The sequence below is a fragment of the Amyelois transitella genome, chromosome 6 (assembly GCF_032362555.1).
Source record: "Amyelois transitella isolate CPQ chromosome 6, ilAmyTran1.1, whole genome shotgun sequence".
NCBI lineage: Eukaryota > Metazoa > Arthropoda > Insecta > Lepidoptera > Pyralidae > Amyelois > Amyelois transitella.
The window spans coordinates 762,417-991,800 of NC_083509.1; the positions used below are offsets into that span (position 1 = coordinate 762,417).

Sequence of the window (229,384 nt, forward strand, 5' to 3'; positions counted from 1 at the left end):
AGTCATTTTCCGGTGAGATTCCTGCCACTAAAATAAAAAGGTAGGACCACTCCATCTCTTTCACATTAATGTCGTAAAAGGAGACTAACGGATAGGGTTATAAACTTGAGATTCTTCTTATACGCGATGGGCTAGCAACCTGTCAGTATTTGAATCTCAGTTCTATCATTAGGCCAAACAGTTTAACGTGGCCTGTCAAGCTTTCAAAACTCTGTCTACCCCGCAAGGTATACGGACGTGATTATATATATATAGATACATTTTCCGGAACCACACGGAACTAACTAAGATAAAGGCTTAATAGACGTGGAATTCTTCTTGTAGGCGATGAGCTAGCAACCTATCACTGTTTGAATCTTAATTCTATCAGTAAGCTGAACGTGGATTTAATTTTTTTCAAAGCTCTGTCTACCCGCAAAGAATACAACTTTCTAACTTTCCATTTCCACCTTCGTTCTCTTCAAATGTTGTTTACTTAGTATTTGGTAAATGGTATTTTGCGTGGAACTGTATTTACAAAACAACTAAAACTTCACTTTTCCTGTACTTATATTGAACTGTATTCAATTTCCACAAATAGGTACGTATAATATAGATAACATTTAACTGTACTTTTTAAATAATAAAATACAATCACACGGTAAATTTTGCTCTTGAATTCGTCTGACGATCGTCATTTTTTTTATTTTCGTTCTTTTTCGTAATATCTTTTTTTGTGGCCAACAACATAACAACAAACATAAGAAGGTTGCATATTTTCCAAACAAATGTGTATTGAATATTTTCAATTTCACAATGTTGTAAAACACCTTATCCCATTGACTCGAGCCGCGATTGAATTTCTATTGTGTCTCACATCCGTGGACATAAAATTTTATTTTCCCTGTAACTACTGTTCGCGGGCGATTCTGCGCAAATGTATTCCATTGATTATTTTTTTCATTTACCATAGAGTATGTAAGATAAGTAAAAAAGAGTATTTATTTTGTTAGTTTTTAGAGAGTAACAAATTATTTTCACATAAATACATCTTTTCCCATGCATGTCGTAAAAGGCGACTAAGGGATAGGGATTCCTCTTGTAGGCAATGGGTCAGCAACCAGTCACTATTTGAATCTCAATTTCATCATAAAACAATACAGCTAAACATGGCCTTCCAGTCTTATCGAGGATCGTGGGCTCTGTCTACCCCGTAAGGGATTCAGACGTGGCTATATGTAAATAGGTATAAATGTTTCATCTATTTTATAGCTTTTACATTTGCATATAAAAGGACGTTAGACATTATTATGTGTATTTGTACTAATATTATCAAGACCGAGCGGGATGGCGACGCACTGTGGATGCCCTCTGCCCCAGCTAGGGGACATAGGACCTTAAGTCAGTAGGTCAGTACTAATATTATAAAGCTGAAGAGTTTGTTTATTTGTTTGAACGCGCTAATCTCTGGAACTACTGGTTCGAATTGAAAAAATATTTTTGTGTCGAATAGATCATTTATCGAGGAAGGTTTAATGCTTTATAACATCACGCTGCAACTAAAAGGAGCAAAGAAATAATGGAAAATGTGAAAAAAACGGGGATAGTGCATCCTTGAGGGCTTCAATGATGCCCCAAATAACTATTCCACGCGGACGAAGTCGCGGGCACAACTAGTGTATGTATAAATGGAATCTTAACTTATTTGGTGAACATTTTAAAAACTAAGGCGACACAGCTTCCGTCCATCAAAGGGCAATTTAAAGTGGCTTTAAAAATAACAAGTGGCTTACCCAGCGCCGTCACAAAGCCTAGAAGTGTGACAAAGGCCACTCGGAGCGCAGCTAGTTAGCGGCCCGGGTCGAGGGCTGACCTGCACTTCATGAACACACGTATTTTGTTCAGCAAGGCTTCTCGGGCAGTTTGTGTTCTGTGCTTTTTATGAATATTTGAAGTAAGATCGCTGTCCAATTCTATCATTAAGTTAAATAGCTGAACATAGCCTATCTTAGAATATTTGTAATAGGATACTTGTCCAATTCTATCATTAAGCCAAATAGCTGAACGTGGCCTATCAGTCTTTTCAAGACTGTTGGCTCTGTCTACCCCGCAAGGGCAAGACGTGACCATATGTATGTATGCATTTTAAAAACTAAGGCGACACAGCTTCCGTCCATCAAAGGGCAATTTAAAGAGGCTTTAAAAATAACAAGTGGCTTACCCAGAGCCGTCACAAAGCCTGGAAGTGTGACAAAGGCCACTCGGAGCGCAGCTAGTTAGCGGCCCGGGTCGAGGGCTGACCTGCACTTCATGAACACACGTATTTTGTTCCGCACAGAGCAAGGCTTCTCGGGCAGTTGGTGTTCTGTGCTTTTTATGAATATTTGAAATAAGATACGTGTCCAATTCTATCATTAAGTTAAATAGCTGAACATAGCCTATCTTAGAATATTTGTAATAGGATACTTGTCCAATTCTATCATTAAGCCAAATAGCTGAACGTGGCCTATCAGTCTTTTCAAGACTGTTGGCTCTGTCTACCCCGCAAGGGCAAGACGTGACCATATGTATGTATGCATTTTAAAAACTAAGGCGACACAGCTTCCGTCCATCAAAGGGCAATTTAAAGAGGCTTTAAAAATAACAAGTGGCTTACCCAGAGCCGTCACAAAGCCTGGAAGTGTGACAAAGGCCACTCGGAGCGCAGCTAGTTAGCGGCCCGGGTCGAGGGCTGACCTGCACTTCATGAACACACGTATTTTGTTCCGCACAGAGCAAGGCTACTCGGGCAGTTGGTGTTCTGTGCTTTTTATGAATATTTGAAATAAGATACGTGTCCAATTCTATCATTAAGTTAAATAGCTGAACGCGGCCTATCAGTCTTTTCAAGACTGTCTAGCCCACAGAGTGGCCATATATACATATATGTATGTATATGTATACTTGTCCAATAGGTTTACAAAAGTTTGCGTAGGTAAAAAAATAAATAAAAAGGCCACTTAGTTAGCGGCCTGGATCGAGAGCTGACCTGTACTTCATGAAGACATGTGTTTTGTTCCACACAGAGCAAAGCTTCTGGGGCAGTCTGTATGCAGGTTTTCTTACGGTGTTTTCCCTCATCGTAAGAGCGTCGGTTTGTATTCAAACTAATTGCATAACTGCAAAAATGGATGGCCAAAGTGTGATTTGAACCTGTGCCTTTCTGCGCATCATATATTTTAACCGGGCACCTTAACAATTCGACCATCGATGCTCTCGATTTTAAAAACCCCATATCGTATACTAATTCTTATAATTACCAACTATACGAGGTTCTTATGGTATTTCTGGAAGAAACTTAACGTCTTTCTTTATTTAAAATTTAAAAGTAATCATTTAGTGAATATAAAAAAAAGAAAAATACCTACAATGCTTTCTCTTTTCTTAATAATATGGATGTTTTTGAGTAACAAGAAAGGAAGATTTTTTACCCTTTTTGAAATGTATAAATTAATATTCTGTGTGTGTTAACTCTAGTCTAATCTTTACTTTAAAAAAATAAGGTTTTACAATTATTTTTAGTTCATTAAAACTACCAAGCCTTGAAGACTATGAATCCTTCTTAATAAGAAAAACAATCCCTTGGGAGGAAGTCGTAAAAAATGGAGATGTCCGCGTTCATTACAGCTTCCGGTGATTATCGGGGGGAGGGAAGAGAGCGGAGGGAGGAGGGGAGGGTGGTCATGGTGCCCTCTGAGAAGGTATATTCCAGATTCTCCATATTCCAAACTGACTACGAAAAAAAATTAAAATTACACCGTTAGCTTTACCTATACCTAAACTTATACAATACTTAAATTAATTCTAAACTTATTTTGCATACATACACATATAGTCACGTCTATATACCTTATGGGGTTGACAGAGCCAACAGTATTGAAAAGATTGATAGGCCACGTTCACCTGTTTGGCTAAATGATGGAATTGAGATTCAAATAGTGTTAGGTTGCTAGCCTATCGCCTGAAAGAAGAATCCCAAGTTTATAAACCGATCCATTAGTCGCCTTGTACGACATCCATCAAATTTCTTTTGCATGACTATTTGACTTTGCTCTTGTATTAATCAGTTTAACGTGTTATATTCTACCGGTGTATTAGATTTCATCAAAATCCGTTAAGTATATTTTGCCTGAGGGAGTAACAAACACATACATATTCACTTCTTCTTCTTCTTCAGCCCATACATATTCACACATCCTTGCAAACTCTCGCAATTATAATATTACTAAGTTAGAGTATCCTAGTAAAATTAATTTTTAATTCTTGATACACTGAAAGAGTAATTCAGCATTCTTCGCATTTGATAATAACCTTTAATAACAAAAACATGTCGTCGAGTTAGTAACATGGCGAAGAGAGAATAAATCTCCGGTAATACTCAAAGGGAGCCGAGAAATGGAGTTGTCTTGTTAAGGAAAAAATGTTGAAAGTTCGTTACAATTAGGCTAATTTAGATGAGACGTTGTTCGTTAGGTCTGCCGATCGGATTTAGGGTTTCTGAAATAAATAATTCTTGTCTTATTTTTTTAGATACTGATATTTCATAAATGAATAATGTCGTTATATCAATCTTACTTGAAAAAAAAATACAAGTATGAGGAGACTTAAAAGAAAACTCGTAAGATTCAGCTCACAATATATTATTAACACAATATTTTGAATAAGTTATTTCATTTAAAAAAATAGGTACATTTTTTCTATTCTCTATCATCTTTACACTCGCCATCATAAAGAATGGTCAAAGGAACTAGACAATCTCGTTCGCGTTTCTTATTTTCAGAATCAAGTAGACATTTATTTATGTAAGTTGTTCCATCGCTTGCGCACACTGGATCATGAATATCTTCACAACCATGTGTGACACATTCACCTTCATGCAGTTCAAATATTGAAGGAAGGCCTACACGTTTGCGTTTCATATTCGCACAACCAAGTTGACACTGGTTGCTATACGTATTTCTATCACTACCACAAACAGGTTCATAAAGAGCTACGCAAATACAAGATTCGCATTCACCATCATAAACCACCTCAATCGGAGGAAGACCTTGTCTTTGTCGCTTCAAGTTCTCACATTTTAAAAGGCATTTATTATCATAGGTTCGATCGTCACTTCCGCATATAGGTTCAAAAATGAATGGACATAAGCAAGCACCACATTTACCATTATGCAGAATTGTAAGCAAAGGTGATCCTTGCTTTTCTCGTTTAGTGTTTTCATAATTAAGAAAGCATTCGCTGTTGTAAGTCTGATTGTTACTTCCACAGACTGGATCAGCATCAGCTGGACATGTACAAATTTCACATTCTCCTTTGTAATCAAGTGTGATAGTAGGTAGACCCTGTCTTTTAAGTATTTTATTCTCGCAATCTAGCTTACATTCGCTCGCGTAAGTCTTCTCGTCGCCTCCACAAACGGGATCTTCTACATCCGGACAAGTACAAGACTCACATTCACCTTTATATAATACTGTTATAGGAGGAAGACCCTGTCTCTCACGTAATCTATTTTCACAATCCAACTCGCATTCGTTTCCATAACTTCTTCCGTCGCTTGCGCACACTGGATCAACATTGGCTGGACATACGCATATCTCGCATTCACCTTTGTAAATTTCGGTTATAGGAGCTAGACCCTGCTTTTTACGTATTCTATTCTCACAATCTAGTTTACATTCATTGCCATATGTTTTACCATCAGTTCCGCATACAGGCTCTTCTACAGTTGGGCAAATACATGATACGCATTCACCTTCATAGAATACTGATAAAGGAGGTAAGCCTTGTCTCTTTCGTTTCTTGTTCTCATATTCCAATAGGCATTCATTGTTATACGTAATGTCATCGCTTCCACATACTGGGTCTATAACTGCTGAGCAGACACACTCTTCACATTTGCCTTGGTAAAGCATGGACAGCGGTGGTAAGTATTCTTTATCACGCACCTTATTTTCACAATCAAATAGGCACTTGTTCTCATAAGTCTGGTCATCACTGCCACATACTGGATCATATATCTTTGGGCACGTACATGAAACACATTCACCGTCATAGCGCACTTCTATTGGAGTTAGACCTTGTCGCTTTCGTTTGCTATTTTCATAATCTAAATAACAATTATTATTATAGGTACTGTCGTCCTCACCGCATACCGGATCTTCTATAGCCGAACAAATACAAGGTTCACATTCACCTTCATATAGTAATGCGACAGGAGGAAGATCTTGCCTCTCTCGTAATGTGTTCTCACAATCCAACTCACAGCTGTTCTCATAAGTTCTATTATCACTAGCGCATACTGGATCTACATCGGCTGAACAAAGACAAACCTCGCATGCCCCTTTGTAAAGAACTGTTAATGGAGGAAGATCCTGTTTCTTTTTTATCCTGTTTTCACAAGCTAATTCACATTCGTTGCCGTAAGTTCTCCCATCATTTCCACAAACAGGATCACCTAAAGCGGCACAATCACAAAATTCGCATTCACCTCTATAAATTATTGTAAGTAAAGGAAGACCTTGCCTTTTTCGTTTCCTATTTTCACAATGCAAGAAACATTCGCTACTATACGTACTACCGTCACTTCCACATACTGGATTACTGATGAATGGACAGTAACATATTTCACATTTACCGTTGTAAAGAATTGAAAGAGGCGGCAAGTCCTGTTTCATTCGAAGAATATTTTCAAAGTCTAAAAGGCATTCATTATTAAATGTCTGATTATTATTTGCGCAAACTGGGTCATAAATTTCTGGACATGTGCAACTTTCACATACACCTCTGTAAATTATTGTTATTGGAGGAAGACCTTGCTTTTTTCGTTTTCTATTCTCACAAGCTAATTCACATCCATTCCTATATGTGTTTCCGTCATTTCCACACACGGGGTCACCTATAGCTGCACAAGCGCATGACTCGCAGTCGCCTTCATAAAGTATTGTAATGGAAAGAAGGCCCTGTTTCTTTCGTATTTTGTTCTCACAAGCCAATTTACATTCATTACTATATGTTTTTCCATCACTACCACAAACAGGATTTACAACTGTTGGGCATATGCAAGTTTCACAATCGCCTCTATGAATTCTAGTAAGTAACGAAATTCCTAAAGCACTGCGTCTTCTGTTTTCGCATTCAAATCTACATACATTGCCATATGATTTACCGTCACTGGCGCAAAGTGGATCATTATTTAATGGACAGACACATAGATCCTTAGTACATGCACCTTTAGATTTTAGATAAATTGGTGATCTACACTTGGCTTGATTAGCTCTGCTAGCACATTCAAGATAACAAATATTTCTATACGTTCTATTATCAGTGCCACATACAGGAATTATAGAATTAGAACAGGAACAAAATTGTATTGGGCAAACGCTTTCAAAATGTACGACAACCTTTGACAAACCAAGTTTTCCTCGTCTCTTATTCTCACAATCTAATTGACATACATTTCCATAAGTAATTCCATCAGAACCACATATCGACTTCAAATCTGCCGGACAGTTGCAAGTTTCTTGAGGACATTCTCCATTTATTTTGACTAATATAGATGACTTTCCCTTTCTCACATTTTGTCGGCTTATACATTTTAAAATACACTTATTGGAGTACGTTTTACCATCTGTCCCACATACAGGTTGATATATTAAATGACATTGGCACCTTAAATCATTATCGTAGTAATAGGTGGATTCAACTTCTGAATTAACATATGAAGAACTGGAAGATAATGAAAATGAAGCGGAAGATGACGATGAGCTTGAGGAAGACGTAGAAGCCAAAGATTTTGATGTAGACAATGCTGCAGATGAAAGGGACTCTGAAGATGAGTATAATTCATCATATGAGGCAGCCCTTGATGAAATAGACGTTGCAGTTCTTGATGCAGGTAAGGATACAGAGTGCGTTTTTGGCAATCTTAGTAAAATTGCACTTATCCACAATGGTTGTAATACACCAGTCAATATGAGTAGCAGCCCTGAAAACATATGCATAATTATTTGTTGAGAAACGATATTATTAATATAAACTACATGAAACATGTGTCGTGTTGTTACTGCCACTTTAGGATAGAACCACTCCATATCTTTGCAATGGATGTCGTAAAAAACGACTAAAGGATATGCTTTTAAACTTGGGATTCCTTTTGTACTCGATAGGTTAGCAATCTGTCACTATTTGAATCTCAACTCGATGGAGTTGAGATTCAAATACTGAGAAGCCACTTTCAGCTGTATGGCTTTATGATGATAAAGCCATACAGCTGAAAGTGGCTTCTCAGTCTCTTCGAGACTCTTAGCTCTGTCTATTCTGGAATGTACTCGTGACTGTATATATATATAGTATGTATGTATGTCCGAAACATGGGGAACTTAGTAAGAGTTATAAATTTTTTGTGAGATTCGTAAGGGCAATGGAAGAAGAAAGAGCCGTTCTTAAAATTAATATAAAAAAAAATAATGTGAAATAAATCAATAGTCAATCAGTTGGACATAATCAAAACGCAAAAAGAGCAAGATTTCGCTCAGTCCCACTTTACTTTCATATAACTTTAATAGTGGTAGGCGTTTATTTTTATTGAGTAGGTGATTCAAAGAGCACACCCAGTATTCTATTCTTAGGCATCCGACCAAACGACATATGACATAATTTTTATCTCGACTATGACAAGAATAGCGGCTTTCCATACCTAACAGAAACACACCATTATCTTAGTATAACATATAATTACGTCGTAAAAGGCGACTAAGGGATAGGCTTACAAACTTAGGATTCTTTTTTGGATGGAGCAGGTTGCTCGCCCATCGCCTTAAAAAGAATTTCATCACTATTTGAATCTCAATTCTATCATTAAGCCAAATAGCTGAACGTGACCATTCAGTCTTTTCAAACCTGTTGGCTCTGTCTACCCCGCAAGGGATATAGACGTGACCATATGTATGTGTAGTTGACTTTAATTTCGACACCACCTCAACGGCCTCGATGGTCCAGTGGTAGACGCGTGAGACTCAGAAGTTGGCGGTCCAAGTTCGAGCCCCAACAAAAACAGATATTTTTTTTTATTAAAATTTTTTTTTGTTTTGTTTGAGTATTTTATTTAAAAAAACTGAAAATCAAAATACTACATAATAAAACGGTAAAAATAATCAGTACATTTAATATTTTGACTGAAAAGGATATAGAATTATTTTTTTTACATTTTTTTCTGTCTGTCTGTATCTGACTGTATGATCGAGATTCAACTCGAAATTTACGCTGGCGAAGTCGCGGGCAACTGCTAGTAATTTAATATATACGGGACAAATTACACAGATTGAGTTAGCCTCTCAGTAAGTTTGAAACTGGTGATACGAGATACTAACTCAACGATACAATATTTTATAATAAATACTTATATAGATAAACATCCAAGACCAATCAGAGAAAGTTCGTTTCTCATACCCTAGCGGGGATTCGAACCCGCGACCAATGCAATATGAATATTGCAAAATTATAAGGAAACAAAATAGTATACAATTCTATACTATTTTGTTTCCTAATAATTATATTAGGCCTATTATAAAAAGCATAAGTAACTCACCTATTGCCTCCCTCATTATAGAAGTCACATTGATGATGAATAACACATTCAAATAAACTACATGTATATATAGAGTTAGACTTGTAAAAATATTTGCTAACTGTTATAGTACAATTAAAATATGGTCCGCTAAATTGTATGACAGAAACTTATTATCATAAGGCATTGACTTGTTTATTCCACATTTATTTGTCTTTATATTTTTCATTTGAATATTTTCTGTTTTTAATATGAAATGAAAATCTATTCATACAATCATAATGCAAAATGCATGCAGGCTTTGATGAAAAGACTTCAAAATCTGCGACACGAACTTCCAAGAAAGTTATGCAGTTAGTTTTAAGATTCTGAACTATTTGTTAATGGTCTTGAATTATTATTAATTAAAAATTGAATAACAAATTGTTTTTACGTAAAAATCTACAACTGATGGACTTAATGTCACAATACACAATAATAGCACCGTGATAAAGAATAATCTCAATCTCAATTTCAATTGAAAGGAGTCCATTTGAATAACGAAATATTTCAAAAGACTTATATGTTTTTAATAAAGAAAATCTTTTTCTTATTTTTTTATTTTTACCTAACAAAACGGTCGAAGGGTTTACGAAATCAATATCACAGCTTTCTAAATGGTGCGTTACACTTATCGTCCAAGATTAAATGGGAGTAATTCAACAGGTAAGGAATAGATTTAGTTGGCATTGGAAGCTGTGAGATGGATTCGGGGATGATTTGATAAAACTCCCGCTTGGGTCTCCCATCTTTATTCAATCTTGGGCACCTTTCAATTCGGGCGAGGGTGCGTGACGAGACTTGGAATGTCGCGGGTGGTGATGCGGCTTTGGTGATAAGCTGTAGCGTTTTCTTTAATTGAAAAAGATTAAGTGGCGTATGGTATATATTGAATAAAACCATACCATTCCACGGGAATGAGCTTGTAAACTTGTGAGTCCTCTTTTAGGCGATAGTCTAGCAACTGTTACTATTTGAATCTCAATTCCATCTTAAAGCCATACAGTCGAACTTGGCCTGTCAGTCTTTTAAGATTGGCTCTATCTACCCTGCAAAGTGTATAGACGTGATTATATGAATAAATGAATCAATGAAATAATTAACATCTATGACTATAAATTTGAAAGCGATTTTCCCCATTTAACTCTAAGATTTAACCAATTTTTCTTAGAATATCACACACACACGCGCCGCTGGGCAACAATAAAGCCATAAGATAATATCCTTATTGTAAAACCTACAATCCTACCATCATCTCAAAAACACAACAATTAACCCGAAACATCAAACTGACACTAAACTAATCGTGTTTTCTGTCACTATGCTCAATACCTTCGTGTTAGTGAGGGCCACTACGTTTGTAAATAAAAAAAACGCTGCAAAGCCTTTTGTGTAGTGGCACTTAGTCTGGATTTAATTGGACTACGTTTCATAGGCGTGGAGCGTATTGGCAAATCCTAAAAAATCGGTCGATAATTTTTAAGTATCACGTAAATATAAGTATGTGGAGTCATTACTGTTGTTTTTTTTTAAGATTTGTAATATACATATATAAAATCACGCCCTTTTCCCGGAGGGGTAGACAGAGACCTACATCTTCACATTTGCCACGATCTTTGCATACTTCCTTCGCTTCATCCACATTCGTTTCGGGTACTCTTATGACCTGGTTCTATATGCCCACGGTTATTTTTATAGAAATCTGAATTGTAATATGAATACGACAGATTTTGTTGGTTCTGACAAGTAAGACTAAAATCTTGAATTTGTCTGGTACATAAATTAATTTAGATTTTCAAAAGCCTGCCGTTAGTTAGTAATTACACATTTATTTTTGATTCAAGTAATTTTTGAATAAACCCATGTAATTGGGTAGATTTTACTCATAAAATTCTACCTACGAAGAGATTTCCTTATATCTAAATAAGTGAATACTTTGTTTTAGTTGACAATTTACTGTCTCATTTATCCATGTAATTGTTTTATTTGTTTTTGTAAAGGGAAACCAATCTCCCTTATTATTGGCAAACCATAGTAGCTACTCTTATGCTGTATACATCTCGTGGGGAGAGGCTGGTGTACTGAGATATAAGCTCTGCTTAGTTCAGACACCTGTCTCTCACAATCTTAAATAAGTTAAACCATGTAACTTTTACTATTAAGTCTGTGTCATGTTTAACCCTTCTTTGCATGGTGATGGAAATTTCAATCATAACATTTAGTGAAGAAAAAAAGGTACTCAAAAACTGTAAACTTTAAATTTGTTGTTGCTAGCAACTTTATAAATGACTATTGCGTACAACAAAACCCTAGTACCAGTCTACTAGAAGAAGAATTACAATAAAAAAAAAGAAAGGTCACTTCGGTGTAAATTTCCCAAATGTAAAGGCTATTCCACAATTTCGTGTAATCAATGTGAAGTTAATTTGTGGTTGAATAAAAATAATAATTGTTTTTTAAATTATCATTTAGAATAAAGGAGATTAAGTAAACAATATCTTTTGACTTATTTAGTAATGAGTTATATATGTAACAATGTATAATGATGTAAATTTTCATCACTGTTTTTTAAATAATTCAAATTCTTATTTATACTAGGATTTTTTTAAATATTTTTCCTTTAATCTAGAGCATTAATTACATCAACCTGATTTATTTTAAAAGAAATAGGAAAAATCATGCAATGAAGGGTTAAATTGTGGAGAAAATAAAGAAATTTAAATTTGAATTGAATTTGAATGAAGAATCCTAAATTACAAGCATTTCCCTTCTTTGACTACGCGCCGGTAGAAGTAATTGCACCCTTTTTTTACTACCAGACAAGCATCGAAAATAACCTTTCCAAATTTGGTAGTAACAGGTAGCTATACAATACACGTGCCCCAATGATCTAACTTTATTTATCCAGCAAATAGTTGGAGGCGCTCAGACATTATTTACGTTGTGTTGAGCCTTTGTTTGCTGGCAACGTTGCTGTTAGGGTTACCATACTAATGTCCTTAAAATACTTAAATCTAAGTCGTTACTTGATTTCCGTAGAAAATGCTGCAGTGTAGTTTTTTCCGCCGCTTCTTCTACACATGCGCTTTGGAAGCGGTAGTAGTTAAAATTAGATTTAAGTGACGTCAATAAGTGATACCTTGATTCTAATTTTGAAAATAAATCAAGAAGAAGTAGAAAAATAAGTTCAAAACCTGTCTTTAAGCTGTTTGGTTTATCGTCTATTTTGTGTATTATATATTTATCATTTGGCAACGACATTATATAACTTGAAAATACAAATAGGGTTTAGGCGTTCGGTTCCCCAAAGCATGTCTGGAAAAAACACACAGTCGAAACTGTTATATATGGAGACCGTTGTGAACCTCTAAAGAAGAATAGGTTTCTTAATCTATTTAGTTAAAGATGCTTATTGGCAACAAGATTAGTAATTGAGGTAAAAATCAAGGAGACTTCAATACTTTTTACGTAGTGTTTCTTCCGTGGTCGATTTGTGATTTAGTCACATTCACGAAGTACTTAACTCTTCTTTATATTTTTGACCATAAATTTGGAAGATCAAATTTCAAAGTCATGAAAAAGAAATTCTTTGAAAAAGTTTTGTTTTAACAAAAACCCGTAAAACACATCTGAACATTGAAATATTCTTATCGAGACTATTGGATCTGTCTACCCCGTAAGGGAAAGAAACGTGATACGTGTATATCAGCCCCGCACATTCGTCACCGCTTTTTTGCGCGAAAAACTATCGCTGTCGCGTTTCACGTCATAATAAAAAGTGAAACAGGTATAAAAATGGCGTCGCTCGTGTCATACTACGGAGGGTAGGACGACATTTTGCCGCACGGTTGGTCACCACAGTTGTAAAGTTTCAACAGCTTATAGTTGTTAGGAAATTGATGTCAACATCAAAATTGTAGTTTGTTAGCGCTGTTTTAGTTCATGTATGGAGGAGATTTATACCATGTTACTTCAGAAACTTATGCATTCTGGAAATTTAAGGCTTCAAAGACGTGCGTCGTTGTTGTTAAGACTTAAATTTAAAGGCTCTTAGGCTTCTTACACTGAAGAGTTAGGTATACACATATATAAATCTGGCTGTTCCGGCAAACTTTGTTTTGCCATATAAATAATTGTTAAGTAATTTCTAGTTAAAAAAATGTTAATGGTCGACTACCCTTATAACTAAGGGGTATGAAGAATAGATGTTGGCCGATTGTCAGACCTACTCACTATGCTCACAAAATTTCACGAGAATTGGTCAAGCCGTTTCCGAGGAGTACAGGAACGAACATTGTGACACAAGAGTTTTATATATAAGATTACGCCCAGAGGGGTAGATAGAAACTACATTTTTTCACATGTAATAAAACATACAAATTCATACCTTATCAGGTTTCTTGATATAAAAGGGAGTCAGGAAGTAGTTCCTTAGCCAATAATTTCAACCTGACTTCCCTTTGTCTCTTGATTTTTGGACCATGGTCATTAGCGTGATACCCTTAAGTGGGTGCATTCATTCATAAAATCACGTCTATATCCCTTGCGGGGTAGTACTGATAAGCCACGTTCAGATGTTAGGCTTAATTATAGAATTGAGATTCAAATAGTGACAGGTTGCTAGCTCATCGCCTAAAGATCGCATTTGAGAACATGAAGAGATGAGACAATAGATACGCGCGACATTGTTTTTATCGCGCTTAAAACTATCGCTGTCCCATTTAACATTATAATAAAAAGCGAAACAGCGATAGTTTTTCGCGCGATTAAAACGACGTGGGGCGTGTCATGCTGCGGGCGCTGGAATATATTCGAAAACCTTGAGCCAAATGAAAACAAGTTGTAGTATGAAGTAAATTAATTAGGAAACTGTCGGTGCGAGGGGAAAAGGGTACTCGTTAGTTCCTTACAAAAACGGCGAGAGCTTGAGATAAGAAATATGAGAAAACCCAACGTCCGACCCTTTGTTTAATGCGTAATCTGTCAGGTTTTTCAGTCGGTTCAAATGCCCAGATTGATATCATATAAATAAGCTGGAGTATGCTCGCGTAATATAAATAATCGCTTTATATTGCTTACATACATATTATGACGTATTTATCCTTTGCAGGATAGACAGAGCGAACAGTCTTAAAAAGACTAAAAGGCCACGTTCAGCTGTATGGCTTAATATTGAAATTGAGATTTAAATAATGACAGGTTGATAGCCCATCGTCTGCAAGAAGAATCTCAAGTTAATTAGCCTTTTCTTAAGGCGCCTTTTACGACATCCATGGGAAAGAGATGGAGTGGTCCTATTCTTTTTTGTATTGGTGTCGGGAGCCACACGGCACAATAGAAATAGAAATGACACCTTAATAAAAATCGTTCAGCCACGGGAACGTGTACATCAGCTAGTCATATTGTTAATGTCGGGTTTGTCAAACCTTTAATTGAAATTGTAAACTTTAAACAAGTGTTTAATGAACCATAGTTAATTATAAGGCGTTTACATTAAATCTCATTAATATTTATAACTTAAGTAGTTATTTAAAGATGAGTACTACACGTGCACAAATAAAGAAATTCACATTAAAAAAATACAATCACAGAACAAACACAGCTGCGTTTGGGCTCATTCGGTCTAATTCTGCTTAGTAATTTTCAGAACTGTTCCAATAGATCTAAAGTCGTATTTTATTTATTAACTAATAAAACATTTTGTAGAATCTATTTTCAAACATCATTTTTCATTGTCGACCATGGTTGTCAACACGGAAAAGACAAAATAAATTATTTACAAAAAAGCGACGAATTTAACGCCATCTACAAAAACGTAACGAAATTAGCATCTCTGTTAAAAAAGCGACAAATTAATTGCCAATTACAAAAAGCGACAAATTTAGCGCCGCCTACAAAAGAATACAGGTTTTTTGCAAATCGGAATGAAAGGTACGCACGCTAAATCCTTCTCCAGACTCTTCTTATATACGAAAAATTTCAATAAATGGGCGCAATAGATAACCCGTGAATAACAAACAAATAAACTTACTTTCGTATGTAGGTATATTATTAGTTCGGATTTTCATTCATCGGTTTTTTTATTGAGTTCTCAGAATAAATAGTTTAATTAATACTGCAAAAAGAAAAAAAAAACAAACAACATGAAGATTGTTACTTAGATTAGAATAGTTGATAATTAACCATTTACAGAATATAGGTACCTGAAAATAATGTTCAGGATCACTAACACATGCGCAGCAACCCTACTTATGTACATTACAACTTACTTAAAAGTCAACGAACCCCTACAAAAATAAAAGAAATAAAAGAATAAATTAATGAATTATACACCTTTAATGCGAAATGAAAGGAATTTATTGTTCCTATTGAAATATTACAAATAATTGAATTCTATAATGGTAATGTCAATCAAAGAATTCTTTTCAGTATAAAAATACGTTTCTGCGCAATGATTACTGTATTATAGTCTAGTGTCATCAAAATGCAGACTACAGTAGGTACGTGATCAATCACACCATTAGACTAGAAAAGTTAATTAAAAAGAGAATTATTATAGAAAATTATTATAATTTTAAAATTAAACGTCATTTTTTTATCTTTCGCACCCCCGGTGCGACACTGTCACTTATGCAAAAACACAATTTTTCAGGAGAAGCATTTAAAACTTTAACATCCCATAACATTGTCATATTTGAAGATTTTTACAATTGAATAGTTTATACTGCGGTAACTATGTGTACTACAAAAGTAACGTTATCGCACCAAGTTAAGGGAAGCATTAGGAGAGTTATTACATAATAATATGTTATTCATTTTTGCAATTTTTGCATAAGTGACGGTAGGTGCGCTTTCTTATTGGCATGATTCCTGAATTTTTAAATATACCTAGCTGTTTCTCAATGCTGAACCTCTGATGTAAGGGATGCAATCGCAACCACAAAATCAGTATTAATATTCAATAACAGTTTATTAAATGCTATTATATACATACCTAAATTTATCTTTTTGTATTTCTACTCTAAATCATTATTGTAACTCTTTCATTTCAGGGTCCCTGCTATTAATTTTCATTGGTGTGCTGAAACCAATGACCCCAACCGCAAATTTATATCATCACTTACCATCTTCTGGTACGAGTTCATCGATCTCAACTTCAGCAACATCAGCTTCATCATCTTCTGTATCTTCAGCAAGATCATCTTCTTTATCAACCCTTGGATCGTCTTCGTATTCAACAGGTGAATCATCTTCGTATTCAACGGGAGAATCTTTATCATCAGCCAAATCAGTAGCTGATTCAAGGACAGGAACATCATCTTTGTATTCAACTGATGGAACATCGACTAGTGGATCGTCTTATTTGACAGATTTACTTCTGTCATCTTTATCAACGGATGCATCATCGTCTTCAGTTTCAACAAGTGGATCATCATCTTCTTTATCAACCGGTAGATCATCATCTTTAGCAACTGGCAGATCATCAACATCTAGTGAATCATCATATTCATCATCATCTACAGGATCATTATCTTCAAAATCATCAGCTAGGTCATCATCTTATGCATCATCGGCTGGGATATCATCAACAAATTCACGCTCTTCGGCATCGGCGGAGTCATTTTCACTATCTTCCGATTCTTTGCCTTCATCTTCAAGCTATTTGCCAAGTGGTACATCTTCGTCTGCTATGCTAAGCTCTGTTTCGTCTGCTGAATCTTCAACATATATCACTGATGACACATATGATTCCAACTATTGTTACGATAATGACTTCAATCCTATCCAACCAGTAACTTGCCAATGCAATTTACTTTATGAACCTGTTTGTGGTACAGATGGGAAAACTTACTCAAATAAGTGTTTCCTAAAATGCATCAGCCATCATAATGAGAAAATTGGCAGACCATCTATATTTGTAAAAAATAATGGTGAATGTCATCAAGAAACGTGCCACTGCCCATCGGATATAAAATCAGTCTGTGGCTCTGATGACATCACTTACAGCAATGAATGCCAAGTTGATTGCGAGAATAAAAGGAGAAGAAAAATAGGATTGCCTCAAATCACAGTGGTAGGACGAGGTGTTTGTCCAAAACAATATTGTCATTGTCCCAACGCCATTATACCCGTATGTGGTACTGATAACAGGAGCTATAGAAATATTTGTTTCCTTGAATGTGCTAGCAGATCAAATCAAGGCAAGGGTCTACCTTATATTTCTATAAAATCAAACGGTCCATGTACTAGGGATCTATGTGAATGTCCATTGAATTTTGATCCTATTTGCGCCAGTGATGAGAAAACATACGGAAACTTATGTCAATTGCAATGTGAGAACAGAAGACGCAATGCCTTAGGAAAGCCTTTACTTAAGGAATTGCATAAGGGTGACTGTGAAAATTGTCAATGTCCAGCTGTATCAAACCCGGTGTGTGGTAGCGATGAAAAAACATACAATAGTGAATGTGAATTAGCTTGCGAGAACAAGAAGCGCAGAAGACTTGGACATTCCCACATTTCTATAACTCACAATGGGGAATGCGGTTCATGTAGCTGTCCAGCTGTTTCGGACCCTGTATGTGGACGCGATGGTAAAACATATGAGAACAAATGTAAACTAGATTGCGAAAACAGGCGACGAAAACTGCAAGGCGAGTCCGCCATTACCGTTCTTTATCAAGGGGAATGCGAAATTTGCTTGTGCGCCGCCAAAGTTGATCCACTTTGTGGAAGCGATGAAAGAACTTATGGAAATGCTTGCGAACTGGACTGTGAAAATAAGCTAAGGAAAAGACAGGGCCTTCATCCTATAACAGTATTTCATGAAGGTGAATGCGGGACCCGTTCTTGTTCGCCAGGCCCAATTTGTGCAAGCAATAATCAAACATTTGACAATGAGTGTCTTTTGGAAAATGAAAACATCAGACGAGATAAACAAGGTTTACCACTTCTCATGACCCTTTACAAAGGTCACTGTGAGACTTGCACATGTGAAGACATTGTTGCTCCGGTGTGTGGCAGCGATGGAAAAACTTATAACAATGAATGTTTGCTAAACTATGAAAATAGAATACGGAAAAGGTCGGGACTTCCTCCAATAGAACTTCAGTATAATGACGAATGCGTTTCATGTATCTGCTCAAAAATATATGATCCAATTTGTGGCAGCGATGAAGAAACTTATGGCAACCAATGCCCATTCGATTGTGAAAATAGAATACGTGAGAAACAAGGGTTACCTCCTCTCTCTATACTTTACAAGGGCAAGTGTGAAAAATGTTCTTGTCCTTCAGTTACTGAAACGGTTTGTGGAAGCGATGATTCCACTTATAACAATGTATGCCTGTTAGAATGTGAGAACACTAAACGAAAAAGACAAGGGCTTTCTTCCATCACACAGATTTATGACGGAGAATGCGAATCTTGTGTGTGTCCAGCTATAGAAGATCCCATTTGTGGGAGCGATGGGAAGTCATATTCAAACGAATGTACATTAAATTGCGACAACAAGAAACGTATAAGACAGGGACTTGCTCCCACTAGGCTTCTTTATCAAGGAGAATGTGAAATTTGCTTATGTCCAGCTACCGTAGATCCTATTTGCGGTAGTGACCAAAAAACATATTGGAACGAATGCGAATACGAATGTGAGAATAAGTTACGTGGGAGACAGGGACTCCCATCAATTTCAATATTGTACAGAGATGAATGCGCAACTTGTACATGTTCTGAAGTTATAGATCCAGTGTGTGGGACTAATAATGAATCGTACGACAGTGAATGTCTCTTAGAATTTGAAAATGTCATACGGGTCAAACAAGGTCTTCCCGTTATCCAAATTCTTCATAAAGGTGAATGCGATGACTGTATATGTCCGGCTATTGTAGACCCTGTATGTGGAAGCGATGGCAAGACTTATGATAACGAATGCCTGCTAAACTGTGAAATTAAAAAACAGACGCGCATTGGCATTTCCCATTTGAAATTGCTTTATGATAGCGACTGCATTTCACGAGAAACTCATCACTCGCCAAATGACCCGCATCAGCTTTCACTTCACGTCGGTTTTCTGTGATATCCTGATTCCATTCTACGTTATCTACGATCTGATCTGCTATTTGCTTTAAAAACATCTTGATTTTAGGTATGTTATTTATAAAATGTTTCGTTTATGTTATTTTTGACTAGGTTTGTCCAAATTGTCCTAATGTAAAATTTTACAGTTCATGAGTTTTTGTCAACATAAGTATAAAAATATCTTCTCTGCATTTTGTTTTCATGTACAATTTATGAATAAACAAAAGTAAAATCAATTTTCTAGTTTAATTTTGCTGATTATTTTAATTAAACCATCACATAGGGTCTTAATAACAATATATCAATCACATTCAATAAAATTCACATGTTAATATTAAAAAAATAATTCCGTTTAGAAACAAAACATTATACTGATGTTTCCTAAATATTGCGGTATTTATTCAAAATGGCCGCCTAGGTGTAAGAAGTGTCAGAAAGGGCGGCCCGCAATTTATGTGACTGTGGTATAATTCTTGCATGAGAATATGCCATAGAGTAACGTTCTCTTTTACAGGTAGAGCCCGGGCATAAAGGACAGAGAAATAGTTGCTATTTCTGTAAGCTTAGTACCTACATACATACATAAAATCACGCCTCTTTTCCGGAGGGGTAGGCAGAGACTACATCTTTCCACTTGCCACGATCTCTGCATACTTCCTTCGCTTTCATAACATCACATCCACATTCATAACTCTCTTCATGCAAGCTCGGCGGTTTCGGGTACTCTTGACCTGACCCTTTGCCAGGACGTCCTTAATTTGATCAAGATACGTTCGTTTCCCACTCCGACCTTTCCCTCCACACTCTCCTTGTATATCTGCTTATCCAACCTGCTTTCATTCATCCTCTCCACATGACCTTAGTACTCTCATTCTTATCCTTACATTGATATACACCATGTCACCAGCACTCTTTAAAAAAGTGAACTAACTAACTAGTGAAGTATATAGTTTTAAGTCTTGCTATAAAGCCTTGTTCACACAACCGAACAATTTACTGATATTCCTAACTGAGAGCTCTAAGTATGCACTCTACGGAACACGAATTTGCTTCCGCAAAGAGCAAATAAAAGCCCTAAGTAAACATATCATAAAGTAAAAAGGTTGTACGGACTCAGAGCAGGAGTTTATCTTAGGTTTTGGCCAGTAATCCGCCTCCATTGGAATTACACTCCGAATTGTGTATTCTTCGATAAACAAATATATGTGTTTAATACGAAATAACTTCAGATTAAAATTTCCGTTACTGCGAATTACGTACCGTTGGGCTAGGTACATGCATAGTTTGATAACTAATCAGAAAAATAGGATATCTCAAAGGAAAATATGAAGCTAGTAACCTTAAGTGTGTCATCAAAAAACGCGGTGAGAAATATCTTATACATAAAAATTCTTATGGTGCAATAAAGAGTCTATCTATCTACATTTTATTTTAAACCTTCATTTAAATGTAACAACGCCAGTCAATTATCTGACTTCTCTGTAGTATAACCTCAATGCCTAATAGCAGTATCAATTGAAGGCAGTAATAGGAATCGAACTAGTGATCCAATTGTAGTAGTGCAGTCGGCACTTTCATTTCCCAGGCAGCCATGTAAATAGACGCAAATGGAAAGTGATAATACATTTCTTTTATGTTTAAGAGTCTTGGTTGTAAAATACATCCTACTAATATTATAAATGCGAAAGTTTGTGAGTATGTCAGTATGGATGTTTGTTACTCTTTCACGCAAAAACTACCGAACCGATTACGATGAAATTCGGTATGTAGGTAGCTGAAGACCCAGAATGACATATAGGCTACTACATATACTTTTTATCCTGGAGTTCCCGCGGGATTGATTCCATGCGTACGAAGTCGCGGGCGGCCTCTAGTTACAAATATTTTCTTTGTTTTTTTCCAAACTGTATTGAAAAGAAAGCAGCGGATATAATACATATTCACGATAATATTGTGAATGATTCCATATTGCCTCCTGGTTTTTTTCTCAATATTTTAGGGTAAAGGGGGTACTTCTTTTCAAACACGTAGAAGATTAAAATGGAACATTATTACCATCCAGCTTTTTTTTCCTTTGCTTAGAAATCTCATAATGACAAAGCATAATACTGCCAAATTAAGTTGCAATCAATTCATGAAAATCCCATCAAGCGTGAGTACAACATAATTGGTTGGATATTATCAATAGTGTCAGATGGTGCCAGGTGTTCAGTCACAATAAGGTTCTAGCCGTGATTTGCTGGAATTTGATTTGAGCTATTCTTCAGGTAAAGCCATAGAAATCAGTATAAGCTAACGTATAGATATAGATATGTATATAACACTTATAAAACCACACGGCTAGTACATAAAACGTATATAAAAAGCACCAATATAAAAAGAATATCTCTTTCCCATGGATGCCGAAAAGACGACTAAGGGATAGACGTATAAACTTGGGATTTTTCTCATAGGTGATGGACTAGCGACCTGTCACTATTTGAGTCTCGATTCTATCATAAGGCCAAACAGTTGAACGTGGCCTGTCAGTCTTACAAGACTGCTAGCTCTGTCTTCCCCGCAAGGGATACAGACGTAATATGGATGGATGGATGGTATAGAAGAGAAAATTAAAATTTCAATAATTAATTTGTTAAAAATACATAAAATTACATAAATTATACATACATGTATGTAAAAATACAGTGCGAATGGGACTGGTGGAGTGGGAAGGCTAAGACAAACGAACCTTGATCAAATCGGAGACGTTCTGGCAAAAGGTCAGGTCAAGTACCCGAAACCGACGAGTTTGCATGAAGAGAGTTATTAAAGTGAATTAAGTGGGCTTAACGCTAGGACGAAGAGAAATACTATTAGTTGTTACTCGCAATCAATGTGTCTACAAAAAGAACCGGCCGATAATCTGTGAGAAATCAAGCAGAAATACCAAAAAAGATTTACTTTATCCCCATAATATTATTCAAACTGAAAATATTTGAACAATCCGAGCGACTGTGATCTGGGCCGGCCGAATCCAAAACTTGGTAATGAATAAAGTTGATCAGATAGGTGACGAGGTACGGATTCCGTATCTTTAATTAAAACACTACCTTTGTCAAATCAACTCCAAAATTTCAACTATTCACCGAGTAGGAAAGGACATTTGCGTATTGTAATGACTTTAAATGAAAACCATTTGACCGGAATCGATATTGAATGAATAGAAATTTGAATAATGTTAGATTATAATAATATGAATCAATAGTTTTTTTTTAAATATTATTAATAAATATAAATATTAGTTGTATTTGCAGTAATCATATGTAAGGTAAAAGCTCCTAATACGGCGGTAGTCAAAATCGCTTCCAATTACGGTGGTATTTATATTTCTTAGTTTTATTCCTGTTCTATTCAGTGTAAGTACATCATAACGCAAATGTGTTATTCTAAATTTATTACGTCACGACTTAACTGACATTTGCAACTACAACACATTGGCAACACAACAAAATCAATCAGTTTGTGTCACGGCATCGACGGGACAGGTGTTTTCATACAAACACGGAACAACAAAATTAAGTACACTAATATTTACAAAGGCAATTTTTCGTATTAATAAGCCATTCAAGTTTGTTTATGAATAACTTATAGCATTTCCCTACTTTTAAATTTTTAAATTAAATAGCTTGTTTCACGTTTGTAACTCAGTTTTTACCCAAAAAATAAGAAATAAAATACCGCCGTAATAGGATACGAATTTTATAGACTAATCCTAACTCGGTGGTATAACTCCGTAATAGGAAAAATACTGATAAAATTTAATTGTTTATAACTTTCAAATTATTAAGTTTTTGAATCAGTTACAAGTTCAATTGAAATAATTATTAATCTCATAAATTAATAACCATATTCTGAGGTATGTGTTCTCAATTAGAAATCTAGTTAAATAATAAAACTGTTGAGTACAAAATGTTAGTTTCTTAGGAGGGGTAAAAATTGAGAGGTGTGTTTTAATTTATCACAAATAATATCCTGTGTATAACTGTTACTTCAGTTTTACACATCTTAGCCACAAAATAGTTGTCGTTTGATTAAAAATTTACACTCTTTTGTTAATCGGAATTTTGATGGGTCAGAATTAGGATTATTAAAAACACGAGTAGTTTTCCTAATACGGTGGTAGTTATTTCCAGGTAACTCTGTATTAGGTAATATGGTTTCCTATTATGGCTTTATTAATTAAACAGAAAATCACAAGATTTTAGGATTTTAGATTTTTTTTTATTTTATTCTTATTTTTTATAAATGTTTTTTTTTTTTTGTAAAATCAAAAACATTGAAAAAATTAAATATTTTAATATCAATTAATGCAATCTACGTAATTGTTCTTTTCATTTTTTCATAGCTCAATTCAGGCAGCAGTGGCAGCGGGCAGCATTGACGCAAGTTTTAAAAGAGTTTTAAACTTTATTTTCATTATTTTATAGACCAGTAATCGCTCGAAAAAATAAAAATGTTGGTGACTGATGCGGCGTCGGTTGCTGACGACAGCCAGCAGTTTTGAAGCGAAGCTAGTCTAGTAGCGAATGTTTAAAATTCTTCCGAAGCTGTAAATGCTCTTCGGGCTGCTGTCGACCACTGTAACTGCAGCCTGAATTGACCCTAAACTTTACTTAGGTATCTTATATTAAGTTCACTTACCATTACTAAAGTGATTATTTTTTAATATGTAAAACTTTTAGTTACAGTTTACTATCCTCTGCGGAGTGTTAGTTTTTGAAAGACTGATGTTATAAATATTTCATTATTGTTACTTTTTGTTCCTCTACGAAGTGTTGATTTTTGAAAGATTTTAGATGATTGTTATTGTTCGTCATTATTTCTTAGCCAAAGTAACTAATTGTAATAAAAAATAAAACTTAATTCCTAAATGAACCTGCATTTTTAATATTGTTAAATCCGTGAAAGCTGTACACACGCGTGTAGAAAACACTAAATAATAATATATACATATATATACTTTAAATAAATAATATACTTTAAATTCAAAGTCGTCTTTAATTTCATTAAAGTGAAATAATGTAATTAAATAGTCAATGAACGAAAAACTTACAATAAAGGTACTTACACATTTCTATTATTGTTATTCATATTATTTGTACGGAACCTAAATTAATGTACTTTCTGACCCTCCGTATTAGGAGCCGTCTACCGCAGTAATAGGCTCTGACCAAAATCATACCTCCGTATTAGGGAAAATCGACCTGCCTTTTTAAATATTTTTTTTAAATAAGAAATCGCATGAAAGGATACTAAGACTCAACAGCAATACAAAATTTAAATTCCATTTTAGATAATAATTTTGTTTGGAACCTTTAAAAATACTTACTTATGCTTATTTTTGCTTCTTACTTTCAAATGTTGCGAAATACCTCCGTAATAGGTGCTTTTACCTTATGTAATAAATATGTACTTCTAAAATTAAAAAAAAAACGATTAATCATTGACATTTTACAAATGTTCAGCTATTTGGCTTAATGATAGAATTGAGATTCAAATAGTGACAGGTTGCTAGTCCATCGCCTAAAAGAAAGAGAGGTATTAAAATAATACTAACGTAATAAAATTTTACTTTTTTCTTTCTACTTTTGTTAATGGTTTTTTTAACAACAACTTTTTCATTTTTCGCTTTCCTTTCTTCTTGCTTTTTAATTTCCAAATATTTCTTTGATTTCTGCTTTTTGTCTCTGCTAGATCTGTATGCATATTTGATAATTTGAATTATTTCAAAAATGCTGAGAAGGCTACATCCAAAAAATACATTGAAGATTCCGCCCAATTGTCCTGAAAAGAATTTTCATGAATGGAGATGAATTTTTCCAAATGAAAATGATATTTTTGTTAGAAAAGAATCTTGAATGTTGAGAAGATTTGTGGTTACTTGAATCGATAGCTTCATTCTTATGCCAGATTGGCCTTTCAAAAATATAGAATGATTTATTGACTATGAAGTATGCTTATAGACGGAAATTTTGATTATTTTCTATTTTGTTAATTTTCACAACTATGACCATGTATTTTTTTCTATATAATCATGGCTGTACTCACCAAAAAGATCTTCGAAGGAATAATAAGCCCTTCGTAATTTGGTTTTGACTTCCCGTCGTCTTTCAAACACTCGGACCACGCTGGTTTTGGAGAAGTCAAGCCCCTCACTGTTGGTGAAAATAGTGTATTTAGAATACTAGGGTTTTTTATAATAATATAAAGAACTCTAGTATAAAACTAGTATGATAGTATAATACTACTGCGACTTCGTCCGCATGGTAACCCTATCAATCTCGCGGGAACTTAGGGATAAAAAGTAGGTATCCTATATGTTATTCTGGATCTTCAGCTACCTCCATACCTTTCATCGAAATCGATTCAGTAGTTTTTGCGTGAAAGAGTTACAAATATCCGTACGTATACATACCTATAGGATGTCATCCTGACATACTCACAAAGTTTCGCATTTAAAATATTAGTAGGATTATCTTGGGTGTCCTCTGAACAAAATTAACAAACAATTGATATACGAAGGAACAGGCTTATTCTTCGTGAACCACAGTTCCTATACATATCAGTTTGTTACCGCTTCCTCTGCACTGACGCTTTGGAAGCGGCAGTAAACTTAGTTTTAAGTAATTTATTTGACGTCAACCAATGTTGTGAAACCAAAAGTTATGACAATTGTTAAGTGATATGAAGTGTCGCATAATAATGAACAAAAATTTTGAATTTGAATTTATCTCTCACTTCCTCATGTTATCAATTTCGCCCACTATCATCTTTCTGACATATATGTTCCTACTATGACCGGTTTTTGATATCCTCAATTTGAATTTTATTGTTGACGCAAATTAGTTATCTGTGCGCAATTTCGAAAAAAAAAACGAAATATCTTCCCCATTTTTTTTTTAACACTAACCGAATACACATCTATTTATCGTGTCCAGAGTTTTATTTCGTCAAAAATATAAATCAGGACTAGTGGTGTTATTTCTATGAAACGGGGTCATTTATTTGTTTGATGGTCATTGGCGTCTGAACTACAACGTGGGTACTACGAAGGTTTTGTGACGGAGATGATATGGCCCATCCATTCATTCATTCCCTAAATAGATTGTTATTACGCAAGACGTAGGCGGATGGTTTGTGAGTTATGAGTGAAAATTGAAATTAACGTAGGTACCATTCACTGTGGAGTCTATGTAAGCTTGTCCACCGTCTATTGACATCTTTATAAAAAAAGAATATAGTTAATCTCCATCTGCACAAACAGGTAATCGTAATGTATAAGTTTAATGCCGTGTGGTTCCCGGCACCAATACAAAAAAGAATAGGACGTAATTAACGTAGGTACTACGTAACTTTTAGACTGTTCTCGAAGTTGTTGGAAAGTGTAACTTCATTAATTTATTTATATCCAATTAAATGTGGCCTTTCAGTCTTTTGTAAACAGAGCCAAAAGTATTGAATAGAATAAAAGGTACGAATACCACGTTAGTTGTATCGCTTTATGATGGGATTGAGATTCAAATAGTGACAAGTTGCTAGCCCATCGTTGACAAGATGAATCCCAAATTTATAAGTCTATCCCTTAGTCGCCGTGTGGTTCCTGGCACCATTAGAAAAAAGAATAGGCCCACTCCATCTCTTCCTCATGGATGTCGTAGAAGGCGACTAAGGGATATGCATGTAAACATGGGATTCTTCTTTTAGGTGACAAGCTAGCAACCTGTCACTATTTGAATCTCAATTCTATCATTAAGCCAAACAGCTGAACGTGGCCTATCAGTCCTTTTAAAACTGTTGGCTCCGTCTACCCCGCAAGGGATATAGGCGTGATTATATGTATGTATGTTGTATCCCTTAGTCGCCTTTTACGATATCCGTGGAAAGAGACTCTGAAATGCAGGAAATCACACGGCGCTATTAATAAACACGTAGTATGTGTATCTAAATTCATCTTAAAATAGAAGAATACTTACTAAAATGAGTCTATACAAGCATTATGGTGTATTAAGCGGAATGAACTTATTTCCACGTCGTCATTATCTACGTCACAGGTGTGGACGCACGGACAGGCGCCCTTGTAGAATCTTGCTGGAAAACAATATTTTTTGATGAACATAAAGTTGAATGAAAACCCTGAACCATAAAGATGAAATATCATCACATTGAATGCTAATGGCAGGTTTTACTGTCACTATTTGAATCTCAATTCTATCATTAAGCCAAATAGCTGAACATGGCCGTTCAGTCTTTTCTCTTGAAAAGACTGAATGGCCACGTAGCACATAGCTATTTAGCTGGTGGATCTGTCTACCCCGCAAGATTAGTGGTCCCGGCACCAATACAAACAAGAATAAGACCACTCCATCTCTTTCCCATGGATGTCGTAAAAGGCGACTAAGGGATAGGCTTACAAACCTGGGATTCTTTTTTAAGGCGATGGGCTAACAACCTGTCACTATTTGAATCTCAATTCTATCATTAAGCCAAATAGCCGAACGTGGCCATTCAGTCTTTTCAAGACTGTTGGCTCTGTCTACCCAGCAAGGGATATAGACGTGACCATATGTATGTATGTATTTATGTACATTAGTTTGAATACTAACCGATGTTCCTACGGCGACGGAAAACAACGTGAGGAAACATGCACATTCAGGCAACTACATGTGTAACCATATGTATATATGATCACGTCTTTATTCCTTACGGGGTAGACAGAGCCAACAGTCTTGAAAAGACTGATAGGCCACGTTCAGCTGTTTGGCTTAATGATAGAATTGAGATTCAAATAGTGACAGGTGTATGTATGTAACCGTTAGAAAAATACAAAAAGACTGACCTAAAGCATTTCTAGCGCAGGGTAATTGTCTGGCGTTGCAATTCGGCGCTCCAGGCGGCAGGGGATGGGTATACATCCCACAATGACATTGTGTCAGCACGTGGTGAAGTTCACATTCAAGCTGGCAGTATTTCCTGCGTAAAATTTTATAAAATGTCGTAGAAGGCGACTAAGGGATGGGTTTATAAACTTGAGATTCTTCTTTTAGGCGATGGACTAGCAACCTGTCACTATTTGAATCTCACTTTCATCTGTTAAACGTGGCCTTTCAGTCGTTTTAATACTGTTGGTTCTGTTAATCTGTACATACATACATATAGTCACGTCCATATCCCTTACGGAGTAGACAGAGCCAACGGTCCCGAAAAAACTGAATGGCCACGTTCAGCTGCTCGGCTCAATGATGGAATTGAGATCCAAATAGTGACAGGTTGCTAGCCCATCGCCTAAACAGAAGAACCCCAAGTTTATAAGCCTATCCCTTAGTCGCCTTTTACGACATCCATGGGAAAGAGATGAAGTGGTCCTATTCTTTTTTGTATGGGTGCCGGGTACCACACGGCACTATATGTGACTATTGTAGTATAGGTATCACTTAAGATATAATAAATTAAATATTAAAGACATTGGTTATATTATGATGTCATAGTTTGGAATGCATGCAAGTCCTTATAAGGCATAGTTGATAAAACATTATTGTTTATATTTAAGATCCGTACATCGGAATGTTAGGTACTCTTTTGAGGCACCGCTATTTGAATTAATATTTTATTTTATTATTAAATGTAAACATCCAACCACCCACTTAGGAGGGTGACGTGTATTACTAGTATATAAGTTCCCTTATAATCAAATAAAAGTTAGTTACAACACAGCTCGTACTTCTTTTACTTGTGTCCCGATCACCCATCAACACATGGCGACCCTGCCAGTGCGCGCGCGTCCAGTTACTTAGCTCGAATCTGAGAGGACCTTCCAAATATAGTATACGACTAAATTCCAATCTATCTCGATATGTAATTTACAATGGGGAATCATCAAACTGCTCCAGTCCCGCCTGCCTCTAGCACACCTCCCGAGATTTATACTCAATTGGGAAAAAACAATTTAATTGAGCAACATTATTTAAGCCAAGGACTTAATAATATAAATTTATACCTCTGTATTGTGGTAGTTGCTGGATTTCTAATTATCATTTTTGTATTGATTCGTTATATCAATACCTGTTTAAACAAAAGAATTGAGAAACGTGCACAGGGAGAAATATTTAAACAACAAGTAAGAAACTAAAATGGAAAGATACATTAAGGCCGTAGAAGAAGAAATAAAGATATTGTGTGAGTCGTATAATCTCTTTTGTCAAGGCACAAACGTTACCAAGGAAGAAGGGCGCACAGCGATAGTAACATATGTGGAAGGACAAAAAGGTCACTATCGGTGGAGTCCCGAGAATATGACAGCAAAAATATTTGCGGATATTTCTAGACTATTGGACGTAGAGTTTGAAGATGGGACTAAAGGTATAGCCCAGATGTCCGTAATCTACGAGGGAAAGTTATTATTTATATGGAAAATCGTGTGGGAAAGAGACAGCACATATGCTGAGTGGTGAAAAGTGTTAAAGTGCGTGTGAAAAGTGCACCTATGGACTCTAGGTGATATAAATTGTAAGTATATTAACTAGCCTTTATATTCATTAATTATGTTCTTATATTATGTATCATCAATTTACTTTATAAAAGTGAGTAAGATCTATGGCAGATATAGAACAGTTAATTGAAGGGTTAAAAGATATTAGAACGTATTTAATTAAATTGGGACCAGCACGACGTAAAACTCAGAATTTAGAGATAAAAATTAAAGACGTGGAACAAAATTATTTAAAATTTAATGAATTAATTAAAAATTATAGTGATCTTATAAAATCTGGTACTATTGACGAAAAAGTAGTAAAAAACATTAATAAAGTAAGTGCAATATACATAGATTTATATGATAACATTAAAAATTTATTTACTGAAAAGAATCAAGAAGACATGGAAACTTTTAATATTAAAACAGCTTTAGGATTAATACCTGTAATGACAGAGGATGAAAAAGCTATTCAACAATTAATTGATAATATTGAGTACTATAGCTCAATGTTAACTAAACCGGAGTGTATATCAAAATTGATACAATTTATTTTAAAAAGCAGGTTAACACAATCCGCGATACTAAAACTAAATAATGACTATCCTACTATTGTCGCATTGTTGAATGATATGAAGAGTAATTTACTTGCAAAAAAAAGTGCTAACGCAGTACAAACAAAATTACATAACGCAAGACAAAATAGTGTATCTATTTCCGAATTTGGACAAGAATTATCGGAACTTTTCGTTAAATTAACAATTGCACAAGCCAATGGTAATTCCGATGACTATAAAACATTAAGAGCAATTAATGAGAAAATGGCAATTAAAAAATTTGCTGATGGGTTGCGAAATCGTAGGATTAGCACCATAATCGCAGCTAGAAATTTTGACTCCCTTAAAGATGCCATTCAGGCAGCAGTAGATGAAGAAACAACTGCACCAGGAGCACCTGAAGGTGTAAGTTTATTCTATCGTAATAACACACATAGAGGAACCTATCGTCATGCAGTAGGCAATAATCAACAGAGAGGTAATTTCAGGGGAAATTATTATAAGACATTCAATACTACTACAAATCGAAATAACAGTAATAATATGCGCTATAACCAGAAATTTCAACGAGGTTATAACGCATCAAAAAGTTTCCGGGGAAGAAATACTTCAAGTGGATACAATAGAGGTATTAATAGAGGTATCAATAGATATCAAAACAATAGGAGCAATCATCAAAATACATATAAAAATACGGGAAATATTAACATGCTTAGTAGTACATCAGGTAATATAAATAGTGAAGAGAATTTACAACTTGATGAGTTTTTTCGTGAATAATAATCACATATTTACAATCGGCAATTCAATTACTATAGAGTTATATTGTAATGGTAACTTAAACACTTGGTTGATTGACTCAGGAGCCACGATATCAGCAATTAAATATGAATATATTAAGAAACATAACATAAAAATGCATTTTAGTGATTTACAAATCTGTGGAATTGGAGGTAATATAAAAGCAATAGGATATACTTATTTACGATTACAATTAGGGAATGACGTTATTACTCAAAAGGTTTATGTTTTCAATTCCTTACCATGTATTACAACAGGCATTCTTGGACATGATTTCTTATACAAAAATAAAGCCATACTTAATTATGAAACAGATACAATTTCGATTGCATTGAATAATCGCAAATTAATAACGTTAAAATTAAAGAATAAGTCATGTTACACATTAACACCACGTTCAGAATCTATTGTATATGTGAGATGTAACATAAATAAAGATTGTGTAGTTTGTGCTAAAGAATTAAATGAAGGAGTATTTATCGCTAGCACTATTGCCAAACCTATTGATGGAAAAATACCTATCTTAATTTTAAATACTACGAATAAAGAAATAAAATTAGACAAAATAAATACCACAGTACACGACCTTGATGATTACAATTATTGCAAATTCGAAAAACCTAATGAAATTAATGCTGATAGAGTTAAAACGTTGTTTACTCAGTTGAATTTCAATCATTTAAATACGGAAGAAAAAAAGGAATTAAATAAAATATGTGCCAAATACGCCGATGTTTTTCAATTACCAAATGATAAATTAACCGTCACAACATTATGTAAACAGTCGATACAATTAAAACCAAATATTGATCCAGTATATACAAAAAATTATAGGTTGCCACAAACACAAAAAAAAGAATTAGATAAACAAATAGATAAAATGTTAAAGGATGGAATAATAGAACCAACAAGAAGTGAATGGTCTAGTCCCGTATTATTAGTACCAAAGAAAGTTGATCCATCGGGCGAAAAGAAATGGCGCCTTGTTATTGATTACAGAAAACTTAATGACAGGATCCAGGATGATAAATTCCCTCTGCCTAACATAACCGAAATATTAGATTCCTTATCTGGTTCTATTTATTTCAGTCATTTAGATCTTTTTTCTGGTTATTACCAACAGGAACTCGAAAAAGAATCAAGAAAATTTACAGCGTTTTGCTCAGGCCAGTATCAAATGACTCGATTACCTATGGGTCTAAAAATTAGCCCAGGTGCATTTAGCAGAATGATAACATTAGCTATGTCAGGTTTAACGTACGAAAAATGCTTCGTGTATTTAGATGATATAGTGGTTTTCGGCCGAAATTTAGAAAATCATAATAGTAATTTAATAAGTGTTCTTGAAAGATTAAGAAAAGTTAACTTGAAATTAAATCCAGTAAAATGCGAGTTCCTAAAGAAGGAACTACTATACTTAGGTCATGTAGTAACAGCTGAAGGAATTTTACCAGATCCAGGCAAAATAGAAGCGATTCGTAATTACCCAACACCAAACAACGAAAAAGAGGTAAAAAGTTTTGTTGCTTTGGCAAATTATTACAGGAAATTTATACCCAAGTTCGCAGAAAAGGCTTACCCATTAACCCAGTTAAGTAAAAAAAATATTAAATTTCATTGGGACAAGAATTGCCAAAATGCTTTTTGTAGTTTAAAGAAAGCAATAAGTTCCCCGCCGGTATTGCAATATCCAAATTTCAGTGAAAACAACGAATTTATTTTACAAACAGATGCATCAGGATATGCTATAGGTGCGGTTCTTTCAAATAATGACGATCGCCCAATAGCTTTTGCAAGCCGAAATTTAAATAAATCTGAACTAAATTATGCTACCATAGAAAAAGAACTTCTTGCTATAGTATGGGCAATCAAATATTTCAGACCATATTTATATGGTACACATTTTAAAATAAAAACAGATCATAAACCTTTAATTTATCTTTTTAACATGAAAGATCCCTCTAGTCGTTTAACAAAGTTTAGACTTCTTTTAGAAGAATATGATTTCACTGTAGAGTACATAAAAGGAAAAGAAAACATAGTGGCAGATGCTTTATCACGTACGAAAATCACTGTTAAAGATTTAAAAGAAATGAATGAATGTATAAATGTCATGACGAGAGCAATGAGAAATAGAATGGCAAAACAATCGAGCCAAAATATGAATCAGGAGAACAACTGTAGGACTGATCACCCGAAAGTTGTAGATATTAACTCCAAAATAAATGGATGTGTCGAATTACGTTTTCTAAACGTTACTGAGCTCAGAAAAATAAAAGCATTAATGCGCAGTAAAAACTATGATATTCAAGAACTAGGAAATTTTACATACGTTAAAAATCAAAATACTCTTTATATTAAACCACTTTCCTCAGAACAAAAGGTACGAGATACCCTTGTGAAGGAACTTGGTATAGCATGTGAAAAATGGAAAATAAATCAAATAACTGTTATTAAAGATAATAACAATAAAATGATAGTAGAAAAGCTAGCTAATGAAATAAAAAACGATGTTAATTGGACTAGTCCACAGTTATGTATACTAAAAAATGTATCAAGAGTAGAAAATAAAGACGATAAGAAGGTAATATTAAATGATTTCCATTTACTACCCACTAGCGGTCACGCAGGGATTAAAAGAATGTATAACAATATAAAAAGACGTTATTTTTGGATAGGACTAGAAGACGATATTAAAAATTTTGTGAAAAAATGTTCTAAATGTCAAAAAGAAAAGTTTTCTTTGTATACTAAGGAACCTATGACTATCACAACCACAGCCAGCACTGCATTCCAGAAAATTTTCTTAGATGTTGTTGGACCCTTAGACACAGATACAAAGAACTTTTCTTACATTTTAACCCTTCAATGCGACTTAACGAAATATATTGAAGCCTACCCATTAGTGACGAAAGGTTCAAAAGAAATCGCTGAAACTCTAGTAAGTAATTTTATACTACGTTATGGTGTTCCAGAAATGATAACAACCGACAGGGGTTCCGAATTCACTTCAACTATTTTTCAAGAAGTATGCAAATTGTTACAAATAAAAAAGAATACATCTACAGCATATCATCATCAAAGTATTGGGGCATTAGAAAACACCCATAAAAGTCTTGGCGCTTATCTTCGAATACAAACTGATAATAATCCAGAACATTGGAGTAAGTGGCTACCATTTTGGTGCTTCGCTTACAATACTTCAGTTCATACTGAGACAAAATTTACACCATTTGAATTAGTATTTGGTAAAAAGTGTAACCTACCTAGTAATTTAACATCTCAGATTGAACCTCTGTATAATCATGAAAATTATCCAATGGAACTTCGTTATAGGCTTCAAATATCTCAAAGAGATGCTAGGGAAAATTTAATTAAGTCTAAAATTGTAAGAAAAGAAAAGTATGATAAGTATATTAAGCCAACAGTATATAAACCAAATGATGACATACTTATAAGAAATGAAAATAGAAATAAGTTTACTAGCATATTTTCAGGTCCATATAAAGTTGTGAGAGAGTTAAGTCCAAATGTAGAGATAATAAAAAATGGCAAGATAGATGTAGTTCATAAGAATCGTACTAAGAGATATATACCCGATACTAATTGTACTAGTTAAAAAAAAATAAAAAAATAATGATAATAAAAAAAAATATATATATACATACATATATTTTTTTTTGTAATCGGTGGAGATGTAGTATAGGTATCACTTAAGATATAATAAATTAAATATTAAAGACATTGGTTATATTATGATGTCATAGTTTGGAATGCATGCAAGTCCTTATAAGGCATAGTTGATAAAACATTATTGTTTATATTTAAGATCCGTACATCGGAATGTTAGGTACTCTTTTGAGGCACCGCTATTTGAATTAATATTTTATTTTATTATTAAATGTAAACATCCAACCACCCACTTAGGAGGGTGACGTGTATTACTAGTATATAAGTTCCCTTATAATCAAATAAAAGTTAGTTACAACACAGCTCGTACTTCTTTTACTTGTGTCCCGATCACCCATCAACACACTATATTATGTAGGTATGTACATAAAATTGATACTTATGATATATAGGAAAGAAGGTGAGTTTTTCATTGACCAGCCTGCACCCACGCAGCTCACGGTTCAGATTGAGGGCATCCTGAGCTATGTGGAATCCCTCCAGCTTGTGGGCGAACCACATCTCCTTTCCAGGAGATAAGGGCGTCCCATTCACTGTAGAGTCTATGTAGGCTTGACCTCCGTCAATTGACATCTTTATAAAAAAAGAATATAGTTAATCTCCATCTGCACAATCAGGTAACCGCATGTATAAGTTTAATGCCGTGTGGTTCCCGGCACCAATAAAAAAAAAGAATAGCATCACCCCATCTCGTTACCATGGATGTCGTAAAAGCTTATTAAGTACCTTGGCATTCTTCTTTTCTTCGATGGGCTAGCAACCTGTCACTATATGAATCTCAATTCTATCATTAAGCCAAACAGCTGAACGTGGCATATCGGTCTTTTCAAAATTGTCGGCTCTGTCTACCCCGCAAGGAATATAAACGTGATAAAATATATTTATGTATGTATAAGTTAAATGCAAGCTGAGAGGTTTCGAAGACTGTGACTTCGTGCCGCCGTGGTCTTCCCAGCCCCTCTTACAGCCCAAAGGCCCTACATAAGCGTGCGCATGCGGTCCGGCCCTTCTCTTTTGGTCTTCTTCAGCACTGACCAAATTATACATACATATGGTCACGTCTATATCCCTTGCGGGGTAGACAGAGATAACATTCTTAAAAGACTGATAGGCCACGTTCAGCTATTCGGCTTAATGATAGAATTGAGATTCAATTAGTGACAGGTTACTAGCCCATCGCCAAGAATCTCAAGTTTTTTAAGCCTATCCCTTAGTCGCCATTTACGACATCCATGGTAAAGAAATGGTGTGGTCCTGTTCTTTTTTTCTATTGGTGCCGGGAACCACACGGCAAATAATAGCGCAAAAAAGGGCAATACGTACCATGGTAAGAATACCACCATGGGAGTCATGTAAAGAACATTTTAAAAAGCTCCAAATACTAACTGTTCCTTCTCTGTACATATTTGTAATTCTAAGCGATTTTATTAAAAATAGAGCTGCATATGAAACAGAAGAGGAAATGTTATTGAGAGAAAGCACTAGACGGAAAGATTTACCACGAATAATTACTCCAACGCTACAAATTGTGACACATTGTCCGCGAAATCAGACAGTACTTTTATATAATAAATTGCCGAAAGAATTAAAAGTGGAGCGAAATCGTTCCAAATTTAAAAATAACTTAAGATCATTCATTACTGCTGAAGAGGTGTTGTTATAGTGTAGATGATTTTTAAATTTATATTTTTTTTTGACATTTGAATTCTACATTGTTTTTGACATTTGATATTAGAATGTTATTATATTATATTTGGGCTTGGTAATTAATTGTATAGATTTTTAATTTTTGTATGTAATGAATTTTTTCTTTCGAATGCAATGTATGTTGTTTCTGAAATAAATTGAATTGAATTAATGCCAACATACCCATTTATACGTGAGATCTACGTCCACTAACGGCGCACTCTGGTTTATCGCCAGTATCATGCCGGATTTGAACCCGACAAGGTTGGCGTAATACGTTGTTTTAGGAAACACCTTGTGAATACCGTACTCTAGTATCTCGCTGAAACGAAGTGTACTTATATAATTACATTCTACATGTGCCGTGAGGTTGGCAACAATACAAAAAAGAATAGAACCGCTATCATGTATTTCCCATGGATAACGGAAAAGGCGACTAAGGGATAGGCTTATAAACTTTGTATCTTTTTAAGGCTATCATCAAGACAAATAGCTGAATGAGGCCTATATATTTAGCATATCATATGTGATCTCTCTTACTTCAGCAAAGTTTAACAATTTGCCTTTATCGTCACTTACCATCAGGTTAGATAGAAGACGAATGCCGTTCCAATCCTACTTATATTATAAATGCGAAAGTTTGTGAGATCCCGCAGGATTGAGTCCACGCGGACAAAGGCGCGGGCGGCCTCTAATATTAAAAAAACCCATCGAATTTCAATGTATATTTTGGAAATGAAAGCAAAATTGCATTGCATAAAAACAATGCAATGCGTACGAGTTTTAGATTATGGTGTAGTTATGTGTTTAAGTTAAACTTCTGATTCACTCTTACATACATACATCTATATCCTTTGCGGGACAAACAGAGCCAATAGTCTTGAAAAAACTGAAAGGCCACGTTCAGCTGTATGGCTTTATGATAGAATTGAGATTCTAATAGTGACAAGTTGCTAGCCCATCGCTTACAAGAAGTATCCCAAGTTTAATAACCTATCCCTTAGTTGCCTTTGGCGACAACCATGGGAAATAGATGGTATGGTCCTATTCTTTTTTCTATTCCAATAAACAAATAGTACCTGCGGAGCGACCTCCCATTAAATACACAGCAGAAACCGAATTGAGATATCTCCAGTGTGAATAATTCTGAACAGTTCCTCATATGTCCAAATAGTCTACATCTGTTGATTATAATATTAATTAAATAAATAACTACACAAAAAAAACGGGTCGTAAAGTCTACAGAAAAATATAAACTGAAAAAAATATATATTTATGTAATTAGAATTGTGCTTTTTAAAAAAGATCATTTACATAGCTTTGATAAGTCTAAAATTGACAACCATGGAATACTTTATTGAAGTAAGTATTTTGATTATGTTTCAGTTAGAACTTTTAACATTTATTCAAATCACTTTAAACTTTATTGAACTCTAAAGCTGCAACTACAAAGGTAAGCTTAATGACATGTTAATAGCACATCGCCTAAAAAAGAATGCCAAGTATGTAAACCTAAAAAAAAATTATTCATCTATTTTTATGTACAATTAATACCTACCTCATCAATGTTTCTTCACAAGAAACAGTCAGTTTCTTCGCAGCCGTCATCACATCCATTTTGTTGTAATTAAGAAACTTTTCAATCTTTCTCAAATCCCGGATTTTATACACAACGTCGGGAGAGTAATATGCGCCCAATTGTTGTATTACGCTCTTTAGGTAACTCATATTGAGTTTAGTTGGGAAGTCACTGGAAATCAATGAATTAGATAAAAAGATAGCATATGGTCCATATGGTCACGTCTATATCACTTGCGGGGTAGACAGAGCCAACAGTTTTGAAAAGACTGAATGGCTACGCTCAGCTATTTGGCTTAATGATAGAATTGAGATTCAAATAGTGACAGGTTGCCACCCCATAGCCCAAAAAGGAATACCAAGTTTGTAAGCCTATCCCTAAGTCGCCTTTTACGACATCCATGGGAAATAGATGGAGTGGTCCTATTCTTTTTTGTATTGGTGCCGGGAACCACACGGCATAAAAAGATAGATAAACAATAAAAAGAAAAACAGAAAAAAACACAGGTGATGAGGTACAAAGGTAGACATATCGCTAAAGCAATCTCTTTCAGTCAACCTTAGGATAGGAAGGAAACTAAAGAATAGAAAGGCGAGTAAGATTAAAGATACATACATAAAATCACGTCTCATTACCGGAAGGGTAGGCAGAGACTGTATCCTTCCAATTGCCACCATCGCTTAATTCACATTGACAATTTGAGAGGAAGAAGAAGAATTTTATAAAAAATTATGTGAAATGGAAAAAGAAGACATTGTTAATATCAAACAAAACTTACAGTTGAGCAAAGAACTCATCGATCTTGTAGTCTGGGAAGCTTATTTCCGGACAGATCTGGACTGAGGGGAACTCCATGGCAGCCCGGAACTCCTCCAGCCTCACTATGTAGGTGGGCTGACTGAGGAACCGCAGCACTATGTTAGCTGACATCCCGGTTGACGCCAGGAAGAACATGAAGAGGGACATCATCCATATCCACCTGGAGGTCAATGAATTAGTTCATTCGTTACAGAATTAGTGGAATTGTTATATAAACATACATAAAATCACGCCTCTTTCCCGGAGGGGTAAGCAGAGACTATCTCTTTCCACTTGCCACGATCTGCATACTTCCTTCGCTTCATCCACATTCATAACTCTCTTCATGCAAGCTCGGCGGTTTCGGGTACTTTTGACCTGACCAGGACATAATATATATAATACATAGGTACATTTAATCACGTCTTTATCCATAACAGAGCCGACGTTCTCGAAAAGACTAAAAGGTTAGGTTAAGCTTTATTGCTTTATGACAGAATTGCATATATACATAATTATAAATTTTTTGATTTTTATTTTGTCGATCACTTTACATACATAGGTACATACATATAATTACGTCTATATCCCTTGCGGAGTAGACAGAGCCAACAGTCTTGAACAGACTGAAAGGTTCAGCTATTAAGCCTTATTAAAGAATCAATAACTTAATTATTTTATTATAATTAGTAGGTACACATACAATTCACAGAAGAATGCTGACGATATTTAATTCTACAGATAGGCTAGTTAAATGTGGTTCCGTTATGCAAGCGACTTCTGGACCTCGGAAAAGATATGATAAATAAAACTTATAATTTCGTACCGGTCTCCAAATTGATCAAACAAACCTATCCACCTTGTGATAAATATGTCCGTGTGGTTCCCGGCACCAATAAAAAAAAGAATAGGACCACTCCGTCTCATTCCCATGGATGTAAAAGGCGAGTAAGAGATAGGCTTATAAACTTATTAAGATTCTTCGTTGAGGCGATGGGCTAGCAACCTGTCACTATTTGAATCTCAATTCTATTATTTAGCCAAACAGCTGAACGTTGCCTATCAGTCTTTACAAGGGATATAGACGTGATTATATGTATGTATGATAAATATATATCTATTCAAACCACTATTTGACACTGTCAGCCCTGTCGAAGATACACTTACCTGCATTTGTCATCAGTCAATTTATTTAACCCGTGAAACTGTGCCTCTTTTAAGAAGGTATTAACATTAATGGGTTGTTTATTCTTCGGTAAGAATTTTTTGTTTTTAACAATTGGTTTAGCCATAACATTAATTGTTTTTGTTTGATGTAATTTTAATCAATTAATGATATTTTGGTGATAATTTCATTCTACTTTTATATTTTCATGAGCGAATTCTTTCCATTACAGGAGTTTATCAAATAAAAATCTTTGTATATATATTTTAACAAACATACATACTTCAAATTTATTATAATTATTTTTAATCTTAAAAGAAATAATTCTAACTAATACTTGTACTACACTACTAATGTACACATCAACTTTCGTTCACATAAAGCAGGATATTGAAGTTTGTGGAAGCAGAAGCCGTGAACATTTGGGTCGGATCTGTTTAGAAATCAATCACTGACAAAGATGTTATCGCATACGATTTACTAAAAACCAGCCATGATTTATGTCCAGATTAATCGGGAGATTGTACTTCCTTTGGTGTTAAATCGAGTTAAATTAATTGTTTGAGAAATGGAGCAAGAAGCCGTGAACACGGAATTTCGTTCAACTGAATGCTTAAGCCGTGTGGTTCCCGGCACCAATACAAAAAAAAGAATAGGACCACTCCATCTCTTTCCCATGGATGTCGTAAAAGACGACTAAGGGATAGGCTTACAAACTTGGGATTCTTCTTTAGGCGATGGGCTAGCAACCTGTCAGTATTTGAATCTTAATTCTATCATTAAGCCAAATAGCTGGGCGTGGCCTATCAGTCTTTTCAAGACTGTTGACTCTGTCTACCCTGTCGACTGTTGACTCTGTCTACCCCACAAGGGATATAGACGTAACCGTATGTATGTTCTTGCTTTTGCCCGAGCAGAGAATAGAGTAGATACCATTCAGCGCCAAAAATCAGCCGCTTATCTTGACACCATAAAACGATAGGAAGAAATATTACAATTTTTAGTACTTTTTTTTACTTACAAATATAAATCGGGCTGAATTCAAAAGAAAATATTTTGACACAAACGAATGCCAATTACAGATGAACATAACATTACCTTTATACATACAAAATATTATCTCGTCTTACAATTTTCTCACGCGTAGGTGTGACATGATTTCAAATAACAATTCCCATATTATATACCGGTGCTCGAAAGCTTTACAAACTGACAATGTGACTCAGTGCTAACTTATCGTATTGATTTTCAGACAGAGTTCAAAAATAGCGCCTTCAATTTACTGCTCAAGCTTTAATATGTCAAAGAAGACACGAGGGTTTAATAGAGTGTGAAGTTAAATGTAGGTGTGCGAAACATTTGGATTTAATAGGTACCTTTTGAATGCGATTTTTAAAAAGTAATATACTTACATACATACAATGGTCACGTCTATATGCCTTGCGGGGTTGACAGAGCCAACAGTCTTGAAAAGACTGAATGGCCACGTTCAGCTATTCGGCTTAACGATAGAATTGAGATTCAACTAGTGACAGGTTGCTAGCCCATCGCCTAAAAAAGAATCCCAAGTTTGTAAGCCTATCTCTTAGTCGCCTTTTACGACATCCATGGGAAAGATATGGAGTGGTCCTATTCTTTTTTGTATTGGTGCCGGGAGCCACACAGCATGCAGTTTAAAAAGTAAACTTTAAATTTGGTTGAAAAAAGTTATTATTTTAACCGAATGTTTAGTTACACGTTAACGGTATTCAAAAGTTTTTCGGCGAATTCATTACACTCGTATGTAGGTATTGCCCGTTTCCGAGAAAAGACCTTTACGGACGAATAACGTGATTCGTTATTTTTTTAACTCGTATATTTTACTTTTTTTTTTTTTGTTATATTCAGTAAAAAGAAATATCACAGTGACATTTTGTTACTGTTAAGTTAAATACAAATGGAATCTACACCACAAAATTATTATTAAAACTAAACTTAGCAACACCTAAATTAGGTAACACGTAATTACGTAGGTAACCCGTCTGACGCCGAATGTTGGCGACCCCTGCAGTAACGGGGATGCAGCGATGGAATGGAATATTTAAGCCTCGGGATGGTTTCCGTCGGATATTTATTTGCACAGTCTAAATTAAACCTGTAATACCAATTTATACCATGCGCTTAACATAATATAAATTAAAATGTTAGCCGTGTGGTTCCCGGCACCAATAAAAAAAAAAGAATAGGACCACTCCATCTCGTTCCCATGGATGTCGTAAAAGGCGACTAAGGGATAGGCTTTTAAAACTTGGGATTCTTCTTTTAGGCGATTGGCTAGCAACCTGTCACTATTTGCGTCTCAATTCTATCATCAAGCCAAAAAGCTAAACGTGGGCTATCAGTCTCTTTGGGACTGTTAGCTCTGTCTACCCCGCAAGGGATATAGACGTGACTATATGTATGTATGTTTGTATGTAAAATATTCGGCGCCTTGCCGAGTTTCGTTCACGTTGACTTTATGATCCAATGTTATTTAGATTCTAGACACCGTAGCATGACTCGCGCGACGCCGCTGAAAAACTATCGCTGTTTTTCTTTTTCTTATGACGTGAAAAGAAATTATAATGACAGATATAGAATGGCTAATTGACCAGGCCATTTATGGATAAGCATTTCTTAAGAACTTATTGCAGAACTTAAAGTTTACTTTTTCATCATACTTCATACATTCAAAAAATTCCTTACAACAGAATCAAGCTTTGAAAAGACTGTTTCGAAATTCAAATAGTAACGGGCTGCTAGCCCATCGCCTAATAGAAGAATCCTAAGTTTATAAGCCTATCCCCTAGTTGCCTTTAACGACATCCATGAGCAAGTCCTGGTGTGATCCCATTTTTTTCTATTCTCATAAAGAAGTTAAACAATTAATTATTGTTATTTCAATCATCAATCATTCAACAATGAAACAGAATAATTAATTCAAACGGCACTAAGTATATTAAGCTCTTTAAATTATTAAAAGCGAGTAGGTTTTCTTTTGAGCGTCCTCGCTTAAAGCGACTTTAAAATTCTCAGACGAGGGCATAACAGTAAACATGTGAGAGAAGTGCTGTTCTGAGTTAAGTTTCACAGCCAACTGCTGTCCTTTTACGAGGAGTACGAAATAATTTATGGCACATAGGCCCTCAGTAAGTATTGGGTCCCAAAAAAACACCTATATAAATATATACGGGATAAATTACACTGATTAGATTAGTTAGCCTCGAAGTAAGTTCGAACTTGTGTTACGAGATACTAACTCAACGATTGTATATTTTATAATAAATACTTTTATACATAAACATCCAAGACCCAGGCCAATCAGAAAAAGTTCTTTTCTCATCATGCCCCGACCGGGATTCGAACCCGGGACCTCCGGTGTTACAGACAAGCGTACTACCGTTGGCCACAGAGGCCGTCAAATATCACGTCTATATCCCTTGCGGGTTGGACAGAGTGTATGCAACCTTTTTTATGTACGCCATGGCAACGGTTGCCCTGGTTTGTTTAGTTAGGATAAAATGTTAGAGATTAGGTATATTTTATTGTCAAATATTTTAATTTTATGTCCATCAATTTAGTATTTTAAACTGATTATTTCTCAACTCTTTTCTCCATCTGTCTTCTGTAGTGAATGACTAACTTTGCGACTATACTTCCTACACAGAGCTAACAGTCTTGAAAAGACTGATAGGCCACGTTCAGCTGTTTGGCTTACTGATATAATTCAGATTCAAATAGTGACAGGTTGCTAGCCCAACGCCTAAAAGAAAATCCTAAGTTTATAAGCCTATCCCTTAGTCGCCTTTTATGTCATCAATGGGAACGACGATGGAGTTTTCCTATTCTTTTTTGTATTGTTGCCGGGAACCACACGACGAAAAGTCCCAAGATTATAACCTAAGCCTATCCCTTAGTCGCCTTTTATGACATCAATGGAAACGACGATGGAGTGGTCCTATTCTTTTATTATTGGTGCCGGGAACCACACGGCACATAACACGTGTCCGCAAAAGTATTGAAAATACAAACTTTGTAACACTTATCAATCAGTGACCTTTATAAACGTAGGTACTGGAGCATTTAAAGCACAGAGAGGCTTTTAAGCGAAATTGTCGTAAGCTCGGTAGAATTTGCCGCAGCGCCGAGTGGCGACACTAAGCACAAATTGAAAGCTCAAGGGGCGAAGCTTAAAAAAATCGAATTGTCACCACTGCCCCTTTGTGGTTTCTTTTAAAGCGAGACAGATACAACGGGTGTATTTTCAGCTTTATTTTTTGTGAAACTAGGTGCCGTGTGGTTCCCGGCACTAATGTGCACCATGGATGTCGTAAAAGGCGACTAAGGAATAGACTTAAAAACTTGCGATTCTTCTTTCAGATCAGATCATAATCATTTTGCTTAATTGACATAAGTCTTCAAATATAGTAAGTCTACAACCTGACCTTTAAACCTTTCAGATAATACTTTATTATTAGCTTACCTAATCCTAAGGATTCCACGAATATGATCTTTATAAATCTAGCTTCAAAGTAGAAAAACAAATAAATACTTAATACCTAAGACCTTCACATTCTAACATCATGTAACATAACATTTAACAAGTTTATGCTGATACGGACCGCCGTGTGCAGTGTGCTGTATGCAATAGAATGCAATTTTTACTACGCTTTTATTAGCTTGGGTTGTATGTATGTATGTATGTATGTATGTATGTAACGGAATCTTTGAGCTTAATTTTCACTGATTTCTAAATGTCTGATCAACTTGGAACTTTGCACACGTATCAAGGACCGATGACAATGCAATATTTTGATAAGAGTTTCTCATTATCCTTATTAAAACTGCCAGGATTAATAAATTCATTTTTAGATCCTTCGTATGAGAGTAAGAGAGACAGAGATAGCACCAGTGCCAGTAATCTCCATACAAGAAACCAAGAAGTTCTGACGTATAATGAGTCAAAAAGAGATGTAATATATTTCCATATAATGTTACTATTAACCTGAGGCTTCTTTATTTCATCGCATTGCTCCATTTAGAATTACCATTAGAAACCATAGTAGAATTAGTAGAATATTTTAAAACAATAAAAAATATATAAGTAATAAAACAAAAGTAATAAATGAAAATTGAACAACTAAATTTACAAAAATACAAGAATAAAGTTACTACCTACAGAACTTTGCGATATTTAATACGTATTTAACATATTAATGCAATTCTTGAATTAACATTAGGTATCTTTTGCCTATTTATAATAGCAACACTGTAATACGTTTGGAAAATGAGTGACAGTTTTTTATGTCAAATAAGTTTTGCAGTAAGTTTTGATTGAATTCGATTCGAACACCTGTAAACTTTCTTTCTGTTGTTTTTTACCGGTGCCTGTGTATTTACCTATTTGCACTTTGTTTTGTGCTGATAACTTGTCGTTATTTGGAGTTTGGAATCTTCCGTTGAGTCGAGCTTTGTTCTTCCGGATATTCGTGTGATTTTATCATCTGTGATTGGACTCTGACTGTGTTTACTGTGTTGTGCAGATATTTTGAGATAGGACTCCTGTAAAAAGTACCTTATTATTTGAGATAGGAGTCCCAAGTTTGTGTTTGTTTTTGTGAAAGACAGATTTTACAACAAAAGTGCCACGATGTCTTCAGATAAACTTTGTTGCGTTCCTGGTTGTAAAGGCAGTGGAGGTATGTTTGAAATATTTTTGTTCCTGTATCAATCTGCCTCTTAATCTTGTGGTTTGATTCATGGCAAGGCCACAATCGAAAATTATTACGTTTGCTGGATAGTCAAAAATATTATTAACAGTGATTTATCACTATAAAATTCTTTTCAACTGGGTTTAACAATCATCATACATACATATAATCACGTCTATATCCCTTGCGGGGTAGACAGAGCCAACAGTCTTGTAAAGACTGATAGGCCACGTTCAGCTATTTGGCTTTAAGATAGAATTGAGATTCAAATAGTGACAGGTTGCAAGCCCATCGCCTTAAAAAGAATCATGATGATGAGAATATTATGAGATTTAATCCAATCAGGCCACATATAACTTTAAGAAAGTTAGTTGTGAAAACCTCCGGCGATGGGCGCATGGTTGCGAAAGTCTTTTCTAGTAAGATAGTTATACCAGAAGTGTTAACTTCCAAAAAATAATTGTATAAAAAAACTAAAAAACTACCCGTTTTATTGCAAATCGAACTAAAAAATAGAAAATAAATAATAGTTTAAAAAAAACTAAAAAACTACGCTTTTATTGCTAATCAAACTAAAAAATAGAAAATAAAAATTAATGACAAAGGAATTCAGTAGTAGCAAGTCGAACAATCAGTTATAGTCAGTTGTAGTAGTAATTACCTCGGATTAAAATTATAACAAAATTAAATTTATAAACAAAACAATTTAAATTAGAGTAAAAAGCGTGGGGTGCATTTTACTTCATTTTCATAACTCTCTTGTCATAAATATATGCTAATAGAATGATTTTAATATTTACTACATCAGGCACCCCACGCTTTTTACTCTGATTTAAATTGTTTTGTTTATAAATTTAATTTTGTTATAATTTTAATCCGAGGTAATTACTACTACAACTGACTATAACTGATTGTTCGACTTGCTACTACTGAATTCCTTTGTCATTAATTTTTATTTTCTATTTTTTAGTTTGATTAGCAATAAAAGCGTAGTTTTTTAGTTTTTTTTAAACTATTATTTTTATGCATAAGCCGCTGTGAGTACAGGGAATATACGATCTGAGACATGTTTAGACACGAATGACTATGTCTACTGTGTTACATACATACATATAATCACGTATTTTTCTCGGAGGGGTACGCAGAGATTACATCCTTCCACTTGCCGCGATCTCTGCATACTTCCTTCGCTTCATCCACATTCATAACTCTCTTCATTCAAGCTTGGCGGTTTCGAGTACTCTTGACATGAACCTTTGCCAGGACGTCCATAACGTCTACTGTGTTAGTAGTATTTATTTACTGTGAAAAAAATTCATATCTTTCCCATAGATTTCGTACTAGGCGACTAAGGGATAGGCTTATAAACTTGTGATTCGTCTTGTTGGCGATGAGCTAGCAACCTGTTCTTATTAAAATTTCAACAATAAAGCACTATGTTCGTACCAAATAAACTAAAGATACTTACTAACCTTTATTGACAGATACAAATTTTATTATAACTTCTACTAACTAATTAAGTATAGTGCCGTGTGGTTCCCTGCACCAATACAAGAAAGAATAGGACCACTCCATCTCTTTCCCATGGATGTCGTAAACGGCGACTAAGGGATAGGCTTACAAACTTGGGATTCATTTTCAAGGCGATGGGCTAGCAACCTGTCACTATTTGAATCTCAATTCTATCATTAAGCCAAATAGCTGAACGTGGCCATTCAGTCTTTTCAAGACTGTTGGCTCTGTCTAGCCCACAAGGGATATAGACATGACCATATGTATGTATTATGTAAGTAAAGTAGGTAAAAGGTCAGGTCAAAAGTACCCGAAACCGCCGAGCTTGCATGAAGAGAGTTATGAATGTGGATGAAGCAAAGGAAGTATGCAGGGATCGTGGCAAGTGGAATGAGGTAGTCTCTGCCTACCCCTCCGGGAAAGAGGCGTGATTTTATGTATGTATGTATGTAAGTATAAGAAGTTATACAAGTTGTGTTCTGCGTCTCCGCTTGTTGCCAGATCGTGCCAGACACGTGTCGGCGACATAAATTGCTCGCAAGCCGCTTATTGGTCGTTACTGGGAATCACCACGGAATGCTGTGTGTAACACTGATCTCAATAATGTACACTGGACTTCATAAAAGTGATGTTTTTATTTTCGCCATTTTGGTATAATATTGGCGTGAGAATCCTGTTTGTAGAAAATAACTCTGCTGCCTCTTTTTGATAGCATATTTTTTGACTTTCACTTAATATAAAATTTATGGGAAAGAGGAGTGATTTTATGTATGTATGTATGCAATTAATTCCACTGCTTCTTCTACACTTTAACATAATAATTATAAATTATGTATTTATTTTGTAGATATACTTACAGGCTAAACACAAAGTTAAATAAAATAAAACCGTTACTTACAACAAGCCTAAAAATAAAAAAAAAAGGTTTTAAACGATCGTGTGCAGCTGTATAGATCTGCGCATGCGCTCTTGACGACGACAAATGACGCCTTTTATCCTATTTTGAAAATAAATAAATTCGATTGGATTCAATTCTATTATAATGCCAAATAGCTGAACGTGGTCAGTCTTTTGTAGACTGTTGGCTCTGTCTACCCCGCAAGGGATATGGATGTGATTGTATGTCACATATTATGTACATATACAATTCAGTGTTTTTACACAATTTGCAGTTAATTTTACAACATGACATAACGGCTATCCGCACTAAATATAACTTTCAGTACTTACAACACTGGAAGAGCTTCCAATGGGAGCCATTTTTTATAGAATATTTGATCCAGCGTACTTGTATTCATTTACGTCAATGGACGTGGGTATGTGCAATCATAGTAGAGAGTGTGATAACTTGCAATATACTTACTTATATACTTACAGCATCATGACTTAGCTAACAAGTTAGTTTAAAAATATGACACTCCGATGACATACAAAATTCATTTAATTTCATATATATACATATAGTCTCGTCTATATCCGTTGCGGGGTAGACAGAACCACAATCTTGAAAAGACTGAAAGGCCACGTTCAGCTGTTTGGCATAATGATTGAATTGAGATTCAAATAGTGACAGGTTGCTAGCCCATCGCCTTAAAGAAGAATCCCAAGTTTATAAGCCTATCCCTTAGTCTCCTTTTACGACATTCATGAAAAAGAGATGGAGTGGTCCCATTCTTTTTTGTATTTGTGCCCGGAACAAGACGGCACAAAAAAAATAATACAACTAAAAAGTCAATATACATATGACCACAAACAGATTCTGTAAACATAAAAACTGTCACAGCTACAGGAAGGCTTTATCGAGAGGGATGTAGGTTGCAAACGAGGAAGTATGCGCAAAGAATCCGCCGTGTGGTTCCCGGCACCATTACAAAAAAAACTAGGACCACTCCATCTCTTTCCCACGGATGTCGTAAAAGGCGACTAAGGGATAGGCTTATAAACTTAGGATTCCTCTTTTAGGCGATGGGCTAGCAACCTGTCACTATTTGAATCTCAATTCTATCACTAAGCCAATTAGCTGAGCGTTGCCATTCAGTCTTTTCAAGACTGGTGGCTCTGTCTATCCCGCTAGGGATATAGACGTGATCATATGTACCTATGTATGTAAGAACCCGCCATTAAAAAGTAAATATATCACCACAAACAGATTCTGTAAACATAAAAACTGTCACAGCTACAGGAAGGCTTTATCGAGAGGGATGTAGGTTGCAAACGAGAAAGTATGCGCAAAGAACCCGCCATTAATATTAGATTCGATGGCGACGCGAGTTTCCGAAGCTTGTGCTTATCATAATGTATGCCGTACGCTTTTGTAGCCGACTGCTGTGATGGGAGGTTATGGGTTGATGTTGTTTAGAAAAGAGTTGCACTTTTATTTGGAAGGAATGTTGAAAGGATCTTGGCACCAATAGAAAGAAGAATAGGACTACTCTATCTCTTTCCCATGGATGTCGTAAAAGGCGACTGAGGGATAGGTTTACAAACTTGGGACTCTTCTTTTAGGTCATGGGCTAACCTGTCACTATTTAAATTTCAATTCCATCATAAAGCCATACAGCTGAACGTAGCCTTTCAGCCTTTTCAAGACTCTGACTGGCTCTGTCTACTCCGCGAAGGATATAGACGTGACTAAGTGTATGTTGAAAGCAGAATTGATAGTTCTAACGAAAGACCTTCGTAAAAAACACGAAATAAAAACTATGAACTAGAGGTAGGCCTATAAACTTGGGATTCTTCTTTTAGGCGATGGGCTAGCAACCTGTCACTATTTGAATTTCAATTCTATCTTAAAGCCAAATAGCTGAACGTGGCCTATCAGTATTTACAAGACTGTTGGCTCTGTCTACCCCGCAAGGGATATAGACGTGATTATATGTATGTATGTATTTAAACTATGAGCATTATCGCTTATAATATATGGAACCCATTAAAGGAGTAACAACTAGACATTACACAATAAAATTTATAAAAAAATTATGACAGTAGTAAAGAACTCAAGTTTAGTCAAAAATCCACCGTGATATGACCTCAATCCCGGATCCCGGAACCCCGGGGATTCCCGAGGGATTACAACTGGCGAATCCCCTATAAATTTGATAATTTGCACCATTTTCAGAAATGTTTCTGTAAATCTGAGCATGAAAAAATGTTAGACTTTAAATCATGACAATATGTGCAGGTAAGTGTTAAATAGTTATAATATTTTTTTGTGTAATAAATTAACTGTGCACGCGACTTCGTCCGCGTGGAATAGTTATTTTGAGTATCATTGAAGAATGAATAATTTTTCCCATTTTTTTTTCACATATTCCATTATTTCTTTGCTAATTAAAGTTGCAGCGTGATGTTATATAGCCTAAAAAAAGAATTTTTCAATTCTAACCAGTAGTTCCTGAGATTAGCGCGTTTAAACAAACAAACTAACAAACACTTCAGCTTTATAATATTAGTATAGATTAGTGCAATCTACTACTGTATTATAACTTATTTTATATTGATCCAAGCAAGTACAGTTCTTTACTTCTATTAATGTCATACAAACATAAATACATATAATCACGTCTATATATCCCTTGACAGACAGAGCCGACAGTCTTGAAAAGACTGAATGGCCACGTTCAGCTGTTTGGCTTAATGATAGAATTGAGATTCAAATAGTGACAGGTTGCTAGCCCATCGGCTAAAGGAAGAATACGCCAATATGTATTGTGTATGTATGCAGCGTCGGCCATATTTCTTTTGATTCTTTATCCGTTTTTAATAAACTGTAATTGGGGTTCAGTGCGACAGATAACAAGCCCTGTCTGAGCCCGACGTGAAAATAAAACAAATATTCTGTATTTGTTACGGGCTTAACATATCTGTGTCAGAATGATCCAATTACAGGAATAAAATCTTCAAATTAATAAAGACCAAAGGGATGGAAGGATGGAACTAGCATTTTATTATTCTCGATTTTAAACATACATACATATAATCACGTCCGTATCCCTTGCGGAGTAGACAGAGCCAACAGTCTTGAAAACACTGATGATAGAATTGAGATTCAAATAGTTACAGGTTGCTAGCTCATCGCCTTGTAGCGGGCGCCATAGAGTTCAGCTCGACCGCTACCAAAGGGAAGATCTTCCGCCAGGCTTGATGTGATGCCTGGGGAACCGCGGCTCCGACGATGATGTGTCAAAGGTTGTCTATATGCTCCAATTCGTAAAATCTTTGCTTGCGCGATTAAGACTTTTCACTGTTTTTGACTTATAGCGTTGAGTGATTTTGTTTTTGTGACTTGTGTCGTAAAGAGGTCGCCACAGCCTAAAAGAAATTATCCGAAGTTTATAAGCATATCTCTTACTCGCCTTTCACGACATCTATGGGAACGAGATTGAGTGATCCCATTCTTTTTTATTAGTTTTTTATTCTCGATTTTTAAATTGGTTTGTCATTTAAACGCACGGCAGAAACTTTTCTATTCCGTGGGACATTATAAATTAATTAGTGGACAAAAAGAGTGCACGGTGCCTACCAAGATATAATTAGGTCGCAGCAGGAATACTAATAAGCGTTAGTGAGTGGGAAGTTTGCGCGCTAAGTAATTCACGGCCCGTTGTCGCTCCCAGTGGCTGGGCGACTAAGGGTAGGGCTGGCCACGTGTGACATGCTAATTCAAAATTTTTATTAATTATTATAGGATACTTCATATGGTGCCGTGTGGTTCCCGGCACCAATACAAAAAAGAATAGGACCGCTCCATCTCTTTCCCATGGATGTCGTAAAAGGCGACTAAGGGATAGGCTTAAAAACTTGGGATTCTTTTTTAGGCGATGGGCTAGTAACCTGTCACTATTTGAATCTCAATTCTATCATTAAGCCAAATAGCTGAACGTGGCCATTCAGTCTTTTCAAGACTGTTGGCTCTGTCTACGCCGCAAGGGATATAGACGTGACGATATGTATGTATGTATGTATGATACTTCATATCGCTTAATAATTGTCAAAACATTTGGTTTCACAACAATGGTTGACGTCAAATCAATTTCTGAGTCGATTTTAATGTTACTTGACATCTCGAGATTATAGCGACATAAACATATATATTAAAAAAAAATTGGAATTTGAGGATTAGTTAGTACAAATGTCATAAGGTCATCAATAATTGGCCCGCATCGTAAAATATACATACATGTGGTCACGTCTATATCCCTTGTGGGGTAGACAGAGCCAACAGACTTGAAAAGACGGAAAAGCCACGTTCAGCTGTATGGTTTTATGATGGAATTGTGATTCGAATAGTGATAGGTTGCTAGCCCATCACCTAAAAAAGTATCCCAAGATTGTGAGAATATCCCTTAGTCGCCTTTAACGACATCTATGGGAAAGAGTGGGAGGGGTCCTATTCTTTTTTGTAATTTGAATCTCAATTCTATCATTAAGCCAAATAGCTGAACGTGGCCATTCAGTCTTTTCAAGACTGTTGGCTCTGTCTACCCCGCAAGTAAGGGATATAGAAGTGACCATTTGTATGTATGTAACAGTTAAACACGTCCAAAAATTCCTTCGTGTAATTCAGCATGTGCTTTAACAGCCACAACAAACAATGTTACAGTAAAATATATTTTTTTAAACAAATTTCAAATCGCGACAGCCCTGAAGATGAGAGAACTCAGCTAACAACGGTTTTTGGATTCAAATCTACTTTGTGTTTCTGAGATATTGTGTGGCAAGGTTGTCGTCGCCTCAGAATCGGGAGCATGTTCTAGATGCAAACTAAATTAATTGCATACGACGAACACAAGTTGTACTGCCAACGTCATTGTGACGAGTTAATTTTTAATAAACTTACATTAATAAGATGTAAGTATTCGTATGTAGTTACTCCTTTTCTGACTATACATAGTTATGTATGTCTGAAGGCATTTTATTCATTTGTTTTATGTTTTTTGTTACCAAAACTTTATGTACAATGTGCAAATCATATATTAATATCCTACTGCTAATTTAACTGAATTTGTCAACGTATGTTTGTTCATTAATTTTGCTTGATTAATTTCACTTTGCATCGGTAACTTTGCGGTCCGTCCCTTGAATTTAATATCTAATGCTTTTCTCAAGATAATTAGTTATTAAAATTTATAAATTTTGTTTTGTGTTCGGAATCTAATTTCTGCGAGGAAACTTCGAATAATTCATTAAGGTATATTTGAAATCTAATGAAAATTTAATGTAATTACGAATGAAGTGAAAGCATTAATGAGTATAACAAGTGCAAACTCCGACCGCCTTTCTCGTTCCAAATCACTTCAGACAAAATGAGAACTTGTTCAAATGAAACAAATTTAATTACAGATTGGCCAGGGACAAAACAGCGGCCCCTTTAGCACGCCACCTGAAGCGAACACGTTGATACAATTCAAAAGCGGATTTTCTAAGTTTTAAAATGTCCGAAACAAGACCCCGGGCTCTGGGAAGTTTGCAACCTTTTCCAAAGAAACTTTACGTGTTACAACACTTTTTGCAGATAATAACGGAATTCGACTGAAGCGCGGACATTTCTTTTAATACTTTTACAGCAAGAGAGGGAAAAAGATGGTAAAATGGTCGAATTATTTGAAAACGTTAGATGAAAAATGGTTGGAGAAGTCACCCGATAGATGTCTGGAAAGAGCCAAGGGAGGTCCCGACAGTAGGACATAACAGATATTAATATTATAAAACAACAATAATACTTCTACCGTGTAATGATGTGAATTCACCAAGAATTATGCGCCTATTAAAAATAAAACAGCAACAAGTTTCAACACTGCATTTTGCTCATTGCCGGGAGGCAGTCAATTCTGAACGTTGCGTAACTTTGTTAGAACTGCACTCCATAAACTTTTGCGTAATTTCACGCTCATTTGATTTTATGCACAGACTGTGTTCACTAAAACCACGCAACTGAAATGACGCAGATAATTTATTGTTATCTACAAACTACGCCACGAATCTCATCATACAACCTACCTATTTTCAAAATAGGCACAGCAAAAATGTTTTAGTCAGAAAACAAGTTTTAAAATAATTATTTCACAATTTTAGTTTCTTTACAATATAAAATGATGATAATGAGACGTTTGACATGATATTTAAATGAGACAAATGTAATAGAAATGCTGTTTCTGAAGTGCATGACAATTATTTCATTAAATTTTGTCCACGGGGCTCAGGAAATGGCTCCGAAATCGACTATGGAGATTGACTATTCATTCTTGGCGGGGCAGGCTGAGAAGAACAAGCATGATATTTTGAACTTCTTGAACAGAACGAGTGTGCGACATCAATACAAGGTCTTATACCAGTGCCTGCTTGAGAAGATACTCGGTAAATAAATATATTTTGTCTCATTAAAAACGGCACCAAAAAATAAAAGAATATGACCACTCTTTCCCGTGGATGTCGTAAAAGGCGAGTAAGGGAATGGCTAATAAACTTGGGATTCTTGGGCTATGGCTAGCAACCCTGTCTCTATTTGAATTTCAATTCCATCACTAAGCCATAAAGCTGAACTTGGCCTTTCAGTCTTCAAGATTGTTGGCTCTGTCTACCCAGCAAGGAATACAGACGTGATTATATCTTATGTAATGTAGTTTAAAAGGTAGGTAAGATTTTGTTTGAACAATAATCGAGTAGATAACTACTTAGGTACATAAGTTCAAATCTATTCATGTTAATACTAAAAATTAAAATCTTTTAAAAGTTAATAGGTATCTTCTAAGAATTCCTCATTTTCAGGTGGCAATCGTGAAGATACTTGGAACACTCGCAGAGGTAAATATTGTTGGCTTACAAATACAATTACCTACATTGCAAGTTGGTATGTTGTATTAGTTATCAAAGCAGCTTCATAAAATTCTGGAAAAATTATGATCTACACATTTGGTTGATGTAGAAAGCCTGAAATTTTTGATCAATCTTTTTCCACGGTTACTCGTCATTAAAGGTACTTAAGCAATACGCGTACTGTTTATAAAATACTAGCTGTGCCCGCGACTTCGTCCGCGTGGAATAGTTATTATGAGCATCATTGAAGCCCTCAAGGATGAATAATTTTCCCCATTTTTTTTCACATATTCCATTTTTGTTTGCTCGTTAAAGTTGCAGCGTGATGTTATATAGCCTAAAGCCTTATCGATAAATGGTCTATTCAACGCAAAAATAATTTTTCATTTCGAACCAGTAGTTCCTGAGATTAGCGCGTTCAAACAAATAAACTCTTCAGCTGTATAATATTAGTATAGATCATGAATTTAAGATCGGTAGCGGAAACTACTGAAACTTATTCTTCTTGCGTGACGCTATCTTACCAATGTGATGTGTTGATACACAAAAGATTTGAACCTTTCGATACATACATACATACATATAATCACATCTTTATCCCATGCGAGGTAGACAGAGCCAAGTCTTATAAAGACTGATTGGCCACGTTCAGCTGTTTGGCTTAATAGTAGAATTGAGTTTAAAATAGTGACAGATTACTAGCCCTCCGCCTAAAAGAAGAAACCCAAATTTATAAGCCTACTTTAGTCGTCTTTTAGGATATCCATGGGAATGAGTGGTAGTGGTCCTATTCTTTTTTTGTTATTGGTGCCGGGAACCACACGAAAACCAAATAAAATAACCAATTTTTTTTTTTTTTGGATTCTATAGAAAACTTAATGTCTGAGACCCGTCGCATCGTGCTGGGCCACAACACCTCCATAGCGTCCATCCCCTGGCAGGTGTCTCTGAGAGAGAAGACCTACCCCATCTGCGGGGGCTCCGTCGTCAGCGATATATGGCTGCTGACTGCAGCCCATTGTCTGCTCAGGTGAGCTGCTTTTTTGGTACTATACATACATATAATCACGTCTATATCCCTTGCGGGGTAGACACAGTCTTGTAAAGACTGATAGGCCACGTTCAGCTGTTTGGCTTAATGATAGAATTCAGATTCAAATATTGACAGGTTGCTAGCCCATCGCCTAAAAGACGAATCTCAAGTTTATAAGCCTATCCCTTAGTCACCTTTTACGGCATGCATGGGAATGAGATGGATAAGTCCTATTCTTTTTTTTTATTTTCGCCGTAAATCACACACACGAACCACGTCTTTTTGCCTTTACGCGTAAAAAACACCAATAGTTACATGACTTGATAGCCAGCTTCACTTTTCCACTTGTTCTTTTATACTTGAAAGTTGTTCACACATCGTATCGGATAGATAAATTTGAGTGGGCATACCTACTATATTCGAGGACCACTTTTATGGGCTGCCCCTTGTGGATCGCTACCCACAATTTCAATTTATCCCGATGAGTGAATTGTATTTTTTCCGATGCAAAGCAGCAATCGCCTCGGGCTTGCTGCGTTTCGGTGTATGTATAGACTGAAATACATAGATTTCTATGTATTTTGTCGCTGGACAAAAAACATGTCAATAACAGGTTTGAACAGTAACTTCGATGACGTGGAATTACTAATACAAATAAATATAATAGAGGCGATGGGCTAGCAACCTGTCACTATTTTAATGTCAATTCTTTCATTAAGCCAAATAGCTGCACGTGGTCTATCAGTCTTTTCAAGATTGTTGGCTCTGTCTACCCCACAGGGGATATAGACGTAGCCATCTGTATGTATGTATAAATATAATAAAGAGGTACTCTTTATTATACTGTGGTGATCAAGTTGTGTAGTGTAGATTAAGAGCTATTACTTGACTCTTATTGTGAAAATGTTGTGAATTTTGGATTGAAAGTTTGTATTAATAATTCCACGTGATTAGAGTTACTTTCCAAATCTGACAGTGACATGTTATATTTTGTCTAGCGATAAAATATATAGAAAGTGACTTTGAAATAAGCTATCACTTAAATTTTATCATAATCATTGGAACGATAGTTAGAGTGAAAGTGTCGTTTCTAAAGGTGCACTAACTAGAGGATTATCACGACAAAACTATATTTATTGATAGAAAGATTATTGAAGTAATCGGCTTTAGGGTAATAGATTAGGACTAAGACTCAATAATTTTGAATTATATGAATGAATTATTTCTCAATAAAAGGCGAGTTTTTTAAGAAAAAATCATTCATATAATCACGTCTATGTCCTTGCGTTGTAGACAGAGTCAGCAGACTGACAGGCCAAGTTCAGTTGATAGGCTTGATGATTGATATGAGATTAAAATATAATAAAAATTATTATGAATTTGAATAAATAAAGTTATGAAAAAACTATTGTACAATAACAGTTTACGTACTTCGGAACAAACTACATTGCAGCATTTTCATCGGACGTCAATTTACAAATATAGATCTCTTAAAACTACATCGTGGACGAATGCACATTGTCTACATTAAAAAAACATGAATGAATGTAGAACTTAATTAATATATCAATACGAATATTTCGTCAAATACGACTTCCAAAATGCTGATCACTGCTTCGTTATATATTCAACCGCTGTCCAGCGAAATTTCCGTACAAGTCTATGATAGGCACTATAGCCAGCCCAGTCCAGGGTTTACGATTGGCGCGGGAAATTTATAGTCGCCCACTTTCAGAGCGATGTGTTGCCGACAAAATGTAGGGCTTGTCCCGGCCCAATATCCTGCGTATTAGAGCGGGCATCTATTTTGTGTCTGTCGTTGTTTCCAAGGCTGTTAAATAGACAGGCCAGAGTTCAGAAACCAATGGAGTTGACATTTTTTATACATACATAAATAATACTTAGTAAGTGTGTAAGTCACATCGTTATCTACCTGCGGGACAGATAGAGCCAACAGTTTTGAAAACACATATACCTGGGTCACGATCGGCTGTTTGGTTTAATGATAAATTTCAGATTCGAATAGTGACAAGTTGCTAGCTCGTCGCCTACAAGAGGAATTCCAAGTTTAACCTTAGTCGCATTTTACGATATCCATGGGAACATGATGGAGTGGTCCTATTCTTTGTTTTTATTGGTGTACTTTACTTCCATATATGTATTTTCTAATTCTTTTAAAAACTCTTGTTTCGCGAATCCAATGAAATCATTGTATTGGATGTATTGTAGTAACATGTTCAGTTCAGGACATTTCCTCCATAAGCTTGTTTATTTTTATTTTATGTGTTAGTGTTGGACTTTATTTCTCCGGATTTCTTTCAAACCACGCAATGTCCGTATAAGATTTTGTTATTACAAAAGCAAGGTAATTTCACAGATATTTTATAAATATGTTAACTATTAGATATATTATTGTAAAAGTTAATAAAATAAAAGGCGAATAAATTTAATAATTTTTAGGTTCACTATTTGAATCTCAATCTTATTGTGTAAGCTATACAGCTGAACTTAGCATTTTAGTCTTTTCGAAATTAATGGCTCTGTCTGCCCCGTAAGGGATAAAGACGTCATTATATGTACCTATTTTACCTATTATGCCTCTCGACGTAATTTGAAAAACACACTCAATACTCTCTAGATATTTGTTTCTTGGGAAATTATAGGTAGTGTCAAATTTCAGCTAGCGACGCTTAGCAATAAACGTTGTATGTCAGTTACTCATTAAAAAGTTACTCTGACAATTAATAAATAACAATAAATAAATATATGTGGGACAAATTACACAGATCGAGTTAGCCTCGAAGTAAGTTCGAGACTCGTGTTACGAGATACCAACTCAACGATACTATATTTTATAGTAAATACTTATATGGATCAACATCCAAGACCCAGGCCAATCAGGAAAAGTTCTTTTCTCATCATGCTCTTGGCCGGGATTCGAACCCGGGACCTCCGGTGTCACAGACAAGCGTTCTGCCGCTGCGCCACAGAGGCCGTCAGAAGAATAAGACAATATGACTATTAAACGTTTTGGCCTCTTGATATTTTGATGCTGACGTTTTGGCAATGGACGTTTGGAGACTTGGTCTAACTTACCCTGGAGTAGAAGAAACGTAGGACACTTCTGATTCGATTTCCACGCATGAATTAGGCACCAGAGGATCGTCTGATTCATGAGAAAGTTTTAGGTGTACTAGTGTAGGTACGCATATTACATGTAATCACGTCTATATCCCTTGCGGGATAGACAGAGCCAACAGTCTTTTAAAGACTGATAGGCCACGTTCAGCTATTTGGCTTTAAGATAGTCAACAATCCCAAGTTTATAAGCCTACCCCTTAGTCGCCTTTTACGAAATCCATGGGAGAGAGATGGAGTGGTCCTATTCTTTTTTCTATTGGTGCCGGGAACCACACGGCACTAGTGTATGAGTGTAGTTTAACTTAACGAGCGAAGCCTGGCTGTTGAGTAAAATAAATAATTTTATCCATTTTTCTTATACTCCAATATTCTGATGACTTTAGATGAACAAGAAACTTTATTTTTCCATTGTTCCAGAAATTTTATACACTTAGCGCTTTTGATAACTTTTTAATGAAACAATCCCGCTTATGTTGCGACGAAACTAGGTCTAGGTCAAAGCTTTCCTTTTTTCAAATGAATGAGGCACTAAAATAAAATCTTTTACTAATTTAACTAATTTATTTAGAAATAAGTAGTTATTGTGCATACTTTTTGTGTTTCAATGATGCCCAAAATAACTATTCCACGTGGACGAAGTCGCGGGCACAGCTAGTAGAAAAATAATTGCTTTGAACGTTTTATTAACAGTCACCGTATAAAATATCTTATAATTAATTATGTACGCCTCATTATTACAAAACTTAATAAAGTGGTTAATTAGGTGTACCTAATAAATGCCCATTGGTAGCAAAATTATCGAAGGTTAATTACTTTATAAAAAAATATTTCCAATCACTTTAAGTCTCTAAATTTATAGATTTAAATATACATACATACATAATATGGTCACGTCTATATTCCTTGCAGGGTAGACAGAGCCAGCAGTCTTGAAAAGACTGAATGGCCACATTCAGCTATTTGGCTTAATGTTAGAATTGAGATTCAAATAGTGACAGGTTGCTAGCCCATCGACTAGAAAAGAATCCCAAGTTTGTAAGCCTATCCCTTAGTCGCCTTTTACGACATCTATGGGAAAGAGATGGAGTGGTCCTATTCTTTTTTATATTGGTGCCGGGAACCACACGGCACTATAGATTTAAATTCTATTTCTATTGTATTCTCTCTCATCCCTGCGCGTTCCCAGTTGCACCCTCCACAGAAGTGTTTCGGGGCCCGGGGTTCGCCTTCCGACTGTCACTATTTAAATGCATACATACATATAATCACGTCTATATAGACAGAGCCAACAGTCTTGTAAAGACTGATAGGCCACGTTCAGCTATTTGGCTTTAAGATAATAGTAATTGAGATTCAAATAGTGACGGGTTGCTAGCCCATCGCCTAAAAGAAGAATCCCAAGTTTATAAGCCTACCCCTTATTATTTAAATCTCAATTTCATCATTAAGCCGTTACCGCTGAACGTGGCCTTTTAGTCTTTTCAAGACCCTGTCTTTCTTGCAAGGAATACAGTTGTGATTATATTCATGTATTTTTTGGTCACAACCTATCCGTACAAAACTAGTTTTTCAAGATCTAAACGTTGAATCAAAGCTAGTCCGCTTGTTATGAGTATTAATATATTTATCTCTACCAAATCAGTACCGTTTAGCAGTCTTAACTGTCTTTAGGACTCTCCAACAGTAGGAGTACAAAAGACATTAAGACCATGGTTAATGTTGCCAGGGCCAGACCAAGCGACCTGAGCGTGCGCCTGGGGTCCTCATGGAAGACCCACGGGGGGGAGATGTATGATGTGAAGGAGTGCTACGTCCACCCACGATACATCAGCAAGTCCAAAATCAACGATGTGGGTCTTGTGCGGCTGTATTCTCCACTGAGATTCTCCAGCAAGGTATACATACATATAATCACATTTATATAACCCGCGGGGTAGAAAGAGCCAACAGTCTTGAAAGACTGATAAGCCACGTTCAGCTGTTTGGCTTAATGACAGAATTGCGATTCAAATAGTGACATGTTGCTATCCCATCGCCTAAAAGAAGAATCCCAAGTTTCATAAGCTAGATATCTGTTATAAAAATATGATGGGTTTTAGTGCGGTAGGCACGTTAGGTGCCAGGAGTCCCACACTCCCCTGGGTGTAGACCTGGGGAGACGTCCGTAAAAAGGATTTACCCTACGCAAAAATAAGTGGGAATAAGTCCTTTAGTAAGTTTAACTTTGGAATTATTTATTCTAGATACTGCCAATCAACCTAGTGGCCAGGGAAGCCCGCCTGCTCTCTGATGAGGTGGCCATCGTGTCTGGTTGGGGGAAGTTGCAGGTAAGATTTTACCGCTACTGTTATATCATAGATAAAACTCTTCATTGCACCATAAGAGTAAAACATACAAAACAACACAAAGCAGATATAGATGGTACAAAGGCGGACTTATCGCTAAAGCAATCTCATCCAGTCAACCTTTGGGTGGAAGGAAACCAAACAGGAGATCGGCGTTGGCGCAGAGCAAGATAAATAAATGTTTGAACATAATAAAATACATACATAATGTAGAACTATCAATTAATTTTAGTTGGCTAATGTTTAAACAAGATTTAGGTTTTCCTGCAAAGGTTGCGGAGATCAGACGGGAGTAGCTTCGTGTAAAAACCTAACTTACAATCCAAGATCGTGGCATGCCGCTCTTCTCTTGAGATAGGTGCTGTGACAACTTATCGCCAAGACATTCTGCAACATCCAAGCAGGATTAGGTTCCTATGTCAACAGAATCACGTAAACCAAAGAAATTTGTGGTTCCCGGCACCAATACAAAAAAGAATAGGACCACTCCATCTCTTTCCCATGGATGTACTAAAAGGCGACTAAGGGATAGGCGCACAAACTTGGGATTCTTTTTTAGGCGACGGGCTAGCAACCTGTCACTATTTGAAACTCAATTCTATCATTAAGCCACATAGCTGAACGTGGCCATTCGGTCTTTTCAAGACTGTTACCCTATATGTATGTATGCAAAGAAATTTCTCATGTCGTTCCTGTTGTCATAGGCCAATTGTTCTGAATCGCCAGGAGGTTTTTTATTCAATTTATATTGATATACGTAGGAAGCTGGTGTGAGCGCCACGTTCCTGCAATCGACCACGATCAGGACGATCGCCATGAAGCACTGTCTCCGGTCTGGCCTGGATCGGAAGGCCATCAACCCCCCCTCCATGTTCTGTGCAGGGTCCTTCAAGCAACCCTCCCCAGATGCCTGTCAGGTAATTCTGGGTAGATTATCAATATCATCTATGCTTTTATTTATAATTGATTGAGAGATTGACCAAAAGATCGAAATATTACTTTCGACTCTGAGTAAAAACTGTAATTTACCAACCAAACCAAATTCTTGGAGTCGCCTTTACAGAAATTGATCTTCTTACGAACCACCTATGAAGAGGAGGTCATGCTTTTAGGATAAAGACGACCATAAGTAACTAGTATTTAGTAACTAAAATTTAGTTCACTGCCCTATCAGTGAACAAGGTATGATTAATGAGGTAGTAATAACTTCAATCTCCCAGTTAACATTAGTATGATTGTTTTCAGTTAAATAGTCAATTTCCAGTTTAAACATATGATTTCATTTCCCTCTTTTAAATCACTCATTACACTTAACTTTAGACGTAGGTAAGTACCGTTAACAAAATCAGAGACAGAAAAAAAAGTGTTTACTTTCTTTCAGGGTGACAGCGGAGGCCCTTTAGTCAAAGACGGGTTGCTGATAGGCGTGGTGTCCTGGGGTCTAGGCTGTGCCCGGGGCAACTTCCCCGGGGTATACACCAGACTCTCCCAGCCCATGATCTGGGACTGGGTGCAGGGACATTTGGCAAGGAAGCCAGAAAACGCTACGGTCTAACCTGAACATCGCAATACGTTGTTAAAAAGGACTTATTGGAGTTATTGGTCTAATAATTCCTAGATAATGGTGACTGTAGAGATCTGCAATCCAAGTTTTCAGATCTTTTTCACTTTACTCTAATGGACATAAGAGATTAGATTGTTCTGAAAAGCCCATTTCTGTAGATCTGCAAAAATATAGAAACGTACCTTTGAATCACGGTCTTATTACATGATGGTGGTATGCTTTTCTATGTGACCCACTGTACATACGTCTATCACCTCACGGAGCAGATAGAGCCAGCTATCACAAGACTCACTTATAACTTAATGCCTTTATAATTTTTAGTTATTAATCCCTATAATATTTTGAGTTCATAAATATAGTCTTACATTGTTCTAAATATTTCTAGAAAAGAATAACTAAATTAATTGATTTAATTCGTAGATCCATATAGTCTTAATTTTAATCATAACCTGTAAATGTAAGTTAAAAATGAAAGCAGTTATAAACTAAAAAATATTTTTATTGCAAATAATATAGATTTGTTTAACTGTCGTGTGTATGTTTTACCTCTCACAGTTCCTGATGCAAAGAATATAATCTGTCTGGATAAGCTAGAATACCTGCCCAAAAGGTAAAAGCAAAAAGAATATAAAAGTTTTAGTCACGCAGTCCCAGGGCAAATATAGGTAAATTTGATAAACATTAGAAAACTTGATATAAAATTATAACATTGTAAAAACGCAAACATGATCTAATACGGCTAAGTATATTTTTTCTTTATACAATAAAATTAATTAACACTGTATTAAACAGGGACAAAAAAACCTTGATAACAAAATAATTATTAATAAAGATCTTATTATTCAGAAATGCAATAACAAAATTGGTATAGGAAATGTAAGACAAAAAATATATATATTAATAAAATTTTAACTATAAACATTTAAATGTGCAAAATTTGAAACAGTGTCTTGTAAAAAGTTATGAACCTATATATACTTTGTATTTTTAAATTTAACTTAGATTTCTATTTACAACTATAATAAGTATATGTAAACTACATGATCATTATTCTTTGTAACAAAAAATCACTTACAACAAGCAATATTTGACTAGTTTAGGTCACGATATTTCATGTCGTCGATCCTTGAATTAATACTTAATGGTATTCAGAATAGGTACTTTTAAATTAAACGTTAATAAAATTAACTCTGACCAGGTATGATTTAACTTTCCTTGAAAAATTGCGGGGATTAGATGCAATTTTCTGGAGTAATAACCTGACTTATCACGAAATGGATAACATTTCAACCAAAAATATATCATTAACAAAAAAAAAGTAATTTCGTTACAAAAACATAACGCCCCGCTTTGATGGTTTTAAATTGAATAAAAAAATTAGTAATCAGGCAATAAAAAAAAATACAAATCAGCACAAACAACTTAACAAAAATTAGATGCGTACCTAGTAAGCTAAATTTAATATGTTTAGAATTATACACTTTATCAATACATTCATTATTATAAACCTAATAACTATTAATAAATATCTTTATTAAGCTCTTAAATTCCCTATTTGTGATTTGGTGACCAAAGCTATATACATACACTTTTAATTTTTAAACAAAACGACAGTGACTGAAAATGAATTATAAAGCCGAGTGTGAATAAAATATTCAGTCATCCCTAACATTGACGCGTTTGTCTGATTTTGTAAAATTGTACTTCTACTACTAATTTTGTGATCATACATTTTATCTAACGACTTACACATATACAATGAAATAAAAAATAACATACCTACAAACAAAAATATTTCACTATTAAAAAAGTAACGTAAGCTTTATCATAGACAATCTTATTTTTTTGCATTATAATAAGCTATTCATATCATCATAGTGAAATAATAGGCCTATATAAACCCTTTTACGACCAAAAATATGGAAAAATTTTTAGCTTGGTTGTATCATCTGTTCTAATTTGAAATTACATTTTGGAGCAGACAATACAAATGGCTAGAGAATTATAAAATCTTGTGTTTAACCCATTATATGCCCGTGTCAGAACCATTTGTATGAAATAGATATTTTTAATCTAATAAATGATTGATATTTAAGTGTAGTTAAATAATACAGGTATTAAAAGCGCAGGTTTTTTTTTCATCCTTTCGAATCATGTGACAATGATCCGTGGTCACCAAGCGACTCTCTGACTGACTCGCTCTCCTACTCATAACCTTTTTTTAAAATTAAATTAATGCCAGATAAAGAAGCGAACGAGTCTTTGTCCACTTTTTATTAATTTGCCTAACGGAATAAAATAGAAAATTTAATTTCAATTGTTGTGCTAATAGACGAAAAGAATCCTGACCATATTCTATTTGTTCAAATTATATCTAAAATATTGAACTAAGATTTGTTTATTGTAATAATTTTAGCTAATAATAGATGACTTGTGTTGTGATACAAAGTAACATTCTTATTTCCAAACCACAGGTTTTGGGGTCATTTAATATCTGGTCAGTCAAGTATTGAAAATTATATTATTCTAATAATTAGCCTCGAATGTTGATTACAAAGTATGGTTGCTGCTTATTGCGGATCATAAGAGAACACCCTTCGAGTAATATTTCCTTATAATATAGTTGTAAAACTGATCATTCACTGAAAATATCATCAAATTGAGATTCACCTCCGTACTTCGTCATCAAATTCACTTGATTTATTACCTTCTTGTAGCCATTCATCTCACAATTTACTAATAACTTACTAGAAAAGTAATGACACTTACACTTACACCTCTACTATCAATTCGTTCACTATTTAGAGGTTGATACAGCGTGCGTCAGAAAAGTCTTAGCGTCATCAAAATCACAGTTAGGCCGGCAATACTAGTCGCGCGGCCTTGCGAGGCCTATGTCTTACTCTTGTTCTGCGGAGGCCTCTTCAAAAGATGGAGAGGATCCTTCCTGTACCTAGCGAAGAGTTCCCGCTTGAAAGTCTCGAAGTTCTTCCTGTTCTTACCGTTCTGCTTCTCCCTCCACAGAGGGCGGGACTTGCGCCCCTGTAGACCCCAGTGGATGGTGAATATCGGAGACAGGACTTGGAACTGGTACCCGATAAGGAACATTTCGTATACCTGGAAAGGGGAATTATAATTTTTTATCATCGTCATACTTCTAGCTTTTTTTCGGTTGAACCCAGGGTCCAAGATAATCGAGTGGATGATTGGAATAGAATAGATTTATTTTCAAAATTGGATAAAAGGTAGGTATCACTTATTGACGTCGCATCACTTAAATCTAATTATAACTACTACCGCTTCCAAAAAGCATGTGTAGAAGAAGCGGCGGAACAAACTACACTGCAGCATTTTCATCGGACGTTTATTTACAAATAAAGATCTCTTAAATCTAAATCGTAGACGAATGCACATTGTCTATATTAAAAAACATGGTTGTGGTCACAACTTTGAGCTAACTTTAAGTAATGGTAGGCAATTTACTCGCTGTCTATAATATTTTCTTTCTTTTTATGCAGGTTATTTTTAAAGAAAGGTCTTGGGTTTTGCTTGCTATGTAGGGAGCAACATTTCATTAGTAGATATACTTATATTGAAGTTACATAATAGTATTTCTTCATTTCATTATTATTATTAAGATAAGTGGGTAAGATTTTCTTTTTTATTCAATTCTTTTTATCCTAATTTAATCAATTCACAGAACGGTTCACTACAAATAAAAAATACTTACTATTGAAAAGATGGGATTCGAAGGTTGAACAATAAAACCACACCCAAGGTCTTAAAATCTTTAATTACTAAAAAGTCGAGTTTACACAACACTCTATCAACTTAAAAAAAAAAACTTAAAATATAAATTAAATTAAAGAATCTCAATATACAAAACATATAAAAATATAGGAACAACGTTCATCTGAGCAAATGTTCATTTTATAAAATCACAGAATTTAGCAAACTTGACCTACAAATGAGACTTGACCTTGTAACACCTTTTTTCATTTAGCTTACCTATGTAAAAACCTCTAAAAAGTGCAATTTTATGTAGGTACCGATTTGTATTTAATACATTACTAATAACTTTATTGTCAAGTATTTTTCGTATAATTTATAAAGGTGTTTAATTATATCTTTTATTCCTTAGGTTACAAAGTTCAGGTTACAAAAGAAAAAGAAAAAGACCACTGCATCTTGTTCCCATAGATGTCGTTAAAGGCGAATAAGGGTAAGGCTTATAAACTTGGGATTCTTCTTTTAGGCGATGGGCTAGCAGCCTGTCACTATTTGAATCTCAATTCTATCATACAGCCAAACATATGAACGTGGCCTATCAGTCTTTTCAAAACTATTAGCTCTGTCTACCCCGCAAGGGATATAGACGTGATATATGTATGTAGTTCAGGTTTAACAAATCCTATTACAAAATCAAGTCTCACGTTGTTACGTTCTACAACTACATTAAAAGCATCAGACTCCTGTATTTTGTGCGATCCAGTCTCGCAAAGAGGCGATATTCGTAAACACTGTCGGCGAGAGGGGCAAAGCACAACCTCTCGCGAAAGATACTACACCGAATGCCGTCCCACGGAACACGGCTGGCCCTCCAGAATCACCCTGAAAACAAATTGAATCGGAATATCACCACCGCCTGTAATAACTTCACAATAAGTGTTGAGGATGTTATGTATTTATGTGTATTTATATTTTATATGTATTTATATGTATTTATATGTATTTATATGTATTTATATGTGTTTAGATATAGGTATATAGGTACTCTGTGCGCATGGGATTATGTTTAAACATATATTTATCTTGCTCTGCGCCAACGCCAATCTCCTGTTTGGTTTCCTTCCAACCAAAGGTTGACTGGAAGAGATTGCATTCGCGATAAGTCCGCCTTTGTACCATCTCTGTCTGTTTTGTGCTGTTTTACTCTTATAGTGCAATAAAGAGTTTTATATGGCGGGCCGCGAGCGAAGAAAGAAGACAGGTTCAGTTGAAAAGCATAAAAAAAAAATAAGTCGTTAAGGATAATAACTTAATCTTCTTCTCCTGGTTTAAGTCCCGGTTGCATCCTCAACACTCTGGAGAGAAGCCCGGGGTATGCCTTTTATCATGGATCCTGGATTGGGTGTGTCAGGTTTTTACAAGAAACGACTCCCAACTGACCTCTATCCTACCTCGACCATGTACCAATGACTATGTTCGATTTACATTAGTTTGTATACCAACCGATGCTCTTACGGTGAGAGAAAACATTATAAGGAAACCTGCACATTCAGGCAACTGGCTGTGTAACCATAATCGATTTAATACGGGTTAGGTTTCCCTGAAAACGTTACGAGGTCAGACAGGAGTCGCTTCGTGTAAAAACCTGACTTACCCATTCTGAGATGGGTATCATAGGCGACCATTACCACGCAGACATTAGATCTGTATGTGGGACCAACGCATCAATTAAAAAAAATTCAAAAAAAATTACTTTTCAATTTCTATAGAAGTATGTAAGCTTAAAACTAAATTGTTACCTACACGTTATAGATATATAGTTTTATTTGTTGTGTTAAATTAGTAACTTTAAATGAGACTGACCGCAGTCAAATTGTGAAAACAGTTTTGCGGAATATTGTTTAAGTTCATAATGAATATCCACACTAATAATAAAGAGGAAAGATTTGTATGTTTGTGAGGAATAAACTCAAAAACTACTGGTCCGATTTTAATAAAATTTGGCACAGATATAGAATAGACCTTCAAAAGTGACATAGGCATAAATTTGTTTTAAAATAAATTTATTTCAAAACATAAAACACAAAAATATGTCCACCCGTGCGAAGCCGGGGCGGGCCGCTAGTTTGTAATAAATAAATAAATTAAAAAAATGGGGTACACTCATTAGCCATGAGATAATGGTCTTTCTGCAGATGAGATAATTCTACCTGACATGAAGACACGCCTCCTATGAGGAAGTGTCCTCCACAGAACATGTTGGTGGTGAGGGAGTCTCCATAAGACAGTCGACAAAGCCAGTGAGGAACCACTGGCACCTGGGCCTCCATCATGATGCGAGGAATCCGGCGACCTCCGGGCTGGAAACCAATGATGATGATCATCATTAGGAATTTATTTTTGTGCCGTGAGGTTCCCGGCACCAATAAAAAAGAAGAATAGGACCACTTCAGCTCGTTTCCATGGATGTCGTGAAAGACGACTAAGGAAAAGGCTTTTAAACTTGGGATTCTTCTATTTGGCGATGGGCTAGTCACCTGTCACTATTTGGGTCACTATTCTATCATCAAGCCAAATAGCTGATCGTGGCCATTGAGTCTTTTTAAGACTGTTGGCTCTGTCTACCCCGCAAGGGGTATAGACGTGACCGTAAATAAAATCACGCCCCTTTCCCTGAGGGGTAGGCAGAGACTACCTACCTCTTTCCTCTTGCCACGATCTCTACATACTTCCTTCGCTTCGGTATCGGGCACTCTTGACCTGACCATTTACCAGGACGTCCTTAACTTGATCAAGATACGTTCGTCTAGGTTAGTTAATTCAAAAGAAGAACTAAAACCAATACTAACCGCAGTGCCGTGTGGTTCCCGACACCAAAAAAGAATAGGACCACACACATCCCATGGATGTCGTAAAAGGCGACTAAGGGATAGGCTTATAAAATTGCGATCCTTTTTTTAGGCGATGGGCTAGCAACCTGTCACTATTTGTGTCTCAATTCCATCATTAAGCCGAGCAGCTGAACGTGGCCATTCAATCTTTTCGGGACTGTTGGCTCTGTCTACCCCGTAAGGGATATAGACGTGACTATATATATGTATGTATGTACAAACCGCTGTCAATCCCCAACCGGTAACTGTCAACCTCACTAGTGGAACAGCGTCTCCTCTCGCCGGTAACCTTATAGATCTGATGTTATTGTTGAACGTCAGGGGCTGGGCCAGTCTCAGAACGGCTATGTCATTGTCAAATCGAGGATTCCCGTACTGCGGATGAACTGTCACGTTGGCGACGCGAACAATTCTGCCACCGGAATCCCGTCGAGTGCTACCCACTCGCAGACGAATGGCGCTGGGAGCCACGCTGTGGAATGTTGAATACGTTACTATATTCTTGTTACTGTTTAAATTTCTATTCAATAAAGATATAACAAACAAACAAACAAACGTACGATTCTCTTACGTACATACATATTTCTTGCTCTGCGCCAACGCCAATCTCCTGTTTGTTTTCCTTCCACCCAAAGGTTGACTGGAAGAGATTGCTTTAGCGATAAGTCCGCCTTTGTACCATATATGTCTGCTTTGTGTTGTTTTGTATGTTTTACTCTTATGGTGCAATAAAGAGTTTTATCTATCTGTCTATACATATAGTCACGTCTATATTTCTTACGGGGTAGACCGAACTAACAGTCTAAAATAGACTGATGGCTCTGTCTGCCCTAACCTGCCCTGACGTTCAGATTTTTGGCTTGATGATAGAATTGATATTCAAATAGTAACAGGTTGCTAGCACATCGCCTAAAAGAAGAATCCCAAGTTTATAAGCCTATCCCTTTGTCGCCTTTTACGAAATCCATGGGAAGGAGATGGTTTGGTCCTATTCTTTTTTTTAACGGTGCCGGGAACCACACGGCACTAGATTCTCTTAGATTATAGAAAATTAAATAATAGAAATTTTATTTCTTGATATGCTAGTGACATTGCATTACACATTTTTAGTTAAACTGTTAGAGAAGTGTTAGAATTGTGTACATTTCATGATGTTTCGGCGATTATAAAGTTCCATTAGTCCTCATGTAACTTATTTCATACATTTCAAAAGCTCTGTTCAAGCTAATGCTAAAAACCTATTATATTTTAACGCTAACAAAAACAAAAAGTATTTAAAGTTATCAAACAAAGTGAAAATGTACTTATAAGGTTAGCCTTATAAACTTTTTAGATCTCAATTCTATCATTAAGCCAAATAGCTGAACGAGACTGTGAGCTTTATCTACCCCGCATCACTTGCGGACGTGACTATATGCATGTAAGTACTTATTGTAATTTTTATGATCGCGTTTATCCTGAAGCTTCTAGCAATGGATTTAATTTGCTCGCAAATCTCGTATTAAAAGTATAGAAGGACAAGGTCAGTAAATTTCAAACTGGAAGAGATCCAATGTTCGCGAAACTAATGATATGTATGTAATATCAAATAAGAAAATGTGATACGTCTAAAGAAATTTATTTCTCATAAAAAAAAAATCTTGTAGAATTTCTATGGTATTTCGTGGGATGTCGCGAATATAATGTGTGTAATCTTCTACATATTACCTCAATAGTCATAACTCATTGTTCCACTATCGTTGACGTGTAAACTTTTACGTCTTTCTTTCCGATTTACCGTAAACATTATCGCAAAAAATTTGGTGCATATTAGAAAACAAAATCTCTAATGAAGCCAACCCTATGTATGAATTTAAATATTACAAATGGAGCGTATGCGCATAATTATCATAACAAAGAAACGTTCCATGTCCATCTTTTTAACATAACCCAATTGTAAACGTTATTTATTTTGTGTTTCTGCGCAGCCTACGGTCGCCGGGTCAATCTGGATATATAAAAAACGGAATTTTATTACAACTGGACTTTTATTTTTGCTGCAGTCGTAAAGTTTAGTGCTCTAAGTAAAACTCTAAGCAAGAGTAAGATGGGACTGCTTTGCGCAATGAAGTTAAATATTTAAAGGTTTGGAGCGCGCGTACAAGGAAATTCAATTTCGGAACAACGTTCCCGGGAATATAGAAAATATCCACAACATTGTTGTGTGCGAAAATGTGTGTTTATTTTATTATTATCTATTTCATTTGAAATTTTACACATACAAATGGAAATGTTAACAAAACTCGCGGGAATTTGTAGTGAAATACTGTAGTTTGTTACGCTCATACATACATACATTTCTATGGAAATGTCATTTCACTAATTTATGAGCCTAGTCAAATGAATATGATAGAACACAAATTTTATTTACTAATAAACACACCGTGTGGTTCCCTGCACAAATACAAAAAAGAATAGGACCACTCCATATCTTTCCCGTGGATGTCGTAAAAGGCGACTAAGGGAAAGGCTTACAAACTTGGGATTCTTTTTTAGGCGATGGGCTAGCAACCTGTCACTATTTGAATCTCAATTCTATCATTAAGCCAAATAGCTGAACGTGGCCATTCAGTCTTTTCAAGACTGTTGGCTCTGTCTACCCCGCAAGGGATATAGACGTGACCATAATTATGTATGTGTATAAACACAAAACCCACTTACTTCTGCACGCAATGCGCCGCCGTGATCACATAGTTCGGACTGATGATGAAGCCTCCGCAGAAGGAGTTCCCATTGAGCACCATGGACACCTGATAAGGATGCCTGGCCACGGAGCTGGGGCGGCCTCCTATGATCTGGCCACTCAGCTCGGGACACGCGGCTTCAAGGTCTATATCTTGAAGTTCCTGTTGCTCTTCTTCATTCGGCTGTGCTTCGTCTGAGCATGGATTGTCACATGCATTTTCCACTGCATCTTGGAGGTCTAAAAATTTGATAATTCGGAGTAATAATCTTAACATTTTTTAATAAAGTTCGAAAATTATTATATTCAATACAACTTGAGGTTTGGAAGTAGGCACAAAAGGAGGTATAAAGCAAAAAGGGTAATTATATCGTTAACAATTTAGGTAAGAAAATTTTTATCATCTAGAGGTAACACATTAATAGAAAAGTTTGAGTAACAGTGAAAGTTAGTGATGTGCCACATCAAAAAAAAAAAATATCGATGCCAAAAAAAAAGAAGGTAAAACGTTATTCAAATTGAGAATAGTACTCACCGGCGGCGGCGACGAGCCACAAAAGGACCAATAATCGCGTCCACCTGGACATTGTAGACAGTCAGACTAGCAGGCACCTTTCAGACAAATAGCGAGAACAGCCGCCGTCCTGATTCATCGATTACCGATTACGAAATTCGTCCGAAATCGATTTTCTCACGGTCCGGTGTCACGGTCGCGACCTTTACACCTCATAGTATAATAACTTTGTGAAAAAGTGATCCGTGTGAAAGGTGACACATAAGAAAATGTAGGACAAACTTTTTTACATAATTTTATCTACTGAACACTTCACTTGCAAAACTCAAGTACTTAAACATACTACAAATAATGGAGATGGCGAATCAAAAGTTACGGGTAAAGTAACAGGTAATTTTGTCATAATTTTGTTATAAGCAAATACTTTTAAATCATAAGGAGAAAATCTAGTAATATAATAAGCAAGGGTTGCGGTTGACCAGAGAGGTATAAAACAAAAAAGTACGTTCGAATTTAAAACTCATCAGCTTCATAATTTGATTTGGAAAAGACTTCCTAGGATTTAGAATTTAGAATAGACCTACAAAAATGGCAATTGGAGTTCCAGAAAAAAATTACAGACAGCTTGAGAGAGAAATAGTTTGAGTGTATATTGGTGCAGTGTGGTAAAAAAGAATAGGATCACTACATCTCCTTCCCATGGACGTCGTAAAGGCGACTAAGGAATAGGCTTATATACTTGTGATTCTTCTCTTAGGCGATGGGCTAGCAACCTGTCCCTATTTGAATCTCAATTCTATCACTAAGCCAAGGTGCTGAGCGTGGCCTTTAAGTCTTTAGATGACTGTTGGCTCTATCTACCCCGCGAGGGATATAGACGTGATTATATATTATTTCAATAGTTTGGGTCTCACTTCCAACACGTGACAACGACTAATCTCACGAACGTTTACTTCCGAGTTCAAGTCTTCGGGGTTGACCTTGGAGAGTTTAAAAGTTCCTTTTCCCAATCGTTGCTTTTATTTAGAAAATTCGTAAATATTGCAAATATCACAATTCATTATGAAATTTGTCACGGTGAAGAAATTATGTCGATAAAACCTGAAAACGAGTGGTCAAGCCCTCGGGCTGTGGTCAGTATTAGCGATAATTAAATACTGGCAGTCTGTAGCGCAGATGTCAATGTTAACACAAATAAAAAAAAACAATATTTTTTAGAACATTGTTTACAAATATCGAACGAGGTCTCAATATTTTTTTTGTCTTTTCAAGACTGGTGGCTCTGTCTACCCCACTTGGGATACAAACGTTTATAAGTACGATACGTTTTACGTTAAACGATTATATGTACATATCTATTTTAAAGATAAAGAAGACTGTTATTCTCGGCACTTTGCATAGATCTTTCCCATGGATATCATAAAAGGCGACTAAGGGTAGGTTGTATTAAACTTGTGATTCTTCTTATATAGGCGATGTGCTAGCAACTTGTCACTATTTTAATCTCAATTCCATCATCACTTCTTAGCGTGGCCTTTCTTATTTTTTTCAAGACATTGGCCCTGTCTACCCCGCAAGGGATATCGACATGATTACATGTATGGTATATAAAGAATATAGACGTATTATACCTCTGTGGATGGATAGATATATATGTAAAAAATTCCAGAAGTTCCGAAGTTATTCATAGAAGTGAAGGGTACCTTAAAAACTCACAAACAAGTTAATCACTAATTCTCCAGCTGTTGTGCACAGGAATGAGTCGTTACGATTTTAATGCGACTCATAAACGTTACGTAATTGACGTCATTCTGCTTGGTGTATGAGTAAACTACTAAACGCTTGCGACTTCGCCCGCGTCATATCACATGCCAAGTGTTACCGTAAGAATTTTAAGAAATACTTCTATCTACTTACTTGTGCCGTGTGGATCCCGGCACCAGTTAAAAAATAATAATAGGACCACTCCTGCTCTTTTCCACGGATGTCGTAAATGGCGACTAAGGGGAATAAACTTTGGATTCTTCTTTTAGTCGATGGGCTAGCAACCTGTCACTATCTACTTATTTGAGTCTCAATTGTATAATTAAGCCTAACAACAGTCTTTTCAAGACAGTTGGCTCTGTCTACCCCGCAAGAGATAAAGACGTGACTATATATATGTATGTATGTACTTCTATCTACTCCGAAGCTCAAGGCACTTGTCTTTTATGACCATAAATAAAAATACACAAATTGAACTAGGATAATTTTGTTATGTGATCCTAACTCAATGTTACTATCTGTTACATTGATAAACATAAAATACCCAGATCAACCACAAAATCATGCCCTGGGCGGGATTCGAAACGGGACTGTCGGTGTCTCAAGCAAGTATACTAACGCCTGCGCCACATAGGTCACATTCGCCTTATCGTTTGTTTGTTTGTAATATCTTTATAACATAGAAATTTACACAGTAACAAAAAAATTGTACATAGTTATATAAGAAACAATCGTCTTGGCCCTGTGACCACATTTCAGCTACCTACGACTAGTAGTTACGTATTTACGTTTTCTGTCAGTCAGTCATTCATAGCAACGAGTACTGAAATACTAAGAAATAGGTGAACATTTCATTTTATTTTCATGAGCAAAATCTAATTAATTTGTAACCTTGTTACTGATATTTCAGATTGTTTATGATTTCACAAGGCGAAATTGATTTTGTTTACGTGCGTTGATTTTTTTTTTCTTTTTTCATAAATATTGTGTTGAAAGTTTCTGAATTAAGAAAAAAACGTGGCGTGCCTTACACGCCAATCTCAACAACATTCATTTCAATTATACAGATTAAAAAAACGAAATACGTAGGTACTAATAAAGTTAGTTTAGGCATGATGAGTATGTTAACAAATAAAGAATTTTATTTTGTTCAACTCTTATAATCTTGCCGTGTGGTTCCCGGCACCAATAAAAAAAAAGGAATAGGACCACTTCATCTCGTTCCCGTTTTATGGCCGGCCGCCTGTCTGATGTCAACACTGACAGTTACTAAATAGCCAACAGGCTTCATAAATTGTGATTATCTACATACATACATACATATACATAATTCCGTCTATATCCCTTGCGGAGAAGACAGAGCCAAAAGTTTGGCTTAATGATAGAATTGAGATTCTAATAGTGCCAGGTTGCTAGCCTTTTTGAACCCATCCCTTAGTCGCCTATTACGACATCCATGGGAAAGAGATGGAGTGGTCCTATTCTTCTTTTTAAAAAATGATTAATTGATTTTAACTTAAGAACCTATAGCATATGAACTGCAATAAATTATTTGAATTGAATTTTATGCACAGCCTTATAATTATTTCGACAAAATTCATTCATTCATTCAATTCAAATCATTCATTTAATCGGTAGTTTTAACTTAGGATATGTTTTGTCAAACCTAATTATTTCGATGCCAATCTGAATCTTTACATGCTTAAAAATTGGTTTCAACCAATTTTTAAGGACCAACCTATGAAAAGTTAAAATGCTTCAACCAGTTTCATTTTATAGTACGTTTTAAACCAATGTTCACAAACAATTTTCAAATGACAATTTCGAAGACCTATCCAAAACCCCCGGGATAGAAAAAGCGGCCAGCAACTTACTGGTCGCCCAATTAGATGAAGATGCCCTCGTGGTGGAATGCCTGCTATCCCATGATGCCCTCAAAATGGCAAGAAGGGCGCACGGAGGGGTTTTAGTGGGTAGGCTGGTACATTAGGTGCCAGGAGTCCCACACTCTCCTGAGTGAAGACCCTGGGGGTTGTCCGTAAAAAGGGTTTCCCCTTCGATAACAAAAAAGGCCTTCCCAAAACTAGTTATTTGGTGACCGATTAAGACTAACAATATGACAGAATGACGATAAATCGATCGTTCAAATTCGACCTCCGCCTCAGCGTCACTAGACCATGAAGTTATAGTATACCTTATTTAGTCAATTTTTTTTAACCTTTTAGTTTTATAGTCTAAGCTATTAACGAATATGCGACCTCCGTCTCTTTACACACGAAACACAATAATATAATTTCATACTTCATGATGATAACTAAAAATCAGCGTTATACTCGTTCAGTGCAAAAAGATCGCTGAGTTATGACCATTTATACTTGCTACGGCACACCCGTGTTAGTTTTAAAGATTTGTTATTGTTACCTATATTTGTCTTGTGTCTGTAGCACTGTCGAATAAACATTTTATCTATATATCTTATTAATTTCTATCAATTTATTTAAGTAGTTAATTTTAAATTTGCAAATTTGATGTTGCATTTCAGAGTACCTTTACATTTAATTTGTGTGTGACTATTAAGTGACTTTTAAATGCAAAAGTAACAAAATCTTCTACAAAATTTAAAATCTCATTATCATTTTTTTTTTTTTTTTTAAACTAATTTACGTGCAGCGAGTTATCACATAACATTCTATCATCGGTCAGACAGTATCTGATGATTCCCTAATCGTGGTCACAAAAGGTCTCACCGTAAAATCAAAGAACTAAATTGAAAACAACAAAATATGTGATAGTCCAGGAGCTAATGACCAAAGCGTGTCCTACATTATATCTGTCTCGCATTCTTGTGTGAGCTTTACCGGGCGACGGAAATATTCGCTCGTAATTTCGTGGTTATTTCAGTTCGCTTCCCGCGGAGTTTTTTTTTATTTTTACAATCAAACCAATGAGCTAAAACCCAAGTGGATGTTGTGTTTGTAAATTATCACTTAAGTCTATAACATTACGGTGAACCGTTGGAATATTACATTTAAATATGCACCACCATCAACAAGAATTCTAGTAATGAAAACAGGAAAATGTGGGAACACTTTAAATTTTAAAGAGATAGTGACTGTTTAATAGATATTATTTCTAAGCTTTCTCAGACATTTGCAAAGCTAGTAATAAATATTATCATCACCTTTATTTATCAATGCTGCAAGCAAAGAAATAGCACCAGTAATCACCACATCTGTTTAAAATAATACTAGTTTACAAACGGTGACTATACTTCTGATTACAAAAACAATCGTACTTTCAAAGTTTTTGTTAAAAAAAAATTGAAAAAACTCGAATCAAGAAGATTAGCTCGAAATTGTTAAGGTATTCCATTTTCCTACAAACTCCTTTCCGGTCGGGGGCATAAGAAGGTAAATTGTTTACAAGAATCAGCCGCCGTGTTCTTGTCATGGCTTGTTGAGTTCACAGATCCTGACTGAGCATTACTTTTTTAACCATGATTTCCTGAATTTATAGCAGTTTACCTCTTTCCCCTAATTATGTCGAGAAAAGGATAACGGACTCTTGACTTGTTCCACAATTATTCACAGTTAAATAAACCTGTCTCCAACACTTGGGTCATATTAGGATCCCATGAACGCCAGATAGTTATAAAAAAATACATAAATTATTTTTTCACCAAACCAAATAGAACAGTCATCTAATTTTTATACCAACTTATTTTTATTATTTTGCTTAAAAATTGTGAGAAAACAAAGTTACATCAAAATAACTTAAGTATAATAATATACCAATACATATATTAACCTAACAATTTGATATAATTACTTATAATAAATAAACAATAAAATTAATATTTACATATAAAATAAAGATTTCAACGCCTCGCCGCGAGGCAAGGCGCCTAGTTAGCTAGCTGCATTGCCTCTCTGCACTATATCTATACTACTATTAATTTATTTAGACGATCATTTATGTACATTTTATGCAATTTTATTGTTTTAGATGCACAAATAACGCGTTAATCAAACTGTTCTGGAAACTTCTACAATATCGGCGCGTTTGAAATGATGCCAAATTCTGTGAACACGAATATTTTAAAACTGTTGTTTGAAGATACGACTACTGAACTTGTAATGGTGATACCAGTATAAAATTATTAAAAAAAAACATAGTTAGTGGCACTATAAGAACCATTTGATATCCGACGCGGCAGAGTAAGTTACAAATATTACCTTTGTAAATAAATCCCAGTTTCGACTTTTGGCTCAAATGTGAAACATTCTAAAGCGTAAAAAGAATGCAGAGATCGTGGCAAGTGGAAAGATGTAGTCCCTGCCTATGCCTCCGGGAAAAAGGCGTGATTTTATGTATGTATGGATGTGAAACATTCTGTCGGCAAAATTCAATTAAATTTTCGTTATTATGACCTGAATCAGATTAAACCAAATCTGAAGGCATGGTATTTTATTAAAAGACTTGTTCTGATCTCGATCCAACAACAAACTTTTTAAACATTCTTCTACCAATCTACTTTTTATTTCTATTTTACAGTAATTTATTAACATAGTTAATATCAATCAATTCTATCATTAAGCCAAACAGCTGAACGTGTCCTATCAGTATTTTCAAGACTGTCGGCTCTATCTACCCCGCATGGGATAGAGACCTGATTACCTATATGTATGTAATATCAATATATATATATCGTCCTGGTAAAGGGTCAGGTCAAAAGTACCCGAAACTGCCGAGCTTGCATGAAGAGAGTTATGAATGTGGATGAAGCGAAGGAAATATGCAGAGGTCGTGGCAAGTGGAAAGAGGTAGTCTCTGCCTACCCCTCCGGGAAAGAGGCGTGATTTTATGTATGTATGTAATATCAATTATACTATAATAAAGAAAAATTTGTATGGTCTTGGTAAAAAACAATTTTTAAGGGGGTAATCAATAACTATTACTGTACAAAAGACAATTTGTAAAGCGATCATCATTGTCAAAATTACGTATAACCTTGGCGGCAAAGCCACGCTTGGCCCGTCATCAAAAATGCCCGTTTAACTTTATTTACTGTATCGAAATAACATATCATTTATTTTATTAATGGCAATATTTTCAATTAAGATTTTCTGTTACATAAATATTTTTTTAATTCTTCTACCAAGCCCTACCATACTCTTCTCATATACTATTTATTTTCATTCATTCATTCATATAATCACGTCTATATCCCTTGCGAGGTAGACAGAGCCAACAATCTCGAAATACCGGCCTCGTTCAGCTGTGTGGCTTAAAGATAGAATTAAGATTCAAATAGTGACAAGTTGCTAGCCCATCGCCTAAAAGAAGAATCCCAAGTTTAAAAGCCTATCCTTTAGTCGCCTTTTACGACATCCATGGGTAAGAGATACAGTGTACCTATTCTTTTTCTATTGGTGCCGGTACGATATAACATATGTATATTATATTCTTAAAATATTTGGCACAAAACACAATTAGTTAATGAGATATGTGACCAGATAGGACCGGATAAACATACAGCCGGCCACAATATCTGGCTCGTCTCCACCGGACGCAGACGTCACCAGCACCGCAACATTGTTCCACACCTCGTCACTCAACCAAGTGATATTTATATCACTACATATTATCAAATAGTCTAGTGTGTTAAATACAGAAGCAATTCATTTTAATTAACTTTATCAAATGAGCATTCAATAGCGTAAAGATATAATTGAAATTCCGGAACAGTTACTCATTCAAGTGCTATTTATATCGCTACGTATTATTAAATACTCTCCGTCATTATTTTGTGTGTTAAATTCAGAAGCAATTCTTTTTAATTCACTTTATCAAATGAGCTTTCAATAGCCCAAAGATTGAATAAAAATTCATAAAAAGTGTGAGCAAATCACTTTCCTCCTGCCATGCCATGATTGATATTTCTCATTCTACGCGGCAAGAAGAGTAGTTGACACGCAGGTACTAAATTTTTTCGTCGCTACCAGATCAGCATGGAATATATACCCTCAGTCGCCACTTACAACATCCATGGAAGAGATGTAATTGTTTTATTGTAAGGTAATTGAAACCACACAGTAGTCCACACAAATCAGGAATAAATGGGCATCTGTTTAAACTAAAAAGTGGTTCCCGGCACCAATAGAAAAAAGAATAGGACCACACAATTTCTTTCCCATCGATGTCGAAAAGGCGATAAAGGGATAGGCTTATAAACAAGGGATTCTTCTTATAAGCAATGAGCTACCAACCTGTCACTATTTGAATCTTAATTCTATCATTAAACCAAACAGCTGAACGCAGCCTATCAATCTTTTCAAGACTGTTGGTTCTGTCAACACCACAAGGGGTATAGGCGTGATAATATGAATGATAAATAAATATAAATATATACAGGACAAATTACACTGATTGAGTTAGCCTCGAAGTAAGTTCGAGACTTGTGTTACGAGATACTAACTCAACGATACTATGTTTTATAATAAATACTTATATAGATAAACATCCAAGACCCAGACCAATCAGAAAAAGTTCTTTTCTCATCATGCCCTGGCCGGGATTCGAACCTGGGACCCCCGATGTCACAGACAAGCGTACTACCTGCTGCGCCACAGAGGCCGTCAAATGATATATTTATTAATAAAGAAAGAGAGACAGAAGCTGATATAAATTCCAATTAGTTAATCAGGTTTCCAATAAATGGCGTCCATGACACCGCACATCCCATGGTTTCTGGAATGAGGTCACAGCCACCGGCGCTTGGCTGTCAGCCAGGATACAGATACCGGTGTCGAATGGTACGTATTGTTTAAAACATACATACATAAAATCACACCTCTTTCCCGGAGGGGTAGGCAGAGACCACCTCTTTCCACTTGCCACGATCTCTGCATATTTCCTTCGCTTCATTCACATTCATAACTCTCTTCATGCAAGCTCGGCGGTTTCGGGTTTGTTAAAACATTTAGTGTATTAATGCTGTATAAGCCATGAAATTATTCCAATTTCTATGCTTTACTGGCAAGAAAGAAATTTACCATTTCAAATATATCTCAATGAAGTATAGGTAGATATTTATTTTAGATGTGTGGTTCCCGGCGCCAATAAAAATAATAATAGGACCACTTCATCTCGTTCCTATAGATGTCGTAATAGGCGACTAAGGGATAGGCTTATAAACTTGGGATCCTTCTTTAAGGCGATGGGCTACCAACCTGTCACTATTTATATCTCAATTGTATCATGAAGCTAAACAGCTGAACGTGGCCTATCAGTCTTATTAAGACTACTAGCTCTGTCTACCCCGTAAGGGATATAAACGTGATTATATGTATGTTTTATTTTAGATACGACAAACGAGGATAGCAGTCAACATGATTCCTTGAATTGACATTTTTGATTGAGTTTTTGATTGTTCTTGAGTTAAATTGTTACCAGATTAAAAAATTAAAATCGAATAACTCTCCCTTTAGTCATATGAACACATTGCAATCCCATAGGATAACGAGACGAAAAAGCTTTTAAAACAAAACAAGATACCAAGTCACTTTTTTCAACAGGGCACGAAAGATGTACATACTTAATTAACCACAAGATATTCATTAATTTTCTATTAAATTAGATAAAAATTTTAGTCGTATTCTCCGATCCGATGGTTCTCAGTTCAAGCTTAAAAACAATTTCGATATTAAATAGATTCAAAATTTAATTAGTTGTAATAACTAACCTGTGAGTTCCTGGTGAACCCGTAGCCCAGGAACCTCTCATCATGAGCGGGCACCGTGTCAGGGGCGACGTAGAACGGCTCGTACAACAACTCGAAGTTGGTCACGTTGTGGCTGATGTGAGTGTTGGAGCTCTCATTGCCGCCACTCTGTTCCCATCTGGGGGAAAATGAATACATACATACATACATACGTGCATACCTAGACGAACGTATCTTGATCAAATTAAGGACGTCCTGGTAAAGGGTCAGGTCAAAAGTACCCGAAACCGCCGAACTTGCATGAAGAGAGTTATGAATGTGGATGAAGCGAAGGAAGTATGCAGAGATCGTGGCAAGTGGAAAGAGGTAGTCTCTGCCTACCCCTCCGGGAAAGAGGCGTGGTTTTATGTATGTATGTATGTACATAGAATCACGTCTATATCCCTTGCGGGGTAGACAAGAGCCGACAGTCTTGAAAAGACTGAATGGCCACGTTCAGCTGTTTGGCTTTATGATGGAATTGAGATTCAAATAGTGACAGGTTGTGAGCCCATCGCCTAAAAAGAATCCCAAGGTGGTAAGCATATCCCTTAGTAGCCTTTTACGACATCCATGGGAACGAGATGGAGTGGTCGTATTCTTTTTTTATTGGTGCCGGGAACCACACGGCACGGAAAATGAAAATTATGATAATCTATACTAATATTATAAAGCTGAAGAATTTGTTTGTTTGAACGCGCTAAACTCAGGAACTGGTTCGAATTGAAAAATATTTTTTGTGTTGAATAGACCATTTATCACGCTGCAACTATAAGGAGCAAAGAAATAATGGAATATGTGAAAAAAAACAACGGGGAAAATTATTCATCCTTGAGGTTTCAATGATGCCCAAAATAACTTTTGCACGCGAACGAAGTCGCGGTCACAGCTAGTTCAATATATAATAAGTATTATGATTGATTTTAATAATAACTGCTAAAGTGTCACTTTTGCGCCCACGCAAAGCAATCTTTATAAACATCTTGGACCATCTGATTGTTCTCTCTCTTCATTTAAATTTTAAATTGATATTTAATATCGACGGCCTCTGTGGCGCAGCGGTAGTACACTTGTCTGTGACACCGGAGGTCCCAGGTTCGAATCCCGGCCAGGGCATAATGAGAAAAGAACTTTTTCTGATTGGCCTGGGTCTTGGATGTTTATACATACATAATATCACGCCTCTTTCACCTCTGGATGTTTATCTATATAAGTATTTTTTAGCATCTCGTAACACAAGTCTGAACTTACTTCGAGGCTAACTCAATATGTGTAATTTGTCCTGTACATATTTATATTTATTATTTATAATAGTACCTATCTATTAAAATGGGTCATGGTAGGTACTCATCTATTAAAAATAGGTCATGGTGCTCACCTAGAAAAATTCGAAGCGTACTGATTATAAATGAACACCTTCCTATGGAAAGGTATTGCAAGCTTGTTTCTCGACAGCCTCAGAAGTTCCGTTTTATTCGCCGGGAAGTTGGCCACTCTCTTGTCCAGCTCATAGGTCGGAACGACGTACGCGCACAAACGACACTTCGGAGTTGTCTTCAAGAACTTATCCAAAGACTCAGCCATGCCCTTCGAGGGTACTATGTCCACATCTACCAGAAACACGTACGGAGTCTGACAACTCGTCCTGGCAAGATTCCTTAAGTGATTCTGAGGATAGGGGTTCCGCAATCTCCACACAACGGTCTCCATCCTTCCGTCTAAAGGCGGCAGCGGCTGAGCATCACAGTCTCTAGCCCAAGCGGGCATTTTGCCATGGTACGCCGGTTTTTCTGCCGGCGTAGCGACGTGTAAAGCTATTCGGCTAGCTACATCCGGCTTACATCTGATCAACCACGATGTGAAGGCTCTCAGAAGCTTCAATTCGTCTCCTGCTACATATACAGAAACGGAAATCGGACCGGTCCAGTGAGCAGCGATCTTCAACAGCTCATGTAATCTCTCTATAGAAGTTTGCGTGGCTAAACACACGTCGTAATTTGCTGATGTTTCTGCATACGTGTCGCCTGTAGCTGCGTAGTCGAACATTTTGTAGGACCTCGATTTATCCCACCTGCCGAGTCGTAGGTTAAGCTTGGCGATAGGGTCGTCATCTATAGCTGTGGCGGATGCTGTTTCCGTGCATGGTTCGCAGCTGGGTGGATCCTGGACCGACTGGGTGGTGTAGACGGGGCAGGAAGCAGGTCGCAGCATCCAGACGTTGGCTGCGGCGTTGTAAACGACGAGAGCGATGGCTACGAGGGTCACCACACTCCACTGGCATCGCCAGCGCCACTGTTGATGGAGAAAGATGTTCTTTTATTGAGTGAGAGCCACGGCTATTGGAAGAAGACTAAGGAACAATGTCCACTATCTAGGAAAGAATAAGTAGAGCACGAAATGACCACCATGACAGGTAACAGGGAGAACTAATCAAACTTTGATCATATGGTTTATATCCTTATTCTTTAAGACCTGGAGTTGGAGTGGTCGTTATAGTTATAACCGTCGTATTCTAAAGTGAACCACAAGGTGTTTATTGAACGCACAAAATATACATACACATTTCTTGAAATATGAGCAAAGAGAACGATTGAGATGACAGCCTCTGTGGCGCAGCGGTAATACACTTTTCTGACACATGAGGTCCCGGGTTCGAATCCCGGCCAGGGCATGATGTGAAACGAACTTTCTCTGATTAATCTGGATCTTGGATGTTTATTTATCTAAGTATTTATTTTAAAAAAATATAGTATTGTTGAGTTAGTATCTCGTAACACAAGTTTTGAACTAACTTCGAGATTAATTCAATGATGCCCAAATCGATCTGTCTTATTTGTCTGGTATATATGTATTTATTTGTAGGTGTCGTGAAGAAAACTGCAGAATAAGCTATGTAAGTTGCACTGTATTATCTCAACACTTTAAAATTAACTATTCATATCTATTAAAAGGACTTAAATAATCATAATTAACACGAACTATAAACAACAAACACTAAACACGAACTAACATTCGGTTTGGCGCTAATAATTCATATTTTGTTCTTTTTTTTAATTTCATTTGTTTTCCAGCCAGTATTACGTATTGACCAATGAGGTTGTGTCTCGTTTTAACTGCCTGTTTGACCACAAGCCAAAATAGAATATGTCTCTCTCTCTCTCTCTCTCTATGAAATTCAAATTAAAATTTTTTTATTCATTATTATTAGGATACTTCATATCGCTTAATAATTGGCAAATCTTTTGGTTTCACATTAGTGGTTGACGCCAAATAAATTACTTAAAACTAAGTTTACTGCCGCTTCCAAGGCGTCAATGCAGAAGAAGCGGTAACAAGCAGTGCAGCATTTTCTTCTTATTTGCGCATTCCCAGTTGCACCCAGCTTAGTGCTCCGGGGCCCGGGGTCCGCTTATATAAGATATAGATATATAAGAAAATGCTGCAGTGCAGTTTGTTACCGTATACAATGGTAGACCATTGCATACAATGAATACTTACAATCTTATTCTTTCGGAGCTTGGCCATGGGATGAAGACCGATACCCATCGCAGACTCGGGGGGTATCACCTCAGGTCGTGAGCCATTGTGGAATTTGGGGCGAACTTCATTTATCTGAAAAAAAAAATAACAATTTCCTGATTCAAACTTAAATGATATTTTTTTTTAATTTGTAGTTTTTAGGAATTTTACTTTTTTTTATTAGGTAGATTTATTATTAGTTAAGTGAAGAAATATACTAGTCATATTTTGTCAATTGCACAATTAAGTAGTTTTATTTTAAGACAAAATTGACAATGTCGTAACTTAAGACAAAAACACAAAGAAGAAATCGTAAGATTACAATGATGTATATATTTATACAACAGTTACAATAAAGAATAAATAAACATTTTCGTCTTCATCGTCACTTACCATAAGGTAAATAAATAATAAATAAATAAATATATACGGGACAAATTACACAGATCGAGTTAGCCTCGAAGTTATTCCGAGACTTGTGTTACGAGATACTAACACAACGATACTATATTTTATAATAAAAACTTATATAGATAAACATCCAAGACCCAGGCCAATCAGAAAAAGTTTTTTTCTTATCATGCCCTGGCCGGGAATTCGACCCCAGAACCTCCGGTATCACAGACAAGCGTACTACCGCTGCGCCACAGAGGCAGAGGTGAAATGAAATACAAATGCCTAATACAATATTGAAAAAAAAAATTACTGTCTTATAGCCGAATGTCTATAATAGTTTAGTTACATTGGTACACTGCAATCGCTTGTATAATCCTAGAGTACAATAATTGGTCGCTATTATTGGTCATTCCAATGGACATTAATAGCACAGATTGCCTTAATACAACTGAAAGCTCGGAGGTTCATTGTTTATTATGTTATAGTTGTTTTACCAGGTCTTCCTCAGATTTTATCCATTTTCCGATAACAGTATAGGTATAGGTAGGCGCACAATGTAGGTACCTATATATAATTGTGCCCTGTGGATCCCGGTACCAATAAATAAAAAAGAATAGGATCACTCCATCTCGTGGATGTCGTAAAAAGCGACTAAAAGATAGGCTTTGTAAAGATTAACTCGGAATTCTTCTTTTAGGCGATGGGCTATTAAACTTTCACTATTGAATCTCAATTCTATCATTTAACCAAACAGTAAACGTGGCATATCAAGATTGTTGGCTCTGTCTACTCCGCAAGAGATATACTCGTATATGTTAAATGTGTATGTAATTTTAAGTTTATTTCGAAAATCATGTAATTTTTACACGTATTGTAATGTCACGCACGCGTCTTCTGATAACACAAGTTCCCTCCATATAAGTTATATCCTTCATTTCTAACCGACAGGAAGCAATTAATTGTTCAAACCTTTCCTTAGAAGATTATATTGTAAACATAATAAATTTCCTCCTTCTAACAAACATATTTTTACCGCGACACCCACGCTAATCTAGACTTCCTTACAAAATTTTCACTTTAATTCTGATTTGTATTTAGAAAGAATCCTATGTGCATCTGTTCCTATGTTAACGCGTCCTTATCAACTTATGAAGGTATGACGCCTTATTTTGATATGCGTCGTCCACCTAGCGAAAAGTGAAGTTAGTGACTTGTGACTATTGGTTCTGTCTGTCCCGTAAATGATAAAAACGGTGTGATGATGACAAATACCCATCTTTATCCCATTTTTAAAATGCGTAGATATATTAAAATAGTTACAAACTAAAACTCTGATTTATATTATTATATTAGAGTAGGTTTCCATTACTACATCGCGTGACAATAAAAATCAACAGAATAAGGTCACGTGACCAATTATTCAGATTACATTCCAATATGATTGTTATCTTCACAAAAATGTCATTAAATTTTATAATAATAGAGTCCAAAATGTGAAGGTTAGGATTTCGTTAACACAAATTCACATTAACTACGATTTTTTATTACAAAATAACTATTAGTTGTAAATGGTAACTCCTCTTATTGGCCTTCAGTTGTCTCTTACAATATAATAATAACTAGAGGAAGGGGTGGACAGTTCCTGATCTGAAACAACACAGCTAACTAATATTTTAGTAGAAATTCAGACGTTAATCCTGGTTACTTATTTCTATCTTTATAGAGATTTGATTTAATTTAACAATAATTTACAATAAAAAAATATAAAAAATTAACTACTTTAAACTACACTCTTAATAAGATGTGTGTGGCATTTAGATATTTGTATTCAAATTATCCCTTAGTTAATCTATGTTATTATTATGCCACTGTTTCGCATAATTACTTTAAACCAAATCGCACAATATTTCGTTTAACGTGTGTGTTGTAGTTATTTATATAACGCTATTTCGGAAACAGACTATATGATGCGACAAATGAATTAACTACATCATGAGATAAATGCGAGTGAAATGTTTAATATTATAGGTAATCATATTATTAACGTGAAATTAAATTAAGTTACATAAAATTAAATAAACATATTTACTCACCAAAACACTGATTTACAATGAGTATAGTACATCACTTCAATATCATGCCGATAACTTTATAATAACCATTCGAATACAATTATATTTTAACATTCATTCAGGCTAGGCTTTTATCGACAACATTAAACATTCATTTTAAGGTTACAAAATGCAGGAAATCTACGGCACAGTACTTAATTCACGGTTTTAGGCTTTAAATATTTCTTACAGCAGTATTTAATTATTTAAAAACAGGTGTTATCACTTAATTACTGTATAAGTACTTGTTTATTATTTTAGTATTATACCAAAAAAACAGCAGACATTCGGGTGTTGTTATATTCTGAGAGCGCATGTCCGTTTTCTGATCATGCGCTGTTTTTCATTAGAGTAAAGTAGAGGTTAAGCAAGCTATGACGAGAGTTCTGACGACCTTAGAGAGAGCAATAAATGTGAATGAAATGAAAGAAGTATGCAGGGACAGAAGAGATAATGGTAAGCGGAAAGATATATTCTCTGCATACCTATATGGGAAAGAATTGTGATTGTTAGTAGTTATCCTTACTTAATTAAACACTAGATTTAACCCACAACTTCGCCCGCGTGAATTAAGTGCTATTAACAAAAAGCGACGAATTTAGGGCCACCTACAAAAGAATACAGGTCTTTTGGAAATTCCTCGGGAACTACAGTTTTTTTCCGGGATGAAAGGTGTAATTAAATCCTCTCCTAATTAAATATAAATACGTGATATTTCATGAAGATTATTTCAGTAGAGAACACGTGAAGACAAACAAATAAATAAACTTACTTTCGTATTTATAACATTAGTTCGGGCAATTTAAAGATGTCTGTGTATAATTAAAGTAATTATTCATTTTAATTTTTATATATGACAACTTACTTGAGTCATTTAGTAGTAAGATTTGAAAATCGACAAATGCACGTTCCATACACAACCACGAATCACAACAATCACATCACAGAACGGAATTCGCACTAAGTGCCTTAGGTTTTACGAATCAATCAAGATAAGGTTCTATCATTTCAAATTTCTTTTTAAAACTGTAGATACACTTATTGAAATGGTGCCGAATTGCATAAAAAAATAAGCCATGATGCCTTAAATTTTTTTTTACCTAAATTAAGTTCCTTTGTCTTTAAAATAAATAGGTGTATTTAGTTCCATATGTACTACTAATAAATGAAATGCCAAAACCCGCTGCGAAGAATTATTGCTCTTTGCGTTATTTTACGACTCTTTTGCTCATAAATTCATATCATTACATCGCGTTTTACACTGGAAAATTATTTTTCTGATGACGTCTTTCCAAAAAGAGCGAGTACATTTGTATATTGGTTGGGATATCTGAGTTCAAATGCGGCCATGTCACTGGCTTTAGTCCCGGTTGCATCCTTATCACCCTGAAGAGGAGCCCGGGGTATGCCTTTGACCATGGATCCTGGATTTGGTGAGTCTATCAATCTCTTCAATGCCTTCAAGACTGTTGGCTCTGTCAACACCGCGAAGGATACAGACGTGACTGTATGTATGTAAACTTGCCAACTAGGTATCAGCAGATTGGCCTGATGGTAAGCAAAATAAAAAGGTCTAAAATAGGTTTCAAGCTAAGCGAAGTTCCTGTCTGCTCCCGAAGGAAGCTAACATGATGACTTATAATGTATTATTCTTACCTGTTTTTAGATAATTAAATCTTCAATTACCAACTGTGCGAAGAAGTAAGTAGTTGAAACTTTTGATAAATTTATTTGATCACAATGAATAGAATATAAATTCTTACAAATGTAAAGCAAACAGTAAACTGAATGCAGAGAACTGTATATTTTATTTACTTTCCTTACTTAGGCACTATAATAGCTATACCTACGTAAAAGTAACGGGGTCTGATTCACAAGAAAGTGCTAATTCGTGTAATCGGTTGAACATACCAACTTTACGTAGGTATTGTGGTCGTTTGGTAGTCGTATCGATTCCCGTTGCTTCTAGCGGATGTAACAGTAGGTAGTTATTACAAAAAATAAATCGGTCTAATTGAGAACCTCCTCCTTTTTTGAAGTAGGTTAATTAAACTAGAGTACCTATGCTTGCGGCTTCGTCCGCCTTTAACGAGCTAAGTATCCCGATTCTACGGAATTTCGGGAAATCCTCCCATAATGAACACCTATACTAATTATCTACCTATACTTTTATGTAACTACTTCCTATTTAAATCTCTAAAACTTATTTTAGTTCGTCACTAAACTTGTATTATGACCTAGTAGCGTAAGTCTAGTAAGATAAATATGAATTGCTTTCTTATCTTACGGCGCATAGTCAAAGGACTTTAACTATCTTACTACGACCAACTTACCTAATACATATAGGCCTAGGACCATAACCTACACTATTATTATTAAATCTTATCGTACACTAATGTACCTATTTGTATAGAATATGATTAAACATACAAAACAAATATGCTTTGAATCAAGTAATGTTTTTAATGTGGTTTGAACTTTGAATAACCAATGTAAGAAGGAAAGGATCTGAGAAGACTCGGATCTATTTCGTTCCTAGCCAAAGATGATTGTATTTAAAAAATATGAGTTAATGTCAAAGTCAAAATACGATACGACGAAACGTCAGCCAACGGCGGACAAAAACAAATACACGTGAATTTGCTTCAAACGTAGCTTGAAATTATGAATATCAATCATTAATCTATTGAAGTTTTAGTTTATTTGACGCTACCGTTATCAAAAGTAAAGATACAATGTTCAAGATACCTGGTTGGGGCGATGATGTTCCTAATACTAATATTCAATTCGGCAAAACTACTAAAGTATGTTTCTTTACTTATTCAGATTTAGACTTGTACAATATTTATATGTATTAAAGTATTCCATTTCCTAAAATTGAAAAATTTGGCTATTAATTTGTTTGGTAATCTTAAGATTAAAACAGGAAAAAAAATAACCTCAAAAGATTTTGAACCATTGGCAAAAAAAATGATAATACCACACTTATTTACAGAAAAAGAAGAAAAATGGAGGTGTTTCGGAGACAGGTGCCAAGCACGTGAGTCCTCAAAAGACTAAACGACAAATGAATGACCAAACCAAGCCTTTAATTTCTAATGGAAACAGTATAAGACCGAATAACAAAAAGAAGAAACGAAAAGCAAAACCCGTTGTGTCCACTATTAATTCAGATATCCCAACATTTAAACCCGGGCAATTTGTACTGAACCCAAATAAAAGAAAACTTGAGAATGATTTCGTAAGTAATGTTGATGATTCTTTACCTAAAAGCAGTAAGAAGAAAAAACGAAAGAAATCCAGTAATAGCACAGTCAATACAAATGACACCAAAGTAGTTGAGAGTAATAAAAATGTAAAAACAGAAGGTAATAAAGAAATAGGAATTATACTTAATTCTAAAAAGGAAAAGATAAAGAAGATGTTAGCTCTAAGCAATAGAAATCCAATTGACGGCAGCAGTAACAGTAACAATTTGAGACAAAGGATGCTTGAAAAGTTAAAAGGTATTATTATTTATTGTTTACAGCTTTAAAAATAAAAGTTAAATTATTCAACAAAAGCTTCCGAAAGGAACTAAGCTATTAACTTTGCATATTGATTTACAGGAATAATGGATTGATTTTTGTGTTATAGCGGCCCAATTTAGATATTTAAATGAGAAGTTGTACACTTCATCTGGAGCAGAAGCCAAGCAGCTGTTCCAGAACGACCCGGAAGCCTTCCAGACTTACCACCAAGGGTACCAACAACAGCTCAAGAAGTGGCCTGTCAATCCGTTGGACTTGATCGTAAAGAGGATTATGAAGATGTATGTATTGGAAGATTTTTGCTTAATAGTTGATTTTAACAAGTCATTTCATGACTAAGAGATGAATTGAATCTCAATTCTTTCATTAAGCCAAATAGCTGAGGGAGCCTATCAGTCTTTTCAAGACCGTTGGCTCTGTCTACCCCTCAAGGGATATAGACGTGACCACATGTATGTATGTATGTATGAGATGAATTGAAGGGATAGTAGGGGCTAGGCTGCATTTTGTAGTAGTAAGTCTGAAAATACAGACATTAATCATGAGGCTCTTTTTACAAGGTTTAATTTCATCTCATAGTTATACTTGCAAATTATACATACATACTTATAATTATGTCTACATCCCTTGGTGGCGTCTGAAAAAAACCACATTCAGATTGAGATTCAAATAGTGAAAGGTTACCAGCCAGCCCCTAGCCTAAGAGAAGGAATTTATTAGACTATGCCTTATTTGCCTTTTACGAAATCCATGGGAAAAAGATGGAGTAGTCCTATACTTACTATCTAGAATTTGGCATACAAATCTTAACTTTTGATGTCATACATTACCATGGAATATTTTTATAAAATTTCTAAGCTATCCACAACGACTACCTGAAGTATTTAATTTTGCACAAATAAAGCCTCTGTTTTACACAGGCCCAAGACCCACACAATCGCGGACTTGGGCTGCGGTGAAGCGGCACTCTCAAAGCGAGTGCCTCACACCGTCCGTTCATTTGACCTGGTGGCCGCTGCCCCCGGAGTGGAAGTGTGCGACATGGCCCACACACCGTTGTTGAGTGAATCCATGGATGTTGCGGTGTATTGCTTGGCTTTGATGGGCACAGACCTTGCGCAGTACTTGGTGGAAGCTAATAGGATTTTGAAGGCTGGGTAAGTTTATCAAATCTTTTATTTGATGAATTTAACCAAGCCATTGATTGATTAAATCAATATATGATAAGTTGTAACTTGCATGCGATTTTCATATGCTGGAATAATGATGAGTTGTAAATTATAGTCTTTGTATTATTCTAATGTAACATACATTCATACATGCATATGGTCACGTCTATATCCCTTGCAGGGTAGACAAAACCAACAGTCTTGAAAAGACTGAACAGACAGCTAAACGTGGCCAACGTTTAGCTATTTGGCTTAGTGATAGAATTGAGATTCAAATAGTGACAGGTTGTTAGCCCATCGCCTTAAAAAGAATCCCAAGTTTGTAAGCCTATCCCTTGGTCGCCTTTTACGACATCCATGGGAAAGAGATGAAGTGGTCCTATAACCACGCGGCACTGCCGGGAACCACACGGCATTCTAATGTTTATATTATAGTAATAATTAATATTATATAAAGTCAATATCCTATTTATTGTTACAGGGGTTATAGTTATATATCGTTATTCAATTGCATAATTAGTTTTTCAATAAAAGGGTAGGTACCAAAATTACTCATAAAGCAGATTTATATGGTAACTATAACTTGTGACTTCACTATAATGTCATTAATTTCTTCAGATCAGTTGTAAATGTCTTTCTTTTTGTCAACAGCGGCATTCTTTTAATTGCGGAAGTCGAGAGTCGTTTCGATAAAGTGGAGTCGTTCACTGACGCCGTCCAACGCCTGGGCTTCAAGCTGAAGACCCTGGACAATCACCAGGTTTTCGTGTTCATGGAGTTTGCAAAGGTCACTCACGCGCCGGCCAAGAAGTCCAAACTGCCGGACGTGACGCTCAAACCTTGTTTGTATAAGAGGCGGTGAATTAAAGTGATATTTTGTTTAGTTATGTTTTTCACTGTTATGGAACATTACTTTCGGAGATAGGAATCGTTTTATGTAATAACTTTTGTAGAAAGACAACCCACCTCCAATCGATATCCTCCTTTTTTGAAGTCGGTTAAATTTATAAAACCTAAGTGTAACACTTTCCTGAAAACAGCATCTGAACTGTTTTGCTTTATATAAAGACGTGAAACGGGATAGCGATAATTTTCCGCGCGATATAGACAGTGTCGCGCGTGCCATGCTACGGGGCTGGAGTCCGCTTTCCGACATAATCAATACATACATACATATAGTCACGTCTTGCGGAGAAGACACGAGCCAACGGTCTTGAAAAGACTACTAGGCCACGTTCAGCTATTAGGCTTAATTGTAGAATTGAGATTCAAATAGTGACAGGTTGCTAGTCCATCGCCTAAAAAGAATCCCAAGTTTGTAAGCCTATCCCTTAGTCGCCTTTTACAACATCCATCTAAAAGAGATGGAGTGGTCCTTTGCTTTTTTGTATTGGTGCCGGGTACCACACGGCACGACATAATCAAGTTATCTATATTCTATATCTATATCAATATTAGTAATTTAGAATACTATTTCTGGGGAAGGTACTAATATGACATCACTACTGTCACACAACAGCTGTCAGTCATAGCGAACAAAATGACGCGCTCAGGCAATAGCAGCGAAGAATCTAAATTGCGCAAACGCAGATTTTACGAATTTGAGCATAAATACAACCTCCGACTCATCATCGTGTGTCGCGCGGTTCCCCACGCATAAAACGCTAGGTTTTATGCGTGGGGATTGGTGCTAGGAAGATCTTTGACGATTGTTGACGGTCGAGCCAAATCATCGCTCCCGCTACAAATAAAATACAATCAAATATATGTATAAAAAATATATTAACCACCTTCATTAAATTTCATTTACTTATTCCCTACTTTTTTGGCTTATAAACTCATTATTTCACTAACAAATATTTCATTTTTTTAAGATAGTACACTGAGATCTTCCATCACTTCTTCCGCTTCGGCGCGAAGATTTTCAACTTTTTCTATTAACATCATCTGTGAATTGACAAAACATATTGCTTAACACATTATTCTAGTCAAATTTTAAAGTCTAGCCCACTAGTCCCAATGAGTTGACAACTGAGACAAATTCGTTAGTGGCATTTGTCCCATGGGACTGGGACAGAAACGTCTCGCTTTTTACCGAATTTTACAAAACAGATAAAACTGGTTCAGAAAATTTATCTAATGGTTGTCTGATGTTTAATCTAATGTTTTTATTTTATGTATTTTAATGTCTTTATTTATGAAAATAAGATCTTTGTTCGATTTTAAGACATTACTTTAATAAAAAAAAATTACTACTATACTATTTTTCTACATACTCTAGCAGCACTGATGAGGTGGCTGGCCGCAGTTCTCGATAAATGGGAGACAGACGAACACAAATCGTCTGCGTTCGCCTTTGCCAAGTCTTCAATACGTTTGTAGCCAGCTCGCAACAGTTGCATCGCTCTAGCCTGTGGATTTATATAGAATAGAATAGAATAGATTTATTTTCAAAATTGGATACAAGGTATCACTTATTGACGTCACATAACTTAAATCTAATTATAACTACTACCGCTTCCAAAGCGCATGTGTAGAAGAAGCGGCGCGGCGGAACAAACTACACTGCAGCATTTTCATCGGACGTCAATTTACAAATATACATAGATGTCTTAAATCTAAATCGTGGACGAATGCACATTGTCTACATTAAATTATGTCAATACGAATGTTTCGTCAAATAAAATAAAATATGTACATACTGTACCAATTATGTCAAGATCATGTCAAAAATACACAAGCATTTAAGAGGCCATTATGTCAAGCTCGGGCCACACGTGTTTATCATTAATATAATCCTCCTATATATTTACTAGAGGCCGCCCGCGACTTCGTCCGCGTCGAATCAATCCCGCGGGAACTCCGGGATAAAGAGTAGCCTATATGTTATTCTGGGTCTTCAGCTACCTACATACCAAATTTCATCGTAATCGGTTCAGTAGTTTTTCCGTGAAAGAGTAACAAACATCCATACTGACACACTCACAAACTTTCGCATTTATAATATTAGTAGGATATATGTCACCGGAAAATAACAAGAACCGCAAGTTTATAAATTTCCTAGGAAGTTTATAAACCGTGCCGTGTGGTTCCCGACACCAGTACAAAAAAGAATAGAACCACTCCATCTCTTTCCCATGGATGTCGAAAAAAGGTGACTTAGGGATAGACTTACAAACTTGGGATTCTTTTTTTAGGCAATTGGCTAGCATCCTGTCACTGTTTGAATCCCAATTATATCATCAAGCCAAACAGTTGAACGTGGCCTATCTGTCTTTTAAAGACTGTTGGCTTCGTCTACCCTGCAAAGTATAAAGGAGTAACTATTAAATGTAAAGTACCTTCCTGACGGCGGGCAGCTCCATCAGCGCGATCAGCTCGGGCTGCCACGGCTGCAGGCGCGGCGCCAGCTCCGCCAGCAGCGCGCGCCACCAGCACAGCGCCGGCAGCGCGCCGCACAGGCGGACCGCGCTGTTGCAGAGCGACAGCGCGCCGCTCAGGAGCGACTGCACCGCGCCGCGAGATATGTTGTATCTGACAGACAACGAAGTTTCAAAAGCAGTTTCAAACAGCGCGCCGCACAGGCGGACCGCGCTGTTACAGAGCGACAGCGCGCCGCTCAGGAGCGACTGCACCGCGCCGCGAGATATGTTGTATCTGACAGACAACGAAGTTTCAAAAGCAGTTTCAAACAGCGCGCCGCACAGGCGGACCGCGCTGTTACAGAGCGACAGCGCGCCGCTCAGGAGCGACTGCACCGCGCCGCGAGATATGTTGTATCTGACAGACAACGAAGTTTCAAAAGCAGTTTCAAACAGCGCGCCGCACAGGCGGACCGCGCTGTTACAGAGCGACAGCGCGCCGCTCAGGAGCGACTGCACCGCGCCGCGAGATATGTTGTATCTGACAGACAACGAAGTTTCAAAAGCAGTTTCAAACAGCGCGCCGCACAGGCGGACCGCGCTGTTACAGAGCGACAGCGCGCCGCTCAGGAGCGACTGCACCGCGCCGCGAGATATGTTGTATCTGACAGACAACGAAGTTTCAAAAGCAGTTTCAAACAGCGCGCCGCACAGGCGGACCGCGCTGTTACAGAGCGACAGCGCGCCGCTCAGGAGCGACTGCACCGCGCCGCGAGATATGTTGTATCTGACAGACAACGAAGTTTCAAAAGCAGTTTCAAACAGCGCGCCGCACAGGCGGACCGCGCTGTTACAGAGCGACAGCGCGCCGCTCAGGAGCGACTGCACCGCGCCGCGAGATATGTTGTATCTGACAGACAACGAAGTTTCAAAAGCAGTTTCAAACAGCGCGCCGCACAGGCGGACCGCGCTGTTACAGAGCGACAGCGCGCCGCTCAGGAGCGACTGCACCGCGCCGCGAGATATGTTGTATCTGACAGACAACGAAGTTTCAAAAGCAGTTTCAAACAGCGCGCCGCACAGGCGGACCGCGCTGTTACAGAGCGACAGCGCGCCGCTCAGGAGCGACTGCACCGCGCCGCGAGATATGTTGTATCTGACAGACAACGAAGTTTCAAAAGCAGTTTCAAACAGCGCGCCGCACAGGCGGACCGCGCTGTTACAGAGCGACAGCGCGCCGCTCAGGAGCGACTGCACCGCGCCGCGAGATATGTTGTATCTGACAGACAACGAAGTTTCAAAAGCAGTTTCAAACAGCGCGCCGCACAGGCGGACCGCGCTGTTACAGAGCGACAGCGCGCCGCTCAGGAGCGACTGCACCGCGCCGCGAGATATGTTGTATCTGACAGACAACGAAGTTTCAAAAGCAGTTTCAAACAGCGCGCCGCACAGGCGGACCGCGCTGTTACAGAGCGACAGCGCGCCGCTCAGGAGCGACTGCACCGCGCCGCGAGATATGTTGTATCTGACAGACAACGAAGTTTCAAAAGCAGTTTCAAACAGCGCGCCGCACAGGCGGACCGCGCTGTTACAGAGCGACAGCGCGCCGCTCAGGAGCGACTGCACCGCGCCGCGAGATATGTTGTATCTGACAGACAACGAAGTTTCAAAAGCAGTTTCAAACAGCGCGCCGCACAGGCGGACCGCGCTGTTACAGAGCGACAGCGCGCCGCTCAGGAGCGACTGCACCGCGCCGCGAGATATGTTGTATCTGACAGACAACGAAGTTTCAAAAGCAGTTTCAAACAGCGCGCCGCACAGGCGGACCGCGCTGTTACAGAGCGACAGCGCGCCGCTCAGGAGCGACTGCACCGCGCCGCGAGATATGTTGTATCTGACAGACAACGAAGTTTCAAAAGCAGTTTCAAACAGCGCGCCGCACAGGCGGACCGCGCTGTTACAGAGCGACAGCGCGCCGCTCAGGAGCGACTGCACCGCGCCGCGAGATATGTTGTATCTGACAGACAACGAAGTTTCAAAAGCAGTTTCAAACAGCGCGCCGCACAGGCGGACCGCGCTGTTACAGAGCGACAGCGCGCCGCTCAGGAGCGACTGCACCGCGCCGCGAGATATGTTGTATCTGACAGACAACGAAGTTTCAAAAGCAGTTTCAAACAGCGCGCCGCACAGGCGGACCGCGCTGTTACAGAGCGACAGCGCGCTGCTCAGGAGCGACTGCACCGCGCCGCGCGATATGTTGTATCTGACAGACAACGAAAAGTTTCAAATGTTCAATTTGAACCAGTACATACTGAGATTAGCGCGTTCAAACAAACAAACTCTTCAGCTTTATAATATACATACATACATACATATGGTCACGTCTATATCCCTTGCGGGGTAGACAGAGCCAACAGTCTTGAAAAGACTGAATGGGCACGTACAGCTATTTGGCTTAACGATAGAATTGAGATTCAACTAGTGACAGGTTGCTAGCCCATCGCCTAAAAAAGAATCCCAAGTTTGTAAGCCTATCCCTTAGTCGCCTTTTACGACATCCATGGGAAAGATTTTGAGTGGTCCTATTCTTTTTTGTATTGGTGCCAGGAGCCACACGACACATCTTAATAATATAAGTATAGAAACTTACTTATCAGCGACTACATGTGAAGGCACCTGATTCAAGAGATCACGCAGCATCAGAGCCAAGTAGAAACGGCGCAGCACCAACTCGGAAACGTTCTGAAGGGAAATATTTTTTTTTTTTACTATACCACGATGACGGTGAAATGGTTCTGTTAATTCAAACTACATTTACATATATTCATAGGTATCTGGTTCATATCCGGTTCGAAGGACCAATTAATATAACTCTGCACTCAATCTCTAGTGGACAGATACTGAAGTTTTGAGCCAGTATCCTGACAGAGATCAAAGTCCTCCTACTACTACTAAACCTATTTATACCCAACTCCAAAAAAGATGGATTCTCAATCGGCCCGTATTATAATGTGCATGGAACTTAAAAAATCACATAAATATAACATTTTATCAAAAAAGTTGTGAAACTACATACATACATATAGTCACGTCTATCTACCTTGCGAGGTTGTCAGAGCCAACAGCCTGAAGAAGACTGAACGTTCTACTGTAAGGCTTCACGATGGAATTAAGATTCAATTAGTGACAAGTTGCTAGCCCATCGTCTACAAGAGTAATCTCAAGTTTATAGGCCAATCCCTTACTTACTTACCTCTCTAAGTGTACCCCTAGACCACAGAAGGAATCTTCATTTCAAATTTCTACAGCAGTTTTGGCTATGCGTTGTCTATCATTTATTTATTCCGTAACGTATAAAAAAAAGTGCCGTGTGGTTCCCGGCACCATTACAAAAAAGCATAGGACCACTCCATCTCTTTCCCATGGATGTCGTAAAAGGCGACTAGGGGATAGGTTTATAAACTTAGGATTCCTCTTTTAGGCGATGGGCTAGCAACCTGTCACTATTTGAATCTCAGTTCTATCATTAAGCCAAATAGCTGAACGTGGCCATTCAGTCTTTTCAAGACTGTTGGCTCTGTCTACCCCGCAAGGGATATAGACGTGACCATATGTATGTATGTATAAAAACAGAGAGAGAAGAAACATATCAACTCACAGTAATGGGTTTCCCGGTCATCATTCTGACTGCATTCATCTCTGTAATGCCTAATGTCTTGGCCGTTTGCAGTCCTTCCTCGTCCAAGTTGCAGTACTGAAATATTAATATAATTTACATATTTGCTTATCTTTATATTCTTTAGTGATGCTTGATTACAAGGATTTAAAAATACATACATATAATTACGTCTATATCCCTTGCGGGGTAGATAGACTTGACAGTCTAGAAAAAACTGATAGGCCGCATTCAACTTTTTAGCTTAATGTTAGAATTGAGATTCAAATAGTAACAGGTTGCTAGCCCATCGCCTTAATTAAGAATCCCAAGTTTATAAGCCTATCCTTTAGTCACTTTTTATAACACATCCACGGGAAACAAGTGGAATGACCCTATTATTTTTTTATTTATATATAACTATACACTTTGTATAACTATACACTGTGCCGTGTGGTTCACGGCACCAATACAAAAAAAGAATAGGACCGCTCCATCTCTTTCCCATGGATGTCGCAAAAGGCGACTAAGGGATAGGCTTGCAAACTTGGGATCCCTTTTAGGCGATGGGCTAGCAACCTGTCACTATTTGAATCTCAATTCTATCATTTTCAAGACTGTTGGCTCTGTCTACCCCGCAAGGGATATAGACGTGAACGTATGCATGCATAACTATACACACGGATTTCTCAAATCCACGGACCTGAAAACAATTTGTCTTGGGAAACTGCCTGGGCGTTTCTTATCTCTAACTCAAGGTTCGAAGCACTTACCAGCGAGTAGTAGTGCCTGTAGTCGGGGCTGACGGGCGCGTCGTGCGGAGTCAGCACGAACAGCAGGTGCAGGCTGCCGAGCAACACCACGCCCCGGGAGGCCGCCTGCAGCTCCTCCACCAGCTGCTTGGCTACTGGCAGCTCTAAACCTCCTGGATAATGTAAAAAAAAAAAAAAAATTAATATAATTAATTGTGCCGTGTGGTTCCCGGCACCAATAAAAAGAAGAATAGGACCACTCCATCTCTTTCCCATGGACGTCGTAAAAGGCGACTAAGGGATAGGCTTACAAACTTGGGATTCTTTTTTTAGGCGACAGGCTAGCAACCTGTCACTATTTGAATCTCAATTATATCATTAAACCAAATAGCTGAATGTGGCCTTTCAGTCTTTTCAAGACTGTTGGCTCTGTCTACCCCGTAAGGGATATAGACGTGATGATATGTATGTATGTATTATTAATTAATTAGATATTTAAAAAAATTAACTACGAACCTCTCGAAAATCACTTAAAAAATGTCAACCGGTAACAAACTGCACTGCAGCATTTTCTTCAATAAAGCGTCACGACTATGAGAAATGAAAGAGGTACAGATTCCAAATTCAAATGTTTAATTTTTTTTTAACTTATGGCAAGATATTCGAAATACGAGTCACTAGGTATACAAAGTAGGTAGATCTATTCGGAAGGCGCCTAATAGATTTGCATTCAGGGAGCAAGTCCACGATCTTCTTTTTGACCAGTAGATTTCCTTAAACTTTACACAATCATCCAATGTATGTAGTATATGTATGTTTATTTTATATGGAGTATATATATATATATATATAGTCATACTTATGTTTGTAATATATTATATGCAAGTGTATTAAGTAACCTATTATTATTTATATTTATATAATTTTTTTTTTTACCGTTATCGCACTACCCGTACTTCCATCTCAGTTTGGTCCAAAGGTTCGACTGGCAGAGAATGCCTTGTGGCATTAAGTCCACCTGTTGTACATTTTACGTGCATGAAGTTTAAATAAATAAATAAATAAATAAATTACAATTTAAGGGAGATAGTATTCTAAATTCAAACGATTTTTATTTCTGACGAAATAAGACTTACATTTATAGCCAGTCTCATTGCTCAAAATATAAATCACTCGTTGGAGCAATTTAGATTAGGTATGGACAGATTCCAAATTTAAATAAAAATAGTTTTTTTTTTTATTATCAGACATGTACCTATATCAAACGCTTAAATTGAGCATCCTTTGATGAATGAATGAAAATGGGAAGATTGAATGAATGAACGGCCACTGTGGCGCAGCGGTAGTGCGCTTGTCTGTGTCACCGGAGGTCCCGGGTTCGAATCCCGGCCAGGGCATGATGAGAAACGAACTTTCTCTGATTGGCCTGGGTCTTGGATGTTTATCTATATAAGTATTTATTATGAAATATAGTATCGTTGAGTTAGTAACTCGTAACACAAGTCTCGAACTTACTTCGAGGCTAACCCAATTTGTGTTATTTGTCCCGTATATATTTATTTATTTATGAAAAGTTACCTATAATGGCAGCTCGTCCCAGTTCGCTGACGGTGAGCGGCGCGTGCTCGCTAGCCGGCGACACTTCCAGCGCGCCGCATTGCACGAGAGAGCGGAGGGACGCGTCGCATTCTTCTTTTATATTTATTTCTGGACTGCGAGATTTAAAATTATTAATTATTATTGGTGTCCATTGCTCAGAAAAATTTAACGCAAATTGTGAAAAAAAAAAACTTTACATTCGTTTTACACTCATTACATTCGAAGCAGGGGAACCCAACTCGTATTGGATCGATCATGGTTACACATACTCCTCCGAAACGGCTTGACCGATTCTCATGAAATTTTGTGAGCATATTGAGTAGGTCTGAGAATCGGCCAACATCTATTTTTCATACCCCTCAGTGTTGTCCACTCTTAACATTATTTTTAACTAGAAATAACTTAAAACTTATTCATATGGCTAAACAACGTCTACCGGGACAGCTAATGTAGTTATAAATAAATACGCACTCGAGAGCCAGGAAGGTGGTGCGCATGAGTTCCTCGGTTTTTAACAAGAAATAACTTAAAAATTATTTTACGGCAAAACAAAGGTTTACCGGGACATCTAATGTAGTTATAAATAAATACGCACTCGAGAGCCAAGAAGGTGGTGCGCATGAGTTCTTCGGTTTTTATCAAGAAATAACAAAAATTATTTTACATCAAAACAAAGGTTTACCGGGACAGCTAGTTTAATTATAAATACGCACTCGAGAGCCAGGAAGGTGGTGCGCATGAGTTCTTCGGTTTTTAACAAGAAATTACTTAAAAATATTTTACGGCAACACAAAGGTTTACCGGGACATCTAATGTAGTTATAAATAAATACGCACTCGAGAGCCAGGAAGGTGGTGGCCATCAGCTCCTCGGCCTGGGCCCTGGTAAAACTTATTCATATGGCAAAACAAAGGTCTACCGGGACATCTAATGTAGTTATAAATAAATACGCACTCGAGAGCCAGGAAGGTGGTGGCCATCAGCTCCTCGGCCTTGGCCCTGGTAAAACTTATTCATATGGCAAAACAACGTCTACCGGGACATCTAGTTTAATTATAAATACGCACTCGAGGGCCAGGAAGGTGGTGGCCATCAGCTCCTCGGCCTTGGCCCTGGTAAAACTTATTCATATGGCAAAACAACGTCTACCGGGACATCTAGTTTAATTATAAATACGCACTCGAGGGCCAGGAAGGTGGTGGCCATCAGCTCCTCGGCCTTGGCCCTGGTAAAACTTATTCATATGGCAAAACAACGTCTACCGGGACATCTAGTTTAATTATAAATACGCACTCGAGGGCCAGGAAGGTGGTGGCCATCAGCTCCTCGGCCTTGGCCCTGGTAAAACTTATTCATATGGCAAAACAACGTCTACCGGGACATCTAGTTTAATTATAAATACGCACTCGAGGGCCAGGAAGGTGGTGGCCATCAGCTCCTCGGCCTTGGCCCTGGTAAAACTTATTCATATGGCAAAACAACGTCTACCGGGACATCTAGTTTAATTATAAATACGTACTCGAGAGCCAGGAAGGTGGTGGCCATCAGTTCCTCGGCCTCAGCCCTGGTGCCGGCCAGCCGCAGCGCCGCCGCGCTCAGCAGCAGCGCGGGCGGCCGCAGCCGGCTGCGGGCGGCGCGCAGCGGCCCGGCGAGGACGGTGCGCAGCGCGGGCCACTCGGACGCGCTGCAGATTATTATGCTCTCACCTGTATCATATATATTCTGTTCAATTTGTTTCCTTGTTAGACTTAGAAGGAAAAATTATTGGAAAGAGAGGATAAAATGGTTATTACACATACATACATACATATGGTCACGTCTATATCCCTTGCGGGGTAGACAGGGCCAATAGTCTTGCAAAGACTGACAGGCCACGTTCAACTATTTGGCTTAATGATAGAATTGAAATTCAAATGATGACCGGTTGCTAGCCCATCGCCCGAAAAAATAATCCCAAGTCTGTAAGCCTATCCCTTAGTCGCATCAATGGGAAAGAGATGGAGTGGCCCTATTCTTTTTTGTATCAGTGCCGGGAACCACACGGCAGTCCTTTAATTTATTGATAATTCTATCCCTACAACTTCCATGAAAACGTTTTAGTAGTCCCATAATTGTTTTTTAATCAGTACCTCGAACAACACAACAATAAATTCTACAAAAATGATCAAGAGCTTCACATCACCCGCATCAGAGACGCCTGCGCGGCCCGCGCGGCCCGCCATCTGGCGGTAGGCGGCCAGCGACAGCGGCTCGCGGCCCACGCGCGGCGCGCGCACGATCACACGCCGCGCGGGTAGGTTCACGCCCGCCGCCAGTGTGGAAGTGCAGCACAGCACTGACACCACTCCGGACCTCACGAGAAGTAATTTAAAGTTCGATCAATGCGTAGAACAGAACAATGACAGCCTTTATTAGAAACTAGCTGTGCCCGCGACTTTGTCCGTGTGGAATAGTTTTTTTTTTCATATTTTTCCTTTATTCCTTCGCTGCTGATGGTTGCAGCGTGATGTTATATAGTCTAAAGCCTTACTCGATAAATGATACTTTTAACACAAAAAGAATTTTTCAATTCGAACCAGTAGTTCCTGAGATTAGCGCGTTCAAACAAACAAACTCTTCAGCTTTATAATATTAGTATAGATAGTTTTACAAAGTTTAAAAGAGCTTGGGTATAGCTATAGCCACGAGATCCAGCAACTAGTCGCCAGAGGGTAGTAATAAAAGTAATTTTTGTGCAATTTCTGATACCTAAGTCAAATATGCGAAGTAGACGTTGCAACTTACTGGGCAAAATATATACCTATCTAAGTTTGAACCCATTCACCTGAACTTTAATTACCTGAAAGCAGTCTCCAGCAGCGCCCTCTCATCGGCCGCCAGCCCCGCGTGGTGGAACCCCACTCCGAACCTCACAGCGCGGGTCAGAGCCGAACTAGCGCCCTCACCCACTAACGCGGCCTCTAACGCTTGCCGCTCTACAGTGCGGTGAGACGTCATCTCTCTAAAAGTTAGAACAATTAACATGACAACCATAAATCAACATACACATACATAAAATCACGCCTCTTTCCCGGAGGGGTAGGCAGAGACTACCTCTTTCCACTTGCCACGATCTCTGCATATTTCCTTCGCTTCATCCACATTCATAACTCTCTAAAATTCATAAATCAACATCATTATAATTAACTGTTGTTCTAATTGAATTTTAACACGATTCAGGAATAGGCATTTCAGATAACTGCGTGGAGTTAATGACGTACAATTTTTATTGCTACTATGTAAATTTCTATGCAATAAAGATATTACAAACAAACCAACAAACACCAGCCAGACAAGGAAACTTGATCAATTTCGATCATGGTCACACAAATCTCTTCCTCATGGATGTCGTAAAAGGCGACTAAGGGATAGGCTTATAAACTTGGGATTCTTTTTTTAGGCGACTGGTTAGCAACCTGTCACTATTTGAATCTCAATTCTTTCATTAAGCCAAACAGCTGAACGTGGCCTATCAGTCTTTTTAAGACTGTTGGCTCTGTCTACCCCGCAAGGGATATAGGCGTGATTATACATACATAATGTTACACAAATCGCGAAAGGAAAGTAGCCTCTAAAGTTTTTATCAGAACAAAAAGATGACAACATCATCAATATAATTTGGTTAGTTCTTCTTCTTGATCGCGTTCTTCATAACTAAAGGTCAAACCTCATATACATATTCGACAATTATTAAGCGATTTCGACAATTATTAAGCGATATGTAGTATCCTATAATAATTTTGAATTTGAATATAAGGCATTTCTTGGTGTATCTAAGGAGTTTAGCTGTTAATGAGTGAAGGAGACAGCAATACAGCTAACCTCCTCTGCAGCTTGCATAGCAAGGAGGCGACGTTCTCGCAGTTCCGCTTGGTGGGGCAGAACACCAGGCAGGACGCCTGAGGCACCACCTCCGACACTAGGCCTCCCAGCCAGTCGGGGTCTAACGCTGTAGCTGCTGGCACATACTGAAACCATAAATTTAAATCTACATACATATGATCACGTCTATATCCCTAGCGGGCTAGACAGAGCCACCAGTCTTGAAAAGACTGTAAGGCCACGTTCAGCTGTTCGGCTTAATGATAGAATTGAGATTCAAATAGTGACAGGTTGCTAGCCCATCGCTTAAAGGAAGAATCCCAAGTTTATAAACCAATCACTTTGTCGCCTTTTACGACATCCGTGGGGTAGAGATGGAGTAGACCTATTATTTTTTCTATTGGTGCCGGAAACCACACGGCAAAACTTTCGTAAACGTTGCTAAAAATGAAGATAATATTTCTCTCTCTCCCAATTACAAAGGCAACAGACCTTTTCTAAATGCTGAAGTTCAACGCCAATAAATTATTATACAAAATATGTGATACTTTTTATACCAGTTCACAAAAGATTTGGCACACTTGAAGCTGTCAACTGTTATCTTAAACAATTTTTCAGTTTAGTTCAACAATGATTAATATCACCACTGTTAGGGCGTTTCTCATGTTGAAGAAGAAAATGCTGCAGTGCAGTTTGTTACCGCTTCTTCTGCACTGACGCCTTGGAAGCGGCAGTAAACTTAGTTTTAAGTAATTTATTTGACGTCAACCAATGTTGTTAAACCATACGTTTTGACAATTATTAAGCGATATGAGTATCCTATAATAATGAATAAAAATTTTGAATTTGAAGAGCAGGGTTTTTTAGTAACAAAATCAATCTAAACACACAAATTCAATAGTCAGAACTCACATCATAAGCCAGCTGCCTCTCCGGCACCAGCTCCATGCCGCCCCCCCACTCGATCCTGTACAGCATGTCCCCCAACTTGACGTACTCTGTCAGCTCCACAGGCCTGAACTCCCGTTGGAAGACGTCAGCGCGGAGGAACTTCGCCACTGAAGGCAAGTTGCCTATTGTGGCACTCATTCCCACTATTTGAATGCCTTCTGGTTATAGGAGAATAAGAAGAAGTATTTGAATAATCTTTGTTTAAGTACACCCGATTGATGGATTCACAAAATAACAATTAGGTATATATAACTCTGAGATTTTTTTTTATTGAACCTCTAAATGTACATCAATATTGAAGACTGAGAAGGTGTTTGTTATAAATATACGATTATATATTCGGGCTCTTGAGAGCTTGAGTCTTTAGTTTAGGTATATTATTATTTTTTTTACTGTAATATGTAAACATTTGTAGAGTATTGTAAGGGACCTAAACATGGGAGAACCAAAATTTGATCCTTGAGGGACACCAAATTGGGATTATTATATCGCTGGGCAAGAGTACTTACTATTGGCAAAAATGACAGTCGTGAGCAATGTCTCCAAGGTTCCACCTCGTCCAGGCTCCCCTATGAGATGCAGCTCATCAACCTAAAAATAAAAATGTTTATAGGACAAAAATATGTGACAAAGTTCTAAAGTGCCGTGTGGTTCCCGGCTCCAGTACAAAAAAGAATAGGACCACTCCATCTCTTTCCCATGGATGTCGTAAAAAGGATAGGCTTATAAAATGGCGAATCTTTTTTTAAGCGATGGGCTAGCAATCTGTCACTATTTGAATCTCAATTCTATCTTTAATACCCCCATACTACAGTACTACATTATAACCATACATCTGAACATGGCCTTTCATTCCTTTCAAGACAGCCAACTTTATCCACTCTGTAAGACATAATTAGTATATATGTATGTACCACAATAAGGCCAATCTCTTGCAAGCGATCCAACTCAATGAGGCTCCGAACTAACGCGAGTCCTTTCTCTATAGTAGCGATGTAGATGCTATTTTTTCTTCTCCTCTTCTTGGGGGGAATGTGGCCTTTACCCCCTGTGTATTCCTCGACTAAAAATTCAAGTTTCACTGCAAATGGAGACAATGCCCAAATCTGGAACAGAAAAAAATCTCAAATCTGCCTGGTAAGTAAGATGAGCAAATAATGCCCATTCACTCACAAATATCGGGGAGGGAATTCCAAATCACACTATTATGTTATTATCATATTTATGTAAACACAAAATTTAAATCATGTAAAAACTCAACAGTTCAAAAAACAGTCATTTTTGTCATTCTTGTTCATAAATACTATTATAACCTTTTACCTTTTCTTGTACAATAGCAACAAAAGGAAGAATAAACAGTGCATTCTTTTTCCTATTGAGAACTTCATTCAGCATCAGCACCTCAGCCACGAGGGTTTTACCCCCGCTCGTGGGTAACGCATAGATGAGGTTACGTCTTTCCTTGATGGCGTCTAGATTCAGGCATTCTTCTTGCCAGTCTGTTACAGAGAAGTAATTTTTATATTTTTAAGGGGACAAATAAAACAGATTGAATTAGCCTCAAGGTAAGTTTGAGCCTTGTGTTACTAACTTATTGATTTGTTTTTCAGGATTCAGGATTCAAACCTGGGACCTATTGTGTTACAGATGGGTGCACTTCTGTTGCACCACAGAGGCCGTTATTATGCTTTTTATAAGCGATTGATACAATAACTGAGGAGAAAGCTAAAAATAGCAGATTTATTTTGAGTGAACTAAACTTACCATAAAATTTCTCAATATTCCTGAAAGTTTTGAATAAACTTTTTGTTATCAATGGCAAACCATAAAATGTGTCCCCGTCACACAGTTTCTGATCTATCCTTCCATGTTTGTTTACTTCATTTGATTTGCATTTCTCTTCAACTAATATACCACTTTCTTTGATATCTAATAAAAATGAATCCTTTGTCTCAAACAGAGAACTTTTGTCAACCTTATTATCTATATCACATATTGATTTATTCACTAAGTCAAATGTTTCCTCTATATCCTTAAAATGATTTTGACAGTTTGAAGACACAAGTTTATCGTGACTAGATTTTATTTCTAATTCTGAACAAAACATATCATCCGATAAATCATCTTCAGTGATGGTGTCGTGTAACACATTGTTCTTTTTACGAAAATTTGTCAATGCTAATGATTCCCAATTCTCAACATCTTTCATGATTGAGCCCTCGATACCAGGAGAACATGGAATGCTTGTAGGTTCGGATTCGTTCAAGTACTCTACCTGATTGCACGGCAGAGGCGGAGATTCACATCTACCCGAGGAGCTGATCACAGTTGACGATATCTGACGGTGAATAGGACTGTGGTTTACGATATCTCTTGAGCACAATACCCTGCTTGTACCCAATCGTCTTCGTTTCGGTGTGGAAGTATTATCAACATCAAATTTGTTATACGAATTCATTTTATTTTTACAATATAATATACCTAGTGAAATTGTTACTTAATTTCATTATATAAGTACCTAATTTAAACGACACGCCACAAATCTATTATAATTAATTTCATATATTTTAATTAAATTAAATCAAATGTTTTGGTGTTTACAAACTTTCAAATACCGTACATACATGTGATATGGCAAATAATCCCGTTAAGACAGTGACAATGACATTTGAGTGACAAATGAGCCTCAGGGAGAGAACATTGATTTATAGATCCATATTTTAAAATTAGTGTTAACTAGTTTACAGTATTTTACCCTATTTGCGAACTCTTTATTACCCTGCGTTAATGCATGACATGTGCTGCTTATGTTCAGACCTAGAGATAAGCTAGACTTTCAGCAAGTAAAAACTTCTAAACGTTTCAATAATTGATTATAATCATCACTAGGTACACATTTATATTCCAAATCTAAGTTTGGATACTTGTGGTACATTATTGAAGTAAATGCTGCAGCGTAGTTTGTTACCGCTTCTTCTGCACTGCACACAAGTTGTTTAAAGTAATTTATTTGAGGTCAACCAATGTTATCAAACCAAAAGATATAACAATTAGATATTAAGTGATGTTTGAAATGTCCCTTAATAATGAATTAATATGTTGAATTTGACTCGTACCTGTGTTGGCGCTGTGTTTTGCTTACCATTTAGTCTATCTAATCTTTCTCCTTAGAGTCGACTAGCAACTAAAAGCTTATAGGTACAGGTAATATGTACCTACTTATGTAGTATGTATTATCTTTATGAGATGGCTTATAAAGATACATATAGTCACGTCTATATCCCTTGCGGGTAAAAAGCTAAAAGTCTCTAAAAGACTGAAAGGCCTCGTTCAGATAATATTTCATTAAGTTATAATATAATAGTATATTTTTATAGTACATGAGATTAGTATATTTTTGTTTTAAACGAATGAAATTAGCGGTCCGATTCTGAAGAAATTTTGGCACAGAGATAGAATAGACTTTCAGGAGGAACTAGGCTCCTTTTTCCAGGAAATTTTCACGGGAACGAAGCCCCGCGCAAAGCTAGTATTACTTTAAATAGGAACTTAGAAGATAATAATCGTATGGTTGGTCCCCCATAATATTATTAAATGATTACCATTACAAATATAGAATTATTACCTTCAAAGTGTCAGAATGGCGGGTGTACCTCACGTTACGGCCTTTTCCCCAACCAATAACTTTGGCAGCTGTGAATCAAAAAAGGTGAAACCACACACAAGAAAAAAAAAAATTGACAAGTGAAGAACCAGTGGAACATTCACCAGTGTCCAGCTAGAACGGGGTACCAGGCTACGGACTTGGAAAGGCGAAGAGAATCGGAAGTCTTCCCGAAACATACGTGAACGGGCGTTTTTCGGCGGATTGGTGAACTGCGGTGAAGGACTGCGATTGCCGACAGGTGAGGGACCTGTCCAGGGTGCTGCCTGCCGAAAATCACCGGAATCCGAAAGCGGGCTAGGCGTCCAGGACGGAAAATCCGGCTGGCCAATCAGCGGTTTTTCCCAGATTGCCGCTAAACTCCGGGGACCAACGTGACCGACCCACCGAAACCCGACGCCTTGGCTGGAAACAAGTCCATCGAGGCCCTGACCATCTTCCTGGGACAAGCCAACATCAGACAGTATCGAATTTTCGATCGATCATGGTAATCACATAAAATATGTGATTACCATGATCTTAGCTGGGTTAGATTCACCAATTCTCCACGTTCACGGAGTTAAGACAGGTCAAGGCGGTGACTTCGCCTTATTACCAAACTTACCACTTCTGAATTAGAATAACGTCCATAGGCATACAAATAGAATAGTAAACAATATCGTATGATACCCTGCACATTCAGGAACCTGGACGTGTAACCATGATCCGATGTAGGTTGGGTTTAGACGGGAACCGCTTCGTGTAAAAACCTGACTAAACCAACCTAACATTGTGATGATACACCCTTAAATCCCCCTCCAGAGGGGTAATGATGTAACCGGGTTTATTACGCCAGGAGGATGATGTTGATAATAGCGATTTTATTTACGTAGGGAAAGCAATATATTGCCGTGTGGTACCCGGCACCAATAGAAAAATGAATAGGACCACTCCATTTCACTCCCATGGATGTCGTAAAAGGCGACTCAATTCTATCTCAAAGCCAAATAGCTGAACGTGGCCTATCAGTCTTTTCAAGACTGTTGGCTCTGTCTACCCCGGAAGGGATATATAAAAGCAATAAATACATACATATTACACGTTTTATCTCTTACGGGGTAGACAGACCCAATAGCTTTTTAAAAAGGTTACGACCACTTTCAGTTGTAGATATTAATGATGAAATTGAAATTCAATTCGTGACTTGCTAGCCCATCGCCTAAAAGAAGAATCCCATGTTTATTTGCATTTTCCTTAATCGACTCTTACAAGCTGCACATCAAGGGAAGCAGCTGCTGGAAAGCAATCGCGACGTCAAAGCAATCGTCCGGAACTGCCTGTTGGCTGGTGAATTGGTCGTTGCACTGCATGACGTGCCGGGTGCAGGGTTCCCTCGAAACCGGAGCTGGCTAGCAGCCGTCGGCTCAAAAATGACTTGAGCTATATATAGAGCGGCGGGGAGGGCGGGGAAGACCGCGAGCGGCGAGCAGCCCTCCGCCGCGGCCAGAGCCGCCTCGGTCGCCGCGGACTCCACATTCCAACGTCGCTGTGCTGCCGGTCTTGCAAACCAGTGCGAGTGACTGACTGACCGTCTTCTACCCGTGCGACGTAAGTGCCAGTGACCAGTGTCAGTGTGGTGATAAAGTTGGGGTGAGATGTGAGGGGTGGTCTAAAAATAAGCGCGCGCGCATAGCGCCTTAAGCGGCAGGCGCGCGGAAATAGCAGCGCCTTGTATAGCGGCCGGATTGCGTTACAGCCAGGAAACGGATTTTCGTGATACTTGCACGCACACACACAGACATATTGTTAACACATTGTTCAGATTCATTTCAAAACTTGCATAAAAAATAAAAGACAGTCTTTATAACATAATTTTTGACTTTCAGACCCTGAACAGGTAAAAAACTATCAAAATAAAAGTGGTTAGTACTATCAATGTCCGAAACTGTAATATTGTAAATAAGTATTTTGTTCAGCAATATACGAAACAATAAAAATAACTATATAAATGAAAAGATGAAAATTATGTTGACTTAAAAACAAGTACGCTTTAGAAAAATAACTTTTTGAAGAATAATTACTGGAAAGACCGATTAGATATAAAATTTGAACAAAAATGACTGGACAGACCGAATAGATATAAAATTTGAAGACAAAGCTTAATTTTCCATGAAAATCGTGGATAAAAATGAAAAATATATATATAAACTTTACGTAGATAGTTACTCAAAAATAATTTATGATGCACCAAAAAATTTAATAAGTATTAAAAATATATATTTTTATTAATAAGAAATGAAATAAATTAGCCGATTCTAAAAAAAAAAAATCAAGGCCCGCGTAATCCGAGTCCTGGGCCGCATTCAGTTCTATGTGAAATCCAATTTTACACTTTCTTTGAACGTGTGCCAGCGCCTGCTGCCCCGTATGTGTGCTAAATGGCACGAAAGATAAAACCGCTAAAAATAACCGCGCTTCATAAACAATAAGCACGTTTTCCTTGTCCACGTAACGCCTACGCGCATTTTTCGTGGACTTGGCACAATTTCAATATGCAACGAAACATAAAATTAACTGAAATTTTAAACGTTTTTACATTCTATGATTTGATCGTTGTTAAGTTGCTAATTAAGTTAACTATACAAATCAAACATTAACGTTGTAGCATTCTGGAATAAATTATATCAACTGTCTTTATAAATATGAAGTTGTCAATGTTAGTGATAGTTAACAATGCTTATTGAAAACTGGCAATAACTTTTTAATGAATACAATTTAGATTGCACGTAGATATATTTGATGGATTGCCAAGAAAGAATTCCGCGATTGATTCCTCATAACGACACTGTTGATTGAAATATGTTTGTTTTGGCTCAGCGATATAATGAACATTTTAATTAAAAATAAAACAAACAAAATATAATTTGCGACGCAATAAGAAACTGCTCTTGTTAGGCTTTCACATCTTCAATTCTTCATGTAAACAGCCTTACACGTACTCACCGTGAAAAATTCTCTAAATTATTTTTTTAATTTTCAGACTAAATAAACCATCACCATGTCTGACGAAGAAGAATACTCGTAAGTAAAATAATTACCTACCTTAATTTTTAAATATGTACACAAAAGAAAAACTCACATAAACACAAGTACTCTCCAACACGAACTTTATTTTCTAAGTCCATCCCTGTGATCTAACCGTAGACCCCAACCATATCGACATTTGTGTGATCTCTAAAAACTAAATATGTGCCCTATGTTGTGTTAAACCACCCATTTATTTCACAGTGGCTCCGAGGAGGAGGAAGTTGAAGAAGAAGTTCCGGAGACGTAAGTATTACTTCTATCGTCGTCACTTCGGTCAACATTTTTAATCTTCCAAAAATTTAGTTCTCTTTAGATTCTGTTTGAGTTTTATCACTTCAGCTTTTCTGGGCCTGGTTTCTCTGCCTTGGCGAACCTACCATTTCAGTTAGAGTAAATACGTATCTGAGTCGATGCAGGTTTTAGTTGGCGTCTGACAGTTTGGACGATTTTGAGGCATGGCCACGAGTTTTGTACCCGATCTCTTGGAACTGCCAAACTTTGGGCTTATTGCACGCCATCACCAACCCCTTTCTCTCTTTTGTTGCAGGAAGTAAGTGGCGTGCCCTTTTGGTTGATCCGGCACTCACACTCGCTTAGCTCTTTTAGGCTAAGTTTAGTTGCGACCCTTATGCTTTTAATGCTTTAGTCGTCGCTTTTCTTGCTTTCAGACTGGCATAACACTAGGAGCTGCTGCTGCAATGAACGTTTCACTAACTGTTACTATTTCATAATAATAGAGACATCAGCTTATGACGAGTATCAACTGGTTTTCTGTTGTGTCACCAGCATCTTGTAAATTGGTTTGTACTGTGTGTGGTCTCGACGCAAATAATAAATGGTAGCTTGTTGTATACAAATATCTTTATTTATTTTGACTTGAACATTTTGTAATCGAAATTATTTTTATTTTCCGCTGCTGTCGTCATTTGGAACATGAAGACCCGCCCCTAAACCAGAGTAAGTAACAAATTTATTTAAATTTTGGGTATCGCTTTGCTTTTGGCCGTCGGAATCTGTATTGTGATCATACATTGGAATGATTGGTATTACATTAACATATCTACCAGTTGTATCTGGCTGAACGTTAGGCAAATTACTCAAACTGTATGAAGATTTTACACCAGTATGTAATGAAATCGGCTTGCAATGCAGTGTGGTGTCGTGCGCAGATTAATCATCTCACCGCTTACTTTGTTTTATTGGAATACCCCTGGTTAGGTCAAATTCTTCATTAATCCAAAATTTTAAAATTTATGAGTATATATTTGCACAGGTATTAATCAAAGGGGCATTGTGCTATTGATGTAGAACTTTGCAAAAAATGTAGAGGCTGATTGTTGTTTTCTGTTTCTAGGAGTAGACCATCGATCGCGTAAGTTGCACCGCTATCTGTGGTGTCACTAACTTTAATTCTATCATTAACTCAATAAAACAACATGGGCGTGCGCTTTTACTCCAGAATATCAATTATGTTGCATATGTTACTATCAAACAAGCCACTATAAGTATTAAAACTCGAAAGAAAAGTAATACATTGCTGCATCTCATCAGAATTAATGTAATCGTACGTTCTTACAGTTGAAAAATCTGGTCAGATGACCGATTTATACGAGAAACCTCGCAAAGTAGGAGATCTATTTTTGTCGGTCGGCAAGCAATCTATTTCGGACGTAACAGCGCCGCGCCCGCGCCTCTCAAACCAAGATGTCGGTCAGCGCGAGTACTTGAGTCGTCGCGACCTATTCCTAGATATGCATGAAAAGAATGGCATGATAAAAGCATGATTATGTATTTCCATCGAAAAGAACATTACATACCATGGACACCGGGTTCGCCACAAAATTCCATCCATTCTTCAAATGATTTAAATAACATCTTGGATGACTCAAGTTGAATATAAACAGAACTCCCACGAAAACATATTCAATGTTAACCCGAAGTTTAGAGGTATCCAACTAATGACTAGTTGTATGTGTACATTCCATACCCATGGTAAATGTTGTTCCACAAAAAACCCCGACAGCTAGAAATCATACAAAAGATAATGTACACAAGCTTACTATAATAAATAATGCCACAACATAATTCAATAATAAGGATATTTTAGTTAATAATAATAATGGTCCGTCAGTTATATGTGAAGTAAATTTTGAAATAATCAAGTAACATGATGAAGTGTTAACTTTAACTGGTGTCGTATGTTTACAAATACAAATACAGCTTAAATCTTAACGACATGTACAGTACTGAACAAAATCACTGCTTAGACGCTGATGTTAGCGTTTTGCAGAAATGCCCTAACGAGCGAACAGATAAACTAGCCATCATAACAATATAATCGATGTATGTTAGCCGTTATAATAACGGTTTTCTAACAATAACATATTGTGAGGCATTAACTATATTGTAATCAAATTAATGTGTTTACAGGGGTGAGGGAGATCCAGAATTCATCAAGGTAAATAAACAATAGCAAATATTTCAAGTAAAATGTAGCATTAATTACATACATACATTAATATAGTCACGTTAATATCCCTTGCGAGGAGACAGAGCCAACATTCTTGGAAAGACTGATAGGCCACGATCAGCATTTGGGCTTGATGATAGAATTAATAATTAATAAGCATTAATTTATTCAAAATATACCCATATTAGTTGTTTAATACGTCTAATGCAACTTGTAAGAAGATGATAAACACAGATACTATAACTACAGCTACATACTACACTGTGAAGACGTGACTAGCATGTGATGAAAAAAAAAGTATTCTACAGTGACATCATCATCTTAATTCTATATCGGTGCATTTTAAGTATTAATAATGCTATAAGGAAACTTGAGCATAATAAATCCTTCGTTGGATATTTCTCACGGTTACCACAAACTGAAATTAACGTTATTTTACAGCGTCAGGATCAGAAGCGGTCGGATTTGGACGAGCAGTTGAAGGAATACATCAACGAATGGCGCAAACAGCGAGCCAAGGAAGAGGAGGAGCTCAAACGCCTCAAGGAGAAGCAGGCTAAGCGCAAGGTATACATAGACGACATATTAGTTTTATGTCAATCGTAAATAAATCAAGAAAAGTCTATTTATAAACTTTCACAACGAAATAATTGTAAATTGGATAGACAATTTTACAGTTGAGAGGTTAAGCTAAGAAATATGAATATATAATTTATAACTGTATTTTTCTGTAGGTATCCCGCGCTGAAGAAGAAAAGCGTCTCGCCCAAAAGAAGAAGGAAGAAGAAGAAAGGAGAGTTCGCGAGATTGAGGAGAAGAAACAGCGCGACATTGAGGAGAAGAGGCAACGGCTGGAGGAAGCCGAGAAGAAGCGCCAAGCTATGCTGCAGGCGATGAAGGAGTCCAGCAAGACCGGACCCAACTTCACCATTCAAAAGAAGAGCGATAACGTAAGTGGTTATAACATTTTTACTAAGAGTTGCGCTAATGGAGACATGACGAAAATTCAAAATATAGGAATAACTAGGGTAAAACTGCATTACCTTATCTCTCTTTGTGTATTCTGATGAAAGCGATGAAAAAAATGCGTGAAATAAAGCAGAGAGTATTCATGAGAGTCAATCAATCATAAAATAGTAACAAACGATGTTACTATTTCGTGATGCAAATGCAGATGAATCGTAAAAAATATTTGCTATCTAGAACTATCTACAAAAATGCAACTTTTTATTTCAAATAAACAATAACATTTACAGTTTGGCTTATCCAACGCGCAACTGGAACGCAACAAGACCAAGGAGCAGTTGGAAGAAGAGAAGAAGATCTCCCTCTCCATCCGCATCAAGCCCCTGAACATCGACAACCTCTCCACTGAGAAGCTACGGATAAAGGCCCAGGAGCTGTGGGACTGCATCGTCAAACTCGAGACCGAGAAATACGATCTTGAGGAGAGGCAAAAGAGGCAGGACTACGACGTAAGTGGAAGTTTCTTAATTCTAATGTTATCGTCTATTTCATTTTTTTAAAATCAAAGTTTTTTGAAATAGAAATCTCAAATGACATGGAGACTCAATAATTTAAATAGATATTCTATTTTCAAGGCACAAGTGAAATTAATTAGACAATATTGTTATATAAAAGTTGTCAAAGAGAGAAGCCTGAAACAATGATGAATGATTCACATTACAATTTCTTACATTCAACAAATGAAGAACTCTTCATTATATTTCTTAGTCGGATCTATTTTTACAATCATAATATTTTTTGTTAACAGTTAAAAGAGCTCAAAGAAAGACAGAAGCAACAGTTGAGACACAAGGCCCTGAAGAAGGGTCTCGACCCAGAGGCACTCACAGGAAAGCACCCGGTAAGAAACCATTTATAATTTATAATAATTAAATAATAACCAAACGAATCAAAATAAAAAAACGAAAAGACTTTGAGTAATGAAATTTGAATACTACAAAATCACTGATCAAAAGAGGTACCACACAAAAACAATTACAACATCGAGGGAAGAGACGAAGTTCTTTCGTCAAAATCTTTATCACTTAACCATAAAAAAACAACTTATTAAAATACTATTTTTCTTACTGATATACCTGTCTTAGATACCAATTTGTTCTGTATTTCAGCCCAAAATCCAAGTAGCATCCAAATATGAGCGGCGTGTGGACACACGGTCATACGACGACAAAAAGAAGTTGTTCGAGGGTGTAAGTATAACATGTAAACAATTAGCCAAGTATAAACTTGATTGCAAATAGTGCTGAAAATAATCTGCAAAGATATTGATTTTCTTTGAGAAAAATACAGTCATAAATCGAACAAAATGGGCGTACCAAGTTAATGAAAAAAATATTAGACGAAATTGGGTCAATGAGTTCGTAATCGACATTCCAAATGCGCATTAAAAAATTACAGAACAGATTTGTTTTATGGATAAAATTAACATTATCTTACTTTTAATAATAAGAAAATTAGCTTTAGCTGAATATATCTATTATATATCAAGCTTAATATGAGACACCCGTTAAAGCTTCGGACTGCTATCATCAAACCTTGACAACACACAAAACATCCTTGTGTCAAGTGGACTTATAAGTTCAAATCAGAAATATAGACCAAGTCACATAGGACTGAAAATTTGACGGTCTTCATCGTTGAATATTACCAAGAAACAGTAGTAGTTCTATTTTCGTACAAGACTATTTCATAGTTGATGACGTTAATGTAATCGCGGCAGCTGAAACGGGGTCGGATATATTTAACTGTCGACAGAAAGAGGCGAAATAAAAATGTCGATGATTAGTAACTAAACTGTAAAGTTTTACAGCTTGTCTTTGGACTAGAGCAATCTAAATTTGATCCAATGCAGGGCTGCCCAAATATACAGATATTTTTTTTTACACTTTTTAGACTATTAATAGATACAAATTACTATTGAGCCCTATTTATTTGAGTCCTAGATTAACTATTAGTAAATACTTTTCCGTAACTGATGCTACGGTACTTTTCACTTCACAGAAAATTAAATGTTTTCCATAACATTTTCCTATAGAGTTTTATAAGATCCTTATGAGCCTTAAGTATTCTATACTTATTTTTACATGTTAACTTAGAAAACAGACTAAAATCTCGCCATTCAAATACAGGGCTACGATAACGCTTTGGCCGAGATGATGGATAAGATGTGGAATGACAGAATGGAGGAGTTCATGAACCGAACTAAAAGTAAGAGATGACTGGGTGACTCCACGCATGTCTTCACGGCATGTTTCCAGGATTATGGTCCTCCATACCCGATGTCATCCAGAACCGATTAGGCCACCTTTAGAGCCATTGTGGGAAACTGAGAGTAGATAGTGGGCATAGAAGAATGAATTAATTTTTAATTTAATTTTAAATATTTAAAAAGTCTATAACTTAAAAAACTATAAGATGTACATAATTGATTGATCAATTGAAAATTCAAGAAACGACTGCTGCGTACTGCCAAACAGTACAATATGTACATTTTCATTCTTTAATGCTATAAAAAAGATCACTACTCGGCTTCCTTCAATTGTTCTAAGTGTTGAAAATGAGCCGAAATTATGTATACCTGCAACCCACTCATTGTCTGAAATCGTTCCCACAATTGTTGCATGCAATGCCCCTAAAGATCGCAGTATTAAGCCTCCAGAAAAATTAAAGATAATATACACATTTGAAATAATAATCAAAAATGGTTAACGTAGTATGATTGCGCGCAATAAAATAACTGGGAACGAAGACTTTGTTTATCTGTAAAGTGTTGCACCAGTTGCCTCTATTTATAAACATTGGTAATATATCTATATAATTCATAATTTAAAACATTCAAATACTATTATTTTATTTATTCTAAACATCGTGGAATTTCACATGTTTCCACACAAATCTAAATATTTCAACGCTAATGAAATGTAACATCTACTTGCAAAGAATTAATCTCAAAATTTAAATTCAATACTATCTAATTAATTCATAAACCTATAAAGGCGACTGACGTGAACCTACTGTAAAGTGAATAAAACCTCAAACTCCTATCGATTAACTTGACGTCGCACGCTCCAAGCTAGCCCTCAAGTTCTCCTGTTAAACCTGTAATGACCCTAGTGTTTGTGCCCTTCCCTTAGGACCTAGAGAAATTGAACAAGGACTTCCTTGAGAAGGTCTGGCACGAGAGAGCCGAGCAGTTCGGAGGCAGGCAAAAGGGTAAGTATTACATCAACAGAAATTGTAATGTGATCAGAATTTTAAATTTTATAGTTACGAACTAAATGTTAACTCATTGGAAATGATTTTCTTTATTTTAAATTTATTAAAAGAGTTTTGTTTTATTTTAAATTTATTAAAAGTTAAATTTATTATATCACAGTAACACGTCATCCTACTATATTATAAATGCGAAAGTTTGTGAGTATGTCAGGATGTCAGTATGGATGTTTATTACTCTTTCACGCAAAAACTACTAAACCGATTGCGATGCCATTTGGTATATAGGTAGCTGAAGAACCAGAATAACGTATAGGCTACTTTTTATCCCGGACTTCCCGCGGGATTGATTCCAAGCGTACAAAGTCGCGGGCGGCCTCTAGTCGGTAATAATAGTAATAAAGGTATTATGTTGGAGATATATTACTGCGCAAAATAAAATTTGGATAACAAATAATCTACCTTCAAAATTTGGATCCTGCCAATGTGCATATTTTCCAAATTAATTCTTATCTTCTCAATAATAGTTCTGATCACATAACGATTATTTTATTTCCATTGTATTGTTTTATGTCATTCCCTTGTTGCGTTTTGACTGTGCACAATTTTTATGTTTTCGCAAGTTATCCCTTTTCTCAATATTGAAATAAGTTACTGAATTACTACATCCAATAAATTATCATTAATGTCATAGGAGGCAACCAAATAAATGCCTGAAGCACGAACAACTTGAGCATCAAAAATTCCCAAGGCGAGTCAGGTGCTTAAACTTTTCACATCTTGTAAAGTATCCGTTTTAGCAAGAAACTTATTATTTAGAGGACCCCAGTGAGAAAGAGACCATTGCACTTTTGATGCTCCTTATGGTGGGCGGAATTTTCTCCACGAGATCTCAAACCGCAACCTTTGTCTTATTTAAAGTATTTTTTTCTGACATTTTGACAATGAACACTGTCTATGACCTCTATGTCATCAAAAGAAACTTGATTACACAATAAAAACTATTTTGACCTTAACATATGAACTTCCAGCGAGACTGCCTAAATGGTTCGGCGAGCGGCCCGGCAAGAAGAAGGGCGACCTCGAATCCCCCGAAGGCGAGGAGGATGTCAAGGCGGAGCCCGAGGAGGAGGAACCTTTGTACGAGCCCGAACCCGAGGAGGAGGAGGAGGTCGTAGAGGAGGAAGAAGAAGAGGAGGAAGAAGAGGAGGAGGAGGAAGAGGAAGAAGAAGAGGAGGAATAAGTGAGTGTTATTACTAAATACTAGTCTAACGTTGCACGAGGTAAAAAAAGAGGGTGGAAACTGAAATACAAGTCAAGGCGGAACTCAAGGAGGAACCTGTATACGAGCCCGAACCCGAAGGGGAGCAAGATGTTGTGGTGGAAGAAGAACATGAAGAGGAATAAGTTAGTTTTATGTGAGTAAACATGGGTAAATAAGTACTAGTGTTAAGTAAGGGAGAGGGAGAAATGCATAACAATGCGGAAGCAAAGAAGAAGGAACTTGTATACAAGCCGATGCCGACATTTAGAAAATTTTCTTTCCTACTTACATGAAAGTTTTCCAACAAAACAAAATACTTGAACACTTTACAGACATTAAACTTTTCTTATGACTATGCACCAGTTCCTTACTTAATCCCCACACCATTCATGTACAGATCTTTTTCTAATTCATTCTAATTCAAAAGTTGGAAGATGGCGGATTTAAAACGTCAAACTTTACAATAGGTCGAGTGTTGTACCTTTTTAAAACCCTATAAAAACTATAAATTTACATTTTAAATGAAAATTAATCGTTTGTTTCAGACACAAAACCACTCGAACTCAGTTGGGCAAGCTGCGCGGCGCGGAGGCGAGTCGGCGCGTTGTAACCAATCCATTAACTTATTGCTATTATAAATTATTTTTATTATTTATACTGTTGATCACTACGTCGCCTACATCTCATGACGTCACAATAAACTAATTTATTTCATAAGGCTGTTGTGTTTGTTATTCACCCTTTATTTATAATCTTTATAAGAAAAGAAAATTTGAAACTATGATTTTTGCATTACTTTTTACGTGTGGGTAAAACGTTACGCGTAATGGAAATTTTAATACATTAAGAAATCTTCAAATTATGTACTCCGCTAATTTAACAGCAAGTGACAAAACGAATTTGAGAAAACTTACCAACTAAGCCAATGCTACCCCAAAAATTAGGATAAAATAGGAAGAAAAATTATTTTTGCCCGCGAGTTCGTACACGTAAATTCCCAAGGGAATCCCCCTTAAGGAATATCTTGCTGCCTAACGCTTTTTTTAGGTATGGTTAAGAGTACCCGAAACCAACGAGCTTACATGAAGAGTTATGAATGTGGATGAAGCGAAAGAAGTAAGCATTCGTGGAAAGTGGAAAGATGGAGTCTCTGCCTAGATGATTTATGTAGACTTATGTATGATGACGTGATTTATGTATGTACTATTCAAATTTTTTGAATTTGACAATTTAAGTATACTATTTGAAAGACCATTATATTTAAGGTAAAACATAAATGCATAGTACCATATTATGAGAATTTATTTATTATTTTTTTAACAACTAAGTACCTACTTAAATAAGTGAATAGAAACAATACTTTTATGATAATAATTATTTAGTATATCATAATGAATATTTAAAAAATAATAGCCAAGTTGTATTTGATAGAGAAATAACAATAGAACGTCACTTATCACAAAAAAAATTAAATAAGAAAACGTATTGTACGGTAGATTCTGAAAAAAGAATTTACTGACGCAAAGACAAAAATACCTATAGATTTTTTTTTTTAAAACTACACAGCATCCAATTAAAATTTATATTCAAAGTACGAACTCGGAATTCAAATATTATAAAACAAAATTAAACCTCTATAGACAATCACTCAGTATTACCATATCTTAGATATTTTCATTTTTTAATTATAACATAGCTGATAATTTATCGTTAAAATTATAACATGGCTAAGTTACCGTGCTCGGCGTTTACGCGGGCATGGGCACGGGATTCTGCGCCGGTTTCTGAATGGGCGTTTTTTGCATCAAATTGATTTTGTCACCGAGACTTAGCGCCATTCCCTGTAAATAAAAAGAAAAACGTATTAATCAATTAGATAAAGGAAGCTTTACTTTATACTTTCAACGGTCATACCTGGCTCTTGAGCGTCTATAAGAGCGTCTTTGGTCGAATCAGTAAGGTATATAGGCCCGGTTAAAATGCGTTTGGCGCAAAAAGGCACAGGTCGGAATCCCATCCGACAATATACCAATGTCAATTTTCTATGTTATGTACATTAGTTTGAATACTAACCGACGCTATTACGGTGAGGGAAAACATCGTGAGGAAACGTGCACATTCAGGCAACTGGATGTATAACCATGCAAACGTTCCGGAGGTCAGATGGGAGTCTGACTGACCAAACCCAGGATCCTTGGTCAAAGGCATACCCCGGGCCCCTCTACTGATTGATACTTTTTTTCTGCGTTCCAAGTACCTACGGCATACCTCAGGCTCCTCTCCAGCGTGGTGAAGCTCCAACCGGGACTAAAGCCAGGAGGGGGGAGCCAAGTACCTACGGCATACCCCGGGCCCCTCTCCAGCGTGGTCAGACTCCAACCGGGACTAAAGCCAGGAGGGGGGAGCCAAGTACCTACGGCATACCCCGGGCCCCTCTCCAGCGTGGTCAGACTCCAACCGGGACTAAAGCCAGGAGGGGGGAGCCAAGTACCTACGGCATACCCCGGGCCCCTCTCCAGCGTGGTCAGACTCCAACCGGGACTAAAGCCAGGAGGGGGGAGCCAAGTACCTACGGCATACCCCGGGCCCCTCTCCAGCGTGGTGAGACTCCAACCGGGACTAAAGCCAGGAGGGGGGAGCCAAGTACCTACGGCATACATCGGGCCCCTCTCCAGCGTGGTGAAGCTCCAACCGGGACTAAAGCCAGGAGGGGGGAGCCAAGTACCTACGGCATACCTCAGGCCCCTCTCCAGCGTGGTCAGACTCCAACCGGGACTAAAGCCAGTAGGAGGTCCAAGGTCATACCTGGCTCTTGGCCCGGATGCGCACGTGGCCCGCCACCGGGGCGCCGGGCTTGTGCAGCGGCGTCTCGATGCTGAGGTTGGCGAGCGCATCCTCCCCGAAGATGGAACGAGCGTATAGATTCGCCGCCATGAACCCGCATTGACCGGAAAGGGCCTGCAGAATTAGACATTCATTAAAAAACACTAGTACATAAACGTGGCCATTCGGTATTTTCAAGACTATTGTCTCTGTCTACCCCGCAAGGGATATAGACGTGACCATATGTATGTATGTATGTATGTTATCAAAACAAATTCCAGTACCTTGTCAGGCGTCAGACACTTCATGTTGGTGGAGGAAAGCAGGTGGTCCAGGTACTCCCTCAAATCTGTTATGTTGGTGTTCACGGCCACCTGAAACCGTACATTGATATTAAAAAATCGTAAAAAGCGACTAAGGGATAGGCTTACAAACTTGGGATTCTTTTTTAGGCGATGATGCTAGCAACCTGTCACTATTTGAATCTCAATTCTATAATAAAGCCAAATAGCTGAACGTGACCATTCAGTCTTTTTAAGAGTGTTGGCTCTGTCTACATAGACATAACCATATGTATGTATGTATGTATAACATTTGTGGCCCCACGTTGGGCGTCAATTTGGCGTTTAAGTAAAACGTCGCCGGTAAGAGAAATGAGAGACGATTAAAAAAAATTATAGAATAAAGACAAACTTTATTTGGATTATAGTGCCGTGTGGTTTCCGGCACCAATAGAAAAAAAATAGGAATCTCAATCCAATAAAGCCAAATAGCTGAACGTGGCTTTTCAGTATTTTCGAGACTTTTGGCTCTGTCTACTCCTTAAAGGATGAAGACGTGATCCAAATGTAACATTCGTTTACCTTGTAAGTCCGCGTCGCTGCAAGCCGCGGGCTGTACGTAGTCCACTATATCGATGTGGATGCGGTTGTATTACCTTGTTCTCCCACTCGAACTCCGCCCACATCTGGCGGAAGTCCGCGTCGCTGCAAGCTGCGGGCTGTACGTAGTCCACTATACCGATGTGGATGCGGTTGTATTACCTTGTTCTCCCACTCGAACTCCGCCCACATCTGGCGGAAGTCCGCGTCGCTGCACGCTGCGGGCTGTATGTAGTCCACTATATCGATGTGAATGCGGTTGTATTACCTTGTTCTCCCACTCGAACTCCGCCCACATCTGGCGGAAGTCCGCTTCGCTGCAAGCTGCGGGCTGTACGTAGTCCACTATACCGATGTGGATGCGGTTGTATTACCTTGTTCTCCCACTCGAACTCCGCCCACATCTGGCGGAAGTCCGCGTCGCTGCACGCTGCGGGCTGTATGTAGTCCACTATATCGATGTGGATGTCGTTTAGAACAACTACGCCGCGGTCCATTGATGCGCCGCTAACTTCGTACACTGGACAAAGATAGCTTTTTGTTATTACGAGTAGTTTGTGACGAAATTGTCGTGTGATTTCCGGTAAATTAGTAACGAATCACACCATATCTTTTCTATGGATGTCGTAAGAGGCAACTAAGGGATAGGCATGTAAACTTGGGGTTGCGATGGGCTAGCAATCCTGTCGCTATTTGAACCTCAATTCTATCATGAAGCCATACAGCTGAACGTGGCCTTTCTGTATTTTTAAGACTGTTGGCTCTGTCTACCACCCAAGGGATATATTCATGTCATGGTCAAAAGTGTGTTGTATTGGATTGAATATCCTTTAGTATTCCAATGTCAGTAAATAATCTATTTCATTAAGCGGTGTTTTGCTTGAAATCCTGGTTCAGGAGTAACTCTACTCATAAAATACAAAAGGTGTAGCCCCGGATTTCTCTCCACACTGGTGAGGATACAACCGCGACTAGAGTAAGGAAGAAGAAAATGTAAAAGTATCATTGACATACAAAAAAAGTTGGACGGAGTGTGGTTTAAAAAACAGTGAAGCATCGTAATGGCGGCGTTGTACGCACATGTGATAGTGACAGAAAACTTGCCATCACGTGAGATAATCTACGACGCATCTATGTCGTAATGGCGGCCGACTGTCACACTATTGGTGAGTGTTTACGTGAGGCATATTCAAAGAGTTCCTTGTGTTACAACTTAGTAGCTCCGCTTGTAAACCTTTTTTTTTTGAAACCGCCGAGCTTGCATGAAGAGAGTTATGAATGTTGATGAAGCGAAGGAAGTGTTTGACGGCCTCTGTGGCGCAGCGGTAGTGCGCTTGTCTGTGTCACCGGAGGTCCCGGGTTCGAATCCCGGCCAGGGCATGATGAGAAACGAACTTTTTCTGATTGGCCTGGGTCTTGGATGTTTATCTGTATAAGTATTTATTATAAAAATATAATATCGTCGAGTTAGTATCTTGTAACACAAGTCTCGAATTTACTTCGAGACTAACTCAATCTGTGTAATTTGTCCCGTATATATTTATATTTATATATTTAAGTGTGCAGAGATCGCGGCAAGTGGAAAGAGGTAGTCTCTGCCTACCCCTCCGGGAAAGAGGCGTGATTTTATGTATGTAAATATGGTGCTTCATTTTGCCGTACAGCAATGGTCCGTCCGCCTTTTTAACTTCGCATACGGGGTGCTTCATTTTGCCGTACAGCAATGCTCCGTCCGCCTTTTTAACTTCGCATACGGGGTGCTTCATTTTGCCGTACAGCAATGCTCCGTCCGCCTTTTTAACTTCGCATACGGGGTGCTTCATATTGCCGTACAGTGATGCTCCGTCCGCCTGTTCAACTTCGCATACGGTACAGTATACACCGCTCACCGATGTTGCCGAAGATGACGGCGTTCTCGGTGGAGGCCACCTTGACGTGCGCGGCGATGGCGGCGTGCGCGCGCGGCGCCAGCACCACGGCGCCGGGCCGCTCCACCAGCCGCAGGTCGCCCAGCGTGGCCAGCTCCACGCAGCAGTTCTGCAGCGTGTCGTCTAAGGAGCGCAGTCGTTATTTGTTTACTTTTTTAAACTTTTGTCACTGTAGGAGCAGAGACTCTTGATAGCTTGATCTTGATAAATAAAACTTGATAGATATAGAACAATATTTTGTTTATTAATAATAGAACAAAGTGACGTGTGCACACTTGAATTGGTAATCGTGATCTAAATAAAATTGAAATTAAGCAGAAAATTCGATATCGTCAATCGCGGTAACGGTTTGTACGGTCACTGTTTGAGTCTCAATTCTACTATTAAATCCTTGACCGTTATTCGAAACTTATTATTGAGATGGTCATTTTGTTTTTGAGATAGAGACCAAAATGAAAGAGCTATCAGTACCAAAAACCCCAGACCCTTTGGTTGGCTAATAAATCTGAAAAAATCCATAGTGACACCTCAAAAAAGCATAGTTTTTCTAGGCATACTTGGAAAAACGAGACTAATCCTTGGGAAAACTCAAAGAGAAAGTCAATTAAATATTGTAACTTATTTATAGGTTTAATGTATGCGTTTTATTTCAGGTAAAACGCTGCTATTAAGCTGAACATGGCTTTGCAGTCTTTACAAGAGTGTTCCCTCGGCCTACCCGCAGGTGATATAGACGTGATTGTATGTGTGTATTTAATATAAATGAACGTGTATCGGCAGCGAAGATTCGGGCTCGACCGCCACAAAGGGAAGATCTTCCGCTAGGTGTTATGCCTGGGGAACCGCAGCTCCGACTTTGTTGTGTCGGATTTTGAAAATATGTTGCAATCCGTGAAACCTATGCTTGCGTGATTTAGACTATTCCCTTTATTTATAATGATACCCTCGCGTGGGTTTTTATGACTTGTTGCATATAAATATCATCACAAACGTGTATGTAAACAAACTAAACTAATGATGTAGCAACACTGATGATGTAGCAACGCTGATGATGTTGCAACGCCGATGACTCACCGGTCTGGTTGACGATGAGCACGTCCAGCACTATGTCGTACTGGTTGACAGAGACGATGGCCTCCGCGTACACCGGGTCAGAGAACCCGGTCAGCTGGGTCACCTTGGACAGTTTCCCGCGCTCTTCGCCGCCCGTTGTGCTGCGACCTGGAATCAAGTGAACATACATACATACATACATAAAATCACGCATTTTTCCCGGAGCGGTAAGCGGATACTATCTACATCTTTCCATTTGCCGCGATCTCTGCATATGTACTTCCATCGCTTCATCCACGTTCATAAATCATTTTCTTAGGGGTTAGGTTAGATTTTTGCTGCTTAGAATATCGAAGTGCTTATAATTAAAATTCATGAGTATAAAAGTCAGGTAAAAAATAATACGTTTTGTCTTTAGGCCAGACTTTTTGATACAGACAGTAGTTATATTACAGATTCCTTAGGTAAGGTAGTAGAACATACACATATATAGTCACGTCTATATCCCTTGTGGAGTAGACAAAGCTAACAATCTTGAAAACACTGAACGGCCACGTTCATCTGTACGGTTTCATGATGGAATGTGATTCAAATAGTGACAGATTGCTAGCCAATCGCTTAAAAGCAAATCTCAAGTTAATAAGCCTATCCCTTAGTCACCTTTTACGAAATCAGAAAGACAGAAAGTGTCGGAAACCACACAGCACGGTAATAGAAACCAGACTCTAAAGCAACACCGTTTAGAATGAAATTAAAAACACACATGACTTATACACCTTGTTCAGATTAGTAAGAAAGTCTATAATTAGTTGTGTGATTGTGAGTAGATTACACGCCTTTCCATCATGTCTCCTATCTCGGGTCTGCTGGAAGAGATTACTTTTGAAATAAGCAGAATTTGTAATTATGTTTTATTGTGATTATCAGTTTCGATGTTTTCCGTGTACATAAATTAGTAAATAAATAAATCCTACTAACATTATAAACGCGTAAATTTGTATGTCAGTATGGATGTTCGTTACTGTTTCACGCAAAAACTACTGAACCGATTACGATGAAATTTTGTATGTAAGTAGCTGAAGACCCAGAACAACACATAAGCTACTTTTCATCCCGGAATTCCCGCGGGATTGACAGGGTTTCCATGCGGACGAAGTCGCGGACATTCTCTAGTAATAAATAGAATAAAAGTGGTCTGTAACAACAAACAACAACCCCCCACCCTGCAAAGCCTTGGACAAGGACAGCTCGAACATGTCGTGGTGCGCGGCGGCGGCGCCCGCGCCGGCCAGCGCCGCGAACTGCACGCCCGTCTCCACCGACACCGTGCGCTCCGCCTTCTTCGGCTCCTCCTGGACATTGAGACGAGAAAAACATGTTCTGAAACTGTTTACATACATATGGTCACGTTTATATCCCTCACGGGGTAGACAGAGCCAACAGTCTTGAAAAAACTGAATGGTCACGTTCAGCTATTTGGCTTGATGATAGAATTGAGATTCAAATAGTTACAGATCATTGGCTTAATGATAGAATTGAAAGAAAATTGCATGAAAGCAGAATAAATGCAGTGGAAATGAGAGCGTTAAGGAGTATGATGGGTGTGAAATTGAGTGACAGGATAAGGAACAGCGTGATAAGGGAATGTTGTGATGTGAAAGAAGATGTAGTTACAGGAATAGAAAAGGGTATGTTAAGATGGTTCGGTCATGTGGAGAGGATGAATGAAAGCAGGTTGACTAAGCAGATATACAAGGAGAGTGTGGAGGGAAAGGTCGGAGTGGGAAGACCTAGACGAACGTATCTTGATCAAATTAAGGACGTCCTGGTAAAGGGTCAGGTCAAAAGTACCCGAAACCGCCGAGCTTGTATGAAGAGAGTTATGAATGTGGACGAAGCGAAAGAAGTATGCAGAGATCGTGGCAAGTGGAAAGAGGTAGTCTCTGCCTACCCCTCCGGGAAAGAGGCGTGATTTTATGTATGTATGTATGTATAGAATTGAGATTCAAATAGTGACAGGTTGCTAGTTCATCGTCTAAAAGAAGAATCCCAAGTTTTATATCCCTATCCTTCAGTTGCCTTTTACGACATCCAGTGGAGTGAGACTGGGTGGTCCTATTCTTTTTTTTTTACAGCCGAACATGGCCTATCGGTCTTTCAAGACTGCTGGCTCTGTCTACCCCGCAAGGGAAATAGACGTGATTATATGTATGTATGGTATTTATTTATTTGTTTATTCCGGCTACACATCGAGAAAGACGAGCGAGCCAATGGATTGCAAGAAATTCACATCCTTTTCTGCGTAGAGGGTCTCATCCTCTAGTGTTTTTTTTTTTAGTTGAACTATCCCATCTCCGTGAGGAAGCGAATCAAAGCCAACTGTTTGAAGCAGGCTCTGCTTAAGGACCCCAGGTTATCCCCCTGGATTTTCCAGAGAGGTGAGGATGCAACTGAGACCAAAACCAAGAGGAAGAAGAATATGAGTGTTTAAGTTTATTATTTTGTGTGAGAAAGACTTCTTTGGTTTGCCGTCAGGCGCTAGTATCTATGTAAACAATAATTGTAAAAGGTATAACTAGATGGCGTTAAAATATTTTGTGTTCGTTTTGAAACGCGATATGGTTTACCTTAAAATTTATTATATATACATAAAATCACGCCTCTTCCCCGGAGGAGTAGGCAGAGACTACCTCTTTCCACCTGCCACGATCTCTGCATACTTCGCTCTGATCGCTTCATCCACATTCATAACTCTCTTCATGCAAGCTCGGCGGTTTCGGGTAATTTTGACCTGACCCTTTACTTTTTATTACATATGTTTGTGCCCTGTGGTTACCAGCAGTGCCGTGTGGTTACCGGCACCAATACAAAAAAGAATAGGACCACTCCATCTCTTTCTCATGGATGTCATAAAAGGCGACTTAGGGATAGGTTTACAAACTAGGGATTCTTTTTTAGGCGATGGGCTAGCAACCTGTCACTATTTGAATCTCAATTCTTACATTAAGCCAAATAGCTGAACGTGGCCATTCAGTCTTTTCAAGACTGTTGGCTCTGTCTACGCCGCAAGGGATATAGACGTGACCATATGTATGTATGTATGTTTGTGGCTTTCAAGCCTCGTAGCTACACGACCAGCCCATACAGATTCTGGATATAAAACAACGAGAGATACGTCACCTTGTTGACATCCGGCAACAGCTGAGGAGCCGCAGCTTCGGGCAGAGCCAGTAATTGGCCGAGCGCCTGTCGGGAGGTCTGCAACAGAGCGTGTTGAATCACCGGCGGTCGTTTGAAGGCGGCGGAGATGCAAATGGCGGCGTGCTCGCTGTCGTCCGCTGTTAGAGTCACGTTTGAAGCGCTGCTGGCTGGAATAATAAACCAAATTTTAAATATATATAAGGAACCATAGACTTTATAATTATGTATATTGGTATGTTGTGGAAAAATAAATCTTTTTTTCATTTCATTCATTTTTCATAGACATATATACATACATATATACGAGACAAATTACACAGATTGAGTTAGCCTCGAAGTAAGTTCGAGACGAAGAAAAAAAGACGGACGGTGTTTGGCTTAAAAGAAAAGTGATGCGTCGTGTGAGTGAACTTTTTCTGTTTGGGCCTGGGTCTTGGATGTTTATCTATATAAGTATTTATAATAAAATATGGTATCGTTGAGTTAGTATCTCAAGTCTTGAACTCACTTCGAGGATAACTCAATCTGTGTCATCTCTCCTGTATATATTTATACAGGGTGACATTTAAAACAACTGCATCCTTTTAAACATAGACCATAACATAGAATAGACCCATGCTTCTGAGCCGTTTGAGCCTATTTTTATTTAAATTAAACGTCATCATTTTCACATTTAAAAAACCCACAAAAAATACGTCACACGCTTTATTAAAGACCAATACTACAAAAATAAATTAAAACTAAACATGTAAATAAATGTCTGAAAAATAAATTATTTTTCTAGTATCAAGATCAAGTAAAGTACAGAGTTGTCGAGATCGCTCAGCTGAATGAATTGTGTCGTTGACCTCTGAATTTTACGCGTCGCTTTTCCGCCGGCCGGGGTGATATGACATATTTAGGATCGTGTATTTTGATACTTTTATTATTTTTTGGTACTTTCTGAAATATGAACCGATATTTTTCTTTTAACGTTTTTATATATCCTTTAGATGAGTACACTTAATAGTTAAATTTATGCAGTTGAATTAAAAGTCAGCCTGTATAAGCAATAAAGAAATGAGAATATCATACGCTGTTTGTAGGAGGCGAGCAAAGCGGCGGCGAGGTGCATGGCGCGGGCGGCGTGCGCGGGCGGCAGCCGGAGCGCCAGCTTGGCCAGCGCCGACAGCGCGCACGCGCAAGTGAAGCTGTCGCCGTCGCGCAGCGCCTGCCACAGCGCCGGGCCCTTGCTCTTGCTGCTCGCCGTCGGCCTGCATACATACATACATACATACATACATACCGTAGAGTCGTATAACTTTGACCCAATATTTTTGTATCATATTTCCGACAGTTTCAACTATCCTCCTCCTCGCGTCGTATACCTCATTGCTGAGGGTCGTGACTCCCCCGCCGAATCACTTTCTCTTTGATGTCTTCCTTCCACCTGTTGCGATCCTTTGCGTCGTGGAGGGCCTTATGGAGATCGGTGTTTAGTGACGATCGGATTTGATCCGACCATCTTGTAGGGCTGCGACCTCTAGGTCTTTTTCCGTCAACCTTGCCTGTCACCATTAGCTGCTCCATGTTGTGACCGTCTTTCCGTGCAATGTGGCCGAAAAATTCCAGTATCCTGCGGAGACAGGTGGTGGACAGTCTCGTTTTGATTTGGAGTTCACGCAGGATTGATGCATTGGTACGGAAGGCAGTCCAGGGTATCTGTAGCATCTTCCTCCAGCACCACATTTCGAAGGCATCTATGCGGTCTCTATCAGCCTTTTTCAGGACCCATGTCTCGGCGCCGTAGCTAAATATGGAGAAGACCAGAGTGTGGACAAGTTTCTTTTTTGTCTTCCGTGAAATGCTTCGGTCCCTCCATATCTTTTGTAGTTGAGACATGGCATTTTTGGCCATCCCTATTCGTCTCCTTATTTCCGTCTCACAGGATCCCCTGTCACTGATGTTGGCCCCCAGGTAGACAAAGTCATTGACGATGTCTAAGTTGAGAGCATTCGTCAGTTCAAGTCTTCCGGCACGATCTACCACCATTAGTTTGGTTTTGGCGTGGTTGATTTTGAGACCTAATTGCAAACTGGTGTTCTCAATACGGGCAAGGAATTCCACCATTTCGCTTTCACTTGCAGCTATTAATGTGGTGTCGTCTGCGTAACGAAGGTTTGTCAGTCTGGTGCCACCAACCGTGACTCCGCCGTCCCAGTCCTCGCAAGCCCGCCTGATGATGTATTCTCCGTAAACGTTGAAGAGAATCGGAGACAGGATGCAGCCCTGCCTAACGCCTTTAGCAAAACTAAATGGCTCCGATGTGCAATCCTCGATTTTGACGATGCCTTGGTTATTTAGGTACAGCGAGCGGACAAGCGCCACAAGATGTTGAGGCACTCCCAGTTCTCCCAGTATATTCCAGAGGTCTGACCACACGACACAGTCGAAGGCTTTGCTGTAATCGATGAAGCACAAGATGATAGGTACGTTGAATTCGTAGGCTTTTTCGATCAGCTGGCGTATGTTTAGGATTTGCTCGCGAGTGCCCCTGCCCTTAACAAATCCCGCTTGCTCTTGTGGAATTTGCCAGTCCAGGAAGTGTCTAATTCTGCTGTTGATGATATGGAGCATCACTTTACTGGCATGTGATATCAGTGCTAGCGTTCTGTAGTTGCCACATTTAGAGGTGGAGCCCTTTTTATGAAGGGGCAGTATAATAGAGTTAGCCCAGTCAGAGGGCCATTCTCCAGTCCGCCAGATGTTTTCGCATATTTTGTGTAGAGCGTCTATACCTCCAGGGCCCATAGCCCTTAGTATCTCTGCTGTGATTTGGTCTGGTCCAGGGGCTTTTTTGGACTTGAGCGCGTTTATGGCTGCAGTGATCTCTGATCGAAGAATAGGAGGTTCCAAAGTCATTTCACTCCATGCCGTTGAGTCATGCGGTGATCGGTGCTCATGTGGATTTTCGTAGAGATCTTTGCAGTATTGTCGCCATCTGCCTGTTACAGCCTTTATGTTTATATAAATAATTTTGGCACATCACTAGTAATACAAGGAAGCTGTATATATAATATATTTGCTAGGTCAATTTTCATAGAACTAAATAAGGAACACATACCATTGCACAGCATGACTAGCAAGAATATATACATTTTCCAAATAAGTAACAAACAATGAAAACTCTAGATAATTAAACATACTCCTATTAATATAAGAATCGAGATAAAACATACATACATAAAAATCACGCCTCTTTCCCGGAGGGGTAGGCAGAGACTACATCTTTCCACTTGCCGCGATCTCTGCGTACTTCCTTCGCTTCATCCACATTCATAACTCTCTTCATGCAAGCTCGGCGGTTTCGGGGACTCTTGACCTGACCCTTTACCAGGACGTCCTTAATTTGATCAAGATAAGTTCGTCTAGGTCTGGATGTAGGAGGTATACTTAAAACTTAGTCATCCACTACAGAAGACCGAAGGAGAGAAATAATCAAATTAAAAGTATGATATACATATATATGTATATTTATTACGAGTATATTATGAAAATATTTGACAATAAATACAATCTCAGACATTTTTTGCTAACTAAACAAACCCTTAGCAACCGTTACTACAGCGAACATAAAGAACGTTGCCTACACTAGAATAACAAATATTTTTTGTATTAATTATGTAAGCAATATTATTACGCATATAAAAGTGGTAACCTATCCTACTTCCTGCTTATATTAAAAACTAGCGACCCGCCCCGGCTTCGCACGGGTGCAAGATTATAAATGTTATTATACATAAAAACCTTTCTCTTGAATCACTCTACCTGTTACAAAAAACCGCATCAAAATCCGTTGCGTAATTTTAAAGATTTAAGCATACAGACAAACAGACTAAAATAGACTTTCAGCAGACCACATACCGTTATTTCATTTTCATCCATTTCAGCATCCCATATTTTGTCATCATTTTCAGGAATGAAACTGATGACAAAATATGGGATGCTCAAGCGGGATTTCGAAAGGGAATGGGATGTACTGATCAGGTCTTTTCCTTGCGGTGCATAGCCGAAAAGTTTTTGGCCAAGAGTCAAAAAGTCTATTGCACATTCGTAGATCTGGAAAAGGCCTATGACAGAGTTGAGAGGAATGAATTGTGGTCAGCACTTTCTATGCATGGGGTGAGCAGTCTCTTAATACGAGCACTGAAATCCTTATATGAGAATTCGAGTGCTTGTGTCAGGATAAACGGAGCGCACACTGAGTGGTTTAAGATTGAGAAAGGCGTTAGGCAAGGATGTGTTGCGTCACCGTGGCTGTTCAACCTATTTATGGATAGCTGTTTGACAGATTTGAAAGAGTCTAAAAGTGGATTAAGGATGAATGAGTTACTCGTCAAATGTCTGCTCTATGCCGACGATCAGGTTATACTGGCGTCATCAGCGGAGGAGTTACAGGAGATGGTAAACTGTATGCATGAAGCTTTAAAAGAGAAAGGAATGAAAGTGAACGTAAGTAAAACTAAAACACTGGTTTTTGAAATGGAGAAAGAAATGACAGCATGTAATATTTTGATTGGAGGAGAAAAAGTGGAGCAAGTGAAAGAGTTTGTATATCTAGGATCAAAGTTTACATCAGATGGCAAGTATGATAGTGATATTGAAAGGAGAGTGAACGCGGGGAACATGGTGAATGGAGCTTTGCATGCCTTTATGAGCAGTCAGAAACTATCCAAAAAGGCTCGACTGGCTGTGCACAGGGGCGTGTTGGTCCCGACATTAATGTATGGGAGTGAAAGTTGGGTATGGCAAAAGAAGCATGAAAGCAGAATAAATGCAGTGGAAATGAGAGCGTTAAGGAGTATGATGGGTGTGAAATTGAGTGACAGGATAAGGAACAGCGTGATAAGGGAATGTTGTGATGTGAAAGAAGATGTAGTTACAGGAATAGAAAAGGGTATGTTAAGATGGTTCGATCATGTGGAGAGGATGAATGAAAGCAGGTTGACTAAGCAGATATACAAGGAGAGTGTGGAGGGAAAGGTCGGAGTGGGAAGACCTAGACGAACGTATCTTGATCAAATTAAGGACGTCCTGGTAAAGGGTCAGGTCAAAAGTACCCGAAACCGCCGAGCTTGTATGAAGAGAGTTATGAATGTGGACGAAGCGAAAGAAGTATGCAGAGATCGTGGCAAGTGGAAAGAGGTAGTCTCTGCCTACCCCTCCGGGAAAGAGGCGTGATTTTATGTATGTATGTATGTAGACTAAAATAGCGACTTTGTTTTATACTATGTAGTGATGTAAAATTTATAAGCATGTGTGGATTATGTGTGTTTATTCGTTAACACAAATACTAGACATGAATGAAATTTGAAATGATTTTGATGACCGTATTCTTATCCATATAAACTGGAACTTTTTTTTCGATATTCCCACGGGAATGAATCCATGCAGCCGCCAGCAGCAAGGGTTCAGCTAATAAGTACTTTTCAATGTTACTTATAAAACCCTACCGTTTTTCAAGGGTTTGAAAAAGACATTTTCATTTGAGAGAAACGGAAAGAAAAAACAAAGAACATTCGATGTAAATTTATGACATTATTTGTTTCAAACTGGACTTTATGAGTATTTCCATAAAGCTTAAAAACAAAGATATACTCACGTGGGCAAGTTGAATGCAGACTGCGTGGCGTATGTGCCGTCGCTGGTCACGAGTTGGCGCGGCGCAGACGATTCCTCCTTCTTCACGGCTTCTTTCTCCTTGTTACAGAAGAGAAATGTGACATTAAGTATTTATTTACGGCTCTTTGAATTTTTCCATTTTATTTCGAGAATTAATAAAATCTGAAGTTCCCTTTCCGAGTTTTGCGCCTTATTCGATACTTACAATTAATGCAAATGCAATTACTATATTACTATATAATACTTGCAAATGCAAGTTCGCGTGCATTGATACGTTTGATTAGTGATAGTAAGTAAAATGGAATCCATTTTGCTTACTATCACGCCGGTCAACTCCCTAAAAAAACATAAAAATAAAATATTGAATTAAATAATGAATATCTCATACTAGAGGCCGCCCGCGACTTCGTCCGCATGGAAACCCTATCAATCCCGCGGGAACTCTGGGATAAAAAGTAGCCTATGTGAAACTTTCGCCTTTATAATAGTAGTAGGATTGTAAAAGTTTATCTCTCATGTATCTCAGCTTGCAACCTGTCTATATTTAAATCGTGCTTATATGAATGAATGGTCTCCCATCACGCCCTGACCGGGACTCAAACACGTTTATATAACAAGTTACCTTCTCGTCGTCGGGTCTGGCCGTGGGGATGACGCCCGCCAACACGTCAAGCGCAGCCTGCGCACGCGCCGGCGTGTCGGCGAACTCCGCCAGCAGCCACAGCGCCGAGCGCGCCACGCGCCCCACGCGGATGCTCGACACTGACTCCAGCAGTTTCTGGAACAATCCATCATTTTTTTTTTTTAATATACGGGACAAATTACACAGATTGAGTTAGCCTCAAAGTAAGTTCGCGACTTGTGTTACGAGATACTAACTCAACGATACTATATTTTATAATAATAATAAATACTTATATAGATAAACATCCAAGACCCAGGCCAATCAGAAAAAATTCTTTTCTCATCATGCCCTGGCCGGGATTCGAACCCGGGACCTCCGGTGTCACAGACAAGCGTATTACCGCTGCGCCACAGAGGCCGATTATCATCCACTCGGGAAGGTTCTCGAAATATATTGTTATATCTCAGGTTGAACTTAAGAATCACTATTTGAATCTCAATCCGATCGGAATAGAATAAAACAGATTTATTTTTCAAATTGGACACAAGGTATCACTTGTTACCTTGTGATAGGTACCTTGGCAACAAGTGATACCTTTTGTCTAATTAAAAAAAAATCTGTTTTATTCTATCACTTTTGTGCCGTGTGATTCCCGGCACCAATAGAAAAAAAAGAATAGGACCACTCCATCTCTCGATCATGGATTTCGTAAAAGGCGACTAAGGGGTAGGCTTATAATCTTGTGATTCTGTTCAAATAGCTAAACGTGGCCCAAAAGACTCTTGAAAATACTGCTTTTCAACATTGTTGGCTCTGTCTAGCCCGCAAGGGATATAGACATGATTTTATGTATGTGTATGTATGTAGATTTAATTTCTAATGCCCGTAATCACGACCAAAATTATTAGTTCATCTCAAACACTTCAATCATCACTTCAAGACACATTCAAACCCCCCTTTACCTGATAGATATGGTCGCGGAGGTCGTGGAAGGCGTGCAAGGCGGAGCGCAGGAACAGCATGACGTCGTGGGCGGCCGGCTCGCCGCCGTCGCCCAGCAGCTCCAGTAAAGCTGGGGCCACACTGCCCGCCACTTCGGGGAACTATAACGAGAGATCATCTACTAAGTGATTTGTTTTTTTTTTTTTTAAATAACTGTGTACTGTTTTCCTGTTACTGTGTAAATTTCTATGCAATAAAGATATTGTAAACAAACATCGTGAGTTTCGGCCGTTTGTATTTGTGGGAATAAATCATGACTGGCTTTCACCCGCAAAGTGAGTTTGTTTGTTACCTCTTCACGGGTTTTCTACTGAATAACATGTATATACATTCATGTAATCGCGTCTATATCCCTTGCGGGGTAGACAGAGCCGACAGTCTTGAAAAGACTGATAGGCCACGTTCAGCTGTTTGGCTCGATGATAGAATTGAGTTTGAAATAGTGACAGGTTGCTGGCCCATTGCATAAAAGAAGTATCCCAAATTTATAAGCCTATCCCTTAGTCGCCTTTAACGACATCTATCGGAAAGAGAAGGAGTGGTCCTATTCTTTATTATATTGGTGACAGGAACCACACGACATTTGGATTTACGGAATAAATTAGCCTGTAGCAATGAACCACTGACCTTGAGCGCCGCCCTGTGCATGGCGCGCACCAGCAGCTGCCTGTACTTGGCAGCATCATCGTGGTCTGCGCCGGCGGCCCGCGCAGCTTCTTTGCGCAGCACCGCCACCAGCTCCTCGGCGTGGCGGGGGCTCACCAGGTCCAAGGCTGTGGGAGGAACGTTATTATGTATGTTTGTTTGTTTGTATGTGGCGTAGAAAGTTCAGGTATACGTGTAGTTTTCAGGAGAATAGAAGGGGATCATCAGGTCCAAGACTGTGACTGGTTGAAGAACATTATTATGTTTGTTTGTTTATACGTCTTGAACAAAGTTCAGGTATACACGTGTAGCATTATTATGTTTGTTTGTACGTTTATACGTTTCGTAGAAAGTTCAGGTATACACGTGTAGTTTACAGGAGATTACAGGAGAATATAAGGGCATGTAATGAAGCACTGCATTCAATATTAAAGAAAAGAAATAATAAAAAATTACACCTATAATTGTATATGTATGCCAGTTGACTTTGCCCGTTAAAACTTAAACAGACTTATACATACATACATATAATCACGTCTATGTCCTTAACAGGGTAGATAAAGCAAACAGTCTTGAAAATACTGATAGGCCACGTTCAGCTATTTGGCTTACTGATAGAATTGAGATTCATATAAAGTGACAGGTCATTAGTCCATCGCCTACAAGGGAAATCTCAATTTTATACGCCTTAGGTAGTCCTCTCTTACGACCTAAGTATTCTATAATAAAGATTAAAAAAAATAAAATAAAGATTAAATAAATTAAATATTTTTTTTCTATTTTATGCCGTCAACATTCATAATAAGTGACAGCTCATTAGTCCATCGCCTACAAGAGGAATCACAATTTTATACGCCTCTTTCGACATCTATGGGAAAAAATTGAGTGGTTCTACTATTAAATCAACCAATGTTGAGAAACTAAAATTTTTGACTATTACTAAACGACATAAAGTATCCTATAATACATACATAAAATCACGCCTCTTTCCCGGAGGGGTAGGCAGAGACTACCTCTTTCCACTTGCCGCGATCTCTGCATATTTCCTTCGCTTCATCCACATTCATAACTCTCTTCATGCAAGCTCGGCGGTTTCGGGTACTTTTAATAATAATGAATAAAAAGTTCCAAATTTAGAATTTTTTTTTCTATGTTATGCCATCCACCACAACCACCCGGCACCCACCCAGCTGCAGCGTGTGGCGGCGCACGTCCAGGTCGGAGGCGGCCAGCACGCGCAGCGCGTCCATGGCCAGCGCGGGCAGCGCGCGCGCCGCCTCGCCGCGCGCCGCCAGCGCCGCCAGCCGCGCCACCACGATCAGCTTCACGTTGTTGTCGCTCTCCTTCACCACCAGCTCGATGTAGCACGCCGCCGCCGCCTGCCGAGTGCCGCATCCATACACCACATACACCACATACACCACCACTTTATATTATAGGTATATATAGTGTGTCCCGTCAGCGACTTTATAGACAGTTAGATAATTGGAAGGCAGAAAACATAAACAGGGTGACATTTAAATCAACTGCATCCTTTTAAACATAGACTATACCCATGCTTCTGAGCTGTTTGAGCCTATTTTTATTTAAATTAAACGTCATCATTTTCACATTAAAAAAACCCTCAAAAACTACGTCACACGCTTTATTATAGACCAAAACTACAAAACGAAATTAAAACTAAACATGTAAATAAATGTCTAAAAAATAAATTATTTTTCTAGTATCAAGATCAAGTAAAGTACAGAGTTGTCGAGATCGCTCAGCTGAATGAATTGTGTCGTTGACCTCTGAATCTTACGCGTCGCTTTTCCCCCGGCCGGGGTGATATGACGTATTTAGGATCGTGGATTTTGATACTTTTATTTTTTTTTCGTACTTTCTGAAATATGAACCGATATTTTTCTTTTAACGTTTTAAAATATCCTTTAGATGAGTACACTTAACAGTTAAATTTATGCAGTTGAATTGAAAGTCACCCTGTAAATCAGGAGAGGAGCCCGGGATATGCCTTTGGCCAAGGATCCTGGATATGGTGAATCAGGTTTTTACACAAAGCGATTCTCGATCACTATTTTCTTAACAGTTAGGTATTTGGAACGCAGAAAAAAAGTGTCTCGCCTGCTCGGCTCATCAGTCAGGAGAGGAGCCCGGGGTATGCCTTTGACCGTGGATCCTGGATTGGGTGAGTCAGGTTTTGGCACGAAGCGACTCCCGTCTGACCGCCGCAACCTTTGCAGGTAAACCTAACCGGTATTGGAGCGATCATGGTTACACATCCAGTTAGTTGCCTGAATGTGCAGGTTTCCTCACGATGTTTTCCCTTACCATAAAAGCATCGGTTAGTATTCAAACTAAAGTATATAACTTCGAGAATAGACATTTGTAGGTATGTATATACTTGAAGTGGAATTCTAACCTATAAGCAGGTTTCACATCACGCATTATTAACCGGACACCTTACCGGTTGGACCACCAACGCTCTTAGAAAAAGAATGTCCCATAATAATGAATCAACAATCCCATAAAACTTAACCATAGAATTTTGAAAAAGGAAGACCAAACTACACATTGAGATATTTTGATAATTCTAAAGCAGTATAATATTTTTGTTTTTAATTAATTTGATGACATTTATCACATATAAAAATAATTAAAATGTTACAAACAAATAAAACATAAAAATAAAGATATAATCAATCATTTCTTCAACAGAAAAAAAAAAACAATTTATATTTCCTTCGAAATGTTCAACATCTGTCATTACTACAAACACTAGAACACTGACCTTTATAGCGGCCGGAGAAAAAAACAATTTTCTTCCTTCGAAATGTTCATCATCTGTCATTGCTACAAACACTGACCTTTATAGCGGCCGGAGCGCTGGACAAGGTGACGAGAGTGCCGGCCGCCTCGTAGCGCACCGCGGGGCTGGCCGAGTTCAGCAGCCCGTACACGGTCCGGATGAAGCGGGAGCGCTCCGATGGATTGGCGTGACACACCTGTTGTGAGACAATATCAATTACATTCACACGTTTAGGTTGTTTAATTTTTATTTTATTTATTTGGTATATCATTGTTTGCTACATTAAAACATGATTGTTAAAACTTTTATCAATGGAACATTCAACCTCTTTGTGTTGCTGTTTATTTGTTGCTAGCCAAGTGCTGGCCAGTTATAAAAACAATATTTCATTTTTTTATTTGATAAAATGTTGGTGAAAATATTTCAAATTTTTTTTTGGCATCTACACAAAACAGTTTAATAAGTGCATGTATTTAGGAATTATATAGTATTTTAGTTCATTTCATCTAACCAATTATTGTGAAAATCAGTGCATAAATACAGTGCTTTTCCTCGCCACAAGTCAAAAAAAAAAATTCAAAATTTTTATTCATTATTATAGGATATTATTATATCGCTTAATAATTGTCGTATGGTTTAACAACTTGGTTGACGTCAAATAAATTACTTAAAAACTAAGTTTACTGCCGCTTCCAAGGCGTCAGTGCAGAAGAAGCGGTAACAAACTGCACTGCAGCATTTTCATCAACAACGTCAACTTCACAATATTAAATTATACTTAGAATAGAATGTGGACGGGAGAATACATTGTTCACGGGAGATTTATATATTTATGAGATTTAATATTGAAAAAAGAAATATATATATATATATATTATGGATTGCCAATTTTAAAAAGATTTATGTACAGAGTGTACTGAAATTTTGATTTAAGTTCAAATTAAACTACAATTAATTACGAGGTTCCTGTGCCAAGCTCGAGCCAGATGTTTTTATCATTAAGGTAATCATCAGTCCTATAATAAGCCTTCCCACAAAGTACTTTCTTTACATACTCTTTGAAAAGTACCCGAAACCGCCGAGCTTGTATGAAGAGAGTTATGAATGTGGACGAAGCGAAAGAAGTATGCAGAGATCGTGGCAAGTGGAAAGAGGTAGTCTCTGCCTACCCCTCCGGGAAAGAGGCGTGATTTTATGTATGTATGTATGTCTCTTTGAATTTTCGGTTGGGCATATCAAGAACAGACTCCGGCAACCTATTATAAAATCGTATACAGTTCCCCATAAATGATTTACTGACTTTGCTAAGCCTATGAAACGGCATGACTAATTTATGTTTATTACGTAAATTTCTATCAGTTGTGGCACTAACTTTTTGAAAAAAAGAGGTATTTTTCCTAACATACATTATAAGATCAAAAATGTACTGGGACGCTACTGTAGGTATGTTTATTTTCTTAAAGAGTTGTCTTAACGAGTCTCTTGGTCCTAAGCCGTAAATTGCGCGAACGGCCCTTTTCTGAATTATAAAAATAGTTTGTATATCAGCCGCGCTACCCCATAAAAGTAAACCATAAGATAACAAGCTATGAAAATAGCTGAAATAAACAAGCCTAGCTGTAGCTACATCTGTCAATTGTCGGATCCTCCTAACAGCATAAGCGGCAGAGCTAAGTCTATTGGATAGTTTAGAAATATGAGCACCCCACTGTAGCTTTGCATCAATTATAATTCCTAAAAACTTTGTATTTTCAACAAATTCTAATTTCTGGCCTTCCAGTGTTATGTCAGTATTGGCCTGCCTTACGTTTGGAAGGGTAAATTTAATGCATTGGGTCTTATTAGCATTTAAAAGAAGATTGTTGGTTGAGAACCAGATAGATATGGCCGACAGTATATTATTAACCGAACTTACATTTTCGCTATGGCGATCTAATTTAAATATTAAAGAAGTGTCATCGGCAAACAGCACTATACCCGCCTGTTTTTCCACCATAAAAGGCAGGTCATTGACATATACCAAGAAGAGGAATGGTCCTAAAATTGAGCCCTGAGGAACACCCATTGAGACGCTTGAACCGCTTGACTTTACTCCATTAATATCTACAGTTTGAAGCCTATCAGTCAAATAGGATGCCATTAGTTTAGTTGATTTGTGGTCAAACCCATATTGACGAAGTTTACGCAAAAGTGTCTGATGATCTACGCAATCAAATGCTTTAGAGAGATCGCAAAAGACTCCAACTGAATCCTGTGAACTCTCCCACGCGTCATAGATTTGAGTAACAAGTGCTACTCCCGCATCAGTGGTGGACTTCCCGGCAGTGAACCCATATTGTTGGGAATGGAAAATGTTATTGATTTTAAAATATTGTTGCATTTGATTAAGCATCATCTTCTCAAACACCTTGCTCAAAACTGGCAATATAGAAATAGGTCTATAATTGCCAAGGACTGTTTTCTCCCCTTTTTTGAATAGAGGTATTAATTTGCTACATTTCATTAAATTTGGAAAAATACCCTCATCAATACATTCATTAAATAAAAAAGCTAGATCAGATGCAATAATATCTATGATTTGACTTATGATACTAACAGACATACCCCAATGGTCTTCAGACTTTTTCAAATTAAGTTGTTTGAACGCCTTTAATATATTATCAGAGTTAACATATTTAAATTTAAAGACAGATTTGATGGGAGTTGTGTTATTATTAAGTAGGGTTTCAGCGCGCAATGGACAAGAGTCAACGTCAGAAGTTAGCTCCACAGGGATTTTTGCAAAGAAATTATCAAAAGCATTTACTATGTCCTGAGTTTTAGAAATATTTTCGTTACCGGATGATATTTGTTTAATACTGTCTCAAGTAGTTCATTTTCTCCATTTCAAACATTTTAGTAATAAACAATGATATACAATCTAATACATAATGTTAATTAAATTCTTAGTTGAAAACATTTATAATTTTGAGTGAAGTTTAAAAATGTTGAATATTTTTTTTCAATTAGTAATAAGAATAAGTTCTCTACTTAACCCTAAAATGGTACACTGTTAGATAATGCTATTAGCATTAAGTCCACCTATTGTACTTTACAAATTGTAATTGTTACAATAAAAGATAAATAAATAAATATTTTTTTTATGCTGAGGGTAAAAAAATAATAATTTTAAAAGCTGAAGGGTATCTTCGAACTAAAAAAAAACCAGAAAAGCTGCGAAGTATCAACAATGCTATCTCCTGGTCAGCATAGAGCAACATCAGGAAGGGGTCACTCATTATTTTCACAACATGTCCTGTTCATCTTACAAGATTCACAACATGTCCTGTTCATCTTACAAGATTCACAACATGTCCTGTTCATCTTACAAGATTCACAACATGTCCTGTTCATCTTACAAGATTCACAACATGTCCTGTTCATCTTACAAGATTCACAACATGTCCTGTTCATCTTACAAGATTCACAACATGTCCTGTTCATCTTACAAGATTCACAACATGTCCTGTTCATCTTACAATATTCACAACATGTCCTGTTCATCTTACAAGATTCACAACATGTCCTGTTCATCTTACAAGATTCACAACATGTCCTGTTCATCTTACAAGATTCACAACATGTCCTGTTCATCTTACAAGATTCACAACATGTCCTGTTCATCTTACAAGATTCACAACATGTCCTGTTCATCTTACAAGATTCACAACATGTCCTGTTCATCTTACAAGATTCACAACATGTCCTGTTCATCTTACAAGATTCACAACATGTCCTGTTCATCTTACAAGATTCAAGAGTCTAACACTAATCGTCATGTCATTCAGTCATCTGGCTGTCTACATATAGAGACTCTTCCAGTATTCTCAATACATTGATAATACGCGCACCCCGAGCTCTTCCCAAGTGGGCCAAAAAGACTTTGAAAGTAAAGTAGTATGAAAGATTGAGAAAAAATGGCAACCTTACCTTGTATATCAACTCGACAATAACAAGCTGAAGGATATCTCCGAAACTCTGCACAGAATCCAGCCTTGCAGCGAGATAAGACAGTGCTCTCTCCTGGTCAGCGTGGAGCAGCATCAGGAAGGCGTTCCGTTTGCAAGACATGTCCTGTTCGCCCTCGAGGAACGTCGCTACCAATTCTGGAGCGTCGGGAATGAGGAATTCGAAGTTGCTGTGGGCAAAACAATTGACTCAGTGCTAACTTTCATGAAAACCAGGCAGAAATATTGGTGTCAATTGACCACAATTGTCATGAAATTCTTTAATTTTAAATTTCAAAAAGAGTTTCCAAAAAGATGTGTCTCACCTGAGGACCAAATACTTATTTTTTCATAAAACATTGTTAATCTGTGACATCAATCACAGGTTTTTACAAACTATCTCCACATCGTTAAGAAAAAATTTATAACAGCCATCTTTCACTTAAGCCTTGTCTGTCAAAATATTAAAATAAAGATATGTATTAAACAAAGATTTTATCCCATTCTATTCATTCATCCAATATTGAGGTTTATTTCACATCACATCACAAAGGAAGTATGCAGAGATCGTGGCAAATGGAAAGAGGTAGTCTCTGCCTACCCCTCCGGGGAAGAGGCGTGATTTTATGTATGTATGTACATCACAGAAACATTTGTGATCTTTACTCACTCACCGATAAATAGTGAAGATAGCTAGTACGGCGTTCCTCCTGACGTAGGAGTGCCTGTGGTCGAGACAGGCTCTGATGGCCGGCATCAGCGGCTCCAGCAGCTCGGGCTCCTTCAGCTTGCACAGGAAGCGGAGAGTGGAGCCACGGATGAACTCATTGGGGTGTTGCAAGTCCTGTACGTAAAGGAACTTTAGTCATCCATTTCATATTGGGAAAGTCAATTTCTACATTTTTAATGTCCATACCAGGCCCGAAGGCGCAAAAGAGATAAAAGAAAGGAATAATAAATTGTCTATAGGAAGGCAAAAAAATATGTGTGTTGTGTGGTTCTCAGCACTAAGGCTAATAAACTTGGGATTTGTCTTGTAGGCGATGGGCTAGCCACCTGTCACTATTTGAGTCTCAATTCCATTGTTAAGCCATAAAGCTGAATATGGCCATATGGTCTTTTTAAGACTGTTGGCTCTGTCTACTCCGCAAGGGATGTAGACGTGATAATATTGTTGTATGTATGTAAGGAAAAAAATGATATGTGATGAAAGGGAATTGAAAAAAAAATCTTTAAAGAGCACAGACACCAAGGACTTGTAGCATAGCAAGAAGCAAAAGCAATATTCTTGAATAATCAACAAATCAAATCAAATTTGGCGTAGTCCAATTGAACTCACCTTCCTGTAAGCATCGCACACAAGAATCATCTCTTGCATGAGCTTGCCATCTGCCGTGGTCTTTGGCACGATCTCCCAGAAGATGAGTAGCAGCTTCTTGATGGTGTGGTCTTGCAGTGGCAACACGAACCGTATAATAATCATCAGAAGACCTGGGATCTTCTCACCGGAGAGGATAATACTGATTGTCTTCTTCAGAGCTTCAATCTTCTTCTTTGTGTCACCCTTCTCTGTGAAAATCAAAGATAAATAAATGTTAGTATATGGGAGGAATTACACAGAATAAGTTAGCCTCGAAATAAGTATGAGACTTGTGTTACGAGATACTAACTCAATTATACTATATTTTATAATAAATACTTATACAGATAAAGATTTTTATTTATTAATGAAAGTAAACACCATTTGCAACAAGCAATGCACTACCAAGGTCCAATAATAGGCATATTTGCAACTGGTCCAAAAAGTAAAAACAGCAACATTTGTTAAAGTATATATTGTACTTTACTCATTTAGTACTCATATCTCCCATTTTATTTAGGTATAAGTATCAAAAGATTAGCAACTAAGAAATCTTCATTAGTTGCCTTCTTATTGATTCTTATTAGTTATAATGATTTCTCATGTTTGTGTCTCCTGTGGCATCCACTCTCTGCTTCAGAGCTTGGAGTCAATAATATCAATTAAGTATGATAAAAAGTTTGAAGATTTATTCAGTTTATTCACTATTTGAATCTCAATTCTTTCATTGCACCATACAGCTAAATGTAGACCGTACAGTCTTTTCATGACAGTAGGCTTTGTCTACCCTTTAAGGGATATAGATGTAATAATAGGTATGTATGTACTCACCAAGATCAAGCTTGAGTTGCATCTCGTTGTAGGGTTCCGCATCGGTAGGGAAGTTGATAAGGGTATAACATGGCTGTTCCACGCTCGCCATGCTGTAACAACGCACCAGAAGAAACTTTATTACATAGAAATCTTTTATTACTCATATATCATTCAAGCAATGGAATTCCAACCTTAATGTATGTTTTGTTTTTTTTTTACTTAAATAAACTAGAAGGTGTTGAGAAGAGTTTTTAAATAGTATTTTATTAATGTGTCGCCCTATGTTGTTAAATGTTTACTTCCAACTTATCCCATTTGTCCGGTAGCCCTACCCTTACTATACCTATCTAGTTTAGGGATCAGTAGAGAATAAGTAAACTTGCCTGAATTGTTAAAATTAAGTGTTAAGCTAGATAATATTACTATGTAAATTGGATTCAATGTTAAGCTGGTACAATAAAAAACACAATTATCACAAATAAATTAATTTTTGATACAAAATACGTGTCCACTCCACATCCACAAAACTAACGTCAAAGTCAAAGTGTCAAATAAAACAATACGTCTTGCAAATGTCAACTGTTACTACTTAGTGTTGCCAATCTAGCGATTTCAGTACTAGACCTTGAGTCTTTTTTGCTGTCAAAAATTCCGAACGATAATTCCACCAATTAGGCGCTCTAATTACGATTGAGCTTTTTATGACATAAAATTTGCGTTTGTGGTTTATACACAGCTTATAATAGCCGCAGATAATATACCTACCTGATAATGAATAAATTTTTATAATCAGTTCTAATAGCCAACAAGTCGAATAAATAAATTATTATCCTTGAACTTTTACGGTAAACGAATTGAATTTTACTTGTAATTGTGAAAAGAGGTTTCAAAGAGGTTAAAAGAGTGAATGAAATATTATCCGTGAACTTTTACGGCAAACGAAGTCACGGACAACAGTTAGTTATCATATATTTTTATCTAGCGCACTTTCTTCATCAATGATAGTTGACAACACTGTTGCTAGTCTGCTGCTGTCAAAGCTCAGCTCACCACCGGTTCGTAGTTACTCGATTTCTCGTTTATTGATTGTTATATTGATTTTCAATTTCCGTTGTCCGTATCACAACACACAGTGCTTGCGAAGTGGAAAACAAAGTTTAATATTTTGGTACCTATTTTAAAATAGTACCACAATGGATGTCCTTATAACATTATTCTACATGCTATTCTCGATTTGCGTCGTTTACCCGCCCACGGAGTTCGTGGCAGCCGGGTTCACTATCGCGCAGCTGTTCGAAAACTACTTGGGGTCGGAAAATGTTAATTTTATCGGATATCACATGAAGAGGATAACGATAACTGCTTTGATTCACACGATGCTGCCTCTTGGATACGTGTTTTCGCTGTGGTTCGGTGGTGCAATCGGGCCGTGGTTTCTGTCGTCGGCGGCAGCAGCTGCTATCATTCCGCTTCTGATGTGTTACAAGATATTGTGTTGGTGGGAGTACGACCGGAGGAAGCACCCGGCCGTGAAGCCGCTGCTTTGCTACACGGAGCCCGGACAAGACTGGAGGATTGTTGCTGCCAGTATTAATGTAGAATATCGAAGGTATCTTGTTTATTCTTTTAAAAATGCCAATTATAAAACTTGTTCAAGTAAAAACAAAAAACAAATCATCTCTTTAATTTAAGTTTGATATTTCACTTTACAATTCATGATTTCTTTCTCCAGTGTGGACAAGGTGTGTGTTGCCCTGACGGCAACCAGCAAGTTTGTGGCAACGGAGAATTGGCTCATCAAAGTGACACAGTACGGTGTCAACCTCGTGCACCAAAATGACTGCGCTCTTGTGGCAACAGCTGTATGTATTTTTGTTTTTTCTTTGAGCTCTCTTATGAAAAATGCGTTAATTGACTTAATGCTGTAAATATGTATATTGGCGGTACGGCACATGCCGTGTGGTTCCCGGCACCAATACAAAAAAGAATAGGACCACTCCATCTCTTTCCCATGGATGTCGTAAAAGCCGACTAAGGGGTAGGCTTATAAACTTGGGATTCTTCTTTTAGGCGATGGGCTAGCAACCTGTCACTATTTGAATCTCAATCCTATCTTAAAGCCAAATAGCTGAACGTGGCCTATCAGTCTTTACAAGACTGTAGGCTCTGTCTACCCTGCAAGGGATATAGACGTGATTATATGTATGTATGTATGTATATGTATATTCATTCACAGAGTATTTTTCAAAAATTTGTTGGTGGTAGAATTGGTAAGGTGCCCGGTTAAAATGTGTGATGCCCAAAAATCCCACTCTTATCCCACCTTGGCCATGTACCAATGACTATTTTCAAATGTACATATAACATTAGTTTGAATACTAACTAAACCTCCACATTCAGGCAAGTGGATGTTTAAGCATGGATCCAATTGTCATATCTTTGGCTATCACAACATTGGTTGACGTCAAATAAATTACTTAGAACTAAGTTTACTACTGCTTCCAAAGTGTCACTGTAGAATTTTCTTCAACAATGTCAACTTTACAACTATCCAAATTTAGAATATAAATGTGGACGAGTTTAGAATATAAATGTGGAAGAGTGAATACATTGTTGTGATTAATTATCTTTTATAAAATTTAAAATGTCTCCTATCTCTTGTATCTGACAGAGTATTAAATTCTAATCTCTGAATATTCTCTTACTCATATCTATATATATAAAACTCTTCCGTTACTGAGTGACTGACTGACAGACAACGCACAGTCGAAACTACTGGTCGTAGACAGCTGAAATTTGGAATGTAGGTTCCTTGGGATATGTAGGGGAGCACTAAAAAAGGATTTTTGGAAATTCAACCCCCAAGGGGGGGAAAAGGGGTAAAAACGTTTCTATGAAAAATCTTATTCCTTGGGTTTATAAACTTGAAACTTGGCATAAACACGTACATAGGCAAGTAAATATGTTTGACATTATAAGTTTTTTCAAACTACCCTCCAATCGTGATTTAGGGGGTGCGATTGGGTGACTGATTTATTAACGCACAGCCGAAACCGCTCGGTATAGGAGTCTGATATTTTGAACAGAGGTTCCTTTAGTAACATAAGTGAGCACTAAGAAGGGATTTTTGAAATGTCAACCCCCAAGGGGGGGAAACGGGATAAACTGAGCCGGGGCTGCGGGAAAGTTCTAACGAGATACCGTGGCCCCGGAACGCAAAGGGCAACTGAAGGAACGAGGTGGGTTTTAGTCAGTAAAAGTCTGACACTCCCTTCCGTTCCACCCAGAGCGGGAGAGGTCATTTGATGATTTCCCATCCTTAAAAAAAAAGACTTTGTATGACAACTTTCAGTCGTCTCTTTAACATACATAATAACATACATAATTATGTACATACATGCATAACATTAATAACATCACGCCTTTAAATCCCTATTTTGTGTTAACACTACCCATACAAACAGCTAAAAGGAAACAAGTGAAGAGACGAAATTTGTCCGCATCCATTTTCACCTAAATTCTTAACGTTAATGAGATTTACTTTTTATTATCAGGTCAACCTAATAGCCTCACATGTACGTATAACTTCGTAAGAATTTTCTTTCAACTCCTAACCGTTGAGGAGTTGTACCTTCCATCATCAGCTCATTCACATGGGATGATGACTATCAGACGCAAATACTTAAACAGAAGGAAATCCTGTAAGGCCTCTTCGTCCTATAAATCTGTGTATAATGTTTTTTTTTCTTTTGAGACGATGATTTTGTCTCGCTTTACTTTTTCTATATAGATTTGTATGTATACTAATATTATAAAGAGGAACAATCTATTTTTTTATATGTTTGTTTGTTTACACATGTAATCGATAAACTCTGAAACTACTGAATCGATTTCAAACATTCACCATTAGAAAGCTACATCATCCCTGAGTAACACAGGCTATATTTAATTCCAATTTTGTAGTTTTCAACAGTTGTAACAAGATTTCAGCCTGTGGAAGAAAAAGCCCTGTCGAGATCATTAAAAAACGCTATATATAACCGAATTACACGTGGGCGAAGCCGCGGGCGGAAAGCTAGTCTACTATATAATAACGATAAAAGTACTTTCAATAAAAAATATTTTTTTAAACATTCAAATCTTAATTATAATCTGTTTTCTATTCACAGACCGACAGCCACGACCTAACACCAACAGATGAAGACGTAGTACAATACGTGAACATTGAAGTAATACCGTCCAGAGAAGACGTGAAGCGTTTCACCTTCCGTATCTCAACCACAGCATTAAGGGACCTCCAGCCACGCCTCGTGAGCCCCGTCAGGGTCCCAGAACACATCTCACTGCTGCCAACCTTGATTGAGAGATTTGTGAGCGTGTTCAAACAGCATGTGGAACAAAATCCTGTTTATTATGTGGATGAGGTATGTGTAGTTATTTTTTTTTTATGTGTGTATGTTTAGTTAATGCATTTATGTGTAGATCACTATGATTAATCATTTATCTCTACGGAAGACTTTTGTATATTTAGTTTATTTCTTTGTGTTTTTTAAGCAAAATATTCGAAACTTTGCATGCATGTTTATCATAGAATAGAAGTAGGTACCTCATGAACTTATTGTTTGCTGGAATTTTTATTTTATAGCCTTTATTATTTTTTATTATTTACACAGATTAAATCACAGCACACAGTCAGCAGCTAAATATTCAATAAGCGTAAGCTATACATTCACGTACAGTTGTCAATTAGTGATACCTTGTATCCAATTTTGAAAATAAATCTTTTCTATTCTTTTCTAGTTGCCCATCAATTTAAATTTAAATGATAAAGCCTCTTTAGCAATTGTATCTGAATGCCAAGCATAAAAAAGGGATATAACCACGGGAGTACAGTCAGCAACATAGAGACATCTTCCCCTAATAAAATATAATTACCATAATTTTGGTTTTTATGAATGGAGGTAAATGTTTCTCTGGTTGTGACTTATTTCAAACAATGATACAATTTGGAAGTCACACTAAATTTAAAAAATTACCTTTATATTTTTTGGTCCGGATTTCTTAATGCCGTAAGAGAGAAATTCAACCTAATTGGTCTAATTTAAAAAAGATGGAAAGCAGAATGGTCAGTTAACATTCTAAAATTTTACTTTATATTATTTACGAGTAGGTATGGCTTCCAATTTGTACAATCGCCTGCAAAGAAACGTTCCGCGTCTACGGGCTTTGGTTCGTACGAAATGCGGCCACGTACCTCTTCAGGCGACTGTGGGTAGATACTCCCGTGGGTATAACTCTAAACAAATCGGTAGGAGGTGGAGCAGTGTATCGGCTGTATGCAAGCCCAGGCCGACGTCAAACTCAACCGGCGCTGCCTACCGCCGCCCGCGCATCTCGAGGGCGGCCCGCCGCAGTGTCAGCAGTGTAACTGCAGGTCTGTTGTAAGCGAAGTCAGAAAGAGATAGATACACATTATGAGATAGAGTATCGCCTTTGACGCAATTCACATAAACATTTCAAGAATGAGATAGCGTAAGGTTCACATTATGGTCCGGCCTCCGTACCATGACACGCGCGACGCCGTTTTTATCGCTCGGAAAACTATCGCTGTTTCGCTTTTTATTGTGACGTGAAACGGGACAGCGGTAGTATATCGTAAAAGGACATTGCAAAAAAATGCCCCGAGATTATTTTTTCGTTTACAATTTCAATAAAAGCTAATACAAAATATTAGTCTTTTTTGATCAGTAGACATACATACTTAGTTCTTATCAACTCTTGTTAATGTTATGTAAGCTCAGTGATTTAAGAATATGTGGCATGAATTAAAATAGCATGTGTAGATTTATGTGCAATGTGAACGTCACACAAGCTCTATTCCTGCCCCTGTAGCTATGCACGCGCGACGCCGTTTTTATCGCGCGAAAAACTATCCCCGTACCGTTTCACGTCTAATAAATAGCGAAATAGCGATAGTCTTTTGCGCGATAAAAATGGCGTCGCGTGACATGACTACGGGGTATGCTGTTGTCATACTTCAATTGATCATCTAGATACATTAGTTTGATAACTAACCAGTTTTTACACGAAGCGACTCCCGGCTGACCAATGCTAGTTTTCTGGGCTTCTCACTGGAGAGGAGAATACTCATTCGGGAGAGGATGTCTGAGATACTAGATACATTCATCTCGTCTTAGTAACTTTTACCCGCAGTTTCGCCTGCGCGAATTTAGCGCCACCTATATAAAAAAAAAGGTTTTTTGCAAATCTTACTGGAACTATGGTATTGACCGGGATGAAAAATACCCTGTTATGTCCTTCTCCACACTCTTAATTTTTTTATACGCACATTTAAATATTATTATATCTGTGGCACAGTCTTGTCTGTGCCACGGTGGGTTCAGGGTTCGAATCCCTCTCGCTCTGTCTACCCCGTAAAGGATATAGACGTGACTATATGTTTGTATGTATGTATATTTCGATTTATATTTATTTATTTATTTTATTTTATAACACACTAGCAGCTTATTAAGCTGATGCGTGTGTATCCAAAACTAAATATGTCACAATTAAAAATAAAAAGGCAGTATAATGTATGTGTTCAGGGTGCTGTGGTGCTGCAGCTGTATGGCGCGGTGGTGGGCGTCGCGTGCGCAGGGCGAGGCGGAGCGCTGGCTGGCGGGCCGCTGCTCGTGCCCCGTGTGCCGGGCCGTATTCTGTCTGCTCGACGTATCGCCCGTTGCCCGTTCCACTGAACAGATGTAGGATCTGTGGTGGATGACTTACGGTGGGATTGGCTGAGTTTTTTAATCTATGTTTTTTTTTTTTAGTGAAACTGTATTTGAATATGACCGTTTTCAGGGATTGATTAAGATTCTCGTTCATAAAAAATTTGTGTGCGTGAGCGAGCTGTGTTGTTGGAAAAAAGAAGTTGCGCATAATCTGCTTATTATAATGATGACGTAACACACATTTTTTTTGAATGAATTAAAAAACATTCTTAATTTAAAAATTAAAATCCAAAAATAAATGTGGTTAAAGTTTAAAACGGAGATTTTACATTAAAAGAAAAAGTAAATTAAAATGATTGGTTAAAAAAAAGTCCAGAGCTTGTTCACTGAGACCTTCGTATTTTAAATTTTGGTGCGTACATGTGCTGGATATGATCAGCAATATATGTATGTCTAGTCAAAATAACATAATATAAATACGAAAAAATTACCTTTTTTCGTCTCTTTCTAATTACACCAATTAGAAAAGGAAAAAAAATTAAGATAATTTTTCATGTCTTTAGAACTTGCTCACTAAAATGAGCGCTTTCTCCCACGCTGAAAGTTCCTTTGTGTCGTTAGAAATTCCTTAACTCATCCATAACTCATTTTATAATGGAATTTTAACTTATTATACACTACGTTTCAAATGAAATGCGTACATATTTCTATCTGGTATTCTTCTTCGCCATTTTATTCCCACTTTTGTGGATTAGTATATAATATTTCTGTGACTATGTAGATGTTTTTAGATGTAGATAGACTGTGTTAACTGTATAACGTTTGTGTATACTATAAATTAACAGGGCTTGAATAACGTCCAATAAATTGATTGCCACTTGAAAAGTGCCAGAAGATTTTCTGCCTAATTTGAAATAACTATTTCAAGCCCTGATATGTAGGTATATATTTAGAATCGGTATAATAAAGTTGTTGTAACATTGTGCCGTGTGGTTCCCGGCACGAATACAAAAAGAATAGGACCACTCCATCTCTACCCATGGATGTCGTAAAAGGCGACTAACGGATAGGCTTACAAACTTGGGATTCTTTTTTAGGCGATGGGCTAGAAACCTGTCACTATTTGAATCTCAATTCTATCATTAAGCCAAATAGCTGAACGTGGCCATTCAGTCCTTTCAAGACTGTTGGATCTGTCTACCCCGCAAGGGATATAGACGTGAACATATGTATGTGTATGTATGTATGTAACATTGTAGTATGACAGGTACGTGTAATTTTGGTGATAATTGCTGGAAGAGCTGATTTCATGTGGACTTGAGAAGTGACTTTAATTATAAGCTCAAACCAATTTTTTTTAATGAAATTTTATTATAATAAATTAAACAACTTTTTTGACTGATTATTATTACTTTTCGTACGGAATCGGTCTCCTAGCGAAAATTACCAAAATTACAGCTTTATCTCGTAACATGTGACTGAAGTGCTAATTGCGCTAACAAATGTTCCATCAAAATTAATATTATCAATCGGATTGAATGCGATTTCAAACTATTTCGAATTTAAACCTGTTTTCTCAACTTAACTATTATTTATAACTATAATATCTATAGGTTACCTTAAAAGGTATTTTTATATTTATATATATAGCTTTTGGTGCTTGAGTATTTTTATAATTATATACTTTTTTAAATAACGAGAAGGGATATTTCCTTTCGGGATTTGCTAAATGTGTAAATGTTGAATGAAGGGAGGATATTACTAAAGAATGTGATTGATAATGCGAACTTAGATAAGAATGTTGAATTATTGTAATTTTATTAAATGATTATTATTTCTATTGATAGATTTTGTTTGTATAAATTTGACAATAATGTAATTTATGATTTAAATTTTAAATGCATTTATTAGACGTTTTATTTTTGAAGACGTACTTAAATATGAATTGTGTATTTTGTAAGTTTTTTTAATTAATTTTGCTGCTAAAGTAAACAGTTGACGTTTTTTTGTAACGTAGCTATAAATTAGAAGCATAACAATGTTTTTATGCATTCCTAACGTATTAAAAATTAATTAATAGATTGAAAAGACAGAATATTGGGACGTTTATAAACTTTTGTCCACTAGATACATGTTTAGATATAGCCAGAAAATGGTTTATATGTATTTGTCTAACTGTAAGTCAAAGAATTGTTAGTCAAAATATTGGCTTAATAATTGTTATAAGTAAATGTAGTCGTAGTATGTAATCTGTTCCGCCATTCCGTTCTACATGCCCTCCGTTATAGGGTTTCGTAGGCAAGGAAGGTACCCTAAGGCTCAATTCACACTGGGACGAGACGTCGCATCTTGTCTTGGTGTAAACTGGCCTTTATGAACTGTGTTGAAGGCCATATCAATGTTTTATCGTAAGTAATAAATGTTTCTGTGTTGTAGATCAGTAATGCAATTAAAATTAATGTCCTAAAATACTCAAATTTTTAAATTAACGTTTTGTTAAAATGTTGACTTATAAATCACTTTATAATTTAATGTATTAATTATTTTATTATTTTTCTGTGAAATTAGAACAATAAGTCAGTAGCCAAATAATTATGTAAATTAGATTAACTAGGTATGTGTCTGAATAAATAAACAAAAAATGATTTAATGTTTTTGTTTCAATTTTATCGACGCAAGAATATAACAAGATTAGTTTTTTTCTTATCAATAATAAGTCTGTGTATTGTGCCTAACTAAATAACATTTAAAAGCTAGGGTACCGGAAATGCATTCTGTTGGAATTGTTAATGGCTTAAGCTTTTTACGACGTGGACCTTTTCGTATCATTTCGTGCTTAGTTCACACGTGATATGCCCAAACAAATACAGGGGCACAAATTATTATTATTACGTAGAAAGTTAATTAAAATTCGGATTTTGGTACTTTCATATTTAATGAATAGCATGTTTTGATGAGTGTCATAGTGCGCCGGTGGTCGAATCGGTAAGGTGCCCGGTTAAAATGCGTGATGCGCAGAAAGGCACAGGTTCAAATCCCACCTCGGCCATGTACCAATGACTCTTTTCAAAGTGATGTACCTACATTTGTTTGTACTAATCGATGCTCTTACGGTGTTTGAAAACATCGTGAGGGACACTTGCATTCAGGCAACAATGGATCCAATACGGGTTTACCTGCAATGGTTGCGGAGGTCAGATGGGAGTCGCTTTGTGTAAAAACCTGACTCACCCAATCCAGGATCCATGGTCAAAGACAAACCCGGGCTCCTCTCCAGAGAGGTGAGGATTCAACCGAAACTAAAGCCAGGTGCAAGAATGTGTCAAAGTGAACTGTTAATTGATCAATGTAGAAGTAAGTAGAGGAGCGATAATCGATAGTTGAGGCATTGATAACCGGCTGACACGACATGACCTTAGGACGACCCGACCTTATGACCGTACTCACGAGCGACATGGCAACTAAAATAATAGATCCTACTGATATTATAAATGCGAAAGTTTGTGAGTACCTTTATCAGGATGTCAATATGGATGTTTGTTACTCTTTCACACAAAAACCGATTACGATGAAATTCGGTATGTAGGTAGCTGAAGACCCAGAATAACATATATTTTTATCCCGCAATTCCCGAGGGACTGATAGAGTTTCCATGCGGACGAAGTCGCGGGCGGCCTCTAGTTTATTATATACATACATACATACATAAAATCACGCCTCTTTCCCGGAGGGGTAGGCAGAGACTACCTCTTTCCACTTGCCACGATCTCTGCATACTTCTTTCGCTTCGTCCACATTCATAACTCTCTTCATACAAGCTCGGCGGTTTCGGGTACTTTTGACCTGACCCTTTACCAGGACGTCCTTAATTTGATCAAGATACGTTCGTCTAGGTCTTCCCACTCCGACCTTTCCCTCCACACTCTCCTTGTATATCTGCTTAGTCAACCTGCTTTCATTCATCCTTTCACATGACCGAACCATCTTAACATACCCTTTTCTATTCCTGTAACTACATCTTCTTTCACATCACAACATTCCCTTATCACGCTGTTCCTTATCCTGTCACTCAATTTCACACCCATCATACTCCTTAACGCTCTCATTTCCACTGCATTTATTCTGCTTTCATGCTTCTTTTGCCATACCCAACTTTCACTCCCATACATTAATGTCGGGACCAACACGCCCCTGTGCACAGCCAGTCGAGCCTTTTTGGATAGTTTCTGACTGCTCATAAAGGCATGCAAAGCTCCATTCACCATGTTCCCCGCGTTCACTCTCCTTTCAATATCACTATCATACTTGCCATCTGATGTAAACTTTTAGAGTAAAGTTGTTGTAAAGTTTATTATATATATGGTATAAATGTATAGTGGTCCTATTCTAAAGAGCCGTGTGGTTCCCGGCGCTTTAGAAGAGTAGCACACATCCTCTTTTCCATGGATGTCGTAAAAGGTGACTTAGTGAAAGGGTTATAAACAAGGGAATATTCTTTTAGGCGATATGGGCTAGCAACCTGTCACATTTATAATATTAGTTAGGGAGAATTATCGTCGTTCATCATCCGCACGTTAGTACCAGCCCTTATACTGTACATGTCCACATTCCCCGGCAACCGGCGTCTGGATTTACAATCAATCATGGCTGACCTTACATCGTAAAGCTGAAGTTTTAACTACATTTCCCTCACTAATATAAATTGACTTGATGGCTTTGAACCTACGCGATATACCTTTGCAATTAGAGAGCTACCTATCATTTGAATCGGAATTAGTTTTTTTAAGAATGCAAATAGAAATAAGAAGTATTCAGTAAGAGGTGTATGATAGTTTTATTCGTTATGGATAAAGATGTGAATATTTTCCGAGTCATTAATGGCTAATTTAAACTTTTTTTTTATTTTAACAATAAACGGTGATCAATATGAAAGTGGAAGTTATTTAAATCATTCTGTTCTGTGAATTAAAATCGCGACAAGTTGGAAACTTTCATCATTTTTTGAAGTCAGTTAATTAAAAAGGGTGCTTGAATGAATTTCCTCGTGAACATGCGTTTATTATTATAATAACAGTATTTTAGCGATAATTAAAAGTCACTTTGCTCAGAAATAGTGATCAGCAATTAACCATAACCTACCAATAATGATATGATCTGTGAACAATTTACAAAAATGCCGAGGCATTTTGTCAGTTGTCCTAAAAAAACATAAATCGAATTGTACCTTAAAGCTTGGAAGATGAAGGTGTCTCCACTAATTGGGGTGATAACCGACTTCTTCAGAAGAACAACTCTTCATGGCTTCAAGTATTTGGGTTCGCGGTTTTGCCTGGATCGGTAAGTAGGTATACCTAATTAGAAGCCACATTACTTACATGACTACCACATTCTTTTGCCGTGCTGTGCCGCGTGGTTCTCAGCACCAATAAAAAAAGAATAGGACCACTCCATCTTTCCCATGGATGTCGTAAAAGGCGTCTAAGGGGTAGGCTTTTACACTTAGGATTCTTCATTTAGGCGATGGGTTAGCAACCTGTCACTATTTAAATCTCAATTCTATCATCAAACCAAATAGCTGAACGTAGGCCAGTCTTTCCAGACTGTTGGCTCTGTCTACACCGCAAGGGATATATACGTTATTGTATGTATGTATGTATGTTATTGTTCATTCTGGCTACACATCTAGAAAGACTATATGCGAGCCAATGAATTCCAAGAAATTCACATCCTTTTCTGCGTAGAGGAGTCTGATCCTCTAGTATTTTTTTTTTAGTTGAACTATCCCATCTCCGTGAGGAAGCGAATCAACGCCAACCGTTTGAAGCAGGCTCTGCTTAAGGACCCCAGATTATCCCCCTGGATTTTCGCCTTAGCAGGGCCAGGTGGAAGGGGTAGACTGGAGATATCCGTGACTGACGACGGGAGTGATTATGTAAGCTAATTGATAGACTGGGGATTGCGAGGGGTCAAACGAAAATGGTACCTATGAGAGACAACAGAGAGCTGAGGTTCCCCCAAGTTCAAGGAACGTGAAGATGAGAGACAAGCAGACGTTTTAATATACCTAGTTACAAAATTGTTTTCAGATTACTTGGCGGTGTTATAATTTCGGCCTTCCTGGTATTACAATCGATCATCAGATAGGATCCTCTATCTTGATATTATCCATGATTGCAGCATAATGTGGGTGTTGGTGTGCTGCGCCAGCGCATGCAGTGCCGGTGTGCTATGTGCTGTGCTGTGGGCTCGCTTCATGCAGCAACCTGCAATAGTGGCGCTGAATGATACCAAGGACCTGACCAGCGCGACCAGCGGTATGCCGCTAGTCATAGTCTGCCCCCCTGCCGACTTCATCGCGAACAGAGTCGTTGTTCAATTGTAAGTTCTAGATACTTAGAGGATTCAAGCTGACGGGTGCGTCGTTTTGTACTCTGTGGTTCTTCATTTAGATTTGTGCATTGCGAGTGCCTTTTGATAATTTTTTTGGAGTCACAGACAGATCAAGACACAACGTGAATGTAAGTGTATTTATTATCTTTTTATTGCTGGCGATGTGTTGTACTTGGTAGGACAAAATCTCAATTAGCAAGACATCTAAGTACCCAAAGGTTAACAGCACATTTTCGTATGCAACTTAAACGGAGAGCCGAATTCTGGCTAGACTAGAAAATCCCTGGACCCTGGAAGTCACCCTTAAGCTCTGCGAATTAAATTTCATGATTGGTTATCAAAACAATAGTGCTTTGCGAATTTAATGATTGGCAATCAAAATTAATTCCATCTATATTACGTCAGCAAGCCCTTGTCCAATGAGAGCTGGCTTTCCTCCGCGCTGGAGCACGTGATCAGGAAAAAAAAGGTCCGAGAGGAACACCTGCTGTTGCTTGACAAACGCCTAGACGACCTAGGGATGGCATTGCCTGATGTAAGTACTGAGGTGTAGTTGCTAATTTTTAATTCACTTTTAACTTATTTTCGCAACCCTTGTCACCAGTAAGTAATAAGATCAAAACAAATGATCTCATCGCATGCCCTATGTTTACAAATCTACTGCAGGTCATAGCCACCCAAAGTGGTGTGCATCCAGCCAAAATGGGTGGATTTCCAACGCAGGCCCTTTTTCACGTCTTTTTACATTCCAATTAAATAAATTTTATTTATATCTTATATATATTAGTATAAGTCAAAGAGCAAAAACGTTATAAACTAAACTACCCAAACACTTAACCCCCATTAGGCCTTACAAAGTAGGTACCTAAACACTTAACTCCCATTAGGCCACTGTCCCCTTCTAGGAACAGAATAGAACGCTCTTCAAAACGAACACAGAATCCCTTTAAAGAACAGAACAAAACGCTGCTCAAAACGGATATCGACCCAAAAGGGTGCTAAGAGAAAATGCACCAGCTGTAGAAACTATTCCAGTATTGGTCGCCCAAATAACGAATAGCGGGCGTTTCAAGTACCTTCCAGCTTTCTTATGCATATGTTTAAAAAAAATTGTTTATGGCGACGACATACGTTTAAAAGATCGAGGATAAGAGGTTGATTAAACTTTTCATAACCATCAGGCATTGATAAAGTATTCACCGGAGTGTCGCGATATGATCGTGTCCTGTCGCTGGCAGAATCACCAGGTGCCATGCCGGAAGCTGTTCTGGAAGCAGTTCACAGACTGGGGACTCTGCTGTGTTCTAAATCCTATAAGGTAACTTTATTATTAACCCTCCCCCCCACATTTTCATACTGTGCTATGATATACTGTGGTATGATGACCGAATAGTAGTCGAATGTGTCGAGGCAGACAAAACTGCTGTCTCCTCGTTGACTGCAGAGGAGTAACATCAATCAGGACCAGGTCCACGGTGACACTTGGATGTGTGGCTGTGAGTTTGAGGACCTGTGCAGCGTGCAGCATGGGATAGGATAGGATAAACTTGGGATTCTTTTTTAAGCGATGGGTTAGCAACCTGTCACTATTTTAATCTCAATTCTATCATTAAGCCAAATAGCTAAACGTGGCCATTCAGTCTTTTCAAGTCTATGGCTCTGTCTACTCCGCAAGGGATATAGACGTGACCATATTTATGTATGAATGTGTGTAAGTCGACGACACACGGAACCTTAATAGATATGTCGGCCCCTTCTCGCGTACGATATTAAGGATTAATTTTACAGATTACAGAGTAAAAGAACAAAACGCTTATTCGACCATCTGGAGACAACCAGGCGGCTTGACATAGCCCTTACCTGCGACAACTCCAGCTTTTCCTATTATGGATATGAGGTAAATAAACAAGGATATACTTCACCACAGAATTAGGTATCCGGGTCTGTGAAGGGCATTAAAATTGGTTCATGTTTAAAATCGTTCTTTTTTTGTGATATAGAAAGGTAATCAGGCCATCATCATGTCAGTTATAATAGTTGTAGAATTGTCCTTTTTTTGCGGGATGGGGGCGGTAATTATTATTTTTTTCTGTGAAAGTAAACCTGGATGCCCAAATTCTGTGCCTATTTATTTTTTCTTACTTCTTTCTTGCTATGCGAGTTAATGCTAAAAAACAATAAATTTAAAATGATCTAAACTTAGGACACGGAAAAGATTATTATCTATAATTATTCACATTTTTATCAGTGTGTTACAGTTTCATAACTGTCATCACGTCTATATCCCTTGCGGGATAGACAGAGCCAACAATCTTGAAAAGACTGAAAGACTACGTTCAGCTGTATTGCTAAATGATTGAATAAAGATTCAACTAGTGAGAGATTGCTAGCCCATCGCCTACAAGTAGAATCCTAAGTTTATTAGCTTTTCCCTTAGTCGCTTTTTACGACATGCATGGGAAAGATATGGATGTACGGTCCTATTCTAAAGTGCTGGAAACCACACGGCTATGTGTGTATTTTATACAGTTATGCCTAAAATACAGTTCTATGCGGTTTGAATAAGAATTTTGAAGAAAGACTGATTTTAATATTAATTTATTTCAAAAACAATGCAAACTGTGTCGAAACTTGACATGTAGACTATACCTAACTAATAATAATTATCAATTAAACATTTTACATAAAAAAGTTAGCGTAAGTATATATAACTATTAGTGTGATAGTGTGACAAACTTATTTCTCACGTCTTCTTGTGAACTGTCCTCTTCAAACTGTCATCTTCTATTCTTTACTTGTCTTTTACAATCTATCAATATTAATTTAATACTCATTTATACATCACAGATTTATTATTTATTACTAAGGCCGCTTAAAAACTGGTGCATTTTTGTCCCTCTGTCCATGTGATAATGGCGGGTGTGAACTGACCAAAAAAGTGCCAGTGCCACGCACCAAGAACCACACGGCATAAGAAAGAAATGAAGAAAGAAAGTATAAAAATTGTTAACATACGAGATGGAATGGTCCTATTCTTTTTTTATTGGTGACGGGAACCACACGGCACAATTGTTTTATATTTGTGGTACAAAATAAAAAGATAACATGAAAAACATGACAATTTACAATTATAAATGTACCAAAAAGCTAGGTACACAACACACTACACACACAGAAAAGCTTCAATACTTACTTTTTCTTGGCCAAAGTATATCTGCTTCCAGGTCTTGCCTCTCTACCACGGCGACGAATACATCACGCCTCAGATGCTGCACAGGGGCCTGAGTTACTGGCTCCAAGTGACTTACACCAGAACCTTGGACAATGAGGGCAGTCTGCTTGATGTCGATGCTGGCTGCGTCCCTTATGATGGGTATTCTCGGCTACAGTGCATAGTAAGGAGACGATATAGTTTTTAAGAAGAAATATTGAGGACTGAGCTGCTTGAAGTGACTTACATCACGACCTTGGACAATGAGGGTAGTCTGCTTGATGGGTATTCTCGGCTACAGTGCATAGTAAGGAGATGATTTAGTTTTTAAGAAGAGATATTGAGGACTGAGCTGCTTGAAGTGACTTACACCAGGACTTTGGACAATGAGGGCAGTCTGCTTGATGTCGATGCTGGCTGCGTCCCTTATGATGGGTATTCTCGGCTACAGTGCATAGTAAGGAGATGATTTAGTTTTTAAGAAGAGATATTGAGGACTGAGCTGCTGGCAGTGACTTACACCAGGACCTTGGACAATGAGGGTAGTCTGCTTGATGGGTATTCTCGGCTACAGTGCATAGTAAGGAGACGATTTAGTTTTTAAGAAGAGATATTGAGGACTGAGCTGCTGGAAGTGACTTACACCAGGACCTTGGACAATGAGGGCAGTCTGCTTGATGTTAATGCTGGCTGCGTCCCTTACGATGGGTATTCTCGGCTACAGTGCATAGTAAGGAGACGATTTAGTTTTTAAGAAGAGATATTAAGGACTGAGCTGCTAGAAGTGACTTACACCAGAACCTTGGACAATGAGGGTAGTCTGCTTCATGGGTATTCTCGGCTACAGTGCATAGTAAGGAGACGATTTAGTTTTTAAGAAGAGATATTAAGGACTGAGCTGCTAGAAGTGACTTACACCAGGACCTTGGACAATGAGGGCAGTCTGCTTGATGTTAATGCTGGCTGCGTCCCTTACGATGGGTATTCTCGGCTACAGTGCATAGTAAGGAGATGATTTAGTTTTTGAGAAGAGTATTAAGGTCTGAGCTGCTGGAAGTGACTTACACCAGGACCTTGGACAATGAGGGCAGTCTGCTTGATGGGTATTCTCGGCTACAGTGCATAGTAAGGAGATGATTTAGTTTTTAAGAAGAGATATTAAGGACTGAGCTGCTAGAAGTGACTTACACCAGAACCTTGGACAATGAGGGTAGTCTGCTTCATGGGTATTCTCGGCTACAGTGCATAGTAAGGAGACGATTTAGTTTTTAAGAAGAGATATTAAGGACTGAGCTGCTAGAAGTGACTTACACCAGGACCTTGGACAATGAGGGCAGTCTGCTTGATGTTAATGCTGGCTGCGTCCCTTACGATGGGTATTCTCGGCTACAGTGCATAGTAAGGAGATGATTTAGTTTTTGAGAAGAGTATTAAGGTCTGAGCTGCTGGAAGTGACTTACACCAGGACCTTGGACAATGAGGGCAGTCTGCTTGATGGGTATTCTCGGCTACAGTGCATAGTAAGGAGACGATTTAGTTTTTAAGAAGAGATATTAAGGACTGAGCTGCTAGAAGTGACTTACACCAGGACCTTGGACAATGAGGGCAGTCTGCTTGATGTTAATGCTGGCTGCGTCCCTTACGATGGGTATTCTCGGCTACAGTGCATAGTAAGGAGATGATTTAGTTTTTGAGAAGAGTATTAAGGTCTGAGCTGCTGGAAGTGACTTACACCAGGACCTTGGACAATGAGGGCAGTCTGCTTGATGGGTATTCTCGGCTACAGTGCATAGTAAGGAGATGATTTAGTTTTTAAGAAGAGATATTAAGGACTGAGCTGCTGGAAGTGACTTACACCAGGACCTTGGACAATGAGGGCAGTCTGCTTGATGTCGATGCTGGCTGCGTCCCTTACGATGGGTATTCTCGGCTACAGTGCATAGTAAGGAGACGATTTAGTTTTTAAGAAGAGATATTGAGGACTGAGCTGCTAGAAGTGATTTACACCAGAACCTTGGACAATGAGGGCAGTCTGCTTGATGGGTATTCTCGGCTACAGTGCATAGTAAGGAGACGATTTAGTTTTTAAGAAGATATATTGAGGTCTGAGCTGCTTGAAGTGACTTACATCACGACCTTGGACAATGAGGGCAGTCTGCTTGATGGGTATTCTCGGCTACAGTGCATAGTAAGGAGATGATTTAGTTTTTAAGAAGAGTATTAAGGTCTGAGCTGCTGGAAGTGACTTACACCAGGACCTTGGACAATGAGGGTAGTCTGCTTGATGGGTATTCTCGGCTACAGTGCATAGTAAGGAGATGATTTAGTTTTTAAGAAGAGATATTAAGGTCTGAGCTGCTGGAAGTGACTTACACCAGGACCTTGGACAATGAGGGCAGTCTGCTTGATGGGTATTCTCGGCTACAGTGCATAGTAAGGAGACGATTTAGTTTTTAAGAAGAGATATTAAGGACTGAGCTGCTGGAAGTGACTTACACCACGACCTTGGACAAAGAACAGTCTGCTTTATGTTTATCTTTTTAGGTTTTTTTAAAGGCTACTGGTTGTCTTCACGTGACCTCTACACATATTTTTATGCCTCATTAAACAGGCTTGCAAACCTTTTCCTGTAAAAACAAACATTCATACATAAAATCACGCCTTTTCCCGGAAGGGTAGGCAGAGACTACAACTTTCTTGCTACGATCTCTGCATACTTCTTTCGCTTCATCTCCATACATAACTCTCTTCATGCAAGCTCGGCGGTTTGGGGTACTCTTGACCTCACCCTTTGCCAGGCCGTCCTTAATTTGATCAAGATACGTTCGTCTAGGCCTTCCCACTCCGACCTTTAACTTTAACTTTTAGTATAACATTTATCACAAAAAACTTTTTCAACATTGTATCGTCTTGAAATAAACAAACAAGCTAATATTATTCTTTCAGGGTCAGGTCAAAAGTACCCGAAACCGCCGAGCTTGTATGAAGAGAGTTATGAATGTGGATGAAGCGAAGGAAGTATGCAGAGATCGTGGCAAGTGGAAAGAGGTAGTCTCTGCCTACCCCTCCGGGAAAGAGGCGTGATTTTATGTATGTATGTTGTATTATTCTTTCAGGCCAGGTGCCTAGAGAAAATATGTGGTTGCTCTGATCCCCTGGTGGCTACAGATTTAGAAATGGAAGAACAATTGCCACAGTGCCGCGTCGCGCAACTCAACTGCTTGCGGGTGACTAAAGGATACGGTAAAAGTTTCACTTCACTTCTTCCTTCTTGCGTTAGTGCCGATTACTTTCTCACCTCTCTGGGGAGGAGGTTGGAGTGCGCTGGCCGACCAAACTCCTAGATTGGTTAAAGTCAGGTTTTTCCACAGAGCGACTTCCGTCTAACCTATGCATCTTTTGTAGGGGAACCTGGTTAGGTTAGGTTAGATAAAAACAGGATCGCGCGTGCGATATCAAGGCCTACGAGACAGCATTTACGAGTAAGTAATACCTTGGTTATGGTTGATAGGATCATGGAAGTCACTGTAGTGAATCATCAGTAGGAAAGTAATTTTGGAAATTGACGCGGGAGCGAGGTCCGGGTAAAACTAGTACTTAGGTATGTCACTTATTGATTCTTTGGAGAGTGTGGAGGGAAAGGTCGGAGTGGGAAGACCTAGACGAAAGTATCTTGATCAAATTAAGGACGTCCTGGTAAAGGATCAGGTTAAAAGTACCCGATAACCGCCGAGCTTGCATGAAGAGAGTTATGATTGTGGATGAAGCGAAGGAAGTATGCAGAGCTCGTGGCAAGTGGAAAGAGGTAGTCTCTGCCTACCCCTCCGGGAAAGAGGCGTGATTTTATGTATGTATGTATGTTTGATTCTTTGCAGAAAACTCTTCATGTGGCTGTCTACCTCCGTGTTCCCAGTTAAGCACAGAAATGTCGGTTGAGACTAATAAGATGGATTTCGTCGACCGCACATTTGATCCATTGTAGTAAGTACCTACCTATCCTAACCCATAAGGCTGTTAAATGCAAATATTTTTTCCAAACTATCGCCTTTACTTGAAATATGACAGTAGCTGCAGCTAATGTTCTTTGTCGGTCTTATTATTTGAAGAGACTATTGATAATTTGCTTAGCAGTTAATTGCATAATCAGGGAATTACTACATTTAATTTTCCTTTATAAATCTTTGAAACAAATTGTCACCAATTAAAATATACTCATGTTCCATGCCTCTGATTAAAAATCAGGCCGCTAGCGAAAGTGAACAAAATGACAGCTAAGTATTTCTTAGGCTTTAGGAAGGTATAATAAAAAAATACCTAATTACTTAGGTATTTGCGGGACAAATTACACAGATTGAGTTAGCCTCGATGTAAGTTCGAGACTTGTGTTACGAGATACTAACTCAACTCTATGGGAAATTTTATCTCAAATCACTACATATTATAAAGTCACATTTTATAAAATCACTACATATTTTATCGGTCTCTATGTATTCTTTTATCTTGGAAACTTGTGGACTGATTATGTTCCTTATATAAATGTTGGAAAAAGTATTTTCTGAAGAAAGTTTATATCTACCTAAATGCTGCCCTTGAGAAGGGGCGGGCGGCTAGTATTGAATGTTCACTTTCTTCATTTTCACCATCTATATCTGCTTTGTGTTGTTTTGTATGTTTTCTCTTATGGTGCAATAAAGAGTTTTATCTATCTATCTATCTAATGTTTATCTTACAGCGCCGGCCTCAACTCTTCAATCTCCAATGTGGTGTACATCAGAGTTCGAATGCGTCAGTCCAAGGTGTTCTTTCTTCTGCCCACGGAAACTTGGCTCACTCTCCTCTGTAAGTAGGTATTGTGGTTTCTGTCACATAAAGTCCACTGCTTGACATAAATCTTATTCATATTGACCTGGCCGGTTTGAAACATTCAATAAACATTAAAACTACCTACAATATATATATCTTAGCCAGGAAGTTAGAGTAAATGTGCAAAAAAAGTAGCAAGCTTAATAATAAGAAGAAAATAAGGGTATAAATGAAAAAAATATCGATGTCAGTTGTTTGTCTGACTGCTATACTATTTGCCAATAGATGGCGTAAGTGTACTTCTTTTTAGCTCCAGATATTATCTTATTTACAAACTAATGTAGTTCGATCAGTCAACGGTAGCAATTTCTTTGCTTATTACCTCCTGTCCTCGCAGCAGAAATACTATAGTTGTTTCGTTTTTTATTATAACGTGAAACGGGACTGCGATAGTTTTTCGCGCGATAAAAACGACGTCGCGAGTATCGTGTCACGTCATGGAGTAGCTGTTAATATAAACCAAAAACTTAGGGGGGTAAGGTTATTTGCCGTGGACTGTTCCAAAGCTAAGACATTGGACTATTTTTTAGACTTCAGGCTTTCAGGCTTATACTTTATATCATCATCATCACTTCATCAGTGCTCAAATTATATTATTTATTTTCCAGCCTCTCTCGGCGGTGTGTTCAACATGTTCCTGGGCGTAGGTCTCTTCAGCGCGTTGGAAATTCTGTTCCTCATCATTTTCAAGCTGCCACTGGCTTTGAAGAGATCTGCAGAAATTAATGTTCCTGACACACAATGAAATGGAAATATATGTTTTTAAACGAAACTTTGTTTTTTTTCTTTATACAGTACGGTAGAGAAACAAATCCTATCCTTTATCATACAAAGGTACATACAAAAGTTAAAGTACTTTATTACACTCTGACGATGCTATCTTTTTTTTTGTGGGGGTTAAATTTAATCAAAGCATAAGGATTGAATACATTTTTTTCGCAAATGGAATTTAGTTGTCGTTACGATCTTACTCAACAACGTTGTCGAACTGCACTCAACAACTTATTTGACATTTTGACAGATGCTGGCTGTCAGTCAATGTCAAAGACACGTGTGTGGTGATTCTGTTCAATCCGTTGTGTTTACTGAAATGCGATTTTTTTTAAATAAAAATTAATTGTAATCTGGCATTACGGCGATGCAATTAGTTTGTTGATTCTTTTAATCGATCTTAGCTTCCTAAATTAAAAATGTCTTCGTGGAAAAAAGCCGCGAAGGCTAACCAAAAAACGCACAAAGAGCGGCACCAGCCGGAGGCTCGGAAACATTTGGGATTATTGGAAAAGAAGAAGGACTACAAGAAGCGGGCAGATGACTACCACGAGAAAGGAGAGACCTTGAAGCTGTTACGCAAGCGGACCCTCGACAGGAATCCTGATGAGTTCTACTTTCATATGGTCAATTCCAGGGTGAAAAATGGGGCAAGTAACCTTAATTATTTTCTTAATTTTTCCTTCATAGCTTTGATCCCTTAAGCTCCAGATTTAGAACACAACATAAGAAATTATAGTATATTATGACCGATATAAGCCATTGAGTATTAAACATTTACTCTCATTGTAAAGATATTTACTTAATGTGACTATAATTCCTTATCATCAGGTACACCATGAAATCACCAAAGAGGAGGAAGACACACCGGAACAGCTGAAGTTGATGCACACGCAAGACATCAAGTATGTCAATATGAAACGCACTATTGAAAGCAGACGGATCAACAGGCTGCAGGTTAGCATATACATTACTTTGACAAGAAGTACATACACATACATACATATTGTCACGTCTATATCCCTTGCGGGGTAGACAGAGCCAACAGTCTTGAAAAGACTGAATGGCCACGTTCAGCTATTTGGCTTTATGATAGAATTGAGATTCAAATAGTGACAGGTTGACACAATTTTGTAAGCCTATGCCTTAGTCACCTTTTACGACATCCATGGGAAAGAGATGGAGTGGTCCTATTCTTGAAAAGTATAAGAGCTATAATTAGACTGTTGTATGTAAGTTAGTAAGTAAATGATTTATTGTTTACTAAAAGAGTACATTACAAATATATATTTGTCCCATATATATTTATTATTACAAATATAAAACAGTACTTGTACTGTACAAAGGCGGGCTTATCCCTAAGTGGGATCTGTTCCAGCCAACCTAACAGTAAAAGGATCACATACAAAATTGAGACAAGGATGAACAACAGTTCATTTAATTTTGTAATTGGCATAAATAAATAAGTAACATCTCAATCCCTTACCAGGTAGACAGAGCCAAAAGTCTTAAATAGGCTCCAAGGCCATGTTCCACTGGATGAATTTAGTGATGAAAATAAGATATAGAGTGACAGGTTGCTAGCACCTTAAGGAACAATTTGAAGTTTAAAAGCCTTTCCCTTGCTTAGCTGTAAATCTGCAAGGTGTAACGGCTTAAGAGAAGCTGCTAGCACATGCTATGTATTTTCTTTGTAACCAGACCAACATGGAAGGAATATTACTATTTGAGACTTCATTCATTTGAGTAGTAGAAATAAAGGCAGCATGTATCCATATCCATAGTGGAATGATTGTAGTCTCTGCCTACCCCTCCGCGAAAAAGGCGTGATTTTATGTGTCCATATCTATGAAGGTCTCTAAGCTAAATTTAAACCACATTGGTTGTTTTGTTTTATCACTACTTTGCCAGAAAAACCATTAATTGATAACAATTTTTAATGAAATCTCTGTCTTTTGTGTTTTATCCTTTCTCACTCACTCAAGTTGGAAGAACAATGTTTTGCTTTCAGTGCTACAGAAAAACACAAGAATAACAAAATTGATTATTATTTTCAGTCTGAGCTCCACATGACAGACGTCGCTGACTCTACACCGAACACACACACATTCTTTGTGGATGAAGGGGAAGAGAAGGAGTTTGACCTGGCCAAGAGGCTGGACACGCATCCCAAGCTGCTCGGCAGAAAGTCCAACAGACCCAGACTGTCTGATTTGGACAAGATGCAGTTGCCTACTGTTGATAAACAGGTTAGTATTTTGTTTCATGTTTATTTGACACTTTATTCCACAAGACTGTATGAAGACAGTTATGAATTTGGATGAAGCGAAAGAAGTATGCTGTGATCTTGGCAAGTGGAAAGATGGAAAAAATTTTATTTTGGTACTCTCTCTTTTCTTAATTGTTTATTAATATTTAATTATAGATTTACTTATTCTCTATTTAGCTTTTACTTTTATCTATGCTGTACTCATATCATATGTTTTCATACATACATAGTCACGTATATGTCCCTTGCGGGGTAGACAGAGTCAACAGTCTTGTAAAGACTGAAAGGTCACATTCAGTTATAAAGAATATTAATTTGTTACAGACAATAGCAGAAATGAAAAAGAAGAAGAATAGGATTTACAAAGAGATAGCAAAGAGGATAGAGCGAGAAAAGGAATTGACCGTGATACAACAGAAGTTGGAGATGAAGCGACATCTACAGGATGCTAAAGTACTTAGACCGAAACGCATCAAAAAGGGCTCCAAGAATTCTGCACCGGTTTACGAGTTCCCGTATGTCAGAAAGAAATAAAGTGATTTTGTTGAATGTTATGAATATTTTATTTATAAATTTAACTAACTTGATGAACATCAAATTAGTTTTTTTGAAAAAAAAGATAGTTGAAGAATTTGATGCTAATTAAAACGCAAAATTGCTACAATATTGAAAAATAAACAGAAAACACGCATTTTAAATATTCTTTATTATGTAATAAATAGGTAGTCATTTAATTAAAAAAAAATAGAGATGCACTGAGTTGGCTTATCTGAGCAAATTGTACATGTTTGCTATGATTCTAGTTACATCGAAATCACATTATCTTAATCTAAATACCTACAAACGACAACGACGGGCTTCGAGTCACATAAAATCGTCGTCTCAAATACTAAAATCTTTTTATTTTGATTATACGTATATTTGATTTAATATTTTATCACCTTGTATCACCATTCTTCTAAGGAATAAATGAGCTGTCTACCTTGATTCATTCATAATAGTAAAATGAATCGTACGCATTCGTTTAAATTTCCAATATCACTTGATGTAGTTTCTAAGAGCATGGTTTCACCGTTTGTGTTACAAGTACTTATAGAATTAGTTACTTTGTTTTTCATTCAGACATCAAATCCGTCAAGTTTATAAGCTCTGGTATTTGGGGAGCCGACTCGAAGCCCAACATATTCACTGGGAAGATATCAATCCATTCACACTCCAAATGCATTAAAATAAAATCTCCGATAATAAGTACAGCAGTCTTCATGATTTGTTTCTCGACATTATTATATAAATAATATATTTGTTCATTGAACTTTTAACTGGATATACGATAATATGCTATTTTGTTGTACCGACTTATATTTATAGTTAGTAGATACACTCAAGAATTTATTACACTCTACAAAATATAATAGAAGCCCATTTTGACAGCTTACGTTCATAGTTTCGTCTCTTTCTCTCTTGTTTCAAATACGTTTTGTCCTGTCAAAAAGGGCTCCTTAGGTCTGTACGATGTGACATATCTGTTAGTTTACATTACTATATCGTCTAAATAAACTTTCCACAGACGGATTTATAGTGCGATTAAACTGTTTTTACAGAATACACTTTTTTGTACAACTACACTACGGCGGTAACTTGATGGTAACCTAGTAATGTCTTTGGTTCCCTTATAACTAACATCACATTTATACCCCAAGCACTAACGGGCGGACGCGAGCATATGCCCACTATATATCAATAGTGGAAACAGTTGCATGTTCACTAGGAATGTTCACGTATTTTCATAATATAAAGATACTAAGTAGTTTACGCGCCTCCGTAGATTTGAGGAAGGCGATTTAGATCACCATAATACACATTTATGTTCGGGGTTCATGGGAGAACCCTTCGGACACTTCCAGGCGTCCGCGAACTCCTTAGAGTTGCTCAAGGTCCCGATCACTCGGATTTTGTTCGGGCTGTGAACTCCTTCCACCAGTTTAGACTTCAGCGCGCCGACGGTCGAGTTGCCACACCAAATCTAAAGAGAAATAATGGTTCAATGTAAGGTCTTCTTGGTTCGATGTGTTATCATTACATAAAATGACGTATCTTTCCCGGAGGGGTAGGCAGAGACCATATCTCTCCGCTTTCTACGATCCCTGTTTAGTCAAGAGTATCCGATTTGTCTCATAATACGACAAGATCAGAGCTTGTATACAGTTATAATATTGATGATCAATCTACCTGTGCGAACCCTAAGAAGAACAGCTGCTCCGGCTTGAGGTGAGACACTCCCGGCAGCGAGACCCGGGCGGCTGAAGGCTGTCTCTTTGCGAACAGAGAATACGCGTTGAGAGCAGCCCGTAGTCCGCCATTGTCGGCTATGTTCTCTCCTTGCGTGTTGAACCCGTGTACCTGGGAACACAATTTATTTATCTATTTAATATGTTTTCTTTATTCATTCATTAATATAATTAATCACGTATATATCCCTAGCGGGGTAGACAGAGCCAGTTCAGTTGTTAGGCTTAATGATAGAATTGCGATTCAAATAGTGAAAGGTCCCCTATAAGAAAAATCCCAAGTTTATAAGCCTTTCCCAAAGGTCTATTCTTATTATATTGGTGCGGGATCCACACGGTACCTAAATGTTTTCTGCTCTAAACTTTTTCGTAGTGGAGCATGACAGAGGCTATCTCTTCGAATAGCTAAGGCTAAACTTTATGACTTTTTACTGAAAGGCGCGGTGGCTTTCTATGAAATCATCCATCTGAACAGCACGTGGTCGTGTTAAGTCTAACAGTCCAGCGAAGAATTTTTGCAATTTTATGAATGATGAGATGTGTAATCAAATCTTGTTGACTTTGATCACACAGGTGCTATTAGAGTTACTTCAGGACACAAAAACGTGGAATTTTATCATGGACCCAAGTGACCAAAGACGAATAATCCGATATTATATCATGGGGTATAAGAACTGACCGTATAATTAGGTAGCTGCGGCATGTGGTACTTGCTGTATTGGTCGATGATGCACTGCACCTTCCCGTGGTAGTGCTCCAGGGTGGCGGCTGACCACCACTGCTTTAGGTTGCCGTCCGAGTCGTAACGGCGACCTGGTTAATAAAAAGTATCCTTTGAAATTGGAAAGTAATTGTACTCTTTGGCGAAGTATGGGCCGTGAGGTCCGTTTTACGACGATTTTTATCCCAATCCGTTGGGTTCTAATTTTACGGACAGCTCAACATTTACTGATCAGAAATAGAGAATCTGTTAATGAAATTTTGAAATCTGAACGATTCGGGTTACTAAAAAGGATGAATAACTGAAAGTGCTTGCTGAAAGACGGATTCAGAAGACTTGGGAGGACTTAGAACCTACGACGTACCTTTTGGCATACCTACACTTAGAAAATGGTATAAATCAAGAGCAGATATCATTGAAGAAACTCACCCTGATCGTCAAAGCCATGAGTGACTTCATGGCCCATAATGGCACCGATGGAACCGTAATTGATTGCCCTGTAACAAAGTTAAGCATTAATGAACGAGCAATTCACGTTAACGAATTGATGCAAATAAATAATTGTAATGAACTCACTCAATTCCGTTCCCATAAAATGGCGGTTGAAGAATACCAGCAGGGAAAGCTGTAACAAAATGTTCTTAGTTTTTAAAAATCTTATATATTAGGACACCCACAATCTCGTAATGAGTGTAAAACTAGTCCTAATTAAGGTTGTAGTTATTCTATAAATCTTTAAATTATCTCTCGTCACTTTCACCTGCGATGTTTTGCTTAAACTGTGTAAGTATTATGAGCTGTTACAAAATATTTTTTTGTTTTTTTAAAAGTTAAGGTACTTACTAACTGAATTGAGGGTAGCTGAATAGAAAGCGTTCACTGTAGTCGCTGTTGCTACCCATCTGAAAAAGGTTTTTTTTTTAAATTTTACCTTAAATGATGATCTATTTAAAAATCTCTCACAACAAACTTTATAAGTTTAAGTGATAAAACTAATAAACTTTACCTGCCCTGAAAATATTTGGCAAATGTCAATATGGAACAAAAGCAGTAAATAAATTCAAGATTCTGTTCACCTGTTCCTATCTGGCTTCTCCCTGAGCGCTTCTAGTGACTTCTTCACAGCAGCAGCCGTCAGTTTCAGGTACGTTTCAAATAAATTGCCTTCGACGATTTCAGCCTGCGAAAAATTTGGTAATAAGTAAATAATTTTGCCATGCCAAAACAAAATATCTGCTAGAGTCGCCATGCTAAGATGTACAGGAAGAATATGTAGTTAGCAGGAACATTATGTTATGAGGAACATACTTGGTCAGTAAATAGATATGCCATTATGGTACATGAAACTATAGGAATGATATGTCGTCGTCTTGTATCACACGCTGATTCATAAGAACTTACCAAAGGGACGATCTTCTGATACCAGAGGCACAGCTCCGCAAAGAGCAGAAACAATCATAATCGAATCCATCGAAACTTGTCCTAATTGGTATTTCCACCGTTGTTTCAAAGATATAGCCTCGAATACTAACATGTCTGTAGTGTTTGTCAAGGTCCTGGTGCGCGAGCAGCCAGGCGGGGAAGCCCACGAAGTTGCGGATGGCCTGGAGCTTGGCCAGCGTGCGCGCGCGCGTGCTGGAGTCCATCCAGCCCAGCTGCTGTACGGCCGCCGCGAACGCCGCACGGACGTCTTCCACCATCTCTATGGCCTGGGAAGATTAACGATAATAGGTTAAAATGGTCCAAGAACGCCGGTGGACGAAGTGGTAGGGTGCCCGGTTAAAATGGGTGATGCGCAAAAAGGTACAATTCAAATCCCATTTCGGCCATGTACCAATGGCTTTTTTGAAAGTTATGTACATTATTTTGAATACTAAGTGCTCTTACGCAGAGGGAGAACATCGCGAGGAAACCTGCATTTCAGAAAACTGGATGTGTAACTATGATCGATCCAATACGGGTTAGGTGCCCTGCAAAGGTTACGGAGGTAAGATGAGAGTCGCTTCGTGTAAAAACCGACTCATCCGATCCATGGTCAAAGGTCACGCTCCTCTCCAGGGTGGTGAGGACGCAACCGGGACGTTAGCCAGGAGGGAGTAGCAGGCCCATTATAACTTAAAAAATATCATCCAAATACCTTCTTTCTCGAGTCTTGATCGAAGTGCCTCCTCACGTACAAGTAACTGAGAGCCACGCCGAAGTTGGCGTTGACATTGGCGGTGCAGCTCTTCCAGCGAGGAGTGCGCTGCTGCAGCCCGAACACCGCCTTCGAGAACTCGAATCCCAGCTCCCTGAACGAGGCCAGGGTCATCGGGGCCACTGTGGAGAATACGCTCCACCAGAGAAAACGTTCTGGAAATAAAGTTTGTTCTTTATGACAAGTTTAAAGGTCTAGAGGATTTATGTCGATGGTGGGTCAGATATGTTTGTTTGGCCGTGTGGTTATAAAATATCTTATAAAAAAGAGTTGTGGTGTTCAATACAACGTAACCTTTTTTCAGGTTTAGGGATCTGGTAAAATGTAATCGATAGACCAAACTACTATTGTGCCTTGTGATTTACGGCACAAATAAAAAAAAAAGAATATGATCACTTTCATCTCTTTCCCGTGGATGTTGTAAGAAACTAAGAACTAAGGGATAGGCTTGGGATTCTTTTTTTAGGCGATGGGCTAGCAACCTGTCACTATTTGAATCTGAATTCCACCATCAAGCCATACATCGCTGAACGGAGCCATTCAGTTTTTCAAGACTGTTGGCTATCTACCAACCTGCAAGGGATGATACGTATGTATGTAAAATAAGATACCTTATGACGAACACGGTCTTTGGGAGAAGATATTAGTTACCTAAGTAGAGACAGAGAGGAATCAAGGACCACCAATGCACTGGGCTGATGTCAAGATATAAGCGCAAGATGTGCCTAAATTCTACCCGGTATTTGGTAAATTTGGGCAGTGGTACCTAAAGTTTTCTTACCCACAATGACAGGCTTGGTGTCAGACAGTAACACGGCCAGCTTCTGAAGGTACGGCAGGTCCATGACGATGACGCGGTCCTGTTGCGCGTGCAGTGATACGTTAGTGTTGCTGAACACTAGCTCCAGGTACTTCTGCCAGTCGTGCTGGAACGAAATTGATTATATTTTGAAGGTGCGGCTTTGATTTTAGAAATATTATCTACTACTTACATGGGGTATGTAACAGAGAACTCCATGTGAATGCAAATAATTATCCTGGTAGAATATGTAGCTGGTAGGGAAAAGTAGGTACATTAAGTATAAATAAGAAATACGTATGAGAAACATAGTCGTTGGGCACCTCAATTGCATTATTGGGCCATGCAGTTCGACGTGGACTTGCAGTCTCAAGACTGTTGGCTCCATCTATCCTGTAAACGTTAAAGACGTGATTGTGCACGCGAAAGAAAAAAATGCGGTACATATTTAGAGGCGATTACCTCTTTCCATTGCACAGGTCCTCCGCTAGACCCCTGAATGAGTTGCTGGACGCTGACCTCGTGGAACAAGTGGGTCCCGCTGCGACGAACTTCCACTGGCGTCATTATCTGTAATAAATATTTCTATTGAAGGTTGTTTTGGCTTAGAACTAGTAAGAAAAGTTAAACTGATAACTGCAGAATTAGGAATTCCAGTTTGTACTAGATCTGTAGTATTTCCGTTACATTAAAATATTAGATTCAAAATTGCAGCCGATTAGCAGTTTCAGCTGAACGAAGATAGATTTAATTTACAATCTATACTTACTTACCTATATTTATCAGGTGTAAAAAAGTGGGGACTTGATCAGATGGGGTCTTCATCAACGTTCAGACAGCTCAAAGTAAGTAGTAAGTCCTAACCTTAGCCAAACTCTTGCTGAACTCCACAATGTGGCCGGCGAACTCCTCGGCGTCAGTGGCAGGGTCCGCGATGGAGATCATCTGCTTGATGTAGTGGTGGTACTGCTCAATCTCGTGGGAGAACTGCTCGGGCCGGAGTAAGTAACGCTCGCTGAATCCGGGGGATACTTGTTCGATCTGAGGAAAATTGATAGAGAAAATGTTAGAAGGGTTTCATTGGGGGCTCAATAAATTATAATGAACTAGTGAGATTATTTTCCTTGATAATTTGATTGTTGGATTACGTGAGAATATTTTTTTTTGTGTGAACTAGATATACAAGTGTGAGTACCTTTAATAGGTACTGTAACTAGCTTTTACCCGCAGCTTCGCCTGCGCGAATTTAGAGCCGCCTTTAAAAGAATAAAGGTTTTTCACGATTCCCGCGGGATATAGTTTTTAACTTTAGTAAAATAGTTTTTAACGTTAGATTTAGTTTTTAAGATGAGTTCAGTAAATAACGCGTGAAGTGGTAACAAACAAACAAACATACTTTCGTATTTATAATATTAGGTAGTTGGGATTAATATATTTTGTTTTTAAGTAAAAACTCACTCCGCTCTTACGCATTTTCAAGTCTTATCACAAAATACAAAAAAAAAAAAATAGATTCGAAATTTTTCAACGCCTCGAGCTCAATTGGATTTTCCTGCAACTTCTTTGTCGAACAAGTGTAGGATTTCGTACCAATATTTTAACAGCTTGAAGACTTTTCAACGTCGATACGAGAGATATAGTCGGACACACAAAGATGTAGGTAATCTGATGTAAGTAATTAACAATCCTTACTTTTGCATCGACATTTTAAACACTTTCATACAACTTATGTAGAACTATAAGATTTATCTAAACAACGGAGCACGTAATTGAGCAGACCTTACTCGCAATTCCACAATTGATGTTAATTCTATCGCTGTATTCATTAACGTTTTTGTTGTCGAAGTGGAAAACTGGTCCTTGTAACAATTTCTTTGTATTTGCGTCATTATGTCTCAGATCTCATTTATCTGTTGCAGTGCAATAATAATAACAGTGAAGTTTCACTTTTATTCTTTTACGACTATCCATATCTACGATGAAAATTACTTCACTTCCTATAAGTTTAATAATCTTGTCAGGTTAATGACTTAGCGTTAGGTGTATGGTGTACTCGTATTTCTTTAGCGTTACTATAAATTAGTGATAAATCTATTCCATATAGATAAAAGTATTCAAATCTATTAAGTTAATTCCTTAAGATGTAACTAATTTTGTTATTTATTAGGTGTATATATTAGTAGTATTTATATTTACAAGAGAGACTCCCAAACTCTCTATAAACATCACTACCTACACATTTTTATTAAATTTTGTATCTTATTCCAAAGTAAAAAGACCTAATCAGAATTTTTGCATTCCGGGGCTTAAATTATTAGGTATAATTTGGAGTGATTAGTAAATTATGTCTTTTCGAAACAAAAGATACAACAAAGAGTAAAAATTTTAATCCTACTTAAAATGTCCTTCGATATCTTAATTTCTTTCCTGTTGTATTCTTTGCCTCAACTTAAGCAACTTTCTCGCTACGACTGGGATCCCCCAAATCTTTATGCACTTGTAGCTATAAAGAAAGTTGCAGGAGGAACGAACATAATTTCCTTACCACAGCTCGATTCCTGCTGGTGTTCCTCACATCCTCAGCCACCTGCACGCTGATCAGCACGTTGAGTCCCAACAGTCGTCTCCCAAGGCCTGCTGACTGTTCCCACGAGAAGTTGGCGCTGACTTCAGTTGGCGGACGAGGCGGGAGATTCAGTGTAGCCAGGATGTTCTCAATAGGCTTGATGCCGTCTTTTTCCAGTTTATCTGAAATGTATGAATTTATTTCATTTTTATTATCTACACCTTTCAGCCTCTTCAAGACTATTAGCTCTCTACCCGAGGATATAAGACTCTGGATTGCCTAACCCGAAGATCTTAGACGGATATCCAACAAGCATAATTGGAAAAGGACATTTCTTCTTCCTAAGAAAGCAAATAGCGTGTTTAACCGAGAAGAATCCTTTCAGGTAACTATGAAACATTCCCTATATTTCCTCATGATGTCTTCTTTACGACGTCAAAAGTCAGATTCCTCAATATCTGCCTCTAGATGTCAGTACGAACAGACTTACCAACGTCCACACAAGTCCTGTACAGGGCCTTCGCTTTCTGCACACTGGCTGGCAGTTCTTCTTCATCGTCTTCCTCCAGGAGTTCCCTCAGGTCCGTGACCAGTTGTTCTCGGAGCCTCGCCAGCTGGTCCCAGGACGTCGCCCAGTCTGGCACCGGGTTCTTCTTGATCCAGCCCCCGCATGCGTATTCGTAGAAGTCTGTGCAGGGGTCGACGTCTTTGTTGAGAGCTTGGAGGATTCTTGATGCTGAAGAATGAAGATAAAAGGGAAGATTATTTGAAGGGAGCTACTTTTTACTGGAAGGCAGATATGGTTAACTTTTTAACACTCTGTTATTGTTTATAGTGATGTATTGAGGAGGATAGGACGGAAATGTATTTTCTCGTCTACACTTCTATTCTAAGTTTGGATAATTGTGAAGTTGACGGTATTGAAGAAAATGCTGCGGTGCAGTTTGTTACCGCGGCAGTAAACTTGGTTTTATATGTTTATTTGACGTCAACCAATGTTTTAAAACCAAAATATATCAAAATTATTAAATGATGTTGAAATGTCCCATAATAATGAATAAAAATTTAGAATTTGAAATCTTGGAGTAATCGTGCAGTTGACGATATTGAAGAAAATGCTGCGGTGCAGTTTATTACCGCGGCAGTAAACTTGGTTTTATGTAATTTATTTGACGTCAACCAATATTTTAAAACCAAAATATATGAAAATTATTAAGTGATGTTGAAATGTCCCATAATAATGAATAAAAATTTAGAATTTGAAATCTTGGAGTAATCGTGCAGTTGACGATATTGAAGAAAATGCTGCGGTGCAGTTTATTACCGCGGCAGTAAACTTGGTTTTATGTAATTTATTTGACGTCAACCAATGTTTTAAAACCAAAATACTTATATGAAAATTATTAAGTGATGTTGAAATGTCCCATAATAATGAATAAAAATTTTGAATTTGAAATCTTGGCTAAAAATATGACGAGGTTTAACGTTCGATGACGAAAAATAATGTGTTCGATATTTTTGTAGGCCATACGACTATCGAAGAACAGTCTGCAGACCCCGGAAATACCTATTCAAGGGTTTTTCATCCCACGTTTACGAAATCAGCCTCCTTTGGAATTAGGCTAACATAATCTTAATTTTAATAGAATAACTTGCTAAAGTTACTTTTGTAACTAAAAAATTTCAGTTATGCAGATACATATTTCTTATTCGAACACATTGTTGCAAAGATTATAAAATTCTAACAGATATCAAATTCAAAAGTAGTTATACTTAATATTTTGTGATTTGGTACCTATAACAGTAGGTATCTTACTTAATTAAAGAGTAAACAATTTCAATGGGTATTCCACATAATAAAAATGTAAATGTATCAATTATAATATACTTTATCAGTCCACGAGGTACCCCATAATTGTCCTCGATTAATAAACATGTTTTTAAAATCCAACGGCGCAGATCTAGATCAGAAAATGCGCAAATGCAACATTTTCCTTGGAAATGGCGCAGTAGGTATTCCACGAGGCTAAATAAATTCGCATTTAAAACGTGTACACTAGAAATAATGACATAAATAACTAGCTTTTGCATATATGTAATTCCACTTGCGTTTAGTGGTCTTCTACCACAAATTCTAGAAGACTTTTCGCGATGAAAAGTCAGCGCAAAATTCAATCTTGTGTACGCATTTATATAACCTATTACTTAGTTTTATCACCTATCTATACATAAACTCACGCCTATCTATACTAATATTATAAAGCTGAAGAGTTTGTTTGTTTGAACGCGCTAATCTCAGGAACTACTGGTTCGAATTGAAAAATTATTTTTGTGTTGAATAGACCATTAGTCGAGGAAGGCTTTAGGCTATATTACATCACGCTGCAACTTGAAGGAGGGAAGAAGTAATGGAAAAGGTGAAAAAACTGGGAAAATTATTCACCCTTGATGATTCAATGATGCTCAAAATAACTATTCCACGCGGACGAAGTTGCGGGCACAGCTAGTTACAACCATATAAATATTTATACAGTAATTTATTAGTAACTTAACATTTATAATTGTAATAATATATTTTTAATGACAATTTCCATAATGGCCTTACATAGTCACAGATGATACATCACTATGTTAATATATGTTGTTTATCTTCTTTATATAATTGTTATTACGCATTACTCGCCCTATTTACATGCTTGAAAAATATATGAGATTAAGATCAATTACATGCCAAAGGAAGTATGAAAACGATTGTGCATTTGTGCATAATAAAGAGTGTGTTATTTATTGCAATAATTTCGCAAGAGGACGCGTCGATGATTCATTATTATTTATTCGTATTTTTAACCGCCTTTAAAAAAAAGTTATCAGTTTGACCTGTATATACATATATTTGTTTGTTTAAATTTAGATTTAAAAAAATCTCATTTTTGTTTGGCCGTAACATAATTATGTAAATTAAATTTGTCTAAAAATTTAATTGTCACTAAAATACATAAAATGTTTTCGTTTATATTGTCACTTACATAATTTTGACACTTACCTACTTAACTAATATAATGTAACTTAATTTTTTCAGTACATAATGGGCAATATTTTTATTTAATTTTCTGATATGTGCAACATAACTGTTAAATTTTATAGTACACCTCCTTGCGTAAATATTTATTACTCGTTTATCGTTGTGCTATATCTACATATACGAGTAATGGTTAGCGCCTATTTAATCTAAATTCGCAATTTTGCATTACTGAATAAGTTGCAAAGTCCCCTATGTGAACCCAAAGTTCACAGTAGGAAATAGATATATACATATGGTCACATCTATATCCCTTGCGGGGTAGACAGAGCCAACAGTCTTCAAAAGACTGAATGGCCACGTTCAGCTATTTGGCTTAATGATGGAATTGAGATTCACGTAGTGACAGGTTGCTAGCCCATCGCCTAAAAAAGAATCCCAAGTTTGTAAGCCTTTCCCTTAGTCGCCTTTTACGACATCCATGGGAAAGAGATGGAGTGATCCTGATCTTTTTTTTTTAATGATGCCGGGAACTTTTATCTTTGACAATTGTATTGCTTCCGTGGGATTCCGCTAACACTTAATATGGAAAAAAATTTATTTAAAAAAATTTGTTCTGTCTACACCGCAATGAACGGGATATAGACGTGACCATATGTATGTATGTTCTGAAACTTAAAAGGACCTAGGTTTCAGAACCTATCCTGCTTTTTAATTCACATTCTTTACTCAATCGTTTCATATTCTTGTAGAGTACAGTCTATCCAACTAAGGCATTGAGGGCCGCGCCTAGGGCTCCGTACATTAGTTTACTTACCCGTCCCGACGCATTCCTCCGAGAGGCAGGGCTTCAAGGTCTTGTAGTCTGTCAGCACCAGCACGGTGGTGTAGACCGCCAAAGCTATGAGGGACACGCCCAGAGCGCCAATCAAGATGGTGGAACATCTCACGGCCCTTTCTCTGTAACAACGGAATAAAATCATTTATTTATTTAGTTTTAATGTGCCGTGTGGTTGCCGGCACCTATACAAAAAAGAAAAGGACCACTTCATCTCTTTCGTCGTAAAAGGCGACTAAGGGATACGCTTATAAAATTGCGATCCTTTTTTTAGGCGATCGGCTAGCAACCTGTCACTATTTGGATCTCAATTCCATCATTAAGCCGAGCAGCTGAATGTGGCCATTCAGTCTTTTCGGGACTGTTGGCTCTGTCTACCCCGTAAGGGATATAGACGTGACTATATGTATGTATGTATGTTATTTTTATTTATTTATTTACGCCAATAACACAACGGTAGTAGTACACCTCTTAAAGTATTTGGCAAGGAATTCTTATATAACAAAATATAAAAAAAAACATATATTTTGTCTGACCCCATCACGTGGCTACTCAAGTAGGTACAGAGTACCTATAATCATCGATTTAGTAAATAGTAATACGACGAAGAATTTCATGGAATGCTCCTTAAAATAAATCTCATTCGATTGAGGAATATTCTAAACTAGCAGTGCCCGCGACTTCGTCCGCGTGGAACAGTTATTTTGGGCATCATTGAAGCCCTCAAGGATGAATAATTTACCCGGTATTTTTTTCACATTTTCCATTATTTCTTCGCTACTAATTGTTGCAGCGTGATGTTATAAATATAGCCTAAAGCCTTCCTCGATAAATGGTCTATTCAACACAAAAATAATTTTTCAGTTCGAACCAGTAGTTCCTGAGATTAGCGCGTTCAAACAAATAAGCAAACTCAGCTTTATAATATTAAGTATAGATAAGTTTTTTGAATACTGATCTACAGTTTTATTCCATTCGTTTAATAACACTGGCTTTCTATAATATTAATTTGTTTTTAATATTAGGTGCATAGGTAGGCTTCTTAAATTCTCTTTGAAATTGAGCACTCGTTTGTTCTATTTTTTGTGTAACACAAGCGAATTTTATAAAAAAAAATGAATTGGTAACACGTTGCGTATAAGGTTTCAACTTGGCAGCTGGTGACCTAAGATTTACGTTTTCTAGATAAAATGGTGCGTGTGGTTCCCTACACCAATAGAAGGTAATTATTACTTACCTACACATATTTTGTTTTTACACCCTGAGTTTCGTATACTACTCTACTCGATACTGTTATAGGATGAAGTTAGATAGAAGCCATAGGTTCATTACCTTCGGGTTCACAAGTAAATGTCATCGGGCATTCGCGAAAGCAAACAGCATTTCGATTACGACACCGCGATAAAATCTCGTAACAGGACTGCGCGGAAGATCAAAGGTTAAAGTTATTTAAGTAACACATAGATGCCTCCCAAATTTCGAATCCTTACGTCTATCTTCCTTGCGGGGAAGACAGAGCCTGCAGTCTCGAAAAGACTGATAGGCTACGTTCAGCGGTTTGATGATAGAATTGAGATTCAAATAGTGACAAAATGCTAGCTCATCGCCTAAAAGAGAAATCCCAAGTAGGTACATATACTTGGGATTTATAGCCTATCCGTTAGTCACATTTTACGACATCCATCGGAAAGAAATGGAGTGGTCCTATCCTGTTTTTTATTGGTGCATTTATTCACTTTTATAGATATTCTAATAACGACGACGGCTTAATAGCGGACGAACTCGCGGGCAACAATTAGTAAAGATATAATCTGACTATAAGTTAAATTGTTTGGCGTGCTTCTCTTCTACATTACTTGTGCCACAGTGATGCAAAAAGGTATCAGAACAAAATTAAAAACAGGAACTATAATTTTAAAATCGTATAAAAGTTATGTGATTTACAATGTACTTGAACGTAAATACATATAATTGAATAGGAAAGCTTATTTCCGTGTAACAATAACTTACCCGCCGCGGGGCGCGGAAGATCTCTGCCTACATTTCTTCAGGCACTTACCATAGACAACGAGTAATCATAGAGTTTCTAGAAGAAGTTTCAATCATCCCAATTGTTTATGAAAACGACTGAGCGGAACCGGCGTTCGTATTTGAGATAAATTCTTGTTTTATTGCTTCAGTAACTTTCTAACATACATACATACATATATAATCACGTCTGTATCCCTTGCGGGGTAGACAGAGCCGACAGTCTTAAAAAGACTAATAGGCCACGTTCAGCTGCTTGGCTTAATGATAGAATTGAGATTCAAATGGTCCTATTCTTTTTTCTATTTTTCTATTGGTGCCGGGAACCACACGTCACACTTTTACTTACTTTGTAACGGACCAGCTATTACGTTATGTTGTATGTGAAACTATTTGAATAAAATGTAAAATATATACATACATATAGTCACGTCTATATCCCTCGTGGGGTACCAGTCTTGAAAAGACTGAAAGGCCACGTTAAAAAAAAGAATCCCAAGTTTATAAGCCTATCCCTTAGTTTAAATATTTTTTTTTCAAGTAAAAAAGAATGGTCTGTAAGACTAAATTGTCAAATGCACGTAAGTACCTACCATAAAAAGGAAATTTCACGATTTATCAAATTTCCAAAAAGTAAATGATGCAATTTATTCCCGCTAACAATAAAATTTAACCGCAGTACCTATGTCATCAGATTATATCAAAGCTTGCATTTTGTCTACCAGTGGGTTTTACGGACATTTTCCAATAGGGGGGACATTTAGATTTGTAGGTCGTGCTTTTAAAACCTAATAGTGTAAAAACCTGACTTACCCAATCTAGGATCATGGTGAAATAGCACAACCCAAGCTGTCCAGAGATATAGGATTTAACCTGGACTAACGCTAGAAAAAAATATATAAACAAAGCTTAGTTAGTGACTAGATGATTTAAGTGTGGTTACTGGAACTTTAAAATAGGACCACTCCATCTCTTTCTTATGGATGTCGTAACAGAGGACTAAGGGATAGAGTACCTAATAAAATTGAGATTCTTCTTTTAAGCGATAGGCTAGCAATCTGTTGCTATACGAATTTCGATTCTATCAACAGGGCATAAGTATAACTAAAAGTAGCCTTAAAGTCTTTGCGAGACTGTCGGCTCTCTCTATCCCGTAAGATAAAGACGTGATTATATGTATGTATGATAATTTTAATTTTTGCAAAATTTCATGAAAATGCTTTGGAAATGAAAACTAGGTCGTGTGAAAATTAACTAGCGATGGGCGAGTCATAAGTTTAACTGCTAGGTGTTAAGTTCAACATTAATACTCTTAGGCAATTGTCACTATAATAGTCGTACATCGTCGGGCAACAAGATGACACAGCGATTATGACTTTAACATTCAATCAAGACTAAAAAAAATGTATACCTTGTTACAGGAAAGAGACGTGAGTTGTTCTTCCTTATAATTTGTCCAAGTGTTTGTTACATTTTCATTTAAATAAATGTACAGGGCTTTATGTCTAAATCGGGCCTGTTTAGCATATTTAAATCAATGACAATACAAAGAACTAACAACGTTTTATAACCTTCGGGTTGGTTCTGAGAAAACAAGACATTTGTTGCGTGACTTATCACCAACCCCGCTCATATTTTTTGCATTGACTGATGATACTGAATCACTCAAACAAACGATCGTTCAATTTCAATTCAAAATGCTTTGTGGCTCGTGTGGGACTTTCCTCGTGTCACGATGACTGATTGAGAATTTATTTATTAAAACTTTATGCACGTAAAATGTCGAGCCTTTGGACCGAACTGAGATATAATAATAATAAACTACCTTAATTAATCAATTTACCTTTAATTATGTAAATACACATACACACATATCGAATCTGTCTTGAGACATTACTGGTCTACATACATACATTCATTTTATCACGTCTATATCACTTGCAGGGTAGACAGAGCCAGCGGTCTTGAAAAGACTGATAGGCCACGTTGAGCTGTTTGGCTTAATGATAGAATTGAGATTCAAATATTGACAGGTTGCTAGCCCGTCGCCTAAATGGAGAATCCCAAGTTTATAAGCATATCCCTTAGTCGCCTCTTACGTCATCCATGGGAAAGAGATGGAGTGGTCCTATTCTCTTTCCTATTGGTACGAGGAACCACACGGCACTACCGAACTATACGTTGTTTTTACGTTCGTGAATAGGCTACCTATACCTTATTTATTTAGTTGGCAGGAAATAGATATGAGCAATAGTGCAAGTTCCGGGCTCACAGCTTTCTTATGTAACAGGGGAAACTTACAGTGAGCCATAATCTGCCAGTGAGAAATAATCTCTGTTAAGTATTATATTTATTTGAACTAATGCACGTTTTAAAATGTACGAGTAAGATTTCGTTTACTGACAAGTAGGTACTGAAAAGTACTCCTTATTTTAAAAACAGATATAACAACATTGCGAATGTAATTTAAAATTTGTTCTTAATTTAAGTATTTAAAAAAAACATACATACATACATATAATCACGTCTATATCCCTTGCGGGGTAGAGAGAGCCATCAGTCTTGAAAAGACTGATAGACCACGTTCAGCTTCTTGGCTTGATGAGGGAATTGAGATTCAAATAGTGACAGGTTCATCTTCAAAAGAAGAATCCCAAGGGCAAAACTTTGTTGTAATTTTATGAAATTTAACGAAATCATTTCCATTCTGCACTAAGACAGCAGTTGCATACTTTGTTATATAATATAAAAAGCTTTAACATTCTAGGATTCTTCTTACATTTCGAATCAACATACAAAATAAGTAAATGTAGTATAAAATTTTTTGGTAAAGCGAAAGTACCTTGCGGTGACAGACAAACAAAATACCATGAAGGTTAGGGCACTAACACGCTGACCGATTTCCCGGTTTCATTTTCAAATAACAGAGTAAAAATACGACGGAGTCATAGCACAAAATAATACGGCTCGAATTTGCTAGTCACTTATGTTATGCCCTGTAGTTTGTGAAAAGTCTTCATAAAGAATGAATTAATGAATAATTTTTAATTTATACATTTGAGATAAGTTATTAATTTTAAAATCTTTATTTAATACTGACTAACAAAGAAACCCGAGTAGACGTTAATAAATTTCATAAATATGTAAATTACTTGATGCATTCAAGATTTAATCCGTCAAAAGTTTTCATTTTTAAAGACATTATTAGGTACCAATATCAGGCCTTTTCATTTTTGCTTTTTTCATGTTTTTGAATGAATTTTGCACAAACCATAAACATAAATACCTACTTTATTATAATTTAAAAAAAACGCTTGTTCTCTGTGGATTATTGTACTCTGTATACTTTATTCGAAGCTCACAATGCAACATTTGCATAACAGCAAAACGCGACGAATGCTTTGTTCATACATTGACTACTTTCTACAGATCTAGGCAGACATAACGGTGCTTGAATGATGTGAGTGCTAAGTCAGTACCCATCCTAACTAACATGATAAATGTGAAAACGAAAGTTCATCCCGGTAAAAAATGTAATTCAAGTAAGATTTGCGTTTTGTGTTATTAGTGCCGTGTGGTTCCCGGTACTAATATAAAAAAGAATAGGACCACTTTACTTCTCTTTCCCATGGATGTCGTAAAAGGCGATTAAGGGATAGGCTTCAAACTTGGGATTCAATTTTAGGCAATGAACTAGAAACCTGTCACTATGTGTGAATCTCAATTCTATCATTGAGCCAAATAGCTGAACTCCACAATCTAGCTGAATCCCACAAGGGATCTAACAGTTCAGCTATTTGGCTATAGCTATTTGGATATAGACGTGACCATATGTATGTTTGTATGTATGAAGGATTTGGGAAAAATATGTATTCTTTAGTAGAAGGCGCAAATAGTACGAAAAATTAGTTTAGAAATTTTTAAAATTAACTTTCTTTCGTAAGTTTCATATGAGTCAATACTAGAAGCGCAAGTTTAAAAAGAAAAAGGTGCCTTATTGATAAAAAAAAAACCAATAAAAATGAAAGAAGCCCCTTGATTAAATTATAAAGGTTCGTTCACACTGCGCCGTCAGGTTCATTGTCACGTGACCGCGCGGTCATCGGTCGCGGTGACCAATTAAATCACGGCACGTCTGCCAGCTTTCCGCAGGTAGCACGTGCCAACGGAAGAAATGTTTTTTTTTTATGATTAGGGTATAAGATAAACATAGATTCTGAAGAAAAATAAATAATTAACTTAGCTCAATACATTAAATTAAGATGTCCTAATTAAAAGATTCAGTAGACATATTCTGTATACAGATTTATTACTTAAGACAACTGGAAGAACATTTATCAATTTCCCCTTGTCTGAATTAGTAACTGGATCATTTAAGACGTCCTAATTTTAGTTAAAAATAAGTTAAAACAATCCGACTGCTGTTTAATTATTTTTAAAATCAAATAATATTTACTTTCAGAGACAAAAGTTTATATTTTTAAACTTCACCATAATTCTAAAATGTAAAAAGAATACTTATTTAATCTGTGCACGTCTGAACTTGGTTTTTTTGCAAATAGCACGTGCGGTGAGATTATACGGTTCATATTTATGGGCCATTAGTGGAACGCTTGTATGTCAATACATGCTTCGAATTTTACATGAGCGAAAATATGAATCATCATTCGTGACAAGTCGGGGTGAGTCGCTAGCTTTCTGAAGCTTTAAACATACGCCTCATTTCCTTGGAAATTTAAGCGATGTACCTTATATGTAGTCAAAGAATTATCGCGCTCATATTCTCCGCCTTAGCAAAAAATATAATTAATTATTAAGAATAAAGAAAATGAACACTATTAACAATTCGTCTATATGTGATTAATGATAGCAATGAAATAACTTTTTTTTAAATAAACACTTTTTTTTTAAGTCGCCGGCCCGCTTTTCGTCTTACACTTGCGTCAGTGCGCATACGCAAATGTAGCCTTAGTGTAATCGCACCCTAATAGGGATGTCACTTTCCCTGTAATTGCTAATAGCTGCGACCGCCCCTATCGCTTTCTTTAACTCTATTAAATTGTCTTCGTTGGCTAGTCTTGAAAATAAAATGAAAAATGACTTATTTATTAAATACTGGCTTTTACCCGCTGCTTCGCCCGCGTGAATTAACCGCCATCTACAAAAGGTGACAAATTTAACACCACCTACAAAAGAATACAGGTTTTTCGCGAATCTCAAGTTGACCATAGTTTTTATCGGGATAAAAAGTCGCATTTTAATATTAGTTAGCATTGGTTGGTTAAAAAAAAAATAATTTAGATTAATCTGTCCCTTTAGAATTCCTTGAAATAACCTACACATATAGTCTAGATATTATTTGTTGTAAATGCAGTTTTTTGTGCAAATATAGGGTTTGTAATACAAATAATTTAAATTTATGTTAACATATATACATCAACTAGCTATTTCTCGCGGTTTTCTCACCGCAAAATCTATACTAATATTATAAAGCTGATTGTTTGTTTGAACGCGTTAATCTCAGGAACTACTCGTTGGAATTGAAAAATTAGTTTTGTGTTGAATAGACCATTTATCGAGGAAGGCTTTAGGCTATATAACATCACGCTTCAACTATTATGAGCGAAGAAAACATGGAAAATGTGAAAAAAAACGGGGAAAATCATTCATCCTTGAGGGCTTCAATGATACCCAAAATAACTTTCCACGCGGACGAAGTCGCAGGCACAGCTAGTCAATCATAAAACCACTGATTAAATAATTATAAATGAGTAATAGTTAGCGTTAATACTCTAAAAGTGAACAAGATTTTAAAGATAAATTTTCCCTTTAATCGAACCGACTATTTCATCTGTTTCATGAAGATAAAATTAATGATTGCATTAAATACATGCCGAAACACAAAAGATAAACGACCAAAGCCGTGGTAGTAATAAATTCGCTTGCACAAAACCACGAAATTTACATAACGCGGAAGTTTTCTGTCCATCCTTTGGAAGGCATGAATAAATCATTAAAACACCGATGATCTCGAGGCTTTCTTTGTGCCGGCAATTCCAATGGTCAATGATGGAATTAATGATTCGTTGACACCGTCATTATGTGAATTTGTCATGGAAATTGCAGCCGCATTGTGATAATGCTAATGTATGAGCAATCGTGTGGTTCCCGGCACCAATGAAAAAAAAGAATAGGACCACTCCATCTCTTTCCCTTGGATGTCGTAAAAGGCGACTAAGGAATAGACTTACAAACTTGGGATTCTTTTTTAGGCGTTAATCTTTCACGAAAAAACTACTGAACCGATTACGATGAAATTTGTTATGTAGGTAGCTGAAGACCCAGAATAACATATAGGCTACTTTTTATCCCGGAGTTCCCGCGGGATTGATAGGGTTTCCATGCGGACGAAGTCGCGGGCGGCTTCTAGTCTATAATAATCGATAAATTTATATACCTTAGGTATGACAGAAATGGCAATAAATATACTCTTACGTCTTGAGTACTTAGAACAATGCCTCAAAGAAATCGGAACTGCATTCGCTATCGTCGATTCTTTTGTTTCGAACACATCTTATTGTTCCTCATCAGGAAATACCAAGCTGATGAGTAAGATCCACCGCTGCCAGGCTGTGGGACATCTGCATGTCTTTTTCTGGTCATGAATATGTATGAACCGGATGTGATGAGAGATTATTATGTTATTAATTAGTTTATTTGCTTGCACGTGACCCTGATTTACATGTTGTAATTTATTATTTTTTATAGACACATTAATAGATATATAACATACATACATACATATGGTCACGTGTATATCCCTTGCTCGGTAGACAGAGCCACTTTCAATCTTGAAAAGTCTGAATGGCCACGTTCAGCTATTTGGCTTAATGATAGAATTGAGATTCAAATAGTGACAGGTTGCTAGCCCATCGCCTAAAAAAAGAATCCCTAATTTGTTAGCCTATCCCTTAGTCGTCTTTAACGACAATCATGAGAAAGAGATGGAGTGGTCCTTTTCTTTTTTGTATTGATGCCGGGAACCACACGGCACACGTATGTATGTATGTAATAATCTACAGAAATGAGGGAATGCGAGTGTGTCATAACGTGACGATAAAAATCGTGTGAAAATACTCGAGTTTTCAATTGAAAAGTGTTTCACTAACAATAACAATCTTACTAACGCCTATTGTGTGATAATTAATGCCTACAAATTGTAACATGTAACCCTTACGGGGTAGGCAGATCCAGAAGAACGGTGTACTGCGGCAAAATGAAAAATCAGTTCACGGTGTTTTTCGAACCGGGGTTTTAAGTTAAATAATAAGCAGAGATCGGAATAGGTAGATTGATTTTATGTACTTGCATCATGAATTACCATAGAAAGCATAACATGGATAAGCCTCTTTTCCGGGATTCCATTTCAGTACTTACACTAACAGTAAACTACATTGTCCGCGGGTAACATACGACTACAATTTACGTGAACGAAGTCGGGGGAAAACAGCTACCACTAATATATTCTTCATCCCACTTGTAGAAATTCCGGAAAAAATCTAAATAATTTATAAATCCCGCAATCCCGGACGGAGGCATGTCCATATTAATATATACGTTTCATTTCATTGACCCCAATTCAATCTACCTATTCCGAATATCTTTAATAATTAGTGTATTTATCTAACTGATTTCAATGTTATTGGTACATGGCATCGGTAGGATTTGAACCTGTACCCTTCTTGTGCATAACATTTCCTATTCGGGCACTTTAACCGCTCGACCACTGACGCTCTAACCACCAGCTATCGCCTGACTAACTATAAATAGTTCCCAATTCTTTAGAGTGATTAAATTTATTTCCGTAACTCATTTGTTGAATGCCTTTTGTTACGGATGTCCAAAGGCTGGTTTGAAGGCCTCTGTGGCTCAGGTAGTACGCTTGTCTGTGACACCGGAGGTCCCGGGTTCAAATTCCGGCCAGGGCATGATGAGAAAAGAACTTTTTCTGTTTGGCCTGGGTCTTGGATGTTTATATTATTACACACGTTATAGATATTCGCAACACAAGTCTAGAACTTACTTCGAGGCTAAATTAATCTGTGTAATTTGTCCTGTTATTTATTTATTTATTGAGCCGTATGTTTCGTTGTATAAAAAGGGATTACATATTATGTTTAATAGATTTTAATTTTTGGTCTCTTCCAGATAATAGACTGTAAAATTTTGATGTTTCAGTTGCGCAGTCAAATAAATACATTATTTTATCCATATGATTTGAATTATTGTTGGTAACAAACAAAAAACACTTGACCAATTTTAATGAGATTTGGTACAGAGTTGGGATATATCTAGGAACATTTTTTGGAATTTCCCATGGGACCGAATCCGGGTTAAAAGCCTAGTGCTTAAGTGAAAAACTCATCCATACTAAAGACATAAACGCGCTCACCGAAACTCACGCGCATGAAAAGTTTTAGTTTGTTAAGAATGATAGCGTTTTTACACAGATACACTATTTTTACTATAATTTCCTTTATCGTTAGATCATTGGTTAGAAATAAAACTATTGAATTCACTCAAGTAAAAAATAAAAACAAAGTCACGTCTATATCGCTTGCGAGGTAGACAGAGTCAACTGTCTTGAGAAGGCTGATAGGCCTCGTTCATCTCTTTGGCAAATAAATAGTGACAGGTTGCTAGCCCATCGCCTAAAAGAAGAATTTCAAGTTAATAAGCCTATCCCTTAGTCGCCTTTTACGACAATCATAGGAATGACGACATGGAGTGGTCCTATTCTTTTTTTTTAGAATAAGATAAGGACATGGTTATTCAGATTATATATTGAAACTTAGGATTTCTCTTGTAGGCGATGGGCTAGCAACCTGTCACTATTTGAATCTCAATTCCATCATAAAGCCAAATAGCTGAACGTGGCCATTCAGTCTTTTCGAGACTGTTGGCTCTAGTCCACCCCGCATGAGATATAGACGTGACTATATGTATGTTTGTATGTATGATTCATAATCAGAGTTAGGTAGGTACTGTAGACATACATACATACATATGGTCACGTCTATATCCCTTGCGGTGTAGACAGAGCCAACAGTCTTGAAAAGACTGAATTTCCACGTTCAGCTATTTAGTTTAATGATAGAATTGAGATTCAAATAGTGACAGGTTGCTAGCCCATCGCCTAAAAAAAGAATCCCAAGTTTCTAAGCCTATCCCTTTGTCGCCTTTTACGACATCCATGTGAAAGAGATGGAGTGGTCCTATTCTTTTTTGTATTGGTGCCGGGAACCACACGGTACTGTAGACGTAACAAACAAACACTTGGCCCAGGGTCAATGACACTTTAATGATGGTAGTTTAGGTACCTCCTACTGCTGTCGCTGACTCCTTAACATCATTCACTGATTTTATCAACTGTTACATTTCACGGGCCGATGTGATGAATCTTAATATATAAGAGTACCGAGTATAAGAGACACCGACTGACTAATTGACTGAAAATTAATGCCCTAACCGCTGGGACTGGAGAATTACAATTTTAACTAAAGTAAGTGCCTTTTACTGTAACATAACATAACATGAAGTCACGCCTCTTTCCCGGAGGGGTAGGCAGAGACTACCTCTTTCCACTTGCCACGATCTCTGCATACTTCCTTCGCTTCATCCAAATTCATAACTCTCTTCATGCAAGCTCGGCGGTTTCGGGTACTTTCGACCTGACCCTTTACCAGGACGTCCTTAATTTGATCAAGTTTAATGTAAGTATGGTATTATAAGGCGATTTCCCGAAATTATCGCGGTAACGGAAAATGAGGAAATTTTCGTTTTGCTGATGGAGTTGTGAGCGATCTCTAGTGTTTTAATAATTTATTTGTAAGAACTTTTACTTTTTTTTCCACAAAGTGATTTAAGTGTACCTTTTTTAAATACACACATATCGCATCTATTCCTTCCGGGGTAGACAGAGCCAAGACCACATTCAGCTTTATTGCTTAATGATCCACTTGTTGTTTGTCATTCATAACTGAGTGATTGTAAAAGTAATTAGAGTATTCATCTAAATCCCACTCAGAAAAATCAAGCTGAACCTAGCCTTTCAGTCTTTTGAAGACTGTCGGTTCTGTCTTCCACGCAAGGTAAATAGACGTGATTATATGTTAAAAATCAAGCTTTTCATAACAGACCACAATCGCTTCATTAGGTAATCTATCATGAAACTGTACGTTACATATATCGTTGCACAATATTGTACAACGTTATTAAAAACGTTGTACAATATTGTAATAATTGGTCACGAGATAGATCCCAATATGCGTAAAAATGTACATCGCGTGTGGTTCGAAATGAAGGCTTGAAGCAGAATAAATAAAGAACAGAAGTGGAACTGACCGAAAGTGATTAAAATAAAAAGTACCTAATATATAAAGTAAGCTTGCATGAAGAGTAAAAAAAAAATACTAAAGTTCCTCTTCTATGTACACTTTATTTTGTGACGGTGTTTTGCAGGTAGTGATTACTTAGTAAGTAAGTTGATCAGTAGATCCGTAAATGGATTCTTAGGGTATTCTATGCACAACCACTTCAACTTCGAAAATTTATAATTTATAAGTAATATGATACATATATACAAACTTGCCAATGATTTTTATCCTTATCACTTAACCTCCATTTCTCCTCAGAGCAGTGTATTAATTGGTCTACATATATACAATTATTTTAGTTTTTCCACTTTGAAGCAGGAAGTTTAATTTTTTTAAGTTATGAATATTACCAACCTATTACGTAAGAAGTAAGCTAGGATCATGGCAATTTTATGTAATTGTATAATTTTCATATACATTTTTCGTTTACATAAAATTACGCCTCTTTCCCGCAAGGGTGGGTAAAAAATACATCTTTTCACTTGCCATGATCCTAGCTTAATTCTCCTTCCTGGGTAACCACAAGGTACCACAGCACCACGACGCGACATGAAATGGATTCTTGGAGAATATGTCAAATGTAGAAATGTTATTATATAATTTTATATACATTAAAGAGATGGAATGGTCCTATTCTTTTTTATATGTCGTAAAAGGCGACTAAGGGATAGGCTTACAAACTTGGGATTCTTTTTTAGGCGATGGGTTAGCAACCTGTCACTATTTGAATCTCAATTCTATCATTAAGCTAAATAGCTGAACGTGGCCATTCAGGCTTTTCAAGGCTCTGTCTACTCCGCAACGGATATAGTCGTGACCATATGTATGTATGTAGGTATGTAATCCATTTCATCAAAACATCCATGAACCAAGGGCGCGTTGCGAAATTATTGCGACGTCTCCGAAACTGCATACAAAATTACATTGTTATCTGTTTTTTGTTACATTTTCCAGTTCAGAGCGGAGTGTTTGACACAATTGTCTTCATGGCTCTTAGTCTGTGAATTGAATTGATCAAATTGTGTGCCAATTCGCTATGATTTTGTGGGAAAAACCATTTTTCGAACTTAAACGTTTAGAAGGTTTGGTGGAAAAATGAAAGTAGACATATAGAAGAAGAGTGTGAGTTGCAAAAGGGGAAGGCCAAGACGACTTGTTTACTTTTAGATGTTAAACGTTGTTTGTTATGTCAAGACTACCGTATCGAAAGAAGTAACTAAAAGCCATATCGAAGGAAGGTACATATAACTTTCATAAACTGTACTAATTTACGTCCAAACAAAAATGATAAAAGTCTCGTAATCACGTTCTTAAATCCCTAATTTCTTCAAGTTTTACATCTGTTTCACATTTTTTTTTACATATTCTTTTACAAAAATAATCAGTGGAGTTGAATTTATGAACGTACCATGCAGTACCTCGGGACTACCTCTGGTATTTTTTTTTATAGATCGATCGATCTATAGTGACTGGTTGCTAGCCCATCGCCTAAAAGAAGAATGCCAATATTTGAATCTCAATTCTATCTTAAAGCCAAATAGCTGAACGCCTATCAGTCTTTAAAAGACTGTTGGCTCTGTCTACCCCGCAAGGGATATAGACGTGATTATATGTATGTATGTATCGATCTATAGAGCGATCTCAGAACCTCTTTATTTCCAAGGCGGTTAAAACAAAGACATTATTTTTACATGAGGGTAATGTCTATCTTATAAATAGTCACCGCATGCTTTAAAGCTATTGTATACAGTACCTATCCGTTTTTTGCCAACCGTACCTATTTGCATACGGTAGCAGATGTTTGTCGTCATTATTAGAGAAAAAAACAGATCTTATGATGACATGTTTTTAATATTTAATTAAGATCCTTCCATGCTGGTCTAGTAGCAAACATAGTATAGTCTTTATCCCTTACGGGATAGACAGAACAGGTTCAACTGTATGGCTTAAAGATGGAATTGATGGATTATGTAAAAGATTTAAACTACTCCCAATCCGTTTCCGTCCATTAGTATTTCTATCATTATTCTTTACGACGGTTTCATCCCGGTAAAAACTTTAGTTCCCGAAGGATTTACGTAAATCCTTTAACCTTTTGTTGATGGCGCTAAGTGGTCCTATTCTAAAGTCTCGGGAACCACACGGCACGAGGTGCAATATCGTATTGAAATCTAGATACGTTTGACTTGCAAAACTATTGGTCAATTTGAAATTAAGTTGATACATTAAGTTAATGTGCAATCTGTTATATAACTTCAGAACGAAGTATTGTCGTTAATAACTCTGTTACTTCAGATATTACTTAATTATTTGATGTATGATTTGAATCTTAGTAATAGGAAAATTATTCTGATTAGATTAGTTTAATTCATCAAGACAGCGCTTACATCTTGTGACAATTTGTTCTGTCTACCCCGTAAAGGTTGGTTAAATGTATGTCGTCCTCGGATATGTAAAATTTTCTCCACCTCTTCCTGAGCGTGTCGTAGGAGGCGACTTTGAATCTTATTTATTATGCTCCAATGATATCTTTACATGTAAGATTTGGCAAATTTTATACAAAAGTTTTAGTATTTTTTTCCTTTAGTCACCTATTATGATATACGGCGTTGTCTTAATTTACTGCGTTCAAAACGATGTCGGCAAAATATAATTATAAATATTAGAACGAATATTTGCGTTAGTACGTTTTAAATTGGAATGTGTTTATTTTTGAAATGATTTTCCATTGACGTCTATTCGATCCGAAAATAAGCATGGAATATTCCGCCATTTTGTATTCAAAATATCGCAAGGACTAATGATGTATTTACTTGGTCTTTTACGCCGAAGGACATAAACAAGATCATATAAAGTCAAAAACAAAAACATGCGCACAAAAAGATACATACAAATTATCTTTATTGTCCATAAAAAAAATACATATGTACTTAGTAGAAACATACATTATGAATATGTTGAGCGAAGGCGGACTTATCGCTAAGCAATCTCTTCCAGCCAACCTTTGGGTAGTGAAAGCTAAAATCTGGAACCGGGTAAAGATACTCGTATCAATGGATTGAAAAATTTAAATATAAGTTATTTATTTGACGTCAACCAATGTTGTGAAATTGACGATTATTAAGTGATATTGTTCCATAATCTATACAATATTATAAAGCTAAAGAGTTTGTTTGTTTGAACGCGCTAATCTCAGGAACTACTGGTTCGAATTGAAATTTTTTGTGTTTAACAGACCATTTATCGAGGAAGGCTTTAGGTTAGGTTATTTATCATCACGCTGCAACTATTAGGAGCGAAGAAATAATGGAAAATATTCCACCTTGAACGATGCGGACGCGGACGAAGTCGCGGGCACAGCTAGTAATTAGTAAAAGCTTTTGATTGAATTGAAAGGATTGCTTTTTGTGACTGATCACCAGAGTTAGACATCTACGTGGTCAGGATCTGGATGGGTGACCACCATACAACTAAATGATATATTCCCTTAATGCTTAATAGGTCCCTTAATGCTGTGGTGGAGATACGGAAGGTGAAACGCTTTACGTCTTCTCTGGACGGTATTACTTCAATTGAACATGGATTTTATTATTTATTTTTATATACAACAGCCTGTGGATACCCAAAATATTATTATTATAACATACAGAGACATTACACATGTTATGATTGTCGTTGACTTACAGTTTCTCTTCCAGGTTGCTGTCTGGCAGTTTGCTGGAGTGGTGGCTTTCTGCGTCGATGTCCTTCACCTGGAAACAAAAAAAAAACTAATTTATATGATTCTCGATAAGAGTGTCTTACATCCGAAATCATCCGCAATACCTACATATACTTAAGTACCTTTGTACATCATAGCTATCCTGTAAATGTTCTAAACATTTCTGCTTTATTAAACTGATGGAGCAAAGATTTTTCAGATTTTTAACTTTTTATGTAAAAGAAAACCTTATTAAATAAAAATGACCAACCACAGACGAAGTTGCATTGCACAGGTAATACATACATACATACATAAAATCACGCCTCTTTCCCGGAGGGGTAGGCAGAGACTACTTCTTTCCACTTGCAACGATCTCTGCATACTTCCTTCGCTTCATCCACATTCATAACTATAGGTAATATATTATGTAATATTTTTTAAATTATCCCTTCCCATCAAAGACAGAAACTGTGGTTCTTTACATATAGAAGTTAGCTGCGATACTATTCCGAAATATGGGCTATATAAAGAATCATGGGCTAAATAAAATATAAAAAGAAAAACATTCGAATCATACCGGTTTTAATGAATTCAGGTATGCATAATACATATAAGAAGTTTTAAAGATCCAAATATAAACAAACATGACGAAACGAATTCCGGTTTTGGACTAAATAAATAAATCTTTCTCTCCTTTTTTTAGGTTTTAATTGAAAAAAAGCAAAGTAATGAAGATGACAATAAGAGAAGTGCCTTTTTAAAGTTAGAAGTTACTCGTATAATTGATTCAAAAGTACCACGAACAAATTAACGTACAACTGCATAAACGGTGTAAAGCCTCACATTGTCGCAGCCATTACAGGTTATATCATTACGCGTTGGTTCCGGAAGGTACCGGCGCAGGCGCATTCTTCCGCCAACCGTAATTGTAGGCCTGCGCGGTGACAGTTTGTAAGAGCTCGAGTAGACGGGTTAATGCAGTAAGTTGTAGTAACGGTGTAACTGTTAGTCTATCACTTACACGAAGTTTAATAAATATATTATAGTTTATTCTATTTTTAACTGAAAATTTGGATAACTTTTCAAATACCTATTAAAAAAAGGTCTTTTCAAAATCTCTAAATGCGTCTTCTAATTACTCAATAATTAGCACAGTACTCGTATAAGTGAACATTAAGAACCTATAGTAAAACTGATATAAGTAGTCATTTTTTACCTACAAAATAGACAATCAAACCAAAACATGCTATCAAACCACCGATTATTCGAAACTAGCTGTGTCCGCAACTTTGTCCGCGTGGAATAGTTATTTTGGGCATCATTGAAGCCCTAATGGATGAATAATATTCCCGTTTTTTCACATTTCCATTATTTCTTTGCTCCTTATAGTTGCAGCGTGATGTTATATAGCCTAAAGCCTTCCTCGATAAACGATCTATTTAACACAAAAAGTATTTTCAATTCGAACCAGTAGTTCCTGAGATTAGCGTGTTCAAACAAATAAACAAACTCTTCAGCTTTATAATATTTGTATAGATTAATTACGTCGTTACCGTACGTTAAGTGAAATTCGATACAAACACAAACTAGTTCTACATTCATTCATGTTTTTTAATGTAGACAATGTGCATTCGTCCATGATTTAGATTTAAAAGATCTATATTTGTACATTGACGTCTGATGAAAATGCTGCAGTGTAGTTTGTTCCGCCGCTTCTTTTACACATGCGCTTTGGAAGTGGTAGTAGTTATAATTAGATTTAAGTGATGTGACGTCAATAAGTGATACCTTGTATCTTATTTTGAAAATAAATCTATTCTATTCTATTCTAAACAATGTTATGGCAAGATAATAGTGCTATTCATAATTAGCCATCAAATTCCTAACACCTGAATATTTGGCACTAAATACTATAGACATTAGACAAGAATCAGTTGTAGCGTTTACCTCGACATCCTTGACCACGACTGAAGACCGCAGTTCACGCGACGAGATGCGATCATTGCGAAGCAAAACTATGTCGTTTGTTAGAAACAGGGCTGTCACTTGTTCAGCTTTTTGTTTGTTTGTTTGTTTATAAACTCTTTTTTGGACATAAAAATAAATGTATTATAATAAAAATAGAAAACAATGTTTGGATTTAGAAGAATATGTAGGTACAATTCAATTGGATTTAAGTAGAATGATACAATATGTATAAATATGTATACTTTTTTAATATTTTTCCTTTCACTTCTGTATCTTTAATATTCGATGAGATATAAGGATTGGGACCTTTCGATATAGATGGTTAATAATATAATCTTACTAATCCTACTAATTATAAATGCGAAAGTTTGTGAGTATGTCAGGATGTCAGTATGGATGTTTGTTACTCTTTCACGCAAAAACTACTGAACCGATTATTATGAAATTTGGTATGTAGGTAGCTAAGACCCAGAATAAGATATGGGCTACTTTTTGTCCCGGAGTTCCCGCGGGTTTCCATGCGTAGTAGTTTATAATAAGACGATGGGCTAGCAACCTGTCACATTTTGAATCTCAATTTTAAGCCAAACAGCTGAACGTGGCCTATCAGTCTTTTCAAGACTGTTGGCTCTGTTTACCCCGCAAGGGATAAAGACGTGATTATATGTATGTGTGTATTTTTACAATATAAGTATATAGATGTACAAACAAGGACTAAGAGAGTACTTTATTCCCAAAAAAAATTAATTTTCTCCATCGGATTTTTATGGAAATTACCTATATTTAGGAGTGGAAGTGCAGACAAAAGTTAGTCGTAATTTTAACAATAATTCCCTAAACCAACCCTAGAGCTGCGTGTGCGCTCATGTTGTACGCATTACGTGATCAATCTGCATTGTTTCGGCGCAATGACAAACCTCTGATATCATTATTACATTTGGAAATGTTACGGCGAGCTCAATCTGCGTAGCGTAGGTAATTAGTTTGACATAATTTATGGCATCATTATAATCCTATATTTTACTAGCAGCTTCCTCGCGTGTTTGCCGCGCATTTTACGCCATCTACAAAAAGCAACTAAATTAATAGTTACTATAAAAGCGACGAATTTAGCGCTACCTACCTACGAATATCTCGGGAACTTTACTTTTTAAAGTTATATGAGTGTATATATATTTATTTAAACTTTATTGTACAAAATACAAAAGTATCGCACAATTGGCGGACTTAATGCTAGAAGCATTATAATGCTTTACCCCAGTAGATAATTATCTACCAGTCAACATAGGGTTCGATATAATATAACTGGCATTAATTTTATCGGTAAGTACGTAGAGAAAATTTTGAACAATCTATACTAAATTATAAAGCTGAAGGGTTTGTTTGTTTATTTGAACGCGCTTATCTCAGGAACTACTGGTTCAAATTGAAAAGTTGAATAGACCATTTATCGAGGAAAGCTTTAGGCTATATAATATCACGCTGCAACTATAAGGTGCAAAGAAATAATGGAAAATGTAAAAAAAAAACCGGGAAAAATTATTCATCCTTGAGGGCTTCAATGATGCCCAAAATAAATATTCCACGCGGACGAAGTCGCAAGCACAGCTAGTAATTTATAACAGATATGGTTTTTCCAATATAAAAAGCATGATGGGAGACTAAAGTCAAACTCTAATTGCTAACAACGAACTTATCTATGTAAATCTGCACACATTGTGGTTTCAAACCCAAAAGGCAATATAATTAACGAACCAGACTACCTATTTGTTATCAACGGCAGACATCGCAGAGCTATAAAAATAAAACATGAAACAATATAAAACAAATACTAGCGTAGTACTTATGTGTTCATACATACATATAATCACGTTTATATATCTTGTGGGGCAGACAGAAATATATCAATATATACGGGACAAATTACACAGATTGAGTTAGCCTCGAAGTAAGTTCGAGACTTGTGTTACGAGATACTAACTCAACGGTACTATATTTATATTAAATACTTATATAGACAAACATCCATGACCCAGGCCAAGTAACCTGACAAAAATATTGCGTCGCTTACTTTAAAAAAAAAATTGCTAAAAATAGTGTCAGAATCAGTTTGTCCTAATAGAATAAGTCCAAATCGTCCAAAGCTTCACACCACACACTCCGGTATCCGCAGTATCAGTATAGGTCAGGTCAGGTCGGGTCGGGTCGGGGTCAGGTCAGGTCAGGTCAGATTCCTCAGTTGACAAGGTAACAAAGATCCGACTTAGCCACTCCTGAATCGTGATTCCGGGCATATCCCTGTCTTCTTCCGCAACTAGGATAAATATTACCATGACAATTAACAACCACTGTATTTGACATAACAGTACACCAGTCACACATACATACATATAGTCACATCTATATCCCTTGTGGGGTAGACAGAGCCAACAGTCTTAAAGAGAGACCGCGTTCAGCTGTCTGGCTTAATAGATACCATAGTCGCACCACTAACTTAAAGTTTTTCTGTTCGGTCAGCTGGTAGAGAGAGACAGACAATGCGAAGACCAACTTTTGTATATTTTATGTTGCGCAATAAAGTTTTAAATAAATGTTTATTTATTTAAAACTTTATTGTTAACTGTTTAGTTAATGCCAAAAAAGATTTCTGTATCCCATTCCCATAGCGGAGTTTACGAAACGATTCTCTTGATGCTCCGGTGAGCACAATATTTGCAAACCGCAAGACAGATTGAAGGTCAGCTCTGGGGTATAAAAATAGTTTATTGACATTACTAATACATTTGAGAATACGTTAATATTTTTATTATAAGATTCTCCTTCCACCGTACCGTGTGGTTCCCGGCACCAATACAAAAAAAATTGGACCACTACATCTCTTTCCCATGGATGTCGTAAAAGGCGATAGGCTTACGAACTTGGGATTCTTTTTTAGGCATTGGGCTAGCAACCTGTCACTATTTCTATCTTTTTCACTTTCAATTCTATCTTTAAGCCAAATAGCTGAACGTGGCCATTCAGTCTTTTCAAGACTGTTGGCTCTGTCTACCCCGCAAGGGATATACACGTGACCATATGTATTGAAGATTCTCCTTCCACCTGGCTTTAGTCCCGGTTGCATTCCTCACCACTCTGGAGAGCAGCCCGGGGTATGTCTTTGACCATGGATCCTGGATTGGGTGAGTCAGGCTTTTACACGAAGCGACTCCCATCTGACCTCCGCAACATTTGCAGGGGAACCTTACCCGTATTGGATCTATCATGGTTACACATCCAGTTACCTGAATGTGCAATTTTTTTTTACGATGTTATCCCTCACCGTAAGAGCATCGGTTACTATTCAAACTAATGTCCATAACTTCGTAAATAGTCATTAGTACATGGTCGGATTGGGATTCGAACCTTATTATTTGTAGGAAAGGTTCACAGGAGGCCGAATAACTGTAAAGTCGTTGGCCGAGAACCTCACGAACACTACATTTTTACGAATAGTAAATATCATAAACTACTTGAGCGAATTTGATGGCCTTTGAACTTAAACTCTCCTTGAAGGAAGTAGATTTATCTAATACCCAGGTCATTCAGATATTATTTGTTTTCCATCATGACCTGACCAGGATCGACGCTGGGACTATGGCTTAGACGCAAGAATACCACAATTGCGCGAAATGAGCCATCATCAAATTAATAAATCTAGTATTAATTTGATGATCTTACGGGAGCACCATACTACATGTCTATTTTTGTACATATTATTGTTTCCTTTTTTGCCTTTTAGTTATGATTTTTTGTGAATAAATTATTTTTACTTTACTTTTAATATGCTATGGATGAGAGATGAGAGGAAGGAATTGCAACTTGTAGCGGGAGCGATAGTTCGACTCGACCGCCACCAAAGGGAAGATCATCCGCCACTCTAGGTGTTATGCCTGGGGAACCGCGGCTCCGACGATGTTGTGTCGGAGGTTGTATTTATGCTACAATTCATGAAATCTTTGCAATCGCGATTTAGATTCTTCGCTGCCATTGGCTGAGCGCGTCAATTACTTTGCGATGATTGACAGTTGTTGTGCGATTTGCTATTTGTGACGTGTGGCGTAGAGATGTCGCCACAAACTCACATTACTTTGTTACTTAGGTTTAACTAGCAAATAATTCCTTTGGTAGAAAGTCTATATATCGAGCACTATTTTAGTGCACTAAAGTTAAAATAAATTAATAAACAATAGGTACTCTCTACACTTGGTACCTTGGTGTCGTTTAAATGTTGAAAGCCCTCAAGTATTAAAGAAAAAGGCTTTTAACTGCCCAATTAAACAAACAGTACTTTTTAAGGATTTTGAGTGAAGGATTGTGAAACTGACCTACATACATAGCTTATTCAATTAGTCCTTTCAAAATTCGCGTAGGTGAATTGTTTTTGGTTCACATTGCATCACGAAGGACACTTGACATAAAATAATTGAGGTGCATTCAAAATCATGCTTCAATTATATCTATTTTATGCACGGGAATAATTTGAAGCAAATAGCGCTGGTCTTCGTGAGGTGGCTCATACCCATGCTCTTCTCCATAGAGGTGAATACGCCATCGGGACTAACAGACCGCGCGATGCCGTTTATATCGCGCGAAAAACCCCGCTGTTTCGCTTATTATTATGACGTGAAACAGGACTGGTGCCGTGTGGTTCCCGGCACTAATAGAAGAATAAGACCACTTTATCTCTTTCCTAAGGATGTCTTAAAAGGCGACTAAGGGATAGGCTTATAAACTTGAGATTCTTTTTTTAGGCGATGACAGGTTGCTACTGTCATTATTTGCATCTTAACTCTATCATTAAGCCAAGCAGCTGAACGTAACCTATTAGTTTTTTCAAGACTGTTGACTCTGTCTTCCCTGCAAGGGATATAGACGTGACTATATGTATGTATGTAAAATTCATCTAAATTAAAATCTTAGGTGGCATAATGTTACTGGTTACAGCATAACTGTATAAAGTTCACAAAAGCAAGAATGAACTGACGAAAAAAAAGGCATTGAAGTTAACAAAATAATAATAAATAACAGTTAGGCAACCCTGAGGTATGGCGTTATCAATAGACGCAATATCACGGGTAAAATGCCACAATAGGGGAAAGTGTAATCATAGCACAGAGCGCGGAATGTCCAGCAGTTGCTTTGTGAACTGCAGTAATCACTAATCACAAAGAATAAATACGGTCTCGTGCTGGCAAAATCAAGCCATTTTGTGTAGGTAATTACATACATGTATGTTTATGTGCCGTGTGGTTCCCGGCACCAATAGAAAAAAGAATAGGACCACTCCATCTCTCTCCCGTGGAGATTGTAAAAGGCGACTAAGGGATAGGCTTATAAACTTGGGACTCTTCTTTAAGGCGATGGGCTAGCAACCTGTCACTATTTGAATCTCAATTGTATCTTAAAATTTTCAAGATTAAAAAAAATACAATTACTGGCCAGTGTATTTTAACACTCGGATTACTAACTCTAACACGAGAACAATGGAGACACTCAAAGATGTGAGAGATTCTGTATTTATTTTTTTCTAAATAAAAAGATAAACAAACCACACAAACTCACGTACTTTATGCATATAGCATAATTATAATTGTATAGACGAGGATATTCTGAGAGTAACAGATGACCACTTCCACGTGATAACGAGACGGCGACGAGGCGACACGTGAGGCACGCGATAAGGGCTCCAAGGGCAGGGATCCAGTTAGTGGCACTTTAGATCTATTTGCAGTGTAATATTAATTAATTTTTATATTATAAATAGAAAATTTAATTAAATTGAAGGCAAATTAAAATTAAAGCTAAACTACTACTTATAAAAAAGAAAGCAAAAAAAAGATGATTGTTTGATAGTTATAAAAGAAATAAATCATTTGCAATGGCGGACTTATCCCATGAAGGTATCTCTTCCAGTCATCCGAAAACCGATAAAGGAACTAGATAATTAAATAAAAAACCAGCGAGTCGCTGTGTTATTTTATTAGCAATAATATAATAATATACCTACTAACTAGTTACGTATTATATTATTAGGTAGGATATTATTAGTTTATGTAGGTATATTACAAACAAACAAACAATATTTTCTCTCATCGTAAGAGCATTAAGACATCTATCGTCTGCCAACACGCACAGATCCAATAGAACTTCCATCGCTACATAAGAATAAATACAAAAACATCCTTACACTAGTATTCACGCGATATTGGCCCAACATTGGCTCCAGTCATTGGCGCATTAGACCAACGTGTAAGCTATTAGAACGTACGCACTTTCCCCCCAAAGATGAAGTCTTGCCAAACAGAGAGCCTTACTATTGAGAAACACTTCCGGCACTCCTTTTGAGACTTTCTTCATACTCCAAATTAACAAGTGCTGATGGAATAATGATAATTGCATAGACAAAGGATGATATATGCCGTGTGGTTCCCGGCACCAATACAAAAAAGAATAGGACTACTCTATCTCTTTCCCGTGGATGTCGTAAAAGGCGACTAAGCGATAGGCTTACAAACTTGGGATTCTTTTTTAGGCGATGGGCTAGCAACCTGTCACTATTTGAATCTCAATTCTATCATTAAGCCAAATAGCTGAATGTGGCCATTCAGTCTTTTCAAGACTGTTGGCTCTGTCTACCCCGCAAGGGATATAGACGTGACCATATGTATGTATGTATGTAAGAATGATATATCACTTCGGTTGGGATGGTAGCCGGGACCGGTAATATTAAAATCACTCGATGAGAAATAATTGTTTTCGAATCTCGATTTGATGAACCTTCAATCGGTTATTCCACTTTGGTCCACTGGTCCAAATTCCACATTTTTGTATCCTGAAATCACCTTATGGCAAATCACGTGGGTGATCAAAATCAACAAGATCAATTGTTTCTTAATGTGGATAAAATTAACAAATTACAATTCTTGGATTTCCATAGGGTAGGATTGGATAACGTTACCTCGTTGTTACGTTAATTAGGTATTTAATTTTATTCAGAACGAAAAAGATAGAAAATATAGGAATAAAAAGAACTACTTTTAGTTACTATTTATATTATTTATTCAATAATTAGAAAAAAAACGTACCTAGCAAACTTGCAATTTCCCGATAGAAAAAATATTATGCTGAAACGATTATCGTCATGGTCCGTCTATTTTTATAATTTTGTGTCATCCATTACAAAACTTACTCGTCAATGGAAGAAAATCGTTACGTCAGAAATCCCTAGTTTTTTAAAAAATATCCGACACGGGTTATAGTTAATTATTCAATTCCTTCAATATTGTCATCTACAACTACGTCCAAGTCTATGTTTATTTGAAGGTGAATGTTCTTCAACTTGTTTGTTTCTGTAAGTAACTTCTTAGTTTCTTGCACATATTATACTTTTTATTTGTCCTTTTCATTTGAAAGATTTTATTTTGTTATATAAGAATTCCTTGCGTTATTAATTGACAGAAGTAATTGGAAAAAACTAACATATACCGACCCCACGTAGAAAGTGGGAAAAGGTAACGACGAAGAAGAAGATATAAGAATTCCTTGCTTAATACTTTAAGAGGTGTACTAATACCGTTGTATTACTGGCGTAAATAAATAGTTTCATTATTTTTATACCATTTATAACGAACTATGTTTCCTTGGAAAACCGTTCAGTTTTAACATTTCACTAATAACAGCGAAACCGTTTATACTCAGTTTCTTTTGGAAAACAGTTGTGGTTGCGGTTTTCACCAGGCCCGCCAATCAGGAGATTTCCCGCCGAAATTGATAAGGTGTTGCGTCACAAGATGGCGCAAACTCGGAGGTCGCGGCCGATAGACCGAGAAGTAAAACCAGCGAGTCTTACTGTGACGTGTGCTGTCATTACTATTATCTCGTTTGAGTGCCGTGTGGTTCCCGGCACCAATACAAAAAAAGAATAGGACCACTCCACCTCTTTCCCATGGACGTCGTAAAAGGCGACTAAGGGATAGGCTTACAAACTTGGGATTCTTTTTTAGGCGATGGGCTGTCACTATTTGAATCTCAATTCTATCATTAAGCCAAATAGCTGAACGTGGCCATTCAGTCTTTTCAAGACTGTGTGGCTCTGTCTACCCCGCAAGGGATATAGACGTGACCATATGTAATTATGTATCTCGTTTGACGTGTGATAAAAGTCATCATCGTCCTCCTGGTGTTCATCCAGGTCATCACTTCTCTGGAGGGGAGTCCGGTGTCCACATGTGACCTTGATCCTAGAGTGGGTAAGGCAGGTTCTTACAAGGAGAGAATCAAACCTAATCTTAGCAAACTTTGCACACAACTAGTTGCCTTCCTTAGATTCACCTAACGATGTTTTCACTCACCGAAGGAGTATTTAGGAAGGTCGCTCACAGATTTATTATTTCAACATTAAAATAGATAATAAAAAGTCTTTAATATTGTTAGTATCATAACATTGACTGAAATAAATGTTTCTTTCTAATTACATAATAAAAAAAAATATTAAAGAATACAATGACATATTCTCGGCCAAGTTTATGTTAAGTAATCTGAAAAAATTACGACGGACTTGAACATTCGAGTGAGCGCGGAAGTCCCCGGGTTAATTATCTCGTAATTGTTTGTCTAACTGTTAAGTTGTTATTATAATTGCTAACATTATACTTATAACGCATGGTTACACTGATTACGGTGGCAATTACATTCAAGATTGACATTAATCCTATGTATGTAATAGAGATTTATGTCCTAGAGAAATTTGCTTTTTTGTTGCTAACTCTCTCCCATTTTTGTCCATTTGAGGTTAAGCTCGAAGGTGTTGTTTCGAAACCATGGACATTCAAACTGTTCAAATAAAATAAGTTTTATATCTGTATTAAATTAGTGGTAGTGGACCTTTACAAAATGACAATTTTATCTCTTTTCCAATGATGTTACAATTTTTATGAAACAAGAAATACCTAGTACCTCGAAGACAAATGGAAGTCGCTTCGTGTACCCAACCCACTCCTGGGTCAGAGCCATACGTGGTTTAGGTATACTCTTTATATCATAAACAGAGGTTCCCCTCTTCACCAGGAAGTTTGTAACTGGGACATACCTATAACTGAGAATGATGATAAGATGCAGTTAATAACTCAAGTTAAAAGTTGAAAGGTCAACCTTCAGATAAATATTTCGCATCAACATGAACACCTCGCAAGGCAATCTAGCTCTAGGCTAGACGATAAAATAAATGTTCAATCTTTATTGTAATGATGAGTGAATTTATGTTTACGGCCGTTCTGACAAATTGCACATATGGGATGCATATGCTAACTGAAAATAGAAGTCATCTCTTGGAGTGCAGAACTGTTTTAATGAGCGCTTAATAAAAAAATGGGGACATAGCTAGGCATTGCTTCATATCTTGAGGGATTTGGAAAGTTTCAATCATTTCAGCCCTTTACATGGGTTTATAAGAAGCCTTACTATGAATAATTAATCTCATTGGAAGTGACCTTTGTTACTTTCCTGCTTATATAAGGAATAATAGTAATTCACTAATCCATCTGATCTTATAAATCTGTAGAAGATTTTGATTAGTGAATTACGATTATTACTTATCTGTTAGTTGCTTCTCTGATGCAGTAGTGGTATTTACTCTGAGCTATGGTCTCGAAAGAAATAAAAAAACTTTTAATTCGTTCCCACGGTCATTTATTAATTGTTTTGAATACCTATCTACACACACTGTACCCAATTGAAATCAGTGTCAACTATAAATTTGATAAAGTGAAGAAATAATTTATTTTGGTATTACATATTTCGTAAGATGTTTGCTGATATGTGAATTAAAAATAACTCAATTATTGGTCAATTGATGAGTTTTGTGAAGCAACAAATAAAGCTCAGACGATTAGGATACACGTAGGCACACTCATGATGTAATAATATAACTTTTTTAACTGATAAAACCATAGGAATCAAAATAAAGAACAAGGTACATAATTTAAATTTCTATACTATATCTGGATATTCCATATAACCAAAGAAATCTAAATAATGACTACAAAATTCGGATTTCTCTCGCTCTGACATCAGTTTATACAGCTAAATGCGACCTTCGAGTTTTGTATCTTTTAATGTAATAAATGAATTAATGAAAAAGACGTTATATGTCCATCTAACTAAAAGGGTAGGAGAAGAAACCCCTTTGTTTTTCATTTCCTAAATAAATCAGTAACTAACTCATAGATGTGGTGGGGAATAAAAAGAAAGCATAATTTTTATTATTAATTTTCTGTGGTTTTTAACTGCCGTAAAGGTACCGGCATTTTAGAATAGGACTACTCCATATCTTTCCAATGGATTTCATAAAAGGCGACTAAGGGAATGGCACATAAAGTTGGGATTCTTCTTGTTTTTTCAGCTAGCAACCTGTCATTATTTGAATATTAATTTCATCAGAAAAACATACAACTAATTGTGGCTTCACAGGCTTTTGAAGACTGTTGGCTATGTCTACCCCGCAAAATATATAGACGTGATTATATGTATGTATCAATTTCCTGAATCTTCGTTAGACATAAACGCGTAAAACTCTTTTACAATGAAGTTTTAAGTCAGCATCTCTTAGTAAAGAGAAAAATCATGATGACTACATACTCGTAAAATACTTACATAGTATTTGGTAAAATATAAATTGTAACATCATCAAAATGGGCACGATATCGTGAAATGTTCTGCCTGTTCTTTAATACTGACATTTGAACAACAATATCACGGAAATGATCTTTTTCAGACATTACAAAATAAATAATAAAAATAAAATAAATGTATACGGGCCAAATTACACAGATTAGAGTTAGCCTCGAAGTAAGTACGACACTTGTGTTACGAGATACTAACTCAACGATACTATATTTTATAATAAATACTTATATTTATAAACATCCAAGACCCAGGACAATCAGAGAAAGTTCGTTCCTCATCATGCCCTGGCCGGGATTCGAACCCGGGACCTCCGGTGTCACAGTACCTACTACTGGTGCGCCACAGAGGCCGTCAAAACAAAAACTTTTACATGTACCAATATCAAACGTGCATGACCTCTGGCCCAAAAAAAATACATAATTATGTAAAATACATATTATGTTGCCGTGTGGTTCCCGGCACCAATAAAAAAGAATAGGACCACTCCATATCGTTCCGATGGATGTCGTAAAAGGCGACTAATGGATAGACTTATAAACTTGGGATTCTTCTTTTAGGCGACGGGCTTGCAACCTGTCACTATTTGAATCTCAAGATCATCACTCAGCCATCATCATAAACATCTGAACGTGACCTATCAGTTTTTGAAGACTGTTCGCTCTATCTACCCCGCAAGGGATATAGACGTGATAATACATATGTATGTACTAGAGGCCGCCCGCGACTTCGTCCGCATGGAAACCCTATCCCAATCCCGCGGGAACTCTGGGATAAAAAGTAGCCTATGTGTTATTCTGGGTCTTCAGCTACCTACATACCAAATTTCATGGTAATCGGTTCAGTAGTTTTTGCGTGAAAGAGTAACAAACATCCATACAAACTTTCGCCTTTATAATAGTAGTAGGATGTTGTTATATAGGTACCGCACGCTCGTCAAAAAGTAACCACTTTCAGTGAGCGATTAAAAAAAAAGTTCCTTTGTCTATTCCAAGTTATTTTCCATTATTTCCGAGGATGTATTGAAGTGCGTGACTGGGAGGTGCCGAGTGCATCTAATGCAGGCATCCGCGTACAAAGCCGTGCATCCGTTTTGCAAGGACATACGAGTGTCACTTTTACTGCGCCGCCTTGCAGTCTTAAACAGAATTTGTCAATAATCAAAATTATATCCTACTACTATTATGAAGGCGAAAGTTTGTATGGATGTTTGTTACTCTTTCACGCAAAAACTACTGAACCGATTACCATGAAATTTGGTATGTAGGTAGCTGAAGACCCAGAATAACACATAGGCTACTTTTTATCCCAGAGTTCCCGCGGGATTGATAGGGTTTCCATGCGGACGAAGTCGCGGGCGGCCTCTAGTAATACATAGGTGCGTGTATCCGAACTAATTGTTGTCCGAACAATTTGTGCCGTGTGGTTCCCGGCAGTGCCGTGTAGTTCCCGGTACCAATACAAAAAAGAATAGGATCACTCCATCATTTTCCCATGGATGTCGTAAAAGGCGACTAAGGAATAGGCTTACAAACTTGGGATTCTTTTTTAGGCGATGGGCTTGCAACCTGTCACTATTTGAATCTCAATTATATCATTAAGCCAAATAGTTGAACGTGGCCATTCAGTCTTTTCAAGACTGTTGGCTCTGTCTACCCCGCAAGGGATATAGACGTGACCATATGTATGTATGTATATACATAATAATCAATTCATGTCTATTCTTTGCGGGGTGGGCAGAGCAAACAGTATTGAAAAAACTGAAAGGCCACGTTCAGATGTGTGGCAGTGACAGGATGCTAGCCCATCGCTTAAAATCGCCCTCAGTCGTCGTTTACGACACCCATGGGAAAGAAATGGAGTGGTAGCAAACATAATTATGTAAGCAATTCTATAAACGCTATTCCTCTTTTGTTTTTTAACGAGAAAATAATCACGAATTGTCAATAATCAAAGTGGGCCATCGCAAACAAAAAAGTTCGGTCGATTACACCTAACGTACAGACAGAATAATAACATAACAGTACAGGGTATTGTTACAAAATGTCACCGGTGACGATGACTAAAAAGTCGACGACCCGTGTGTGATTTAGTGATGACTTCGGTACAGAATGACTTGGACACTGATCTTGTAAATCATTGCCGAATTACTGACTTATTATTAAAAATCACCAAATGATTATAAGACCAGTCCTTTTAATGGCTATGGCCTCTGTGGCGCAGCGGTAGAACGCTTGTCTGTGACACCGGTAACGGAATTTAAATTTTTCAAGTAATTTCTTAGCGATATTATTTTTCATAATATTCATTAAAAACAATATATAATATTAAACCTTACCAAGGTGTCCAAACTGAAATAATATTTTTTTTAGTTTGTAGTTTAGGAATTTTACTTTATTTTAATTAGGTAGGTTTATTTTTAGTATAATTTTAGAAATTGTACCTAATAGTCACATTTTGTCAACTTAATTCACCAAATAAATATTATACATTAAACTTCATTAATATTTTAGATTCTTCCTTCACATGGTTTGTTTCTTTGTTAATGTCAAAATAACGTTACAATTGTGTGCTGGACTTGATGCCCTGGTTTAAGTAACAATGGGTCTTGAGATTAACGGGAGGTTAACGAGGTACCTATAGATAATAATAACCATTAACAAAAGACGAACAGTAATCTCACAAAAAAAAGCCAGTGACGAACTCTTTTTGTATTGCTTACAATGGAAATGCAGATCGGCGAAAATATTAGATCATGATCAATATGTTTTGATTGTATGTGTACAATAGAAAGACTTGTATGACTTGTAAATTGAGTGACAGGATAAGGAGCGTGCTATGGGAATGTTGTTATGTAAAAGTAGATATAGTGACAAGTTTGGTCTTGTCAAGAGGATGAAAGAAAGCAGGCTGACTAAGCATACATATAAACAAAGGGAGTGTGAATGGGACTGTTGGAGTGAAGGCCTAGACGAACGTATCTTGATCAAATTGGAGACGTTCTGGCAAAAGGTCAGGTCAAGAATACCCGAAAGCGACGACCCTGCATGGAGCGAGTTATAAATGTGGATGAAGCGAAAGTAGTATGCAGGGATCGTGGCGAGTGAAAAGAGGCATGATTTTATGTACCTATGTATGACTTTAATGTGTATCTAAAAGTTGGTAAAAGTGTTAAAATTGAGCTGTTAGATAGTGATTGATGCTTTTTTAATAAGAAAATAGTCGCTTCTTGTATATCCTTACAAAGAGAGCCAATAATCTCATAATAGTGATTAATTCATGTGACATTTCGTCTATAAATTATGTTACCTATTGTACTTTTATATATTTTTGTCTAATGAACACAAACAGTATAATGATGAGTTCACGTCTCATTATAAGGTGTTGATGATGCGTTCAAAATAAAGAATGTTTTGATACTAGCTTGTCTAATGACGATGATGGAAATTTACTGACGCTATAATAGGTAATTGAACAGGTGTTTTGGATAGATCATGGTAAGATACCCTTTTTTATACATGAATTCATAGACCTTAAGCTCATCTTGTCATTTGTTTGTCATATAATTTTCATGGCAATTTAAATAAGAAGACCGCTTACTAAAAAAAACGAGCAAGAATATAAACTCATTGAAAAACATTGTTTATTTTAAATTAAAATTTTTGCTCCTTTAATGTGAATTAATACATAACAATTTTAAGTTATATGACGTGTCCCATAACAATGAATAAAATTTTTGAGTTTGAAATTTGAATTTGAGTACATTTGAGTGTATTTTTATTTCAACCTGTCACTATTTGAATCTTAATTCTATCTTAAAGCTAAATAACTGAACGTGGCCTATCAGTCTTTACAAGACTGTTGGCTTTGTCTACCCCGCAAAGGATATAGACGTGATTATATGTATGTATGTATGTACATTTGAGTGAGAAAGTTAACGTGGATAGCTTATAATTCTGTTGCAATCGTGTATGCTTTTAATCTGAATTCCTAATTACCCTCTATACATATTACGTAATGGTATTGCAGTATCTCTGTAAGTGCATTTAAAAAGCACTCAAGAGGTTTTCGTTTTAAGATCAACCGTTATATCTCGCACGCAAAATCACGCAGTTAATTTCGGGTGAAATACAAGCGGGGTGCCGTCAAAACTCCACAGAATTCTTTTACATGTATATAATCTTTAAGTAGAATGATAAGGATATATGTACCGTTGTAAAATTCCCGATACTTTACAATAGGACCACCCCATATCTTTCCCATGGATATCGTAAAACGCGACTAAGGTAAGGGCTAATGAACTTAGGATTCTTCTTGCAGACGATGGGCTAGCAACCTGTCACTATTTGAATCTGAATTCCATCATTAGGCCATACAGCTGAACGTGACCTTTCAATCTCTTCAAGACTCTTGACTTCGTTGACGTGAGTATATGTATGTATGTACGTTTCTACTTAAGTATAGGGATACACTATACATAAAATATCATCTTTATCCCTTACGGGGTAGAAAGAAGCAATATTTGTAAGGCTCAAGTAAGATCAACCGTTAACATACATACATACATATAATCACGTCTATATCCCTAGCGGGGTAGACAGAGCCACCAGTCTTGAAAAGAATGATATGCCACGCTCAGCTGTTTGGTTTAGTGATAGAATTGAGAGTCCCTTATTCGCCTTCTACGACATCTGTGGGACAACAACAACAAGAACAACCGTTATTTTCGGCGAATTCCAAGTGGGACGAACGCCGTGGAATTCTTTCTGTTTTAAGGAGAAGGTTAGGGACACACTGGCTCTACTTAAAAATATATCATATCATGTCTTTATCTCTTACGGGGTTAACAGTGGCAACAGTCATCAGACTAGAAGGCCGCGATGATGATGGAATTAAGATGCAGAGACTGACTCGCCTAAAAGAAGAATATCTATTAACTTTATATTATGTATTTTTTTAGACAGTTTACATAAATTTTAGGTTTTATAAAAATCCTTCAATAGTTAATTATCGTGATCGTAGGTATTTCTTTTTTAATTTCTTTGTCTGCTTTGATGATTGAAGTTTATTTTCTCTATGGCATACCTTCTTTGTTCATTAGGTACTTTTAAAATCACATCAACCAATGTGATTTTTTTTAAATGGTAGATATTACCTAAGCTCATTTTTTTGTTTTTTAAGTTTGGTTCGAAGATGCAATGAGATAGAGTTATTGAAGAAAGTACATGATTTTTTAATGAGATCATTAATGTAGTAGGAAAAGTACTTAGTTACTATTCTTAATTTTTTATTTACATAAATTTCAATTTAATGGTAACTCCGCGAGTGTGACCACCTCCTTAGTGTCAAGGACCTCTTTAGACCGGAATTTATTGGATTAAAATATGCAGTTGCATCGCTTTTTATTTTCCTTGTAAAAAAGGTCGGCGACCCGAAGGAATTTTGACTCTTTTGTACGACGTTACACACATTAAGTTAGTTATGTGTCAGTCATATAAGTATAGGTAATACTAGCTTCCGCCCACGACTCCGTCCGCGCGGATGTCGGTCTTCGCGTGGATGGTTTATTTCTCCATTTTGAGTAACTCTGACAATGACATCTTAAAAATATCTATTGGACTCAAATACGGCTAGGCTTCGCCTAGCATGTTTCGATGTTTTAGTAAGATAAGATCGCTTGAACTCAAAAATGAAGATTTTTTTTTCTACGTTTTTTTCCAGGATAAAAAGTATCCCATTTTATGCCCAGGATAATAAGGTATAATTGTACCAAGTTTCATCGAAATCAAACCATTAGTTTACACGTGATGCCTGAACATACAGACAGATTTTTTTAATCACATATCTGGGTTTGGTATCGATCCAGTAACACCCCCTGCTATTTATTTTTTCAATATTTTCAATGTACAGAATTGACCTTTCTACAGATTTATTATATGTATAGATAGATAAGAAAACCTCGGTGAAATTTTAGGAAGTAGGTAAATGTCGGAAGTTTAAAATTTACTATATTTCTAAACGTTGAAAAGCATCGTTGGTCAAACGAATTAACGTTAATTATATGACATAGATGATCAATGCAAATTGCCGAATGCATAGTATTGCTAATTAAACCTTAGGTAATTGTGTTAGTCTTTATTCCTTACGTTATAGACAAATCCTATAGTCACAAGACCAAAAATATTAAATAATATTTATGATAACGATTATAATGCCTTCTGAATCGTGGTAACGTTCCGGATGACAGTAAAGTTTCTTTGGACCGTGAAGGATGCTGTGAAACCTACCCAAGCAGACGAGGAAACTGAAAATCTCATCGAGAACTGTGCCTTGGAATCTATGAATGAATGATTATTTTGATCAACGGCATTGAGAGTGAAAAGGTACTTAAATTGATGTCTTTAAGGCAAGGGCAACTATGGCCGTGCCGTGCCGTGTGGTTCCCGGCACCAATACAAAAAAGAATAGAACCACTCCATTTCTTTCCCATGGATGTCGTAAAAGGCGACTAAGGGATAGGACCATATGTATTTATGTATGTACAACTTTGGCATAAAACATTTAAAAAAAAATACCTAACCTGTCACTATTTGAATCTCAATTCTATTATTAAGCCAAATAGCTCAATGTGGCCTTTCAGTCTTTACTGTTGACTCTGTCTACCCTCAAGGGATATAGACGTGATTATATGTATGTATGTATGTAAAAAACTAATTGAATGGAATAAACATCTTGACTTCTATTGCGACTGATAATCCAAATTGGGCTAGGTTTAAGAATGTGGACCACTAATCCTCCATGGGTTCGAGTCTCACATAACCGGATTCCCGAACCTGGGCGGGAAGAACTGTTAAAATCAAAAGTTCCTCTATAAGGTAGGCCAAGGAGTAAGGTGTAAGCTTACTCTTGGATCATAGCCGTAGGAGAAGGCGGTGGTCCTCTGGAGAAACTCCAGGCGAAATAAAAAACACGTTAAGCAACACGTCATTGTTTCAAAAATCATATTTTGATGACTTCTCATTTATAAATAATGACCGTAACAATGGAATTCGCCGACGATATTAAACCAAATATTTTTGTATATTGTTCTTCAAGTACATGGGAATCGAATTTAGTACTGTTTATATACATATAAAAGTGATAGATTCACATCCGTCAGTTAATTGATGTTATGAATGTGAATCTTGTGAATGAATGGCGCTTGCGATTGACGCAAATATATGTCATACATACAATGACATACATACATACATATCATCACGTCTATATCCCTTGCGGGGTAGAAAGAGCCAACAGATTTGAAAAGACTGATGGGCAACGTTCAGCTGTTTGGCTTAGTGATAGAATTGAGATTCAAATAGTGACATAGGTTATTAGCCTGTCGCCTAAAAGAAAAATCCCAAATTTATAAGATAGCTATCCGTAAGTCGCCTTTTACGACATCCATGGGTATGAGATGGAGTGGTCCCATTCTTTTTCTTATTGGTGCCGGGAACCACACGGCATATATGACATAGACATAATTAATCGCAAATTGCAATGAATTTGTATAAATTTAGTTCGTAATGTAGCGAATGAAGAAGGATAAAGTTAAAAGCACTTTGCAACTACGATATACTTACTTAGGTACATAGGTATTAATTAAAAAAATGATTACATTTGTTCTCCAAAAGGTTTTCAATTATAACTCAGCATAAGTGAGGCGCCCATAACAAAGTAGGAAATAAAATATTTTATTTAAAAAAATGTGCATTTTCTCCTAAAATTATTTTTTAATGTAAAGTGTTAATATGTGTTGCACTTAATCATTGTTTTTATTAAACTGTAAAAATAAGTATGTGTTACAAAACTGGGTTTGTTTTTCTTTTTAATTGAAACGCGTGGAAATTAGGTCATCGAGTAGGTTTCGTGTAAACGGTAAATTCATCTCCACTTAATCTACATACATACATACATACATATGGTCACGTCTATATCCCTTGCGGGGTAGACAGAGCCAACAGTCTTGAAAAGACTGAATGGCCACGTTCAGCTATTTGGCTTAATGATAGAATTGAGATTCAAATAGTGACAGGTTGCTAGCCCATCGCCTAGAAAAGAATCCCAAGTTTGTAAGCCTATCCCTTAGTCGCCTTTTACGACATCCATGGGAAAGAGATGGAGTGGTCCTATTCTTTTTTGTATTGGTGCCGGGAACCACACGGCACTTAATCTACCTACTACTGATAAACTGCTTCTATGCTTATGTCTTCTTTTACGATTTTTTTTTTCAAATATGGAATTTTAATCATTTTAATAAGTTTAATCAAATATGCAAAGTTAACCTTGCCATACTTTTGCAGGAGAATCTAACCCAAGTTAGATCATGGTTACAATACAACTAGGTACATCTCGGCACAGCGGTGGCGCAGCGGTAGTGCGCTTGTCTGTGACGCTGGAGGACTTGGGTTCGAATCCCGGCCAGGGCATGAACTAACTTTTTCTAACTACCCTGGGTCTTGAGTTTATCTACATCCCCTCATCTAACTGAGCAAAGTTTGCTCAGTTGGACTGTTGACCACATACTTATGAGTATTTATTATAATATATAATATCGTTGAGTTAGTAGGTGCCGTGTGGTTCCCGGCAGTGCCGTGTGGTTCCCGGCACCAAAAAAAAAAAAAAAAAGAATAGGACCACTCCATCTCGTTCCCATGGATGTCGTAAAAGGCGACTAAGGGATAGGCTTATAAACTTGGGATTCTTCTTCTAGGCGATGGGCTAGCAACCTGTCACTATTTGAATCTCAATTCTATCATTAAGCCAAATAGCTGAACGTGGCCATTCAGTCTTTAAGACTGTTGGCTCTGTCTACCCCGCAAGGGATATAGACGTGACTATATGTATGTATGTATGTATGTTATAATATATAATATCGTTGAGTTAGTATCTCGTAACACAAGTTTCGAGCTTACTTCGAGTATAACTCAATCTGTGTAATTTATCCCGTATATGTTTATTTATGAATGAATGAAAGCAGGTTGACTAAGCAGATATACAAGGAGAGTGTGGAGGAAAGGTCGGAGTGGGAAGACCTAGACGAACGTATCTTGATCAAATTAAGGGCGTCCTGGAAAAGGGTCAGGCCAAAAGTACCCGAAACCGCCGAGCTTGCATGAAGAGAGTTATGAATGTGGATGAAGCGAAGGAAGTATGCAGAGATCGTGGCAAGTGGAAAGAGGTAGTCTCTGCCTACCCTCCGGGAAAGAGGCGTTATTTTATGTATGTATGTTTATTTATTTAAGAGCTTGTAAAGAGTCAAGAAAGGGTGCGTTATTTAAGAAAACAAACGCACTAGCCGCACACTCCTCTCATGACAAGGCTGACTCCTCCCATGAATTGGCAGAGCCATGGCTTGTGGTGGTATAGGCCTTATCTCCGCGAACCTTTAATTAGAAGCTTCCCTGTGAACATCTCAGTCGGAGTATAATTACTCCGAAACTTTTGAACTGTGAACTCCACGAAGGTTGTCTATTCTTGTGGCAATGGGTGTTTGAACATGGACTTTCAATGTTATTTCAATTAATATTGTTCATGCCGTGCGGTTGTCGGCACAAATACAAAAAAGAATAGGACCACTCCATCTCTTTCCCATGGATGTTGTAAAAGGCGACTTAGGGATAGGCTTACAAACTTGGGATTCTTCTTTAGGCGATGGACTAGCAACCTGTCACTATTTGAATCTCAATTCTATCATTAAGCCAAATAGCTGAACGTGGCCATTCAGTCTTTTAAAGACTGCTGGCTCTGTCTACCCCGCAAGGGATATAGACGTGACCATATGTATGCAGGTATGTAATATTGTTAAATAGCTTCGCGTCGTTATTCTGAGTCAGATGAATTAGGATTACAAACCCTTTGGTCTCTCTGGAGAGGAGCCCGGGGTCTTATTCCACATGGAGCGATCCCATCTGAACTATCATCATAATTCTCCTTACGTCTCCAATTATACCCCCTTTTCCAGTATTCTCCCTTTGCTGTTGAAAGGAGAAACCAACCTATCTTGGAACAAGTTTCTGCACGATGTCTCGTGGTGAGAGAAGAGGGTTTACCAGGAATTTCATATACCTTGTAGTAAAAAAATGTTTACATTCAAATTGAGTCACACTTAGCTAAGATGGCCTACTCAATGACATGCACATGAAGAGAAGGTATTATTACATACATACATATAATCACGTCTATATCTCTTGCGGAGTAGACAGAGCCAACAATCTTAAAAAGACTGCCAGGCCACGTTCAGCTGTTTGGCTTAATGATAGAATTGAGATTCAAATAGTGATAGGTTGCTAGCCTGTCGCCTAAAAGAAGAATCCCAAGTTTATAAGCCTATCCCTTAGTCACCTTTTATAGTAATATTTTGTTTACATAGAAAAGACATCAACGACATCAAAATTAAATATATTATTATATATTGCTTACCTACTATATAAGTATATTTCTCGGAGCATCGTTTTCATTAAGTATTCAAAATTCCTTCCTCAGTAACATATAATCTAAATTCATTCAATTATTTCGTATATGTATTGATAGATTTATTCAGTTAACTTTTCCTTGCAGACAGAGCAAACACTAATTAAGTAGAATCTTTTAATGATTATTTGAATTAAAAAACCAAATTAATATTAGACAATCGACTACCCAGCGCATTTAACACGTCAGTGGTCAACACTAACAGATTATCGTAATTAATTTCCATCAGCTCATTGTCCTATGCGTTCGGTACAAGACACCGTGGGAATATTTCTTTTTCACTTGATCATTCAATTTGCTGTTTTCTTGCAAGTTCGTCGGTGACTTTTTAAAGTAGGTACCTAGAGTTGGGGTGTTGGGTTAGTATGGAACGTACTTCTGTACCTCAAAAATTCTGGGATTCGGCATTGATACATTTAATGTTCTAATTATGTATTCGAACTGTATTCGTACTGACAAAAATATCACGCGGTATGATTCTGGAATTCTGGTAGGTAGGTAATTTTTTAATATATGTATATGATCATCCATCACTTATGTTTATAAAGGTGTTTATCATACCTAATATACGATAAGTTTCAATTTATTGTTTAATAAAATTTCCGGGATTCAAAATAATTCGAATCCCGAAAGCAAGAAGCCGCCTCCATGCTTTCTTCGCCAAAATATTAGTTTAGGTAAATATGCATCCGATTATCCGATCTCTATTTATGAATGATACAGGTATCCTACGCGCACGAAACTTATTCTAACTCAAACTTAGGTACTTAGGCATTGCTGATAAGTTATAGGTATTTAGTAGCAAGGAGCCTAGAAGCCTTAGAAATTAGATTTATCACTTATTAAGAATTCATCGGGAAAATTATAGTTACTGTCTATGATGGCTGTTCATTTGCAATCGAGTAAAATCCGCCTGCAAACAAAGTGCAGGAAGTGGAACATAAAAACAAATTGTGTTTGTGTTTGAAGTGCGTAAAGAAACAAAAAGAAATTGTTAATTTGATATAACATATATATACATATAATCACGTGTATATCCCATGCGGGGTACGCAGAGCCAACGATCTTGAAAAGACCGATGGGCCACGTTCAGCTGTTTGGCTTAATGATAGAATTGATTTTCAAATAGAATCCCTTAGTCACTTTTTACGACATCCATGGGAATACGACAAAGTGGTCCTATTCATTTCTTTATTGGTGCCGGGAACCACACGGCACATTTAATATATACTATACTATATACTATACTATATACTATACTTTGGCAACATTATAATAATAAACTTGGTACTTACCTTCATATAAACAGTGTAGTAGGTAACTTCTTTTTTTTTATTTTTCCACTAGGTTCAAATAATTTGATGCTTTGCATTAATGACAAAAAATATATTTGTTCTAATTAGGTATGTGACTAAGATAATAAAGTTATTTTATTATATAAGTTTGTAAAGATAACTTCAATTTAAAAGATTTGCTATAAATTAAATGATGGATATGGTTTTCATTTATTTTAATGAACATTTTTGCTTTTTAATGTTTGGATTTAAGTAGGTAATAAGATCTTATAGGTATGTATAAGAATATAAAAAAATACCGTCGTAGATTGTTTTGTTAATAATTAAATTAAGAAGGTTGTTTTTATAACTTAAATAATATAATAAATTCTAAGTTCTCCTACTTTATGATGGTAATTTTAAAATTTTAGGACAAACAGTAAATATTGAAGTCCCCAAGTTCATAATCCTTTGAATGACAACTAAAAATTGTAGGTACCTACCTTGTACTTCATCTTGATTCCAATTCCAAAAAACACTAGCACACAAAAAAAAATAAAAACTATTATTTGCTCAAATAAAAAAACAAAAACTTTTCATTCAGTTGTTTTCAAACGCGTTTAAACTTCGAACGTGTTTTGGCGCGCAACCGGACGTAGCCGCGCTTGCGTACGGTGCGGCAGTGCGACAATGGCCGCTTCTCCAGCGAGGCGGTAGTTTTGCTTCCCTTCCAGCGGTGCAACGACCACTAACACGATATTTGCTAAACATCTAAACTGTAAACTGCATTAGCCGAAGGTGAAGGTAAAATGTGACGCGACTGGAGCCGAAACCATTGCAACGTTTATGCGTTTCACTCAATGTTGCAACGTGCAAATCTTTTCTAAAATTCTCTTGTTGCTGTCCGATACGGGGTAATTAATTAGGGCAATGATAGCTGAAGTTTGTTATGACAAACTGTTTCGAGGGTTTACGAAATAAACTAATTACGATATTTATTACTTTCAGAAATTCGTGGAAAAGGGAATTAGAGAATTTTTCATATTATACCTACTCGTAACTTTAAACTATATACGTTTTTCCAAATCGGTTCAGCATTTTGGGCATGCCGAAGCCGTTATAAAGTCGGAATAGGAGTCGTCTGTCTATGTGGCAAATATAAGGTATCAAAATCGATTTAGTAGTTCTTAATTCAATAGTTGAATTAATTTGCAAAAACAAAAAAATATTAAAAACAAGTACAAGTAAATATAAAAGTATCAAAGTTTGGCCAACTCCAGTTCACGTGGGAATTTCACAAATAACACTTGATAAATAGTTATAGAAAGATTTCGTCTTCTAAAGTGTCTTTTGGTTCCCAGGACAGCTACATCATAATTTTTGGATCTTGGATCTTTCCATTTGCCGTTTGGTTTCCGGCACCAATAATAAAAAGAATAGGACCACTCCATCTCTCTCCCATGGATGTCGTAAAATGCGATTAAGGCGACTAAGTCGTAGGCTTATAAACTTGGGATTCTTCTTTTAGGCGATGGGCTAGCAACCTATTTGAATCTCAATTATATCTTAAAGCCAAATAGCTGAACGTGGCCTATCAGTCTTTACAAGACTGTTGGCTCTGTCTACCCCGCAAGGGATAAAGACGTGATTATATGTTTATGTTTGATCTTTCCATCACGCGTGAATATCGTAAAAGTACTTAGAATAAGCGAGAAATACTTTCACTTAATAAATAACAGAGGCACAGACTACCTACAGACAGAAAAAAAATTTTGTAAACTCTAACGTTGCATTATAATGATAATTGCTTAATGATAAGTCCGCCATTGCAGATACCTACCTCATAGCTAATATTTTCATTTTTGATAATACTATTTATAAATAATATAATATTATAATTATAATATTATCTATATATATAAAACTCTTCCGTTACTGAGTGACTGACTGACAGACAACGCACAGTCGAAACTACTGGTCGTAGACAGCTGAAATTTGGAATGTAGGTTCCTTGGGATATGTAGGGGAGCACTAAGAAAGGATTTTTGGAAATTCAACCCCCAAGGGGGGGGAAAGGGGTAAAAACGTTTCTATGAAAAATCTTATTCCTTGGGTTTATAAACTTGAAACTTGGCATGAACACGTACATAGGCAAGTAAATATGTTTGACATTATAAGTTTTTTCAAACTACCCTCCAATCGTGATTTAGGGGGTGCGATTGGGTGACTGATTTATTAACGCACAGCCGAAACCGCTCGGTATAGAAGTCTGAGATTTTGAACAGAGGTTCCTTTAGTAACATAAGTGAGCACTAAGAAGGGATTTTTGAAATGTCAACCCCCAAGGGGGGGAAACGGGATAAACTAAGCCGGGGCTGCGGGAAAGTTCTAACGAGATACCGTGGCCCCGGAACGCAAAGGGCAACTGAAGGAACGAGGTGGGTTTTAGTCAGTAAAAGTCTGACACTCCCTTCCGTTCCACCCAGAGCGGGAGAGGTCATTTGAAGATTTCCTATCCTTAAAAAAAAAGACTTTGTATGACAACTTTCAGTCGTCTCTTTAACATACATAATAACATACATAATTATGTACATACATGCATAACATTAATAACATTACGCCTTTAAATCCCTATTTTGTGTTAACACTACCCATACAAACAGCTAAAAGGAAACAAGTGAAG

At 37.2% G+C, this 229,384-nt stretch overlaps 12 protein-coding genes across 14 annotated transcripts; 7 read left to right on the plus strand and 5 right to left on the minus strand.

The window, feature by feature from the left end:
* Window positions 1-4,468: 4,468 nt before the first annotated feature.
* Window positions 4,469-17,301, minus strand: LOC106134849 (agrin-like). Its single transcript, XM_060944702.1, has 6 exons — window positions 17,223-17,301; window positions 16,999-17,181; window positions 16,747-16,917; window positions 5,534-7,537; window positions 4,889-5,476; window positions 4,469-4,515 (listed from the first exon to the last, which is right to left on the minus strand). The coding sequence occupies exons 1-6, from the start codon at window positions 17,299-17,301 to the stop codon at window positions 4,469-4,471; spliced, it is 3,072 nt and encodes a 1,023-aa protein (XP_060800685.1).
* Window positions 17,302-17,312: 11 nt separating this feature from the next.
* LOC106134850 (ovoinhibitor-like) lies at window positions 17,313-19,804 on the plus strand. Its single transcript, XM_013334993.2, has one exon. It carries the CDS (start codon window positions 17,313-17,315, stop codon window positions 19,698-19,700), a length of 2,388 nt encoding a protein of 795 aa, XP_013190447.1. The 3' UTR covers window positions 19,701-19,804.
* Window positions 19,805-45,804: 26,000 nt separating this feature from the next.
* On the plus strand, window positions 45,805-64,091 carry LOC106134853 (trypsin-1). The gene is made up of 8 exons (XM_060944704.1): window positions 45,805-46,202; window positions 54,069-55,082; window positions 55,494-55,529; window positions 56,412-56,571; window positions 61,442-61,610; window positions 61,959-62,042; window positions 62,822-62,977; window positions 63,442-64,091. Exons 2-8 carry the CDS (start codon window positions 54,872-54,874, stop codon window positions 63,613-63,615), a joined length of 990 nt encoding a protein of 329 aa, XP_060800687.1. The 5' UTR covers window positions 45,805-46,202; window positions 54,069-54,871; the 3' UTR covers window positions 63,616-64,091.
* Window positions 64,092-64,558: 467 nt separating this feature from the next.
* LOC106134857 (beta-1,4-glucuronyltransferase 1) lies at window positions 64,559-89,979 on the minus strand. Of its 2 annotated transcripts, none has more exons than XM_013334998.2 (5): window positions 89,898-89,979; window positions 86,505-86,618; window positions 84,385-85,298; window positions 82,989-83,145; window positions 64,559-66,741 (listed from the first exon to the last, which is right to left on the minus strand). In XM_013334998.2, exons 1-5 carry the CDS (start codon window positions 89,904-89,906, stop codon window positions 66,517-66,519), a joined length of 1,419 nt encoding a protein of 472 aa, XP_013190452.1. In that variant the 5' UTR covers window positions 89,907-89,979; the 3' UTR covers window positions 64,559-66,516. The 2 variants fall into 2 exon arrangements, with proteins under 2 accessions (XP_013190452.1, XP_060800686.1); XM_060944703.1 differs by lacking the exon at window positions 89,898-89,979 and adding an exon at window positions 89,015-89,215.
* Window positions 89,980-91,634: 1,655 nt separating this feature from the next.
* LOC106134854 (uncharacterized) lies at window positions 91,635-94,614 on the plus strand. The gene is made up of 5 exons (XM_013334996.2): window positions 91,635-91,836; window positions 92,028-92,538; window positions 92,669-92,843; window positions 93,483-93,719; window positions 94,383-94,614. The coding sequence occupies exons 1-5, from the start codon at window positions 91,768-91,770 to the stop codon at window positions 94,591-94,593; spliced, it is 1,203 nt and encodes a 400-aa protein (XP_013190450.1). The 5' UTR covers window positions 91,635-91,767; the 3' UTR covers window positions 94,594-94,614.
* Window positions 94,615-95,486: 872 nt separating this feature from the next.
* Window positions 95,487-111,421, minus strand: LOC106141118 (helicase POLQ-like). Of its 2 annotated transcripts, none has more exons than XM_060944585.1 (16): window positions 109,676-111,421; window positions 109,232-109,410; window positions 108,826-109,017; window positions 108,421-108,502; window positions 107,873-108,069; window positions 106,961-107,106; window positions 105,939-106,100; window positions 105,282-105,451; window positions 104,619-104,805; window positions 103,079-103,212; window positions 101,522-101,673; window positions 100,752-100,847; window positions 99,744-99,835; window positions 97,073-99,356; window positions 96,008-96,142; window positions 95,487-95,678 (listed from the first exon to the last, which is right to left on the minus strand). In XM_060944585.1, the coding sequence occupies exons 1-16, from the start codon at window positions 110,367-110,369 to the stop codon at window positions 95,601-95,603; spliced, it is 4,980 nt and encodes a 1,659-aa protein (XP_060800568.1). In that variant the 5' UTR covers window positions 110,370-111,421; the 3' UTR covers window positions 95,487-95,600. The 2 variants fall into 2 exon arrangements, with proteins under 2 accessions (XP_060800568.1, XP_060800569.1); XM_060944586.1 differs by having other exon boundaries at window positions 97,073-99,233; window positions 109,676-111,420.
* Window positions 111,422-113,020: 1,599 nt separating this feature from the next.
* Window positions 113,021-123,331, plus strand: LOC106141123 (troponin T, skeletal muscle). Its single transcript, XM_013342776.2, has 15 exons — window positions 113,021-113,162; window positions 114,595-114,635; window positions 114,843-114,884; window positions 115,189-115,191; window positions 115,581-115,598; window positions 115,996-116,013; window positions 117,072-117,099; window positions 117,553-117,678; window positions 117,846-118,061; window positions 118,368-118,586; window positions 118,886-118,978; window positions 119,247-119,327; window positions 121,272-121,350; window positions 122,382-122,593; window positions 123,160-123,331. Exons 2-14 carry the CDS (start codon window positions 114,613-114,615, stop codon window positions 122,591-122,593), a joined length of 1,158 nt encoding a protein of 385 aa, XP_013198230.1. The 5' UTR covers window positions 113,021-113,162; window positions 114,595-114,612; the 3' UTR covers window positions 123,160-123,331.
* A 647-nt stretch (window positions 123,332-123,978) lies between these two features.
* LOC106140388 (coatomer subunit beta) lies at window positions 123,979-149,956 on the minus strand. The gene is made up of 20 exons (XM_060944631.1): window positions 149,782-149,956; window positions 149,417-149,508; window positions 148,565-148,794; window positions 147,900-148,069; window positions 147,209-147,416; window positions 143,298-143,435; window positions 141,620-141,812; window positions 140,416-140,561; window positions 139,749-139,889; window positions 138,784-138,939; window positions 138,142-138,239; window positions 133,575-133,753; window positions 132,480-132,667; window positions 130,522-130,651; window positions 129,321-129,467; window positions 128,208-128,369; window positions 126,693-126,838; window positions 125,722-125,811; window positions 125,420-125,572; window positions 123,979-124,455 (listed from the first exon to the last, which is right to left on the minus strand). The coding sequence occupies exons 2-20, from the start codon at window positions 149,505-149,507 to the stop codon at window positions 124,363-124,365; spliced, it is 2,859 nt and encodes a 952-aa protein (XP_060800614.1). The 5' UTR covers window position 149,508; window positions 149,782-149,956; the 3' UTR covers window positions 123,979-124,362.
* A 454-nt stretch (window positions 149,957-150,410) lies between these two features.
* LOC106141122 (E3 ubiquitin-protein ligase TM129) lies at window positions 150,411-156,372 on the plus strand. The gene is made up of 5 exons (XM_060944787.1): window positions 150,411-151,007; window positions 151,131-151,260; window positions 153,568-153,822; window positions 154,711-154,832; window positions 156,004-156,372. The coding sequence occupies exons 1-5, from the start codon at window positions 150,592-150,594 to the stop codon at window positions 156,161-156,163; spliced, it is 1,083 nt and encodes a 360-aa protein (XP_060800770.1). The 5' UTR covers window positions 150,411-150,591; the 3' UTR covers window positions 156,164-156,372.
* Window positions 156,373-161,368: 4,996 nt separating this feature from the next.
* Window positions 161,369-171,338, plus strand: LOC106141121 (uncharacterized). Its single transcript, XM_060944706.1, has 10 exons — window positions 161,369-161,466; window positions 162,307-162,507; window positions 162,925-163,054; window positions 163,701-163,837; window positions 164,308-164,416; window positions 165,744-165,914; window positions 168,847-168,973; window positions 169,606-169,711; window positions 170,463-170,569; window positions 171,202-171,338. Exons 1-10 carry the CDS (start codon window positions 161,369-161,371, stop codon window positions 171,336-171,338), a joined length of 1,323 nt encoding a protein of 440 aa, XP_060800689.1.
* Window positions 171,339-171,633: 295 nt separating this feature from the next.
* On the plus strand, window positions 171,634-174,167 carry LOC106140851 (probable U3 small nucleolar RNA-associated protein 11). Its single transcript, XM_060944630.1, has 4 exons — window positions 171,634-172,014; window positions 172,196-172,321; window positions 173,422-173,613; window positions 173,958-174,167. The coding sequence occupies exons 1-4, from the start codon at window positions 171,784-171,786 to the stop codon at window positions 174,165-174,167; spliced, it is 759 nt and encodes a 252-aa protein (XP_060800613.1). The 5' UTR covers window positions 171,634-171,783.
* Window positions 174,168-174,326: 159 nt separating this feature from the next.
* On the minus strand, window positions 174,327-227,265 carry LOC106140389 (neprilysin-4-like). Its single transcript, XM_060944671.1, has 17 exons — window positions 227,205-227,265; window positions 202,210-202,277; window positions 186,041-186,183; window positions 182,695-182,940; window positions 182,184-182,386; window positions 180,503-180,679; window positions 180,101-180,208; window positions 179,621-179,765; window positions 178,780-178,994; window positions 178,175-178,351; window positions 177,719-177,822; window positions 177,486-177,544; window positions 177,219-177,267; window positions 177,072-177,139; window positions 176,601-176,734; window positions 175,863-176,033; window positions 174,327-175,656 (listed from the first exon to the last, which is right to left on the minus strand). The coding sequence occupies exons 1-17, from the start codon at window positions 227,214-227,216 to the stop codon at window positions 175,480-175,482; spliced, it is 2,256 nt and encodes a 751-aa protein (XP_060800654.1). The 5' UTR covers window positions 227,217-227,265; the 3' UTR covers window positions 174,327-175,479.
* Between the last annotated feature and the right edge of the window lie 2,119 nt (window positions 227,266-229,384).

What these genes read in the sequence shown, in the direction of transcription:
- LOC106134849 (XM_060944702.1), bottom strand. Translation starts at nt 17,301, where the DNA reads ATGTACCACTTGGCAAATAGCTTGAAGATGAAGGCAAAGAATCGGAAG. An exon ending in TGAACTCGTACCAGAAGATG is followed by an intron (nt 7,538 to 16,746) that starts GTAAGTGATGAT and finishes AATGTCCTCAAG; the next exon opens with AAACTTGCAACTGTCCGGCA. An exon ending in AAACGAATGCGAGTTGGATT is followed by an intron (nt 5,477 to 5,533) that starts GTGAAAATAGAT and finishes TATTATATAAAG; the next exon opens with GTGAATGTGAGTCTTGTACT.
- LOC106134850 (XM_013334993.2), top strand. Translation starts at nt 17,313, where the DNA reads ATGCTAAGCTCTGTTTCGTCTGCTGAATCTTCAACATATATCACTGAT.
- LOC106134853 (XM_060944704.1), top strand. Translation starts at nt 54,872, where the DNA reads ATGCTGTTTCTGAAGTGCATGACAATTATTTCATTAAATTTTGTCCAC. An exon ending in CTGGTTGGGGGAAGTTGCAG is followed by an intron (nt 62,043 to 62,821) that starts GTAAGATTTTAC and finishes TGATATACGTAG; the next exon opens with GAAGCTGGTGTGAGCGCCAC. An exon ending in CCTCCCCAGATGCCTGTCAG is followed by an intron (nt 62,978 to 63,441) that starts GTAATTCTGGGT and finishes ACTTTCTTTCAG; the next exon opens with GGTGACAGCGGAGGCCCTTT.
- LOC106134857 (XM_013334998.2), bottom strand. An exon ending in AGCTCCGAAAGAATAAGATT is followed by an intron (nt 85,299 to 86,504) that starts GTAAGTATTCAT and finishes CTCCATCAACAG; the next exon opens with TGGCGCTGGCGATGCCAGTG. An exon ending in GGTTCACCAGGAACTCACAG is followed by an intron (nt 66,742 to 82,988) that starts GTTAGTTATTAC and finishes TCCCCTTTCCAG; the next exon opens with GTATACGAAATGTTCCTTAT.
- LOC106134854 (XM_013334996.2), top strand. Translation starts at nt 91,768, where the DNA reads ATGTTCAAGATACCTGGTTGGGGCGATGATGTTCCTAATACTAATATT. An exon ending in GATGCTTGAAAAGTTAAAAG is followed by an intron (nt 92,539 to 92,668) that starts GTATTATTATTT and finishes TTTGTGTTATAG; the next exon opens with CGGCCCAATTTAGATATTTA. An exon ending in AATAGGATTTTGAAGGCTGG is followed by an intron (nt 93,720 to 94,382) that starts GTAAGTTTATCA and finishes TTTTGTCAACAG; the next exon opens with CGGCATTCTTTTAATTGCGG.
- LOC106141118 (XM_060944585.1), bottom strand. Translation starts at nt 110,369, where the DNA reads ATGAATTCGTATAACAAATTTGATGTTGATAATACTTCCACACCGAAA. An exon ending in GGGACGAGCTGCCATTATAG is followed by an intron (nt 101,674 to 103,078) that starts GTAACTTTTCAT and finishes TACATTATCCAG; the next exon opens with GAGGTTTAGAGCTGCCAGTA. An exon ending in AGCTGCCCGCCGTCAGGAAG is followed by an intron (nt 96,143 to 97,072) that starts GTACTTTACATT and finishes ATAAATCCACAG; the next exon opens with GCTAGAGCGATGCAACTGTT.
- LOC106141123 (XM_013342776.2), top strand. Translation starts at nt 114,613, where the DNA reads ATGTCTGACGAAGAAGAATACTC. An exon ending in TCTGACGAAGAAGAATACTC is followed by an intron (nt 114,636 to 114,842) that starts GTAAGTAAAATA and finishes TTTATTTCACAG; the next exon opens with TGGCTCCGAGGAGGAGGAAG. An exon ending in CACTCACAGGAAAGCACCCG is followed by an intron (nt 118,979 to 119,246) that starts GTAAGAAACCAT and finishes TCTGTATTTCAG; the next exon opens with CCCAAAATCCAAGTAGCATC.
- LOC106140388 (XM_060944631.1), bottom strand. Translation starts at nt 149,507, where the DNA reads ATGGCGAGCGTGGAACAGCCATGTTATACCCTTATCAACTTCCCTACC. An exon ending in TTGTCGAGTTGATATACAAG is followed by an intron (nt 143,436 to 147,208) that starts GTAAGGTTGCCA and finishes GTCTCACAACAG; the next exon opens with GTGTGTCACGCCAATCCATC. An exon ending in CCAGACCCGACGACGAGAAG is followed by an intron (nt 138,240 to 138,783) that starts GTAACTTGTTAT and finishes TTCTGTAACAAG; the next exon opens with GAGAAAGAAGCCGTGAAGAA.
- LOC106141122 (XM_060944787.1), top strand. Translation starts at nt 150,592, where the DNA reads ATGGATGTCCTTATAACATTATTCTACATGCTATTCTCGATTTGCGTC. An exon ending in GCGCTCTTGTGGCAACAGCT is followed by an intron (nt 151,261 to 153,567) that starts GTATGTATTTTT and finishes TTCTATTCACAG; the next exon opens with ACCGACAGCCACGACCTAAC. An exon ending in TGTCAGCAGTGTAACTGCAG is followed by an intron (nt 154,833 to 156,003) that starts GTCTGTTGTAAG and finishes GTATGTGTTCAG; the next exon opens with GGTGCTGTGGTGCTGCAGCT.
- LOC106141121 (XM_060944706.1), top strand. Translation starts at nt 161,369, where the DNA reads ATGAAGGTGTCTCCACTAATTGGGGTGATAACCGACTTCTTCAGAAGA. An exon ending in ATTCTCGGCTACAGTGCATA is followed by an intron (nt 165,915 to 168,846) that starts GTAAGGAGACGA and finishes TTATTCTTTCAG; the next exon opens with GCCAGGTGCCTAGAGAAAAT. An exon ending in AACTTGGCTCACTCTCCTCT is followed by an intron (nt 170,570 to 171,201) that starts GTAAGTAGGTAT and finishes TTTATTTTCCAG; the next exon opens with CCTCTCTCGGCGGTGTGTTC.
- LOC106140851 (XM_060944630.1), top strand. Translation starts at nt 171,784, where the DNA reads ATGTCTTCGTGGAAAAAAGCCGCGAAGGCTAACCAAAAAACGCACAAA. An exon ending in GACGGATCAACAGGCTGCAG is followed by an intron (nt 172,322 to 173,421) that starts GTTAGCATATAC and finishes TATTATTTTCAG; the next exon opens with TCTGAGCTCCACATGACAGA. An exon ending in TGCCTACTGTTGATAAACAG is followed by an intron (nt 173,614 to 173,957) that starts GTTAGTATTTTG and finishes AATTTGTTACAG; the next exon opens with ACAATAGCAGAAATGAAAAA.
- LOC106140389 (XM_060944671.1), bottom strand. An exon ending in CAGGACTTGTGTGGACGTTG is followed by an intron (nt 182,387 to 182,694) that starts GTAAGTCTGTTC and finishes CATACATTTCAG; the next exon opens with ATAAACTGGAAAAAGACGGC. An exon ending in ATCAAGACTCGAGAAAGAAG is followed by an intron (nt 178,352 to 178,779) that starts GTATTTGGATGA and finishes TAATCTTCCCAG; the next exon opens with GCCATAGAGATGGTGGAAGA.